Here is a 288358-nt window from a genome sequence, read left to right as displayed (position 1 = left end):
AAACAGAGCCCTGGTCTCCTAGGGAAGACATTCTAGTGGGTGGAATTGAACAATAGAAAAGTAAAGCATATAGTGGTGGTCAGGGAAGGCTTCACTAAGGAGGTAACAAGTCAGCACGGTCCTGAAGGAGGTGGGGGAACAAGCCATTCAGACATGGGGGAATAGGGAGCTGGAGGAGTGGGGGAGGGGTGATACAGGGATGGGGGTTGGAAAAGAATGTAGGCCATTATAAGGACTTGGCATCTATCCAGAATGAGATGGAAGTCATTTGGTGGTTTTAAAAGGGGTAATATGATCTGGCTTCAAGTATTAAAGAATCATTCTGCTGTGTTGACGAGACTGCTGGGCAAGGGCAGAGGTAGGGAGAATTATCCTCATCAGGCTACAGATAGTGGTGGCTTGGACCAGGGTGGTGGCAGCGATGGTGGAGGGAAGTGCTGGATACTGGATATTTTTTGGAGGCAGAACAGAACTGTGTAAGTGTTAATGTCAGTGCATCAAATGCACAATTCATAAAAGAAAAAACTGATAAATTAGACTTTGTCAAAATTAAACACTGCACTTTAAAAGACACTATTAAAGAGAAAAGACATGCCACAAAATGAGAAAAATATTTACAAAGCCTCTATCTGATAAAAGACTTGTATCCAGAATATACAAAGGACCTCTTACAACTCAATATTAAGACAAACAACCCCCCCAAAAAAAGACAAACAACCCAATTTAAAAATTGACAAAAGATTTGAATAGACACTTCATCAAAGAAGATATATGAATGGCTAATAAGCATATAAAAAGATGCTCAGCATCATTAGTCATTTGGGAAATGCAAATTAAAACCCCAATGAGCTGCCACTTTTCACCCACTAGAATGGCTATAATCAGAAAGACAGACAATAACAAATGTTGGCAAAGATGTGGAGAAATGGGAACCCTCACAGATTGTTGCTGGGAATGTAAAATGGTACAGGCACTTTGAAAAACAGTTTGGCAGTTTCTTAAAAAGATATACAAATTTACTGTGCAACACAAATTCCACTCCTAATTATCTAACCAAGAGGAGTGAAAACATACATTTACACTAAGACTTGCACATAAATGTTGATAGACGCTCTATTCATAATAGCCGAAAAGTAGCAACAACCCAAATATCCATCAATACCACGATGGGATACTATTCAACATTAAAAAAAAAAATACTGATACAGCATGAATGAATTTCAAAAAATTACACTGAGTGAAAGAAGCCAGACACAAAAGAGCACATATTATATGGTTCTATTTATATGAAATGTCCAGAAAAGACGCATCTAGGTAGACAGAAAGTTGATGAATGGTTGCCTGGGGCTGGGAGCGGGGACAGAAACTGATTGTAACTGGGCACGAGGGATCTCACCGAGGCAGATTTTATTGAGGTGAGGGAAATGTTCCAAACCTGGATTGGGGGATGGTTGCACGACTTGGTAAGTTTATTAAACATCATTACATTATACCCTTAAAATGAGCAGATCTTATAGTATGAAAATTATACCTTAATAAAGTTGTTTTTATAAAAAATGTTAATGACAATGTAAACAACTTGGTGTATATGAAGTATTTAGTATAGTGTTTGGGACATAAGGGCCAAGTGAATGTAGTGAACTTTGAAAGCTAATAATATTGCCATGACTGTCACTGATGTAATGCTTACTGTGTGCTTGGCATTGTGTTGGGTGCTGGGTGAAGAGAAGCTTCAGGAACACATCCTTGAGCTAGGAGCATGGCACAAGCTTTATGCCATAACGGCAAGAGTTTTATCTCCAAATCCTACCACCATTGTTCACGAGTCATTCTAAAAGCTGTTTTCCCCCCTCCCTTTTTTTTTTCCTTAATAGCAAGCACAACTTTTGGGATTTTCTTTCTTAAATTGAGCACTTGTTTAATGTCTGTCTCCCTCACTAGATTGTAAATGCCATGAAAGCAAGGAAGGGACTGTTTCATTCATTCAGTAATGGTGGGCATTCAGTAATGGTGGGCATTCAGTAACGGGGAGAGATTTTGGGAGACTTCTTGCTGTGTCTGGTAGAAAGAATAGGTGCTCCTGATATGGTCCCTTTCATACTCATCCCCATGAATGTAGACAAGATATCTGGAGCTCTAGCAATCATCCTATAACCATGAGGTAGGTGCATACATGAGGGCCAAACCCAGGTTGTACAATATGATGGAGAAAGATGGAAAGAGCCTGTATCTTTGGTGCCTTTGTTGAATACCGAGCCAATGCCAATAAATGCCCCCCTTCAGACTTCTTACTACATGAGAAAAATAACTTTATATTTGTTTAACCCACTGTTGCTAAGGGTCTATTTCTGGCAATGAAACACATTTCTAAATGATACTACCAAGAAGACTGACATGATACTCTTGATTTTTGTCCAGTGGAGAAAGATGGACATGTAAACAAACCCATGTACTCTTTAAACTCTTACTTTGTGGAACTCTGTACAGGATGAATGAAGTAAGTAGACTTATGAAGGACTCCCTAGTTGCATACTGGTTTCTGGCTTAAGTGATTGGGTGATGCCTGCCCCACTAACTGAGATAGGAGACGTAGGAGGTGGAGTTCACTCGTGAGGTAGAGGGTAGTTCTATATTGGACATGTGAGTTTTAGGTTCTTATAGGACACCAGGGTGGAGTGGGGAGGAGGAATCTAGACATAGACGGATCTACGGATTTGACACTCAGGGAAGAAGATTGTGCTGGAATATAGAATGGGTGTCATCAGTGTGCACATACAAGTGAATGTGTATTGAGCTCTTATTTCAGATTTTTTTTTTTGTATTTTTCTGAAGTTGGAAATGGGGAGGCAGTCAGACAGACTCCCGCATGTGCCCAATCAGGATCCAACCAGCATGTCCACCAGGGGACAATGCTCTGCCCATCCAGGGCGTTGCTCTGTTGCAACCAGAGCCATTCTAGCGCCTGAGGCAGAGGCCATGGAGCCATCCTTAGTACCCGGGCCAACTTTGCTCCAATGGAGCCTTGGCTGCGGGAGGGGAAGAGAGAGACAGAGAGGAAGGAGAGGGGGAGGGGTGGAGAAGCAGATGGGTGCCTCTCCTGTGTGCCCTGGCCGTGAATCGAACCCAGGACTCCTGCACGCCAGGCCGACGCTCTACCACTGAGCCAACAGGCCAGGGCTCTTGTTTCAGATTTTATGCTAAGTACTTTGTATCATTACCATCGTCATCATCCTCCATCAGTGCAACTAACATTTACTAAGCACTTACTACATGCCAACTCAACATCAAAGTGCTTTATCTGCATTATTTCATTCGATTCTCACAACCAAAAAAGAGAAGTACTGTTCCTGTTTTTTGTTATTTAATAACTGAGGATTGGAGAAATTAAGTAACTTGCCCTTAGGTCATACTGCCTATGAGTTGTGAAACCAGAAACACCTAAAGAGAGTTTGTAGAATGAGAGAAGATAGCAAAGGACACAGCCATGAGAACATCAACATGATTTTCTTTTTTTTTTCTTTTTTGAAGATTTTATTTATTCATTTTAGAGAGGAGAGAGAGAGAAGAGAGGGAGGAACAGGAAGCATCAACTCCCATGTACCTTGACCAGGCAAGCCTGGGGTTTCAAACCTGTGACCCCAGCATTCCAGGCTGATGCTGTATCCACTGTGCCACCACAGGTCAGGCCTGATTTTCTTTCTTTGAAAACAAATAAAAATAAAAATTATTAGCCTGACCAGTGGTGGTTCAGTGGATTGAGCATTGGCCCGTGATGCTGAGGGCCCCAGTTTGAAACCCGAAGGTCACCAGCTAGCATGGGTTTGCCAGTTTGAGCGTGGGATCATCAACATGATCTCAAGGTCACTGGCTTGAGGCCCAAGGTCACTGGCTTGAGCAAAGGGTACCTGGCTCAGCTTGAGCTACTCAGTCAAGGAAGTATGAGAAGCAATCAATAAACAACTAAAGTGAAGCAATTATGAGTTGATGCTTCTCATCTCTCTCCTTCCCCTTTCTCTCCTTTCTTCTCTTTCTCACACTCTAGTTAAGATATATCAAGTGTGTGTGTGTGTGTGTGTATGTGTGTGTGTGTGTGTGTGTGTGTGTGTATATATATATATATATATATGCCTGACTGGTAGTGATGCAGTGGATGGAGCGTTGACCTGCGTTGGCTGAGGTCCCAGGTTTGAAACCCCGAGGTTGCCGCTTGAGTGTGGGTTCATCAGCTTGAGTGTGGGTCACTGGCTCGGGTGGAGGCCCCCCCCAGGGGGGTTAAGGCACATCTGTGAAGCAATCAATGAACAACTAAGGTGATGCAACTATGAACTGATGCTTCTCATCTTTCTCCCTTCTCTTTCTCTCTTTCTCTCTGTCTTGTGCACGCACGCACACACGCGCATGTGCACATACACACAAAAGAACAACTTATATGCTTAAAATTATTTTTACAATGTGAATACACCAGTGTAATAACCACCATCCAGATTATGAAATAGGACATTACCAACACCCTAGAAGCATTATTTATGCCTCCCTGGCTCCTCATCTCTCCATCACCTACCCAAAGGTAACCACAACTTTGACTTTTTGCTTTGAATATCAACATTTAAGGAGTGGAAAAGGAAAGATGATCTTAAAAAGATAACTGAGATAAACTGGTCAGAGAAATGGGAGGATGTCAGGAGAACTTGATCTAGGCTCAACCTATCACATGCACACATGAATTGAAGGCTAGTGATACAAATTCAGCAGCAATATTAGAAAATCCTCTTTGGAAACAGCAGGACAATGTAACCAGATTAAATTCATGGAACAGTTGGGAGTGACAGCTCTGCTAGTAAAGATATCCAGGTCCAGGACAGTGGAGTCTGTCTGAAGGGAGCTCAATCTTCTTTTTTTTCTTTTTCTTTCATATATAATTTTTTGGGGGTTTGTCTTTTTTTGAGAGCTGGATCATGTGCTTTGGTGGCAGCAGCAAGGACAATGGTGGATGAATTCTGCATGATTTGTTGTGATTTTTCTCATATATCCCCCAAACTGGGTTCTTCAGACTGGTAGCAATTTTGTGAGCTACCCAGCATAATCTTACTAGGTCAAGAGAGAAAAACTTTATAATTGTGGAAGACTATTGGTTGACTACCCAACGGTCATTCCCTTATCTTTTTGGAAACAGAACTCTGCTTTGGGGGGAATAAGGAGGGAGAAGCATGATTATAAATCGCGATTGGTCCAAGCCCGTATCACTGTATATAATACCATCCCTTTTGCCTACTTAACAATCCTTCAAGGCTAGCATTATCTTTTCCACTTCACTGACGGGAAATTCCAGGCTCAGAGGAGCACTGGTTTGGAACACAAACCTGATTCTATAGCTCTTTTCAGTGTACTACAATATTACTTATTTATGGGTAATTTCGTAATTTTTTTTTATGAGTGGTTGTAGGTATTTTACTTTTCTATTTGACTCATCAGAGTGTCCTGCACGCCTCTTTTCCCATCACCCTTGACAATCTGGGAGCTCCTTAATTGAAGCGATTCACTACCCACTCCTAATGACTTCTAGGAACCCTCTCACCCCAACCTCAATGCGTCTAAGGACTCCCAGGATCTCTTCCCCAAGAGCTGCTCCTAATGGCCCCCAAATCCCCGCTCACTGGAGAACTACTTTTTAATGACTCTTAAGGACATCGCCCTTAGGACCTGTCCTAATAACCCGCAGAGCTCCTTTCCATACAGGCATGGCTCCCTTCAAGAAATGTCCCGCTGTGCCGGCGAGTGAGGGGGTTCCCAGGGCATGGGACTTTCGGTTTTAAAAACCAAGGCAGTCAGTCCCGGGCAAACCAGGAAAAGTTGTCAACTTATTAGGTACTCCTTGACCTCGGAAGCTGCGTTTAAAGGCTCCTAGCACAGTGCTACCTTAGGCAAGGGTACTACTCACCCCTAAAAGGTTCTGCCCCACAGAAGAATCCCACAGTAACCTCTCGCCCTTATCCTTCCCATCTCAGTTCTAGGCACTCGCCCCTTTCTACCCTGATCAGCTAAGGGGAGGCCAGAAGCGTTCCTATGATAGGCAGGCTCCGCCATACAGTGGAGATGCTTAGTGGCCGTGGTCCCAAGTGGTACAGCGTTTCCTCCTGGCAACAGCCCGAGAGGACGCTCATAGGCTGAGCGGATTGATATGCCCGGACGTGGGGCGCCTGCAGCGCGTGCTCATTGGTTGTTTGAGATATATCGTGACTCTCGAATTGGTTGACTCTGTGGGGAACTGTGCGGCTGCGCCGAGGACGACTTTAGAGGAGGCGGAGCTCCGTTCTTTGGTAGAAGAAAAAGCAGTGAGATCGGCCAGTGGTGAAAGCAGAATCCCCTTAGCCCTGCCGGGGCGGTGGGATTTAGGTAAGAACCATCGAGTTTTGGAATCTTAAAGATTTGTTGGAGCTGTGGCCTTGACCGTGAGATCCGGTGGGGGAGGGGTGAGGAGTCTGTGATGGGCACGGTTCTCAGCCAATGGAAGCAGGAGCTTCTAGAATGTATGCTGAGATTGGTCCTTTCCAATTTCTTTTGGCCAATGGTTGCCGGGAAGGGGGGCGGGTCTGTTGGGCCGTATTTTCTTCCTGCGGCCGGGCCCCTCTCGCCTAGACGGCGGGGCCGAGAGGGGCTGGGCCTCTACATCGTGAGTTTCGGGGACCTTGGGAGCTGGGGGCTGTCTTGGGAGCGATACCCGCGGGAGCGTTTGAGAAGAGACGGGGCGGGAGTTTGAAGTGGTTTTTATCAATAGCTACCTATATAGAGTGGTTAAATACCGGGCCTAGTGCTTAGCATTTTGCTTGCATCATCTGAGTTAATCACAGCAACCCTGCTAGCAGGGAGGCTGGGATCCCCATCTTACAGGTGGAGAAACTGAGGCGCTGGCAACTCACACAGCCAAGGTCACACAGCTAATAAATGGCAGAGACCGGAGTTGCTTTGACTCTGGAGCCGGTGCTGTTAAACCACTAGGCTTTGTTGCTGGATAGGAGAGGGAAGGTGTCAGGGAACAGGAGCTTTCCCCAGGGAATAGGTTGGGGGAAGGGAATCCTAGGTTGAACAAAGGGAATGAGCAACAGAGGTGAGGGCAGGGAAATCAGTTATTCAGCAGTTACTGAGTGGTTACTTTGTGCCTTGTATTGTTCTGGGTCTGGGCATACAAAGATGAATAAGGCAAGAGGCGATCGGCCCTAACAGTTTTCACATGATTGTATCTTTTGGTAAAATTTGCAAAACTAAGATATTTTGTACTTTTTTTTTGAGATTTCAAAATTGAATAAACTTTAAGTTTCTCCACACTTGGATCTGCCCTTTTAAAGGGCTTAGGCTAGGTGGAGATTATTATTATGTAGGCAGCATAGAGTAGTGGAAGGAGCACCAGAGTGCATTACAGGACTGTGAGCACATTTCCTGGTATGTAAAACAGGGATAACATTATACTGCCATGCAAAGGTTTGGCAAAGTGCATGAAGAGCACCTGGCCAGGGCACACTTTATTTTTGGTGAAATGGAAGCCTGGGAGATGTGGGTAGAGGCCTGTCTGGTCTTTTACCTTAGTTCTCCATATTGTCTTCCCAGGCTGTCACAATGTTGCAGGTAGGTTGGAGGTATTGTAGTTTCCTCCCCTCCTAGCTCTCTAGCTCTCTAGGGCGCTTTTGGAGCTGAACTGCCATGGCTTTGAGGCCCAGATTGGGGGAGTTCTGGAGTTTCCTAGAGGAAAGGACGTAAGTTTTTGCTTTTTAACTGGTACCTTTTAGCTGATATGCTTGGTTCTTACTCAGTTGTAATCGTCTTTTTGTTATATCTGGTAATGGAAATGTGCCCACTTAGCTGGAGACCTCATCTAAAAACAAAGTATTTCCTTTTTCCCAGTCAATTATGAAGTTTGTCCTGTATTGCCAGCCCATTTATTGCCTGTTTAAGTTTTGTCCTTAGAGTTGTTCTGGGTACAGTGCAATTGAACCAGTCTAGCTTGACTTTGTTAAGTACTGCTGAAACTGCATTTTGGTTTAGATATGATTTTTTTTGTTTTTTTTGTTTTAGTTTAGTTTTTGGTTTAGTTACGATTTTAAGAATCATAGCTCATGCTACTAATATCAAAGTACCTTTTTAAAAAGTACTTTTATAAAGTACTTTTTAACCATTAAACTTTGTAATCTTTTTTTTTTTTTTTTTTTCTGAAGCTAGAAACGGGGAGAGACAGTCAGACAGACTCCCGCATGTGCCCGACCGGGATCCACCCGGCACGCCCACCATGGGGCGACGCTCTGCCCACCAAGGGGCGATGCTCTGCCCATCCTGGGTGTTGCCATGTTGCGACCAGAGCCACTCTAGCGCCTGAGGCAGAGGCCACAGAGCCATCCCCAGCGCCCGGGCCATCTTTGCTCCAATGGAGCCTTGGCTGCAGGAGGGGAAGAGAGAGACAGAGAGGAAGGCGCGGCGGAGGGGTGGAGAAGCAAATGGATGCTTCTCCTGTGTGCCCTGGCCGGGAATCGAACCCGGGTCCTCCGCACGCTAGGCCGACGCTCTACCGCTGAGCCAACCGGCCAGGGCCAAACTTTGTAATCTTATAGCTAACTTTTCTTAGGAATCTAGAATTCTATTTCAAAGCTGTTGCTGAGAAGGGAGCCCATAGGTTGCTTTTTATTTTTTTAAATTAATTTTTAGAGCGAGGGGGGCAACATCGGTTTATAGTTCCACTTATTTATGTGTTCATTGGTTGATTCTTTTTTTTTTTTTTTTTTTTTTTTTCATTGGTTGATTCTTGTATGTGCCCTGACCGGTATCCAACTTGCAATTTTGGCAGGTCCGGATGACACTCTGAGCCACAAGCACCTGGCTGGGGCCATAGGTTGCTTTTTAAATGTGGTTGTAATATATTATGTTTAATATTCTGAGAAGCAATTAGGGAGCAGCTTGAAAGGATAAGGGTAAAATATGGGCTGGGTAGCTGTATTGTTAGATAGGACCAACAATTAAATAATTAAAATTTCTCTTTTTCAGCTGGAAGTGTTTCTATTTAAATGAGATTTGAATACATGCAATGTTTATACATCATGTTCTTTTACAGAGCCTTTCCTATCTATATTTCTAGTTCATTTAAATAACTTATTCAGAGGCACATTCCACGTGTGAGGCCTTAATACTTCTTCAGAATTTTCACATTATCTTTGACTGTTTTCAGCACTGACATTCCCAGCATTTAATTTTAATTTCATTTTATATAATTTTATGCTTTTATGTATTTCTTCAGATTCCTACCTGACTAAAGTGACCTCAGAAAGGAGGGAAAATGGCTTCTGAATCTGAAACCCTGAATCCCAGCGCTCGGATAATGACCTTTTACCCCACGATGGAGGAGTTCCGAAACTTCAGTCGATACATCGCCTACATTGAATCCCAAGGAGCTCATCGGGCGGGGCTGGCCAAGGTGAGGGGTGGGCTTTTTCAGCAGTGGCTTTGTGACGAGGCAGCTCTAAGACTTCCTTAATGAACGCTGGGAAGAACTGAGTTTTACTGAAAACCGGACAGGGTGAGGAGCTGGGTGTAAGCTGTCCTATTTGCAAGCTAATTCCTTTCATTAACATCTGAAGCATCTCTCTCTTAGGTGGTGGGGGAGCTGCTTAGAATAAAAGGAAGGTGAAGAGCCGGTGTGGCAGGGCTGCTGCCGTGCTTCCACCCTCTTGGTGGAGATGGTGCTTCTGTTTTTATCTGTCATCCAGTGCTTGTACCATTCACCTTCTCGTTCTCATATCACTCAGCCAGCGCTCTGCTAGTAATTTGACTTCCCACATGGGCTTTCTGTGAGATTGAGAGAGAATCAGCGGGTCGACCTCCTCCCTTGGTGCCCAGATTAGAAACTGAGGCTGAGAAACAAGTATTAATTACCTTAGGGCATGGCAGCTAGGCAGCTAGTTAGTGGCAGAACTGGATCAGGGTTAACATGACAGTGGGACTTGCTGTGTTTGGATAAGTGTGGTTAAATCAAAGTAACTTTGTAGAAAAGTGGACTGTTAGATGGATAGCAGCCTACACATTTCCTGGATGCCAGCCATCTCACCAAGTTTCCTGATCTTTGTTCTTGTGTACCCTACAGGTCGTTCCTCCGAAGGAGTGGAAACCTCGAGTGTCCTACGACGACATTGATGATCTGGTCATTCCTGCTCCCATCCAGCAGCTGGTGACTGGGCAGTCTGGCCTCTTTACTCAGTACAACATACAGAAGAAAGCCATGACAGTTCGAGAGTTCCGCAAGATAGCCAATAGTGACAAGTGAGTGGAAACACATTACTTCCTTTACCTGTCAGAGCATCTAGGACCTAACTTTCTCCACAGCTGTCCTTAGGACTGCAACTGTCCTGAAGACCGATTTCCTCAGCTCTAGTTGTTGTCTCCCTTTCTGACCTTTTTATAAAAGAGGCATTTTCTTCTCTCAGTATGTGTCACAGTCTAACCTTATTCATACTCTTATGTAAAGTAATCTCATTGTTTTTGCATCACAAGTAGCATCATTTTCTGACTCTGGTAAGTTGTAGATTTCCAAAGGAGAAAGTTGGAGTTGGTTCAAAAGCTTTTGCCAGATATATTGATACGGCCCGCTTATCTAAAAGTGGCCATAGTGGTTTAATCTCTTCTTTTGAATACTTCTGTCTTGAATCATGCACAGAATCCTCACTGCCATAAGGCTGCTTTAACGTGAACACAGTGTCAGCGTTAACAAAATGTTAATGAATTGCCAAGCTGGTTGCTGTTTTCTCTGACTTCATTCTTCATCATCTGTACCTTCTCTCTGTTAGAAACACCTCTCTTTGTTTAGGCCTGTTTTCAGTTGTTCTCTGCTGTTTGTTACACTCAGCTCTCATTTGACCTCAGGTGTACAGTGAGTGAACACTGTCTCTCCCTCATCAGCTCTCAGTGCTCCTTCTTGACCCTTTTCCTTGGATCTCTTCCCTTCTCATACTGCCCCTTAAGTTTGGGTTTCTGCAAAGGATTCCTCCCTTTTCCCTTGCTTTTTCTCCTGAGCATTTTAGATCTACACATCTTGAGTTCAGCCAGTCAGACGTGTGCCTTTACTGTGAACGAGGCGAGAGCTAGATTTGTCGCTTGCCAGTGTTCACACTTCTGGGGCATGGCTTCATGTGCCTTATCATCTCTCTCTCACATCGCGTCTCGCTCTTTCTATTTCTGCGCTTCGCCTTCTTTTCCTTTGGCTTATCACAGTTCTAAGTGTGGTCTTCCAATTTCACTGACAGCTTAACGCTTAAAACATCTATATTGCTGGCCAACCTGCTGTCTGATGAGATAATCTATGTACAAGTGTGTTGAGGAAGTGTGACATGCTCTGTGGCTGAAAGGCTGTGTCATCCTCTGTCTGCTTTCTAGCTGCAGAGCAGGGGGAGGGGAGGTGTGGTACCAAGCACACCTGCTTTCCCTTTCACATGGGCCTGCACCAGAGGCCTCAGCTTCCTGTGCCTGCCTTCTCTTCTTGTCAACATATGGTAGGCTTTTTCCTCTTTCACAGTCTCTTTTCTTTTTAAATTAAACAGTCCTTTGTCTTTTCATTTGAAATACAATAGACTCTTCCCCTTGATTTCTATCTGCATGGTTAGCAAAACTCAGGAGGTAAAAATTGAAACTTGTAAAGCAGATCAGTTGGAGATGGGTCATTTATAATTCAAAAGGAACATTAGGGTTCTAAACTTTGTTATTTGTTAGGTTGACATCAAAGTGTAAGCCAGTATTTAAAGTAAGATTTTTTTTTTCTCATTCACTTCATTGTCTCCACACAATTTCATTTTGGTCTTTGCTTCCACTGTTTTTTAAAAATTTGTTTTTAAATTTATTGGGTTGACATACTTTGCCAAACCATATAGTTTTCAAGTGTATAACTCACTGTAATACCATCTACACACCACATCATGCCCTCCACTTTCTTCCACTTTTTATCCTCTTGTTATATTTTTGCTGTTTGAGTTACAGAATGCATTTACAAATACCTATTAGGTTTATGTATTACTATTTTTTAAATTTTCTATGTAATAATTTTTAAGTAGTTTTTAAACTGTTTTGTTTTTAAGCGATTATTTATTGAATGTTAGCCACTGCATTGGGTGCTGGAAATGAGGCAGCGACATTGCAGATGAGCCCTGTGGAGCCACTTCTTTCACACAAGTGCCAGGCTGTGCCAGGGCCTCAGCTCCTCGCCGCCTGTTGGGTTGTGGTGTCTATGGATGTACTGTTGGCCCTTGAACAATATAGGGGTGGGGCATTGACTATCCCGCCCCCATCTCATTAAGTCAAAAATCCACTTGTAATATTTGACTCCCCCAAAACGTTTAAAAAAATTTTTTTTTTAAATTTTGCTTTTAGGGAAAGAGAGAAACACCAGTTCGTTGTTCCACTTATTTATGCATTCATTGGTTGACTCTTATATGTGCCCTGACTGGGGATCAAACCTGCAACCTTGGCGTATCAGGACAGTGCTCTAACCAACTGAGCCACCTGGCCAGGGTTGAAACTTACCTACTAATAAATAGCCTGCTGTTGACTGGAAGGCTTACTGATAACATGAACAGTCTGTTAACACATTTTGTATATGAATCATACACTGTGTTAAAGTAAGCTAGAGAAAAGAATGTTATTAAGAAAATCATATGGAAGAGAAAAAAATACCTTTAAAGAAAAATAATCCACATGTATGTGGACCTGCGCGATTCAAACCTGTGTTGTTCAAGGGTCATAGAGATTTGCGGTTCTTGGATCTCACAAGTTTGTAAGCTTATTTTCTCTCTGGGTGGACAGGCCACTTTTAACTAGTGAGGTGTAGCTTTAATAGATTCTCTTCAAAGAGTTGAACATACCATGCTTCTTTTTTTTTCTTTCTTCTTTTTCTAGGTGAGAGGAGGAAAGATAGACTCCCACATGTGCCCGGCCGGGATCTACCCTGCAACCCGGTCTGGGACCTGCTTTGCCCATCTGGGGCCATCTCATGCTCACAAATGAGCTTTTTTTAGTGCCTAAGGCAAGGCTGTGGGAGAGGAAATAAAGAGAGAGAGAAGGGGGAGGGGGAGAGGTGGAGAAGCAAATGCTTTTCCTGTGTGCCCAACCTAGGACCTCCACATGCTGGGCTGATGCTCTACCACTGAACCATTCGGCCAGGACTGATACCATGATTCTTAAAGAAGATGGGCCTACATCTTCATGTACATGACCTTTGGAGCCAGAGCTCATGGAAGGGATAAGGAGAGAGTTACTGTGTCTTGAAGGCCAAGGTTATGTTGTAGTCGCTTGAAATGCCTTGCTGTTTCTGGAATGGAATTGTGCTTTGTGCTGTTTGTAATGCTTAATGAATTTCGTCTCTTGTAAGTGGTTAACACTTCTTTTACTTTTGAAAGGTACTGTACCCCACGATATAGTGAGTTTGAAGAGCTTGAACGGAAATACTGGAAAAATCTTACTTTCAACCCCCCAATCTATGGTGCAGATGTGAATGGCACTCTCTATGAAAAGGTGAGACTCACTGGCAACTCTCTGCAGTGTTTTTGTAATTTTGTAATGTAAGGCCATTTTTATCTGCCCAGCGCTTAGTGGGCCCCTAAAAGTTGCTTGCTGAATGGGTGGATGAACAAAGGAATGATCCTACCAGCTGATGTGCTATGTTCCCTTAATTGGGAGTATTTTTGCATGTGACTGAATGTTACTTCTCCCACTCTACATTTGAATAGGATGATGTGGTGTTCTTTGCTGGGGCTGTTAAGAATAGTCTGTGGGTGGTAGCTGAGGAGTTCTTGGGGTGGGGGATCACAATAAATGAATTGTTGGGGGAGAGGCAGTGTGGTTTCTGCAGTGAAAAAGATCACTGACTAATCTAATGAAAGGAGTATATATTTAAGAAGAGAAATGTATTTAGATGTTCAGAACCCACAAACAAGATTCTGTAGCAGAAGCTGTTTTAACAGATTGCACTGGCATGGCATGTAGAAGGAAGGAATGTTTGGAACAGGTTTTTGGATGAATAAAAAGATCTGTAGGGCATTTCTGGGATTATCACTCAGATTAATTCCAATGTTTTTGTAAAGTATTGGAAAGGAGTTTGAAAGTGGATTCTGAGGTTTGATGATGACTATTTTGGATGGTGGGAAGTAAAGCCTAGAGACATAAATGGCAGGAAGATAGTATAAGAACCTGGAGTGGGGAGTTCTCAGAGGGCGTAATAGTCCATAATGCCCTGTAGGAGGTGGGCTCCTAGCCAACCAGCACAACTTAGAAAAAGGATTTGGGAGACATTGTAGATTTTTTACTGAAAACACTGCTTAGTGGAAATTGGGGCTGGAAAAGTCACGAATTGGTGTAGTTCATTCCTGTGTTTTGTATTTTTTTGTGGTTTAAGTTTTTTCTTATTTAGACATAAGTTGCTTTAGCTTCAGATCAGACTTTTCCTCCTGGGGTTTAGAACAGGTGGCTGTCACCTCTTCATTCATCTTTTATTAGTGTTCACTGAGAGGGATTTGCCCTTCAGAGGTTTGATGTCGTCATTTCCAGTGGTGGCCATGAACAGTGGCTAAGGGATGCTGTGGTCTTCATGGCCATGCTGTTTTGACATTATTCCCCATCTTTGTTAGGGATGACAGCTCACCTGTGACCTGCTCCATGATTTGTAGGTTCAGAGCCTCAGATTATATTCATTATAACTTGCCCTGGACTGTCATTTCCTTTGCAGCATGTTGATGAGTGGAATATTGGCCGGCTGAAAACAATCCTGGACTTGGTAGAAAAGGAGAGTGGGATCACCATTGAGGGTGTAAACACCCCATACCTATACTTCGGCATGTGGAAGACATCCTTTGCCTGGCACACTGAGGACATGGACCTATACAGCATCAATTACCTGCACTTTGGAGAACCAAAGTCCTGGTAAAGTCAGCCTGCAGTTGCCTCTGGACCTTCTTAGGATGGAGTGGGGCCTCTCAGCTTTCACATGCCTGGGAACCGCCTTCAGATCTTATTAAAATGCAGACTCTTGTTCTGTAGGCTTGAGGTGGGATTGGCATTTTACATATTAAACAGGCTTTCAAGTGATGAGATGCTGTTGGAGCTCTGGTGCTCAGATTGCCTTTGAGTAGCCACAGGCTCTAGAGGGCAGGGCACTTCATACCACTGTAGGAGAGCCACAGAGAGTATTCCAGGCTGTCCCACTGCTTTCTAATTTCTTTATTTGAGCAGGCCTGAGGCATTTCTTAGAGGCAGACTTCCAAGGCTGGAGTCACTCCTTCAGATGATAGGAAGCTTTCTTTCCTCACGGAAAAAGCCTTTGGTGAGCAACAGTGTTCTTACCATGAGAGGGGATGCAAGGCTACTCAGCATGTGTGTCCTGTTCTCCAGGCCGTTCTCAGTCTAGCTGGGGAAAGAAGGATTTCTTCTCTCTTCTCTCCCTGTGCTGATCCATTGCTCAGTCTCAGCATTTAGTGATGGTGCTGCATTCAACAGTGGAGAATAAGACAGGTGAGGTGTCTGCCCTCACACAGATAGGAAGTACACAGTGTGAGAAAATAACATGGCGTGAGAACAGTCCGTAGGTCCATGTGGAAAGGGTACATGAGGGGTGGGGATTAGAGAGGGTGTTCCTGGAAGAGGGGACAGTTAAGCTGAGACCTAACAAATGAGGAAGACGTAGCAGGGTGGGATGATGGTGGGTCCAGGAGAGGGGATGCTGAGAAAGTGTTTGTGAGTGGTTGGAAAATCACCTGCAAAGATCCAAAGTTGAGAGAGAGCGTAATGTCGTTAGGGAAGTTCATAGTGGTTTGGGCGCCATGTACAGGGATAGAAGTGAGTGAGGATCCAGAGGGAACAGTGTGGGCCAGGTCGTGGGGAAACATAGAAACTGTATCCATCTTCATTTGCTTTTCCAGCATCTTCAGCCACATCTCTTCCCTCGAGGGGTTTTCCTTTCTTCTTTCAAATACTTTCCGGTTTCTAATCTTGGCAAAAATTTTTTTAGCCTATGATATTTTGACCCCACAATTGCTGTTCCAATACCTTCCTTGGTTGGCTAGATTTGTAGCCTCTGTAAATAAAGCTATTGTGTCTTCACCACATTTACTCCAAAGTTTTTGCTCTTGTGTTGAGGACAGGTTTTCTGGTTATTACATACAGTCTTTAGGTCATCTGAAGTGGGACCCCAAAGATTTCTGTGCAAGGTTGCCCAGAGTCCTTTAGCTGACAGACATTTCCTTAGCTCCTTGTCTGTTTTGTTTCATAATGAAGCTATTTGGGATGGGAAGTTTTTGTTGTGGAATAATCTTTAGACTCAGTTATAAAGGGTAAAGTAGACTTACTCTGAGTTTCAGAATATAAAATTTAGCAATTTTGCAAAAGTTTTGAAAAGTCTTTACATGGTTTTTTTTTTTTTTAATTTTTTTTAAATTTATTCATTTTAGAAAGGAGAGGGAGAGAGAGAGAGAGAGGAGAGACAGAGAGAGAGAGAGAAGGGGGGGAGGAGCTGGAAGCATCAACTCCCATATGTGCCTTGACCAGGCAAGCCCAGGGTTTCGAACCGGCGACCTCAGCATTTCCAGGTCGACGCTTTATCCACTGCGCCACCACAGGTCAGGCTTTACATGTTTTTTTTGGGTATTTTTTTTTTTTTTTTAATATTTTATTTATTGATTTTTAGAGAGAGGGGAGAGAGAAAGAGAGAGAGAGAGGGAGAGAAAGGGGAGGAGCAGGAAGCATCAACTCCCATATGTGCCTTGACCAGGCAAGCCCAGGGTTTCGAACCGGCAACCTCAGTGTTCCAGGTCGACGCCTTATCCCACTGCGCCACCACAGGTCAGGCCTTTTTTGGGTATTTTTGTTGTTTTTTTTTTACAGAGAGAGTCAGAGAGAGGAATAGACAGAGACAGACAGGAACAGAGAGATGAGAAGCATCAATCATTAGTTTTTCGTTGCACTTTGCGACACCTTAGTTGTTCATTGATTGCTTTCTCATATGTGCCTTGACTGCGAGCCTTCAGCAGACCAAGTAACCCCTTGCTCGAGTCAGCGACCTTGAGTCCAAGCTGGTGGGCTTTTTGCTCAAACCAGATGAGCCCATGCTCAAGCTGGTGACCTTGGGGTCCCGAACCTGGGTCCTCGGCATCCCAGTCTGATTCTCTATCCACTGCGCTTCCACCTGGTCAGGCTTTTTTTTTTTTTTTTTTATGAAGAGCAATTTCTCTGGTGTCTATAGAGAACCTTCCAGTGGAGGAGTAATTACTGGGGTGATCAGTAGAACTGGAGGTGAAGGGTTCGGCTGCAGATACACGGCCAGGTCTTTAAGTGTCTAATTCATTTTGACCTTGTTTTCCATTTTTTATCCTCTCTTCTCCTCTCCCAGTTAGGCCTTTCACACTCTCCCAGGAGCACTCTGCCCTTCTTCCATTTCATTTCATTAATAACATAAAGGAGAGCAACACTGAGTGTGTACCTAAATCCTGGTTCATGGTAAATATTCAGCACATATTAATGGGTGAATATGAAAGAAAGAAATTCGCACTTCTGTGCGGGATCCCCACTCCTCTGCCCAAACAGTCTAATATTTAATTTCTCCAGATTCCTTTCTCGTTTTTGTAGTTGAGAAGTTGAAAAAGCTGATATTTTGAGCTTTGAGCTGTTTTGAAAGTGGGAACGAGCCCGCTAGCTCCTGTACTGTCCTCTGCTGAGCGTCCAATGTTTTTATGTGGTTGCAGGTACTCTGTCCCCCCTGAGCACGGCAAGCGGTTGGAGCGCCTCGCCAAAGGTACTGTGTCTCCATGGCTGGGTCAGACCCTCCTCTGAGCTGTGGGCATTGCTCTAAAGTGTCCTTTCTCTGTGGCCAGATTCTCACATGTCCATTCTCAGGCCTGCAGGTGAGGGGTAAGCCAGACTGCTAGACTGGTAACTAGATTGATTATTCTAAATTGTATTTTTTTTATTTTATTTATTCATTTTTAGAGAGGAGAGAGAGAGAGACAGAGAAGGAGAGAGAGGAGAGACAGAGAGAGAGAGAGAGAGAGAGAGAAGGGAGGAGCTGGAAGCATCAACTCTCATATGTGCCTTGACCAGGCAAGCCCAGGGTTTTGAACCGGCGACCTCAGCATTTCCAGGTCGACGCTTTATCCACTGCGCCACCACAGGTCAGGCTAGATTGATTATTCTAATGGAGCAACTGAAGTCAGAGTCTTTCCCCACTTTGTCCTGGGAAGGGACTTAGTAATTCCTTTTTACACCGTCTCTGCCTCAGTTTCATCAGGCATAGATTTATTTGACCAGAGATTGTGTACTCATCATATTGGGTCTGATTCTTCTGCCAGAAACCCAAATGTTAAAAAGTCAAAGTTGAATTTTTATGCTTTCTTTTTCAGTGGACATTGATTTATTCCTCTAGAGGGCGCATTTCAAGAGAGCTTTAGTAGTCTGCGCTGTAGTAGATGTGTTACTAACAAAAGACTGAGGATACAGGTGACTGGAGAAAGGTCTTCAATAGTTTCAAGGCTCTTTATAAGACAAGAGGCTGCTTGGGTCATCTCAGTTCTCCACACAATTGGATTACCCATGAAGCAGCCTACACAGGAAAGCCAGAGGCTCCCTGTGGGGTCTTGGAATTGGTCTGAAGCTAGAAGGATCCACAGAGATCACACTGTTGGTGTCTCCTCCTTATTGTCCCGATGAGACGCATAGGTGGGAAGCAGTGCAGGGTCACAGAGCTGGTGTGGAACAGTTGTGCCTATTTTCAATTAAACAGGCTTTTTCCCAGGAAGTGCTCAAAGCTGTGAGGCTTTTCTCCGCCATAAGATGACGTTGATTTCCCCTTTAATGCTGAAGAAATATGGAATTCCCTTTGATAAGGTGAGCTAGTTTTACATGTAGAAGAAGTCTTTGGGCTCACACGGGAACCACCCTTTCTGGTCTGTTTCACAGAGGAACTTTATTCTTTGTGAAACATTACTTTGTGCCAGGCATGGGCCAGAGCTAGCCTGTGCAACACTTTGATCTCAGGGTACTAAAGGTGGGGCTACTCTACCTTCCTGGTACCAAAGAAGAATCAGATCCCCTGAACAGTGTTCCTTTGCAAGAATGGTTATTATAGTCATGGCATCTGGTAAGTTAGGCCTTTGCCTATTAGAGAAGACACCAAGACCCCAGTGGTTTTATGACTTACCCTTGGTTATTTGGCGAAGTGGAGGCAGAGCTGGAGCTCAGAGTTCCAGTTCTGCCAACTTCTGCGGTTTGATGCAGCTACTTCATGTGTGTGCTCTTGTTCAGGTGACTCAGGAAGCTGGAGAGTTTATGATCACTTTCCCTTACGGCTACCATGCCGGCTTTAATCACGGTTTCAACTGTGCGGAGTCTACGAATTTTGCTACCCGGCGGTGGATTGAGTATGGCAAACAAGCAGTGCTGGTGAGTCTGCTGGGCTACTCTGGGTCACGCCATGCCTCAGAATGTCTGCTTCTTAGGTACACTGGCTGGTGATTAGAACTTCTCTTTGAACTTCTGGAATTCAGAAACCAAGTGGCTGGGAATGTGCAAAAGTGCCAAACATCTTGTGTTCATTAAAAATTTGTGAGGTTTCCATGTGTTAAGTCCATTGGGCATTAATCCCCCCACCCCCCTTCCACGTTGATATTTCTTGCTTTAGCCACTCTGGGATCTCTCTATTGAGAAATTCTTATGGGTTTACTTTTACTTGAGGGGAAGCAGCAGGTCTGGACCTTTGGTCAGGAATAGTCTTGCTGTATGGTCCTGGCTTGGATAGATATCAACGGGAAGGTGGATGTTGACCGCCAGGTTCCAAGTACAAAGCTTCATCTCCGATGGTCCCCCGTTTACCCTTAGGGGGCCTGGGCGGACTCTCCAGCGCCATGCCTTTCCACCCCTTTTCCCCTGCTGCCTTCTATGTGTGAAGGTTCTGCAAGAACAATATGCCTTCAGCCTTGAACCCAAATAGTTTGCCTTTAAACTGTCTTGGGCCTTTTCCACCTGAATGGAGGAGAATGGGATGTGAGGATCAGGTGGAAGCAGTTAAATGTGTTTATCTAGAGTCCCTCTGGTCGGCAGACTGCAGCTTGCGAGCCACATGCGGCTCTTTGGCCCCTTGAGTGTGGCTCCTCCACAAAATACCACATGTGGGCGCTACCTCGATAAGGAATGTACCTACCTATATAGTTTAAGTTTAAAAAATTTGGCTCTCAAAAGAAATTTCAATCATTGTACTGTTGATATTTGGCTCTGTTGACTAATGAGTTTGCGAACCACTGACTCTGGTTGCTTGTGACAGTGCTCCTGTAGAAAGGACATGGTGAAGATCTCCATGGATGTGTTTGTGAGGAAGTTCCAGCCGGAAAGGTACAAACTTTGGAAAGCTGGGAAGGACAGCACAGTTATCGACCACACCCTGCCCACGCCCGAAGCTGCCGAGTTTCTTAAGGAGAGTGAACTGCCCCCAAGAGCCGCGAATGAAGAGGAGTGCCCAGAGGAGGACATGGAAGGGGTTAGCGGTGGAGAGGAGGATGACCTGCAGAGAAGGTAACCCAGCAGCCTCTAGGCCCAGCTGTTTGAGGAAGGGATGTCTGGGCAGCTCCCCATAACTTTAAGCTGAGAGGCTCTTTTTAAGTGGGGTGTTTGAGTCACAGCTGAGGGAGTTTGCTTCTTGGTAAAGACTCCAGGACCCTCAGAATGAGGGCATTTAGACCCCCTTGTGTCTGTTACCCAGGAGTGATGGCACCTGTTGGTCGGCCCGTGGTCTGCTGGAGTGAGGGTCACGCATGTGCCAGGCATGGCTCCCTCTGAGCCAGAAAAGTCACATTTTCTCATGAGTTTTTTTATTTAAAAAAAATTTTTTTTTTTAAAGTTTTATTTATTGATTTTAGAGGGGAGAGAGAGAAAGAAAAGGGGGAGGAATGAGAATCCTCAATTCATGGTTGCTGCTTGTATGTGCCTTGACTGGGCAAACCCGGGGTTTCAAACTGGTGACCTCAGCATGCCAGATTGATGCTTTATCCACTTGCGCCACCACACTTTAGGCTCATACGAAAGCTTTTTACAAAAGGACAGCGCAATACTCACTTTGGCAGCACATACTAAGGTTGGAATGATACCAAGAAGATTAGCATGGCCCCCATGCAAGGACGACATTCGTGAAGCGTTCCATGTATTAAAATAGTGTGGTAGCCTGACCAGGCGGTGGCGCAGTGGATAGTGTCAGACTGGGATGCAGAGGACTCAGGTTCGAGACCTCGAGGTTGCCAGCTTGAGCGTGGGTTCACCTGGTTTGAGCAAAAGCTCACCAGCTTGGACCCAAGGTCGCTGGCTCGAGCAAGGGGTTACTCAGTCTGCTGAAGGCCCACGGTCAAGGCACATATGAGAAAGCAATCAATGGACAACTAAGGTGTCGCAGTGAAAAACTGATGATTGATGCTTCTCATCTCTCTCCATTCCTGTCTGTCCCTATCTATCCCTCTCTCTGACACTCTCTCTGTCCCTTTAAAAAAAAAAAAATAGTGTGGTAGTGGGACTGAGGCTCACAAGAGCAAGGGAGGGGTGTGTTGACGTTGGGCGGCCTCATTCGTGCCTGAGCCAGAGGATCCATTTTCTAGGATCATGTATCCTGGGCCACATGGGGAAGAAAGGAGGGACCCCTGTGGGGTACTTGCTTTATGCCAGGCGCTTTCTTGGTGATTCTGCATCCTTTCTTTAAGCCTCACATTACGTCTGTGAGGTAGGTGGTCAGATCCCAGTTTTCCATTTGCTTGGAACAGGCTCAGAGGTGAAGTCCCTTGTCTCAACCCCACAAATAAGAGATAGCACCAAAGTGTGAAGCTAACCTGGCAGGCTCTGGCCCCTCCTGTTTGGGTTGTGTGTGGCCGTGTTTGTGGAAGTGAATGTACACGTGGGTTCTTAAAAAGCTTGCCCTCCTCCTTGCAGCCTGGCCAAGCACCGGATAGGGACAAAGAGGCACCGAGTTTGTCTTGAAATACCACAGGAGGTCAGTCAGAGCGAGCTCTTCCCCAAGGAGGAGCTGGGCTCCGGGCAGTACGACATGACGGAGTGCCAGGCTGCCCTCGCCCCCGTGAGGCCCACCCACAGTTCCGTGCGGCAGGTCGAAGATCCTCTTCCCTTCCCAGGTCAGTTGGTTATGATATTTTTTCCTACAACCCCAAATGTGTTCTGTTCTGTGTCAAATGCCACATTTAGTGCAGGGTCACAAGTAAGAGAACAGGGAGAACAGGTCTGAGTGTGAGGAGCACTTTGGTTAGGAACACGCACGGTAGATGAGGAACAGGAGAAAGGCCCCTTTCTTTGCTTGCTGAGGGGTCAGGGAAGCGCTGAAGGCTTTGGTGAAGTGATGATGAACCAGCTTTTACAGGTTAGTAGGAATTTTCCAGGCAGAGTGGGGGATGTAGGAAGGGTATCCCGAGGGAAGTAGCAGGGGCACAGTCATGGAGATGTGAAATGACACGCTCTATTTGGGGAACTGATAGTGATTGCCTGTGATTTGAATATGGAGGCAGAAGGGTAGAAGACAGGTGTGTCACCAGGAGATGAGGCTAGAGAAGTGTGGAAGTGAGATGCTGTAGGGACTGCCTGCCTCCTGAGGTTTGCTCACTCAGAATCTTGAGGAGCCATCTGTGTTTTAGGAAGGGAGTAGTGTGGGCACAGTGTTCTAGAGCAGTCCCTCAGAAGGTGTGGAGGGTAGATTTGTTGGGGAGGAGCTTGTATCAGTCCCGAGTCAGGCTTGAAGAACCTCTGCACTGACAGTACCTTGTCACTGGGGCTGCCTTCTATTCAGATTTTCTACCCTGGGGGAGCTAGGTCTTTCCTGAGCTTCATTTTCTGCAGGAGACTCCTGAGGAAATGGTAGCTGTCACTTCCCAAGTGTCTCCCGTGTGCCAGGCTATGCTCCATGTTGTACACAGAAGCCTGGTAATGTCGTCTTATTACAGGAGACAAAATTGGAGGCCCAGAGAGGATGAGCAGTTAGCCCCTCATCACACAGGGCCCTGTAGGCGATGAGCTGAATTCAAGGCCAGGCCTCACTCACCACCCATGTTCTTGGTGCTTTGTCACCGCCTTCAGCGAAGCACAGGCATGCAGGAGAAGGTTGCCTACGTACAATGTGTATGTGTGTTTCAGATTATTCTGACTCCACTGAAGTAAAATTTGAAGAGCTTAAAAACGTCAAACTAGAAGAGGAGGAAGAGGAAGAGGAAGAGGAGGAGGAACAAGAAGTGGCTGCCTTGGATCTCTCTGTGAATCCTGCCTCTATAGGGGGACGCCTTGTCTTCTCAGGCTCCAAAAAGAAGTCGTCTTCTAGCCTGGGCTCCAGTTCATCACAGGATTCTATTTCTTCTGATTCAGAAACCAGTGAGCCTCTGTCCTGCGAAGTCCAAGGGCAAACGGGAGTGCTCACTGTGCACAGCTATGCCAGAGGGGACGGCAGGGTCACCGGGGGAGAGCTGTGCACCAGGAAGAAAGGAAGCGCCACCAGAAGTATCAGCGAGCGGGAGCTGGCAGAGGTACGGGCTGCAGGCACTGGCTGAGGACGGGCTGCCTGGGAGGGAGCCTGTGGAGGGGGTGCTGTGGTGCTCAGGATGGCAGGAGAGACCCTCGGGGTGGGCTCAGGATGGCAGGAGAGACCCTCGGGGTGGGCTCAGGATGGCAGGAGAGACCCTCGGGTGGGCTCAGGATGGCAGGAGAGACCCTCGGGGTGGGCTCAGGATGGCAGGAGAGACCCTCGGGGTGGGCTCAGGATGGCAGGAGAGACCCTCGGGGTGGGTTCAGGATGGCAGGAGAGACCCTCGGGGTGGGTTCAGGATGGCAGGAGAGACCCTCGGGGTGGGCTCAGGATGGCAGGAGAGACCCTCGGGGTGGGCTCAGGATGGCAGGAGAGACCCTCGGGGTGGGCTCAGGATGGCAGGAGAGACCCTCGGGGTGGGTTCAGGATGGCAGGAGAGACCCTCGGGGTGGGTTCAGGATGGCAGGAGAGACCCTCGGGGTGGGTTCAGGATGGCAGGAGAGACCCTCGGGGTGGGTTCAGGATGGCAGGAGAGACCCTCGGGGTGGGTTCAGGATGGCAGGAGAGACCCTCGGGGTGGGTTCAGGATGGCAGGAGAGACCCTCGGGGTGGGTTCAGGATGGCAGGAGAGACCCTCGGGGTAGGTTCAGGATGGCAGGAGAGACCCTCGGGGTGGGCTCAGGATGGCAGGAGAGACCCTCGGGGTGGGCTTCCAGTCTGCCGCTGGTTCAAGCAGAAAGCCGATGACATTGGCTCACTTCCAGAAAAGAGGCCCTTTCTCATCTCGGGTGTGACTATCCCAAAGAACTGCATTGCAGCCTCATTGCAGTGGCGGGTCAGTGGGGTATCCTCAGACCCTCTTTGCCCAGAGGCATGGGTTAGAGTGGCAGTGGTTGCAGCCCAGATATTTTGAGGGTTGGGGATGAGATGATGAGATGGCCTTTCTTATTCTAAAATTCAAGGATTTTTTTTTAAATACAAATTCTGTCTGCCTTGTAGATTCCCATGAACATTCTCCCTCCACTTGTCTTCACCCCTACCCCTCATCATTCTTCATCTTCCAGAATTACGTTGTTGATAGAGGATCCTTTTGGAGAGTAGGATGAATTCCTTAAGTCGTGAAAGTGAACGTTTGTTCAGGCTTCCTGCTAGAACACTCTGTCACCAAGAACCATGCTTTCTGTCAGTTTTGTATAAAGGGCTCTCGGTGGGTCTGAGTGGGATACAGTGGAGCTGTGTTGGATGTAGCTGGACTCACACCTACCCAGGTGACCTTTCTTCATAGCTTATGTAGGTCAAGTTGCAGCCTTGGGTTGGGGTGGCTGGACATTAGAAGTCAGTGCAGAAGGTCTCGTTTATTCCTCATTCCCTTTTGAAAAATTTATCTTATAAAAGGTGTTTCTAGGAAACATTTCTAAAGTATATTCAACTCAAATACTATCACAAACCCCTTATGTATACTCATTGTCTGTGTATTAACATGTGGCGTATTGGCTTTATCTCTTTGAAGTACTAATAGTCCCTGTTAAAATTCCTTTACTTTTCCCACTAGTGCCTTTGTGAGTGATTTGTCCCCTGTCTTTAATGTCTGTAACTTTCTTTTTGCCTTCTCTGAGCTCAGGGTTCAGTGTTGGGAAACTTCCTTTGTCCAGCTGTCCCTCCTTACGGTGGGAGCAGGCTCAGGAGCTGATGCCCACCATGTCCCTTCCTCATGGCATCCGATTGCTGCTGTCGCTGTCTCTGTCTCTGGGTGGCAGCTCCCAGAAAAGGAGGGGGCTTTTCATCCTGGAATCCGGAATCCCTGTTGTCACTTCTGAGCCATTCTTCCTACACAAAGCTTTGTGCCCTCTTGTTCATCCTGCTGTCACACTGCAGGTCATGCTGTCCCTGTCATGCAGTGTCGTCTTGACTTTATCTCCAGTTGCAGTCACAACCACAAAGGTAGTTAATGACAGTGAGGACTTATACTATACTATTTCATATTTATTGTTTAGATTTTAAAGTACTGCTTAATTAATCTAACCACAGAGTTAAGATTTTGGTGATTTTTTGTGTGTGTGTGTCTTTTTGCGGGGGAAGCCAGTAAATAACACCCATCTATTTTTCTCCCAAATTAGGAAATGGATAGAGGCCTGAACATATGGAGCTCAGAGTGTCACTTTGTTACCAGTTAAAATGATGGAGGAAAGTGGATTTAACCTGTGGCCAAATGGCCCTGCTGCTCATTTACCTCATTGAGACAGATTATCTCCCTGGTCCCAGGCAGTCCTGGAGGACGCCGGTGCCTCTCATCATGGCAGTGTTTCCACTCGTCTTCCATGTGCTTTGGGCTGCTGCCAAAGGCAGGTCCTGGCGAAGTGAGGCTCACTGGGGAGAACGGCTCAGGGCTGGGGAGAAAAGCCAGGAATCGCTCCATGGGGAAATATGCCGGGCAGGAGGCTGCTCTCAGACATGCCGATTAACTTCTGCTCAAAGCCTGTTGAGTTCCTTCCTAGCTCCTTTTTATTTCTGTATGGACTTCTTGGCTATCACATGGTAGTGATTTTCTACTCCGTACTAACCATCTCCCCCCTACTTCCCAATGGGCTGGCATCTTTGAACTAGTTTAGAATCTCTAAAAATATCTTGGCAGCCTGCCTCTTTGCTTTACTCTGTCGTCATTTATGGCATGCCTACTCTGGGCTAGGGCTGTGCCTTCAAGAAGCTCACAGTCTAGACAAGTAGACAGATTGAGCAAGTAATTCAAGGATCTGGTGATCCATGTTGTGGCACAAGTAGAATAGTGTGCCGCTCAGCCTGGGGCTGGGGTGAGGTGTTCAGGGAGACTGCAGAGGAACGAGCATTTTAGCTAGGCCTGAGGTTGGCAGATATATGCCAGGCGGGCAGAATGAAATTGGAGAGTGAATCTGGAAGAGGAGTGTGCTGCATGGTGGTGGTGGTAGCTCATGCCAGAGTCAGAGCAGAGGAGTTTAGGGGGGATCTACAGTGGTTCTGTTGGCCTCAGGCATATGGGACTGGAGCAGCCCCGGGAGGTGTCGGTGGAGTGAGTCAGGACCCAGATCCGTGGAGGCTCTGCTTTGAGGCAATTTGACTTTAGATTTGAGGCATGGGAAGCAGTGGGAGATTCCCCACCATGTGTTTTGGAGGTTGAAGTTGTCCAGAATACATCTTTTAAATGCACAAAGATGCGTACAGAATAATATAGTGAACCCACAAATTCTTTTCACCATGCCTGCTTGACAGTAGTCAGTACCTTGTCACATTTGCTTCATCTATCCTTTTTTCATTTGCTGAAGTATTTCAAAGCAAATCTGAGATAACATGTCATTTTTCCCCCTACTTCAGTGTGTATCTCTAAAAAATATGAATTTTTATTTTTTTTGAGAGAGTGAGAGGGAAAGGAAGGGAGGGTGAGAAGCATCAACTCGTTGTTGCTTTCACTTTAGTTCATTGATTGTTTCTCATGTGCCTTGACTGGGGCTGAGCCAGTGTCCCCTTGCTCAAGCCCATGACGTTTGGGCTCAAGCTGGCAGGTGAGTTTTGCGATTGTGTGGACAATTCCCTGACTCAAGCCAGTGACCCTGCGCTCAGAACTAGTGACCTTCAAACCAGCAACCAGCATCTAGGTCGATGCTAATCCATTGTGCCACCATCGATCAGGCTATTTACTGATTTTAGAAAGAAAGGGGGGGGGGGAGAAAAGGAGATATCAATTTGTTGTTCAACTTATATATACATTCATTGGTAAATTGTTGTATGTGCCCTTCCTGGGGGTTTGAAACCACAACCTTGGCACATTGGGACGATGCTATGACCAACTGAGGTACCCGGCCAGGGCAAAATTACAAAAATTCTTTAGCATCATTTAATACACACTCCGTAATCAAAGTTTCCCGGTTGTCTAAAACTTATTTTATGGTGGTTAGTTTGAGTCGAGTTTGATTAGTCTCACACTTGACATTTTTTTTTTATCCTGTGTCTTCAGCCCGCCTTTATCCAGGGCAGTTCCCCTCTTTTTCCCCTCCATTGGCTTACCTAGCAAACCATGTCAGTTCTATAGATTGTCCAGTGAAGGGTTTTTTAAGGTCTTTACTGATGTTTTATAAGATGATTTTGGAAGAACTATGAAGGTTTTTTGAGGGGAAGAAGGAGGCAAAATTAGAAACAGCAGAGGTCCTCTTGATGGTAGAATTATGGGTGATTTTTACATCCTATACTTATAAATTGTTTGAATATTTTTTTGTGATTGACATTTTTTTTATATAAGACGGAGGCAAGGAGAGAGAGACAGGAACATTGAGCTGTTTCTGTATGTGCCTTGACCAGGGATCGAACCGTAACGTCATTTTTACAGTCAAATATTTCTACTTCAGGAAAGGAAGAAAAAGGCTTTGCAATAGGAAAACCAATTTGGACCCTGTTCCTGAAAACGGGGTAGTGAGGACCTGAGCTGTGGGGTGGAGGCGGGTGGAGGCGGGTGGAGGCGGCCTGGAGCTGTTCTGAAGGCAAGAGCACAGGCTCAGAGGGTGGCCGTGGACTCAGAGGGCAGCACCGGAGCGGACTTGGGATTCTGGCTTGAGCTGTTGGGTGGGTGAGGGTGCATCAGTGGAAGACAAAAATTATAAGAAAAATGATATGGTAATGGGCGTGGCTCAGGCGGTGAGATCAGTGTGGGGCATACTGAGTGTGCCCAGTTTGTGAGGTAGACTGGAGATGTGTATACAGATCTGAAGCTTAGGAGAGGGAGTCCTTTGGTTTGGGAGTCACCAATTGGGTGTCAGTGTGCATGGAAGAGTTCACAAGTGAAGAGTGAGGAACAGTTTTTACGTGTGGGTGGAGGGGAGGGCCCAGGAAGGAGAAGGAAAAGAGCGGCCAGAGGTTTTGAAGAGCTAGAAGAGATAACAAGGAATGTCCAGAGTCAGGGGCAGGGCTGGATCCTGGAGGGCTGAGGGGCGGGGGAGTGGGTCTCCAGCACACGTGGAGACTGGAGGGGTGACTGAGGTTGGGTTTATTTGTTTTTTAACTGGTAAAATACTATGTGTGTGACATAAAAGCTGTCATTTTAACTTGACAGTCCAGTGTACAGTTTAGTGGCCTTAACTGCAGTCATGTTGTACAGCCGTCACCAGGCTGCACATGGTAGATGGAGATGGAGTTGTCTGCGTGTGTTTCCAGGGACAGTCAGATACATACCTCTGCTTACTGAGAGGCCAGTCCTTTGCAAAAGCCACTACTCTTAGAAACCTTTCCCCTGGCCTAGGTAACCCAGCTGGTTAGAGTGTTGTCCCCATACACCAAGGTTGTGGGTTTGATCCCAGTCAGGGCACATAAAAGAATCAACCAATGAATGCATAAATTAGTAGAACAACAAATCAGTGTTTCTTTCTCTCTACCTTCCTCTCTAAAATCAATAAATAAAATTTTCAAAAATTTCAAAAAACAATTTTTAAAAATTTTTTGACAGAGAGAGTCAGAGAAAGGTATAGATAGGGATAGATAGGGATAGACAGGAAAGGAAGAGAGACGAGAAACATCAGTTCTTCGTTGCAACACCTTAGTTGTTCATTGATTGCTTTTTCATATGTGCCTTGACTGGGGAGCACATATGAGAAATGCAGAGCGAATGATCCCTTGCTCAAACTAATGACCTTGGGCTTCAGGCCAGCAACTGTGGGCTTCAAGCTAGCGACCTTTGGGCTCAAGCCAGCAACCACGGGGTCATGTCTGATGCCACGCGCAAGTCGGATGAGCCCACACTCAAGCCGGTGACCTCGGCTTTTCAAACCAGGGTCCTCCGCCTGATCAGGCTCAAAAACACTTCTTTAAAAAAAAAAAAAAAAAAGAAACCTTTCATTGCTGTCCATCTACTTCCCTTTTTTCTCCTTTGAATCTCTGTTATACTTAGCTTTTTATGACACTATCTTGGTCTCGGTACAGTTATCATAGGTTGGTGAGGAAGAGGAGCTACTATGGTCTAGGCCCTGTGCCACATTTAGCCTTGCTTCTTGAGGCACCAGTACGGTCCCCACGGCTTGGTGCACGAGCCTTCTGTAAGGGAAAGAATGGAAGTTTAGTGTCAGTGAGAAGCTGACATCAGGATAATTAATAGAGTAGAGTGGGGGACTGGCAGTCAAGCTGTAGGGAAGAAGCTGAACCACTTCGCCTGTCCCTGGTCAAGTCTGGTAACAACACTGCCTCTATATTTGGAAATGGAAACAACTGGATTTCTAAGAGCACCCTTGTGTGCCCCCCTACCCCTACTTTAACCATCCCCCAAGAGGCCCAAGGTGTAATTTGGGCCTCTTGCTATTGAGTTTATGTTCCACTCTTCTGTCAAGAGCCCTGCTGAAAGCACCTTGGTTAACTGATTACTGAAGTACCAAAGCCTTAGAGATTTCATTTAAGTACACACTGAGCCACAGCAGTGTTCGTGTGTTAGTTTAAGCTGCTCTGGAAAAGTGAGTTTCCAAAACAAGGAGAGAACAACTGGTTCTCTGTACAGAGCAAACCCCCTCAGGAACCTTGACTTTGGCCCTGAGTGCCCGATTTTAGAAGGAGGCACAGAGAGCTGGGGACTTGAGCTTCAGCTCTCATGTGGGCAGGGTCCTGGGAGACCTACATGTTCTCCCACTACTTCCTCACAGAGACCTGTGGGGCAGCACTCCTTACTCCCATTTTACTGGTGGGTTGCTACTTACATACTTCCCACAGCTGGTTGGTTGAACCGGGGTTTCTGCTATATACTGAGGGAATTGAGAAATTGGAGCACGTTGCAGGGAGAGGCAGGCAACACTGTGAGAAGGTGTGGATGCCCTGTAGCAGGAGGAACATTTAGCCAGATGATGAGAAAATGTGGGAAGATCTTCAAATATTTGAATAGACCTGACTACTTTAGTCAGAAGTAGCATGATGGCAGTGGAAAAGGTATAGACTTTAGACTCACACATCAAGTCTACCATCTGTTCGGGTCATAAGCTTTTCAGGGTTAAAGATGACGTCTCACCTGTCTCTGCATTGCCATGCCACCAGGCTTAGATACTGAGTAGGGTTGCTGGGTGAATAGGAGGCACTTGGAATAAACAAATGTGAATAAAGACATCTTCCCCTTTCTTGACCTCTCTATTTCCACCAGTACTTGGACCTATATAAAGTGACCTGTCTCTACCTCCTATCCCATATTTATTTTCTGTTACTGCTTTAACAAATTAACCACAAACTTCAAGTCTTAAAACAACACAAATTTATTATTTTCTAGTTGTTCAGTTCAAGTCTGAAATGGGCCTCACTGTGCTAAAGTCGGTGTCCGCAGAACTGTGGCCTTCCTGGACGCTCTACGTTGAGGACTGAATCCTTGTCTTTTCCAGCTTCTACAGGGCACCCACATCCCCTGGCCTGTGGCCGCCTTCCATTGTTAAAGGCAGCAACATCTGGCCAGCTCTTTCTGGCATCATGTCATTCTGACACTGACTCTTCCATTATTATTATTATTATAGTTTAAAATTTTTATTAATTTTAGAAAGAGAGAAACGGGGGGGGGGGGGCAGGAACATTGGTCTGTTACTTCTGTGCCCTGACTAGAGATCAAAGCAGCAGCCTCTGCTTCAGAGCCATGCTCTAACAAAACAAGCCATCTGGCCAGGGCCCTGCCTCTTCCATTATTAAAGCATAGTTTGATAATGTGGGCTCACCCAGATAATTCAGGATTGCTCTACTGTTTTAGGTCATCTAATTAGCAACCTTAATAATTCTTTGTCATGTTAACATATTCACAGGGATTAGGACTGCTTATCATTGGGGGATCATTTTGTTTATCACACATCCTAGTACGAATGTCCTTTCACAAGCTTTCCTCTCTGTCTGTAAAACCATACACCGCCCCTATCCTAAAATGTAATTGGAGGAAATTTCCTTCTCAAACTGTAGTAATTCCTTCCCTTGATCTTCTCAAAAATAGCCTCTGTGAAGTATTTACTCCTTGGTTCCTTACTCTCTGTCTGATGGAATTTCTCTCTCAGAAAAAGCCCTGACACCTCCCACATGCCAAGTGCGTGGGGCACTTCCTGCCCAGCAGTTCTGTATTCTTTGTCCCCCTGTGGATTTTCCCTCCTGGAAACCCTCCCCTTTTCTTTCTTGTGTTCCTCCTACCAGTCTGCTTCTAAATCTCTTTTTTTCTCTTCTTCCTCCTCTCCTGGAAAGCTCGGTCTCCAGTCAGCTTTTCTTCCATTGATGATCTTATATACTTCCATGATTTTAATTCTGAACCTGATGTTGAGGATTCCCAGGTCTGTGGCTCTTACTCGGACCTCTTCTATGAACCTCCTGTCTGAATTTCTTATTAAGCCTCTTGGCAAATGAAGGACCCACAGATACCGGGCTGTGTGAACCACATGCAGTGTGTTTAACTCGGCTTTTACTACTCGCCTTCATCCACATGAGTTCTCTTAAGTCTTCCTTGGTGACTCAGGCTAGAAATCCCCACCACCTCTGCTTCTTTCATCCTTATTCCTTAACTTCCTTGTTTCTGCCACTTCCCAGGTTTAGGCCAGTCATGTAGCTGGTCTTCAAAGGGGGGTACAAGATTACTGAGGTGCAGGAATAAATAATGGAACTTTAAAAATCGTTATACAGTTTATTTTTGTTTGAAAACTTGCAGAAGTACCTTAGTATGTATAATGGATTAATAAGTATACATATGGGGGGGTGCATGTCCCTAAATTTTGTTTTCTTTTATAGCACTGTCAAATTTGATGAGTGAGTTTTTCAGTTTGTTTTAGCTAAAGAACCATTTGTTTAAGTGAAATCTTAATCCTTTAAAAAAGTCAAAAGCAGGGCAGTTCTGGTTGGCCCTGCCTGTTCACTAATGGAGGCTCTCGAGGGCCTTTTTGATGTACATTTGGAAACCACTAGCACTAATCAATGTGGTTTAGAGCTGATTAAAAGTCTCTGATCATCTGGGTCTTCTTCATGGACATCAGTAGTAAGAGGTTCCTAACGTCCTCACTCTTCTAGCACATTCCTTCCCCCTGAGTCACCATCACCCCTGTAAGTGGGATCATGTCCTGTTAGACCATTTCTTCACACCTTCCTTTCCTGGGCAAACGTTTGCACTCCATCTTCTCAGTAAATCTTTCTTGAATGAATGGGCACATGGATACTGACACTTGGTTAATTTTATGTTTGGAAGAGTAGACTCTGTTCTTAACATTCTCAGGTGCTGTGAGGTCGCACACGGTGTCTGTAGGCCCAGGCCAAGGTGGCACTGAGTGCTGTCTCGTCTCTGCAGCACTTGAAGGCATTGGTGTCTGTCATAGTTGCAAAGGGACCTTCTTTCAGGCCTCATTTCCTTGGTTAATAGATTGTACTTAACCCATGTCTCCTAATGTCGATATAACAAAGATTTTTAAATAGGTGGATTAGAAAGAAACGCTTCTGTGGTATTACTGACTCAGTCCTGTACATCTTAAACCTCATTACATTTGCTCTGACATTATGTAAATGAAGCATGAAGTCAACCTTTCCTTTTGCAGGGAGGCCAGAGGTGCAGATGGCTCTGTCCTGGCTGATATTCTCCCCTGGAGATGAGGGATGAGTGGCGTTAGCCTGAGCTGAGGCCTCCACAGTGCCTTAGGAGAAGTTGGCCTGTTTTATCCTTAATGGGTCAGCCATTCCTCACTCCTTGAATGTTCTCTAACCTTTCAAACCGAGATGACCCAGCTGCCTGGCACTTTATAACAGGTGCTGCTGGCCTTCTGGTCCAAGAAGAGGGGCATCAGAGTTTCTGTTGGGCTCTCAGATGCAGTCTCATGACAGTGACTTAGAGTTGGGGTCATGACTGTCTTTTAGAGCTAGAGTAGGTTTATTTATTTATTTATTTTCAATTTTTTTCTTTTTCTGAAGCTGGAAACGGGGAGGCAGCCAGACTCCCACATGCGCCCGACCGGGATCCACCCGGCACGCCAACCAGGGTGCGATGCTCTGCCCATCTGGGGCGTTGCACTGTTGCAACCAGAGCCACTCTAGCACCTGAGGCAGAGGCCACAGAGCCATCCCCAGCGCCTGGGCCATCTTTGCTCCAATGGAGCCTCAGCTGCGGGAGGGGAAGAGAGAGACAGAGAGGAAGGAGAGGGGGAGGGGTGGAGAAGCAGATGGGTGCTTCTCCTGTGTGCCCTGGCCGGGAATCGAACCCGGGACTTCCGCATGCCCGGCCGACCCTCTACCACTGAGCCAACTGGCCAGGGCTGGTTTATTTTTGATACATTTGTTTCAGGCTGCTTATGAGAAGGCCAGGACCCACACTAACTAGGCACAAATTTTGCTGTAAAATGTTTACATAATCCTAGTTTAGACTGGTTTGCATCAAGGCATTGTCATTTTGTTTTTCTAAGACGGGTGTTTCTATGTTTGGTTTCTATTTTTTGTGTCTTTCTCTGCCTGCTCCTTCCCTCGATTTTCATTGTAAGACTAACTTTTGCTGTGTCCCCAAGTGGAGACAAGACCAATTTGACTCCTAATTATGGTTTGCCCAGGTTGCGGATGAATACATGTTTTCCCTGGGGGAGAATAAGAAGTCTAAGGGCCGACGTCAGCCCTTAAGCAAGCTTCCCCGCCACCACCCGCTTGTGCTGCAGGATTGTGTCAGTGATGATGGTAAGTGTTGTCTTCTCTCTTCACCTGGGAGAGTGGCTCACCACCTTGGGGCTTGGTCTGGTGGATCACAGGAGGCCAAGCTAAGAGCTGAGGTGGGCCTTTGGCCTAGCTTTTTCTCCAAATACTCCATAAACAGGGCAGGATTTCTTTTGACACCTAATTTATTATCACACTTCATTATATGTTGAGTGTCTTGGAATGTTCCTAATGCAGGATAAATGCTTGTAGGTTCTTCCCTTTCTTCTCCTAGGAGGTACAAAACTGATTTTTTTTTTAAGATGACAGATTCTGTCACCTAGGCCAAGCCCTGTGCTGAATGGGCTACAAAGATAACAGATGTGTCTGTGCCCTGGGTGGGGGTGGGGCTCACCGGGTAGTAGGGCAAATTGACAGGAAAACAGATCTAAAGGAAGGAAATGGTAATCCTGGCAGGGGTACAGCTTGAGTAACCATTGAAGAAGAAAAATAGGAAGATTCATAGTATTCAGAAGAACCAATTTAGTGTGGCTGGTATAAGAATTGAAGGAATGTTGAGTGATGGGTGTGGTTATTGTGAGGCTAATGAGCGAGGACTTTTTCTCTTTGGCATTCAGAAGCCTTTGAAACAGAAGAGGAACTAACCATTTAGTCTTTTTTACATGAAAAAGATTGAGCCTCCTGTTTGCATCTTGCAGGTAGCTTTGAGATGATCAAATGGTTTTTTGTCAGGGTCTTTTTGAGATTTGAGGGTCTGAATAGGATGGTGGAAATAGGGATGAGGGAAGGGGTTATAGTGAAGATGTTGAGAAGGTAAAGTCAGCTGGATTTGGCAATTGGATGTGGAGTTGTGAGGGTGGTAGGGAAGGGAGAGGCATGAGTTAAGTGCCTCCTTAGTTTCTAGCTGTGGTTGGCTTTGGAAAAACCTCTGTTCAGTGTCCGGAGGGTGTAGACTTGGGGTGTACGGAGGTGGTCTGTGATACCTTCATGAGTAAATATGGCCACTCAGGGAGTGGTGTAGTGGGTAGTGAGTGGAGGCTGGGGTTAGGAGAACAGAGGAGGAAGAGGATCCTGGGAAGGAGACAGATGGGGTGTAGGCAGGGATGTAGAGAACCTGGAAGTGACTGTTATCTGCACAGCGTGATCTCCTGTGCTGCCTGGAGCCCAGAGATCCAGTAAGATTAGTGCCAATGAACCTCTGTTACTCTCGGCTGATGGCAGGCCCTTTCCGACTCTTTCCTGTCCTTCCTGGTGCTGTGGGCTGGGTGGGAACGTCCAGAGCCTCATCAGTCTTCTGCTTCACAGGCCCCACGTTCATTTTTTCTGATGTCACTGCCCATCTCTACTGTTTTCCTTGGTAGAAGGTTTATAAGCTGGGTGGGGAAAGTGTCTTAAGATCATATGGTTAGAATAGGCCAGATCTTGAGGCAATCTTAAGTCCTCTGATCTTCCTCCAGCCCAGAAAGGGGCGTTAAGTTTTCTGAATAGCAACAGCTTAGCTTCATGATTTCTCCATCATGTTTTAAAGTAATAATAGGTTCCAGAAAATCAGAACAGCAGAAAAGTTTAAGAGGACAACAAAATTACCCTGTAAAGGTGATCACTGTGAACATTATAATGAGTTAATCTTACTGATTCTCGGTCAGATAATAAATTATGTCCATGTGTGTCTTTTTATAATACTGTAACTGAGTTTGACCATTGGTAGTGCAGTGGATAGAGCATAGACCTGGGATGCTGAAGTTCCAGGTTTGAAACCCCAAGGTTGCTGGCTTGAACACAGGTTCACCAATTTGAGCATGGGGTCGCCAGCTTGAGCGTGGGATCATCACCATGATCCAAGGTTGCTGGCTTGAGCATGTGGTCACTGGCTCGCTTGAGCCTCTCCGCCCCAAGGCATGTATGAAAAGCAATCAATGAACAACTAAAGTGATACAACCATGAGTTGATGCTTTTCATCTCTCTCCTCCCTCTCTCTCCTTTCCTCTCTCTTTTTTTCTCAAATAAATGAATAATGTAATTGAGATCGTAATATACAGCCCCCCAACTTTTTATGATAAAAACTTTCAAATGTGGAAAAGTTGGAAAAATAAGAACACTGTGTGCCTGTGCCCTGCATTCCACAGTTATAAGCATTTTGCCATAATTGCTTTCTGTCCCCACTTACATTGTTTATATGCATACTACATACATAGTTGCCTTATCATTTGAAAGTAAGGAAAGTAAGTGGTAGTCATCCAGTCATTTCACTTGAAGTACATGATAGTCATCTCCTAAGAAGTATTACCTCCTATATAAACACGATATTATCACACCTAGGAAAATAAGTGGTAATTTCATATCCTCTAGTCTTCAGTCCAGATTCATTTTTTTCCTGCTAAGCTGCAAAATGTGTTTTATAGCTTTTTTCCTTTCAATCAGTACAAACCAAACTAGGGTAACACATTTGGAACTTTTGTTTCTTTAGTCTCTTTTAGCCTGGTGTGTCCTTCCCCCACTTAAAAGTTTTTTTTGATCCAGACATACCATATTCAGTGAAATGCACACATCTTAACTGAATAGCTCAATCAAGGTTTATATATGTAAACTGTAAATGTTTGACTCCTGCAGTTTACACAGAACATAGTGAATATTTCTCATCATCATTTAGTATTCACAAATGGAATGATTTGTGGCCACTTACTGGTTTTGTAAACAGAACAGGTGTCGTCAGTGTGTTAATTTTTCTCTTGTGATTGTCAGGCTGTCTGTTTCTGATTCTTCAGTCCTGTTTTGGTCACTCTTCCTTTGGCCAGGATGCAGAGAGTATCTGTGCTTTGGTTTGGCACCATGGTTCCTGGCCGGGCCTGACGATGGGGCTTGTAGGGATTGATTTTAATTGTCTACATCTGTTTCACTATTCTATGGTACCCTCACTGAGGTCACACTCATGGCAGCTGCCAGATCCCTTTAAATTAAACATGACTTTAAAGGTGGACTAGATAACTATTTATCTGCACTGAGCCCTGAGCTGGAACTGTCAGAAGTGAAAAAATAGATGGGCACCTAGTGCAAGCTTATACCAGCGCATTCCTGGGCTGCTCTGCATGGATCTGCAGGGCCTCTAGGAAAGCACTTCTGTCTGGGAAGAACCAAGAAGATCCTTGGAGGGGTTGTAGCTGGGGATTGCTGATGGCCACATAGGGCTGGCCCCATGAGCTGCTCCATGTGGGCCTGGCACAGAGCTAGGCTCCTGTCACATGTTTCATACTTGGACCTTTCTTTGAATGTGCTTGCCAGACTTGGGGAGCATTTAGAGAAACACTTTGGGCATCAGTTTCTTTTGATATTTGCTGCTGCTTCTGCCCATCATTGCCCTCATTCACTCTTAACATTAGAGTTATGGGGTCTCCCTTACCTTCTTGACCTTGTTTCTACTGAGAGGTGGTGGGCTATGCCAATCTCTCACTGATTTGGGGGAGCTGGGAAGTGGGCATCTTTAACACTTCTGTCTTGTTTTGTGAGCGGGTTTTTGTTTTCCATTCAGCAATGTGTCCCTTTCTTTTGGGAAGATGTCCTTGCCCAGGCAGTACTGAGGCTCAGTGATGTATATGCTCTGCTGTCTAGATTAGTGAAGAGATACAAATTTGTTCTCTAGACCAGGAGTCTATAACGGACCAGATAGTAAATATTTCAGGCTTTGTAGGCCTATGCCTCTGCTACATATTCTTTTTTCCTCGAACCCTTTGAAAATGCAAAAAGCGTTCTTGGTTCCCCAAGTGGGCTAGACTTGCTCCATGTGCCAGTCTCTGGTCTAGACTCAAGGTGTTAAATCCTGTGGCTGGCATAAGGCTTCATCTTAGACACACTCTGCCCTCCTCTAAGGTAGAGCCAGAAGGGTTGGTGAGGCCAAAGGACTGGACTTGCTGACATATTGGATGCAGCCAGTAATACTGTTGTAGGTGGTGTTTCACTCTGCTGCCCTTGGCAGAGAGGGGTCAATGCTGGCAGCTGGAAGCGGTGAGGAGAGCTGCTGAACTTCTGCGGCAACAGGGAAAGTACAAACCATAAATCATTCTGGCCAGAGAACGGGCTGCAGGCAGGACTCCCTGCATGTTTTTCAAGTATTGACAGGTTTCTTAAAAATCACTTCTGCCCTTTGCCTTCATCACCTGTAGGATCTTGGGGTTAGTCCAAATCTGGGATCAAGAGTCCTGGTTGAGCTCATCTGCTCTCTAGGCAGAGCCAGGGATGTGCTAACTCATGTCTGCTTCCTTATCTAGAGACATCTGAACAGCTGACCCCCGAGGAAGAGGCTGAGGAGACCGAGGCCTGGGCCAAGCCCTTGAGCCAACTATGGCAGAACCGACCTCCGAATTTTGAGGCTGAGAAGGAATTCAATGAGACCATGGCCCAGCAGGCCCCTCACTGCTCCATCTGTATGATCTTTCAGACTTACCATCAGGTGAGCCCCTCTGTTTGCCCAGGACCAGCAGTTAGAGGGAAGCTAGGTTTAATTGTGGTACATAGCTTGTCACTGGTTGTCCAGAGAAAGGCATGTTTTCTAGTGTCTCTGCCCCTTCTGTGTACTGATGGGGTTTCTCAGGCAGGTAACAGGGCAGTGCTAGTTTTCACTGGAGAATGCTTTGGAGAAGATCTGATGATGTGGCCTAGTTGCGCGCGTGCGTGTGTGTAGGGGGGATTCCCTTTGCCTCTGGGCACTCACACTGTTTGCAGAGGACTCTGCTCTTTTGTTGTTCTAGTCAGTGATTATTCCTTCCAGGTGATTTGTAGTCCTGGCCCCTCAGTCTGGAGGGGGCAGTGTTTCTCTCTACTACAATCTGAATTTCAGATGAAAAGCCAAATCCTCTAATGTTCTTCACTTTCCCACCGCCACAGTAGATATAGGCAGTAGTCAAAAGGAACTTGGGGTTTAGGAGCAGAGGGCTTGTGGGAGGGTGGGGTTGGGAAGGTGCTGAGGGTGAGCTCAGCTGTGCCCCTCCTGTTCCCTGGGCATTTGATGGCTTCACTATTTTGGGTCTCTGGGTCTAACTTAGAGTCTAGCCAAGACGGCATCTACAGTGGCATGTCCAAGGTGACCAGCTCAGTCTCAGCTGTGCCCAGGGTGATGTGTAGGTAACCAGTCTTTTGATGGTGGTTAAAAGTGGCATGGCTGCCACTGAGCCTGACAGGGTGCCAAATTCATGCTTGCCAAAGAATGGAGCCTCAGACCAACGCACTTTGGATTGAACTCACTATTTCTTTCCATTGACAAAAAGCAAAACTGAAGACTTGTACATGCCCTTTGCCCGTGAGAAGAAGTGAAAGGCTTGACTGTACTACCAGCAGATCTACTGAGTGGGGTTCAGAGTTTTGTGAGTGGCTTAAGCTTAGGGTTGACATATTTCTGGGTGCCATCCTTGGAATGGGGTGATAGTGCCATCCAGCGGCAAAGCCAGCAGATATTCATAGACAGATGTTTGTCGAGAAGTACGTGGACGTAATGTTCTTCCTGAAGGGTCCCCGAGCGGGAATCGCAGGTTGGGCTGCAGCTCAGGTGACCTGTGGACATGGACCACAAGAGGAAATCAGTGCTGGCCCATGGGGAGCACCTGCTGTGGGTGATCTCCCTGGGAGGGGCCTCCATGTGGTGCAGCACACAGGGGAGCCCACAGTAGCAGCCTTGCTAACATCGCAGTGCATTTTATTACCACTTTGTTTGGGAAGATTGAAATCCCAGTTGCCTCTTACCTCGCTCCCTTTTCGCAGTTGTCCCCTTGGGGCCTTTATTTGATGCTGCTGTGAGAAATTGAATTTGAGTCGTTAGAGGTAACTTCAATTAGCAACTTGGGGATAATGGCTGTGCACCGGGGAGCTGTAGCCATAGTCGTATCAGTAAGAGAGCCAGCTTCCTGCTGATGGAGCAGGTGGAGAGCCGAGAGCACAGGCATGTTCACTGAGGTGTGCACTTGTGCTCTCTCCTTAGGTTGAGTTTGGAGGCCTTAGTCAGAACTGTGGAACTGCTCCAGATTTAACTCCCCAGAAACAGAGGACCAAGCCATTGATTCCAGAAATGTGCTTTACCTCGACTGGCTGCAGCACAGACATCAACCTATCCACGCCTTACCTGGAGGAGGATGGCACCAGCATTCTCGTTTCCTGCAAGAAGTGCAGTGTCCGGGTCCATGCCAGTGAGTGCCTCACCCTTTCTCTGCCTCCTGTTGAAGGGGCCGTGGGTCTTCTCACTGGAAACCCTTACCCTCATTGGCCTCCCCACTCCCCCAGCGCAAAGATTGCTTATGTGTTCCTGGGGAGATTGTTGTGATGGCGTCTGAGTTTCCTCTGACTCCAGGGTCCATGCTTTCCCTGTCAGCTCTGTGCTCTCCTTGGTTCAGATACCAGAAAGAGACTAGTTCTCACTACTCATTAGGTGTTTGAACCAGTGAATCTACAGTTTCCGGCTCTGTGAGGTTGAACCCTGGGGGCCCTGACTCTAGAATTCAGGGGTTTCTGTAAGATTTGGTTGTAACTTTGGGACATACTATATGAAAAAGCTATAAATCTTCCTTCTGACTCTGGCCTCTAATTTTCTCTCCTTGGTATCCCTGTTAGGTTGCTATGGGGTCCCCCCTGCAAAGGCCTCAGAAGACTGGATGTGTTCTCGTTGTTCAGCCAATGCCCTGGAGGAGGTGAGTGCGTTCACACCGTTACTCTGTTCCCTGTGAGACTTGGAGTTTGCTCAGAGTCAGACTATTTCCTGTGGGCTTCATATCCGGAGCAGTCTGCATAGGGCCTGGTAGTCGTGATCAGAGAGTGAAGACTGTCAGAATAAGTCACCATGACAGTGAGAGTGGTTACTGCCCACCTGTGGCAGGGCATGAGTAGAATCTGGAAGCTGTGCTTGCTCCGTGGTATCAGGACCAAGCAGAGGTCCTCCTGTAGATGAACCATAACCCCCTTTTAAGAACTTAGCCACTGAGTTGGAGCACCACAGTGGGGCTCAGATGGTTCATTTTATAGTTTTCATCACCCCCCCCCCCCCCGAATCCTGGCAGTACTCCACGTAGGTGGCAGTCAGAGTGGCACTGCTGCAGTGCCTCTGGTCCGAGCAGAGTGTCATTTGTGACAGCTTATAGTTGTTATTAACAATAACAATGAAGAGTATTATGTCAAGTGAATACTTGGTGCACTTCAGCCCCAGGTGGCCTCTCCGTCTTCCTCCAGAGGAGTTCTGGTTATAGGGGCTGCATAGGCAAAGTCCACATGACATTTGGCTGCTTTCTTATGTGGAGACTACAGTTGCCCAGAGGAAGTCAAGGGGAAAGCAGATGGAGTGTTAATGAGTTGGTGGTAACCACTTTCCTCCCCTCCCTTCTTGGCAGGACTGCTGTTTATGCTCATTACGAGGAGGAGCCCTGCAGAGAGCAAATGATGACAGGTGAGTTTTCCGAGCAGTGCCTCAGAACGTGCAGTTCTGAAGCGGCGTGCAGAGGCACTCGGAGGGCAGTGGCTGTACATCAGAATGACTGATGAGGTTTTAGAAAGCACATTCTTTGGAGCTGGAGTAGTATTCCAAGACTAACATAAAAGTGGGATGCCAAGGAGAGCCAGGAAGTCCCAGTCCTTTCCAAGGTCATCTTCCCCTCTGAGGCAGATGTAAGTAATGTCCTCCTTTTGCAGGAGCTAACACGGGCTCTCAAGTGTGTGAGGATCCTGTCAAGATGGTGCGGGGCTTTGTGGGCTGGAAGTGAGGACAGTAACCTCGTTGGCTGGGGCTAGGGAGTACTCTTCTGCAGGCAGGCTGTCCCTGGCTCAGACCTGCTGTTTGGAATGAGGGCAGTTGTTCTTGAGGAGAGAGTGGGACATTGAGCAGAGCTCACCAAGCCTACTCACTATTGAGTCAAACCTACAGAAGTTTCTGGGCACCTTAGCTTAGAGGTGGGATTCTCAGCTGTCAGGCAGCTCATTTTTACTGAGCTGAGTCTTTGTGCTTGGTCTTGGCTTGCTTGGTCTGAGGTAGAAACATAAAGTGAACAAAGTTTTTGCTCCGGAAGAGCTGGCAGTGTGGGGTATGGTACACACAGGTTGACGAGCAACCAATGGTCAATATCCTGCTTCCAGCTAAAATCCTTTGGGAACGTGGAGCAATGTTCTGTCCGGCCACCCACCTCACAGGAACTCTTCCTGCTGTTCCAGATAGAGGGCCACTCTGCCTTCTGCTCCTACTCCTTCAAAAGCACTTGCTTATATTACTTGAGGTCATCGTGTTCCTCACGGCTATAGGATAGCTCTATTAAACCGCTTCTGTATTTGCAGTGGAAAGGGCTCTGCTTGAGCATCCCACCTTAGTTTATAATCGTTGTTCTGCCCAGATGGCCATGCAAAACAAATCTGTTCTTACTCTTGTAGTAGCCGTGTAAATATTACAGACAGCTCCCGGTAGCCCCAACACAATCTAGTGTAGGTTGTCACCTGGCCTGACTTTCAGTGCTTTCACCATCTTAGTTCTCCTCTTGGGGCATGACAATTTCCTGTAATGTACAGAACTTACTTTAATCCTCTAAAGCAGTGGTCCCCAACCTTTTTTGGGCCACGGACCGGTTTAATGTCAGAAAATATTTTTACGGACCGGCCTTTAGGGTGGGACAGATAAATGTATCACGTGACCGAGATAAGCGTCAAGAGTGAGTCTTAGACTGATGTAACAGAGGGAATCTGGTTTTTTGTGGTTTTTTTTTTGTATTTTTCTGAAGCTGGAAACGGGGAGGCAGTCAGACAGACTCCTGCATGTGCCCGACCGGGATCTACCCAGCGCGCCCACCAGGGGGCGATGCTCTGCCCATCCGGGGTGTCGCTCTGTTGCGACCAGAGCCACTCTAGCGCCTGGGGCAGAGACCGTGGAGCCATCCCCAGTGCCCGGGCCATCTTTTGCTCCAGTGAAGCCTTGGCTGCGGGAGGGGAAGAGAGAGACAGAGAGGAAGGAGAGGGGGAGGGGTGGAGAGAAGCAGATGGGCACCTCTCCTGTGTGCCCTGGCCGGAAATCGAACCCGGGACTTCCGCATGCCAGGCTGATGCTCTACTACTGAGCCAACCGGCCAGGGCCGGAATCTGGTCATTTTTAAAAAAATAAAACATCGTTCAGACTTAAATATAAATAAAACAGGAATAATGTAAGTTATTCATTCTTTTTCTGCAGACTGGTACCCAATGGCCACGGACCGGTACCAGTCCGTGGCCCGGGGGTTGGGGACCACTGCTCTAAAGATGTCCACTGAACAGACCTGTCAGAATAAGTGGGTGCTTGGGCCAGATCTTAACAAATAAGCCTGCTGTGGATGAGGGGAGCAGAAGGGAGAGGTCATTGCAGCCCCGGGGAAAGGTTTGAGCAAAGGCCTACAGGGGAAAGCTGTGATTACTGGCAGATGGGGGCACAGTTGGAGACACTTTGAGGAAGCACCTAGCACTTAAAGTAAAAGAGGTCTAGATAGAGCTCTCTAATTTATTCTCACTCCCCGAAACATGCCACACTTAATTAGCTCTGCTCATTTTGCAACAGATTGTGAGCAAGTTAGTGTTGTAAGCAGTTCAGCCCTGTGCTAACCCAGGGCAGTGTGGTGGGGACCTGTTTCAGCACCATCTGTGGGCCCTGTGAGATGAGAAGGTCACAGGGTATTGAAGCCAGAGGTGACTGAGGCAGCCTTTACTTTTTGACAGGTGGGTCCACGTCTCATGTGCTGTGGCAATTCTGGAAGCAAGGTTTGTCAACATTGCAGAAAGAAGTCCAGTGGATGTGAGCAAAATTCCCCTGCCCCGCTTCAAGCTGGTAAGGACGACAAGATGGGCTCACAGACTCTCTTCCGTTATCCTGTTTACAACTCTCACGGCACTTTGGAGGGCAACCTATGCTTGGCCCAGCAGCCAGCCCTTACCTTTGGGTTTTGTGATACTTACTCTCTGGTTAAAAGTACTTAATGAGGACACCAGTAACCAGACACGAGTTTCGCCGTAGGTGTGTGTGCCTTCCTGTCTGGGAAGGAAGTTGACTCCTGCTTTGGTTTGGCATTTGGGTGGGGAGTGATAGAGGAGACTGCACTGGTAGGTCCTGGACTCACTGGCTTGCTTCCCCTGTGTTGTAGAAATGTGTCTTCTGTAAGAAGCGGAGAAAAAGAACTGCTGGCTGCTGTGTGCAGTGTTCTCATGGCCGTTGCCCAACTGCCTTCCACGTGAGCTGTGCCCAGGCGGCAGGAGTGATGATGCAGCCAGATGACTGGCCTTTTGTCGTCTTCATTACCTGCTTTCGGCATAGGATTCCTAATCTGGAGGTGAGGGAAGCTGCCATTCTAGAATCCTCCTGACAGTTTGCAGGATCATTTTCTCTGCCAGCTGTTCGTTGATTGTGTCAGCAAATATTTCCTCAGGCATTATGCTTTATGGAGAGTGCTAATGAGTAAAGGATTGAGAAATGGCCCCTGTCCATCTCTACCCCCTGCCTGGTACTGCTTAATCCAGTGGTTCCAAACTGCTTGAGGTTGATTCCTTCTGACTATCTGTTTACTTGTTTGCCTCTCCTCCAAGATAAACTCCTCGGAGGGTCTATATTTTATTAATCTGAGTATCTTTATACTTAACACAGTGACAGGGACATAGCAGAAGCTCTGTGAATGTGAACTGATGGGGAAAGCTCCCAACAGTTAACCGTCAACCACCATACAGTGGAGATTTTGTTCTCTAAATGTTCGAAGCTCAGAGAAGGATACATGTAATTTTAGCTGGGGGAGTTATGGAAGGGTTTGGATAGAAGGTAGCATTTGAAGTGGGTCTTAAATAGTAAGTAGGAATTGTGAGGCTTCAGAACAGAACAGACAAGTCTCAGAAAAATGAATATGCAAGACTGGTTCTGTGATCATGGTAGGGATGGTACTTGAAGGGCAGGCAGCTCCAGAGGGGGAGGACCCGGGACTGCTATTCTGTCATTAGATAAGAACTGTCCTCATATTATGATTCTGAGCTACATTTTTTTATTTGCCACACTGGTGGATTCAAGAATTGAAGGAATAATAATTTGAGGCAGGGAGACCCATTAGTGTAGGAGAGATGTGAGGTCTGAAGTGGGAACACATAGGTGGAGCTTTGAGTCACAACTAACCCTTTTTCTTCTACCATTTGGGATCATAGAAAAGTCCTTGTTGGCTGAATGGATTTTCCTCTTTCACAGAGGTATTTTTCTGAGCATGACAGGGGATTGGGGTGGGGTAGGGACTTAGGAAAAGGGAAAATAATCAATGTAAGAATGAGATTCTGGACTGACCAGGTGGTGGCGCAGTGGATAGAGCGTCAGGCTGGGACACAGAGAACCCAGGTTCGAACCCCCGAGGTTGCTGGCTTAAGCCCAAAGGTCACTGGCTTGAAGCCCAAGGTCACTGGCTTGAGCCCAAGGTGGCTGGCTTGAGCAAGGGGTCACTTGCTCTGCTGTAGCCCCCCAGTTAAGGTACATATGAGAGAGCAATCAGTGAACAACTAAGGAGCTGCAGTGAAAAATTGATGTTTCTCATTTCTCTCCCTTCCTGTCTGTCCCTGCCTGCCCCCCTTTCTGTCTCTTTGTCTCTGTCACACACACATGCACACGCGCGAATGGGAGACCCAGCGCTCGGGCAGCCCCACCCCGGCAGCATGGCCCACCGTCTGCCCGCACGTCCCTCCGTCCACCTGCAGCAGGCAGGCAGTCCCTTTGGCTGTCCGACCGAAGGTGCCGGCCGAGCCGGACGCCTGGGCTCTTGCTCCCGGCGGAGGGATTCGCGACTGCCTAAGAGACGGTGCTGAGCTAAGGAGGAAGAGGCCCCTACCGCTGTGGCGGCGGCGGCGGCGGCTGCTGCTGCTCCTGCTCCTCCTCCTCCTCCTCCTCCTCCGGAGGCAGCGCATAAAGAGGCCGCTGCGACAAGCTCAGGAGCCGAGTGGGGCTCGGCCCTCCGTCGGTCCCGCGCTTCTAAGCTATCTTCGGTCAACCCGCTATCACCGAGGCGGCCTTGTGCCCCCTCGCCTTTTCCCCGTCCCTCCCCTGTCCCTGTCCCCGCCCGGGGGGGCCGCCGCCACCCGCCTCAGGATGGCTTTGAAGAGAATCCACAAGGAATTGAATGACCTAGCACGGGACCCCCCCCCCCCCCCCCCCAGCACGGTGTTCAGCAGGTCCTGTTGGAGATGATATGTTCCATTGGCAAGCTATAATAATGGGGCCAAACGACAGTCCCTATCAGGGTGGAGTATTTGTTTTGACAATTCATTTCCCAACAGATTACCCCTTCAAACCACCTAAGGTTGCATTTACAACAAGAATTTATCATCCAAATATTAACAGTAATGGCAGCATTTATCTTAATATTCTACGATCACAGTGGTATCCAGCACTATTTCAAAAGTACTCTTGTCCATCTGTTCTCTGTTGTGTGATCCTAATCCAGATGATCCCTTAGTGCCTGAGATTGTTCTGATCTACAAAACAGAGAAAAGTACAACAGAATAGCTCGGGAATGGACTCAGAAAGTATGCGATGTAATTAAAGAAATTATTGGATAACTTCTACAAATAAAGATCGGGGAACTCTGAAAGAGGGAAAGAAAAAAAAGAATGAGACTCTGGAGAGAAAAGCTTGAGATAGCGTGAGTCCTGGCTCTGGTAGGGAAATAGCAGTTTTGTTATGAAACAGGATAGTGATTTTTGGATTACCAGTTGTACTTCACATTCTTAAATGGATAGCCATAGACTGCTACTGCTGTCAGGAAATGGGGGGAGTACTATTAAGTATTTATTTTATTTACTGACTTTAGAGAGAGGAAGGAAGAGAGAAACATTGATTTATTCTTTCACTTATTTATTCATTCATTGGTTCATTTCTGTGTACCCTGACCAGGAATTGAACCGGCAACCTTGGTGTATTGGAACGACACTAACCAACTGAGCTACCTGTCCAGGGCTGAATATTCCTTTCACTAATTCATTTTCACGTATTTATGGGCATCTATTACCTGTCATGAAAGAAATTTATAATATATCAGATGGGGAGAAGTGTAATGGATAAAAATAAGGCAGAATAGAGGAGTAGAAGAAGAGGTCGTAAGGAACAGTGTTAGTAAGTTGACATTTGGATGGGAGGGAGTCAGCATACAAATAATTGGGGAATAGCATTTCAGGTAGCGGAAACAGTAGTGCAAAAACCCCAAGGTGGAAACACACTGGCACACATGCTCAAAGAATAGCAGGGAGGCCAGCATGGCTAGAGTGCAGTGCTAGGGCAGTTTGGAGGGAGTGGACTTGAGGCCACAGATTCTCTGTGATCTCATTTGCATCAAAGGTGAGTTCAGAATAAGAAGGGTGATTGAGGGTCCCAGAGATGGCAGGGCCCTTATAGTGGAGAGCCAGTTGTCTTATGCAGCTGAGGACATCCAGGGAATCTCAATCTTTGTGCCATGAGGTAGAACTAGTGCTAAGATCTGTATGGAGCATTGTCTGGGGACCTTGGACCTCAGATCACCTGTTGAATGTCTACTTGGATGGGTATCTTAAATTGTGTGCGTTAGTAGGAGCTATATTTGGACAGTTCCTGACAGCACATAGGGAAGTCACAAAAGTCTGTTCAGGGAGTTCAAGTAAAACTAAGTATGGTATGAAGACAACTATCAACTAGGAAAAGGGAAGAGCTACATTTATGCAAGAAAATGTAATACTAGTTTCTTTACAGTGTCCTGGCTGGGGTTATAGATATCTGGAAAGACCTGTTTCAACTCCCATCTCGTACTCCTCTTTACTATTCCATTCCTTTGCTATCTTTTCCCTGGTAAAGATGATTTAGTTGATTTTGGGCCCCGTTTGCTAGACCTGTCAAGCCAATGTGGGAGTAACCTAAGCCTCTGTTTTTTCCAGCGTGCCAAGGGGGCCTTGCAGAGCATCACTGCAGGCCAGAAGGTCATTAGCAAGCACAAGAATGGTCGCTTCTACCAATGTGAGGTGGTCAGGCTCACCACTGAGACCTTTTATGAAGTCAACTTTGATGATGGCTCCTTCAGCGACAATCTGTATCCTGAGGACATAGTGGTAACTTCTGAAAGGAGCTGCTTGGGCAGTTTGGGACTGGGATATTTCTAGGTCTGGTTGGCAGACTGGTTGTGGGCCTGCCTTTCTAGTCAAGCCCACGGTTTCATCAGTTGGTTCCCAGAACAAAAAGAAATCTTTACATTGGTCTTTCTGTGCAAATGAAATTATGTGCTGCTAGGGTACTATGCTTCCTCTAGAAACTCATATGAATCAACATATTCTGCATTTCTTTGAAACATGCTTATATTTCAGTTTAAATTACCCTTGAAGGCATTCTACTGGAGTGAGAGAACTCAGGCTTTGGGATCAGGCCCATGTGCCAGTACCAGTTGCAGTGTTTAGTAGCTGTGTGAATTTGGGAAAATTATCCAACTGTCTTTTCTACCGTGCCCTCTTAGTAGACATATGGTGTTGGCTTTTGGTTCTTTCTAGAGGAAGGCTTTCGGGCTGAGCTGAAACTACTTGGACATACCCTGGCCTGCTTATCTCATCAACACCTGAGACACACGGCCCTGCCTGGATTCAATCCCAGGTTTCCTGGCTCGGTACAGGACTTAGTTCAGGTTTCTCCGCTCTCTACCCTGCATTTTCTTCTTCTTTTTTTTAAATGAATTAATTTATATTTAGATAATTAATTTTAACAGGGTGACATTGGTCAACTAGAGTACATAAATTTAGATGAATTAGACTCCAAAGGCAAGGGAAGTAAAAGCAAAGATAAATAATTGGACTACTACAAACTAAGAAGCTTCTGAACAGCAAAAGAAACTGACAACAAAACAAACAAACAGCCAACTAAATAGGAGGTGATTATTTTCAAATAGCAGCTCAGACAAGGGGCTAATATCCAAAATAAACAAAAGAACTCAAAAAACTCAGCAATAAACAGTCCAATAAAAAAATGGGAAGAGGACATGAACAGACACTTATCCCAAGAAGAAATACAAATGACCAATAGATATATGAAAATATGCTCATTTTCACTAGCTATTAAAGAAATGCAAATCAAAACTACAATGAGATACCACCTCACACCTGTTAGATTGGCTATTTTCAACAAGACAGGTAATAACAAGTGTTGGAGAGGCTGCAGAGAAAAAGGAACTCATTCACTGTTGGTGGGAATGTAAAGTAGTACAACCATTATGGAAGAAAGTATGATTGTTCCTCAAAAAATTAAGAATAGAACTACGTATAATATGACCCAGCAATCCCTCTACTGGGTATCTACCCCCAAAACTTGAAAACATTGGTACATAAAGATACATGCCTTTTCATGTGTGAGACTAAGTATCAGGGTAGTGGGGTTGAGCCACTTTTTTTTTTTAAACAAATTAGGTTATGCCACATTAGCAACATAGTTGCTTAAAGTACATTCATTAGTTATAAGGTAGTGAAGATGATAGTAACAGTATTGATGGCAATAAAATAGCTGTGATTTATTAAGCTCTGCAGTATGCCAAGTACTTTATATTGAGTATTTCTGTCTCATACCAGCTCTGAAAAGTAGGTGGTATATTATCTCTTAATCTATGGAATAATGATCTCCGGAAGTTACTGAGGACCCCAGAGAGCCGATGTATTATGGGTTATTTCTATTAGTATTTACTCTATTAGAAATTAAAAATTAATTGATATAAATAAGCCATTTTTAATGAAAAATAACTTCATTTTAAAACAAAAAATATTAGCAGGAATGCCATTTTTAATTTTGCAAATATCTTAAATGTTACATCTCTATTCTGTTGCAATTTATTGTTTTGGTTAAAATATATGAAAATTGTCTGACCAGGTGGTGGCGCAGTGAGTGGATAGTGCTTAGGACTGGGATACAAAGGACCCAGGTTCGAGACCCTGAGGTCGCCAGCTTGAGCATGGGCTCATCTGGTTTGAGCAGAGCTCACCAGCTTGGACTCAAGGTCTCTGGCTTGAGCAAGGGGTTACTCAGTCTGCTGTAGCCCCCCGGTCAAGGCACATATGAGAAAGCAATTAATGAACATCTAAAGTGCCACAATGAAAAACTGATGATTGATGCTTTTCATCTCCCTCCTTTCCTGTATGTCTGTCCCTATCTATCCCTCTCTCTGACTCTCAATCTGTCTCTGAGAAAAAAATAAAAAAGCTTTTAAGAAATATATATATGAAAATTCAGTCTCAGACATATAATCGGAAAGGGGAGAATACTTTTCAGATATTTGTGGTTCTTTTTCAATATTATACCAAAACTCAATAAGGGGTGGTAGTTTTTTAAAAGTTAGCTACAGTGTGGAATCTAAACAGGTCAGTGGACTTCACATACTCTTACATTCAAATCCATTGGCCTTTCTGCACTGACAATGCACCTATGCGTGATTTTATAACATTATACATATTGGGGCAATGGGCTGTGCAGACTTCATGAATGTTATTTTTTTATTTTTTTAGTGAGCAAGAGAGACACACGGACAGGGACAGACAGGAGAGAGATGAGAAGCATCAACTCATAGTTGTGCAACTTTGGTGGTTCATTGCTTGCTTTCTCATGTGTCTTGACTGAGGCTGTGGCCGAGAAAGGCTCCAGCTGAGTCAGTGGCCCCTGGCTCAAGCCAACAACCTTGGGCATCAAGCCAGTGACCATGGAGGTCATGTCTCTGGTCCACGCTCAAGCCGACAACCCTGTGCTTAAGCTGATGACCTTGGGGTTTTGAACCTGAGTCCTCAGTATCCCACGTCAACGCTCTACCCACTGTATCACCACCTAGTCAGGCTAAATTTTCTTATATAGTATCAAAATCATATATTCATTTGTATGACTAATCTTAGAAAAACCTTGAAATTTTGGGACGCTTCAAACTCATATTGGTGATACAATGTTCTTCAAATTCTAATTTTTGCTTGAAGCTTAAGATTTTTATCATTGGCAGCTCAGGTTTGTTTGTTTGTTTGTTTGTTTGTTTGTTTTAGTGACAGGCTCACTTTGTTCATTTTCAAGATGTCTGCCAATAGCCAAGTCTGAATAACCATAGTTTGTCATTCAATCATTTTTTTCAAATAAAGCTTATGTACTATGAAAAGAGCAGATGCTTCAACCCATAACTCAGTTACACAGTATTTTTCCTCACAACTCAGTTACAGAGTATTTTTCCTTAAGATTACTGTCCTGCCTTGGCATGTAGCAAAAGTATCTTTTGGGTATTTTCATAGGAGCAGGAATTTGCCCTGGTCCATTCTTCCCTGACGTAGATGGTTATCACCATGCTCAGGTGGACCTTCCTTTCCCTCTTCTCCCTTATTCCCTCAGAGTCAGGACTGTCTCCAGTTGGGTCCTCCTGCTGAAGGGGAAGTTGTTCAGGTGCGATGGACAGACGGCCAAGTCTATGGAGCCAAGTTTGTGGCCTCCCATCCCATCCAGATGTACCAGGTATCCAAAGATTTATGCTGGGGGTTGGGGAGGTACTTGATTAATTCAGTGCTTCTTCTTGGGCCAGAGGTGTGTCCTTGCTCTTGGGAGAGCTCAGGGATCAGTAATAACTCTTTCAGAGCTAGGGGCTTCCCTCTGTCCAGTCTGCCAGATGTGGCTTCAAACATGGCACTCCTTCAATGTTCTGAATTCTTCCTGTGAATATAGGAAATTGCCACTGTGCATGGTGGTCCAGGGAGAGAGTCAGGGATATCTTAGCCAAAGGCCCCTGTTTCCTTGGTAGGTGGAGTTTGAGGATGGCTCACAGCTTGTTGTTAAGAGAGATGACGTGTACACGCTGGATGAAGAGCTTCCCAAGAGAGTCAAGTCTAGACTGGTGAGTTTGGTTTCTGTGTACCCTCAGTTCCTGTCTGGGAGGGAGGGAACAAGGCAGGGATGTGTCCCTTTTTTTCTTCCAGTGGTTGGACACAAAGTACTCATTTGACTTGCCTATTCTTCTGTAGTCGGTAGCCTCAGACATGCGCTTCAATGAGATTTTCACGGAGAAGGAGGTTAAACAAGAAAAGAAACGGCAACGAGTTATCAACTCAAGATACCGGGAAGATTACATTGAGCCTGCACTATACCGGGCCATCATGGAGTAGGTGCTTCCAGGAGCCAAGAGATTCCGGCCATCAAGGCGAGAGCACTCGAGGTTCCACAGTACAGCAGACATTTGGAACTCTGAAGTCTCTAAAATGAAGTTTTAAAATGCAAAGCAATGAAATAACCAACCCCATCATCTTCTCACCCACCCTCATTGCATTCTCCTCTAGTGAAGGGACAAGCCGTTCTTGGACACATGGCCACAGCCGCTGAGCTCCCAGCTTAAGGGCTGAGCAGTGGAATGCTATGGCTGCATTGTCTCTATTGGGGTCGACTATTGCTGGTTAGACTGGTTGCCCTATTCCTTTCCTAGGACTTAGCTTCCTAAGGATCACCTGCACCAACCAGGAAGAGGTGCTGATGCTTGCCCCTCTCCCCTCCCCCCTTTTGTATTTATGTGTGTGTGGGTGTGTGTGGGTGTGCGCGCGCGCGAGTGGTCTGGACCAGCTTTTGCCAGCTCCTGGCCTTTACTTTCTTCCTTGCCTATCCAGGGCAAACAAAATGTGAAATTCTGCCGTCAGCTGAGCTGAATAAGGCCCCCTGGGGTTGGTTGGAGATGGATGTGTCATCTGTCCCTTGAACTGCCTCAAGGGCATGCTGGCAAAGCTGCAGTATTGAGATAATGCCACCTCTCTGCCCTCTCTTGAAGAAGATATGGGTAACATGGGTTACCCACATTTCTCTAGGCACAGTGCCCCTGTGGCACCGTATTCAAGGGTGTGGTGGGGCATACCATGAAGTGGGATCTTAATGATGGAAGCAGGCAGAGCCTGGTGGGTGATTCTGTTAACATGAAATTGCAATCATGCTGGGGCTGGGAGGGTTAAGATGAATTGGGGCCACTGGTGGCCAGGGGCAGGTTTGCCTCTGGTCTGGGAATGGGAGGGAATGGATTTGAGGGGCGGGGTGGGACTAGAGGGCAATGCTGAAGGGGTTAAACAGGTTTTTGCTCCTCATGAATTTGTTTGCCTGGGCCCAGGATTGAAGGGCTTCACACCTGTACCCTGTGTATACAAGAATCAGATTTATAATACTTTCCTGTTTTTTTGTTACGTATGAACGCTATAAACCAAATTATTTTGAAAACTGGTGCATCACCTTGTCCTTAGCACTGAAGTGTGTTGAGCAGAGGATCCGGCGGTGTCTATTCCAAGGAGCCCAAGTGGCCCAGGGTCAGGCTGGGAGTATATCTAGAGTCCCAGGCTCTGAAGCAGGGCCATGTATTTTAAGAAGACTCAGTCTGGAAAGATTTAGGAAGCTGTCCTAAAGAGATGGGTTCCTTGTCAAATTCTGGTGGTGGTGTAGCTCTGTATTAAGCCAAGCATAAGGACAAGGGGAACCAAGGCACCTTTTTTTGCTTTCCCTGCCTTAGAGGTTGGAAGGAGGAGGTAATAAAGGACAGGCCAAACAACTCAGCCTGTAGAACAGAATTTGGTCTTTCACTTCTGACCTACCTCATTGAGTTGGTCAGATTTATCCCAAAGTCTGTTCCAAACAAATTGTAGAACAAGCATGAAGGGAAGAGAGTAGATTTTAGGTTCTCGAAGAGCAAGGGACTTGACCCCCAGGACCCCAGAGATATCCCAGTGGGGTCCTGTAGCTTCTCTAAGCTGTCCTGCAGTTAGTGAGAAGCTTCTCTGAAGTAAGACCTAGTTCCTATGCCTGATGGTTTCTTGAGGTCCAAGTGGACAGGAGTAGAGCAGCAGCAGGCTAGGAAGGGGCCAGTGAATAGGTGCAGGACTTGGGCACAGCAGATCTGCGCTAATTAGTCCCTGGTTGGCTAGGCATTCTAGTTCATGGCCTTGTCCAGGTACAGGAGAGGCTTGGGTCAGCTCAACACTTCTCAATGCTTGTGTCCTGGGGTTTGGGAAGTGGCTACTTCCTGGTATCATTCTTGGTTGGGTGGAGGGGGTGGAGCAACAGGTTTCAAAGATACTATATTATGCCAGCTCCCTCTTGGGTTAACAAAGGGAAGCTGGGGTTTTTTGTGCGGCACCCAAGGATTCACACGGGATCACTGGGTAAGACTGAGCAGAGGCAAGCCTTAATAATGGATTGGTGAGCCCTGGGAGTACGTATCTGGAAGAAAGGAACACTTCGTCAGACTTGGCAGGGTCCCACTACCTCCACTGATTCCCATCTTCCCTGGAGCACCCGCAGAGCTGGGAGTGTTGGTCTGATCCCAGCGGATTTCTTACCTGTTTATTTAGAAACTGCATGTTTTATTTTGGTCAGCCTAATAACCCTGGCGAAACCAAAGTTTAAAGAGGTAATGAGACTATTTAAATCACAACAGGCAGTTTTCTCCCCCACTGCCTACCTTTAGTCAGAACAGGCCTTAGAGGACCTACGCCAGCTAAGAGCGTGCCAACCTTAGGCAGGCTCCTCGGAGAGGTCATTTCGATAGGTCACACTGCCCTCCTTTAAGGTAGGATCTTTAGGTTGGCAACCAAGGACAGCAACCTGACGGTTCCTCTTCTCATACGAGAAATTACGTTTTAAATTGTCTCCCAGGCGAGTGCCTGGGCTCAGTTAATGGGATGAGGGAGTAGAGTGGGGGAGGGCTGGGAGCTCCAGGGCTGCAAAGAGTAAACGGGATAGGACGGGGGCGGAGGAGTAGTCCTGTCCTTGGGCAAAAATTTTGCGAGACGGAAACTGGTAATACCGAAGCGCAGCCTGGGAACTCGGTCCACTCTTACCCCGCAGGATTGGGCAGTGTCGCCCTAGCCCCTGGAGGTCCAAAGCATTGGGACTCGGGGAGCTAAGTGGCAGCGTTCCTTGGCGTGGAACGACCGTGGCCACCGGCATATTGTGCCCGGGAGGCCCCTATGTCCCCCACACGAGTGAAGAAACGGGCTCTGGAGAGGCTGGGTCATCCCGGCGGGCAGCAAGCCCTGTTGGCATCCCGAACGCGTGCCACCTGGAAAGTGAAGCCAGGCCAGGAGGAATCCTTAGGACGTTGTATATACCTCAGTGAACCGAGGGCGTCTGCACTGACAAGCTGACCAGAACCGCACGACCGATCGGCAGCTCCACAATTCCTGCAGGAAATTCGGGGTCCCTTGCCATTGGGCCACTCGGCCTGTGCCCGCCCACTGCCTGTAGCACAGTTCTGCATTGGTCAGCCTAGCGACCCGCTCGGCTTCCGTGTGCCGATTGGCCGCGGATGCCCGACCCCCGGAGAGGGCTCTGAGTCGAAGAGCAGGATTGGTGGTCCCGCGGTCCCGGGGTCGCGGCCGTGCGCTGCGTCCCCACTATGGCGGCGCCCATGCCGCCCACCGCGTCCTGGGCGCCCGCGGGGATTCCCCGCGGCTGCCGCCGCGGCCGCCTACGCCGTCGCCTCCGTCTTCCCGCCCGCACCGGGCCGGGCGCTGCCTCTCCCCTGCTTTCCTCTCAGCTGCGGTAAGGGCCTGTCCTGCGTGTGTCGGGGCGCGGCAGACAGCGCGGCTAACGGTCACCGGCCGCCCCTCTTCTCCCCCGCCTCCTGTAGTCTCCTGGTTTGGGCCCGGCGCAGAGCCCGCGCGCGCTAGTGCTGGGGAAGGAAGGTCGGGGCATTGCCCGACCTTCTCGGAATAATGAAGTCTGGCTGGGACTGGGAGCTCGGCTGGGAGCCCGGCCCCTGGACGACCTCGCCTGGGTAGGGGCTGCCAGGCCTGAGGGGAGAAGACAGCTGGATCCTGGCGGAACGGCCTGAGGTCGTCTGCAGGCGAGACCCCGCTGCGCTGCGCACCTTGGCGCAGAGGAAGGACACAGTCAGGCGGCCTCAGCTATGGGGAGAGGAAGGAAGAGTCTAGGCACAGCGTGAACGGGAACCAGCAGCGGACGAGAAGCGGTTGTCAGTGCCTACTGCTCTACTCGCAGCTAGATGTTTGGGCGACTAGGGCCAACTTGAATGGCAAAACACGCCTCTCTTGCTTCCTTTCGTTCTGGCACTTCTTCCTATTGTTTACGCGGTGATCTTGCTTACAAGAGGAAATATATTAGTGATGAGAGCGGGTTTGGTTAGGATAGTGTCCCACCAATACTTTGTATTCCTTTTTACAACAATGCTATTTTTATAATTCCTTAAAAAACCTCTTTAAAAATTTTTTTACTTGATTTTGCAGAGAGAGAGGAAGTGAGAGAAACATCGATTTGGTGTTCCACTTATTTATGTATTCACTGGTTGATTTTTTTTTAATTTATTGATTTTACAGAGAGGGGAGAGGAAGGAGAAGTTATCAACGCATAGTTGCTTCACTTTATTTCATTGTTGCTTGTCCTAATGTGCCTTGACTCTGCAAGTCCAGGGTTTGCAACTCCTGACCTCAGTGTTCTAGGTTGAAGCTCTCTCCACTGCGCCACCACAGGCCAGGCTTCACTGGTGGATTCTTGGCATGTGCCCTGTTGGTGGATTGAACCACAACTTTTGGGTATTGGGGCTACTGCTCTAACAAACCAGTTACCTGGCCTATCCCTCACTTCATTTCTATTTGTGTTTCCCTGACATGAGGAAGGAGTGAAAGTGAAGAGTCATTGTACAATAGTTAATTGAGAGGAGGACCAATAAGGGCAGCTGTTACTTTGTAAAAAACAACAACAACAAAAACTTTTCTGTGGTTATACTTTGAATTGTCTATACCAACTACTTTCGTCTGTATGCCACAAGAATTTTTAAAACATGTAATACCTTATTATTTAGTCAGGGGCACTGACCTCTTTTCCCTTAGGTTGTCAAATGAAAAAATGAAGACAGACCCTGGCCTGGTTTCTTAGTTGGTTAGACCAGTCTTCCCGACATGTGGAGGTTTCAGGTTCGATTCCTGGTCAGAGCACATACAAGAATTAACCAATGATAGCATGAATAAGAAAAACAACAAATTGATGTTTTTCTCTCCCTTCCTCTCTCTCTAAAAATCAATTTTAACAAATGACAACAGCCAACATAACAATAGCCATCCCATGTGAATTGTACCTATTTTTTTTAGATTGGCAAAAATATAACAGTTTTTTGGTGTGCTGCAGAATTTTAGTAATTAGTTTATGTGTGCCATGAGATGAAAAAGATTGAAAACCCTAGAGTTATGATCACAGAACTGGTACACCTTCAATGAAACAGATTAAAAGGAAGCTGGCACAAAAATTTATGACCAAATGGTATTTTCAAATAATCTCTTAAGGCAGTAGCAGCTCCTAAGATTAAAGATTCTTTTTTTTTTTTTTTTTTCAGAGACAGAGTCAGAGAGGGGATAGATAGGGACAGACAGACAGGAATGGAGAGAGATGAGAAGCATCAATCATTAGTTTTTCATTGCGACACCTTAGTTGTTCATTGATTGCTTTCTCATATGTGCCTTGACCGTGGGCCTTCAGTAGACCGAGTAACCCCTTGCTGGAGCCAGCGATCTTGGGTCCAAGCTGGTGAGCTTTGCTCAAACCAGATGAGCCTACGCTCAAGCTGGCGACCTTGGGGTCTTGGACCTGGGTCCTCCGCATTCCAGTCCAACGCTCTATCCACTGTGCCACCACCTGGTCAGGCAAGATTAAAGATTCTTAACTCAAGAACATTTTGAAGTATTAAATGATGACTTTTCATTTCACATGTCACATGAGGAAGTAAGATGTGCAGAGTCTTAGAAACTAATTGACTTTGGATCATTCAAAATGTCTATTATATATATTGTGTGCAAGGCAAGTACATCTGTGGGAAACTCAAGCCCTGTGAAGTATAAGACTTTTTCTAATGGGCCTATAAGTTAGTGGTGGAAATAAAGGGCACACTGGGAATTGGTAACTAATGATATGGTCTTTAGAATTCTGAGACAGTAGGTATTGTGAGACTGTAGGAAAAGGGGTTAAGTTGAACCCTGGCCTTGGTGGATGATGAGGAAGAAGTAAGGCAATGAGTAAGTGAGGATGGTACAAGTGGTAAGGGGGAACCCGAAATGTTCGTAGTGGTTCCAGAGAATTTCCTGTTGGAAAAAGAGGGGGATAAAGTTGTATAAAAAAGGTGGCATCAAATCAAGAAGTAACTTTGTCCCTTGTGGAGTAAAGGATAAGCAAGTAGTAGTATTTACTTCAGATGAAGCTGGAGGCAGCCATTGGGAAAGATGTTCAGCAACACTTTATTTGCTTTATTACTTTTCTGATTAACCTCAGCAATGTGGAATTCAGCCACCCAGGATTCATACTTCAAGATTCATTCTTGCCTTTCTTTTTTCTACCCTGGGTTCAGTTGGTTGCTAGGTGTTTTGATACTTCCTCTGTGATATTTCTGATATCCTCTTCTTTCCATTTCTACTGTCATCACACTGATTTAGACCCTTTGATATACCATTCCCTTGAATTATTTCAAAATATCTCTAACATTTCTTCTTTCCTTCTATCTATCTTGTATACTGCCATCACTTTCAGGTATCTCAGTTCTCCAGCCAAGACTTAATGATTCCTTACTTTCTGTTGGATGAAGCACAGACCAGCCTGGCATGGGCACTAGGGGTAAACTTTTTCCCCATATCCTTAGATTTTATTATATATATTTTCTAGATCAGTGGAACTGTTCTCTCTTTATGCTCTATATCTTTGCTCATGGTGCTTTTTCTATCTTAAATGACCCCTTTCAATCCAATCTCTAATTGTTGATTCTCACCCATGTTTCAGGGTCATTTGATATGGAATTTCCTTTGTGAAACTTTTCTGTACTTTTTCCCCATCTAAATGGGACTTGTCTCCAGCTTAAACCATTATAACACCAGAGTCTGTCTTTTTACCATAGTGTCCAGCTTAAGACTGACACTCTTTCAAGACATGGATTGTCTTCTTCATCATCTAGCACAGTGCTTTTTACATAGTAAGTGCTTGGCAAATGTATTTTATATTGAATATAGCTTTGAACCAGGGTGAATTCTTTGTGCAAACAAAATATTGATCATAAAAATCTGTAAAAAGGTTACTTATGTGAGAGAATTATTTACTGAGAGATCTAGTGTATTGGTTTGGATAGCCTGGGTTAGGCTGCATTAACAAAAACCCTTGAGACTTCAGAGGCTTAACAACAGAAGTTGACTTCTCATTCATTCTACATGTCCAGCAGGAATACACAGGGAACTCTGCTCTTCCCGGTCACTCTGGGCCCCAGACTGGTGGAAACTCCTGTCTTAACATGCTGTCTCCATGATCATTTTGATTCAGTGAAAGATGATAGTGATGGAACACTGGCTTTTAAAGTTTCTGGCTCAAGTGTCGCTTTCATTCACATTTCATTGGCTAAGGTTAGTGACATAGCCATTCCTAACTTTTAAAAAGCTCAGGGAGTGGCAGTCTGAGCCTAGAAAGCAAAGAGCCAGAAATAATTTGTGAGCAGCACAAATGACTTATTACATCTCTACCAGTATCACAACCCATAGAAGATTAGAGGTAGCAAAATCAGATAGGCTGCTAGAGACAAACATTTACAGTAGCAAGAAGTAGCTCTAACTAGGCATGGGAATGGGAGTGAATTGGGAAGTCAGAACTCTGTTATAAGCACTGAAAATACTCACTGGCCAAGGCTGTTGATACAAGGGAAATGTATTATACCCCAGCACATTTGTTCCTAACGGCACTCTTTTTACCGCACCCTCAGTAATGAAAACAGGAATGGTCCTGAGGCATCAAGAAAAGTTAAGTTACATTTAAGATATTCCATTTAAGAAGCTAGGGAGTGTGTAATAACTTGAGGTGGATTTTCACTTGAATGGTTAACATAAAAAGGAATTTTAGTTCAACCTTGCTGGTTTAATAGGATTAATTGAGGCTATTAAACTTTGGTAGTTGGGGAGAAGATTTTACTTTTGATAAAGAATAGGAGCATAGAGTGCTTTTTGGAGCTTTAGTTCAGAAGATAAGATCTGGGTTGAAATCTTGGCTCTGACACTAATTGTCTGATATTGAGCAAGTGTTTTATTCTCCAGCCTGAGTTTTCTTATCAGTGAAATGCATAGGGTGGTTATGAGGATTAAATAAGTTTGTTTATGTAAAGTGCTTCCTTCACACAGTACCTGATCCAGAGTTCATGATCATACTAGTCGTAATCATTATCATCAGCAGCAGCAGTAGCAGCAGCAGCATTTGAAGAAAGTGAGAAATCAAGTAAGGAAACCCGAGGGATGTAGGCAGAACAGTTTCCCCAGGGTTTCTTACCTTGTTTCCCTTTCTTGGATAGCGTTCTTGCCACACTTTTATTATTTTGACATCTATCATACTTTACTTAGTTGTACACATGTTTGTGTGTTCCATTAGACTGGTGCTCTTGTCATCCCACAAATATTTATTGAACATGAGCTCTGTGCCAGGCTATGTGCTAGGTCTTGGCATTACACATGATAAATACGAAAGGTATGTCCCTGGCCTCAAAGAGCCAGAAGCCAGTAAACCAGCATTAGACTACAATGTAACAAGGGCTGTGTTTGTGGGTCCTGTAGGATCTCCTATATTCACACTGGGAATATAAATAATGGTTTTCCAGAGAAGTTCATACCTAACCTAAGTCTTGAAGAATCACTACTTACTTATTAGCTGGGTGGATGTGGGTTTAAAAGGCTTTTCACTCAGGAAACAATGTGTGCAATGACCTAGAAACACAAAAGAGTGTCTACATCCTGAAGATGCTTGAATGGCAAGAGAACGGTATGTTTGGGGAGTGTGTGGAGGCTGCAAAAGTCAGATTGTGAAGGCTTTGCGAATTCAGGAGTTACAGCTTTGTCTTGCTGATGATTAGGAGCCACTTGAAGGATTCAAAGGTAGGAAATAACTTCATCAGCTTTAACTTTTAGGATGATCATTGCGTGTGGAGGAAGCAGAGTACTGAATATCCTATTTCCCTGACATGGGAAGTTCTGAAGTTTGCAACCATAGTTCAGTGCCTACTATATAAGAGTTATAAAATATTTATACATGAGGAGAGATTAGGATGAGGTGAGGCTGGCGGGAAGCATACCAGTAGGCTGTTGCAGTAACATGAGAACTGTCTTTGCCCTTTCTAAGGGTAAAAGAGAATACCATGTATGAGTCAGGAGACAGGATTTCAGTCATGGCTTCAACAGTTTCTATGGTATGACCTTGTGCAGGCTTCAGAACCTATTGTGTCTTCTTGGTTTTCAATTCAAAATTTTATTTATTTGCTTCCTTATTTATTTATTTACTTTTAGAGAGAAAGAAAGAAAGAAACACTGATTTGTTGTTCCAACTATTTATGCATTCATTTGTCGATTCCTGTATGTGTCTTGACTGGGGATCGAACCTGCAACCTTGGTGTATCAAGATGGTGCTCTAACCAACTGAACTTACCTGGCCAGGGCTCAAATTCTTTAAATGGGAATTAAAATTATTATCTTTCAAAGTTGTTTAAGGATTAAGCTATTAGATACATAAGGGACCTCTTATAATAAAAGTATTAGTTTTAAGATTTCTAATGTCTAGTATATTGTCTGTTTCATGGTAGGTGATCATTATCCTTAAATCCTACCACCTAGAGATAATCTCTACCAACATGGTTGTTTTATTTATACATTTTAAATGATTGATGATGCTGGTTTGGAATTGTTAGGCATGGGGGAATTATTGTGAGATTGAGAAGGAGGAAGAATTGATATGAATATCATACCAACTAAACATTCTTTAATTGCCAATAGAGTATATATGGCTAGTCAGCTGTTCCCAGCCCTCAGAAGTCATCACTCTTGACACTGATATTATAATGTGCTCACTGCATGGGTTACTAAAGTCTATGCACTTTTCCTTCAGTTTATCATTGTCGTTGTCATTGTTGTTTGCCTCCCCCTGAAATTTTGCTCCTCCTCAGTCTTCTGAATATGTTTTTAAAGATGATAATGAGGTTTTAATTTAGATTTGTTCTCCTCCCTGGTTATCCTGGCTGACAGGAGTTCTTCTTCTCTGAACTCCTGTACAAGTTAATTTATGTTTTTCCAATTGAATGCTGCCTTATTATTTGTCTACATGTTAGTAAATTTCCCTTTTCTTTGATGTCTGTTTTCCTTACAAAATAATGGAAATATGGCATATTAATGCATTTTCAACATAACTTGAAAACCCACTGGAACCTTGTATTTGGAATTGGTTAGAAAATTCAATTACTAAGTTTTTAAAGTAAGTATTAGTGATTCTCAGACTTCTTGGTCTCAGGACCCCTTTATGAACTTAAACTATTGAAGTATATATAAGTAAAAATTATTGAAGACCTTTCATTTTCATGGGTCTGTCTATTGATAGTTTATGTACTAAAAATTATGGAGAAAATTTTAAATTGCGAGAATATACAACCACACATCCCATTAGCCTCTGGAAAACTCTGCTGGACTCTTGGGATAGTAAACAAGGCAAATAATATCTGAGAATGATTATGAAAATGGTTTTAAATCTGTGAATTCACTGAAAGCAACTTGGGGACCCTCAAAGGTCCTTGGATCCCAGTTTGAAAACTCTTGGCGGTCCTGGCCGGTTGGCTCAGCGGTAGAGCGTCGGCCTGGCCTGCGGGGGACCTGGGTTCGATTCCTGGCCAGGGCACACAGGAGAAGCGCCCATTTGCTTCTCCACCCCCCTCCCCCTCCTTCCTCTCTGTCTCTCTCTTCCCCTCCCGCAGCCAAGGCTCCATTGGAGCAAAGATGGCCCGGGCGCTGGGGATGGCTCTGTGGCCTCTGCCCCAGGCGCTAGAGTGGCTCTGGTTGCGGCAGAGCGAGGCCCAGGAGGGGCAGAGCATCGCCCCCTGGTGGGCAGAGCCTCGCCCCCTGGTGGGCGTGCCGGGTGGATCCCGGTCGGGCGCATGCGGGAGTCTGTCTGACTGTCTCTCCCTGTTTCCAGCTTCAGAAAAAAAAAAAAAAGAAAACTCCTGGCTTACAGATGTGAGAGTTTTTGTAAATAACACTTTTACATCTTTCTGGCAACAAAAACATAAGGATAGAAAAACTGCCATACATGTTTTCAAAATGCACTTAGCATAATTTTTTAAAAAACAAACTATTTTCTAGCTTTTGTTAAGCCATCTTTTTTATCTTGCTTGGCCTGTGGTGGCACAGTGTATAGAGCGTTGACCTGGAATGCTGAGGTCACCAGTTCAAAATGTGGGCTGGCCTGGTCAAGGCACATACAGCAAGCAACCAATGAAAACTAAAATGAAGTTAACTATGAGTTGATACTTCTCACTCTGCTCACCCTCTCCTCTCTCTGTAAAATCAGTAAATAAAATCTTAAAAAAAAAAGACATCTCCTATATCTTGAAAGGACAGATGGGTGTATTTTTGGAATATCTGTTAGGTACGTCCTTCTACTAGACATTTGCCATCCCAGATAATGTCAGCAAACTTGGATCATCAGCAATTTTTTTTTAAGATTTTATTTATTGATTTTAGAGAGAGGAGAGAAAGGCAAGGGGAGAGGAGTAGGAAGCATCAACTCATTGTTGCTTCTCATAGGTGCCTTGATCGGGCAAGCCCAAGTCCCGGAACTGGCAACCTCAGCATTCCAGGTCAACGCTTCATCTACTGCACTACCACAGGTCAGGCAGATCATCAGTATTTTTTTTTATAAGTTTTTTTTTAAATATTTTTTAAATTTATTTTATTTTATTTATTCACTTATAGAAAGGAGAGAGAGGGAGAGGAGAGAGAGACAGAGAGAGAGAGAAGGGGGGAGGAGCAGGAAGCATCAACTCCCATATGTGCCTTGACCAGGCAAGCCCAGGGTTTCGAACCGGCGACCTCAGCATTTCCAGGTCGACGCTTTATCCACTGCGCCACCACAGGTCAGGCTCATCAGTATTTTTGTAAGAGATAAATATACAACTGCTCTTTAAGTCCCAGAAATCTTTTTAATTTTTTGTGTGTGGCAGAGACAGAGAGGGACAGATAGGGACAGACAGGAAGGGAGAGAGATAAGAATGAGATCAATTCTTTGCGGCTCCTTAGTTGTTCAATTGCTTTCTCATATGTGCCTTGACCAGGGGGTTACAGCAGAGCGAGCAACCCCTTGTTCAAGCCAGCAACCTTGGGCTTCAAGCCCGTGAACTTTGGGCTCGAGCCAGCGACCCCACACTCAAGCTGATGAGCCCCTGCTCAAGCCGGATGAGCCTTCGCTCAAGCCAGCGACGTTGGGGCTTCAAACCTGGGTCCTCTGTGTCCCAATCCATAGATGTATCCACTGTGCCACTACCTAGTCAGGCAAGTTCCAGAAATCTTATATGCACTTGGCCAGATAATAACCAGAGAACTTCTTTGAGGTACAAGAGTTTCATGATTATTCACCATCTCATTGTCATTTAGTTATGATCATATTTAAAAATCCATTTTTTTCTGAAATTGACCACATCGATGTCATTTTGTAGCACATATCCTGTAGTGTATCACAAAATGAATAAATGATGACGCCAGTGCCCCCCAAGCTGTGGACCTTTCCCACTTCCTGAACCTCATGTGTTGCAAGACGTGATATAAAGATTCTGTGAGGAGGCCAGTGTTAGTGAAGTTTATAAACAAGAGTTCAGGCATTTTTTTTTGATACCTTGGTGGCTCATTTTGAGTACCCTTTGAGATATCAGTTGGCTTTCCCTGACTGTGGGTTCCACATCTCTGGATTCAATCAACTGTGGGTCAGAAATATTTGGGGTGTGAGAAGTGTGATGTTGTTGTTGACATGTACTATGTAGTAATTCCTAGATGGTTAAGTTTGTACTGAACATGTACATTTTTTCTTTTTAATTTTTATTTATTGATTTTAGTGAGAGAAGCAAGGAGAGAGAGAGAGAGAGGAACATCGATTTATTCCTGTATGTGCTCTGACTGGGGATCAAACTGTCAACCGTGCTTCAGGATGATGCTCTAATCAACCGAGCTATCTGGCCAGCGCTACATTTTTTAATTGTCATTATTCCCTAAACAATACAGTATAACAACTATTTATCTATATAATGTTTATAGTGTATTAGGAATTATAAGTAATTTGGGATGATTTAAAGTATATGGGGAGAATGTGCATAGGTTATATGCAAATACTACAAATACTAAGCCATTTTATATAAAGCAAATATTGTGCTGTTTTATATATATAAGGGACTTGAGCATCTATGGATTTTAGTATCTGTGGGGTCCTAAAACCAATCTTCCTTAGATACTGATGGAGAACTGGACATTCTCTCAGAACATGAGTGGCCTGAGTTAGTACAGTAGCATCTTCTTGCTTGATGTTCATGTACCGAGCTCTGTTTAGCACCTGAGGCTGATATGCTAGGAACAATGAACTATCCTCAGCGCTGGGGCCAGCGCTAGAACCAATTGAACCACTGGCTGTGGAAGGGGAAGAGGGAGAGAAGGAGGAGAGAGTAGGGGAGAAAAACAGATGGTCGCTTCTCCTGTGTGCCCTGACTGGGAATTGAACCTGGGACATCCATATGCCAGGTGACAATCTATCCACTGAGCTACTGGCCAGGGCTCCATTGTAATTATTCTACAATATTTTCTTTCCTTGATTTTCTTTTTAATTTTATTTATTAATTTTAGAAAGGAGAAAGAGAGAGAGAGAGAGAGAGAGGAGAGAGAGAGACAGAGAGAGAGAAGGGGGGGAGGAGCAGGAAGCATCAACTCCATACGTGCCTTGACCAGGCAAGCCCAGGGTTTCGAACTGGCAACCTCGGCATTTCCAGGTCGACGCTTTATCCACTGCGCCACCACAGGTCAAGCTCCTTGATTTTCTTAAGATATGGGCAGATAAACAATATGGAACTAGAACATAAGCCTAAGACCTCTAAAGCCTCAGAGAATAATACCAATAAAAGGTAACATTTACCTCAAATTTTCTTATATTTTACACATACACGAACAGAACAATAGCTCTGGCCAGAGGCTCACTAGCATCAGCCCCAGACAAAGGTTGCAGGGTGGCTTTGGGTCTGGGCGCATGCAGAAGTCTGTCTCTCTATCTCCCCCTCCTCTCACTTAGAAAAGAGAAAAAAAAACAAAAAGAGCAGAACAATATAGTGATACCAATCATTTTTTTTTTTATAATTTTATTTTTTTAATGGGGTGACATCAATAAATCAGGATACATATATTCAAAGATAACAAGTCCAGGTTATCTTGTCGTTCAATTATGTTGCATACCCACCACCCAAAGTCAGATTGTCCTCTGTCACCTTCTATCTTGTTTTCTTTGTGCCCCTCCCCACCCCCTATTCCTCTCCCATTCCCCCCTCCCACCGATCATTAAATCTTAATATGCTTGCTGTTTCAGGTTTTTTTTTAAAAATAGAATATTACGTTTCCAGTAAATACCTCCTATGTATTTTCCTCAGTTCCTCCCTCTTTCACCAGAGAATATTGAATTTAAGTTTTTAAATTCCCATACATAACTTACGTGTTTGCTACACGTTGTGGGTCCATGTACAGCACATAGCTGAGGTTGGACAGCAGGCCTGCAGATTCATGAACACCTGCGTGCCCATGTGTGTCAGTACTGTTATTGGCTGCTCTCAGGCTACAATTTTCTGCTTTCAGTTTCTGGATAGATTGCTGTTTCCCAGCCACCTTCAACACAAGCCACCACTCTTTTATCTCCATTGGCTTGGGCAAAGGAAGGTTACATTGCAGTTTAATTTTCTCAAGAACAAGTACATTCAGCATTTTAATCTTTCACATAGAAGTCACCTTTTTCCAATTAAATAAATAGTATGTCTAGAACCCTTATCCTCTGAACACCATTAAAAATATAAGCAAAAAACCAATAAAACCAAACCTTAACAGCTCCTATTTAGAAAGATTTCTTGTTTTTGATAAAATAATAATAATAATAATAATAATAATAATAAATGTTCCCTTGGATTTTTACCCCCCTCCCCTAGGCTTTTTCTTAGTTACTTCTAAAGGGAGTATCTGACCAGGGACAAAATAGTTTTCAGCTTTTCTCTTTTGTCTTCTATTTTTTTTTTTTTTTTCATTTTTCTGAAGCTAGAAACAGGGAGAGACAGTCAGACAGACTCCCGCATGCGCCCGACCGGGATCCACCCGGCACGCCCACCATGGGGCAACGCTCTGCCCACCAGGGGGCGATGCTCTGCCCATCCTGGGCATCGCCATGTTGCGACCAGAGCCACTCTAGCGCCTGAGGCAGAGGCCACAGAGCCATCCCCAGCCCCTGGGCCATCTTTTCTCCAATGGAGCCTTGGCTGCGGGAGGGGAAGAGAGAGACAGAGAGGAAAACCCGGCGGAGGGGTGGAGAAGCAAATGGGCGCTTCTCCTGTGTGCCCTGGCCGGGAATCGAACCCGGGTCCTCTGCACGCTAGGCCAACGCTCTACCGCTGAGCCAACCGGCCACGGCTTTTGTCTTCTATTTTTAAAATCTTGGCAGATAGCTGATTTCAGGAAAAGATACCTAATTTTTACAAAATCACTAACTCTCCATGTTACAGGAGTCTAGGTCCAATCAGGAGAAAGAAACCACATGCTACTCTGAGCAGGTAAAATTTAAGAATTATTAACTAGAACAGAATTGGAGTAACATGAGGTAAAGTAAGAAGTAAAGAATTAAGCACATGGAAAGATGCCCAACGTCATTAGCCATCAGGGGGATGTAGAGCAAAACCACAAAACCATAGTTATCCATTTTTGCATATCCTTTTGTTCCGGTTGCTTGGTTCTCTTTTTTCAGATACCAGTTTTTCTTATGCTGGATCTCCTATGACTACCATTGCTACATGTTCTCGTTTTGTTTTTTGGGTTTGTTTTGGTAATACTTTTAAACTATTTTATTTTTCATTTTATCTTGCTCACTTTTTATCTATCATGGCCTTCATGACTCTTACTGTACTTTCAGTATTGTCTACCCTGTTCTCTTCCATGAAAGCTTTTTTTGTGATGGTTTCATTTTTCTTTGTTCACTTATACTGAATGCTAATTTAATTATGTATATACGTGTACAGTGTGTCCGTAAAGTCATGGTGCACTTTTGACTAGTCACAGGAAAGCAACAAAAGACGATAGAAATGTGAAATCTGCACCAAATAAAAGGAAAATTCTCCCAGTTTCTGTAGGATGATGTGGCAGCATGTGCGCATGCGTAAATGATGACGTAACACCGTGTATACAGCAGAGCAGCCCATGGCCATGCCAGTCGAGATGTGGATAGTACAGAATAGGGGTCCCCAAACTATGGCCCACGGGCTGCATGTGGCCCCCTGAGGTCATTTATCTGGCCCCCGCCACACTTCCGGAAGGGGCATCTCTTTCATTGGTGGTCAGTGAGAGGGGCATAGTTCCCATTGAAATACTGGTCAGTTTGTTGATTTAAACTTATTTGTTCTTTATTTTAAATATTGTATTTGTTCCCATTTTGTTTTTTTACTTTAAAATAAGATATGTGCAGTGTGCATAGGGATTTGTTCATAGTTTTTTTTTTATAGTCTAGCCCTCCAACGGTCTGAGGGACAGTGAACTGGCCCCCTGTGTAAAAAGTTTGGGGACCCCTGGTACAGAGGAAAGTTCAGTGTGTTCTGTGGCTCGGTAAATTCAAATCCGTGACCAAAGTGCAACGTGAATATCGGCGCGTTTATAACAAAGCGCCACCACATAGGAATAACATTACTCGGTGGGATAAGCAGTTGAAGGAAACCGGCAGTTTGGTGGAGAAACCCCGTTCTGGTAGGTCATCAGTCAGTGACGAGTCTGTAGAGGCTATACGGGATAGCTACCTAAGGAGCCCTAAAAAATCTGTGCGTGAGCCCACATTGAACTGCACTGAATAGGTATAAAACTAGGAGAGTTTTTCTTTTATTTGGTGGAGATTTCACATTTTTACCGTCTTTTGTTGCTTTCCTGTGACCGGTCAAAAGTGCACCATGACTTTACGGACATACTGTATATTTTAATTTAATTAAATACATATATATACATATATATATGTATATATATATATATTTGTTGTTGTTTTTGACAGAGACAGAAAGAGTCAGAGAGAGGGACAGATAGGGACAGCCAGACAGGAAGGGAGAGAGATGAGAAGCATCAATTCTTCGTTGAAGCTCCTCAGTTCAGTGATTGCTTTCTCATACGTGCCTTGACCTGGGGGCTACAGTAGAACCAGTGACTCCTTGCTCAAGCCACTGACCTTGGGTTTCAAGCCAGCAACCTTTGGGTTCAATCCAGTGACCAGGGGTCATATCTATGATCCCACACTCAAGCCAGCAACCCCGCACCCAAGCTGGTGAGCCCATGCTCAAACCGGAGGAGCCAGTGCTCAAGCCAGCGACCTTAGGGTTTCGAACCTGGGTCCTCTGCATCCCAGTCCAATGCTCTATCCACTGCACCACCACTTGGTCAGGCAATTTAATTATATTTTTGAAGTGTTGTTTTACTGTGTTTTCCCTAAGCTCTCTCTTTACTCTCTGCTCTTAGTTTGCTCTCGTTTTATAGAGCCATTTGGGAATGGGCAGGCTGAGAGAATCTTTGTTAATGATCTTTATCTGTTCTGTGACAAAAATTTTTGTTGAATGGTCTTCATCTACCATGTTTCTTCTTCACTTTCCCCATTCCTTTCCCCCACTTTTAGATCCTGTACTGATTCCTTTTGATCATTGTTCTGATATACTCTTGTTTCTTCAAATGAAAAATGTTATATAACTGAAGCCAAATTGTTTGGGTTTGAATCCTGGCTTTGCCACATATTAGCATGATGACCTTAGACAAAACAATTTGACCTTTCTGCGCCTCAGTTTTTCTCTATATAATGGGAATGATGACCTCATAGGATTGTTGAGAAGATTCATTTAGTTAAGCCATACAAAATATTAGAACTGCGGTTGATTCACAGTAAGTGCTATATGAATATTAGCAATATTAATTCTGTTGTTCCTCACATTGACTTGCAATTAGAAAATGCACAATTCTTCTTCATAGAATAATTTAATATATTGCATATTAATGAACTACTTAAATATGCTTAGTCATGCAGAAAGTCTGAATAGGAGGTGTGCATTCAGCCAAAATGTTGCAAAAAATTGATGAGCTTTTCAGTAACATGTTTGGGAAGCTGGATAATAAATAGTATGTAAAAACCTCTAATTAGCTTGCCTCAAAAATATTCACAGGAGACATGCTTGGAAATACTTTGTGGTTTTTGCTCTGTGTAATTTTGTTATAATTGAGTTCATATCTATTATGGCTGATGTTTGAAGGTTGGCAAAATTCTGACACTTCAGACAAAAAATCATTGCCTAGTATGATTCTGGAAAAAAGAACATATTGTGGGATGTTTTAGGACTGACAAGAGAGTTTGGTGCAGTTTGTTTCAGTAAGTTCAAATTCTATTCAATAAACTTTTTAAAAATTTTATTTATTTGTTTGTTTATTTATGACAGAGAGAGAGAGAGACAGACAGAGAGAGACCAACAGACCAGAAGGGAGAGAGATGAGAAGCATCAATTCTTCATTGCGGCACCTTAGTTGTTCACTGATTGCTTTCTCATATGTGCCTTGACCCGGGGGGCTCCAGCAGACCGAATGACCTCTTTGCTCAAACCAGATTGAGCCCGCGCTCAAGCTGGCAACCTTAAGGTTTTGAACCTGGGTTGTTCACGTCCCAGTCCAGTGCTCTATCCACTGTGTCACTGCCTGGTCAGTCAAGACTATTCATTTTAGAGAAGAGAGACAGAGAGAGACATAGAAGGGGGGAGGAGCAGAAAGCATCAACTCCCATGTGTGCCTTGACCAGGCAAGCCCAGGGTTTCAAACCAGCAATCTCAGTGTTCCAGGTTGATGCTTTATCCACTACGCCACCGCAGGTCATATTGATTGATTTGAGAGAGAGAGAGGAAGGGAGAGAAAAACATCAGTTTTTTGTTCCCCCTACTTATACATTCATTGGTTGCTGTTTGTATTACCCTGACTGGGGATGGAACCTGCAACCTTGGCATATTGAGATGGTGCTGAGCTGTCTGGCTAGAGCCTAATTTCTTTTTATGGATAATTAAAATAACCTAGCTTTATGTACCTTATGTGCCCTTGAACCTTTTTTTTTAATTTAAAGAATTAAAAATATTAATTTGAGAGAGAGAAACATCGAGCTATTATTCCACTTAGTTGTACATTCATTAGTTGCTTCTTGTATGGGCCCCAACTGGGCAACCCAGGTGCATCTGGGTGATGCACCAGCCAACTTAGCTACCTGGCCAGGGCTGTACCATTTTTGGTGTATACTATTACTGACTGAATATTGGGTCACTAAACAGATAATTTTGAGTACCTACCAGGGATACAGTCATGAACAAAATATACGTGTTTTCTGCCTGGATTAGCCAGAATATAAATGTTTAACAAACACTCATAAGATTATAAGGCATTATGTAATGGGGTGGGGATATACAGGTGCTATGAGACTTTATAATAGGGAAATCTAACCTATAGTGTGGGGACAAGTAAGGCTTCTCTGGGAAATTGACCTTTAAGCTGAGACTTAAAGAATGAGTGGGCGTTGGTTAGATGAAGTGCTGGCTGGGGTCAAGAAAGCTTTATTTAACCTGATGGTGGGAGAGAGCATGGTGAGTTCAAAACTCTGGAAGACATTTAATGTTGCAGACTCATAGAAGTGAAGTAGTAAGAAATAGTAAGAGATGTGGAAGGAGAGATGGGCAGGGACCAGACCATGCAGAGCAGGGGTCCCCAAACTTTTTACACAGGGGGCCAGTTCACTGTCCCTCAGACCGTTGGAGGGCCAGACTATAAAAAAAACTATGAACAAATCCCTATGCACACTGCACATATCTTAAAGTAAAAAACCAAAACGGGAACAAATACGATATTTAAAATAAAGAACAAGTAAATTTAAATCAACAAAATGACCAGTATTTCAATGGGAACTATGCTCCTGTCACTGACCACCAATGAAAGAGGTGCCCCTTCCGGAAGTGCGGCACGGGCTGGATAAATGGCCTCAGGGGGCCGCAGTTTGGGGACCCCTGATGCAGAGTCTTATAGGTATTTGGGATTTTACTATAAGGATAATGAGAAATTTACAAAGTGAAATAAATTCACGTTGGCTGGTATGTGGAGAATGAATTGGAGAGAATCAAGAATGGATAGGATAGGCTTATTAGGAGGCTATAGTAGTAGTCAAAGCAAAAGGTTATATATATAGGGACTGGAAATAGGATTGTGGCAGGATGGATTCAAGAAGTATTCAAGAGGTAGAAGTCATAAGACTTGATGATTGATTGTATTTGGAGGGTGAAAGGAGAGTGAGGAGGTTAGTGTCAAGGATAATTTCTATGACTGACAGAAATGTCTGTGAACGTGTTGCCTTTTATTGAGATAGTGAACACTGGAGTAAGAGGAGATATTTTATAAGGAAGTCTGAGGGGTAGCAACCCACAGGTTGAAACCGCTGATCTAGATGGTCATTTAGAGTAGGAAATTAAATGGGCATGGAACTTAGGAGAGATATCTATATGGAATATATAAAGTTTGGGATAATGATCGTAAATGAAGTCACAGAATTGGAATGAGTTTGCCTTGAGGTTATCTGTAGAATGAGAATTATAAAAAGCCTCAGACAGTATTCCAACCTTCTCTCTGCATTTAAAATTGCTATATGTGTATACACATACACAAGTGATACCTTTAGTATCTATTATTTTTTAGAATGTGTACAAACTAAATTATGTCTACAGGTGGGGCATATAAATAAAAATATATTAATTTATTTAATTTTAAACAAACACTTTTTGACTGTTGCTATGTATTAGATGTTATGCTATTACTATGCTTTTATATTTATTTTATTTTATTTATTTATTTTTATTTTTATTTTTACAGAGGCAGAGATAGACAGGGACAGACAGGAACGGAGAGAGATGAGAAGCATCAATCATCAGTTTCTCGTTGCGCGTTCTTAGTTGTTCATTGATTGCTTTCTCACATGTGTCTTGACCGTGGGCCCTCAGCAGACCGAGTAACCCCCTGCTGGAGCCAGCGACCTTGGGTCCAAGCTGGTGAGCTCTTTGCTCAAGCCAGATGAGCCTGTGCTCAAGCTGGCGACCTCGGGGTCTCGAACCTGGGTCCTTCCGCATCCCAGTCCGACGCTCTATCCACTGCGCCACCACCTGGTCAGGCTTATTTTTTAATTACAGTTGATATACAATATTATTAGTTTCAGGTGTACAATCCAGTGATTAGATATTATATAACTTACTAAGTGATCATCAGTGATCATCCTGGTAAGTCTCCCACCCATCTGGCACTTATACATATTTATTAGAATATTATTGACTATATTCCATATACTGTACTTTACATCCCCATAATTATTCTATAACAATCAATTTGTACTTCTTAATCCCTTCACCTTTTTCACCCATCCTCAAACCCCCTCCCATCTAGCAACTGTCAAATTGTTCTCTGTATCTATGAGTCAGTTTCTGTTCTGCTTGTTCACTTATTTTGTTTTTCACAAGTTTTTTTGTTTTTTTTTTGTATTTTTCTGAAGCTGGAAACGGGGAGGCAGTCAGACAGACTCCCACATGCACCCGACCGGGATCCACCTGGCAGGCCCACCAGGGGGGCGATGCTCTGCCCATCTGGGGCATCACTCTGTTGCAACCAGAGCCACTCTAGCGCCTGGGTCAGAGGCCATGGAGCCATCCCCAGCGCCCGGGCCATCTTTGCTCCAATGGAGCCTTGGCTGCGGGAGGGGAAGAGAGAGACAGAGAGGAAGGAGGGGGGAGGGGTGGAGAAGTAGATGGGCGCCTCTCCTGTGTGCCCTGGCCGGGAATTGAATCCGGGACTTCCGCACGCCAGGCCAACGCTCTACCGCTGAGCCAACCGGCCAGGGCTTTCACAAGTTTTTTTGTTGTTGTTGTTTTAAATTTTTATTTATTGATTTTAGCAAGAAAGGAGGGTAAGAGCCTGACCTGCAGTGGCGCAGTGGATAAAGCGTGGACCTGGAATGCTGAGGTTGCTGGTTCGAGGCCCTGGGCTTGCCTGGTCAAGGCACAAACAGGAGTTGGTGCTTTCTGCTCTTCCCCCTCTTCTCTCTCTCTCTCTCTAAAAAAAATGAATAAATAAAATAAAATTAAAAAAATTTTAAAAAAAGAAAAAAAAGAAAGGAAGGTAAGAGAGAGAGAGAGGAAAATCGATCTGTTCCTGTTTGTGCCCTGACCAGGGATTGAACCAGCAACCTCTGTGCTTCAGGACAAGGCTCTAACCAACCGAGCTATCGGGCCAGCCTTATTTTGTTTTTTAGAGACAATTGTTGATAGATACGTATGGTTCATATTTTTAATTTTTTTTCTTCTATGTCAAGAAGACCCTTCAACATTTCATGTAATTCTGGTTTGATGGTAATGAACTCCTTTAGCTTTTTCTTGTCTGGAAAGCTCTTTATATGACCTTCGATTCTAAATAATGGCTTTGCTGGGTAGAGTAATCTTGGTTGGAGCTCCTTGCTTTTCATCACTTTGAATACTTCTTGCCAATCCCTCTGGCCTGCAAAGTTTCTGTTGAGGAATCAGTTGACAGTCTTATGGGAGCTACCTTGTGGGTAACTCACTGCTTTTCTCTTGCTGCTTTTAAGATTCTCTTTGTCTTTAACTTTTTGCATTTTAATTATGATGTGTCTTAGTGTGGGCCTCTTTGGGTTTATCTTGTTTGGGACTCTCTGCTTCCTGGACTTGTAGGTCTATTTTCCTTACCAGGTTAGAGCAGTTTTCTGTCATTATCTTTACACATAGGCGTTCAATTTCTTGCTCTCTGTCTTCCCTCCCATCACCCCCATGATGAGAATGTTGGTATTCTTGAAGTTGTCCCAGAGGCTCCTTACACTATCTGCATTTCTTTGGAAATTTTTTCTTTTTGTTATTCAGATTGGGTGGGGTTTTTTTGTTTGTTTTGTTTTTAGAGAGAGATAGGCGGACAAACAGAAAGAGAGTGGTGCACCACAGTTGCACCACTTTAGCTGTTCACTGATTGCTTTCTCATACGTGCCTTGACCAGGGGTTTCTAGTTGAGCCAGTGACCTTGGGCTCAAGCCAGTGACCATGGGGTCATGTGTATGATCCCACGCTCAAGTTGGTGAGCCCACGCTCAAGCCAGATGAGCCTAATGCTCAAGCTGGCAACCTCGGTGTTTTGAACCTGGGTCCTAGGTTGACACTCTATCCACTACACCACCACCTGGTCAGGCCTGATTGAGTGTTTTTTGTTTCCCTATATTCCAAATTGCTGATGTGATTCTTGGCTTTATCTATTCTGCTGTTGATTCCTGTTAATTTTTTTTTGAGAGAGAGAGAGAGGAAGGGAGAGAAAATGGGAGGAGAGAGATGAGAAACATCAGCTCCTAGTTGCTTCACTTTAGTTGTTGATTCCTTTTCATATATACCTTGACTGAGTGGCTCAAGATGAGCCAGTAACACCTTTCTCAAGTCATCAACCTTGGGCTCAAGCTAGTGACCTTTGGGTTCTAGCCAGCGACCTTGGGATCATGTCAGTGATGCCATGCTCAAGCTGGCAGCCCCACACTCTAGCTGGTGACCTTGGGGTTTCGAACTGCAGCACTCAGTGTCCCTGGTCGACATTCAGTCCATTGTGCCACCACTCGTCAGGCTGCTACAAATTATTCTCCATTTCAGTTAGTGTATATTCATTTGTTGTTGTTTTGTCTTTTTTTTAATGGTGTCTATGCCTTCATTAAGTTCCTTGAGCATCCTTATAACCATTGTTTTGACTTCTGTATTTGTTAGTTTGCCTGCATTTCATTTAGTTCTTTTTCTGGAGATTTCTTCTGTTTTTTCATTTAGGACATGTTTCTTTGTCTCCACCTTTTGGCTACTTCCCTATGTTTGTTTCTATGTATAAGGTAGAGCTGCCACATCTCCCAGACTTGGTAGAGTGGCCTTGTATAGTAGGCCTCCCCAGTGACCTGAGCTGGGTGCTTCAGGTGCGCCCCTGTGTGGGCTGTGTGCACCGTACTGTTGTTGAGTCTTTATTGCTGTTGGTGTCACTAAGAGGTATTGACTCCCAGGCTGACTGGCTACAAGGACCAGCTGTGACTACAGCGGAGAAGCTGCTGTGCAGGAGTTGGCCCTGTGAAGCAGGACTTGCTCCAGTGGGGCTTTGGTGCTCACCGATCCACCTCTTGAGTGTGTTCCTTGTGGAAGTAGTAGGGTTGTAAGCTGGTGTTGTCTGAAGCTAACTACAGGGTGTACTGGCTCTGGGGTTTCCTGGGAGGTACAAGGTTAACCACTGCCTGGGACTACCCAGCATGAGCTAGAGAGTGATGTGTGGATGGCTGCTACTTATACTGGGCTTAGAGGTACTCAAGAGAAGCTAAACTGTGAACCAAGGCTGGTGGCTGCTAGTACTAGGCTTGGAGCCACTTAGCAAGAGGTACAGGGTATTCAGAGGCCAGATGCAGCTTGGGTGGGGCCCTCAAGTTGGGTGGGGTGGGATGTCAGGGAATCACCTGGGTGGGATGAACAGTGTGAACTAGGCTGATGGAAATTCATATATGGTGCCTGCCTGCCAGCTCTGTGGGGATGGGATCTCAGAAAAAGAACAGTGTCCTCTGCCAGCACTTATCTGGCAGAAAGCTGTCCCCTCCCACCCCACTGAGCCTTGTTGCTGGACAGTCCAGTTTCTTCCCATATGTCTCTGGTTCCTTTCAAGCTGCTGCCCCAGTGTTGGAGCTCGGAGGGCATGAGTCTGAATAAGGCCATGTCTGAATCCAAGTAAGTCTATGCAGGGGCCCTTTAAAAGGAGCTGCCTGGGACTCCCCACAGCTCTCTGTCTCATTCAGCCACAATCCCTGCTGCTTTTTACAGCCAGAAGTATGGGGACTTGTTTTCCTGACACTGGAACTATGGGCTGGATGCCTGGTGTGGGGCTGAGACCCCTCATTCTTCAGGGGAGACCTCTGCAGATACCCCTCCTGATTTTAAACTGCCACACGTGGGTGTGGAACCAGACCAGTTCCATGTCTCCACCCCTCCTACCAGTCTCGATGTGGCTTCTTTAAATTCCTAGTTGTCGGACTTCCACTCAACTAGATTGCTGGTAGTTCTGAAAGGTGGTTGTTCTGTAGTTTAGATGTAATTTTGACATTAAATGCCATCCTATTAAATGCAGATGATTCACAGACGTACGTTATGGATTCTGCTTTCAAATTATATGTTAATTCTTTGCAGAGACAGAAAAATAAGCAAGTTGTTTTATAAATGCTATGATAGAGGTAAGCATAGGGTGTTGTGGGAGCATAGCCATAGAGTAGGGCTATGATTAAGGAAAGCTTTTAAAGCAGGTAAGATTTGAACAGTCCTAAGAAATGAGTTGGCATTGCTAGGCAAAAAAGGCACAGAAAGGGCTCTTACCACCGTGCTGTTTCTCCTCACAGTTTCAGATGTCAGTGGAAGCCAGATCAGATCATGATGGGTGAAGAATTAACAGGAAGTGAGAAGTCAGACAACTTTAGGGCAATGTCTGAGTTTGATTTGTCTTAGTGTCCTCTGTGTCTTGCATAATCCCTGGCAGTTCGTGTTTGTTGCATTAGCTTTGGACAGAAAAGAAACCCCTCCTTCTCTGAGATAAGGGGCTGAGTCCAGATTGCTGTTTCCCCTACATGCTGAAGAGAGCTTACTGTGAGCAGCTGAAGCTCTTTACCTCTATGCCTTTTTTATGGCTGTTCAAGGAGGCCAGGTGCATCCTCACAGCCAGAAAATTGCAGATGATAACTTCATTTATAATACTTAATTTCTTTCTCCTGTGTTATCTGGTGGCTAAGACACCTGAATGGAGGTGGGGCGAGGTTATCCTGGCTGTCTTCTTGGCCAATGTATCAAAGAATGTGCAACAGGTGAAATAGGGTGGAGAGTGCGTTCCAGACAAGCCTTGGGGAGAGAAACAGTAAGGCAGTGCTCAGTGAATAGAAATAATGGCCGCTAGAGCATAGGACACAAACAGGGTTGGGAGAAGAAGGAGATGGGTTGGAGAGTGAATAGAAAGGCCCAGTCAGAAGTTGCCGGACTTTTTTCTGTTTGTTGTTTTTTTTCTGAAGCTGGAAATGGGGAGGCAGTCAGACAAACTCCCGCATGCGCCCGACCAGGATCCACCCGGCACGCCCACCAGGGGTCTATGCTCTGCCCATCCAGGACGTCGCTCTGTTGCAACCAGAGCCACTCTAGCGCCTGAGGCAGAGGCCATGGAGCCATCCTCAGTGCCCGGGTCAACTTTGCTCCAGTGAAGCCTTGGCTGCAGGAGGGGAAGAGAGAAACAGAGAGGAAGGAGAGGGGGAGGGGTGGAGAAGCAGATGGGCACCTCTCCTGTGTGCCCTGGCTGGGAATCGAACCCGGGACTTCCGCACGCCAGGCCGACGCTCTACCACTAAGCCAACTGGCCAGGGCTGGACTTTTTTTTTTTTTTTTTAATTTAAGTTTATTTTATTAAGTGAGAGGTGGGAAGGCAGAGAGACAGACTCCCACATGCACCTCAACTGGCATCCAGCCGGCAAGCACCCTATTGGGCTATGCTCTGCCCATCTCGGGCTGTTGCCCCATTGGTTGGCAACCGAGCTGTTTTAGTGCCTGAGGCAAGTCCATGGAGCCATCCTCAGCACTGCAGCTAACTTACTCAAACCAATGGAGCCATGCTGTGGGAGGAGAAAAGAAAGAGAGAGGAGAGGGAGAGAAAAGGGAGGGTGGAGGAGAAGCAGATGATCACTTTTCTTGTGGGCCCTGATAGGGAATCAAACCTGGGACTTCCACATGCTGGGCTGATGCTCTACCACTGATCTAGGGCAGAAGCTGTTAGACGAGGGGTCGGGAACCTATGGCTCGCAAGCCAGATGTGGCTCTTTTGATTGCTGCATCTGGCTCGTAGATAAATCTTTAATAAAAATAATAATAATGTTGAAAATATAAAACATTCTTATGTATTACAATCCACTCATTTCCTACCGCTCATGTTCATGGTTGCGAGTGGCTGGAGCCAATCACAGCTGTCCTCCAGGACAACACCAAATTTTTATTGGGTAATGTGTAATGTACACGGGTCATTGTATGGCTCTCATGGAATTACATTTTAAAATATATGGCGTTCATGGCTCTCTCAGCCAAAAAGGTTCCCGACCCCTGTGTTAGACTTGTAAGAGCAATTACTTTATTTTAAAGGAATTGAGAATTTAGTTAAAGATTTGTTAAGTAGAATGATCCCCCCAAAGATGTTCATAGCTAATTCCTGGAATTTGTAAATATTATGTTACTTTACATGGAAAAGGGACTTTGCAGATGAAATTATGACTATAGAATTTAAAATCGGGAGAGATTATCCTGGATTAGTCAGGTAGGCCCAATATAATCACAGGAGTCTGAAAAGCAAAGAAGTTTCTCTGGTTGGAAGCCGAAGCAGGGTGTGGTAGGGGGAAGTTGGAGAGATTCACAGTGAGAGGGATTTAATGCACCATGGCTAAAGGGGATCACTTGGTAAGCATGAGAAGGAATACAGGAGCAAAGACAGCTGTCAAGGAAACGGGAACCTCGCTGCAAGGAATTGAATTTGACCAACAGCCTGATGAACCTGGAAGGAGAGTCATCTCCAATGTCTCCAGAAAGCCCTACTGACCACTTGGTTTTGCTGTGAGACTATGCAGAGTACCCTGCTGATCCATACTGTATCTAGACTTTTGGCTTAAAAAACTCTGAAAAGATAAATTTGTATTATTTTAAGCTGCTGTATTTGTGGTACTTTTTTTTTTTTTTTTGAGACAGAAAGAGAGATTGACAAAGAGGGACAGACGAGAAGGGAGAGAGATAAGAAGCATCAAGTCTTCGATGTGGCACCTTAGTTCATTGATTGCTTTCTCATATGTGCCTTGACGGGGGGGGGGGGGGGGGAGGGTGGCTACAGAAGAGTGAGTGACTCCTTGTTCAAGCTAGTAACCTTGGGCTTCAAGCCAGCGACCCCACACTCAAGCTGGTGAGCCTGTGTTCAAGCTGGTGACCTTGGGGCTTCAAACCTGGGTCCTCTGCATCCCAGTTTGATGCTTTATCCACTGCCCCACCGCCTGGTCAGGCTGTGGTACTTTTTTATCGCAGCAGTAGAATACCAGTACTGAGGGGTTTAGGCAGAGAAGTAATGTGAGAATTTGTGTTTTTAACAGACTGTTCCTGTGCTAGATGGAAAATGGGTTTGGGAGAATGCAAACTGGGAGGCAGGGAAAACTTGTCTTTGGGAATACTGTGATGGTGTAGATGGAGGGTAGTGATGGTGGGGAGAGAACATGATTTGATACTTATTTGGGAGGTTGGAATTACGAGAATTTGGTCATTGATTGGGATATCAGGAATGAAGGGCAGGACACAGGATTACTACTGAGCTCTGGCTTGGTTGCTGAGTGGCTGGTGAAGCTGTTTCTTGACACAGGGATGAGCAGATTGAAAGATGCCATGTTGTGAATTTAAAGATAATTCTAGGTTCTTCATTTGGAAATTCTCCTATAAATACTTATTTTAAGGTAGAGTATATTAATAAGACTATTGCTTTATCTTTCAAGACCTAAATTGGTTTTATTTTGTGGCTTTGTTTTTTTTTTTTAGGTCATGTGGGAAATCGTAAATCATGTGAAGATGGGACTCTTAGTATTTGTGCGCAATCTGCTGCTAGCCCTCTGCCTTTTTCTGGTACTGGGATTTTTGTATTATTCTGCATGGAAGCTACATTTACTCCAGTGGGAGGACTCCAGTAAGTATGGTCACTCTTGCTTACCCCTGGGGAAAGCCTGCTGCAGATCAGTGATTGGTTTTTCGTGTGACTGTAATGCTCTCATATTCTTCAGAGGTGGGCAGTAAGAGTAAACTGACCATTTCTGGGATTTCTGCTTAGAAATTGACTACTTTTGTTGCTGTTGGTTAAGAACTTAACAAAACAAAACAAACAAAAAACAAAACTGCATGCTATGGCAAATCCTTTTATGAACCCAGTGAAAATGTGCTATTATTCTTCAATAAAAACTCAGACTGTATCAATACTTTTAGTCCTTGAATGTTGTTCTTTTTAATTACTATAGTGTATTGCCGTTCTCATTTGCCATTTATTGCCTTAGGGCTTGGTAGTGAAGTTGTTTTTCTTTTGCCTTAAAAACATCATCTTTACATTTTTCTTGAATTTTCAACTTAATATTGTCTTTATTTTCCCTAAAGAAATTTTGTCTACTTAATCTTTTTCGCTTTTGCTGGTACTGAATTTGTACCTGAATAGATTAATGACCCCCTAATCAATAACTCCTATTCCCTTTCTTCCATTTGTGCCTCAGATCTCATGTGTTACCCGCATGTTCTACATAGCTGCCTGGACCCTTGGACTTGGTTTCCGTTAGTTTTGCCTGTGTTGTGGTTTTAGTCTTGAAGTTGAAGGGCTTGTACTGAGCAACACCAGCTTTGCACATTCTTCTTTTGGCAGTAGCCTGAAGTATCATGTAATAACTACAAGTGGTTTTCCTTTTGGTTCTTCAGTCTGAAGGCTGTCTGAGCTTGTTGAAGGAAGTACCAGGTAGTCTGTTTTGATTCCTAGTGATTGTATGTTCTCTAAAGTAGTTTTATTTTCACAAACATCTATCTGATACCAGTGTGGAATTCTCTTGAGAGTAGAGTTAGTCTTGATATAGGGTTAAAATGAGTTAGAATGAGTTGGAAGAGGCAACTGGCAATCAGTCTCGTATTGAGACCTTATCATGGGAACTATTCCTATGAAGTAGCTCATTTATTTCTCATGTGGCCCAAACTACTGAAGCATTTTCAAGCTAACTTGAAATATGTAGTATTATATCTTTAATTTATTGTTGTATATGGAATATCTCTTAACTGCTTAGCTTAGAATTATCACTAATTACTTTGTGTTTCCAGTTTATTTAAATTTCAGTGTTCCAACTTATTTTTAAAATCAAGGAGACTACCCAAAATAAGGAGTGTTTATATCAGTGCAATGCAGAATTCTGTAGTTAGTGGCATTCTGTGTATCCATAATTGATAAATTAATGTTTCCGTAAAATAAATAGAAATATGTGCAAGGGATGGGGTTCCCCTTTTCGCTAAAAGCTACTCACCTATAGAGACATAATCAAGGATTAAACAATATTTTCTTAGAGAAGTCAAGAAATAGGTTAACTTTGTGGAAGACTCATTGTGTGTGAGGTTTTAGGCTAGACAATTTACACATTTAATTTAATTTACTTCTTACCATAACCATACGAAGATGCTATTACTTACCATGTCAGAGAAGGGCCCTCTACTCAATAAAGTCCAGCTGAAGCGGCTTCCCAAAGCAGATGACTGCTGTGTAATGAAATGTAGTCTTTGCTTTAATAACATTGACGATGATAACCAATAATAATGAAATTAAAATAACATTTTACTGAGTGTCTGCTATGTCTGTACTATGATAGGCATTTTATACTCATAATCTCATTTGATCTTCATAATTTCTATTGATTGTTATTATCCTCTTTTACAGATGTAGAGACAGGCTTCAAAGAGGCATAGTAATCAAGTTTGTATGTCTTTTGTCAGAGGAGCTTAGAGGGCACTTCCAAGTCTGAAAAGGAAATGTTTGTAGCATTATTTTTCCTTAGTTTTTATACTGTGTGTACAAGATAACCTGTTGGAATTCCTTCATGGTGGGTGGCAGAGAGGAATCTAGAGGGTTTTTTTATTAAATTATTCATTCAGTAAGCAGTACATTTGTTCCTATTATGGTTCATGTCCTGCTCTGTGTAAGCTGGATATAAGATGAACATTCACCTTTACACTGTCAGCCTGTAACATGAGAAATAAAACAACTATCATTTATTATTTCGTTAATCCCAAGGCATGTTGTCAAAGGATACACACTGCTTTGTTTTCAGCAGCTGAGAGCTACATGTGGTCAAGGCTTAGTTAAATTGCCAGGATCTGGGTCAAATGCTTCACCTGAAAGGCTTCAAGAAGAAGACTAGTTTAGTTAACCAACATGTTTTTGAAAGTTCTGTGTAACTTATGATTTTTCAATTCTATATGTTAAGGAGCTTGGAAGTTGCTACTCTGTCCTAACAACAAGTAAAAAGCTGAACAGACTGAAAATATCAGTAATCTTGGATCCATAAGAAAGGGGAAGACACAGGACAAAATGCTGTCCCCAAAGTTGGAGAAACAGGTGAATACAGAGTCTCATGTGGAAACTGTCACAGGAATGAGTGTCAGAGTAGGAAAACCTGAAATATATACATAAAATGAATGACAGCAGTGATACAGGGATAAGAAATAGCAATTAGCCTGACCTGTGGTGGCACAGTGGATAAAGCATCAACCTGGAACGCTGAGTTTGCTGGTTCAAAACCCTGGGCTTGCCCGGTCAAGGCACATATGGGAGTTGAAGCTTCCTGCTCCTCTCCCCTCCTCTCTCTCTCTCTCTCTCTCTCTCTCTCTCTCCCCTCTAAAATGAATAAATAAAATAATTTTAAAAAGAAGTAGCAATTAGGATTATTTTGTTATTACAAGGTACTCACCCTACCTGTGTAGTGGTATAGTGTTTGAAAGAGGACTTGAATTAGTTGTAAATATGTATTGCAAATTCTAGGGCAACTACTAAAAAAAGTATAAACAAATATAACCAATATGCTAAGAAAAGGGAGAAAGTGGAATCATAATATGCTCAATTAAAAACACAAAAGGTGCCTGACCTGTGGTGGTGCAGTGGGATAAAGCGTTGACCTGGAACACTGAGGTTGCCAGTTCAAATCCTTGGGCTTGCCTGGTCAAGGCACATATGAGAGTTGATGCTTCCTGCTCTCCCCCCCCCCTCTAAAAATAAATAAATAAAATATAAAAACACCCCCACAAAAGGTGTAAAATGTGGAAGACAAAAATAGGAACAATGAACAAGGGCAGGCCTGACCAGGCAGTGGTGCAGTGGATAGAGCATTGGACTGGGATGCGGAGGACCCAGGTTCGAGACCCTGAGGTCGCCAGCTTGAGCGTGGGCTCATCTGGCTTGAGCAAAAAAAGCTCACCATTTGGACCCAAGGTCGCTGGCTTGAGCAAGGGGTTGCTCGTTCTGCTGAAGGCCCACGGTCAAGGCACATATGAGAAAGCAATCAATGAACAACTAAGGTGTCACATTGAAAAAGTGATGATTGATGCTTCTCATCTCTCTCCATTCCTGTCTGTCTGTCCCTATCTATCCCTCTCTCTGACTCTCTCTCTGTCCCTGTAAAAAAATTAAAAAAAAAAAAAGAACAAGGGCAACAAATGGAAAACAGTAATGAATAGCATATTACTCCAGCTGTATCAGTGATCACTTTGAACATCAGCAGTCTAAAAGCACCCATTAAAAGGCACAGATTGTCAGAGTGGATAAAAAAAATAAGACCCAGCTATCTGTAGTCTATTAGAAAGCCACTTTAAATATAAAGACATATATGTAGATTAAAAGTAAAGAAAGAAAAATATACTTTGCTAATACTAATTAAAAGAAGGCAGAAGGTAGCTTCCAGTTAAGTGGTGGTGTAGGTAAATGCAGCACTTTCATTGTCCCACAACCACATCAGAATTACAACTAAACTACACCACAACCATCATTCAGAATTTCCTGAAAACTAGCTGAACAGAAGTCTTACAACTAAGAATATAAAGAAGCCACATCAAGACTAGTAAGAGGGAGGAGATGAAAGGAAACTGAGCTCTTCAGGAAAATTCGCATCCAGATGAGAGCCCGGGACATGCTCCAGATGGCCTCCTCCCCCATCACCCTGTCCAGTCACAGGGCTGACCCACGGCTTCACACTGCCACCCGAACCCAGGAGGAAAGCTTGTGTTTCTGCAGACTGACTTTGGATTCCAACCTCAGGTGAACCCCACCGTCCCGGATTACGAGGGCCTTTACAAGGCCTTCCAGAGAAGAGCTGCCAAGAGAAGGGACACCCGAGAGGTAACTCGCAACAAGCCCTTCTTACTGAGAACCGCCAGCTTGTGTCGCACTCAGCGACCCTGTGATGCTATCGCCACCACCGAAGGGAGGAAGGACTCCACAGCTACCCACCACACCCCGGTCAAGGAGCCGTTCTCTGAGTGGACTTGCTTCCCTCTCTGCCAACACCCTCCCTGTGCACATCACAGATGCCACCAGGAAGAGGGAGTCTGCAGTCAGAAATTCACTTGAAAAAAAGGACAAAGCAGATGAAAGTGCTCAGTGGTTGGAGATGCATAAAAGGAAGTGTCAAGCAATGTCTAAATCTGTGACCTTGCGAGCAAAAGCCATGGATCCCCATAAAAGTCTGGAGGAGGTATTCAAAGCAAAGCTGAAAGAAAACAGGAACAATGACCATAAAAAAGCAAAAGAGTGTAAGAAGGATTTGGAGGAAATGAAAAAGAGAATACAAACAAAGCCCTACCTCTTCGAACAAGTTACCAAGGACCTTGCCAGGAAAGAGGCAGCACAACGGTATCAAGACAGCCTGAAGCAGGCTGGACTGGATGAAGACTTTGTGAGGAACAAGGGTCAGGGCACCAGGGCTATGCAGCGGAAAGAGCAGTCAGAAGTCCATGATTACCCCAGCACCCATGAAACAGCAAAACTCGGCATCAGAGAGCCATAGCAGGATGTAGAAGGATCTCCAGGTCAGCCTACAAGCCCCAAGAAAGAACAAGAGGAGCTGTTTTTTGGATTGCTAGATAATCTCCAATCACTTGCTTAATCAGTACACTTAAAATGACTGCTTTTCAATAAATATTAAGCAGCTAACATGGGGTTAAATCAAGGCAGGCAGAAACATGGTTTTAAATCATGGCTGTTCTTAGAGAATGGAGAAAAGTCACAGATAACAGGGAATGGTTCAAGTAAAACAGGGGTCCCCAAACTACAGCCCACGGGCCACATGCGGCCCCCTGAGGCCATTTATCCGGCCCCTGCCGCACTTCCGGAAGGGGCACCTCTTTCATTGGTGGTCAGTGAGAGGAGCATAGTTCCCATTGAAATACTGGTCAGTTGGTTGATTTAAATTTACTTGTTCTTTATTTTAAATATTGTATTTGTTCCCGTTTTTTTTTTTTTTTTTTACTTTAAAATAAGATCTGTGCAGTGTGCATAGGGATTTGTTCATAGTCTTTTATATAGTCTGGCCCTCCAATGGTCTGAGGGACAGTGAACTGGCCCCCTGTGTAAAAAGTTTGGGGACCCTTGAAGTAAAACAAGTGGAGAAGCTCCGAGTCAGGAACCTGAGCCAAGTGAGGGGCTCTTCGTGCCTCACACTTAAACATTAGGTACAGAAAAAGGGCACAAACCCAACCGCCTGCCAGGACTAGTCAGAAAACAAATGGGTCAAATGGGCGGGCTATAAGACAGCAGGAGAGACTGGAGTCTCTGTTAGAAGACAGCTCAAAATTGCCAGATCAACTGCATTTTCACCAGAGGCCAGAAACCTGCGTGGTGGCAACTATTTAAAAAGTGCTTGCAAATATTGTATGGAAAAAAATAAAACACCGGGGGTGGGAGGTCAAGTTTGCAGCTTCTAGTACAAGGTTTCAACCTCAGCCCTATGGACATTTTGGGCCAGATGAGTCTTTGCTGGGTGTGGGGAGAGGGAGCTGTCCTTACACTGTAGGATGTGTAGCAGCATTCCTGGCCTCTACTCACCAGATGCCATGACCAACTCCCCAGTTGTTACAACCAAACATGTTTCTAGACATTGCCAAATGTCCCCAGAGGAGTGGGGTACAAAATGTCCCCAATGGAGAAGCACTGCTCTGGTATAAAAGTCAGCCTACAGGAAAATAAAAACTGACATTTCAAAAAAAAAAAAAAAAAGACTAGTAAGAGGGTCAGAAATACAGAATGGGCTGGTCCCACATCCATGTGTGGCAGATAAAAATTGAGAGAGGATATCTTGCCTGCAGAGGTGCCCTGTTAGGAGTGAGGGGTTCCAGACCCACACCAGGACCCTCAAGCCCAGGGTTCTAGTGCTGGGAGTCATCATAACTTCTGGCTATAAAAACCAGCCAGAACTGTGGCCAAGTGAGATGGAGGGCTGCTAGAGCCCCAGGAAGTTCCTCTTAAGGGGCCTGCATACAGACTTACTCATACTCCCTCTGAGATCCAGTGCTGGGACAGTAGCTTCAAAGGCACCAGAGACATGGGGAGGAACTGAATTGTCTGGCATCAGGATGTAAGTTAGAGAGACAGCTTCTCCCAGACAGAAGTGCTGGCAGCAGCCATTGTTCCTTTTCTGAGCTCCCCACACAGAGCCAGCAGGTGGGCACTGTATCTGAGTCCATCAATCTGGCCATCACTGTTTTCCCTTCTCTAGTGATTCCCTGAGTACCCCACCCCACCCACCTAACTGTTCCCAGTGACCCTGCCATACAGATTGTCTTGGCTCATGCTTCTGAGCCAAGACAATTATAATCTTTCAAACAAGCAGCATCTGTTCTGTTTGTCCTATATTCTCACTAAGTGGCCCCATTATCTACACTAGTGGCAGCTGGCCTTGGTTTACAGCTTGGTGTGTCCTGGGCACCTCCAAGACCAGCACAAGTAGCAGCCATTTGCAGATTGGTTTGTAGCTCACACCAGGAGAGGATGGGAGAGAGTGAGTGAGAGACAGAAACATTGATCTCTTTCTGTATGTTCCCTGACTGGGGATTGAACTGGCAATTTCTGTGCTTCAGGATGATGCTCTAACCAACCAAGTGGCCAGGGCAAAGAGAGAATCTTAAAAGCAGCAAGAGGCCCTGGCCGGTTGGCTCAGTGATAGAGCATTGGCCTGGCGTTCAGAAGTCCCAGGTTCGATTCCCGGCCAGGGCACACAGGAGAGGCGCCCATCTGCTTCTCCACCCCTCCCCCTCTCCTTCCTCTCTGTCTCTCTCTTCCCCTCCCGCAGCCGAGGCTCCATTGGAGCAAAAGATGCCCCGGGAGCTGGGGATGGCTCCTTGGCCTCTGCCCCAAGCGCTAGAGTGGCTCTGGTCGTGACAGAGCGATGCCCCGGATGGGCAGAGCATCGCCCCCTGGTGGGCGTGCTGGGTGGATCCCAGTCGGGCACATGCGGGAGTCTGTCTGACTGCCTCCCTGTTTCCAGCTTCAGAAAAATACACACACAAAAAAAAAGCAGCAAGAGAAAAGCAGTGAGTTACCTACAAGGGAGCTCCCATAAGACTGTCAGCTGGTTTCTCAACAGAAACTTTGCAGGCCAGAAGGAGGCGGCAAGAAGTATTCAAAGTAATGAAAAGTGAGGACGTACAACCAAGATTACTCTACCCAGCAGAGCCATTGTTTAGAATTAAAGGACATATAAAGAGTTTCCCACCCTGGTCAGTTGGTGGCACAGTGAATAGAGCGTTGGACTGGGACGTGGAGGACCCAGGTTCAAAACCCTGAGGTCACTGGCTTGAGCATGGGCTCATCTGGTTTGAGCAAGGCTTACCAGCTTGAGCCCAAGATTGCTGGCTTGAGCAAAGGGTCACTAGGTTTGTAGCCCTCCTCCCCCATCAAGGCACATATGAGAAAGCAATTAGTGAACAACTAAAGTGCTGCAATGAAAAATTGATGCTTCTCTCTCTCTCTCCCTTCCTGTCCCATTCTGTCTCTCTCTCTGTCACAGAAAAATAAAATAAAATAAAAATAAAGAGCTTCCTAGACAAAAAGAGGTAAAGGTGCCACGGACCAGCGCAGCTAGTAATTGTCCAGGTCCTGAGTGAGAATGGTGCAGAATGAAGAAATAAACTTGGAGAGAAAAAGGATGTGATCAGGAGGTCTCTTCACAGCTGATAGCTTGCAAGAGCAAGTTTCCACCCCCAAATCGCTTTATTTATAGGGCAGAGCAAAGTCATTAGCAAATCAAAGAGATCTCTGATACAAAGTCACATTTCCAAGGCAACCCAAGAATTCTCCCAAGTGCAGAAAACCCTCCACTCTGCATAATATCTTAACTTCACAAAACAAAGGTTAAACATAGCTAAGAGTGTGGAGAAAGGCATGTAAATTGCCTCTAGCAACTTAAGCAAGCAAGTGAGGTGGGGGGATGGGACAAGTACAAATACTCAGCTTCATAGCCAATATGAAGTTGTGGGACAGAGCATAGCCTTTAGCTTAAGCCTTAAACTGCGAGGGCTTTGCCAGCTTGCAGTCTCCCACTTAAAGGAGTTAATCACCACCAAACAGTGTTACACAAAATGTTAAAGGATCATCTTTAAAAGAAGAAAAAATAAATAAAAATATGAACAATAAAATGACAATAAATACATATCTATCAATAATTGAATCTAAAAACCAAATGAACAAGCAGAACAGAAACAGACTCATAGAGACAGAACATTTTGACAGTTTCCAGATGGGTTTGGAGGATGGGTGAAGAAGGTGATGGGATTAAGAAGTACAGATTGATGTTATAGAATAGTCATGGGGATGTAAAGTACAGCATAGGGAATATAGTCAGTGATATTCTAATAACTATGGTGTCAGATGGTATAAGATTTATAAGGATGATCACGTGGTAAGGTGTATATTGTCTAATCACTGGGTTGTTCGCTTGAAACTAATATAATACTGTATATCAACTGTCATTGAAAAATGAAAAATAATTAAACAAGAAAGTAATCAGTAATAAAGATGTTATTACATAATGATAAGATTCTTCAAAAAGGCAGAAAAATTCTTAATGTGTATACACCTAACAACAGATCCTCAGTCTATATGAAACAAAAACTAATAGAATTGCAAAAAGAAGATTAAGCCACTATCATAGTTGGAGATCTCAGTACCACTCTGTCCATCTCAGTACCATCAGAAATGGACAGATCCAAGCAGGCAGAAAATCATTAAGGATATAGTTTAATTCAACAATACCATTAATCAACTGTATATAATTGACATTTACAGACTACTTCATCTAACAATAGCAGAATACACATTATTGTCAAACTCACATGGACATTCAACTGCATTCTGGGTCATAAAACACCCCTAACAAATTTAAAAGGATAGAAATCATACAATGTCTACTCTCGGACAACAGGAGACTTAAATTAGAAATCAGTAACAGAAAGATGACTGGAAAAATTCACAAATATATGTATTTAAACAGTACACTTCTGAATGACACTTTGATCAAAGAAGATATATCAAAAGAATTTTTTTTTCTTTTTTAGCAAGAGAGAGAGAGAGGGACAGACAGGGACAGAAATGCAGGAAGAGAGAGAGATGAGACGCATCATTTATTTCCTCATTGCAGCACCTTAGTTGTTTGGTTTCTCATATGTGCCTTAATCGGGGGGCTCCAGCAGAGTGAGTGACCCTTGCTCAAGCCAGCGACCTTGGGCTTCAAGCCAGTGACCATGGGGTCATGTCTATGATCCCACGCTCAAGCCAGCAACCCTACCCTCAAGCTGGTGAGCCCGCGCTCAAGCTGGTGACCTCGGAGTTTCAAACCTGGGTTCTCTGTGTCCCAGGCCCACACTCTATCCATCGTGCCACTGCCTGGTCAGGCTCAAAATATTTTTGAAATATTTTTATCTCAATGAAAATGAAAACAACTTACCAAGCTTTGTGAGATACAGCAAAAGCAGAAAGAAATTTATAGCATTGGATACATATATTAAAAAGAAGAAAGATTTAAAATCAATCATCTAAGTTTCTACTTTAGGAAACTAGAAAAAGAGCAAATTAAACCCAAAGAATGCAGAAGAAAATAAATAATAAAAATCAGAGCTGAAATCAATTAAAATGAAACCAGGAATGCAAAAGAGAAAAATCAGTTAATTTAAAATTAGTTTTTGGGTTTTTTTAAACATTGATAAAATCAATAAGCCACCAGCCAGGCTAACTAAATAAAAAAGGGAGAAGACACAAATTACAAATACCAGAAGTGAAAGAGGGATCATCACTACTGATCCCATGGATATTACAATGATTATAAAGAAATACTATGAACAACTCTTTGTCCTAGATAATAACCTAAGTGAGATGGACCAATTTCTTAAAGGGTACAATTTGCCAAAACTCACACAAAAAGAAATTGACAATCTGAATAGGTCTGTATCTATTAAAGAAATTGAATCAATAATCAGTATCTTCCAGAACAGAAAGCATTGGGCACAGCTGGTTTCACTGATGAATTCTACTAAACTTGAAAGAAATTAAGCCAACTTGCTCCCATTTCTTTCAGAGGATAGAAGCAGAGAGAATACTTTCTAACTCATTCTGATAGGCCAGCATTAATCTAATATCAAAACTAAACAAAGACATTACAAGAAAAGAAAAATACAGACTACTATCTGTCATAAACATAGATGGAAACATTCTCATATATATATATCATAAAATTTGATAATTAGCAAATAAAATCTAACAATTTATATAAATATTTCATGCATGCTGTAGTCATGGAAATTAACACAAGTATGCAAAGCTGGTTCAACATTCATAAATTAATTAAAGTAATCCACCACATCAGCAGGCTGAAGGAGAAAGGTAACATTTTTTATTTTTTTATTTTTCTGAAGTGAGAAGTGGGGAGGCAGAGAGATAGACTCCCGCATGCGCACAGCCGGGATCCACTGGGCATGCCCACCGGGGGGTGATGCTCTGCCCATTTGGGCTGTTGCTCTGTTGCAGCTAGAGCCATTCTAGTGCCTGAGGCCATGGAGCCATCCTCAGTGCCAGGGCCAACTTTACTCCAAATGGAGCCTTGGCTGCAGGAGGGGAAGAGAGAGACAAAGAGAGAGGAGAGGAGGAAGGGTGGAGAAGCATATGGGCGCTTCTCCTGTGTGTCCTGACCAGGAATCAAACCCAGGACTTCCACACGCTGGGCCAACACTCTACTGCTGAGCCAACTGGCCAGGGCTGAAAAATTACATTTTTATATCAGTGGATACAGAAAGGTATTTGACAAAAGTCCAACACCTAGTCATGATAAAAAAAAGACCCAAAATGAGTAAATTAGGAGTAGAAGAAAATTATTTTCTCAAGTTGATAAAGTATATCTATAAAAACCCTTCAGCTAATGTCATACTTGATGAGAAACTAGCAGCTTTCCCACTAAGATCAGGAAGAAGGTAAAGATGTCCCCTTTTGGCCCTGGCCTGTTGGCTCAGCTGTAGTGTCGGCCCAGCGTTTGGAAGTCCTGGGTTTGATTCCTGGTCAGGACACACAAGAGAAATGACCATCTGCTCCCCTTCCATCTCTTTCTCTCTTTTTCTCTCTCTGTCTTTCTCTGCCCCTCCCACAGTCATAGCTCAAATGGTTCGAGCAGAGTTGGCCCTGGCACTGAGGATGGCTCCATGGCCTCAGCCTCAGGTGCTAAAATAACGGTTACTGATTAATGGAGCTTCAGCCCAGCCCAGCAGTGTATCCCCCAGAAAGGGATTGCCAGGTGGATCCCAGTCGGGGCACATGTGGGAGTCTATCTCTGCCTCCTTGCCTCTCACTTAATAAAAAAAAAGAAAGAAAGATGTTCCCTCTCACCTTTTCAACATTGTACTGGAAGTCCTAGTTAATGCAATAAAACAACAACAAAAAAGAAAAGAAAAGGTATGCAGATTGTGGAGAAATAAAACTGTTTTTGTTTACAGTTGACATGATTGTCTACGAAAAGAACCCAAAAGAGTTGGCAAAAAATTGGAACTATTAAGTAATTATAACAAGGTTACAGAATACAAGTGACAAAAGTCAATCACTTTTCTACAAATCAGCAATAAACATGTACAGTTTGAACTTAGAAATACAATACCACTTACAGTGAGTGGTACCCTTAAAAATTAAAGCCTTAGGTATAAATGTAACAAAATATGTACAAGATCTATATAAGAAAACCTACCAAACTGATGAACAAAATCAAAAGAACTAAAGAGATACAGAGATATTCCATGTTCATGGAGGGGGGACTCAATATTGTAAAGAGGTCAGTTCTTCCCAACTGGGTCTATAAATTCAAGGCAATCTCAATCAAAATTCCAGCAAGTTATTTTGTGGATACCAACAAACTTCTTTTAAAGGTTTATGGGGACAGGCAAAAGACCCACAATATCCAACACGGTGTTGTAGAAGAACAAAGAAGTCTGGCAGTACCTGACTTCAAGACTTACTATAGTCTGATCAGTGGTGGTGCAGTGAATAGAGCATGACCGGGAACACTGAGGTTGCCGGTTCAAAACCCAAGGTCACTGGCTTGAGTGTGGGGTCACCAGCTTAAGCATGAGGTCACTGGTTTGAGCACAGGGTCATGGACATGATCACAAGGTTGCCAACTTGAGCCAGAGGTCATTGGCATAAGCCAAGGGATTGCTGGCTTAACTTGAGCCCAAGGTTGCAGGTTCCATCCCCAGTCACAACAGGTACAAGAAACAATCAATGCCCAACTAAGGAGCAATAAATTGATACTTCTCTCTCTAAAAAAAAAAAAAAAAAAGACTTACTATAAAGCTACAGTAATCAAGATAGTGTGGTATTGGTGAAAGAATAGACAACTAGATTAGTAAACAAAATAGAGAATCCAGAAAAAGACCCACAAATATACAGTCAACTGATATTTGTCAAAGTATCAAAGGCAATGCAATAGAGGAAATGGTAGTCTTTTTAGCAAGTGATGCTGGGGAAACAGAACACCCCCACCCAAATGATTGTAGACACAGACTTTACACTTTTCAAAAAAATTAAAATGGATCATAGACCTAAGTGGAAAACACAAAACTAATATTTTTCAGAGACAGAGGAGAAAATTTAGATGACCTTGTGTTTGGTGATGACTTTTTAGATGCAACACTAAATGCACAATTATGGAAGAAAGAACTGGTAAACTGCACTTTATTAAAATTAATAACTTTGCTCTGTAAAGAGAATGAAAAGACGCATTGGGAGAAAACATTTGTAAAAGACATATCTGATAGAAGTTTATTATTCAAAATATGTAAAGAACTTTTAAAACTCAACAATATGAACAAAGACAACACAATTAAAAAATGGGCCAAAGACCTCACCGAAATAGGTGTACATATGGAAAATAAACATGAAAAGATGCTCGACATCATATGTCATCAGAGAAATGTAAATTAAAACAACAGCGAGATACCATTACATACCTGTTAGAATGGCCAAAACATGGAACCCTGATAACACCAAGTGCTGATGAAGATATGGAGCATCAGGAACTCTCATTCATTGCTGGTGGGAATGCAAAATGGTAAGGCTACTTTGGAAGGCAGTTTCTTATAAAGCTAAATATACTCTTAGTCTACAGAATTGTATTTCTTGGTATTTACCCAGTGGAGTTGAAAACTTATGTCCACACAAAAACCTACACATGGATATTTGTAGTAAGTAGCTTTATCCATAATTGCCAAGTATTGGAAGCAACCAAGATGTCCTTCAGTAGTTGAATAAGTGAACAAACTGGTACATCTAGACAATGGAATATTATTCTGTGCTAAAAAGAAATGAGCTATCAAGTCATGAAAAGACATGGAAGAAACATATGCATATTGCTAAGTAAAAGAAGTAAATTTGAAAATGCTATGTGCTGTATGATTCCATATGACATTCTGGAAAAGGTAGAACTATGGAGACAGTAAAAAGATTAGTGGTTGCCAAGGGTAGTTGGGGGTGGAGGTAGGGGAGTATAGGCAGGGCACGGAGAATTTAGGGCAAGCATATAAATACTGGATATACAAATTTAAGGTGATCAGGCAGTAAGTAAACTGCCTGCTAAAACACAAATGAACACTCTTCAGAGGAAGTTAACAGTATGGATAGTTTCTATATGTAATATCCATAGTGTCCAGTGTTTAATAAGTTACTAGACATAGAAAGAAACAGGAAAATGTGATTCATATTTAAGGGAAAACAAGACATGGTTTCTTCAGATGAGATGGCCCAGATATTGGACTTAATAAAGTAGCTGTTATGAAGAGTATAAAGAATTAGAGGAAGATATAGTGAACAATAAGTAGTCTTAGCAGAGAAATAGAAATTATAAAAAGGAACCAAAAGCAAATTCTAGAACTGAAAAGTATAAGAATAGAAATAAAGATTTCACCTAACAATATATTAGATATCAACAAGTCAGTGAACTTGAAGAGAGAGCATTAGAAATTATCCATTGTGAACCACAGAAAGAAAATATATTTTAAAATAAGCAGCCTTATGGACAATATAAAATTGTCTAATTATATGAGAATTAGGCAGAAAAAAAATTGAAGTGATGGCTGAAAACTTCCTAAATTTGCTGGAAAACAGTGACTTACAGATCTAAGAAGCTAGGCAAACTCAAAAAAGGATAATATTGAGGGAGAAATGTAGGACTCATGTTAAAACTTCTGAAATCTGAAAAAAAGGGGAGGGTAAAATCTTGAAACCAAACAGAAAGGAGTAAGAAATTTTACTAACCTTTCACCATAAGCAATAGAAGTCAGAACACAATGAAAGATCTTTTAAAGTGTTGAAAGGAGAATACCATCCCAGAATTCTTTAATGAAAATATCCTTCAAAACAGCAATGAAACAAAGACATTTTCCAATAAGCAAAAGTTGAGATTTTGTTACTAACAGAACTGCATTACATAAAGATGCTAAAGGATTTCCTTCAGGCCAGTGGGAAGTAACACCAGATGGAAACTTGAATCTATAGGAAAAAATGGAAATCACTGGAAGTGGTAAATAATGGGCAAATATCAAAGTGTATTCACTTCCCCTCCCTTACTCATAATTTGTTTAAAAGACAATTGCTTACAGAAAAAACAGTAACCTTGTAAAGTATGGTTTAGAATATCTATAATAAGGATAAAACAAGATGACTAAGGGCTTCAAAGTTGGTTCACCATTTAAATTCAATCAGTGTAATATTAACAGGATAAAGAAGAAAAACCATATATATATGATATTTAAAGTGAATGATTAGTTTTTGGATCAACTGAGATGTCTTAACTCATATCACACAATATTGACAGTTTCACTGATTTAGAGCTGTCGTGTTAATTTTATCAACCTATTCAACTGGCATTTCAAGAGTAACTAAATTCTATGAAAAACCATATCTTAATAGTTTCAGGAGGAAAAAAAGCCATTTGACCAGGTATCAATCTCTATTGTAAAACTACAGTAGTTAAAGCTGTCACCAGTACAGGGAGACATTCGTGGATGAGTGAGTAAGACAATGCACACCTTAGTACAAATCAGTAGTGGCACCAAACTGTACTAGCAGAGTCATCTTTACTTTTCCTGATGAGACAAATTTAATTAAATCTTGACTTTTGAGTATGTATCATTTTACTAAAAGCAAATTTGAAAACGAAATGAGAAGTATGAATAAAGCACTACTACTGCAAACTGAAATTTGATTGTCTCAAGGAAAATTGCCGTGTAATCACTGTATAATGGATCTGCAAGCTTAACTAGCTGCTCCTTTGGTGGAATACCATTTTTACTTGAAAAAATGACAGGCAAACTGTGGTTATTCAAATTTGGGTATTTGTCAGACCTTTTTCTCAAAAATGAGTTAGGTAAGCCTGTCACTTCAAGGGAAACAACTATTTTTTTGCAATGATAAAACATGAGCTTTCAATTGAAAATTAGAATTTTGAAAAACTTATCTGTACCTTCTAAATATTTAAACACTATTTTGATGAGATTGATATTTATATTATCAAGTGTGATTTTTTAATATTTTATAATGAATGTGAAAACTAGAAGGTCTGCATTACCTAGTGAACCAGTAATGTTCAAATGACCCTTGTTCTGATGTTACACCAAATCATGCATGGTTAAAAGATTCATTCAAAACATGATATAAAACAGTGGATTTTAATGTAATTATAAAAATGTTTGTTGATATGGTTTCAGATTCAAATAGCCACTAACCTTTAAGAAACTACCGCTTTTTGAGTTTTGGTGTAGTATCAAAGGAGAATATCCATGATTATCTGAAAGGCTATAATACTCCTCCCTCTTCAAACTATGTATCTGTGAGAGGCCAATTTTTGAAATCCTTTTCATTCATAACATTAAAAATACAGTTCAATTACAGCTGACATACTATTAATTTCAGAAGTACAACATAGTGATTAAAACATTTATATACCTTACGAAGTGTTGTTAACCCAAAGTCTAATACCCATCTCAGACCATACAGTGATTACAATATTATTGACTATATATTTCCTGTGTTGTACTTTACATCCCTGTGACCATTTTTGTAGCTAGCATTTTGTACTTCTTAATCTCTTTCATCTTTTTCACCCAGTCTTCCATTCCTCTTCTTATCTGGTGATCATCAGTTTGTTTTCTGTATCTATGAGTCTGTCTCTGTTTTGTTAGTTTACTTTTTTTAGATTCCACATGTAAGTGAAATTATATGGTATTTGTCTTTCTCTGTCTGATTTATTTCACTGAGCATCAGACCCTCTAGGTCTATCCATATTGTCACAGATGGCAAGATTTCATACTTTTTTATGGTTAAATAATAGTTCATTGTATTTTTGTACCACTTCTTTATCCATTTATTTATTGAGGGACACCTAGGTTGCTTCCCCACCTTGACTATTGTAAATAATGCTGCAATGAACATAGGGGTACATATATCTTTTTGAATTAGTGCTTTTGAGTTTTTCAGATAAGTATCTAAACCTGGAATTGCTGGGTCATATGGTAGTTCTATTTTAAACTTTTTGAAGAACTTCCGTACTGATTACCATAGTGGCTGCACCAATTTACTATCCCACCAACAATGCACGAGGGTTTCCCTGCTGATTAGTGATGTTGAGCATCTTTTCATATGCCTATAGGCCATCTGTTTGTCCTCTTTGGAGAAATGTCTATTCAGTTCCTCTGCCCATTTTAAAATAAGATTGTTTTGGGGGGTTAAGTTGTATGAGTTCCTTATATATTTTGGATTTTAAACCCTTATTGGATGTATTATTGGTAAATATCTTCTCTCATTGAGTAGGTTGTCTTTTATTTTATTTTATTTTTTTAATTTTATTTATTCATTTTTAGAGAGGAGAGACAGAGAGGGAGAGAGAGAGACAGAGAGAGAGAAGGGGGGAGGAGCAGGAAGCATCAACTCCCATATGTGCCTTGACCAGGCAAGCCCAGGGTTTCGAACCAGCAACCTCTGCATTTCCAGGTTGACGCTTTATCCACTGCGCCACCACAGGTCAGGCCATGTCTTTTATTTTTGTTGATGGTTTCCTTTGCTGTGCAAAACCTTTTTAGTTTGATGTACTTCCATTTATTTTTATTTTGTTTCCTTTGCCTAAGTAGACATATATACATATATACATACATTGCTAAGAACAATGTCAAAGAATTTACTCCTTGTGTTTTCCTCTAGGAGTTTTATGGTTTCAGGCATTACATTTAAGTCAGATTCATTTTGAGTTTATTCTTGTTATATGGTATAAGTAAGTGGTCTAATTTCATTTTTTTTCATGTATCTTTCCAGTTGAATAGACTGTCTCTACCCCATTGTATATTCTTGTCTCCGTTGTCATAGATTAATTGAGCATATAGGTGTGGGTTTATTTCTTTGCTCTCTTTTCTGTCCCATTGACCTATGTATCTTGTTTTTATGTCAGTAAAACATTCTGTTTTGATTATGATAGCTGTCTAGGATAGTTTGATATCAGGTAGCATGACTCATTCAGCTTTATTTTTCTTGGTACTGCTTTTGGCTATTTGGGGATCTTTTGTGGTTTTATATACATTTTAAGATTATTCTAGTTCTGTGAAAATTGCCATTGGTATTTTGATAAGGATTGTATTGAAATGAATCTCTAGATTGCTTTGGGTAGTATGAACATTAAATGATGTTAATATTTTCTCTCCATGAACACGGTGTTTTTTTCGATTTATTTGTATCTTCTTCAGTGTCTTGTAGCTTTCCAAGTACAGATTTTTTACCTCCTGGGTTAAATTTATTCCTAGGTATTTTATTATTTTATTTGATGCAGTTGTAAATGGGATTGTTTTCTTAATTCATTATTCTGATAGTTTGTTATTGATGTATACCAATGCAAGTGATTTCTGAATATTAATTTTGTATCCTACTACTTGACTGAATTCATTTATCAGTTCTAATAATTTTTTGATAGAATCTTTAGAGTCCTCTATATAGATTATTATGACATCTGTATAACATCTCCATGATAGTTTTTCTTCTTTCTTTCCAATTTGGATACCTTTTTATTTTTTTTCCTTGTACGATTGCTCTGGCTAGTACTTCCAATACTATATTGAATGCAAATGGTGAAAATGGACATCCTTGTCTTGTTTCTGATCTTAAAGAAAAAACCTTCAGCTTTTCACCATTAAGTATGATGTTGCCTGTGGTTTTCTCCAATATGGCTTTTATTATGTTGAGGTATGTATTCTCTATCCCCACTTTGCTGAGAGCTTTTATCATAAATGGATGTTGGAATTTGTCAAGTGCTTTTTCTGCATCTATTGATATGACCATATATTTTCATTCTTCAGTTTGTTTATATTGTGTATCACATTCATTGATTTGTGGATATTGAACCAATCTTGCATCCCAGGAATAAATCTCATTGATTGTGGGATGTACTCTTTTTTTAATGTATTGCTGAACTCAGTTTCCTTATATTTTGTTGAGAATTTTTCCATCTTATGTTTATCAGGAATATAATTTTCTTGTAGTGTGTCTTTGTCTGGTTTTATTATCAAGGTAATGCTGGCCTCATAAAATGACTTTGGTAGCATTTCCTCTTTAATTTTTTGAAATAGTTTGAGAAAGATAGGTATTAATTCTTTGAACATTTGGTAAAATTTAGTTGTGAGGTTATCTAGTCCAGGACTTTTGTTTGTTGGGACTTTTGATTATAAATCAATATCAGATTTTGTAGTAGTTATTGGCCTGTTCAGATTTTCTATTTCTTCCAGATTCAGACCTGGAAGATTATATGGTCTAGGAATTTATCCATTTCTTCCACATTGTCCGATTTGTTAGCATATAATACTTCATTGTATTTTTTTTTATAATCCTTTGTGTTTCTGTGCTGTTGATGGTCATTTCTCTTCTATTTCCAATTTTACTTATTTGGGCCCTCTCTGGTGAAAGGTTTATATTCTCAGAAAACCAGTTCTTGGTTTCATTGATCTCTTCTATTGTTTTTTAAGTCTCTATATTTTTACTTCCACTATGATTTTATTATTTCCTTATTTCTACTTGCTTTGGGTTTTGTTTGTTCTTTTCCTACTTTCTGGGTAAGTTAGATTTTTAAAAAAGATTTTTCTTGTTTCTTGAGGTGATAGGCCTGTACTACTATGAATTTCTCTCTTAGGACTGCTTTGATAGTGTTTCATAGATTTTTGGGGTCATGTTTTCAGTTTCATTTGTCTCAAGCTATGTTTTGATTTCCTCCTTGATCTTATGGTTAACCCATTCATGTTTAGTAGCTTGTTATTTAGCCTCCATGTGTTTGTGTGTTTTTCACCTTTTTTCTTATAATTGACTTCTAGTTTCATATCATTGTGATCAGATAAGATACTTGATTTTATTTCAGTCTTCTTAAATTTATTGAGACTTTTTTTGTGGTCTAACATAAAGTCTGTTCTGGAAAATGTTTCTTGTGCACTTGAAAAAGAAGGTATATTCTACTGCTTTTGGGTAAAATGTTCTAAAAGTATATATTAAGCCCATTTGTTCAAATATGTCAGTCTCCGCAGAGCTCGCAAAGCCCCTCAGCTCTGGTTCCCCATCTACATACCTTCTCCTCTGCACAAACTGACTTCTTCTTCAGCACTCTGCATTCTCTCCTCTCTCACTCTGCAAACATGGCTTCTTCCTGCCTCTTCTCCTTCTGCTTTCTCTTTTCAAAACTTTCTGGCGTGAAAACCTCTCCTCCAGCAAACACTAGCAAAGCAGTGGCCCTTCCCAAGCAGAAAGGTAATTTGCAATTTCACAGAATACATATACCTGGCACCGCCCAGCCCCCAATGCAAACTATAAGCGAGCAAACATGAAAATCATATTTTACAAACTTATATGACCAACAGTGGTCATGTAAGGAAATGTCTTTGTGTTTGATAATTACGGACAGAGAAACTATTTAGGCATGAAGCAGCATGATGTCAGGATCTTGTTTTAAAATTATGCGGCCAAAAAAGAGGAGAAAGAAAGAGGGGCAGGGGAAGGAAGGAGAGAGAGTCAAGGAACAAAACCAGGAAGCCAGTAGCAAAATGTTTAATTATTTAATCTGTGGGATGGGATTCATCATACCTTCTCTTTACTTTTGTGTAGTTAGAAAACTTTTATTTTAGAAAAATCAAACAAATTATCCTAGGTGACTGACCACAGTTGCAAGAGATCTTAGACTCTGATCTCTTATTTATTGATCTCTGTATCTTTCCCTCAGGCTCTTGAATTAATTTGTGGCTACTTTTTTTTTTTCTCTCTCTTTTTTCTGAAGCTGGAAACAGGGAGAGACAGTCAGACAGACTCCCGCATGCGCCCGACCGGAATCCACCCCGCACGCCCACCATGGGGCGACGCTCTGTCCCCCAGTAGGCGATGCTCTGCCCATCCTGGGTGTCGCCATGTTGCGACCAGAGCCATTCTAGTGCCTGAGGCAGAGGCCACAGAGCCATCCCCAGCGCCCGGGCCATCTTTGCTCCAATGGAGCCTTGGCTGCGGGAGGGGAAGAGAGAGACAGAGAGGAAGGCGCGGCGGAGGGGTGGAGAAGCAAATGGGCGCTTCTCCTGTGTGCCCTGGCCGGAAATCGAACCCGGGTCCTCCGCACGCTAGGCCGACGCTCTACCGCTGAGCCAACCGGCCAGGGCGCTACTTTTTTTTTTTTAATTTGAGAGAGAGAGAGGGAGGAGATTGAGAAGCATCAACTCATAGTTGCTTTACTTTTGTTGTTCATTGATTGCTTCTTGTGTGTGCCGGGTGCTGGGGGTGGCCTCAAGCCAAGCCAGTGACCCCTTGCCAGCAACCTTAGGGTTTCTTACCGAGGACCTCAGCATTCCGGGTTGACATTCTATCCACTGTGCTACCACCGGTAAGGCAATTTGTGACTACTTTTTGAAACAGTAGGCCAGGTTAAGAGACAGTATTTTTAATGAGCTTCTATGGGTTCACTCCGATTGTCAGGCATGTAACTATCAGTTGAAAATGTTTTGGGCCACAATTCTATCTCCTGTGAAGGTTGCTGCTTGGAGGTATCCCCTTAAAAATGCTTCAATTTGGAGTGGAATCAAATCCTCGGGGAACTGCCAACTAAGGGGTGGTCACTTCTTACAAAGTTACCCTGAATAAACAGTGCTTCTTAAACTTTTAAGAATGCATAGGAAGAAGCCTGAGCAGCCAGAGAGATAAGACAGAATGGAAAGGCTTGTGAGTGCCCTTTGACCCAGTATTTCCACTTCTAAGAATTCATCCACAGGTACTTTTGCACACTTACAAAATGATCTGTGTACAAGATTACCCACTGCAGTATTTATTTATTTATTTGCATCATTTTTTAAAATTGATGAGACAGGAAGGGGGGGGGGGAGAGAAACATCAATTTGTTGTCCCACTTACGTAGTTATGTATTCATTGGTTGATTCTTGTTTTTGCTCTGACCAGGGATCAAATGAGCTATCCGGTGAGGGTTTGCATGGTTGTTTTTAATAACAAAAGCTTGGAAGCAATTAAGCGTTCACCAGTAGGGACCAAGTACAGCTATCATTGGGGTGCTCTGCACTTGAAGAATGAGGGCAGGCTCTGTAGAATCAGGAGTTTTGTTTGGGGCTTAGAATATTTTATTTTATTATTTTATTTATTTTTATTTTTTTACAGAGACAGAGTCAGAGAGAGGGATAGATAGGGACAGACAGACAGGAACAGAGAGAGATGAGAAGCATCAATCATCAGTTTTTCGTTGTGGCACTTTAGTTGTTCATTGATTGCTTTCTCATATTTGCCTTGACCGTGGGCCTTCAGCAGACCGAGTAACCCCTTGCTTGAGCCAGTGACCTTGGGTCCAAGTTGGTGAGCTTTTGCTCAAACCAGATGAGCCCTCGCTCAAGCTGGCGACCTCGGGGTCTCGAACTGCGTCTTCTGCATCCCAGTCCGACGCTCTATCCACTGCACCACCACCTGGTCAAGCACAGAATATTTAAAACTTTTATCATTGTTGTGGATGCATATAGCTGGTTATCATACTCCTTATTGCAAAATACTGATTTTTTTTTTTCTCTGAGCTCTAGTAATCTGTTATTCTTATTAGGAACTTTCTTTTCTTTCTTTTAATTTATTTAATTTATTTTATTTTTCTGAAGCTGGAAACGGGGAGAGACAGACAGACAGACTCCCGCATGCGCCCGACCGGGATCCACCCGGCACGCCCACCAGGGGCGTCGCTCTGCCTCAACCAGAGCCACTCTAGCGCCTGGGGCAGAGGTCAAAGAGCCATCCCCAGCGCCTGGGCCATCTTTGCTCCAATGGAGCCTTGGCTGCGGGAGGGGAAGAGAGAGACAGAGAGGAAGGAGGGGGGGTGGGGGTGGAGAAGCAAATGGGCACTTCTCCTATGTGCCCTGGCCGGGAATCGAACCCGGGTCCCTCACACACCAGGCCGACGCTCTACCGCTGAGCCAACCGGCCAGGGCAGGAACTTTCTTATTACAAGAAATACTCAGGATGGAAGAGTGGGAAATTCAAATTTTTAGGTTATTGAATCTGCTCTATTTTGAACCAATCACAGTTACCTCTTGTTTGTTTTGTGTCTGACTGCCAAGTGCCTTTATATGGTAATTTAGTTCTTTAATAGAGCTTTGATATGTAGCAGTCTTCTTGAGCCACAAGGGGGCAGAAAAACCTTTTGATTGTCACAGGACAGGCCTGTGCTGGGTATCTTCTGGCAAAATCATATATGGGATTGTTCTTTATTCATTCATTAGACTGTGTGCACTTAGAAGGTGGAAGCAATACAGAGGTGACTGGAGAGAACATAGATTTTAGAATCACATATACTGCCTTTTACTCTCCCCCCTTGCAAATTACTTAGTGATCTAGTGATAGTACTTAAACTTTCTCAGAGCTTGAATATGCAAAACATATATGCAATTTGCAAGAATATACAAGATGTACTAGGGAGTCGAAGCTTTAGAATAAACCCTACCTGGCTTTGAGTTCTAGCTCTGTGACTTTGGGTAATTTATTTACTCTCCTGAGTTTTATCACCTGCAGAACAGCTTAAGGATTTAATGAGGTAATACATGTAAAGCTGTTAGCACTGTGTTGTGGTGAGCACTGAATAAGTAACTGCTCTAATTATAATAAAATCTGTACCTGATACCAGTACAGATGGATGATAAAGACTTAATAATTTTTGTTACACGGCTCTTTGTTATGTACTTAATAATTTCTTTATTTGATTACAGCAAGGTGGTAATATTTTCTTTGGGACAATCTCAAAGCTCCTTTTCTTAGAGGGGCTTTCAAAATGTTGTGGTCTTATTTATTTTCTTGCAAAGAATTAGTCTTTTTTCTTCTTCTTGAGAAGCAGGGAGGCAGAGAGACAGACCCCTGCATGCGCTCTGACGGAGATCCAGCTGGCATGCCCTCTATGGGGCGATGTATGCTCTACCCATCTGGGGCCATTGCTTTGTTGCTCAGCAAGTGAACTATTTTAGCGTCTGAGGTGAGGCCATGGAGCCATCCTCAGCACATGGGGCCAACTTGCTCCAACCGAGCCATGGCTGTGGGAGGAGAAGAGAGAGAGAAGGATAGAGGATGGGGAGGAGTGGAGAAGAAAATGGTCACTTCTCCTGTGTGCCCTGACCGGGAATTGAACCCTTCATGTCTACATGCCAGTCTGACACTACCACTGAGCCAACTGGCCAGGGCCCAAATGACCATTTTAAGTGTAAAATAAACTGTATACTGAAAGGTAGTTTATTATTTCATGTATTTAATACTTAAATGAGAATAAAAGAGGTATACAAAACTAGATAAGAAAGTTTTAAAATATTAATGAAAAAATATTAAATAATACCTGACAAAAAACAATAAAACTGTTATTTAAGATATTTCCACATTGTTTCTTTTTTTCCCCTGAAGTTAGAAGCGAGGTGGCAGTCAGACCAACTCCTGCATGTACCCAACTGTGATCCACTCAGCATGCCCACCAGGGGGCGATGCTCTGCTCATCTGGGTGTTGCTCTGTTGCAACCAGAGCCATTCTAGCACCTGAGGCGGAGGCCATGGAGCCATCCTCAGCACCCGGGCCAACTTTGCTCCAGTGGAGCCTTGGCTGCAGGAGGGGAAGAGATAGATAGAGAATAAGGAGAGGGAGAAGGGTGGAGAAGCAGATAGGCTCTTCTCCTGTGTGCCCTGGCCGGGAATCGAACCTGGGACTTCCACACACCTGGCCGACACTCTACCACTGAGCCAACTGGCCAGGGTCTCCACATTGCTTCTTGATTGGTGTCTTCACTTGCAATTTTTTTCACCTATGGACAGAATGAACATTACTATGGGCGCTTAGAATATGATGTTGTGCAGATGAATGTTAAAAAAGAATAAGGAATGTAAATTTGTGATTTCCACATTGAGTGGCTGCCCAGGTGCCTACCTTAGAAAGAACCCTGATTACGAGTGCCATTTTAACAGCCGGTTTGCTGAACTCAACAAAAAATTAGGTAGCGGTTCTGCCAAACCCATTCGGCTGAATCCCACCACTACATAAAACTCTCACTGCTGCAGCATTATATTGCTCATACCCTGTGGTGGCTGGATTTCATCATTATTGGTGAATTTAAAGACACTTCAAAACTGTCTGCCTTCCAGAATTACATATTTATTTATTTGTTTGTTTGTTTTTAATTTTTATTTACTAATGTAAGAGGAAGGAAGAGAGAGAGAGAGAGAGACAGGAACGTTGATCTGTTCCCATGTGCCCTGACTGGGGATCAAACTGGCAACCTCTGTGCTTCAGGACGACTGTCTGACCAACCGAGCTTTCTTGCCAGGGCTCCCAGAGTTACATATTTAAATTGCCACTGTGATAATATTATGGTTTTCTTCACCTGGGGGTATTTCATTTTATTTTGAGAGTGACAGAGTGAGAGAGAGACAGGAAGGGAGAGGGTGAGAGACGTCAACTCATACTTGCTTTCACTTTAGTTGTACATTGACTGCTTCTCGTATGTGCCTTGACCTGGGCTGAGCCGGTGTCCCCTTGCTCAAGCCAGCAAACTTGGGTTTTTTACACCAGCAACTTTTGGGCTCAAGCTGACGAACTTTGGGATTGTGTGGATGATTCCCAAATCAAACCAGCAAGCCCACGCTGACTAGCCTGTGCTCAGAGCCAGAGACCGCAGGGCTTCAAACTCCAGTGTTCCGTGTCCACACTTCATCCACTGCACCACCACTGGTCAGGCTTCCTGGGGTTATTTTAAAAGGCTGAGGAAAGCAAAATTTTACCAGAGAGAGAGTGCAAGACAGAGTAATAAAGAACTGAAAATTTAAGGATTCTTTGCTTAGGAAAGGCAGAAAGAGGCAAAATAACTTCAGGTATGTTGGGGGGGGGTGTTGTATTTATTTTTAGTGATACAGAAAAACATTGCAAAACCTCTGATCCTGCCCTATAGCTATGAAAACTAGTTCTCTCTCAGCTACAGCAGGAATGTCTTCCTCATGGTAACCTAGAGGTAGTTGTAAGATACAGGGTTACAGAAAAATATTTGTGTAAATAACACTGATAGCTTCTTGCGGGGATTCATGTGAATACCACCCAAGCAGCCCTTGAGTTGGAGGGAATGAAGTCGAGATAGAGATATCAATGACTTTTTCTATCTGTCAACAAGTATTACTGCTGAGTGACAGTTGGCTACATATTCAGCCTTGTTCTAAGCAGTGTGGGGCACGTAGGAAGGGAGGTCGGGACCTGAGAAGTTTGTGTGCTGAACGCTGAGACTCACAGAAAGGAACCAAGATAAGACAGGGCTGGGTGAAGACAGATCAGAATGAAGTGAAATCCAGGAAGGCTTTGAGAAAGAGATGGGTTCTGAAGCAGGGACCCTGGCAGGTGCGGCAGGACATTTGAGGACCTGGGGAAAGTATTCTAGAGAAGCAGAACATTAGCAGTATTTCTGAAGCAAGTGTGATTGCAGAGAGTGACATGTGAAGAATGGGGCGTGTTGTGAGGGGTAGTGTGACAGAAGATTAGAGAGGCAGGGTAAAGTTAGGTACCAAAGGCCTTAATGTCAGGTATGCAGGTTTAGATCTGATGCAGAGGGCCATAACCCTTTGAGTAGTGAGTTTTTTTCATGTACCCTAACCCTTGGGAGTGAGTTTCTTTTCAAAAAATGAAATTAGTTACAGTTACAGTTTTATTAACTTAAAATCATGTTTGTTTGATACCCAATTTATGGAAACAAGAAGAACATACATTTGCCTTTCTTTGATGATGCCTTACATATTTTTAAAATAAAATTTTTTGTTATCTGCATGTCAAGAGGCACGAGGACGGATGTACATGAACGTTTGTACTACTCAAAGGATTAAAGTTCCTTACACCTAATAGAAATGCCTGGTGGAAGCCTGGTGTTTTGGACTTCTGTGGGAAGGAGGATTAACAGAACACAGAAGTTTCTTCTGGAATTTCTGGTTGAGAAATTTCTACCTAGAATTTAAAATTGCCTTCTGTCTCCTCAGTGAAGTTCATTTCACAGCCATTCAGTTGTACTTATTAAGATAGTTACTGGTCTCGGTCCTGGCCGGTTGGCTCAGCGGTAGAGCGTCGGCCTGGCGTGCGGGGGACCCGGGTTCCATTCCCGGCCAGGGCACATAGGAGAAGCGCCCATTTGCTTCTCCACCCCCCCCTTCCTCTCTGTCTCTCTCTTCCCCTCCCACAGCCAAGGCTCCATTGGAGCAAAGATGGCCCGGGCGCTGGGGATGGCTCCTTGGCCTCTGCCCCAGGCGCTAGAGTGGCTCTGGTTGCGGCAGAGTGACGCCCGGAGGGGCAGAGCACCGCCTCCTGGTGGGCATGCCGGGTGGATCCCGGTCGGGCGCATGCGGGAGTCTGTCTGACTGTCTCTCCCCGTTTCCAGCTTCAGGGGGGGAAAAAAAAAAAAAAAGATAGTTACTGGTCTCTAAAGACCAAAATTAGCCCTGGCTGTTTGGCTCAGTGGTAGATTGTCGGCCCTGCATGTGGATGTCCTGGGTTCAATTCCCGGTCAGAGCACACAGGAGAAGTGCCCATCTGCTTCTCCACCCCTCCCTCTCTCACTTCTCTCTCTCTCTCACTTCTCTCTCCCTCCCTCTCTCTCTCTCTCTCTCTCTTCCTCTCCTGCTGCCATGAATCAAATGAAGCAAGTCAGCCCCAGGCGCTGAGGATGACTCCATGGCTTCTGCCTCAGGTGCTAAGAAGAGCTTGGTTGTTGAGCAACAAAGCAGTGCCCTAGATGGGCACAGCATCACCCCCTAATGGGTTTGCCAGGTGGATCCCTATTGGGTTGCAAGCAGGAGTCTGTCTCTGCCTCCCCTCCTCTCACTGAATAATAATAATAAAAAAGATCAAATTAGCCTTGGTCCCTAGTTTTGAGGAAATTATAGTCTGATTAGGTAGCATGTGTTTAAAAAACAAGTGTACTTGCTCTGGCTGGATGGCTCGGTTGGTTGGAGCATCATCCTGATACGCAAAGGCTACTGGTTCGATCCCTAATCAGGGCACATACAGAAATAGATTAATGTTTCTTTCTCTCTTCCCCCCCTTTCCTCTGTCTCTAAAATCAATAAATAAAAATATTTTTAAAAATAAGTGTACGAAGTATTACATATACTAAGATAAAGGAATGTATAGCTGTGCATGCAGTACTTTCCAACCTTTTAAAAAGCCCACATTCCCCTGTGAAAACATTGAAACCTTACAGTCTTCCTTAATTGATATTTAAAAGTAAGTAAATACCACAATTAAAAATTGAGGAAGCCCTGGCCTGGTAGCTCTGTGGGTTAGAGCATCAACCCAATACAACAAGGGTTGCAGGTTTGATTCCCAGTCAAGGCACATTCAAGAATCAACCAATGAGTGCATGAATAAGTAGAACAACAAATCAATGTCTGTCTTGTCTATCTGTCTGTCTGTTTCTCTTTCTCTTTTTCTTTTGCTCTCTCCAAAGTCAATAAATAAATTTTTTAAATTAAGGGAATTCCCCCCCCCCACTCCCCTTGATTGCCATTTTACAAGGAGGGGAAGGGAAGGAGAGAGGAAGGAGACCTTCTCCACCCTACTGTCCGGCCTGCAGTCCTCAGCTGTACATAAAGGTTAACAACAGATTTTAAAAGTATTGACACAAGGGGGGAGGTGCAACTTCATGACTCACTGAGGTAGAACTTGTGATAAAACCATAATGGAAGGGAATGTCCTGTTTAAAGACCACATATATTAGGGAAAAGAAGCTGCCTTGGAAATGACAACAGGGGTGAAAGTTACTTGGGAAATTACTTCTGGCTGTTTAATACTAAAAACAAAGCAGCCACAAAATCTTTTCTTGTTTCTCATGGCTTAGAAGAAAGAAGAAATTATTAAATTTAGCAAACATACCTAAATGCTAGATACTTTGCCCAGTGCTTGGGATATAAAGCAAATGAAGTTCAATCTCAGAGCTGAAAGGATGCTCTGAGTTCTTGCTAGCAGGAAGTGTCCAAAACTTCTTTCATGGTATACAAACCCTTCATGTTCTGACCTCCGACTGTCTTTGCAGCCCCATCTGTTGCAGTGACAATGCTATCATAGCATTTCAGTGCTGTATTGCATCCTCGTCGGCCTTAATCAGATCGTCACTCTCCCAGGTATTTCCAGTTGTCAAGTCCAGTGGGATTCTTTTGCCCCTCATCAGTGGTCTCCCTCAGTTATCCCCCTCTCTCTGACATTTCTGTCCTCCACTTCTTCCTCTGGGCAGTAAACATATGCACTTACTTATATATACATAAAAATTGTGGATATATTTTATATACAAAATGAGTGCTTGAATATGTCTGCAATAGATAGACTGGTTTAAAACACATAAATTAGAGACCTCTTTTCCATGTATTATAAAATAAATTCTTGGAGATCATTTATATTTAAATAAGTGAAACTGTTGGGTAGTGTCTTTTTGGAAACCACTTTGGACTCAATGACCTAAAAATTAGACCAGAACTCAGAAATTATGGTTTTTAATAAAACTTTGTGTGTCTGAACCATTATAAAACAAGGCTCATTTTCGAATAAACACCTACAATTCAGAGGCAATCTGAGGTAATTTTCATTTTATTTACTCCTGAATTTCTTCCTATGTGTAGTGTTTTTCCTTGTATATGATTAATCACATTGGTATATAGGTATCATATTTTTAAAAGTTTTTAGTTGTGTAACTTAATGTTACAGTATTAGTAGTCTGAAATTTTAAGACACAAAGCCTTATGTAATTAAATTAGATGTGTTAAACATGAATCATGCTGATTTAAATAACTTCAACAAACAAGTACACAGAATAAAAAATAAAAGTTATACATCTCATTCTTAACAAGTTTGGTATGTCTTTTTCTAGGCCATTTTTTATGGCTGTGTATATTGTGTATATGTGTGTAGTATTCACCAGCCAGACTGTGGTGGGTATAATTATGATGATTATGCTTTTAATTTCAGGAAAATAAGTTTCTTAGACAAATAGACACTTTCTTTTTTTATTAATCTTAACGGGGTGACATTGATAAATCAGGGTACATATGTTCAGAGAAAACATCTCCAGGTTATTTTGACATTTGATTATGTTGCATACCCATCACTTCTTGTTTTATAGATGATTGTCTTTTCAAAGATGTGCTCCTGGATTTGGGACATAATTTTTCTCTCCCCCAGGAACATGCAAGCTAAAAGAAAACACAAGAAAAGAGGGAGAATTAGAAGTCTGCTTCCTTGAAACAACGTATCCAGGAGAGGCAGCCCCGTTTTTAAATCCTCTGTGTATATGCTTTTTCTAATGATATACAGATTTCCTGAAATCCAGAGCGCTTGTGACAGACCAGCCTTCCTTTCTGAACTGATTGCTTAAAGTCTTATTCTTCTCTCTACATTCTCTGCACCCTTTTCTATTCTACATGTTTGTGTGTGTGTGTGTATGTGTGTGTGTGACAGAGATGGAGAGAGAGTCAAAGAGAGGGACAGATAGAGACGGACAGGAAGGGAGAGAGATGAGAAGCATCAGTTCTTCATTGCAGCACCTTAGTTCATTGATTGCTCTCTCATATGTGCCTTGACCAGGAGGGCTGCAGCAGAGCGAGTGACCCCTTGCTCAAGCCAGTGACCTTGGGCTTCAAGCCAGCAACCTTTTGGGCTCAAGCCAGCAACCCCGCACTCAAGCTGATGAGCTCATGCTCAAGCCAGATGAGCCCGCGCTTGAGCTGGAGACCTTGGGGTTTTGAATCTGGGTCCTTTGCGTCCCAATTCTATGCTCTATCCACTGCGCCACTGCCTGGTCAAGCTCTACATGTTTTGTTTGCTTTAATTTTTATTTTCATTTAGTATGGTTAGTCAAATTGAAAAAATGGAGAAATACCTTTTCTCTTTTGGCTAATATTGCCATTGTTTTTGAAACTTTTTTGAAAAATCAACATATTAATGTATTTCTTGTTTTTTTTTTTACTTTGTTTTGTTTTCTGTTTTTTGTTGTTGGTTTTTTTTTTTGTATTTTTCTGAAGCTGGAAACGGGGATAGACAGACTCCCGCATGCATCCAACCAGGATCCACCCGGCACGCCCACCAGGGGGCGATGCTCTGCCCATCCGGGGTGTTGCTCTGTTGCAACCAGAGCCACTCTAGCGCCTGGGGCAGAGGCCAAGGAACCATCCCCAGCGCCTGGGCCATCTTTTGCTCCAATGGAGCCTCGGCTGCGGGAGGGGAAGAGATAGACAGAGAGGAAGGAGAGGGGGAGGGGTGGAGAAGCAAATGGGCGCTTCTCCTGTGTGCCCTGGCTGGGAATCGAACCCAGGACTTCCGCATGCCAGGCCGACGCTCTACCACTGAGCTAACCAGCCAGGGCCTTGTTTTGTTTTTTATTAAGTCAGAGGTGGGGAGATAGAGATACAGACTCCTGCTAGTGCCGGGACCAGGATCCACTTGCCATGCCCTCTATGGGGCAGTGTTCTGCCCACCTGGGGCTTGCTCCGATGCTCAGCAACTGAGTTGTTTTAGCGCTTGAGGTGAGGACATGGAGCCATCCTCAGTGCCCAGGGCTGACTTGCTTGAGCCATTTGAGCCATGGCTGCAGGAGAGGAAGGGATGGGGGAGAAGTGGAGAAGCAGATGGTTGCTTCTCCTGTGTGCCCTGACTGGGAATTGAACCTGGGACTTCCACATGCCAGGCCAACACTCTACTGCTGAGCCAACCAGCCAGGGCCTTAATGTACAGTATTTGTGAATTAGGTTCTGAATGTTCTCGAAAGTAGGGAAATGGAAGTGAGAAAGGAAGAATGAAGGGGTTTGATCTAATTATAGGCCAATGCTTTCTCAGTTAGCTCAGTTTATAGATTCCCATCTAATCTAACTCTGGTGGCTATATTTTTGGCTGCTGGTTGACATCCTACTTATGGTTATTTTACATTCTTTTCCCCAAAGAGTGGAGAGATTTGGGCTCAGCCTTGGCATCTCAGGGTTGTCTTACTAAGGTTACTATACTTTGTGATCTCAGGGCTTCAGTTGTGACCCATTGTTAATCCTTTTTATGTATTTGTTTCACCTCAAATTTTTACTTTGGAAAAATTCCAAACCAGTGGAAAAGTTGAAAGAACAGTACAGTAAAGTGAATGTCAGGGTCATTTCAACTAGATTCTCCAGTTAACATTTTAAGGTTTTACCACATTTGTTCTTTTTTTCTATGTATCTATCTATCTATCTGTCATCTGGTCAGACAGGTAGACACACATTTTTTGTACTATATGAAAGTAAGTTGCAGAGTTTTTATTTTTGAAACTTTTTTAGAGCTTTTAGGTTAACAGCAAAATTGAAGGGAAAGTACAGAGATGTTCCATAAACCTTCTCCCCCACTATCAACATCCCGCCAGAGTGGTATGTTACATTTGATGAACCTACATCAGCCCATCATTTTCACCCAAAGTCTATAGTTTTATTAGAATTTACCCTTAGTGTTATACATTCTATGGCTTTGGATAAATGTATCTACCATTATAGAATCATACTACGGAATAATTTCACTGCCCTAAAAATCCTCTGTTCTCCATCTGTTCATCAATTCCTTCCCTCTAACCCCTGGAACCACTGATCTTTCTACTGTCTCTATAGTTTTGCCTTTTCCAGAATGTCAGATATTGGAATCATCTATTATGTAGCATTTCCAGATTGTCTTCTTTCACTTAGCAATATACACTTAAGGTTCCTCTGTATCTTTTCATGACTTGATAGCTCATTTATTTTTAACACTGAATAATATTCTTTTGTTTGGAGGTAGCACAATCTATTTATTCATTCATATACTAAAAGAATATCTTAGTTGCATTCAAGTCTTGGCAATTATGAATAAAGCTGCTATAAACATCTGTGTTTGGGGTTTTGTGTAGATATCAGTTTTCAACTCTCTGGGATAAATACCAAGGAATGTGATTGCTGGATCATATGGTAAGAATATATTTAGTTTTGTAAGAAACTGCAAAACTCTTCCAAAGTGGCATTCCTACCAACAGTGAATGAGAGTTCCTGTTGCTCCACATCCTCAGCATTTGGTGGTGTCAGTGCTTCAGATTTCGGCCATTTTAATAAGTGTATAGTACTATCTTGTTTTAATTTGCTCTTCCTGGTTCATAAAGTTAAGTCTGGTGAGTCGCTTAACGTCTTTGGCCCATTATAAAATTTGGCTGTCTTTTTTTTTTAGCAACAGAGAGAGGAAGGGAGAGAGATGAGAAGCATCAACTCATAGTTGCAGCATTTTAGTTGTTCATTGACTGATTGATTGCTTCTCATACGTGCATTGACTGGGGAGCTCAAGCCTAGCCAGTGGCCTTGGGCTCAAGCCAGTGACCTTTGGGCTCAAGCCAGTGACCTTGGGGTCATGTGGATGATCCTGCACTCAAGCCGGTGACTCCATGGCCTCGAACTTGGGACCTAAGTGTTCCAGGTCAATGCTCTATCCACTGTGCCACCGCTGGTCAGTTTTTTTCTTTCATTAAAAAAACCCAAAAAACAGTAAAGGTCCCTCTGCTTTCCATGGGGAAAAAAAAGATGTATCCATGGTCAGCCTGTATGATCATAGGGGGCCTTGTTTCTCTAGAGGTGTGAGGTGACCAGCCTTCTACTCTTTTTTTTAAGGTAACTATTTTTTTTCCTTTCTATTTTTCTTTGTTTATTCCATTATTGTTGAGATAAAATTGACATATAACATTAATTTCAGTTATACAATGTAATGACTTGCTATTTTTATATATTGCAAAATGATCACCACAATAAGTCTAGTTAACATTTGTCACCACACATAATTATATAATTTTTTCTTGTGATGAGAATTTTTAAGACTTACTCTCTTAGCAGCTTTCAAATATGCAGTACAGTATTATTAACTAGTTGCTGTGCTGCATAATACATCCCCATGACTTATTTTATAACTGGAAGTTTGTACCTTTTGACTCCCTTCACTCACTTTGCACCCCCCTTCAGTCCCCACCTCTGGCAGCACCACCAATCTGTTCTCTTTGTGTCTATGAGCTATTTTTTTAGTTCTAAAAACAGATTTCACATATAAATGAGATCATATGGTATTTGTCTTTCTCATTTTATATAGCATAATGTCTTCAAGATGCATCCACGTTGTTGCAGTGGCAGGATTTAATTATTTTTGTGGCCAAATAATATCTCATTATATATATGTAGGGGTAGGAAAAAGTAGGTTGTTGATTAAATTACCAGCCATTGGCCCTGGCTGGTTGGCTCAGCGGTAGAGCGTCGGCCTGGCCTGCGGGGGACCCGGGTTCGATTCCTGGCCAGGGCACATAGGAGAAGCGCCCATTTGCTTCTCCACCCCCCCCCTTCCTCTCTGTCTCTCTCTTCCCCTCCCACAGCCAAGGCTCCATTGGAGCAAAGATGGCCCGGGTGCTGGGGATGGCTCCTTGGCCTCTGCCCCAGGCGCTAGAGTGGCTCTGGTCGCGGCAGAGCGACCCCCCTCCCCCCGGAGGGGCAGAGCATTGCCCCTGGTCGGGCGCATGTGGGAGTCTGTCTGACTGTCTCTCCCCGTTTCCAGCTTCAGAAAAATACAAAAAAAAAAAAAAAATTACCAGCCATTATTACCTAAAAGGTAAATCATAAGTATATGAAATAATAATAAGAAATAATACAAATAACTAATACAATAACTAATAGATAAATAATAATAGAAGAATAAACTGTTTTGTATACTAACAGCTGTAACCCTATTTTTACCACCCCTTTGTGTACACCGCATTTGCTTAATCCGTTCACTCATCAGTGGGCCCTTAGTTTGTTTTCATATCTTGACTATTGGAAACAACAGCAGTGAACATGGGGCACATATGTTTTCAAGTTAGTGTTTTCATTTTCTTCAGAAAAATACCTAGTGGAATTGCTGGGTAATGTGGTGGTTCCATTTTTATAATTGAATTTTATTGGGTGACATTGGTTGATAACTAGTTTTGATTTTTTGAAGAACTTTCATACTGTTTTCTATAGTGGCTGCACCAATTTATATTCCCACTAACAGTGCATAAGGGTTTCCTTTTCTCCACATTCTCATCAACACTCATTATTTCTTGTCTTTTTGTTAATAGCCATCCTAATGGGTGTAAGTTGCTATCTTATTGTGGTTTTGATTTGCATTTCACTAATGATTAGTGATGTTCAGCACCTATACATGTACCTGTTGACCATCTATATGTCTTCGTTAGAAAAATATCTATTCAGATTCTCTGCCCATTTTCAAATTGATTGTTTGGCAGGGGGCAAGGAGTAGCTATTAAGGTTGTATGAGTTCTTTATATTTTTTGGATATTAACCCTGTATCAGCTATATGATTTGCAAGTATTTTCTCTCATTCAGTAGATTGCCTTTTCATTTATGCTGTGCAGTTTTTAGTTTCGATGTAGTCCCACATTATTACTTTAGTTGCCTTTGTTTTTGGTGTCAAATTTAAAAAGTCATCACCAGGACTGATGTCAAGGAGCATACTGTCTATATTTTCTTCTGGAAGTTGTATGGTTTCAGGTCTTACATTTACATCTTTAATTCATTTTGAGTTAATTTTTGTGTATGGTGTGAGATAGGGCCATTTTTAGTCTTTTTTAGTCATGCTTTATTTTCCACCACCCACCCCTATGTTGCAATTACTAATCTATTTTCTTTCACTATGGATTTGCCTACACTGGACATTTCATATAAATGGAATTATACAATATGTGGTCTTTTGTGACTAGTTTCTTTTATTTCACATAATGATTCAAGATTCATCCATGTTGAAATGTATCAATACTTTATTCCTTTTAATGGTGAAATAATATATATGTGTGGATATATCACATGTTATTTATCCCTCATCAATTGATGGACATTTAGGTTGCTTCCACTTTGTGAATATTATAAATAAACTGATACAAACATTTAAAGTTCAAGTTTTTGTTTGGACATCAAATTTTTATTTCTCTTGGGTATGTACACTTAGCAGTAGACTTGCTGAGTCATTTGGCAACTCTATACTGTATTTAACTGACGAGGAACTCCCAGACTATTTTCCAAAGCTGCTTCACTATTTTACATTTCCACCAGGGATGTGTTTCATTCTCTCCATGCCTTCCATTCCTAATAAAGATGAATGGCAGTGATGACAACCAATTATAACTTGGCCTTTCTCAGTATAGGTACTGAGAAAGTGTACATCCTTTAAAAATAGAAATATTACAAAGTAATAAGTATACAAAATTTCTTATGACAAAATATAAAAACTTTGTTGAGCAACTTTTTACTTTGTTCCACTAAGTTATCTTCTGAGAATGGAATGGTACTGTGTTCTTTTAATTATAGCCTATCAAGTACATCTTTTTCCCAGATGAGGGAAAGAATGTCATATGGCAAATGACTTAAGAGTCTCATCCTGCCCAAGGGTCTCTGGCACATGTGAATAATCCAGGCACTGCTCTCACAGAGATTCATATCTTTTTTTTATTGTTTGAATTTTTAAAATTAAATTATATTTTAAAGTAAATCCCAGACATGTCATTTTACTATAAATACTTCAGTATGCCTCTTTAACAGATAAGAACTTTTTAAAAATGTGACTATCATGTGATTATTTCACATTATAGTTCCTTAATGTATTCTTTTAGTACTTTTTTGACATTGTAATTTATTTTTTTAGATTAACTTAAGAAAATATAAATTTTATTCATCACAGCTATATTTATATGAGCACAAATTTGAAATTAAGTCTCAATTATGGGCAGTTAAATGATGGAGATATGTATAATTCTTTTAGAGGGTTAGTGTAGAGGCATTAACAATTATGATACAAAATTTTTGTTTTTTAGGTGAGAGGAGGAGAAATAGTGAGGCAGACTCCTGCATGCACCCCAATCGGGATTCACCTGGCAACCCCATCTGGGGCCCATGTTTGAGTACTAAGCTATTTTTAGTGCCTGAGGCTGATGCGCTCCAACAGAGCTATCCTCAGCACCTGAGGCCATGCTGGAACCAATGGAGGCACTGTCTGTGGGAGGGGAAGAGGGAGGAAAGGGGGAGAAGAGAGGGAGAAGCAGATGGTCACTTCTCCTGAGTGCCCTGACCAGAAATTGAACCTAGGACGTCCATATGCTGGGCTGATGCTCTACCCACTGAACCACCAGCCAGGGCTGATATGAAATATATATTTTTAATGACCAAAGGAAAAGCTAATTCTAAAATGTTAAATGAAAAACACACAGTACTCAAATATATATAAAGTATTAGTATAATAGATATTTCATGTACACACATGCATGTATTAAATAGATGTATACATACATACATACATTAATATAACTGAAATGAAGACATCTGTGCTAAAATTTTGATAGCACCTAATTCTGCTGATTATTATTTCTTTAAATTAACTAAAATTCATACTATTTTCAGATTTTAATAGTTTTTCCCTGATGTCCTTTTTCTGTTCCAGGATCCTATCCAGGATACTATGTTAATATTTCCCTGCCATGTCTTCTTGGGCTGTTCTTAGCTATGACAGTTTCTTAGACTTCCTTTGTTTTTGATGACCTTGACAGTTTTTTTTAAATTTGTCAATTACAGTTGACATTCAATATTATTTTATGTTAGTTTCAGGTGTACAGCATAGTAGTTAGACATTTATATAATTTATAAAGTGATCTGATAAGTCTAGTACCCATCTGGTCCATACATAGTTATTATAATTAACTATTTTCTATGTCAGTGTTTTTCAGCAGCTGGTCCACAAGAGAGTTAACCACCTTGATGTTATATAAAGATTATAGACCCAATGATCTTGGTTGAATTCGCTTATGCTCAGGGTGATTTCTGCCTTAGTGGTCCCCAAAATAATTCTTCTATTTTCACCAGTCCCTAAGTATAAAGAGTTTGAAAATCAGTGTGTTATACTTTCCTTCCTGGGACTGTTTTACAACTACCAACTTGTACTTTTTAATACCTTCATTTTTGTTTACCCAGCCTCCCAATCTCCTTCCCATCTGCCAACCATCAATTTGTTCTTTGTGTCTGTATGTTTGTTCATTTATTTTGTTCTTTTGAGTCCACATGTAAGTGAAATCATATCTTTCTCCTTTCTCTAACTTATTTCACTTAGCATAATACCCTCTAGGTCCACACATGTTGCAAATGGTAAGATTTTATTTTATTTTATTTTATTTATTTATTTATTTATTTTGTATTTTTCTGAAGCTGGAAACGGGGAGAGACAGTCAGACAGACTTCCGCATGCGCCCGACCGGGATCCACCCGGCACGCCCACCAGGGGCGATGCTCTGCCCACCAGGGGGCGACGCTCTGCCCCTCCAAGGCATCGCCCCTTTGCGACCAGAGCCACTCCAGCACCTGGGGCAGAGGCCAAGGAGCCATCCCCAGCGCCCGGGCCATCCCCGCTCTAATGGAGCCTTGCCGCGGGAGGGGAAGAGAGAGACAGAGAGGAAGGAGAAGGGGAGGGGTGGAGAAGCAGATGGGCGCCTCTACCGTGTGCCCTGGCCGGGAATCGAACCCAGGACCTCTGCACGCCAGGCTGACGCCCCACCACTGAGCCAACCGGACAGGGCCGGTAAGATTTTATTTTTTTAATAATTTTTTTTTTTTGCAAGAGAGAGCCATCAACTCATTGTTCTACTTGGCTGTGCCATCGATTGCTTCTCATATATGCCCTGACCAGGGCTTGAATTGGCAACACCCCCCCCCCATGGTTGAGCCGGTGCCCTCGGGATCCAGCCAGTGACCTCAGGCTTGAGCTGGTGACCTTGGGATCGAACCAGTGACTTTGGCTTTCTAGGACTATGCCCTATCCACTGTGCGAACAGCCGGGGCAAGATTTTGTGTTTTTATGGCCGAGTAATATTCCATTGTATATATGTGCCACATCATCTTTATCCAGTCATCTATTGATGGGCATTTAGATTACTTCCATATCTTGGCTATTGTAAATAATGCTGCAGTGAACATAGGGGTGCATATATCTTCAAATTAGTGTTTTGGATTCATCAAATAAATACCCAGAAGTGGAATTGCTGGGTCATAAGGTAGTTCTGTTTTTAACTTTTTGAGGCACCCTGGCCCGGTGGTTAGAACATTGTCTGGAAGAGCAGAGGTTGCCAGTTGGATCCCCAGTCAGGACACATATACGAACAGGTGGATGTTCTGTCTGTTTGTGTATGTGTCCTCTCTCTCTCTTCCTTACTCTCTCTCTCTCTTCCTTACTCTCTCTCTACAATCAATAAAATAAACATTAAAAAAATGTTTTAGAAAAAGACAGAAGCATAATATTTTGAGGCACCTCCATACTGTTTTCCATAGTGGCTGCAGCAATTTGCAACCCCTCCAACAGTGCACAAAGGTTTCCTTCTCTCGTATCCTTGCCAACACTTCTTTGTTGATTCATTGATGATAGATATTGTGATAGGTGTGATTTTAATTTGCATTACTTTGACAGTGACACTGAGTATCTTTCGTGTTTATTAGAGAAATGTCTATTCAGCTTCCTTGTCCATTTTTTAACTGGTTAGTTTTTAGTTTTTGGTGTTGATTAGTATGCGTTCTTTTTTTTTTTTTTCCTCATTGATTTGAGGGGGGAGAGAGAGAAGAATCAATTTATTGTTCCACTTAGTTGTCCCATTTAGTTGTTCACTCATTGGTTGCTTCTTGTGTGTGCCCTAAGTGGGGATTAAACCAGCAACCTCAGTGTATCAAAACAATGCTCTATCCACTAAGACACCTGGCCAGGGCCAGTACATGTTCTTTATAAATTTTGGATATTAATCTCTTATCGATATATCATTGGCAAATGTCTTCTTCCAGTGGGTAGGCTGTCTTTGTTGATGATTTCCTTTGTGGTGCAAAAACTTTTTAGTTTGATGTAGTCCCATTAGTTTATTTATTATTATTATTATTATTTTTTTTTGCTTTTCTTGTTTGAGGAGATATATCAGAAAAAAATATTAAGAGCAATGCCCGAGAGTTTACTGCCTAAGTTTTCTTCTAGGAGTTTATGGTTTCAGGTCTTACATTTAAGTTTTTAATCTATTTTGAGTCTATTCTTGTATATGGTATAAGAGGTGGTTAGTTTCATTTTTTTTGCATGTTATCTGTCCAGTTTTCCAAACATTATTTGTTGAATAAACTGTCTTTATTGTGTATTCTTGCCTCCTTTGTTGTATATTAATTGACTGGATAGGCATGGATTTATTTCTTGGCTCTCCATTCTGTTCTGTTGATCTAAGTGTGTTTTTAATGCCAGTACCGTGCTGTTTTGGTTATTATAGCCTTGTATAGTTTGTTATCAGGTAGTGTGAAATCTCCAACTTGTTCTTCTTTCTCAACACTGCTGTGGCTATGCAGAGTCTTTTGTAGTTCCATATAAACTTTAGAATTATTCTATTTCTGTGTAAATGCCATTGGTATTTTGATAGGGATTGCATTAAATCTATAGATTACTTTGGGTAGTGTGGATATTTTAATTATGTTAATTCTTCCTTTCTGTGAATGCTGTATGTGCTTCCATTTATTTGTATCTTCTTCAGTTTCTTTCTTAAACATCTTAAAATTCTTCAAGTATGGGTCTGTTACCTCCTTGGTTAAGTTTACTACTCTGTATTTTTTTATACAGTTGTAATGGGGTTGTTTTCTTAATTTATCTGATAGTTATCAATATATAAGAATGCAACTGGTTTCTGAATATTAATTTTGTATCCTGCTACTTTACTGAGTTTATCAGTTCTAATAGTTTTTTTGGTGGAATCTTTAGGGTTCTCTAGATATAGTATCATGTCATCTGCAAATAATGACATTTTTACTTCTTCTCAAGTCAGATGCCTTTAATTTCTTTTTCTTGTCTGATTATTGTGGCTAGACTTCCCCTTAATATCTTCTAATATCTATTCCATATTCAGATGCCCCTAATTATCTTAAATAAGCCTTTTCACAGACCCAAACAAGTTGTATACATTTGGTTGTTTTGTATTTTAATTATCTTTTATTTTAGACTAATTATTTTTATAAATCTAGATCAACTAGATTTGAAGCCTCACCATACTACCACTGAAAGCTGTATAATCTTGTGTAAGTTAATTTAGTGTTTGTTCTTCTTAAAGTTATACATGTGCATAGTTTAAAGACCCAATTCTAAAAGGCTTTGTTAACCAACAGAGAAAATGCACTCCCCCATTACCACTATTACTTGATTTTCTACTTCCAATAGTTGCCGTTTTCACCTCTTTTAACTTAATTTTTTTGGTATTTACCTCCAAGTCTTCGACATACATATGTTGCCAGTTCTTGATACTTTTGAGTATTATCTATTAAATTTATATAGTGGAAGATGAAGTTTAGTACTCTTAACAAACTCACTACTTTTCTACCATAGATGTGAAGTCTTTTTTTGTTTTTTATTTTTTTATTTTTCTAAAGTTAGAAGCGAGGAGGCAGTCAGACAGACTCCTGCATGTGCCCGACTGGGATCCACCCGGCATGCCTCCCAGGGGGCAATGCTTGGCCCATCTAGGGCATTGCTCTGTTGCAACTGGAGCATTCTAGCCCCTGAGGTGGAGGCCATGGAGCCATCCTCAATGCTCGGCCAACTTTGCTTCAATGGAGCCTTGGCTGCGGGAGGGGAAGAGAGAGATAGAGAGGAAGGAAAGGAGAAAGAGGTGGAGAAGCAAATGAGCACTTCTCCTGTGTGCCCTGACTGGAAATCAAACCCAGGAATTTCACACACTGGGCCGATGCTCTACCACTGAGCCAACCAGCCAGGGCCCAGATGTGAAGTCTTTTAATTAGTACAGCATTCAGTCTGTTTACTATGGCTATGAAAATGCTATTTATAGATACTATGACTGCAGATTTTTCACTGTACGTTTTGTTTTTTCTGAAGTCAATAATGATTTTGTTTAGTTTTCTATGTATTTATCACTATGCTGCCCTAAACACTTCCCCAGTTATATAAATCTTTTCTCTATATGTTTAAACACATTAGATAGTTTGTCAGATTCATTTTCTTGAAGAAGTCACTCTAGGAACCTTCTGACATGCAGTATGCTTGACTGTTTGCTATCCCTCCTACTCAGCTATAGACTTTAAGTCTCCCTTTACCATCATCCTCATTTCCTGGTTCTCATTGTGTTTTCATTTTCTTCATTTTGTGGAACACATTCTCTACTAATTTTCTGAAAAGGATGAATGAGAAGTAAAATTTTGAGGCCTTGCCTGTATGAAAATATCTTTATTCTAATTGCATACTTAATTGACAGTCTGGCTGGGTATAAAATTTCTGGTTGGAAATTACTTTCCCTCAGTATTTTGAAGATATTGGCCCATGTATTCTAGCCTTTCAGTGTTCCTGTTGAGAGGTCTTATGCCATTCTGATATTTCATTATTTGTATAAAACCTGTTTGTTATTGTTCTCTCTGGAAATTCAAATGTTTTGAAATTTCATGATGATGTACCTTGGTGGCAGGCTATTTTTATATTGAGTCATACAGTCAAAGGGTCTTTTCAGTTTAAAAATCTCAAGTCCTTTAATTATGGAAAATTTTTATTGAATATTTTTTTCTTTTTTCTTTTTTTATACTTACCTGGGAAGATGTTTAGCATTTATTCCTTTTTTAAAAAAATTTGTGATTTTAATTTGTGTTTACATAGATTCAAGTGTCCCACCAAATATATCTCCCCCCACCCTCTTATTCACCTCAGCCCCCCCATACCCCTCCCCCCTGAATTATTTCGTTGAATATTTTCCCCATTCAATTTTTAACTTTCTCTTCCTGGAAGTCCCATATATAGATGTCATTTCTCCTAGACTGGTCCTCTAAGTTTTACAAAAAAGTTTCTCTTTTTACCTGACCTTAGTGGCACAGTAGATTGAGCTTTGACCCGGAATGCCGAGGTCGCTGGTTTGAAACCTGGGGTTTGCCCAGTCAAGGCACATAGGAGGAGTAACTAAAGTGAACAACTAAAGTGAAGCAACTATGAGTTGATGCTTATCTCTCCCTGCCTCCCTCCTTCCCTCTCTCTCTAAAATCAATAAATAAAATCTTAAATTTTTTTCCTCTTTGCTCTACATTCTGAGAGATATCCCCTACTTATTTTTTAATCCTTTTCATTTCTGCTATGTTTTTAATTTCCAAGTTATTTTTTCTTTTTCATCATTAAATATACTGTTTTTAGAAAATGACATCTTTTACCTATTTCATGAATAAAATATCTTCTCTGATGATGTAAATAATTTTTTTCTAAGTTTTCACCTGTCTTTACATTAACTATTTTTCTCTAATGCCTCCTGATCTTGGCTGTCAGCCCATACTTAAGAGTGTGGTGTCTCGGTTTTAGCATCTTCTTCTCTCCCACCTCCTGGGGCACCTGGTGCAGCCAGTGATTGAGTCCTTTACAAAGTTCTGTAGTGTATTTTAAGTTGCTCTTCCCGCTACTAGTATAGGATTCAGCTTCCTTGGGTTTTGAATCAGTTCTACTTGTTTGCTTTCTAGCTTCCAGACTATTGTTGCTGTTGTCTCTTCTCCTGTCTTTGTTGTTGTGTACCTCGGCTCCACACAAACAATCTTATCTGTTTGAGAGGTTTGGAAGGGATCAGAGGTACGTGGGTAATCAAAATCAGGGTTCAGCAAACTGTGGTTCCTGTGCAAAATTCATCTCTTTTCTATCTCTAGGACACTGGTACTAAAACTTTTCCATGCCCCTGAAGTTCCTAGCCTCGTCCTATCATCTCACTCTCAGTTGCAGCACATGCCTACTTCCATTTTTATTCCAGCTGTTTCTATTGCACACACAAGTGTTTGTAAGCAGAGCCACCTTCCTGTGTTCCCCCACCTTCTAGAAGTAGTAGCTAGTAGAATTCCAGCTACTCTCAGACTTCCTGGTCTCCATGTGGGTGCTGATAACCCAAATGGTGGCCTGCCCCTGATCCTCAGCCAAGTGCCTTTTGTCTTGTGGATGACATAGCAGTTTCTTTCTCAATTTCATGGTGACTCACTTTTTAAAAATAGCCTTTGATCTGTCAAAGCCTTTTTTGAAAGTCTAAACAGATTGTATTGACTAGTTCCCTTTTAGTCACATGCATTTTTACCTTCTGAAAGAGGTGATGTATTAATTACGCATGATTTTGCCTTCCTGAAACCATTTTCATGCTTCAGTGGTTCTCCTTAGCTGTTCCCACCCTACCAGCACAGCCTGTCCTGTAAGGTCATCTCATACCAGCTCATATACTATCCCTTGTATTCCCAGGTTTGCCCAGTGAAAATTCTCCCTCTTGCATCTGAAATCCTATAACAACTTCTCTAGAGGGTTATAATGTAGTTACTTGTATCTCTGTATTATCCTCCTACTAGTTCATCAACTCTTTCATGTCAGGGACCATGCCTAATCTTGAGCTCAGTAAGAACTGTATATATATGTTTGGTAAGTTAAAATAATGAGATAAAGCTAAGGAAAAATTTCTTGAAGTAAGTCTACTATATCAACAGCCTCACAGCTGAGCCCACACAGTCTGATCATTGTACAGAAGTTGTTGCCACTAAAGTTACAAATGTCCTTCTAATGAATGACTCTGCAGTGTCTTTTCATCCATCGGCTTCTTTCACCTGTTTACCACACTTGAATATTCTTTTATAACCAGTTCTCACCTCTGGCTTCCTCTGTCCTGCTACTCCTATGTCTGATTATTTCACTGATTTTCTTCTTTATACCACATTCCCATAACTAATACTTTTATTTTATTTTCTGTCTTTTTCTTTCTCTGAGTATCTTCAGGAATATCATTACTCAGGTTTTGTTTGTTTGGCATTAGGGTTAGAGAAGAAATTGAGAAACTAAAACAAGGGGTTATCTTCCCCCAGGATCTAAGCAGTGGAGATAGTAGAACAAGACCACAGGTACCCATATGACTACAAATAAACCCCTGAAATTGAGAGTTCTTTCATAAAGCTAGTTTGGAGAACACAGCCTAGACTCATGGTCCAACTAGGGCCTCCTAGTTCTCCCAAAATTCAGGCCCTGTGGGGTTAGTTGTGCTTGGAGCAGGTCCAGCTTGTTGTCATGTCTGCCTCTTCCACCCGGTTGTTAGGAAGGCAGAGAGCACTCCAGGGTATTAAAAAATGAGGACTGAAAAGTAGAGGAGGCGAGTGCACTCAGACAGTATAGACAGTTTCAAGATAACAGGAGACATGAGAAGGAGAATGTCAATTACAGGTCAAGCTAGCTGCACAGACACTGGCACTGGAAGAACACTCTGGGTTTAATGTAGCTCTGTACAGTGTCTTGTCCTCAACTCCAGGGCTGCTGCTCTTCGCTCTGATGCTCTGCCGTTGAGGTGGGTCCCACGACCCAGCATGAAGTTCAGCCTGTAGCCTCCGGGTCTCTACTCTTTGTCTGCTGTCTCCTGTCATTGGCCCCAACTCTCAGTACTTCCTAATTCGAGTCTCTAAAAGGTGGAATTTATCTGCCTCATAGATGGGTCATCAGTCTATGGATTGCCTCCCTTTGGGTCAGGTACCCACCTGTGATCTAACTGTCAGTGGCCAGAAGCAGGGTCATGTAGTTTAGATGAAAGTCACTCTCAATTAAGCAACATCAACACCAATGTATTTGCCCAAACCCCAGATGTAGAGATAATCCTCCTTGATTATCTCTCACTCGTGTTTCTCAGGCACTAGTCCTGTAGATTTTCCCTTTTAAACATTTTTAGCATTCACCTGTTTTTCTCTATTCCTGTTACAACCGCCTTGGTTCAGGCTACCATCACTTCCCATCTGGTATATTGCGTTCCCTTCCTTGTCAATCTCCCTGCCTTTGGTCTCTCTCCCCTAATCTATCTGTTACTCTGTTGCCAGAATAGTCCATTCAGTTCCCACACAGCAATTTAAATTTATATTTAAAAATATAAATCAGATAATTTTACTCTCCTGGGTTTAAGCAGAAGCTTTATACTGCTGTTGCAATACAATGCAGACATCTTTCTCTGGTCTCCTGGGTCTGGTTTCTGCTGTCGTCTCTGACCTGATTTCCATGCTCTGTGTTCTCACAACACTGGTCTTCTCTCTGTTCCAAACCGTGCTTTTCCTTCTGCATGGGATTCCTTTACCCTTGTTCTTTTCTTGTCTGGCTGCAGGTCTCAGCCAATATGTTACCTCTTTGGAGAATCCTTCCTGAAGCACCCTATCCAGTATTGCCTGTACTTCCATCCTTGGCCACTGTCACATTGTTGAATATTCTTCATACCTCTTGTTACTATCAGAAATTAAATTATTTTGTTCGTTTGTTACTTTTTTATCTCCCTGACCAAAATATAAATTCATTGAGAGTAGGAACAATCTTGTCTTTGCTTACAAGTGTATCCCTAAGTCTAGTGTGAAGTCATTCCTTAGTAAATATATTAAATTAATGAACAGTGAAATACCTTTTCATTGCTGTCATCCCTATATATTATACTTAGCTCCCACCCAGCTTTATTGTGATATAATTGACAAATAACGTTGTGTAGGTTTAAGGTGTACAACATAATAATTTGCTATATTGTGAAATGATTCCCACAATGAGGTTAGCACATCCATCACCTTACATAGTACCTTTTTGTGTGGTAAGAACATTTGAGAGCTACTCTCTTAGCAAATTTTAAGTATGCAATACCGTATTGTTAACTACAGAATGCTTAGCTTTATGTGTGTTTTTATTTTACCTGCTAGCTAGGTCACTTGACGGAACTTTTTAAACATTCTTGCATCTCTACAACTTACACATGATGGCGAGAGAATATATATGTTGAATGTATACCATGCCAGGTAGGATCTGAAAATGTAGCTTGTTCACTGCTTAATATGAGCTTTGGAAGTCTCTCCAATGGCTGGAAAGACTGAGCCCCATTCTTTATACTTTCTTTATATTCCTTTTATCCGCTTCAGAAACCAGACACAGGAAACATCTGACTATAATAAAAGATTTCCGGAGAATTCTAGGTTTCCTTGTTGAACAAAGTCATGTGCAGCAATGCTCTGTTGTACTTTGGTCTGGAATTCTGTTCAGTCACTTGTATAGCACACCACATGGCTGCCTCTGGCCTGGGAGCCAGGAACTGCTGGAGCCTGGGCTGCTTGAAATAAAGATGACATATCTGTTAGCCTGAGAGGGAGAAGTCTGGCTATTTTTACTCTGTTCCTTACAAAACAAACTTTCAATTTGGTGAATACTGAATTTCCCCTTTTGCTGTCAAAGTAGTTTATAACTAAAATGATCTTACATTTTTTAGAATAATCACAAATAATGGTTGGCCAAACTGATTCTCAAGTCTATGGCTTTAATGCTTAAAGAGACATCCATCAAAACTTTCACAAAACATGAATTTGTCATTAACTTCCTCCAGAAATTTCTACTCTCCGATTTTCATCTTCTGTAGTATAAGGACACATGCTCTTGGGAGCATCCCACTACCATTGGAAATAATATTTATAAAAACTCTGACTTTTCTTTTCTGGGAAGCTGTCATCTATTTGGTGCTTACCCCAGGCATACACTTATCACACTTTAAGTGATTATTAATTTGTCTGTCTTCCTCGGCTGGAAGGCAAAGTCCATTTCTTATTTGGCTTGTACATATCTTGTACATATCTCTAGTACAGGTCTTCCCTTGGAGATATTGCAGGTTTGATTCCAGACCACTGTAATAAAGTAAGTTGTTATCTTTTTGCTGGTGGAGGGTCTTGCCTTCAGTTTGTAAAAAAAATAAAACGCATCATCTGTGAAGCACAATAAAACAAGGTGTGCCTGTATCTGGCACGTAATAGGTACTTGACAGTATTTGTGGGAAGGAGGGAAGCATTTCTGAAAAGCGCAGTCTGTTTAGGAATTGATGTCGCTAAGGGATATTTAAGTGGTAATGCAACAAGGATGTCTCAGTAATTCAGGAGAAGAGCTGTAACAGTGAAGTCGGTTAAGAACCTTCCATTGAGTTAGAGGTTAAAATCCTAGAGCTGGATTGGAGAGTTCTTTTTTTTTTTTAACTCTTTTTTCCTAATGATATAAGTAATACATGTTTACTGTTGAAATTTCTAAAAGATACAGAGAATAAACCCCACCTGTAAATCTTTCTCACAGAGACAACCACTGTTCAAACTTAGTCTTTTTTCTTTTAGTTTTAGTTAAGTTCTAGTCTTTTAGTTAACTTTTAGCCTTTTTTATTTTTATTTTGATTGCCAAGTTTAAGAAATTATGTTAGGACTGCTTGTGAGTACAAAGAAGATAAATTGCAATTAGAAAAATACTTGTCAACTGCAATAAAAATTTGAAATACTCTATTGTTGTTAACCTGGGCAGTGAGCTCCTCAGAAAGCCTTTCCCAGTCTTCTTCAGGGGAATGTGATCTGTCACCTAGAAAGCTCCTTGGGCACTTTCCTTAGTCCCCCTGCACTGATAGGTGGGAATGCTTTTATCTTCCTAGGATGAGGCCAGGTTTGAACCTCTGAAGCTTCACAGTACAAGGGCAGTTCAAAGTTGAATTGAATGAGACTCTATGTGCATAATGGAATTACCCCCAACATGTGAAATATCAGTTAACATCATCTTTGAATGAAAGCAAGGGCATTTACTAGTTTATTCCTTTGTTTAGTAAGTATATTGACTACTTTCTGTGTATTAGTTACTGAGCTAGGCATCAAAGCCTCAAAATGGATAGACAAGCTCTGTCCTCAGGGAACTTGCAGTTTAATAAGAGAAAAAAGAGAAGTAAACAGGGATTATAAAGCAGTATAATAGTGCCGTAATAACAGCACATTGATAGCCAAAAGAGGAGAATGGGCAGAATTGATCAGAGACGGCTTCAAGAAGAGGGATGGTTGAGTTAGATCTTAATGGAAAAGGGATTTTTTTTCATGCAAACAGGCAGAGAAAACAGTTATGTCTGATGTCTGAAAATATGAGGCACATATCTCTTTCAGGAAATGAAAGGAGTTTGGCATATCTGGAACATCAGCTATATTAGAGGCAAATGAGGCAAGATGGTGAAGACCTTGAATGTCAGGGCTTGGACTTTATTTTATAGGCTATGGGAAGCTAGTGAAGCCTTTCAATCAAGAGCAACGACACAGTCAGGTATACTTTTAAAAAAATAATGCAGCAGTATAAAGGGTGATGGAAGCGGGCTAAATTGAAGATACATATGTAGTTAGGGAGCTGTCAGAACAGTCTCAGCCAAAAAGAATAGGCAAATGTCCAGAAATGGCAAATCTACAGGGCAGAAAGGAAAATAGTGGTTGCCTGCAGTTAAAAATAAGTGACTTTTATACTATGTAAATTATACTCAATAAAACTGAGAGAATGGTGATGGAAGGAGACTTGATTTGGGGTGGTAAACACACAATACAATATACAGATAATGTATTATAGAATTGTACACCTAAAACATATAATTTTATTAACCAATGTCACCCCACTAAATTTGATTTAAGAAAACAGAAAGAGATAGAGAGGAACAGGGGTTTCTTTTTTGAAAGGGCAGTAGCATTAAGAGGTGACAGATGTGAGGAATGGTGATAAAAGTAGAGTTATTGTATCTCACACGATGTACAGCTAACTGTTCAGCTGTGTCCTAATTGTGCTTGTATATTTTTTAAAAGATTTTATTTATTGATTTTATGGGGGTTGGGGCAAGAAGTAGTTGCTTCACTTTAGTTGTTTTTTTATTATTATTTTTTATTTTTCTGAAGTTGGAAACAGGGAGGCAATCAGACAGACTCCCACATGCGCCTGGCCAGGATCCACTTGGCATGCCCACCAGGGGGCAATGCTCTGCGCATCTGGGGTGTTGTTCTGTTGCAACCAGAGCCATTCTAGCGCCTGAGGCAGAGGCCGCAGAGCCATCCTCAGCACCCGGGCCAACTTTGCTCCAATGGAGCCTTGGCTGCAGGAGGGGAAGAGAGAGACAGAGAGGAAGGAGAGGGGGAGGGGTGGAGAAGCAGATGGGCGCTTCTCCTTGTGCCCTGGCTGGGAATCGAACCCAGGATTCCTGCATGCCAGGCTGATGCTCTACCACTGAGCCAACCGGCCAGGGCCACTTTAGTTGTTTATTGGTTGCTTGTCGTTGATGCCTTGTCTGGGCAAGCCCAGGGTTTTGAACTGGCAACCTCAGCATTCTGGGTCGGCACTCTATCCACTGTACCACCACAGGCCAGGCTATGTTTGTACATTTTTGTAAAAAGGTTTCAACCCTACCTTTTACTTGGTAGATTTCAAAACATATGGATATACCCTTAACTAGCTATACAGAATATCTGCCTTTGGATTCTTGTATAAAACAACAACAACACTGTGTCCTCTAGTTTTCTGCCACCTAGTTCTTTGTAAACACTTGTTTATGAGAAAAAAATAGGTGTGAACGATTGCCTGAAGGATCTGTGGTCCATTCATTTCCCTAGGATTGTTATTCAGCAAGTAGTTATTGAATGTCAGATCTTACACTGGTAATGTGGCAGTGAATAGAGGACAGAAACAGTATCTGCCTTTATGAGGCCTATAGTCAAGCAGTGGGGACAGATGTTACTTACACTTATGGTAACTATTGTGTCTGATTTCTACTTGCACTAAGAGAAAATGACCTACAAATTGAGATCTAAAGAATAACTCTGGGGTGTGGCTGTAAACACTGATTTTTTTTTACATTCTTTTGTAGTGAGTAAGACTTTTGAATATGATCCCTTTTGAGTCTGGGATCTCTGTGGTTATCCTGGGCCTTAAATTATCTTGGTGTCCTTTATAACTGCTTTTATTGAACTGTACTCTGGCTTTATGCCATCATTTGTATTGGTTCATGTGTAAGGAGCAGCCATACAAGATTTGCAATTACTTGTTAATATAGAAATGTTGTAGAAGATAGTCTTGAACATCGTGCTTCATCTCCATTTATTAAAACCGAGAAGAGAAATTTCTTTACTCACTGTAGAGTATTTGCTTTTATTTTGGGCGTTTTAGTTGCTCTGAAGCACCCCCATCACATCTTGCTCCAGTTCTCCACAGAAATGTTCTCTTGGCCCAGAGTGCCCCATTCCACTCCTATTAGGTTTAACCCTTACTTCTTCAGCTATTAGTGTGTTACTTCTAGGTAGAGAGAAGCCTTTCCTAACCAACACCCACTCCCCTTCTAAACTAGGTCTGGTTCTTAATAGAAACTTTCACAGTACTCATTTATTTTTTACTTACTTGTTTTTAGTTGAATAATTTGGTTTTTTGGTAACTTTTTTTCTCTCCTAAACTGATGGCAGGCAGATCCATGAGGGTAGAGACCATGCTTTTCTGTTTGCTGCTGTATCTCAAAGTATGGTATATTACACATAGTATATGCCCAATAAATAGTTACTGAACAGTTGAATGAATGAATGAATGAATGAATGAATGAGTGAATGCATGAATGAATGAATGAAGGCACTGAATCTTATAATTCTTTAGCTGTTTGGGGGCTCAGGCTCCTTGATTCTAGCTATAGCATTTGTATAAGTCCTCATGGCATGTTTTTTGTGTACTAGCATTTCCCGACCACATACATCTTCTATTTTTTATTCCAATGTGTACTATAAATTCCTATAGGCCATTTCAGCCTTTTAGAGGGAAGATAATAAACAATTGATTATATGGGTAAGAAAAAAAAGGGAAATGTTAGTGTCTTTAACTAAATGCTGAAGGGAAGTTTTCTTTTGCCTTTTAAAAAAAAATTATTGATTTTAAAGAGAGAGGAAAGGGAAGAGAGAAAGACAGACACTTCAATCTGTTTCTGTATGTGCCCTGATTGGGGGTTGAACCAGCAACCTCTGCATATCTGAATAATGCTCTAACTAACTGACCTATCCTGCCAGGGCTCTTTTGCTTTTTAAAATTTTTGTTTTCACTATGACAAGGAAAAAGAAGTAAGTTTGTCCCCTAATCTAGTAGGAAATGCCTCTGAGGAACTCGGGTCCTGTGTCTGCCCCGAGTTGTTCCTCCCTGTGGCAGGCGGCTCAGAGCTGGGCTCGGCAGGGCATCCTGGCCCAGTGGATGGGTGGGCATGGACCTGTGGAGGCTATCTGTGCAGCTGAATTCCATTTAGTTGACTTTCCTTTGGGGAGGGTTTGGGCAGAGCAAGTGGGAGCTTGTTTTTTGTTTGTTTGTTTTTTTACTATAAGAAGGAGAAAGAAATGAACTTGTCCTCTTGTGTTGCAGATTCAGTGGTTCTATCCTTTGACTCCGCTGGACAAACTCTAGGCTCAGGTACCAGTCCCTCCCCCTCTATCATTCTTTCGGCACTCAACACTGGCCACATTTGAAGTGGAGCCTAATGAGGTGGGGGGTGTCTGGGGATGGGCAATGGAATATCTCAGGATTGTGGGAAAGTCTCAAGATGCCTTTCTAGGGACTTATGGTCTAGAAAGCAGCAAGCATCAAGAGTGAGTCTTAGAGGAATGTAACAGAGGGAATCTGGTCATTTTTTAAAAATAAAACATCGTTCAGACTTAAATATAAATAAAACGGAAATAATCTAAGTTATTTATTCTTTCTCTGCAGACCGGTACCAAATGGCCCACAGACCAGTACCGGTCCATGGCCCGGGGGTTGGGGACCACTGCTCTACACAACCTCTCAAGATAGACAATGTATCTTATAGTTAAAGAAACTAAGTAACACTCAAAAAGGTGAAGTAAGCTGTCCAGGGCCACTGATCTCTGTCCAGCCCTGAAGCCTGTTCTCTCTCCTTTGTCATCTTCATGTCTCATACCTGCTCTGCTTGAGGTGCCCCCACCAAAATGCTGAGACAGGAGAGGTCGCTTTAGGACAGAGTGGACAGATGGAAAGAATTTTTAGGAAAAGGTTGATTAATTTTATTACGCTAAAGTTAAGAACTTCTATTAATTGAAAGACATCATTAAGAGGGAAAAGGCAATCTAGAATGAAAAGGGATATTTACAACACCAATAGCCAACAGAGAGCTTGTTTCCAGAACAAAGAACTGCAAAAACCAATAGGAATAAAGAAACAACCCAATATAGAAACAAGCAAAAGTCCAAATAGGCACTTCACAAAAGAGGAAACCCAAATGGCCAATAAACCTATGAAAAGGTGTTTTATTGCATCAGTATGTAGCAGAATGCCAATTAGAATTGCAGTGAAATATCACAGCACATCTACCAAAATAGCAGAATTTAATGATGTTCCAGTGTTGGTGAGGATGCAGTAGTGGAAACTCTGAGTTTCTACTGGTTAGAGGATTAATTATTACAACCACGTTGGGAAAGACTAGCAAAATTTGACTATACTGCTTGACCTGGCATTTCCTCCCCTCAGTATGTTCCCTGCATAAATGGATGCTTATCTACATTCTAGGGTGTATGGACAGGGTACATCTTTAAGAATCCATCTCTGCATCGCCCCCTGGTGGGCGTGCCGGGTGGATCCCGGTCGGGCGCATGCGGGAGTCTGTCTGACTGTCTCTCCCTGTTTCCAGCTTCAGAAAAAATGCAAAAAAAAAAAAAAAGAATCCATCTCTGTCACTGACTGCAGCTGTTTGAGGACTCTGAAATATAAATAGTAGCAGATAGACTGGGGGGAAAGACTGGAATTAAAAGCACTACCACACTGGCAGTGAATTTTTCATTTTTCTTCTGGTATCCTATGTCATGGACTTGAGACAGCCCAAAACCTGGCAGTGGACACCAGGGCAGAAAAAGAATTCCAGGAGACCTCTAGTTATGGCTCTGGGGCAGGAAGGGGGCTCTTAGGCTCAAACAGAGGGGGAAGTCCCAAGGATTGTTCATCTCTCTGTCCTCTCCTACCCCAGTTCCTAGGCAGTCCTACGGTAGTGGGGGTGGTCGTTCAGGAAATGCGTGGCAGAATGTGGTAACTAAAACCCCAGCTTTCTGGCCAGAGGACCAAGAAGGGGAAGCCCAATGAACTGGAAAGTACAAGAGAACACAGAGAGGGAAGAGCTCAGGAAAGTGACTCCCTGAAATTGCTTATGAACTTCTAGGTGAACCCCTGAGGTGTGCATAGTATCTGATTCTAACCGACATAACAAAGGCTCTGAGAACTGAACTAAGGAATAGTCCATGGCCTGAGTCCTAGATTGGACATTGGGTGGCACACACAGAAGACACCCCAGTTTAGGTTTTGAAAATGGAACTGGCATTGAAACTACAACCTACAGATGCCTGGTCAGAATTTGCCACCTAACTTCAACCTCGCTGATTATCTGGTAAAACAAAAATATCAACGTTCTCCACTGGATTTAAAGAAGACCTAAGGTTTCATAATATAATGTTCAAAATATCCCAAATTAATCATTATGTAAAGAACCAGGAAAATCTCAACTTGCATGGGAAAGAAGTCAGTGCTGAAATGACACATTATGGAATAACCTGGCAAAGACTTTAAAGTAGCTAGCATAAAAATGCTCCCAAAAGTAAGGGCAGACGCTGCTGAGATGAATGAAAAGATAGAAAGTGTTAGCTAAAAGAAAAAAAGATATAAAGAAGAACCAAATGGAGATATAAAAGAAAATACAATAACAGAAAATTTAAAAACTCAATTGAATGGGCTCAATAACAAAAAGGAAATTACACAGGAAAGCATCAGCGAACTTGAAAATAAAACAATAGAAACTAACCAATCTGAACAACAACAAAATAGATTTAAAAAGTGACTTGTGGGATAATACCAGGGTTACCATCTCTACCATTGGACTCCCAGAAGAAAAAGAGTGCAGTATAGAAGAAATATTTGATGAAATAATGGCTAATAACTTCCCAAATTTGCTGCCCAAGTGGGTTTTATGCAGGGAATGGAAAGTTCAACATTTAAAAAGCCAAATGTAATCTACTGTATTAACTGTCCAAAGAAAAACTAATTGTCACATCAATTTATGAAGAAAAAGCATCTGACAAAATTCAACATTTGATATTTCATGATAAAAATAAAAAGTTCAGCAAACTTAGGAGGGAGCTTCTTCAATCTGATATAGGATATCTACAAAAAACCTACAGCAAACATCATATCAATACTTTATAGTAAAAGACTGCCCCCCACTATAAGATCAGGAGCCATTGCTGAAAGTCCTAAACCAGTGCAATAAGACAAGAAAAAGAAATAAAAAAATACAGATGGAGGCCCTGGCCGGTTGGCTCAGCGGTAGAGCGTCGGCCTAGCGTGCGGAGGACCCGGGTTCGATTCCCGGCCAGGGCACACAGGAGAAGCGCCCATTTGCTTCTCCACCCCTCCGCCGCGCTTTCCTCTCTGTCTCTCTCTTCCCCTCCCGCAGCCAAGGCTCCATTGGAGCAGAGATGGCCCGGGCGCTGGGCATGGCTCTGTGGCCTCTGCCTCAGGCGCTAGAGTGGCTCTGGTCGCAACATGGCGACGCCCAGGATGGGCAGAGCATCGCCCCCTGGTGGGCAGAGCGTGCCCCTGGTGGGCGTGCCGGGTGGATCCCGGTCGGGCGCATGCGGGAGTCTGACTGTCTCTCCCTGTTTCCAGCTTCAGAAAAATGGAAAAAAAAAAAAATACAGATGGAAAGGAAGAAATAAAACTAACTCTCTTCATAGATGACACAATTGCCAACATAGAAAATCCCAAGGAATCCACTAAAAACTCCTAGAACTAAGAAATGCATTTACCAAGATGACAGGATATAAGACTAAAACACACAAAAATTGTTTTTCCATATATTAGCAATGAACTGAAAAAAAAATTACAGTATCCTTACAAACCAAAATACTTATATATGAATCTCATTAAATGTATAGGATCTGTATGTTGATACTTGTTCCTTTCCTATTTTTTTCTTCCCTATTACCCACTGTTCAAGCCACAATGTAGGAATCCCCTTGATTGTTCCTCTTTCTCACCATTTCCCACTTTTTAAAAATCTTCACAGTGTGTCCTTGTCCAGCCACTTCTTTCTAGTACCACTGTCTAAGTTACCATCATCTCTTCCTTAGACAAGTAAACTTCTAGCTGGTCTCTTTGTGCTCATTTGTTGCCTCCCAGCAGTCCCTTCTCCACAGGGTAGTCAGAATGACCTTTTGAAAATATGAATCATATCAAATCTTGATCGCACTGAAGTTTCTCCTAACTCTGTGACATACAGGCCCTACCTGCTCCAATTTCTCTCTACTTAACACTTTAGTCCACTGCCCCTCACTGACCTCAACCCACATTGGCATTCCTGTTATTCCATGAATATACTGGGTCTCTTCCTGCCTCAGGGCTTTTGTACTCACTGTTTCTTTACCTACAGTGCTCATACCTCCTGCTTTTTCTGTCTCAGGTTTTTGTTCAAATGTCACCTTTGCAGGAAGGCCTTCCCAGACCACTTTATCTAAAATCATCTACTCTCTTGACATCCTGTCCTTCTCAGAAGTTATGTCTTTATTCCTTCTTAGCATCGTTCTTCCTTCAAATTATCTGCTTACTTAACTTGCATACTGTCAGTCTCCCCCCTGGGAATGTAGACTTCATGTGGCCAGGGACCTTGCCTATCTTGTTTATATACTAGCAATGAAACAATTGAAGAACACAGTACTGTGACCCTCGTACTTAGAACATTACTTGGCATGTAGTAGGTACTTAGTAAATATTTGTTGAATGGAGAGTAGAAAAACAGAAAAAATAAAGTCCATTTAGGGATACTTAAGGATTACATAAATAATAACATATCCATCCAGTAGAACACTGTGAGGCCATTAAAAATGATGATGTAATTTTTTTAATGACACAGAGGATGTTAAGGATATTGTTTGCATGAACAAAACAAATAGCATGTATATTGAGGCCACATGTAAGTAACATTATATATGCATATTCACACATGTATTTATGGAAAGAAATTTCTGGGAAGATACTCACCAAAATGTTGACAGCAATTAACTTTCAAATGCTTCTTACTTCATTCTGTATAAGTTTCTTACATTTCAATTTTTATAGTAGGCATGTCTAATTTCTATAACTGGGAAAAATAAAGTTAATTTTGTTTGGGGAGGGGGGGAGAGAGAGAGAGAGAGAGACACTGTCTTATGTAATAATTACTTGGTGGTTATTTATACTTATCTACTTACTAGTGGTAACCTCCATGAGTTTACAAACTACAGAGCCATTTTTTTCTATTTCCTGTCATAACTGCTCTTTTGACATGCTCTTCCTCATAATCCTCCTGCAGGATGCCCTGGCAAGGTGTGGACACACTTGATTTCACGAATAGAATTGAATTCACTGCATGCTCAGCTCTAGACATCTGCTGTTTTCCCAGGAAAGAGGGGAATTTGGTGTATGACTGCTTTGCCTTCACTGGGATGGGGCTTCTACTTACCACTGGAGGTTCCACTCTCCACCAGCCCCCAGCAGTGTCACAGGGCGGAAGAGCTGTGCTGTGCTGTGCTGTGCTTGGGCAGAGACCTGTCTTGTCAGGAACTTCTCGCTAGGCCCACCACTCCCCCATGCCAACATACATCCATTTGAGGCTGGATTTCAGTTTGTGAACCTCCAAGTTATTTTACTGGGTCAGTTAATTTAGTCTAGGTCAGTGAATTTTTCTGTGTTTATTTTATAAGACTGCTTTTCCTATTTTAGTTTGTCTTTGATTAATTGATCTCATGTTATGATTTATTTTCCTGTCTTGAGACGATGTGAGAGCTGTTTGCACTCTGGCCAGCCCCTCCCAGCCTCTGTGGACTCCCACAGTTCATGAGTGGGCATGGCCAGGGTCTCTGACAGCCCCCGGGGTGGGAGATGGGAGAGATGTAGTAGGCAGTTGCTCTCCTGGCAGCTGCTCTCTTAATGTGAGGCCTCTTTTTTTTCTCCCTCTGAGAGTCAGTGTGGCATTACATAAAGAAGCTTCAAGAGTCAAACCTGGGTTGGATCAACAGCATTCCATTTTCTCCAGTTACTGGTTGGGAATATCGAACATGTTATTTTCCTCTCTCTAAGCCTCTGTTTCTTCATCTGTAAAATGGAGATAACACCTACCTCCTAGGGGTGTAAGGATTAAACCGAGAGTGTAGGTGAAAGTACTGAGAACAGCATGAATACACAGTAGATGCTCAGTAAATAGTGGTTACGTTCAGTTTTCCCTTCGTCTGGTATCTGACAGTTCATTTGTAACTGTCACCAAACTTCTTCCACTACCCAAACCATGACCCATATCACTTATGTTTAATATAGCCTGTGCCTTTTATTGGAGACTGTGCAGTGCCATTTCTTCAGAAATGTGGGACCTATTTTGGTTAAGATAGGTCCTCATTTAATTCACCCTTATGCCCTTTGCAGTTAGTAATTCATCATGGCTTAGAGATTGGAGCCAGAAACCCCTTTCAAGAAGGTCTGCCAGCAGAACTTCTGTTATGTGGTTGGAGTTTTCTTGCCTAAGGGCCCATCCTGCCTTTCGGGCTTTGTGTATTCTAATGTGAAGCACTGCAGTTTTTTGATAGAATGAAGTCCATATTTTTATCCCATAAACTAAACTCTATATACCTCAGTAATGTTTCTCAAACTGGACTTTATAGAAAATATTCATTGTTGTCAACAGCAGTAGTCATCTGCTTTGTGCAAAAGCACTGTGACTGCTGATGGAAATATGTGGTGATTCTTTAGATCAGTGGTTCTCAACCTTTCTAATGCTGTGACCCCGCAATACAGTTCCTCATGTTGCGGTGACCCCAAACCAAAAAATAATTTTGGTGGCTACTTCATAACTATAATTTTGCTACAGTTATGATTCGGAATGTAAATACCTGATATGCATTATGTATTTTCCGATGGCTTTAGGCGACCCCGCCGGGGTCACGACCCACAGGTTAAGAACCGCAGCTTTAGATGAAAGAAGGAAGTGGATCTCTGGAGACCAAAAATGCCAGGAGCACAGTTGGCTCACGAGGTACACTGGTAGTCCCTGAAATTCCATTCTGGGGCTCAGTGGCATGAAGGTGAGCCTAGAGTAGGACAGTGGGCTCAAAGAACTTAGAAAGGTCTCCTTTCGTCCTAGAATAGGATTTCTTTGTAGTATGGGTGCTCCCAGCTGTTTAGACAGAGGTAGAAAGTGATAACATTTGTATACCATGCTAAAATAAGCAGGAAGGATCTCAGGGTTATCTAAATAGGGCATTATGGAAACATAATTTTCTTTACATTGTAAAATTATGATGAGCAAAATGAAATACAAAGTTTTATGGAATATATTAAATGTTGAATAAAAATGAACTTATTTGCCCTGGCCGGTTGGCTCAGCAGTAGAGCGTCGGCCTGGCCTGCGGGGGACCCGGGTTCGATTCCCGGCCAGGGCACATAGGAGAAGCGCCCATTTGCTTCTCCACCCCCTCTCCTTCCTCTCTGTCTCTCTCTTCCCCTCCCGCAGCCAAGGCTCCATTGGAGCAAAGATGGCCCGGGCGCTGGGGATGGCTCCTTGGCCTCTGCCCCAGGCGCTAGAGTGGCTCTGGTCGCTGCAGAGTGAGGCCCTGGAGGGGCAGAGCATCGCCCCTTGGTGGGCAGAGCGTTGCCCCTGGTGGGCGTGCCGGGTGGATCCCGGTCGGGCACATGTGGGAGTCTGTCTGACTGTCTCTCCCCGTTTCCAGCTTCAGAGAAATACAAAAAAAAAAAAAAAAAAAAAATCAATAAACTAAAAATGAACTTATTTCACAAAAAAGGACAAAAAATTATAGACATGGACAACAGGGTGGTGATTGCTGGGAGTGGAGGTGGTGGAGGAGGGTTTAGGGGATAAATGGTGATGGACAAGGACTTGGCTTGGGGGGTGAACACAGAATATGGTGCACAGAGATGTGCTGTAGAATTGGGCACCTGAAACCTGTATAATTATGTTAACCAGTGTCACCCTAATTTACAAAAGAGCTTATTTCAATGTTTATAAATTTTTATATCACGTTTTATGCCTCAAAGGTGGTTGGTTTTTATAAATGTTTCATATATGCTTAAAAGAATGTACATTCTTTACTTGTTGGATATAAGGTACTCTGTATATTAGTTCAAGTTTATTAATTTTTTTGTTCAAACCTTCTGAATTCTTACTGATTTTGTGAACCTTATTTTTCAGTAGTGTATGTGTTTCCATTGTGATGACTGGAGACCCATTGTACATTTCTTCTTGTAATTCTGTTCATTTTGCCTTATATACAGGGAAGTTTTATAAGGTGTATACACACTTTGGTGCATAGCCTGCTTTTGTTTATGTCCAGTTTCTGAACCTTCTAAGAGTTTATGAGTTAGAACACCAATTTATCCCTTTGAAAGGGCAAAGGAAGAGTTAATGATTAATTTTAAAACTTCAGGTGTATGAAGAAGTGCTTTATGCATTCACAGGTCTGATTGGTGCAGGTGCAGCAGGAGAAGAGCAGAGATTTTCATCATTGATGCCACTTCCTACCTGGAGCCAGGCAAAGGGCACACATGGGCTTCTTGGTCAGGGGTTTTTAATGCTGGGCTTTCCAGCCTGACTGAGGCAGGAAGCCTAAACCACCAGACTAACGTCTCTCCGTCTCTGTGCAGCTGCAGGCTTGCTGCTTTGACACCTGGAGAGTACCCTGAGGAGAGTACCCTCAGGTGCTGGGAGAGCAGTATGTGCATGTCCGTGTGCATTGTGCCTGGCTGACTTGGGAGTCCCAGAGTCTTCTCTTATTACATGTTTGGGATCAGTGGACTGCCACGGAGACCTGGGTTTGACTGCCAGCTTTGCCAGAGGTGAAGCGTACCTGAAAGTTGGTATAGTCAAAATAGCATTTCCACTGTATAAGCTGAATTCACATACACCTTCAAGAAAACACTGTGTACGGCGAGAGGCTGTGGGAGCTGCAGCCTTGCCCAAACCCAGCAGTAAGAAGCACTACACATGGACTCGCAGAGCGTTCTATCCATGCCATCCTGACCACTTCCTATTCTAGTTTGCATTTCCTGAAGATTACACTTAAACTTTCTTGCTAGTTGGGGACTCTGAGAGGAACTGCACAGATTAAACAATCAGTAATGGCTTATGCCCATGTGGCATTTTCAGTAACAGCTCATGGGTACGAGAGTAGGGTACTTACGAGGTAAAGTCCCAGGCTAGGGTGAAGATGGGGCAGTCTCTGGTTACTCAGGAAGTCTTAGTGGAGAAAGTTAAATTTTACGCTTTTATAAATGACAGGAGGAAATTACATTGGAAAATTTGGAGTCATCAGAAGTGAGCCCCAAAGTAAAAGCCAGAAACTGAAATGGGGGAAGAGTGCCTAAGAAGAGCCAGGTCAGGCTCTCCGTAGGCAGGTGACTGTGATGTAATCAGCTGGACAGGCTGGAAGGCAAGAACAGGCAGAGCAAGGGAAGCACAGGTGTACAAGGTGGCCGGCCAGTGACTGGGCTGGGGAGACCGCTACTGCTGCCGCCGTTGGTGTCACTGCTAACATTACCCCCGCCCCCACAGAAGGGATGGCAGATGACTAAATCCAGGACTTAAGGCTACTTATTATGCTCCCTTGGTCATTTGGTGACTCTGTTTATTCTTTTATTTATTCAGCACATTTATGGAACACCAACTCTATGCCAGACCCTAATTAGGTGCTAGAGAAACATAGCATACATAGTTAGGATTGTTTAATTGTAAGCAACAGAAACTGACCCTGGCTAACTCAAAAGAAAAAGGCATTTACTGGAAGGACATGGGTACCCACAGAATCACATTAAAAGCCTATCAGCTGACCCTCAGAAAGGACCTGAAGGATAGTGCCAGGAATCTAGATGGCAGCAAAGGGTCCATCTCTTCAGCACACTGTTTTTCTCCCTGGTGTCACTCAGCTTAAGAAAAAAAGAGTCCATGTTTTGGACAACAGGCAAAACCCTGGACAATCTCACCACTTACCAGCAATTATAGAAGGGTAGTTCTCTGAAAGAAATTTAAGGGGCTTATTTCTATAAAGAGGACAAAAGCAATAGATGTACACTACAGACTCATGAGCCACTAATGGCAGAAATGCATTAAGTTCTGTAGGTTTGGTGATGAGCACAGATGAGGGGCACTTAGGCTAATAGTTCAGGTCAGAGAAGGTGTTCATTCACCATTCTTTAACATGGCAAGCAGGGTGTTTCTGATGATGCCTTGGTAGAACTTCTCATCCTGTGGAGGAGAGACATTAGTCAAATGGTCTGATAAATGTATAATTCCAAACTGGAATTTAAAGGCTATGAGTGCAAGTAAATACACTGTGTTAAAAGAATATGTAAGAGAGGGCACAATCTAGACAGGAGGGTCAAAGAATGCTCTTCAAATGCATTATGTTTTTAGGGTCTAAAGGGTGAGCAGGAGTCAACTAAATAAAGAGATGAGGACACATTTCAGGCAGAAAAAACATTTATTTCTAAGAAAAAGTCCTATGTTGAGAGAGCTCATGGCTTATTCAAGGAACTGAAAGAAAGCCAGAATGGCCCATACAGAGAGCACAGGAGAGGCAGTAATGTCAAATAGAGATAGAAAGGTAGGCAAAGTCCAAATCATGAAGGTCCTTGTGGCACTACAAAACTACCTATTAGATTGAGCTTTGGTGACAGCTATATCTTGAGGATGAGTGGGTGTTTACCAAGTCAGCAAGGTGAGGGCTTTAAAGATGGCAGAACTGCTGTCTGCAATAGCTGTCGGGCATAATGACCGCCTAGAGATAAGTGGCAGAAGGTGAGGCTGGTACAGGTAGAGTAAGAGGTTGCATTATCTGAGTGACAATGAAGACTCCAGCAGAAGCAGTGACTATGCTATAGGTAGGAGGATCTGTATTTAGAAATGAGAGAGATAGGGTACATCAGAAACTTCTTTCTTGGGGAGCTGAATGGTAACACTATTACCAAGCAAACAAAATAAAACAAAAAACAAGACTGGGGGCAGCGTAAGGATAAGTCTTATTTGCAGCATTTTGAGTGTTAAAGTAACTGTAGGTCAATTAGGAGCAATGTATAGGAATTAACCAATGTGAAAAGGGGTTGGGAATAATGTTTTAAGTGAAGGGAAAATCGTGTACAAAGGCCTGGAGGTGGTGAAGATACTTTGGAGGAGAAGAAAATAGTTCAGTCCGCGTGGAGCATAGAGTATGGCAGGGGCAGGGTGCAACTCAGGAGCTCAAAAAGTGAACTTGGAATGGTTGCCGTAGGCCATATCATGAAGGACCTTGTAAACCAAAAGACTGGGATTTATTCTGAGAATAACAGGCAATTCAAAGGCTTTAAGCAGAGTTATGACATAACCATCTTTATCCTGTAGAAAAATAGCTCTGATTACATCATGAAGAATCTCTTACAGAGATAAGACAGGAGGCAGGAAGATATGGTAGAAGGCTATTCCAGTGATCCAGGTGGGAGGTGAAGGCTAGGAGAAATGGAAAAAGGTAATAAGTGGATTTGAGATCCATTGAGAAGATGAAATTAAAAGGACTTGTAATTAATAAAGAAGCAGGAATCTAGGAATTTTCTCAGGTTTCAAGCTTGGGCAGCTGCGTGCATAGCGGTACCATTTATAAGGTAGGGAATACTGGAGGAGAACCAGGTTCCCCATGTATGAAGGTGGTAAAAATGAATTCTGTGTGGGACAGCCTGAGTTTTAGATGTCTATAACATGGCAGTGTCCAGGAGACAGCTGGATATACAAGTCTGGAGCTCAGGAGACAGTTGGGCAGGAATGAGACGTGTATTTGGGTGCAGTGGAAAGATAATTGCATCAAGCTAAACTGAATATTTGAGTAAGGTAAAGTCTAGACTAGATAAGGAAAAAAGTGAAGAAAGAAGGAGAAACAACTAAAAACAGACAAAATATAAGAAAAAAAGTTTTTTTCAGACATTGAACAACAGGTGGCACAGGACACTGATCTCTGAAAGAAAGGAAACAAATTAGGTCAGCCCTGTAATTACCCAAACTAACGTCCTGGATGGTTTCTAGACTACGTCACAGGGAAGGAGAGCCGAGACAGAACCCAAGAGTCTTAAAAGGAGACAAAAGTTGAGAATTTAAGGAGATAAAAGCAGCTGGAATTCACAGCAGAGTGCCAGAGAGGAGAGAGCTGCACACTGAGAGAGCTCTGGAGATAGGTTGAAGGTCCCTTTGTACTCAACTGATCGGTGTATCTGTGTGAGGAAACTACTAGAAGCCAAAGAAAGAGCAGAATAATCCTCACAAGAGTTCACACAGGGCTGGGAGTAGTGGGAAAACGTCATAATGCATGGGACATCACATAGCATACTCAGAAGGGTATTGCCTTAGTAGTGGGCAAAATTAGTAATGGTGCAAAATTAGCACTAGACTGCAGTCCACTTTTGCCTCTAACCCCAACTGCACAAAACTTAAAGTAAGCCTTGAACGGATAAAACTGTTTCCAAGTAATTTAATTGCGCCTCATAAATACTTAAGGAATGCATAAATATCCTGCGTGCAACAAGGTGAAATTCAGTGGCTAGCATCTAATCAAGGAAAACCAGGCAGCCTGACTAGTGTCGGTGCAGTGGATAGAGTGTCTACCTGGAATGCTGAGGTTGCCAGTTCAAAACCCGAGATTGCTGGCTTGAGCCCTGGGGTTGCTAGCTAAATCCAAGGTTGCCAGCTTGACCCCAAGTTCACCAGCCTGAGCCTGAGGTTGCTGGCTTGATCCCAAGGTTGCTGGTTTGAGCCTGGAGTTGCTAGCTCAATCATAAGGTCACCAGCTTGAGCCCAAGGTTGCTGGTTTGACCCTGAGGTTACCAGTTTGATACCTGGTCAAGGCAAGTATGAGAAGCAATTTTTTTTTTTGTATTTTTTTATTTTTTTCCATTTTTCTGAAGCTGGAAACAGGGAGAGACAGTCAGACAGACTCCCGCATGCGCCCGACCGGGATCCACCCGGCCCGCCCACCAGGGGCGATGCTCTGCCCCCCAGGGGGCGATGCTCTGCCCATCCTGGGCGTCGCCATATTGCGACTAGAGCCACTCTAGCGCCTGAGGCAGAGGCCACAGAGCCATGCCCAGCGCCCGGGCCATCTCTGCTCCAATGGAGCCTTGGCTGCGGGAGGGGAAGAGAGAGACAGAGAGGAAAGCGCGGCGGAGGGGTGGAGAAGCAAATGGGCGCTTCTCCTGTGTGCCCTGGCCGGGAATCGAACCCGGGTCCTCCGCACGCTAGGCCGACGCTCTACCGCTGAGCCAACCGGCCAGGGCCGAGAAGCAATTAATGTACAGCTAAGGTTGCCAGTTTGATACCTGGTCAAGGCAAGTATGAGAAGCAATTAATGCACAGCTAAGTGGAGCAAGAAGTTGATGCTTCTCTTTCTCCCTCTCTCCCTTCTCTTTCTCTCTCTAAATAAATAAATAAATAAATAGCCAGGCAATTCAGAAAATCCTGAAAATACAACTCATAATGAGAAAAGCCATTCAGTAGAAACAAGTCTAGAGATAGATGATAAGATTAGTAGACAAAGACATTAAATCATATTTCATATCTTTAAGAAGATAGAAGAAAGTATGAGACTGTTAAGGAAAGATGTTAGATATAAAAAAGAATCCTAGAGATGAAAATATATGTGAGATAAAAAAAATATCCTGAATGGATAAACAGCAAATTACAGTAGACACTGCAGAAGAAAAGAGTGGTGAACTGGATGATATATCAATAGAAAGTATCCAAAATGAAATTAGGTTGGACAGGTACCTGAAGAAAATGATCAGAGCATTGGTGAGTGTAATACACATGTAATAGGAGCCCCCAAAAGAAAGGGCAAGGCAGAAAGATTTTTGAAGAAATAATGGCCCCCCAAATTCAAATTTAGTTAAAACTGTAAACCCACAGATCCAAGAAACTCAGTGAACCCCAAACACAAGAAAAATAATGAAAACAGCACCACTGTACATCATAAGCACTCCCTGCTCACTACCCACAGGTACTTGGCAGTTGAAAGAAAAAGCAGCCTTCCCTGGAGAGCTGCAGGAAAAGCGAGAGCTTGCAGGGCAGAGCCAGGCTTTTGGTCTGCCAGGAGATGGAGGTAAGCCAGGCGGTTGAACAGGGGATCAGAAGGCATTATGAGAAAGATTTGAAACGGAGATTGGTCAGGGAAGAAACCTCCACAGTGGAATGAGGATGAGAGAAAAAACGAGGTCTGTAGACCAATTTAACAGTGGTTATTTATATCTATTATTCCTGGGCGGTTTAGCAAGCTCAAAGTTTTCAAGACTTCCTACTGTTCCTGAGAGGCCTTTCGTTCAGGGCAGCACAGTCCATCTTCTGGTAAATGCTCCAAATCATGTGTGTCATGTAGGAGTCATAATTTTTTTATAAACTCAATTTCCTTGATCACTGTGATGCTCAGGTGTGAGGAGCTAATGTAAGATAGATCACTCCTACCCCTTCCAGGGGAGTTTTGCCATTAGGAACTGGGAGATCGAAGTCTCATTTCCTTCTCGGGCAAAGTTGAAGACGTACACCTGAAATTTGCTGGCTCCGTGTTTCCTGACTTAGGAAGAAAGCTAGTTGGGGGAGAATAAAGCTGATGGGGAGAGGCCTGATGGCATCCAGTCTCTTGCAGTCATCCTGACGCCCTTTGACCCCGGCCCTTCCTATACTTTGATTATGTGAACCATTAAATTGCCTTATTTGCCTAAGTTAGTGCAACCACTATATTGAACATGGAAACATTGGGAAATAGGCACAGACATTTTGACTCCCTCTGTCCCCTTAAAATGTTTTATTGTGGAAAGTCCAAAGAATTTTTGATGCCTTTGAGCATCAAAAAAATTTTTAAAATCCCATGGTCACATTGAGTCACCAATTCCAAAATTAGAGTATATCCAGCCTTATGTAATAGTCATACTTTTCAATTCATTCAAAGGTACAGTGACTTCACCTCCTCTAAGCAGTAGGCTTGGTACCGGTGAGTGCCTGATCCAGGGAAGGGGATATACCCTGCTTGTCTTCCTCCTTCCACTCCTGCCCCAGTTACTGGCTGCTGTTTCTGACCTCTTTGGAATTGGGGGGGAAGGAAGAGAGACTGAGCAGAAAAGACATAAGATAGAGTTGGCACTCTCTGAACTGGCACTCTTGTGGGGTGCTCTTGTAGGCATTTTGGAGACTCCCTCCAACTCGGACCTGTCTGTGGTTCCCCTGATGTAGGTAATGCACTCACCAAAGCCTTGTCACTCACTCCTGCAGCTCCTGAGACACCCAGAGTCTACCCCTGCTACTATCATAAAAACCTGTCAACCTTTTGCAAAGGACCTAAAACAACCCCAAACTAGCTCATTCATGCATCTTTTTCTGCAACAAATTCTGGGAGTGCTGGGCAGTTTAAATATAGCTCACTCCTTTGCAGCCAGCTTGTTTCATATCCTTTACACTTGTCAGGTAGAATTCAGGCACCTGGCAGTCCACTGTGTCTCCATTCTTTACTGGTTATGTTTCCCTCACCAGGCTTGAATAAGAGATGAGTACGTACTACACATTGCCCCCCTTAAGGGAGATGGAATTCATAATACTGCTCTCTCCAAAGAAATTCTTCAAATCCTCTCTCTCAATCTTTCACGTCCAGCCACTTTAATATTGTAGCGAGTGCCTTTAGAATTATATAACAAGTGTCCAGCTATTTCCTTTGAAAATCTGCATCTTGGTATATCAACTCACTTTAGTGTGTGGAACTTATCCAACAGGCTTGGTTGAAACTTTCTTTTTAGCATTTGGATAGACTGATTTGATTTGGTTTTCTGAACATTGTAACCAGATCATCCTGATAACAACCAACAAGTATTTATTGACCATCTACTGTGCAGTCACAAAAGAGAAATGCTTCCAGCCCTCATGAGCTGCTGGCCTAGGACAGAGTCTACTAATTGTTAGCCCACCAGCTGCCCACAGATATATTATGTTTGAGCCTCATGCTCTTTAAATTTTCCTTGCATCAATTGCCAATATTTACAAACTGAGAGATTTTTACCTTAAAAGATCCTGATTCTTGGCTTTGAAAAAAATCAGATGTGGCCATGCTGGCCCGCATTGCTTCTTGGCAGCACTCGCTGTTAGCTGGAGCTGGTGGAGGCTGCCCCTTCCACAGGGCGTGCAGTCTCCAGATGGATATGTTCCCTCTTGGCTCCATGCCCTGGAGCCAGTGTCAGTCGACATTTATCATCACTGAGCCAGACAGTTACCTTATCTTAAAACAAAGAATAAAGTGAAATATTTCTGGTACTCACATCTCTTAAGATAACACAGTTCAAGAGAGCCATGGAAGGGACATAATTTCTTTAGAAATGCAAAGTGTCCTTACATATTTAATATGCAAGTAATGTGTGTGTATAGAACAGAAGATGCCTTTGGAAAATAAACCACCAATATAATTATAATTACAGGAAATGTGTAGTTAAAAAAAGATATTTCAATAATTTGTTTTTAATGCAACCAAAATAAATCATGTGAGCTGCTGTGGTAGGGTATTACATTCTCCCTCTTCCCTGATTTATCTTATGTTCTTCTTTGACCCCGGACATTTGAGTTTACAACTGGGCAAAAACATTCTCCGGCATTTCTAGAAGGAATCAGCCAAAGTGGGAATTCATCCTAACTCCAAGGGCTTGTAGCTCCGGTCTGAGGAGCAATAGCAGGATAGTTGCCCCACAGTTATTACTGCCTGGGGGAAAGGTGACAGCTGTTTGGCAAGTTAATGAAATTTTCTTTTTCATGAAATGATACAATAGGATTGTTGAAAGAGTGTTAAACTTGGAAACCTAACTTCTTGCTTAGCTTTCTGAAATACAGTTCTGTTCTATATCACTTTAATAGCCTCTTAGAAGTGCTTAGAAAACCTGGAGTCCAAAGATTCATTCTGCCACATTGATATTTTAGTAAATTAGGAACACTGACCTAGCTACAGTGCCTCTTAACAGGTTGCATATGGTAACATTCCCGATTTGATTAAAGATGCTACCATGTGCATTGACTCCACATAATATTAGCTGGTTTGGGTGCGTGCATGTTTTTTACCCTGGAATAAGGTTTATGAACTCTCCTCATAGCTTTGCATTGCATCCAAAGGGGTGCTTTTGGGTTGGCTCACACCTGCAATACAGAGGGAAAACCATTTGGTTAAGCAGATGCTTCAGAAAGGATGGGAGAAATACGGCAGAGACCTCCTAGGGCCCTCCCATGCTGAATGTAATTCTTACATTTATCCCACAGCAATCTTGGGCTTTTCCATACATTGGCTTTGTTTGACCCTCTTATTGAAGGTTTGTAAATTCAACCATATTCTGTCAGTTGTTCCAGTTCCGGTGGAATCTTGTATTCCTGGTTTATTATAACAAGAAATCATTCTCTCAAAAAAAAAATTAAAACCTTTTTTTGTTTGTTTTTCTTATTGGTTTTAATAAGTTCCTGATGTTATTAAGCAAAACCTCTCATTCATTTATCTGAGTTAGGGCAAAATCAGAATTATTTTGAGGAAAGGTTGTCACTTGCCCAAGCGTGTTCTCTTGAGAGGCAAGCCTTCTGTTGAATTTTTGGGTCCTAGTTTGTATCTCCGATTTTAAGAAGAGGAATTATTTTCTCACTGCAGCTTAGCTGCTTAGGAAAGCACACAAGTCTGGCCTTAACTGGGCTTGCAGAATGACTCCTGTGAGGTACTTGTCAGTATGTGTAACTTCCCTCTCTTGGTCATTCATTGCTTACTGAAGGCTGGGTTCCTCAAAAGCCTTGCTGCCTAGCTTTTCCATTTAGTTGTTTGGTCTTAGTGTTCTGTTTTATCCTCAGATTAAGCCAGGCCAGTTTAGAACTATATTCGTAGACTACCTTATCGTGGTGAAGGCATTCTACACACACACACAACACACACACACACACGGCAATTTTTGAATAAAGTTATAAGAAACAATCCTGTGACACTTCCTGTCACTTTCCTTCTACAAGTATTTTTGAGGACAGAGGAAACTTTCCTCAAGTCGTAGTATCAGAAATAGCTGTGATTCTCCTGGTTTATTTATGGACATTGTAAACCATTTATATCAGTGCTTTGCGTTAGTTTTAGCTGTGAGAAATCTTGGAAATAGATCTTTAATCCTCTGCCAGCAAACACAGAGGTCCTGAGGACATCCACTTGAGAAATTCTTATCCTGTCTGCATTTTATTATTTTTCCTACACTTATTTACTTTTGGCCCAGATTTCTTCTTTTTAAAATCTTGTACTTGTTTTTTAACTGCTTCAACTTCATTTTAGAACAACACAAGATATAAAGAACTTAAAATATTAATGATTTGCATTTGTTGCAAATACATTATCAATTCATTTTTAGATTTCATTTTAAATTTCCCCTTCCTTATGTAATCAGATCTATCTGCTCTTTGTGACTGTCATGACCAGGATGCTTGCCATGGGTCTGAGCCCCGTGGCTGCCACAGCTTCACCCTATAGTTAGCGTGACTGATGGAGCAAAAACTGTGCTTCGAGCTTCCAGGAATCAGAGCTTACTTTTGACCCTTTTAGTTTTCCAAGGGTCCAGTTTTGGGTTTATTAAATTTTAATTTCAAGCACCATATTTAAACAGGAAGGCAATCGTAAACCAGCACAGGACTGAGTGGCCTAGACGACCTGGGAAATAGCTGCCTGAACCTGGTCCTCCACAAAGCAGGTGTTCAGTAAGAGTTGTGTGACTTAAATTTAGTTGTAGCTTATTTACAGGAGTACCTTGAGATACGAACAGACCAACGTACAAATTTTTAAGATACGAGCTGCAACTCGGTCTGTATTTTTGTTCGAGATCCGAGCGAAATTCCGAGATACGAGTCGTGATTCGGGAAGCTGCCGCTAGTTGGCGTGTTGGCGCACGGGTCCAGTATCGGCAGTTTGATATAAGAGTTGACTGACTTAGGAGCTTGGTTACAGAACGAATTAAGTTCGTATCTCAAGGTACCACTGTATTTGGATCTGCTTTTTGAAGCAATTGCCTTTCCCCATGGTCTAGGTCTAGGGAATGCAATCTGGTAGTGTCAGCAGGAACTTGCCTTCAGTGACCTTTTCTGCTTTCTGTTCTTTTTCAGAGTATGATCAGTTGGGCTTCGTCCTGAAGCTGGACTCTAAACTGTGAGTAGAATGAGAAATGCCTTGACTCTGTCTGTGGTGGGAAGGTCTGTGAGAGCTGGCTTCTAACTCTGAAGGGTCACCTCTTATCAGCCCTGTGCTTGCCGGGGGACTCCCTGGGGCCTCTGTCTTCAGTCCGTCAACAGAATCTTGGAGTGTGTTACCATCCACAGGGGCCTGGAGAGGATGGGGTTGCAGGTGCACGCGTAGGGCCTTAGATTTGGCTGGCAGCACAGGCAGCTCATTAGAGAGGGAGCCTGCTAGGAATTTGTGGTACAAGGATGCCCCTAGAAAGGCTTCTGCTCCAGAGTGGAGGATGGTTGAGTTCCAGCAGGAGGCAGCGGCCTCTCAGAGATGCTCTGCAGCCTGGCATGCAAGCCTTCTGTGATCAGGCCTGTCTTCCTCCTGTCATTCTTTTGCCCACAGGTAAACCCTCCTTTTTCAATACCTTTGCATATGTTTGTTATGGGTGCCTGAAATTTTCTTTCCTTGCCTGTCTGCCAGGAAAACTCAAAGACCATGTCCTTTTCACATAAAATTATTTCTCCTTTGATGCTTCCTGTGAATTTTCTACCTCTGTCACCAGTTATCTCAATATACTGCATGGAGAGGCAAAGTAAGTTTACAGTTGTTCCTATGCAAAATAAATACAATAATAATAATACAAGAGTAAATTGTTTCACACACTCACAACTGTAAACCTACTTTTGCCACATCCTGTATAATTAACTGTGTCATGATTATTAATTTATTATGAGCACAGGCTCAGAGCCAGGCAAAGCTTCATCCAAATCCCAGATTGCCATTTATATACTTGTGATTTTTGGACAAGCTACTAACTACTTTGAGTTTGTTTCCTATGTAAGAAGAGGATAATAATATACCTACCTCACAGTGTTGTTGTAAGGATTTAATTGAAATGATTAATTCATAGTAGCTTTCAAGTAAATGGTATCTAATCCTTCCAGAATCCTTGCCTGTTCTTGCCTTGTAGGTCTCCCTAGCACCTAGACTGTACTGGCATATGTTTGCTACGTGCTCCGTAAACACTGAACACTTTGCGGCAAGGATGGATGGATGGGTGATATAGCTGGGTGACTGGATCAGGAAGCCTTGCGGTCAGGCTCTCTCCACTCTGCACAGGACCTCTCACATGGTTGATATGTGGTAAATGGTTGCAGAACTGGCTGTGGCTTTTTTCTGTTGTTAGTCAGCTGTGTATGCCTATGCCCCTGTGCTATACGAGAGATATGAAAGACCAGATTGTGTCTCCTTTTCCTCTCTTGCATGAAGCCTTGACCACAGCTGCTTCTGATAGTGATGGCTGCATTATATATATACATGACATCAAATCTGGGACTCTGGCTTTCCCACTGAGCTGTCTGGCATCTAGATCCTGTTCCTGGCATCAGCTTCTTGGCTCTGGTGCCTTGTACTGTGACTTTAGGAGTTGTGATTTTCCAAGCTTTTGTATATCGTGGAGATAGCCATGAGGGAAGAATGGTCTGCTCTTCATATCAAGCTAGTAGATATGAGCTACATGTTAACATCCTTGGGTGGGGGGGCTTGATTATGCTAGAAGACTACAGGCTTTACTTTTAGCAAATTCTTAATTTAGTGCTCTGGGCAAAAAACAAATCAAGGATAAGCTATAAGGAAGTTAAATGCCACCAGAATGGAAGATTACCAAGCCAAATCACGTTGATGAACAGAAGACATGTTATGTAGGATATGTTAACTACAGTATTTAAACTGTCTTCAAGAGTATAAGGAGGGGAATTAGGAGGACATTCCTGTCCTGTTCTCTTGACAGTTGGATGGTGCAAAGTAGGCTGTTATGTACCTTTCTGTTATGTGTCAGGCTGGTCTTTGAGTTACCTTGGTCTTTAGCCCAGGAACTGGCTTGGCCTCGTTTGCTTTAACGCATAATTTAATGTACAAGATAGAACTTTACTTTCTTATTACAAAGGCTTTTCTAATCTAGTGCTGTCTGTAGAAGAAAGCACAGATATGTGGGAAAGGTTTTTATGTGCGTCCAGGGAGAAGTTTTCAGTTAAGGATTCTGTTTTTGAGGGGTAGTTCCTTAGCAACGTTCAGAGCTCCCCTTATAAAGTCTTTCTCTGCTGTGTTGTGCTCTATTTCTAAGTATAGGAAAGGAGCTGGACTTGGATAAGAAGAACTGGATTTGAATTCTTCCCCTGATATGTAAAGTGAAAGGACCTTAAGTAATTCATTTTAGATTTCTGAATCCCATTTTTTCCTTATGAAAAATATTGATAACAATACCTACTTCTATGGTTTTATGAAGAATAAAAGAAAGTGTTCTATAAAGTATGAGTAAGTATATAAATGTAAGAATTTCTTTTCATTTATTTTTTAATGGTTTTTTAACAATGTTTATTTTTATTGATTTTAGAGAGAGAAAGGGAGAGAACAGGAGAGAGACAGGAACATTTGTTCCTGTATGTGCGTTGACCAGGGATCGAACCAGCAACCTCTGCACTTAGGGACGAAGCTCTAACCAACTGAGCTATCTGGCAAGGGCTGTTTTCATTTATTTTTTATTTATTTATTTATTTATTTATTTATTTATTTATTTTTGTATTTTTTCGAAGCTGGAAACGGGGATAGACAGTCAGACAGTCTCCCGCATGCGCCCGACCGGGATCCACCCGGCACGCCCACCAGGGGCCACGCTCTGCCCACCAGGGGGCGATGCTCTGCCCCCCCGGGGCGTCGCTCCGCCGCGAGCGACCAGAGCCACTCCAGCGCCTGGGGCAGAGGCCAAGGAGCCATCCCCAGCGCCCGGGCCATCCTCGCTCCAATGGAGCCCTGGCTGCGGGAGGGGAAGAGAGAGACAGAGAGGAAGGAGGGGGTGGGGGTGGAGAAGCAAATGGGCGCTTCTCCCATGTGCCCTGGCCGGGAATCGAACCCGGGTCCCCCGCACGCCAGGCCGACGCTCCACCACTGAGCCAACCGGCCAGGGCCTGTTTTCATTTATTTTTATTGAATTCATTTAGCTTCTTAAGTATAAGAATTCATATGTTCTGAAAATTTTTCAGCCTTTTCTCTTTAAATATTGCCCCTACCCCACTCTCTGTACTCTTCTTTAGAAACTCTGATGAAATGTTAGAACTTCTCATTCTAGCCTCAAGGTCTATTATATTTCAGATTTCCATCCTTTCAACATTAAATTGGAAGTTTAAGGGACTCAACATAAAAATAAACTAGAACTAAGCCTGCACACCCAAACCAATACTGCAGGAAAGATTGCCAGAGCTCTGAGTGGATCCAGGCAATAAGTTAATAGAACAGAAACACTTTTGACATTCACAGCCAGGGTTTTCATCACTCAGGGGATCAATCAACTCCACTTAAATTATTCCAGACTGGCAGTGCCTCCAGATCCTGGCAAAAGCAAATGTAAACCCTTTCTGGAGCAAGACACAAATTCCTCACAAATAACTTTTCAAGAAAATGAGCAGCTCACAGTAAAAAAAACCAAAAAACTAGGCACACAAGGAAACAAGGCTCCATTAGTGAGAACCATGAAAGACAGCAAACCACAGAGGTGGACTCACACAGACTTTGGAAATTGGAATTACCAGACACAGTTTATAAAGCAATTATATATACTGTAGTTAAGGAAATAAAAGACAAGATCAAACTATATACATGGAATAGGGAACTATAAAAAGTAAAATTTGGATTTGAAAAACAAAACCTTCTAAGTTCAAAAAACTTCTAAAATTAAAAAGAAACATATACAGTGACCAGAATCAGACACTCAGTAGAATTTAGTAGCAGATTGGATACAACTGAAGACAGAATTACTGAACTGGAAGATAAGTCAGAAGAAATTATCTGTATCAGGGGTTGGTCATTTTTTACTGTAAAAGGCCAAATGGTTAATATTTTAGGGTTTTAGGAGCCTTATTATCTCTGTTCCAACTTCTTAGCTCTGCTGCTGTAACATGAAAGCATCCATAGACAACATATAGACAAATGAGTATAGCTGTATTCAAATAAAACTTTATGGACACTGAAATTTTAATTTCATATAATCTTAATATGTCATGAAATATTACTCTTCTGATTTTTCCCCCCAACCATTTAAGTGTGAGACTGTGACACATAGGACCCAGGTTCAAAACCCCGAGGTTGCTGGCTTGAGCACGGGCTCATCTGGCTTACCAGTTTGAATGCAGGGTCACTGGCTTGAGCCCAAAGGTTTCTGGCTTGAAGCCCAAGGTTCCTGGCTTGAGCCCAAGGTCTCTGGCTTGAGCCCAAGATCTCTGGCTTGAGCAAGGAGTCACTTGCTCTGCTGTAGCCCCCGGGTCAAGGCACATATGAGAAAGCAGTCAATGAACAACTAAGGTGCTGCAGTGAAGAATTGATGCTTCTCATCTCTCTCCCTTTCTGTATATCTGTCCCTATTTGTCCCTCTCTCTGTCTCTCTGTCACACACACAAAAACCCCATATATTTGAATGTGCCTGTCCTGTAATTTTTTTCTTGTCTTTATTATCTCTAAGACTCTAAACACTATTTTTAAAAATCCATTTTATATTTTGTGGCCACCATCCCTTTCTTTACTTTTTTCTTTATGGTCTTTCAAAATCTGAATCAATTGAAGAATTTCCATTCTATTGGCTTATTTAAGTATCTCTCCTTATCTACAATTAAAATACATATTTGTGTAGAGACTTAATACCTGTCTTTCCTATGCTGTCAAAGTTCCTAGGTTTGAAGGTGAAACAGTCAAGTCTGGAGGAATGGGCAGACCGAATCTTGCAGGGCTGCAGAGCAAATAGTAAGAAATGTAGGCTTCATCTTGAGGGCAGAAGATATGCCACTGAAGTGTTCTAAGCAGGTAAAAAACAACCAGTTTGGAGCTACATGAAAATGATATTAGCTGTAAATGGTAGGTAGAGTGGAGAACAGCAGAAGTAGAAAGGGAAGTAGTACTTGGGAGACCATCATAGAGGGAAAGAGCAGAAATCAGTAGAGAAAATCAACAAAATTAAAAGCTGATACTTTGAAAATAATAATAAAATTGAAAAATGTCTAGCTGGGCTAACCTAGAAAAAAAGGAGAAGATACAAATTACTAATATCAGAAATGAAAAAGGGACCATCTCTACTGGTCCCCTGGATGTTAAAAGGATAGTGAAGGAATATTATGAATAATTTTATGCCTACAAATTTTATAATTTAGATGCATGGCCTGACCAGGCAGTGGTGCAGTGGATAGAGCATCAGACTGAGATGCAGAGGACCCAGGTTCAAAACCCCAAGGTTGCTAGCTTGAGCAAGGGGTCACTTGGTCTGCTGTAGCCCCCTAGTCAAGGCACATATGAGAAAGCAATCAATGAACAACTAACATGCCACAACAAAGAATTGATGCTTCTCATCTGTCTCCCTTCCTGTCTGTCTGTCCCTATCTGTCTCTCTTTGTCTCTGTCACAAAAATAAAAAATAATAGATGTATGGACCAATCCCTTGGAAAACACAAATTACTAAAACTCACACAGGAAGAAATAGATAATCTGAATAGGCATATGTAATGCCAGTGGCCAAGGCCAGGCAAGTCCACATTGGATTCAGGCAGACTGTAGAGAAACTGCAAAGCCGGAAAGCATTAGGCCATCACTGTTTAATGGATTCTCGCAATGGCAGATTAGCAAACAGTCAGGGGAAAACGTCTTCTCAGGCAAAGAAACAGCATAAAAAGGCCCCTCACAGTGGCAGGCAGGCAATCCACAATTTGCCATCCATAATCCCCCTGAGTGCAAACACCCATAGCCTTAAATAGGTTATGGACACATAACTCTGCCGCGTGCTCTTGCACTAATCAAGCAAAGTGCTTGCAGCCAGTACACCAGCAAGCAAGCCTAACACAGCCATTTTCCCAACATTCCGCCCCTTTAGCATTGCTCCCTTCACAATCTACATGACAGGAAACAAACAGAGACAACAGCAACAGCAAAAGTTAAACAGTAATTACAATAATTACAAAGGTGCCCTTTACAATATCTCCCTGAGCACTTTGCCCAGGGTGTCAACTGTAGGCCCACCTCTAACTACCTACCCCATGGTAGATTGGAGGGCCTGTATTATCCAGGGCTAAGTCCATTGAAGAAAACGCTCTTGGTGCATCTCTGCAACTGGATGGGAGCAGCTTCCCAGTGCAGGAGGGCCTCCACAAGTGCCACACCTCTCCCAATCAAGGTCTCTCATAGTACTGTCCACAAGCAGCATGTCCAAGAGTCCATTACAGTGTGCAATGATCAGTCCACAATAGACAGCCCAGCTGTCTGTGCACATCACCAAGGTAAAGGTCCATTACAGGCAACTAGCCATATAGTCCGGCTCTTTATTAATGGATCTCGGCACCTTTCCATAAGTGCACTGTCCATTGCTACAAGCCCCATCCAAACACAAAACCCAAACACATTCAAGACCAGTGCCGCCTTGACAGTTCTCTTAGCTGTTGCTGCTGCTGCTGGAAAAAAGCACCTTTTACCTTCAAATGCCAACACCTGCTGTACATTAGAAGTGGACCAGAGGATTGTGAATTTCACATGGACTCTCCAGCCCTCACCCGTCCTTGTTGGATGGGTTCCTCGGCCTTCCCACTATTCAAACTGGGATAATGGGTCTTGGGGATCCTCCTCTTCTACAGCTGCCTCCAACAATTAATCTTGCAACCGTGCAACCTGAATACCAGCTATTTTCCTGGCAGATGCTGGAGTCACCCACTTCCCCACTTTATCAGTGGCTAGAACCTCTGTTCTGACTCAAGCTGCCTCCAAAGCTCCAACAAGACTTTATTATTTATTAGGCTTTCTCCCTACCTGCCCTGGCCACAATCAAATCCTACCCACATCTCTGTTTGGGTAACCTTTACAGGCCCATTTCTCTTGTTAGTCAGGGGGGCAGAACGGGCAGCAGTCCTCACAGCCTTACGGTCCGTCTCTGTTCCAGAGAGCATGATGCCATCCACCCTCTATGCCCCACAACTGCAGCAACCAGGCTACCAGGGGCTCAGTGGGTTTCTGCCTGAATTGCACCCCCAACTCCATTAGCTCTGCCTGGGTGTAGGACCAGATCACAGAGTGCTCCACTACCTGCAACAGGGGCTGTGCCTGCTCCTGGAGCTCTTGGCTGCTGGGTTTTTACCTTCTGGGCAACCACCAGTCTGCAGATGACAGTTTCAGCCTGAGCTTCCCCCTCAGAAGAGGAGGATTTGGAAACACCTGCTCCCACCAACTCAGAGCTACTCTGCTGGCACAGATGCTGCTTCAGTGACCGTTTCAGCTCCTGTAGCTGCCAGCTCTTGGCCTGAAGCTGAAGCTCGAGCTCTTGAACCTGCAGTTGTTTCTCCAACAGCTGCTGGTGCCAGCGTTTCACTTCCAGGGCAAATGAGCTCATAAACTCCTTCTCCAGAGATTGTTCCAGTTCCAGGCTCTGTTGGTGCTCAGCCTGTATCTCACACTGCAGCTCTTGAACCCAGTTGGCCTCCTTCTCCAGTGCTCGCTGTAGTTCACGCCATCATTGCTGCTCAGTCTCCAGCCCACCCTCTTTTCTTGACATCACCTCATCAAGATGCCTGTCTAATCTCCCAGGCCACTTTAACTGCCTCATCTCTGTACTCTCATGACCTGTGCTTAACTCTGGTTGTGCCTATACTATTTTTGTGCAGCCTCACGCACAGAGCTCTTAGTTTCTTCTCACAGGATTGTAAAAAACACTCAGCCCATGGTCCCCAATAGGAGTGCCACCAGAAACAACCACTCCTCTATTCCACCCTTCAAGGGTGTCAGCAGCTCCATTCCTACCTGCTGTGAATCCTGCCCTCTACACCAGATGTAATGCCAGTAGCCGAGGCCAGGCTGGTTCAGTTCACATTGGATTTGGGCAGATGGTAGAGAAACTGAGGAGCTGGAAAGCGTTGGGCCATTACTGTTTAATATTCTCGCAACAGTGGACAAGCAAACAAGCAGGGGAAGACCTCAGGCAAAGAAACAGCAAAACATGGGCCCTCACAGTGGCGGGAAGGCAATCCATAATCCGCCATCCACAGTCCCCCTGAGTGCAAGCACCCATAGTCTTACATGGGCTATGCACATGTGCCTCTGCCATGTGCTCATAACACTCATCAAGCAAAGTGCTTGCAGCCGGTATACCAGCAAGCAAGCCTAACACAGCCGTTTTCCCAACAACATATATCTATTAAAGAAATTGAATCTGCCTGACTGGTGGTGGCACAGTGGATAGAACATTAACCTGGGACACTGAGGTCCCAGGTTTGAAACCACGAAGTCGCCAGCTTGAGCATGGGCTTACCAACCAGCTTGAGCACTGGGTCCCCAGTTTGAGTGTGGGGTCATCGACATGATCTCAAGATCTCTAATTTGAACGTCTTTCTGTCTTTCTGTCTCTGTCTCTCCATCCATCTCTCTCTCTCTCTCTCTCTCTCTCTCTCTTGCTAAAAAAAAAAAAAGAACACCTACAAAAGATCTGCAGCTAATGTCACGCTTACTGATTAGAAACTAGATTCTTTTCCCCTAAGACTGGGAAAGTCAAGAATGTTCCCTTTCACCACTTTTATTCAACATTATATTTAAAGCTCTAACTAATTCAATAAGAAAAGGAAAGAAAAGGCAGAGATTGGGAAGGAAGAAATAAAACTGTCTTTGTTCACCGATGATATACTTGTCTATGTAGGAAATCTCATAGAATTGGCAAAAACTCCTGGAACTAATTAGCAATTATAGCAAGGTTGCAGGATACAAGGTTAATATACAAATATCAGTTGCTTTCCTAACACCAGCAAATGAACAATTAAAATTTGAAATAAAAACAATACTATAGAATTTATACTTAAAACCTATATAATTTTGTTAATCAGTCACCCCAATAAATTCAATAAAAAAAGAAAAACCCACAATATTATTTACATTAACACACAAAAAAATACTTAGGTGTAAATCTAACAAAATACACACATATATATGGAAAACTGCAAAACTGATGAAAGAAATCAAAGAAAGCTAGATAATGTATAAAAATAAAAAAGAAAACGCTCTGGTATTGCTAAATAGTGATGTTTACATTCTTCCACTTACTATTACAGTATTTTGCTTCCCAAAGCTCTTAAAGTTTCCTTCCTCTCCATATCCACTGTCACCCCCTCAATCCAAGCCTCTCATTTTTCTCTAGGACTAGTGCATATCATTTGCTCTGCATAAAAACCCTTCAGTGACTCCTCATTGCCTATAACCGAAAGTCCAGACTTCTTGTCCTGGTAGCAAGACCATGATCTGGTGGTGTCACACACTTTGTTCTGTCGGTGCTAAAGTATTTGCAGTTCCCCAATAGGCCTGGCCCTCGTTGGGCCTTTGCATGTCTCTTATCCTCTACTGAGAATGTCCTTCCACCCTCTTTTCTTGACATCACCTCATCAAGATGCCTGTCTAATCTCCCAGGCCACTTGAACTGCCTCATCTCTGTACTCTAATGCCCTGTGCTTAACTCTGGTTGTGCCTATACCATTTTTAAAATTAATTTTTGAGAAAGAGAAGAAGATGGGGAGGTGCGAGAGAGATTTATGTGTTCACTGGTGGTTCTTTATTTTTATTTTTATTTATTAATTTTAGAGCAAGGAAAGGAGAGAGAGAAACATGGATTTGTTGTTTCACTTATTTAGCATTCATTGGTTGATTCTTGTATGTGCCTTGACCAGGGACCAAACCCACAACCTTGATGTATCAGGATGATGCTCTAACTAACTGAATTACCAGGCAGGGCTACTTACACTTTTATTTTCTTACCTATCTTGTTCACTAGAATACAAGCTCCTTGAGGGGAAGATCCCCTTCTGAAACTTACCGCTAGAGAAGGAGTATACACTGCACACCAACCCACTACAGCATATACCTTTGTGTGTGTGTGTGTGTGTGTGTGTGTGTGTGTGTGTGTGTGTGACAGAGACAGAGAGAAGGACAGATAGGGACAGACAGACAAGAAGAGAGAGAGATGAGAAGCATCAGTTCTTCATTGTGGCTCTTTAGTCTCCTTAGTTGTTAATTGATTGCTTGGGATTTTGAACCTGGGTCCTCTGTGTCCCAGTCCAACGCTCTATCCACTGCGCTACCGCCTGATCAGGCAGCATATACCTTTAAATTTTTTTTAATTTTAGAAAGTGTTTTACATTCTGTTCCATAATACATGTGTATTATTTTAATATTTATACATTCTTCCCCATCTCTTCAAGTAAATTTGATACTCCAGGAAGATGCTGTGTGTGCTGTGGCTTTGAGTACTCCTGCCTTTTTTATAACCCTGGACTGTGAGTCTATTTGAGAAGCTTGGACTTAGTGGAATTATGGAGAATGTTATCTGGAAATCATGGAAATGACGTGACTTTGCTCTCAGGGCCATTAGATTTATTCACTGGGCTTAGATAGGTACTGGCATGCCAGTTGAAGATACATCCCTGTTTATGTGATGTTGGCCTCATTTCACAGGCCCCTCTTTCTGTTCCTAGCTATCAGGCAGAAGTTTGGAGGCAGCCAAGTGAATTGGGAGAATAATCCAAGTAAGAAAAATAAAAAGGCGTTTTTTTCCTCATTAAATTTGTGAAACGATGATAATTCAGATGATCTAGAGGCTATAAAAGCTGAAGTCAAATATTAAAAAACAGTAGGAACAGTAACTGACATTTGTACAACCTTTCAAAGAATGCTCTGACCTGTATTGTTGCAGGAAATCGTTTGATCTTCCATTAGTCCTATAAAATGTGTATTATAATAGCAATTTGAAGAGTTAAAGAGGGCCCTGGCCAGCTGGCTCAGTGGTAGAGTGTCAGCCTGACATGTGGAAGTCCCGGATTTGATTCTTGGTCAGGGCACACAGGAGAAGCAACCATCTGCTTCTCCACTCCTGCCCCCATAGTCATGGCTCGAATGGTTCGAGCAAAGTTGTCCCCAGGCACTGAGGATGGCTCCCTGGCCTCACCTCAGGTGCAAAAATAGCTTGGTTGCCGAGCAATGGAGCAGCAGCCCTAGATGGGCAGAGCATCGCCCTAGTAGAGGTCTTGCCAGGTGGATCCCCGTCAGGGCACATGTGGGAGTCTGTCTCTCTGCCTCCCCACCTCTCACTTAATTTAAAAAAATAAAGAATTAAGGAAACCAATTATCTTTTACTTGAGATTACACAATTAGTAAGAGGAAGAGTTAGTTACTTAAACTCTAGTCTTTTTACCTTTAAGCCCATTGCTCTTTATACCAAAAAAGCAAGGGCTTGTTTTAGAATCAATTTCTCTTGTCAAAAATGAGAATAAGCCTGTCCAGGTGGTGGCATAGTGGATAGAGCATTGACCTGGGATGCTGAGGACCCAGGTTCGAAACTTCCAGGTTTGAGTGCAGGCTCATCCAACTTGAGTGTGGGCTCACCAGCTTGAGTGTGGTGTCCCCCACTGAACATAGGATTACAGATGTGACCCCATGGTGGCTGGCTTGAAACCCAAGGTCACTGGCTTAAGCAAAGGGTCACTGGCTCAACTAGAACCCCCAGTCAAGGCTCGTATGAGAAAGCAATCAATGAACAACTAAAGTGCCACAACGTACTGGCTAAATACTTTTTGTAAGGCATCTGCTGTATAAAGAAGTTGATGGATCCATGTAAGATGTAATGATTTATTGATTAGGATTTATAACAATGAAGAAAGAAGAGATACTTATTTATTAGTTTATTATCCAATCAGTGTACATGAAGGTTCTTCATAGTAATCTAGACACCATCTCTTTTTGTTCACATTCAGGAACCATCTCTTTGTGGTTTTTATTTTCAAGTGCATCATTCCTGGCTAATTTCAGATCTTCTACCACAAAAAGACTGTTATTACTAACAGTCCCATGGTTCTCTGGGACCTGTTTTATAGAAACAATATAGATTATATTGTCTCTTCAGTTCTTTAGTACCATTTATTTCATGCTGGTTATGTCATTACTCACGACACCACGTTAGCCTTATCTTTCATGCTGCCCCTAAATACTGGCTCCCAGTGACATGCAGAGGTTGTGACTGTGTTTTATTTATGATGGCCACAAATGCAAGTCTTACCCAGAGTATGCAGAAAACATATAAATTTAATTAGTAATCAAAGACCTCCCAAAAAATAAAAGTCCAGGACCAGATGACTTCACTGGTGAATTCTACCAAACATTTAAAGAAGAATTAATACTATACTTCTCAAACTTTTCCACAAAATAGAAGAAGAGGAACACTTTCATTTTACAAGGCCAGCATTACCCTGACACCAAAACCAAAGACACTGCAAGAAAAGAAAATTACGGGCCAATATCCTTGATGAACACATGCAAGATTTTAGCAAACTGAATTCAACATTTTTAAAAGGATCATACACCGTAATCAAGTGGGATTTACTCCAGGGATACAAGAGTTATTCAGTATTTGCAAATCAATCAGGGTGATACAGCACATTAACAAAATGAAGGATAAAAATTATTTGATTATTTCAACAAATGGAGAAAAGTATTTGACAAAATTTAATTTCTAGTCATCGTAAAAATTCTTAACAAAGTCAGTATAGAGGGACCATACTTCGACATAAAAAAGCCCATATATGACAAGCCCATGGCTGACATCATACTCAGTGGTAAAAGCTGGAAGTTTTTCTTCTAAGATTAAGAATAAGACAAGGATGCCCACTCTAGGCACTTTTATCCATTGTAGTACTAGATGTCCTAGCCAAAACAATTGGGCAAGAAAAAGAAATAAAGGGCACTCCAATCCAAAAGAAAGGAAGTAAAACTATCTATATTTGCAGATGACAGGATATAAAAAACCCTAAAGACTCCACCATAAAACTGTTAGAACTATGAAATTTAGTAAGGTTGCAGGATACAATATCAGTGCACAAAAATTAGTTGCATTTCTATACACTATCAGAATGAACTATCAGAAAGAGAAATTAAGAAAATAATTCCATTTACAGTTGCATCAAAGAGAATAAAATAACCTAGGAATAAATTTAACTAAGGAGGCAAAAGAGCCATACACTGTAAGACCTTGCCCTGGCCAGAGAGCTGGATTGGTTAGCGTTGTCCTGATACACAAAGGTTGTGGGTTGATCCCCAGTCAGGGCACATGCAGGAACAGATCGATATTCCTGTCGCTCTCCCTCTCCCTTACTCCCGCTCTAAAATTAATAAATAAAAAAATTTTAAAACTATAAGACAGTGAAGAAGACACAAATGCAAAGTTATTTCATGCTCATGGATTAGAAGAATCAATACTGTTAAAATGTTCATACTAAAAAAGTTTTTTTCATACTAGTCAAAGCAGTCTACAGATTCAATGCAGTCCCTATCAGAATTTATCACTTGACATTTTATAGTTTAAACATAGAACAGCACATCTTTCAACTATGTCTTCTGGGTCTCTTTCAGCCCTGTATGCCTGGGTCTAAGGGCTATACTGTCATAAGGGATTATTGTAAAGCTAAATTAGGTTTTTAGGTCAACCCCTAGCACATGGTTTATACTCAGTAAATCTTAGTTTCCTTGTTCTTTTCACTACCACCTAGAAAGAGGTTTTTTGTTGTAGTTTTAAGAAACAAAATTGAATTGGAGCAGTCACAACAGATCCCTGGTGGAGTCTGTGAGAACTGCCTCTACAGCTCAGGCTCAAGTGTTTGCAAGAGCTTACTGAGAGCATCCTCCCAGTCAAAATAAAGTTAATCACAAGACTCTGGAGACAGTTAAACTGCAGTAATGTCAGCTCTGGAATCACTGATCAAACAGTAGAGTAGCTTTGTGTGTTGAAAACACATTGCTGTGCCCAGCACCAAGAGCTGAAAGGCAAGGCTTTCGGAGCCGAGAAATACCACAAATTCCAGATTGTTCACATCAAGCAGTTCCTTTTCTCTTAAAGTGATGAAAGGACATGAGAGAGTGCTGCCAAGTTTATCATAAATCACTGTAAGTGGGGCAAAAACTGTATAGAAGCCCAAGTCTGCTTTGGAGTTCACAAACAGCAAAGGGTCAGTGATACTCAGGGTAGGATGGATCAACAACACCCCAAATGGGAGTGAAGAGACTCAATATTACAGGAAGTACCTGCAGATCTGTAATAATGGAGTAATGGGGTTGGAGGAGAGAGGCAGAGAAGATAAAATTGTCCTCAAGAAGAAAAGTTTCCAGGCCCTGGTTGGTTTGTTCAGTGGTAGAGCATCGGCCCGGCCTGTGGAAGTCCTGGGTTTGATTCTTGGTCAGGGCACACAGGAGAAGCACCCATCTGCTTCTCCACCCCTCCCCCTCTCCTTCCTCTCTGTCTCTCTGTCTCTCTTTTCCCCTCCCGCAGCCAAGGCTCCACTGGAGCAAAGTTGGCCCCTAGCGCTGAGGATGGCTCCATGACCTCCACCTCAGGCGCTAGAATGGCTCCAATTACAGCAGAGCAACGCCCCAGATGGTCAGAGCATCGCCCCCTAGTGGGCATGCCTGGTGGATCCCAGTCAGGCGCATGCAGGAGTCTGACCTTCTGCCTCCCCCCTGCTTCTCACTTCAGAAAAATAAAAAAAAAAGGGGAAGTTTCCATCTTGGAGCTTAAAAGAATCTGTGGCAATATTAAGTAATTTTTCTTACATAAAGGCTATTTCAGGTAAAAACTTAAAATAAAAATGCTTCATGACAGAATAGGATTATTGAACGTAACCTAAGCTGCAGCTTTCATTTCCCAAGGCATGTCATTGTTCCAGAAACAAACGTCTAGCAATTGGAGAAAAGCATCTTCGTTAGGAGGATGAGAGAGGATAGAACTGAAGAAGCAGTGGGGGGCGAGGGGGAGCTCTGTGCTCAGGCTTCTTATCTGTGTTCACGCAGGTCCTCACAGCACAGTAATATTGGCCACCTTTAAGTTGCTATATTTGCTTAAAAAGGAACTAATGTTTATTAACTATTATTTGCCCGGTATTGTGCTAGATATCTTACTTGGTCTTATTTCATTTTCACAATCAGTTCCTTGACCTCTACATAGTAAACTAGCCCATGGAATGAGGGAGGGGGCATAGTAGGGGGCTGACCTGGGTCAGTCCAGTCCTCTTTGAGAGAGTCCTAGAAATTAGACAGTTGGTCACAAGATGCCCATCACTGATCTATAGAGTCCTCAGGAATAACTGTTAAAGTTCCCTGTCCCCACCCCCGTCCTCCAAAAAAGTCCCTTCTCTATTTTCCCCAGCCATCACCACCTCTTCCTCATACTTCCTGTTAATTAACTTTCCAAGTCAAGGTAACCAATTGGATTCAGTCCGACAGACATTTTTTATACTTTGCTATGCATGGGTGCTTCATGCTATGCACTATGCTCAATTTTTATGGTTTAGAAAAAAAAGATATTTAAATGAACAGTTACTCTTCAGCGTAACAAATGGTAGGCCACAACTATGTCCTTAGTCATCACTGTATCCCTAATCCCAGGCCAACGTCTGGCACATAACAATGAGACTGTCACAGTAAACATGTTTTGGAAAAGAAACTACATATGAGGCATTGTACTAAGCACTTTATTATCAGCATAATCTTCACAACAACTTTATAAAGTAAGTACTAGTATAATCCCAGTTTTAATGATGTGGAAATTAAGGCCCAGAGCAATTAAATAAAATGCCCAAAGTCACACAGCTGGTAAGGGATAGAGTCAGGATACAGATCCAAGCAGAGTACTCTGTTGTCTCTAAATATTTGTTGAGTGAATGGATGAATGAATGAATGAATGAGAGGAAGGAGAGGAAGGAGATGGAACAGAGACAGTGCAGGAACACATGAGCAAGCTACAGGTGAAAGTCAGCTCTAGGTGAAATGGGGTCCACAGGCAAATAGGTTGGTTCTACTCGGGAAGGGAAATAATCATGAAAAGCTTCATAAAGCAAGTGGTGCTTAAACTGAACGTTGCAAGATGAAGAGGTAGTCATGACAGGGTAGGGTAAGCAGAGCCAAAGCCAACCCTCTTTGGTATTAGATCCTTTCCCCTCATCTACTCAGACATTTCTTCTACAGCTCTCCCAGCTCCACTGCATCGTGAGTTTTTCTCTTATTCTAAGCAGCTTATAAACATGCTAAAATATTTTCTATTCTCAAACAACATATTTTCCTTGATTCTTTCTTCTAGCTATTGCCCCATTTCTCTGTCTCCCTTTATAGCAAAACTCCTAAAAATAATTTATATTCCATGACTCCAATTCTTTTTGTTTCCTCTTAACCCCAATGAAATCAGCATTTTGCACCACCTCCGAGTGAAACAGCTCTTCGCAAGGTTAGGAGTAACCTTCATGTTGCCAAATCCAGCTGTCAATCCTGTGGCCACACCGGATCGGCTGCAATGTTTTACACAATTGGTCTCTCTGTCCTTTTTGTGTGTGTGTGTGTGTGTGAGAGAGAGAGAGGGGGACAGACAGGAAAAGAGAGAGATGAGAAGCATCAACTCATAGTTGCGGCACTTTAGTTGTTCATTGATGGCTTTCTCATATGTGCCTTGTCTGGGAGGCTCCAGCTGAGCTGTGACCTTATGCTCAAGCCAGCGACCTTTGGGCTCAAGCCAATGACCGTGGGGTCGTGTCTATGATCTCACACTCAAGCCAGCGATCTGCACTCAAGCTGGTGAGTCTGCACTCAAACCAGCAACCTTGGGGTTTCGAACCTGGGTCTTCAGCATCCACATTGACACTATCCACCATGCACCCACCTGGTCAGGCCCTCTGTCCTTCTTGAGAGATTTCCTTCCCTTGGCAACTGAGGCATCACACTCTCTCTTGATTATTTTTTCTGCCACGTGGACTATCCCTTTCAGCCTCTTGCAGTACTACTCCTCACCTCCCAAATGTTGATTCTTAAAATGCATACGTTGATCAGTGCACTCTGCCAGTGTGCACAATCATTCAGTGACTCTTTTCTGTGGCAGAATCCAAACATAAACCAAGTGTTCAAAGCTTCCATGGCTGCCTGCCTCTGCCACTCACTTTTCACGTTACATTTGTGGTGCTCTTGAGCAGTGGTTTTCAACTGCCTGTCTGTGGACCAGTGTCAGTCTGCCAAAAATTTTGTGCCGGTCCACAAAAGAGTTAACCACCCTGGTGTGGTATGAAGATTATAGACTCAATGATTTTATTCAAATTAGTTTATGCTCAGGGTGATTTCTGCCTTAGTGGTCCCCGAAACAATTCTATTTTCACCTGTCTCCAGATGTAAAAAGGTTGAAAACTACTGCTCTAGAAGACAACCAGCCCCTGCAAATGGGCTTTCTCATCACATCCCCCCAGGACCCCTGGGAATTGAGTGGTCCCCATTTGTAGATGAGGAAGCTGAGGATCAGACTTTCCATTACTTGTCCACGGTCACACAGCTTTCCAGTGTCCTCTGAGAATGTTTCTTATTCCAGATCCTACACTCTTCCCATCTATAACCCATTGCTTGGCCTGATCCTTTAAACTCGGTGCTTCTAGTGAGGTAGAGGAGTAAAGTCTGGATCCTTCTTTTGGATTCCAGTGCGTCCATCTGGATTTCCTCTTGAGAGTGCAGTGGTTTACACTCTTCACCCCAGGGGCTTGGTAGTCATGTTTATAGGACAATGGATGCTCTTACTGGTTGAAATGCTAACTCTCCCAAAATGAAAGGCCAGCTGCAAAGTTTGAGAAGAACAAGGGCTAAATGATTTGATCAGACATCTGTGGGGGCCTTCTGGCATTTGGAGTGTGAGCGCCTTAGAGAAACTAACTATTCTGGCCGGAGGGTGTTGGCGACTGTTAGTCTTGGTGGTTTTTGACCGCTAACTGCCCCAGAGGTCCCAGCCTGCCGTATGACTCAGAGTCCCCAACACTCCCCCTATTCTTCTCCCACTGCGATAATCAGGAGGCCGTGTATAAGGCATTTTAATTTGGTAATAACTTGACTGGACCACTGTACCCAGGACTGTGTGTTTTTGAAGTTACTGTTGCTTTCTGAATTGGGGGGGGGGTGATTTAGAGCGGCTTATCCTTGATATGTGACTACCTTGCCATGCCATGGAAGAACCGTTCCTGCTGGGTGCTGGCTCCCCGTGCTCCAGCGTGCCAGTGCTCCTTCTCCAGTGTAGATTACCTGAGTCGTCGGACCCTGGACTATCTCATAGCCCTTATTCTTGAAGCACCTTGCCAAACGTTGATGGTGTAAACTAGACAGGAAAGAGTGGGGCCAAAGGTTTGTCTCTTATTGTACGTGTATTTCTGCAATGCCCTGTGTTAAAGAAGCAACTGCCTTCACCTTTCATCTTCTTTGTGAAACCTCCTGGATTCAGAGAGACTGTAGGAACCTACTGTATAAGGCAGGCAAGCAGGTGGGGGCGGGGGGATTGGGAAACAGGATATGAGGGACTCATAGAGCTTCACACTGCTCATATATATACACTTCTTAACCAGTGGTGGATTCAGCCAGTTCACATGGGTTCAGCAGAACTGATACCTAGTTTTTTGTTGAGTTTGGCGAACCAGTTGTTAAAATGGCACTTGTAATCAGGGTTCTCTCTAAGGTGGGCACCTGGACAGCGCCCAATGTGGAAACCACAAATTTACATTCCTTACTCCTTTTTTTTTTCTTTTCTTTTTTTTAAATTTTTATTAATGTTAATGGGATGACATTAATAATTCAGGGTACATATATTCAAAGAAAACATGTCTAGGTTATCTTGTCATTAAATTATGTTGCATACCCCTCACCCAGAGTCAAATTGTCCTCCGTCACCCTCTGTCTAGTTTTCTCTGTGCCCCTCCCCCTCCCCCTAACTCTCTCCCTCCCTCCCTCCTGCGTCCTCCCTCCCCCCACCCCTGGTAACCACCACTCTCTTGTCCATGTCTCTTAGTCTCGTTTTTATGTTCCACCAATGTATGGAATCATGTAGTTCTTGTTTTTTCTGATTTACTTATTTCACTCCGTATAATGTTATCAAGATCCCACCATTTTGCTGTAAATGATCTGATGTCATCATTTCTTATGGCTGAGTAGTATTCCATAGTGTATATGTGCCACATCTTCTTTATCCAGTCTTCTATTGAAGGGCTTTTTGGTTGTTTCCATGTCTTGGCCACTGTGAACAGTGCTGCAATGAACATGGGGCTACATGTGTCTTTACGTATCAATGATTCTGAGGTTTTGGGGTATATACCCAGTAGAGGGATTGCTGGGTCATAAGGTAGTTCTATTTGCAGTTTTTTGAGGAACCACCATACTTTCCTCCATAATGGTTGTACTACTTTACATTCCCACCAACAGTGTATGCCTTACTCCTTTTTAACGTTCATCTGCGCAACAGCATATTCTAAGCACTTGTAGTAATGTTCATTCCGTCCATAGGTGAAAAAAATTACAAGTGAGGATGCTAATCAAGAAGCAATGTGGAAATATCTTAAATGACAGTTTTATTGCTTTTTGTCAGGTATTACTTAATATTTTTTCATTAATATTTTAAAACTCTTATAGCAATCTAGTTTTGTATACCTCTTTTATTATTCTTATTTAAGTATCAAATGCATGAAATAATAAGCTACCTTTAAGTGTCTCTTTTTTTTATATTTAAAAGGGTCATTAGTGCAGAAAACCAGGTTTTAAATTATGTGAATCCCACGCCTGTTCTTGACCCTCTTCTCTGTCCCACCTCCGGCTGCACTGAGCCCTGCTGGGCTCCCTGGCTCTGCTTCCCTCGCAGATAGCAGTTACTGTGATCCGCGGTGCTGGCAGTGCTGTGCTAAGAGCTTCTGCATTGGTGTTAGAAACAGGTTCAAATCCAGTATCTACCACTTATAAGCTTTATGATCTTGGATAAGTCTCTTCACCTTTCTGAGCTTGTGTGGAAATTAATAATTAGTAGCTCCTACTCACTTGGCTATTGAGAGGAGTAACTGAAAAAAATCTGTTTTAATCACTGTGCCTAGTCCAAAAGCTTCTAGTAAGTTTGGTAATTGAACTAAAGTCGGTATTTTGTTTCTGAAATAGTTGTTTACATAAGAAAATATTGTTGTGTAAATGTTCTTGTTAAGCCTTTGACTTTCTTTTGCCTACCAAATAAAGTCCCAGTTCTGGCTTGTCACTCGGCATTTGCTTTTGCATTTCAGGCTTTACATTTAATTGGTAGGGAAGGCTGAAAAAAATGTAGATTTCTAGAAGAAATTGCACATGGTTACAGATAGTTTGTCTAAATTCACAGAGCAGTTAGTTTCTCTGTGTGAAGCCCTGGGCTGGGCCCTCAGAGGTACATGAGTGAATCACACGTGATACATGGTGGACAGTGGCATCATGGTTTCCAGCCATCGGGTACAGGTGCCGGCCCCACCCACCCCCACACCACCTTATATGACCCTACCCAGTCCCTGGAGAAGGCAGCGCTGAGGGAAAACTTGCCAAAGGGCCCCAGCACAGTAGAGCAGCTGGACATTAGAGTGATCAGAGTTTCAGCAGCAGGACCAAGAGAAGAGGCAGGGGAGGTCAGAACCTGGAACTGGCAACCAGCCAGGACTTCCTCAGGTGCTCCTGCATGCAGGACCTCCAGCCCCAGCAGTCACTGAATGTGTCCTAGTCTTTTTTTTTTTTTTTACAGAGATAGAGAGAGAGTCAGAAAGAGGGATAGATAGGGACAGACAGACAGGAATGGAGAGAGATGAGAAGCATCAATCATTAGTTTTTCGTTGTGATACCTTAGTTGTTCAGTGATTGCTCTCTCATATGTGCCTTGACCGTGAGGCTACAGCAGGCCGAGTAACCCCTTGCTCAAGCTGGCGACCTCAGGGTCCAAGCTGGTAAGCATTGCTCAAACCAGATGAGCTCATGCTCAAGCTGGCAACCTCGGTGTCTTGAACCTGGGTCCTCCGCATCCCAGTCCAACGCTCCATCCACTGCGCCACTGCCTGGTCAGGCAAATGTGTCCTATTCTTTAGTTATGGATTCTCTAGATTCTCCAGCCACAAATTGAACACATAAGGTCACTGAAGCCCAAAGATGTGAGGTGACTTGACTACAGTCACACAGCAGTAGAGCCAGGGCCGGAACACACAAGTCTTCTGGAAGATATTCAGCCATCTCTGACCTGTGGGTTCCCAAGATTGTCTTGGTTCCAGTCCAAGTACAGTGAGATTGTCAGGGTCACTTTGCTCCTTCATAAAAATTATAGGGTCTTCTGTTTTGCCCATCTCTGTGTGCAGTACTGGGGGTACAGGGTTAAATCAGACTCTGAGCTCAGGAAATTACAGTATAAAGAGGGAGACATACTGCCAACAATTGCAGCACAGTATAGCAAGTGTGGATGGGGGCAGGCATGTAATGTGGGTGGCAGTGGGGCAGACTATAGGAGCATAGAGAAGGCACTTAGCCCAGTCTGGAGGTCAGGGAATTGACATCTGAGCTTAGTTTTTAAAAACCAGTAGGCATAGCCAAGTGAAGAAGGACAAGGAAGAACATTCTAGGCAGAAATAATAGAAGAGCATGAGAGCATTCTCAGCTAAACATCTAATAGTTATAGTAATAGCCCCAACATATCTATATGTAGGATCTATATTCAGGACACTGTGAGTGGTTCCCACTGGCTGGAGAGAATCCAGGCAGATGTGGCTGGATGTGTAGGAATATAGAAGGGCTGTTGAGAGGACGGTGCTGCTGACTTTATCAAAGCCTGAGCTGCTCTCTCTTCAGATCTCCAGGCTCCACTCTCCCCGTGTGAGCCTGGATGGAGTTCCTGGTTTCGTTGGTATCAGCGGCACTGCAAAGAATTTAAAGCCAGTGAGTTCCTTTTACCAAATTCCACAGACAGTCCTTGCTTATTTTTCTACCTGTTCCTTTAGGGTTTTTTAATTTGGAGGGGTTTTGCCCCCCTGATGCTTTGGTGTGGAAGAAGAACTTAAGTGTTAATTGTAGGGAATGAAGCTTCATTCGGGGTTTAAACACCTACAGCCCTTCATAAACTAATAGCCCACTGACCGCCGAGTGCCTGGCAAGCTGTGACTTTCCTTCTCTTCCCATAGGCCTGCGGAGTTAGCCACAAAGTACGCAAACTTTTCAGAGGGAGCTTGCAAGCCTGGCTATGCTTCAGCCTTGATGACGGCCATCTTCCCCCGGTAAGTGCTTCTCTGTCTTCCCACCCCTAGATGCCTGCCGGATCCGGGCGCCCAAGTCAGAAACACATGATGTGCTCCAGAGAAAACAAGATTCTGTTATAACTTCCCCTCTGTGTCCTCGACCCTGTGGGCACCCGGAAAGGGCTTTGCTTTTAGTTAGTTCCCACCTCAGTCCTTGCTAAACCTTACCCCTTGCTCACCTACCAGCATAGCTTGTTTCTGTGGAGGAGGAGCAGGCCGGTAGAACCCATGGGGAAGCCAGGTGTCCAGAGGCAGCCCGACAAGGCTGTCCAGCACAGGAGCCCCAGACAGTATCGGTCGCCAAGCTTTCTGGAAGCTGGGAGAGGCGTATCCACATAAAGCAGGACCAAAGAGGAGTTGCTGAGGCTGGCCGTGCTGTGCCTTCTCTCTGTTGTTTTGCATTCTGGACTCCTGGTTTTCCTTGCTGATAAAAGCTGGGCCAGACCCTGGTAGTTCCTTTACCAAATTCTGCTGAGCTGCTTCGGTTACTATCTGCCTTCTACTTTTGTTTTTTTTTTCCCTGAAGCTTTACTGTGGAGAAAGGCCTGACATGCTGAGATCGGCTTGTCTGCAGCCTGGATTGCAGTGAGACTGTCAGGGTCATTTTGTTCCTTCAAAAGTTGTGGGAGTATCTGACCTGGAGGAACTCAAGAAAAGGCTGTGAGGATCCTCTGGGAGTCAGGATATAGCACTGGGATCACCGGAGGAGCCCTCAGGGTGGGCTCTGCTCACTGGGGAAAGGGCTTGCTCCCCGTCCCTGAGAAGGCTGAGGTGAGGGCACAGGATGTACTCACACAGGAATGCTGAGATACCACTTGCCCGGACATAAATCCAGAATATTTGGGTTTTATGCTCTTTTCCTTTTTCTAACGGAGTGAGGCAAGCTCAGCTCCTTGTGTGAAACAGGGGCTCTGCTGGCTGCATATCTGGTGTTCAGATAGAGTTCTCTTTGTCCAGGGTTTGCCTCTGAATTGATTCCAAGTATTTTGATTCCCCCATCCATTTACTGAGCACCTTTTAAGTGTCTGGCACTATGTTCCATATTCTTACATGTGTTTTCTCAGGCCTCCGTGACTCAGTCCCCTGGGCCAAACACCTGTGAGTTTCCCTGACCTGTATGTAATCTCTTACTTTTTCTAACTGAAAGTAATATAAGCATGTGATTTAAAAAAATAAATAACTCAAACAGCACAGAGGCTGTGTATCTAGACCCCTTCCCCAGAGATAGTCTATATTATCATAAATGGGAACATACTGTATTTATTGTTCTGTATCTTGCTTTTTACTCCTAACAGTATATGTTAGGGATTATCTATTAGTGATACATATGGGTCCATCTTATTTTTTAAATTATTTCATAATATATAATTATATGGATGTATCATACTTCTATTAAAAGTAAGATTTGCTGAACTTTCATTTACATGCAGTAAAATTTACTTTTTAGAGTAGTTGTATGAATTTTGATTAATACATAACTTTATATAACCACAACAATCAATAGAACATTTCTGTCATCACCCACAAAAGTTTCCTTTGCTCCTTTGCACTTAACCCTTCCCCCAAACCCCTCAGGGACAATCACTGATTAGTTTTCTGTCTCTAATATTTCCAGAATGTCATATAAATGGAGTCATATAGTATGTAGTCTTTTGAGTTTGCCTCTTTCATTTTTAAAATGCAGTTGAGCCTGACGAGTGGTGACACAGTGGATAGAACATTGACCTGGGACGTTGAGGTCCCAGGTTCAAAGCACCAAGGTTGCCAGTTTGAGCATGGGCTCATCCAGCTTGAGCACAGGCTCACCAGCTTAAGCGTGGGATCATCAAACGATCCCATGGTCATGGTCATTGGCTTGGAGCCCAAGGTCTTAGGCTTGGAGCCCAAGGTCTCTGGCTTGAACCCAAAGGTCACTGGCTTGAAGCCCAAGGTCGCTGGCTTGAGCCCAAGGCTGCTGGCTTGAGCAAAGGGTAATTGGCTCAACTTGAGCCCCTCCATCAAGGCACGTATGAGAAGCAATTGAACAACTAAAGTGACGTAACTATGAGTTGGTGCCCTTCTTGTCTATTGGTCTGTCCCTCTCTCGCAAAAAAAAAAAAAAAAAAAAAAAAGGTATATTTGAGGTTCATTTACATGTTCTATTAGTTGTTTCTTCCTTTTTATTGCTGAATAGTATTCCCTGGTATTGAACATAAGTCTGTTTCTCTATTCAGCAGTCAAATATATTTGGATTAATTCCAGTTTTTAGCTGTTAAAAATAGAGCCCCTATAAACATTTGTATACAGGATGACTGTTTCACTTTATAAGAAATTGCCAAACTTCCAAAGTAACTATGTAATTTTGCTTTCCCACCAGCAATGTATGAGAGTTTCAGTAGTTCTACCTCTGTGTCATCAGTCTTTTTAGTTTTAGCTGTTCTAGTAGATTTAGAGGGATAGTTCACTGTGATTTTAATTTGCATTTTACTAATGACTAATGATGTGAAGTGTCATTTTCATGTATGTTTTTGCCATTCTTTTATCTTTGGGGAACCATCCAAACTGTTGCCTTTTTTAATTGACTCTTTGTCATATTGAATTGTAAGAAAACTTCTTTATGTATTCTAGATAGAAGCCCCTTGTCAGGTGATTAGCAAATACACACACACACACACACACACACACCATACAGGGGGTCCTCAGGTTTCAACAGTCTCGACATGATGTTTCAAGTTTATGACACTCCCATAAAAACTTTAAAAAATTGAGACGTGAGTGTTTTGGCTTAAGCCATTAGCATTGTACTTACAAACTATGTGGGTGAACTAGTTTGGTTGCATGGCATGGAAGAATACACAGAAAGACGGCATATGAATGAGGGAGGTGGCATCCCCCAGTACGCTTACCTACACCATTTGGGACTGTTAAAAGTGCAAGTGTTTCGTTTATGTTAGGCTAGGATGTGTTTTGACTTATACCAAAATTGGGTTATGTCACTGTTTTAGGAACTGAATTTTGTCGTAGCCCGAGAACCCTCTACGTGTGTGTGTGTGTATTTTTTTTAAGTGAGAAAAGGGGAGATAGAGGGATAGGCTCCTGCATGTGCCCTGACTGGGATCCACCTGGCAAGCCCCATCTGGGGCTGATGCTCAAATCAACCGAGCTATCCTTAGCACCCAGGGCCAACACTGCAAAAGGAGAAGAGAGTGAGAAGGGGAAGAGGGAAGAGAAGAGAAGCAGATGTTCACTTCTCATTTGTGCCCTGACCAGGGATCAAAATTGGGATGTCTGTCTGCTGGGCTGATGCTCTAGCCACTGAGCCACTGGCCAGGGCCGCAAATATTATTTCAGTTCATAGCTTGTCTTTTCATTTTCTTTTTGTTTGTTTGTTTGTTTGTATTTTTCCGAAGCCGGAAATGGGGATAGACAGTCAGACAGACTCCCGCATGCGCCCGACCGGGATCCACCCGGCACGCCCAGCAGGGGCAGACGCTCTGCCCACCAGGGGGCGATGCTCTGCTCCTTCGGGGCGTCGCTCTGTCACGACCAGAGCCACTCCAGCGCCTGGGGCAGAGGCCAAGGAGCCATCCCCAGCGCCCGGGCCATCCTTGCTCCAATGGAGCCTCGCTGCGGGAGGGGAAGAGAGAGACAGAGAGGAAGGAGAGGGGGAGGGGTGGAGAAGCGGATGGGCGCTTCTCCTGTGTGCCCTGGCCGGGAATCGAACCCGGGACTTATGCACGCCAGGCCGACGCTCTACCACTGAGCCAACCGGCCAGGGCTCTTTTCATTTTCTTAACAATGTCTTTCATAGAACAGAAGTTTTTCATCTTGATGAAACCCAATTTATCAATTTTCTTTTTTTTTCTTTTTTTTTAGCAAGAGAGAGAAGGACCGATGGGAGAAACAGGAAGGGAGAGAGATGAGAAGCATCAACTCGTAGTTGTGGCATTTTAGTTGCTCATTGATTGCTTTCTTAAATATGCCTTGACTGGAGCACTTCAGCCAAGCCAGTGACCCCTTGCTCAAGCCAGTGACCTTGGACTCAACCCAGAGACTTTTGGGTTCAAGCCAGCTACCTTAGGGCTCAAGCCAGTGACCAGGGGATCATGTCTGTGATCCCATGCTCAAGCTGGCGATCCTACAATCAAGCTGGTGAGCCCACGCTCAAATCGGCAACCTCGGGGTTTTGAACCTGGGTCCTCAGTATCCCAGGTCGATGCTCTCTCCACTGTGCCATTGCCTGGTCAGGCTATCAATTCTTTCTTTTATGGATTTTGCATTTGGTGTTTTATCTAAGAAGTCTTTCCGTAATCCAGGGTCAATAGGTTTTTTCTGTTTTCTCTTAGACTTTTTTTTTTTTTTGCTACAGAGCCAGAGAGAGACAGAGGGACAGATAGGGACAGACAGCCAGAAAGGGAGAGAGATGAGAAGCATCAATTCTTCGTTGCGGCCCCTTTAGTTGCTCATTGATTGCTTTCTCATATGTGCCTTGACCGGGGCACTACAGCAGACCAAGTGACCCCTTGCTCAAGCCAGCGACCTTGGGGTTTCAACCTGGGTCCTCTTGAGTTCCAGTCCAATGCTCTAGCCACTGCACCACCACCTGGTCGGGCCTTTTAGAATTTTTATAGGTTTAGCTCTTTCATTTAGGTCTGATCCATTTCCAGTTAATTTTTATATATAGTAAAAGGTAAGGATTGAGGTTCATTTTTTGCATGTAGATATTCAGTTTTTACAGAATCATTTGTTGAAGACTGACTATCCTTTCTTCATTGTATTACCTTGGCATGTTTATTGAAAATCAGTTAAACATATATGTATGGGTCTATTTCTGGATACTTCATTCTAGTCTGTTGATCTATATGTTATCCTTGCACTGGTATCATATATATATAATCATGTCTTCTTTTAATAAAGACAGTTTTATTTCTTCCTTTCCAGTCTGGATGCCTCTTCTTTTTCTTGCCTCACTGTGCTGGCTAGACTCATCAGTGTGGTGTTGAATAGATGAGGGGAGAAGAAACACAGGTACTTGCTTTGTTCCTAGTCTTAGCAGGAAAGCATTTAGTCTTTCACCATTATGGCATTAACTGTAGGTTTTGCATAGATACCCTTTCTTCAGGTAGAGGAAGTTCTCTTCTATTTCCAGCTTATTGAGAATTTTTATCATGACTAGATGTTGAACTTTATCAAAAGCTTTTTCTACATCTTTTGAGATGACCATATGGCTTTTCTTTTTTAGTCTATTAAAATGATGAATCTCATTGATTACTTTTTTTTCATTGATTGATTTTTGAATGTTAAACTAACCTTTCATTTCTAAGATATATTTTATTTAGTATAATGTATTATTTTTTATATATACTGCTGAATTCAATTTACTGTTTTATTAAGGATTTTTTGTTTCCCTCATCATGAAAGATATTTATAATTTCTTTTCTTGTAATATCTTTATTTTTAGTATCAGGGTAAAGTTGACCTCACAGAAATAAGGAAGAAATTATTCCTTTATCTACAGTTTTCTGAAAGTTTTATATAGAATTGATAACATTTTCTCTTAAATTAAATGTTTTATGAAATTTATCACCAGAGTCATCTAGTTTTCTATGTGGAAAGGTATTATTTTTTCTTTTTAATTAAGAATTGAATTTCTTTAATAGATCTAGGGCTTTTCTATCTTGATTCAAGTTTCCCTGTTTCTTCTTTGGTAGTTTGTGTCTTTCAAGGAGTTAGTACGTTTCATCTGAGTTGTTGAATTTATTGGCATAATATTGTTCATAATATTCTTTTATTGTTCCTTTAATGCCTGAGATCTCTAGAGAGATCCTCTCTTTCATGTCTGATATTGGTAATTTGTATGTTTTTCTTTTTCTTCCTAAACTGCTTGGTTAGAGGTTTATCATTTTTATTGATCTCAATGAACTAGCTTTTGGTTCAATTGATTTTTCTCTTTTGTAAATTTTTTCACTGTGTTGTTGATTTCAATTCTTTAGTATTTCCTATCTTCCACTTATTTGGGTTTTAATTAGTTCTTTTTTGTCTTATTGTTTCTTAAGGTAGAAGGTTAGACCATTGATTTGATTCCTTTCAAATATAAGCACTTAATACTAGAAAATTTCCTCTAGGTTCTTATGAACTTTTTTGCTTAATTTCCAAATATTTGAGGATGTTCCAGATATCTTTATCTTATAGATTTCTGGTATATTTTTGTTGTGATTAAAGAACATGCTTTGTATTATTTTAATAGTTTTAAGTTAATACATATGAATTATGGGATAAAATATGGTCTTTCTTTTTTTTTTTTTTTTTTAGAGACAGAATCAGAGGGATAGGGACAGACAGGAAGGGAGAGAGATGAGAAGCATTAATTCTTTGTTGCGGCACCTTAGTTGTTCACTGATTGCTTTCTTTTTTTTTTTTTAATAAATTTTTATTAATGGTAATGGGATGACATTAATAAATCAGGGTACATATATTCAAAGAAAACATGTCTAGGTTATTTTGTCATCAAATTATGTTGCAAACCCCTCGCCCAAAGTCAGATTGTCCTCCGTCACCCTCTATCTAGTTCTCTGTGCCCCTCCCCCTCCCCCTAACTCTCTCCCTCCCTCCCTCCCATGTCCTCCCTCCCCCCCCCCACCCTTGGTAACCACCACACTCTTGTCCATGTCTCTTAGTCTCATTTTTATGTTTCACCAATGTATGGAATCATGTAGTTCTTGTTTTTTTCTGATTTACTTATATCACTCCTTATAATGTTATCAAGATCCCACCATTTTGCTGTAAATGATCTGATGTCATCATTTCTTATGGCTGAGTAGTATTCCATAGTGTATATGTGCCACATCTTCTTTATCCAGTCTTCTATTGAAGGGCTTTTTGGTTGTTTCCATGTCTTGGCCACTGTGAACAGTGCTGCAATGAACATGGGGCTACATGTGTCTTCACGTATCAATGTTTCTGAGTTTTTGGGGTATATACCCAGTAGAGGGATTGCTGGGTCATAAGGTAGTTCTATTTGCAGTTTTTTGAGGAACCACCATACTTTCCTCCATAATGGTTGTACTACTTTACAGTCCCACCAACAGTGAATGAGGGTTCCTTTTTCTCCACAGCCTCTCCAACATTTGCTATTACCCGTCTTGTTGATAATAGCTAATCTAACAGGAGTGAGGTGGTATCTCATTGTAGTTTTGATTTGCATTTCTCTAATAACTAATGAAGCTGAGCATCTTTTCATATATCTGTTGGCCATTTGTATCTCTTCCTGGGAGAAGTGTCTGTTCATGTCCTCTTCCCATTTTTTTATTGGATTGTTTGTTTGTTGTTGAGTTTTATGAGTTCTTTGTAAATTTTGGATATTAGGCCCTTATCTGAGCTGCCGTTTGAAAATATCAGTTCCCATATAGTTGGCTGTCTGTTTATTTTGATATCAGTTTCTCTTGCTGAGCAAAAACTTTTAATTCTGATGTAGTCCCATTCATTTATCTTTGCCTTCACTTCTCTTGCCATTGGAGTCAAGTTCATAAAATGTTCTTTAAAACCCAGGTCCATGATTTTAGTACCTATGTCTTCTTCTATGTACTTTATTGTTTCAGGTCTTATATTTAGGTCTTTGATCCATTTTGAATTAATTTTAGTACACGGGGACAGGCTGTAGTCAAGTTTCATTCTTTTGCATGTGGCTTTCCAGTTTTCCCAACACCATTTGTTGAAGAGGCTTTCTTTTCTCCATTGTGTGTTGTTGGCCCCTTTATCAAAGATTATTTGACCATATATATGTGGTTTTATTTCTGGGCTTTCTATTCTGTTCCATTGGTCTGAGTGTCTATTTTTTTGCCAATACCATGCTGTTTTGATTATCGTGGCCCTATAATATAGTTTAAAGTCAGATATTGTAATGCCCCCAGCTTCATTCTTTTTCCTTAGGATTGTTTTGGCTATTCGGGGTTTTTTATAGTTCCATATAAATCTGATGATTTTTTGTTCCATTTCTTTAAAAAATCTCATAGGGATTTTGATGGGAATTGCATTAAATTTGTATATTGCTTTGGGTAATATGGCCATTTTGATTATATTTATTCTTCCTATCCAAGAACAAGGAATATTTTTCCATCTCATTGTATCTTTTTCGATTTCCCTTAACAATGCTTTGTAATTTTCATTATATAGGTCCTTTACGTTCTTTGTTATGTTTATTCCTAGGTATTTTATTTTTTTTGTTGCAATCGTGAAGGGGATTATTTTTTTGAGTTCGTTTTCTAATATTTCATTGTTGGCATATAGAAAGGCTATGGACTTTTGTATGTTAATTTTGTATCCTGCGACCTTACTGTATTGGTTTATTGTTTCTAATAATCTTTTTGTGGAGTCCTTCGGGTTTTCGATGTATAGGATCATATCATCAGCAAAAAGTGATAGCTTTACTTCTTCTTTTCCGATCTGGATGCCTTTTATTTCTTTGTCTTGTCTGATTGCTCTGGCCAGAACTTCTAGCACCACGTTGAATAAGAGTGGAGAGAGTGGACAACCCTGTCTTGTTCCTGATTTAAGGTAGAAAGTCCTCAGTTTTATGCCGTTTAATAGGATGTTGGCTGATGGTTTATCATATATGGCCTTTATCATGTTGAGATATTTTCCTTCTATACCCATTTTGTTGAGAGTCTTAAACATAAAATTGTGTTGTATTTTATCAAAAGCCTTTTCTGCATCTATTGATAAGATCATGTGGTTTTTGTTCTTTGTTTTGTTGATATGGTGTATTACGTTAACCGTTTTGCGTATGTTGAACCATCCTTGAGATTCTGGGATGAATCCCACTTGATCATGATGTATTATTTTTTTAATATGTTGTTGTATTCGGTTTGCCAGTATTTTGTTTAGTATTTTAGCATCTGTATTCATTAGAGATATTGGTCTGTAGTTTTCTTTCTTTGTGCCATCCTTGCCAGGTTTTGGTATGAGGGCTATGTTGGCCTCATAAAATGTGTTTGGAAGTATTGCTTCTTCTTCAATTTTTTGGAAGACTTTGAGTAGAATAGGAACCAAGTCTTCTTTGAATGTTTGATAGAATTCACTAGTATAACCGTCTGGGCCTGGACTTTTATTTTTGGGGAGATTTTTAATAGTTTTTTCTATTTCCTCCCTGCTGATTGGTCTGTTTAGGCTTTCTGCTTCTTCATGACTCAGTCTAGGAAGGTTGTATTGTTCTAGGAATTTATCCATTTCTTCTAGATTGTTGTATTTGGTGGCATATAATTTTTCATAGTATTCTACAATAATTCTTTGTATTTCTATGATGTCTGTGGTGATCTCTCCTCTTTCATTTTGGATTTTATTTATTTGAGTCCTGTGTCTTTTTTCCTTGGTGAGTCTTGCCAAGGGTTTGTCAATTTTGTTGATCTTTTCAAAGAACCAGCTCCTTGTTTTATTGATTTTTTCTATAGTTTTTCTGTTCTCTATTTCATTTATTTCTGCTCTGATTTTTATTATCTCCTTTCTTCGGCTGGTTTTGGGTTGTCTTTGTTCTTCTTTTTCTAGTTTCTTAAGGTGTAAAGTTAAGTGGTTTACTTCGGCTTTCTCTTGTTTGTTCATATAGGCCTGAAGTGATATGAACTTTCCTCTTATTACTGCTTTTGCTGCATCCCAGAGATTCTGATATGTCGTATTTTCATTTTCATTTGTCTGTATATATCTTTTGATTTCTGCACTTATTTCTTCTTTGACCCATTCATTTTTTAGAAGTATGTTGTTTAGTTTCCACATTTTTGTGGGTTTTTCCCCCTCTTTTTTGCAGTTGAATTCTAGTTTCAAGGCTTTATGATCAGAAAATATGCTTGGTACAATTTCAATTTTTCTAAATTTGCTGATATTGTCTTTGTGGCCCAACATATGGTCAATTCTTGAGAATGTTCCATGTACACTAGAGAAAAATGTATACTCTGTCGCTTTGGGATGAAGTGTCCTGTAGATGTCTATCATATCCAGGTGTTCTAGTATTTCGTTTAAGGCCACTATATCTTTATTGATTCTCTGTTTGGATGACCGATCTAGAGCCGTCAGCGGTGTATTGAGGTCTCCAAGTATGATTGTGTTTTTGTCAGTTTTTGTTTTAAGGTCAATAAGTAGCTGTCTTATATATTTTGGTGCTCCTTGGTTTGGTGCATATATATTAAGGATTGTTATGTCTTCTTGATTCAACTTCCCCTTAATCATTATGAAATGACCATTTTTGTCTCTGAGTACTTTTTCTGTCTTGTAGTCAGCATTATTAGATATGAGTATTGCTACACCTGCTTTTTTTTGGGTGTTGTTTGCTTGGAGTATTGTTTTCCAGCCTTTCACTTTGACTTTGTTTTTATCCTTGTTGCTTAGATGTGTTTCTTGTAGGCAGCATATAGTTGGATTTTCTTTTTTAATCCATTCTGCTACTCTGTGTCTTTTTATTGGTAAGTTTAATCCATTTACATTTAGTGTAATTATTGACACTTGTGGGTTCCCTACTGCCATTTTATAAATTGCTTTCTGTTAGTTTTGTATCTAGTTTGATTCTTCTCTTTTGTTTTTCTATCATTTGTTTTTGTTTGTTTGTGTTCCATACTTCTTTCCTCTGTTGCTACCTTTTTTAAGTCAAGTGTTTTTGTGGTGGTTTTTTTAAGGGTGGTTACCATTAAGTAATGAAAAGGGTACCTACCATATTCATTGTAGTACCCTATCTTATAAGTATTTCTGCACTTCATCATCCTTTGCTACTGTTAATCTCCATCCTCTCCCCCCTTTTTTTCCTTTGTTGTCACAGTTTAAGTTTGGTTTTATTGTGTTCTTGGTGGAGCTGTTACTTGTGGTGTTGTTTTCTTTTGTTCTTTGAATCTGGTTGGAAAACCCCCCTTAGTATTTCCTGGAGTGGGGGCTTTCTGTTGATAAATTCTCTCATCTTTTCTGTATTTGTGAATGTTTTTATATCTCCTTCATACTTGAAGGATAGCTTTGATGGGTATAGTATTCTTGGCTGAAAGTTCCTCTCTTTCAGGGCTTTAAATATTGGGGTCCACTCTCTTCTAGCTTGTAGAGTTTCTGCTGAGAAATCTGATGATAATCTAATAGGCCTTCCTTTATATGTTGTACTCTTCTTTTCCCTGGCTGCCTTGAGAATTTTTTCTTTGTCATTGGTTTGTGTCATCTTTATTATGATGTGCCTTGGAGTGGGTTTGTTGGGGTTAATAAAACTTGGTGTTCTGTTTGCTTCTTGAATTTGAGGCTTTAGTTCCTTCCACAGGCTTGGGAAGTTCTCGTCTATTATTTGTTTGAGTATATTCTCCATTCCATTTTCTTTCTCTTCTCCCTCTGATATACCTATTATTCTTATGTTATTCTTTCTGATGGAGTCAGACAATTCCTGTAGGGCTTTCTCGTTTTTTATTATTTTTGAGTCTCTTTCTTCTTCTCTCTGTTGTGCCTCAAGTTGTTTGTCTTCTATTTCACTAATCCTATCTTCAATCTGGGCTGTTCTGTTAGCTAAGCTTGTTACCTCGTTTTTCAGCTCGTGAATTGAGTTTTTCATTTCTGTTTGATTTGTTTTTATAGTTTCAATTTCCTTGGTAATATATTCTTTGTGTTCATTGAGTTGTTTTCTGATCTCCCTATATTACCTTTCTGTGTTTTCTTGTATATCTCTGAGTATTTTTAAGATTTCTAATTTAAATTCTCTGTCATTTAGCTCCAAGGCTTCCAATATGTTAAGTCTTTTCTCCATAGATTTTTCCACATCTATTTGTGTTACCTCTCTTTCTTTTGTATCCATAATATTCGATTTCCTCTTTCTTATCGGCATCTGAGGGTGGTCTTATTGATAGCACTAATTAGAGTTAATAAAGAGTAAAAAGAAAAAAAAAAAAAAAAAAGGGTAAAACACCCCACACAAAAAAAACAGTAATAATTTATTATTTCCCCCTTTTTTTCTCTCTTCTCTTTCCCTCCTCTCCCCTCCTCAGGGAAATATCGTGCCTATAATGGAGGGCCTGATTTGGGGTGAAGAGTTCAAGGGGCAAAAAAAAGGGAGTAGGGACCTACTAAATGCAAAAAAAAAAAAAAAAAAAAAAAAAAAAAGAAAATCTTAGACAAGTATAAGATGATTTGCTTGTATGTGATGGTCAACTAAGAGATATAATGAGAGGGATAAGAGGGAATCAGAAAAAAGGACCAAAAAAGAATAATAAAGAAGAAAAAATAAAAATAATAAGTAAAAATCTGTTGTATTAAGTGGAGCGAAGACTAAATACAATGGAGACCTTGGGTTGGGAGGACCCAAAATGCCACAAAAATAAACAAGAGAAAAAAAAATAAAAACAAAAGCAAAAAAGAGAAATAAAGCCAAAAAAAAGCCTTGAGTCCCAAATTAACTAATTTGTTCGTGATTGAGGATTATATGGGAGGAAAGTAAAATGAGAAAAGAAAAAACGAATAGAAAGGAAAAAATAAGAAAAAGAGAAAAACGAAGGAAGAAATAAAATAGGAGGAGAAAAAAACAAAATAAAGCAAGACAAAAAAAAACCAAAAGAGGAGAGAGTGAGAGTTAAGTGTTTTGGAGTATAACCTTAAAGGAGGGTGAGGATGAAGAAGAAAAATAAAATGCAACACTCATGGGTAGTGTAGTTCAAGAAAGGGGAAGCATAAGATGGGCAGAGAATAGAAGGACCGAGGTGGAGGAAATAAAGGCAAAAAGATAGAAGAAACAAACAACAACAACAACAACAACAACAAAAAATTAATGGATCAAATTGTAAAGTCTGTGGGTTTTTCTTGATTTTGAGAGGTTAACTTCTTCCTTTTTCTTTTCTCTCCCTCTTCCTAGTCGGTGACTCTGTACCCCAGGCTCTGCCCCTGTGTCACTCTTAGGTAGGGATTTGCAGTTGATGGGATTCTATGGCAATGTCATATAATTGGCTTTAGTCTTGCTGGAAGTAAAGGCTTGTTGGCGTTTGCAGGGTCCAACGATGAGAGAGTTTGCTTTCCTGGATTCTCTCTCCTAGTCCCCCCTTTCTGAATTAGCAGCCTGGTGATCCAGCTATAAGGCTGCAACTGCTTCTGCCTGGGGAGTAAGAGGCTCAAAGAGCTGGGAAATCCCCACTCTCTCCCCACTCAGTGCAAGGCTTTGGGAAAGGCTCTGAGAGTCAGGGCCTCCAGTGTAATCAGGCGGGGGTGGGAGTCAATTGTTGTCAAGGTGACTGTTCAGCGCCTATCATTTAGTTGGACCTCTCAACCCAGGCTTTCCACACTTTGTAGCCTGTTTTTGCAGGGAAGAAGAGGCACTAGTCTCTGCTTACGACTAGTGTAGTATAGACCTTATTATCTGCCAAGTCCTTCTTGTTAGCGTTTATCCCTGAATATGGAGGCTCTATCAATCAGAAGTTGCCCCCGCCCCTTTAGCGAGAGGCACTTAAAAAATATCACGCCTCTTGTCTTGGATTGCTGAACTGAGAGAGATCTTATCAATTAGAACCAAGGGTGCGCAGATTTTATGGGTTAAGCTAATTTCAGTGATTGGGTCGCAGCTGTGCTTCCGAAGGTATTTTAGGCTGCCTGCGCGCGCCCCTCCCCCAACGCTTGATTGTTAGCTTGAATGGCTGGGTGAGGTGCCCCGCCCACGGAGAGAATCTCCCAAGCCTCTCCCGCTCGCCCCGCCGCTGGCGGCTGGACCGCACCAGGCGCAGGATAATGGAGCCCCCTGGGTGTGCGGGCCAGCAGGGCGCCCTGGGCGCGTGGAATGCCCAAGGCACGCGCGCGAATGGGGCGCTCCAGGCACCGGTGGCCGGCGACCCCCACTCGCAGTGTGCGGGCTGCTGGGAACGTCAGCGGTGCTCAACTGGACCGGGCGCGCGCTCGGCTGCTCGCGGCGGCCGCTCGCGGTGGCGGTGGCGGTTCGCGGCGCGGTGGCTCGCGGTGGCTCGCGTCGGCCGCTCGCTGCGACTCGCAGTTCCCAAGTATATGGGCTGACTCACCGCAGGCGCACTCCCTCGCGGCTTGAATGAGCGTCGCTTGGTGTAGCTTCCTCCACACCCTCGTCTCTCAGATTCAAGTGATAACAGTCCTTTTGCTTTCAGTTTGTGTGGAACTCCGGAATGCTCCGAGGATAAATTTTTCTGTTTCTAGTTGATAAATTTGTTGTGATTTAGGGGAGAGCTGTTGGACGCGCTTCTCACGGCGCCATTTCCGTGACGTCACTTGATTGCTTTCTCATATGTGCCTTGATGGGAGGGCTACAGCAGACCGAGTGACCCCTTGCTCAAGCTAGTGACCTTGGGCTCAAGCTGGTGAGCTTTGCTCAAACCAGATGAACCTGCGCTCAAGCTGGTGATCTCGGGGTCTCGATCCTGGGTCCTCCGCATCCCAGTCCTACGCTCTAATCACTACGCCACTGCCTGGCTAAAATATGGTCTTTCTTGGTGAATAATTGTGTGTACTTGAAAAAAAAATTTTTCTGCTCTCCTATATTCTTACTGATTTTCTGTCGGTTACAGACCAAGGGATGTTGAAGTGTCCATTTATCAGTCTTTGCTTCATGTATTTTGAAATTCTGCCATTTAGTACATATATATTTAGGATTGTTGTATCTCTTTGCAGAATAGATTTGTTCACTATTCTGAAATGTCTCTTTTTCCTGGTAGTAATCTTTGTTCTGAAATCTTACTTGTTCAATATTAATATAACCATTTCAGCCTTTTTAAAGCTTCTTTTCTATTTTGTGACAGAGATAGAGAGAGACAGAGAGAGGGACAGTTAGGGACAGACAGACAGGAAGGGAGAGAGATGAGAAGCATCAATTTTTCATTGTGGCACCTTAGTTGTTCATTGATTGATTTCTCATATGTGCCTTGACCAGGGGGCTATAGCAGACCAAGTGACTCCTTGCTCGAGCCAGGGACCTTGGGCTCAAGCTGGTGAGCCTTGCTCAAACCAGTTGAACCCATGCTCAAGCTGGTGACCTCGGGGTCTGGAACTTGGGTCCTCCGCGTCCCAGTCCTACTCTCTATCCATTGCGCCACCACCTGGTCAGGCTGAAAGCTTCTTCATGGTATTATATTTTTTATTATTTTACATTTTTTTAGTGAGAAAGGAGTATGTTTATGTTGACTCTTGAGCTCAGACAAATTGAGTCTCAGGGGTGCTTAGGAACAGTTCGTCATATCTGTGCCTTTATAATTAAAGCCAGTTTCTTGTAGATAGCACATAGCTGAGTCCTACTTCTTTATCCAGTCTGATAATGTCTGCCTTTTATTGGAACATTTATACCATTTACATGTAATGTAATCATTAGTATAATTGAATTTAAATCTATCTTGCAAGTAGTTTTCGGCTTTTTTCTTTCTTTTCTTGCCTCCTTTTTGATTAATTGAATGTGTTTTATGGTTTTATTTTATCTCCACTATTGATTTAATAGCTATATCGTTTTTATTTTGTTTTTCATGATTGTTCTAGAGTTTACAATATACATCTTTAATTTATAATCTTTTTTCAAATAATATTCTGGGACTTCACTGAGAGCTTAAGAATATTACAAAATATGTTTCATTCCTCCCCTATTATTTGTGCCATTTTTCCTATATTTAACATCTATATATATATTATAAACCCCCACAACATTGTCTTTACTTATTTTAGTTTTAAACAGTTAATTATTTTACAATTTTTTTTTCTTAAGTCAGAATGGGGAGGCAGAGAGACAGATTTCCGCATGTGCCTTGACTGGGATCCACCCGGCAAGTCCCCTACTGGGCGATGCTCTGCCCATCTGGGGCCGTTGCTCCGTTGCTTAGCAACTGAGATACTTTAGCACCTGAGGCAAGGCCATGGAGTTATCCTCAGCACCCAGGGCCAACTTGCTCCAACCGAGCCATGGCTGTGGAAGGGGAAGAGAGAGATAGAGAAAGAGTAGGGTGGAGAAGCAGATGGGTGCTTCTCCTGTGTTCCCTGACCAGGAATCAAACCTGGAACATCCACACACCAGGCCAATGCTCTACCCCTGAGCCAACTGGCTAGGGCCACAATTATTTTAAAATGAGGGGAAAAGGCAACCTGCAGAATGGGAGAAGATATTTGCAAATCATATAAAATCTTATGTCTGATGTGGGGTTAATGTCCAGAATATTTAAAAACTACAACTCAACAATAACAAAAATAGGCAAAGAGTTTGAGTAGACATTTCATCAGGGGAGATGTACAAATGGCCAACAAGCATATGAAAAGATGTTCAACATCATTAGTCATTAGAGAAATGCAAATCAAAACCACACTGAGGTACCAACTATCTCATACCCATTAGGATGGCTGCTATTTTTTTTTTTTTCATTTTTCTGAAGCTGGAAACAGGGAGAGACAGTCAGACAGACTCCCGCACGCACCCGACCGGGATCCACCCGGCACGCCCACCATGGGGCAATGCTCTGCCCACCAGGGGGCGATGCTCTGCCCATCCTGGGCGTCGCCATGTTGCAACCAGAGCCACTCTAGCGCCTGAGGCAAAGGCCAGAGAGCCATCCCCAGCGCCCAGGCCATCTTTGCTCCAATGGAGCCTTGGCTGCGGGAGGGGAAGAGAGAGACAGAGAGGAAAGCACGGCGGAGGGGTGGAGAAGCAAATGGGCGCTTCTCCTGTGTGCCCTGGCCGGGAATCAAACCCGGGTCCTCCGCACGCTAGGCCGACGCTCTACCGCTGAGCCAACTGACCAGGGCAGGATGGCTGCTATTTTTAAAAAGCAGAAAATAATCAGTGTTGACTAGGATGTGAAAAAATTAGAACCCTTGTGCACTATTGGTGAGAATGTTAAACAGTACAGCCTCTATGGAAAACAGTATGGCAGTTCCTCAAAAACATGAAAATAGAATTAGTATATGATCTAGCAATTCCATTTCTGGGTATATACCCAAAAGTAATGAAAGCAGAGTCTTAAAGAGGTATTTCCACACCCATGTTCATTGCAGCATTATTCACAATAGTTAAAACAACCCAAATGTCCCTCAACAGATGAAAGAATAAACAAAATGTGGTGTATATATACAACAGAATATTATTTACTTTCTTAAAAAGGAAGGAAATTCTGACATATGCTACAACATGATGAAAGTTGAGGATAGTATGCTAAGTACAATAAACCAGTCATAAAAAGGCAAATATAGTTTGATTCCACTTAATGTGAGATACCTAGAGTAGTCAAATTCATAGTGATAGAAAATAGAATGGTAGATGCTGGGGGCTGATGGCAGGGAGAAATGGGGAGTTGCTGTTTAATGGGTACAAAATTTCAGTTTTGTAAGATGAGAACAGTTCAGGAGATTGGCTGCTTAACAATGCAAATGTAGCCTGACCAGGTGGTGGTACAGTGGATAGAGCATCGAACTGGGATGCAGAGGTCAAAGATTCAAAATCCTGAGGTCACCAGCTTAAGTGCGAGGTTGCTGGCTTGAGCCCAAAGGTCGCTGGCTTGAGCAAGGGTCACTCACTCTGCTGGAGCCCCCTGGTTAAGGAACGTATGAGAAAGCAATCAATGAACAATGAAGGTGTTGCAACGAAGAATTGATGCTTCTCATCTCCCTTCCTGTCTGTTTGTCCCTGTCTGTCCCTCTCTCTGTCCCTCTCTCGGTCTCTGTCTCTCTCACTAAAAGAAAAAAAAAATCCGAATGTACTTAACACTACTGAATTATACACCTAAACACATTTAAGATGGTAAATTTTTATGTTGTGTATTTTACCACAATTGGACATTTAAAAAAATTTTATTAAAGGGATAAAAGTCTTTTATAGTTACCCACAAACTTATTTTTACTGTTGGTCTTTCTTCCTTTGTGTAGATACAGATTTCTTTACAGTATCCTTTTTCTTTTGCCTGAAGAACTTAACATTTCTTACGAGGCATATATGGCAATGAAATCTTTCTGTTTTTGGTTTGTCTGATAAAGTTTATTTTACCTTCAGTTTTTAAAGTTGTTTTTTGTTGGGGTTTTTTTTTGGCTAGGTATGATTCCAGGTTGACAATTTCACACATACAGAGTACTTTAAAGATATACAGTCATGCATCACTTAACAATGGGGATCTGTTCTAAGAAATATATCGTTAGGAGGCGATGTCATTATGTGAACATCATAGAGTGTACTTACACAAACCTAGATGGTAGAGTATACTACATACCTAGGCTGTAGCATATAGTCTACTGCTCCTAGGCTATAAGCCTGTACAGCAGGGGGCCCCAAAATTTTTACACAGGGGGCCAGTTCACTGTCCCTCAGACCATTGGAAGGCCGGACTATAAAAAAAACTATGAACAAATCCCTATGCACACTGCACATATCTTATTTTAAAGTAAAAAAACAAAATGGGAACAAATATAATATTTAAAATAAAGAACAAGTAAATTTAAATCAACAAACTGACCAGTATTTCAATGGGAACTATGGGCCTGCTTTTGGCTAATGAGATGGTCAATGTCCGGTTCCATATGTGTCACTGCTAGCCGTAACAAGTGATATGACATGCTTCTGGAGCCGTGACGTGTGTATCCCGCGTCACTGGAAGTAGTACTGTGAGTGGGCGACGCCACACTTTGTGGCGCTGCCACATACAGTACTCCAGGAGCACAGGATGCATCCTGTGCTCCTCTCACCACCAATGAAAGAGGTGCCACTTCCGGAAGTGTGGCAGGGCCGGATAAATGGCCTCAGGGGGCCACATGTGGCCTGTGGGCCGCAGTTTGGGGACCCCTGCTGTACAGCATGTTACTGTACAAAACAACACAATTAAACTACGCACAAGAGAAAATGATGCAATCAGGAGATGCAGCAAACTCTGTATGAGGCTCCTGCCGGCATAACATGCCATGCTGTTTTATAGCAAACTTTTATCTATATGTAAGTACAAAGACTACACTCTGAAATGACAATAAAAAGTATGGTAAATACATAAACCAGTAACATAGTCACTTGTTATTATTATCATTGTACATTAATTATATGTGCTGTACTTCTATATGACTGGCAGCACATTAGGTTTGTTTACACTGGCATTGCCACAAATAGGTGAGTAATGTGTTGTACTACTGCATACCATGGGTACAATGTCACTAGACAATAACTTTTCAGCTCCATTCTAGTGTTGTAGGACCACTGTTGTTTATGTTGTCCTTCATTGACCAAAATGTCACTATACAGCACATGCCGATAGCTTTTTTTTTTTAGCTTGCTTAGTTTCTAAGAAAAGTTTTTTGTCATTATATTTTTTACTTTGAATGTAATGTTTCTCTTTTATATTGGCTGCTTTTTGAGATTTTCTTATCACTTTTTCAACCATTTGATTATGATGATCTTGTAGTTTTCTTTGTATTTATTGGGCTTGGGTTTATTTATAATCTTGGATCCATGGGTTCATAGTTTATTTTTTTAATCAAATTTAGATGGTTTTTGCCGACTAGTTGTGGCACAGAGAATAGAGCATTGACCTGGGACACTGAAGTCCCAGGTTTGAAACCCCGAGGTTGCTGGCTTGAGCGAGGGGTCACTGGTTTGGCTTGAGCACTCTGGTAAAGGCACGCATGAGAAGCAATGAACAACTGAAGTGATGCACCGAGTTGATGCTTCTCATTTCTCTCTTTCAAAAACAAACAAATGAGCAAAAACAAACAAAAAACCCTGAGACAAATTTAGATGGCTTTTGTTCTTAGTTTTTCAAATATTTTTTTCTGCCCCACCTCCTTTCCCAGGATTCCAATTACATGTCCAGTGGTCAGCAAACTCATTAGTCAACAGAGCCAAATATCAACAGTACAATCATTGAAGTTTCTTTTGAGAGCCAAATTTTTTAAACTTAAACTATATAGGTAGGTACATTCCTTATCGAGAGGTAGCGCCCGCACGTGGTATTTTGTGGAAGAGCCACACTCAAGGGCCAAAGAGCTGCATGTGGCTCGCGAGCCGCAGTTTGCTGACCAGGATTTTATACCACCATTAGTCCCACAGGTTACTGTTTTTGTTGTTGTTGTTGTTTGTTTGTTTTTGCCAATCTTATTTCTCTCTGTGCTTCATTTTGAATAGTTGATATTGCTGTGTTTTCATGGCCACTGGTTTTTCTTTTGTAGTGTCTAACCAGCTGTTTATGGTGTATTTTTATTTCAGATATTGGGTTTTTTATTTTTGTAGTTTCATTTAGGTATTTTTATATCTTCCACTTCATTCCTTATTATGTTCCTGTGTTCTACCTTCTTGAACAAAAGGAACATATTTTTAATAGCTGCGAATTTCATCATCTCTCTTATTTCTGGGATGGTGTCTACTGATTGATTTTACTATTGGCTTTGGCCTGTATTTTTCTGATTTTTTCATGGATGCCAGGTAATTTTTTATTGGATTCCAGACAATGCAAATTTTACATTTCTCTGTGCTAGGTTTTGTTGTATCCCTTTAAAATGTGTGAATTTTCCTTGGGGACTTAGTTAAATTACTTGGAATCAGTTGTATCCTTTTGAACCTACTTTTAATGTTAGCACATTTCTTAAGCAACCCGTCGTATATGGCAAATTTATCTCCATTACTAATGTGGTCATCTTCTGAGGACTCCCCAATGCCTCGTGCATTATGAGGTATTTCCATTCTGGCTTATTTATTTCCACTCTGGTTTGTGTGAGTCTGGCCAATTCCCAGCCCTTGTGAACACCAGGAATCATTTAATCTACTGTTTCCCGGTGGCCTTTCCTCAGACACAGTTTCCTCTCATGGATGCACAGGTTAGTACTTGGCCAGTGATCCGAGGGGACCCTTTTGAGGATCTCCACAGCTTTCTGTGCAGCTCTGTCTTCTGTGGGAGGCTTCTTCACAAATTCCAGCCTCCTTGGCTCGCTACACTTGGGTCTGCTTTCTCAACGCAGTCAGAGCACTGGGCTCTATTTGGGTTCCCCATCCTTTCATTGGTCTGAAAACAATTGTTTCATATATTTTGACTTGTTTGCTAGTTGTTTAAGGTAGAAGGGTATATTATCCCTGTTATTCCATCATGGAAACAGAAGTCCCTTGTTCTTTTTTACATAGCATGCCGTTGTAAAGATGCACTCACTATACTTTAGTTTATCAGGCCCCTCCCTGTCCATGGACATTTAGGCAATTGCCAATTTTTGTAACTAAAATACTAATTTTTAAAAACATTTTATTTATTGATTTTAGAGAGGAAAGGAGAGACAGACAGAAACATCGGTGTGTTCCTGTATGGGCCCTGACTGGGGATTGAATCTATAACTGACCAAGCTATCTGTCCAGGGCCTAAAATATTAATTTAGTGAACAATCTGTTTTGTTTCCCACATATGTGAAATTATCTAGAATAAAACAATACTTCTGGATCAAAAGTAATTTTGAAAGTTATTGGCAAATTACCTGCTGTAGCAGTTTTTAAATTTATATCCACTTACAGTTGTTTGTAAAGGTGCCTTTCTGGTTTTTTTCCAGTATGTTTTTAGCTTTATTATTTATATTTGATTTAATAATCCATCTGGGATTTTTATTGTTTGTTTCGTTTTTGGTGTTAGGAGTGATCCCTGGTGTTTGGATTTAGGTTTATTTGTTTTTCCTGGTGGGTAGCTATTATTTCTTGAAATTTTGACCAAAAGTTCCAAGTAAATTCAGAATGTTGATTTTATAGTAACAGTATTTTGACACAAATGGTCTTCATGTAATTGACACAAACCAACAGCAAAGAAAAAATTCTCAAGGCAGCCAGGGAAAAGAATAATACAACATATAAAGGAAGGCCCATTAGATTATCATCAGATTTCTCAGCAGAAACTCTACAAGCTAGAAAGAGTGGACCCCAATATTTAAAGTCCTGAAAGAGAGGAACTTTCAGCCACGAATACTATACCCATCAAAGCTATCCTTCAAATATGAAGGAGAAATAAAAACATTCACAGATACAGAAAAGATGAGGGAATTTATCATCAGAAAACCCCCACTCCAGGAATTACTAAAGGGGGTTCTCCAATCAGATACAAAGAACAAAAAAAAACAGAGTCACAAGTAAAAGCTCCAAGAAGAACACAATAAAACCAAATTTAAACTGTGACAACAACAAAAAGAAAGAGGGGGAGAAGATGGAGATTAACAGTAGCAATGGACGATGGAGTGCAAAAGTACTCACAAAATAGTTCGCTACAATGAACAGGGTAGGGACCCTTTTCATTACTCAAAGGTAACCACCATTGAAAAAACCACCACAGAAGCACATGAGATAAAAAAGATAGCAACAGAGGAAAGATGTATGGAATACAACCAAATAAAAACAAAACATAGAAAAAACGAAAGAGAAGGATCAAACAAGACACAAAACTAACAGAAAGCAAGATATAAAATGGCAATAGGGAACTCACAAGTATCAATAATTACACTAAATGTAAACGGATTAAACTCACCAATAAAAAGGCACAGAGTAGCAGAATGGATTAAAAAAGAAAATCCAACTGTATGCTGTCTACAGGAAACTCATCTAAGTAACAAGGATAAAAACAAATTCAAAGTGAAAGGCTGGAAAACAATACTCCAAGCAAATAACATAAAAAAAAAGCAGGTGTAGCAATACTCATATCGGATAATGCTGACTACAAAACAGGAAAAGTACTCAGAGACAAAAATGGCCATTTCATAATGGCTAAGGGGACACTGAATCAAGAAGACATAACAATTCTTAATATATATGCACCAAACCAAGGAGCACCAAAATATATAAGACAGCTACTTATTGATCTTAAAACAAAAACTGACAAAAACACAATCATACTTGGAGACCTCAATACACCGCTGACGGCTCTAGATCGGTCATCCAAACAGAGAATCAACAAAGATATACTGGCCTTAAACAAAACACTAGAGCACCTGGATATGATAGACATCTACAGGACATTTCATCCCAAAGTGACTGAGTATACATTTTTCTCCAGTGTACATGGATCATTCTCCAGAATTGACTATATGTTGGGCCACTAAAACAACATCAGCAAATTCAGAAAAATTGAAGTTGTACCAAGCATATTTTCTGATCATAAAGCCTTGAAACTAGAATTCAACTGCAAAAAAGAGGAAAAAAATCCCACAAAAATGTGGAAACTAAACATACTTTTAAAAAATGAATGGGTCAAAGAAGAAATAAGTGCAGAGATCAAAAGATATATACAGACTAATGAAAATGACAATACGACATATCAGAATCTATGGGATGCAGCAAAAGCAGTGATAAGAGGGAAGTTCATATCACTTCAGGCATATATGAAAAAACAAGAGAGAGCCCAAGTGAACCACTTAACTTCCCACCTTAAGGAACTAGAAAAAGAAGAACAAAGACAACCCAAAACCAGCCGAAGAAAGGAGATAATAAAAATCAGAGCAGAAATAAATGAATTAGAGAACAGAAAAACTGTAGAAAAAATTAATAGAACAAGGAGCTGGTTCTTTGAAAAGATCAACAAAATTGACAAACCCTTGGCAAGACTTACCAAGGAAAAAAGAGAAAGAACTCATATAAACAAAATCCAAAATGAAAGAGGAGAAATCACCACGGACACCGTAGATATACAAAGAATTATTGTAGAATACTATGAAAAACTTTATGCCACTAAATTCAACAACCTAGAAGAAATGGATAAATTCCTAGAACAATACAACCTTCCTAGACTGAGTCAAGAAGAAGCAGAAAGCCTAAACAGACCTATCAGTAGAGAAGAAATAGAAAAAACCATTAAAAACCTCCCCAAAAATAAAAGTCCAGGCCCTGATGGCTATACCAGCGAATTTTTTTTTTAATTTTATTTATTCATTTTTAGAGAGACAGAGAGGGAGAGAGAGGAGAGAGAGACAGAGAGAGAGAGAAGGGGGGAGGAGCTGGAAGCATCAACTCTCATATGTGCCTTGACCAGGAAAGCCCAGGGTTTTGAACCGGCGACCTCAGCATTTCCAGGTTGATGCTTTATCCACTGCGCCACCACAGGTCAGGCTATACCAGCGAATTTTTATCAAACATTCAAAGAAGACTTGGTTCCTATTCTACTCAAAGTCTTCCAAAAAATTGAAGAAGAAGCAATACTTCCAAACACATTTTATGAGGCCAACATAACCCTCATACCAAAACCAGGCAAGGATGGCACAAAAAAAAGAAAACTACAGACCAATATCTCTAATGAATACAGATGCTAAAATACTAAACAAAATACTAGCAAATCAAATACAACAACATATTAAAAAAATAATACATCATGATCAAGTGGGATTCATCCCAGAATCTCAAGGATGGTTCAACATACGTAAAACGGTTAACGTAATACACCATATCAACAAAACAAAGAACAAAAACCACATGATCTTATCAATAGACGCAGAAAAGGCTTTCGATAAAATACAACACAATTTTGCCTGACCAGGTGGTGGCACAGTGGATAGAGCGTCGGACTGGGATGCGGAAGGACCCAGGTTCGAGACCCCGAGGTCGCCAGCTTGAGCGCCGGCTCATCTGGCTTGAGCAAAGAGCTCACCAGCTTGGACCCAAGGTCGCTGGCTCCAGCAGGGGGTTACTCGGTCTGCTGAAGGCCCATGGTCAAGGCACATGTGAGAAAGCAATCAATGAACAACTAGGAAGTCGCAACGCGCAACGAGAAACTGATGATTGATGCTTCTCATCTCTCTCCGTTCCTGTCTGTCTGTCCCTGTCTATCCCTCTCTCTGACTTACTCTCTGTCTCTGTAAAATAAATAAATAAATAAAAAATACAACACAATTTTATGTTTAAGACTCTCAACAAAATGGGTATAGAAGGAAAATATCTCAACATGATAAAGGCCATATATGATAAACCATCAGCTAACATCATATTAAATGGCACTAAACTGAAGGCTTTCCCCCTTAAATCAGGAACAAGACAGGGTTTTCCACTCTCTCCACTCTTATTTAATGTGGTACTAGAGGTTCTAGCCATAGCAATCAGACAAGACAAAGAAATAAAAGGCATCCATATCGGAAAAGAAGAAGTAAAGGTATCACTTTTTGCAGATGATATGATCCTATACATCGAAAACCCCAAAGAATCCACAAAAAGACTACTAGAAACAATAAGCCAATACAGTAAGGTCGCAGGATACAAAATTAACATACAGAAGTCAATAGCCTTTCTATATGCCAACAATGAAACAACTGAGAAGGAACTCAAAAGAATAATCCCCTTCACGATTGCAACAAAAAAAAAATAAAATACTTAGGAATAAACATAACAAAGAATGTAAAGGACTTATATAATGAAAACTATAAACCATTGTTAAGGGAAATCGAAAAAGATATAATGAGATGGAAGAATATACCTTGTTCTTGGCTAGGAAGAATAAATATAATCAAGATGGCTATATTACCCAAAGCAATATACAAATTTAATGCAATTCCCATCAAACTTCCAATGACGTTTTTTAAAGAAATAGAGCAAAAAATCATCAGATTTATATGGAACTATAAAAAACCCCGAATAGCCAAAGCAATCCTAAAGAAAAAGAATGAAGCTGGGGGCATTACAATACCTGACTTCAAACTATATTATAGGGCCACGACAATCAAAACAGCATGGTATTGGCAGAAAAATAGACACTCAGACCAATGGAACAGAATAGAAAGTCCAGAAATAAAACCACATGTATATAGTCAAATAATTTTTGATAAAGGGGCCAACAACACACAATGGAGAAAAGAAAGCCTCTTCAATAAATGGTGCTGGGAAAACTGGAAAGCCACATGCAAAAAAATGAAACTGGACTACAGTCTCTCCCCCTGTACAAAAATTAACTCAAAATGGATCAAAGATCTAAACATAAGACCTGAAACAATTAAGTACATAGAAGAAGACATAGGTACTCAACTCATGGACCTGGGTTTTAAAGAGCATTTTATGAATTTGACTCCACAGGCAAGAGAAGTGAAGGCAAAAATTAATGAATGGGACTACATCAGACTAAGAAGTTTTGCTCAAATAAAACAAAAAAGAAGAAGAAGAAGATGAGAAAACAAAGAAGTGCAATCCAAATGAAACCACAAGAGACACTTTCGAGAGATGAACTGAGTGATATGGAAATAATCAAACTTCCAGATGCGGAGTTCAAAATAATGATTGTAAGGATGCTTAGGGATCTTAGAACAACAATGGAGGGGGAGTTTGAAAACCTAAATAAAGAAATAGCAAGTATAAAAAAGAATCAGTTGGAGACGACAAATACAATATCAGAAATAAAGACCACAATGGAAGGAATTAAAAACAGGATAGATAGAGCATAGGATCGAATCGAGTTAGAAGACAACTGGAATGAAGGCATGAAAGCAGAGAAGAAAAGAGAAAAAAGACTCAAAAAGTCAGAGGAAACTCTTAGAGAGCTCTGTGACAACATGAAGAGAAATAACATCCGCATCATAGGGGTTCCTGAAGAAGAAGAAAAAGAACAAGGGATAGAGACTTTGTTCAATCATATCATAGCTGAAAACTTCCCTAAATTAATGCAAGAGAAACTCTCACAAATCCAAGAAGCACAGAGGACTCCATTAAAGAGAAACCCAAAGAAACCTACACCAAGACACATCATAATTAAAATACCAAAGCTAAGCGATAAAGAGAAAATATTAAAAGCTGCAAGAGAAAAAAAAGTTATCACCTACAAAGGAGCCCCCATAAGGATGACATCTGACTTCTCAACAGAAACACTTGAGGCCAGAAGGGAATGGCAAGAAATATTCAAAGTAATGCAGAACAAGAACCTACAACCAAGACTACTTTATCCAGCAAGGCTATCGTTTAAAATTGAAGGAGAAATAAAAAGCTTCCCAGACAAAAAACAACTCAAGGAATTCATTACAACCAAACCAATGCTGCATGAAATATTAAGGGGCCTGGTGTAAACAGATAAAGTGGGAAAAGAATACAGAAAAAAAAAAAAGAAAGAAAAAGGAATACACCTTTAAAGAAGAAAATGGCAATAAACAACTACATATCAATAATAACCTTAAATGTAAATGGATTAAATGATCCAATCAAAAGACATAGGGTAGCTGCGTGGATAAGAAAACAGGACCCATACATATGTTGTCTACAAGAGACACACCTTAGAACAAAAGACACACACAGATTGAAGGTAAAAGGATGGAAAAAAATGTTTCATGCAAACGGAAATGAAAAAAAAGCTGGGGTAGCAATACTTATATCAGACAAATTGGACTTTAAAACAAAGGATATAGTAAGAGATAAAGAAGGCCACTACATAATGATAAAGGGAGTAATCCAACAGGAAGATATAACTATTATAAATATCTATGCACCTAATATAGGAGCACCCAAATATATAAAACAGATTTTGATGGATTTAAAGGGCGAGATCAACAGCAATATTATAATAGTAGGGGATTTCAATACCCCACTAACATCACTAGATAGATCCTCAAGAAAGAAAATTAACAAAGAAACAGCAGACTTATTGGAAACACTAGATCAACTCGATTTAATAGATATCTTCAGAACCTTTCACCCTAAAGCAGCAGAATATACATTCTTTTCAAGTGCTCATGGTACATTCTCTAGGATAGACCACATGTTAGGGCACAAAAGTGCTCTCAACAAATTTAAGAAGACTGAAATCATATCAAGCACTTTCTCCGATCACAACGGCATGAAACTAGAAATGAATCACAGCAGAAAAGCTCAAAAATTCTCAAACACATGGAAACTAAATAGCAGGGTGTTAAATAATGAATGGATTAAGAATGAGATCAAAGAAGAAATAAAGAAATTCCTAGAAACGAATGACAATGAGCATACAACAACTCAAAATTTATGGGACACAGCGAAAGCAGTGCTGAGAGGGAAGTTCATAGCACTACAGGCACACTTTCAGAAGCTAGAAAAAGCTCAAATAAACAACTTAACCCTGCATCTAAAAGAATTAGAAAAAGAACAGCAAGTAAAGCCCAAATGTAGTAGAAGGAAGGAAATAATAAAGATCAGAGCAGAAATAAATGACATAGAGGCTAAAGAAACAATACAGAGGATCAATGAAACTAGGAGCTGGTTCTTTGAAAAGGTAAACAAGATTGATGAACCTTTAAGTAGACTCACCAAGAAAAAGAGAGAGAGGACTCAAATAAATAAAATTAGAAATGAGAGAGGAGAAATAACAACTGACACAACAGAAATACAAAATATTGTAAGAAAATACTATGAAGAACTGTATGCCAAAAAACTAGACAACCTAGATGAAATGGACAAATTCCTTGAAATGTACAATCTTCCAAAAATCAATCTGGAAGAATCAGAAAACTTAAACAGACCAATTACACCAAAGGAGATCGAAACAGTTATCAAAAAACTCCCAACAAAGAAAAGCCCGGGGCCCGATGGCTTCACAATGGAATTCTACCAAATATTCAAAGAAGAACTAACTCCTATCCTTCTCAAGCTATTTCAAAAAATTCAAGAGGAAGGAAGACTTCCAAACTCCTTTTATGAGGCAAGCATAATTCTGATTCCAAAACCAGGCAAAGACAACACAAAGAAAGAAAATTATAGGCCAATATCTCTGATGAATATAGATGCTAAAATCCTCAACAAAATATTAGCAAACCGGATCCAACAATATATGGAAAAAATCATACACCATGATCAAGTGGGATTTATTCTGGGGAGGCAAGGCTGGTACAATATTCGTAAATCAATCAATGTGATTCATCACATAAACAAAAAGAAGGAGAAAAACCATATGATAATTTCAATAGATGCAGAAAAAGCATTTGATAAAATCCAGCACCCATTCATGATCAAAACTCTCAGCAAAGTGGGAATACAGGGAACATACCTCAACATGATAAAAGCCATCTATGAGAAACCCACAGCCAACATCATACTCAATGGGCAAAAATTAAAAGCAATACCCTTAAGATCAGGAACAAGGCAGGGGTGCCCCCTTTCACCACTCTTATTTAACATAGTCCTGGAAATCCTAGCCACAGCAATCAGACAAGAAGAAGAAATAAAAGGCATTCAAGTTGGAAAAGAAGAAGTAAAACTATCATTATTTGCAGATGATATGATATTGTATATAGAAAACCCTAAAGTCTCAGTCAAAAAACTACTGGACCTGATAAATAAATTCAGCAAAGTGGCAGGATATAAAATCAATACTCAGAAATCAGAAGCATTTTTATACACCAACAATGAACAGTCAGAAAGAGAAATTAAGGAAACAATCCCCTTCACAATTACAACCAAAAAAATAAAGTACCTAGGAGTAAACTTAACCAAGGAGACTAAAGACTTGTACTCGGAAAATTACAAAACATTGATAAAAGAAATCAAGGAAGATACTAACAAGTGGAAGCATATACCGTGCTCATGGTTAGGAAGAATAAACATCATTAAAATGTCTATATTACCCAAAGCAATTTATAAATTCAATGCAATACCAATTAAAATACCAATGACATACTTCAAAGATATAGAACACATATTCCAAAAATTTATATGGAACCAAAAAAGGACACGAATAGCCTCAGCAATCTTAAAAAAGAAGAATAAAGTGGGAGGTATCACACTTCCTGATATCAAGTTATACTACAAGGCCATTGTACTCAAAACAGCCTGGTACTGGCATAAGAACAGGCATATAGATCAATGGAATAGAACAGAGAACCCAGAAATAAACCCACAGTTCTATGGACAACTGATATTTGACAAAGGAGGTAAGGAAATACAATGGAGTAAAGGCAGCCTCTTTAACAAATGGTGTTGGGAAAATTGGACAGCTACCTGCAAAAAAATGAAACTAGATCACCAGCTTACACCACTCACAAAAATAAACTCAAAATGGATAAAAGACTTGAATGTAGGCCGTGAAACCATAAGCATCTTAGAAGAAAACATAGGCAGTAAGCTCTCCGACATCTCTCGGAGCAATATATTTGCTGATTTATCTCCACGGGGAAGTGAAATAAAAGACAGGATAAACAAATGGGACTATATCAAACTAAAAAGCTTTTGCACAGCTAAAGACAACAAGAACAGAATAAAAAGACAAACTACACAATGGGAGAACATATTTGACAATACGTCTGATAAGGGGTTAATAACCAAAATTTATAAAGAACTTGTAAAACTCAACACCAGGAAGACAAACAACCCAATCCAAAAATGGGCAAAAGAGATGAATAGACACTTCTCCAAAGAGGACATACAGATGGCCAATAGGCATATGAAAAAATGCTCAACATCACTAATCATTAGAGAAATGCAAATTAAAACCACAATGAGATATCACCTTACACCAGTCAGAATGGCGCTTATCAACAAAACAACACAGAATAAGTGCTGGCGAGGATGTGGAGAAAAGGGGACCCTCCTGCACTGCTGGTGGGAATGCAGACTGGTGCAGCCACTGTGGAAAACAGTATGGAGATTCCTCAAAAAACTGAAAATCGAACCGCCTTTTGACCCAGCTATCCCACTTTTAGGAATATACCTCAAGGACACCATAGAACGGCTCGAAAAGGAGAAATGCACCCGCATGTTTGTGGCAGCATTGTTCACAATAGCGAAGATCTGGAAACAGCCCAAGTGTCCGTCAGAGGACGAGTGGATTAAAAAACTTTGGTACATATATACTATGGAATACTACTCAGCCATAAGAAATGATGACATCGGATCATTTACAATAACATGGATGGACCTTGATAACATTATACGGAGTGAAATAAGTAAATCAGAAAAAAAACTGAGATGAATCCATACATAGAAGGGACATAAAAATGAGACTCAGAGACATGAACAAGAATGTGATGGCAACAGGAGCGGGGGGGGGGGGGGGTTGGGGGGGGGGGAGGGGGTGAAGAAGGAGAGAGGGGTTAGGGGAGGGGAGGGGCACAAAGAAAACCAGATAGAAGGTGACAGAAGACAATTTAACTTTGCGGGAGGGGTATACAGCACAATCAAATGTCAAAATAATCTAGAGATATTTTCTCTCAACATATGTACCCTGATTTATCAATGTCACTGCATTAAATTTAATAAAAAAATATTAATATTAAAAAAAAAAAAAAAAAAAGAAGTTTTGCTCAGCAAGAGAAACTGATAACAAAATAAACAGAAAGCCAGCCCTGGCCGGTTGGCTCAGCGGTAGAGCGTTGGCCTAGCGTGCGGAGGACCCGGGTTCGATTCCCGGCCAGGGCACACAGGAGAAGCGCCCATTTGCTTCTCCACCCCTCCACCGCACTTTCCTCTCTGTCTCTCTCTTCCCCTCCCGCAGCCAAGGCTCCATTGGAGCAAAGATGGCCCGGGCGCTGGGGATGGCTCTGTGGCCTCTGCCTCAGGCGCTAGAGTGGCTCTGGTCGCAACATGGCGACACCCAGGATGGGCAGAGCGTCGCCCCTGGTGGGCGTGCCGGGTGGATCCCGGTCGGGCGCATGCGGGAGTCTGTCTGACTGTCTCTCCCTGTTTCCAGCTTCAGAAAAGTGAAAAAAATAAATAAATAAATAAACAGAAAGCCAACTAAATGGGAAATGATATTTTCAAACAACAGCTCAGATAAGGGCCTTATATCCAAAATATACAAAGAACTCATAAAACTCAACAACAAACAAACAAACAATCCAATAAAAAAATGGGAAGAGGATATGAATAGACACTTCTCCCAGAAAGAAATACAAATGGCCAACAGATATATGAAAAGATGCTCATCTTCTTTAGCTAGTAGAGAAATGCAAATCAAAACGGCAATGAGATACCACCTCACACCTGTTCGATTAGCTGTCATTAGCAAGACAGGTAATAGCAAATGTTGGAGAGGCTGTGGAGAAAAAGGAACCCTTATACACTGTTGGTGGGAATGTAAAGTAGTACAACCATTATGGAAGAAAGTATGGTGGTTCCTCAAAAAACTGCAAATAGAACTACCTTATGACCCAGCAATCCCTCTACTGGGTATATATCCCAAAAACTCAGAAACATTGATACGGAAAGACACATGCAGCCCCATGTTTATTGCAGCATTGTTCACAGTGGCCAGGACATGGAAACAACCAAAAAGCCCGTCGATAGATGACTGGATAAAGAAGATGTGGCACATATACACTATGGAATACTACTCAGCCATAAGAAATGATGACATCGGAACATTTACAGCAAAATGGTGGGATCTTGATAACATGATACGAAGTGAAATAAGTAAATCAGAAAAAACCAGGAACTGTATTATTCCATACGTAGGTGGGACATAATAGTGAAACTAAGAGACATTGATAAGAGTGTGGTGGTTATGGGGGGGAGGGGGGAATGGGAGAGGGAAAGGGGGTGGGGAGGGGCACAAAGAAAACAAGATAGAAGGTGACAGAGGACAGTCTGACTTTGGGTGGTGGGTATGCAACATAATTGAACGACAAGATAACCTGGACTTGTTATCTTTGAATATATGTATCCTGATTTATTGATGTCGCCCCATTAAAAAAATAAAATTATTAAACAAACAAAAAAAATGGTCTTCATGTAAGTCTTAAGGTATTAGTTTTGATGTGATCTAATAAAAAAACCATTAAGTCTTTCTTTTTTTTAATTATCTAGTGCTGTGTGAAGCATATTCTCACTCTGTTCCTAAGCCTGGCTCCTTGTGCTCACGCAGTCCCTGACTCCCGCGCCTGCGCACAGGCAGTGGGTCGGGCACAGGCTGTGAAAGGGCTGCTGATGTGCTCTCCTGTCCCGCTGCAGCACCCCACTTCTCCAAGAAGCCAGCTTTTTTTCTCTCACACATTTGTGCTGTCTGCTGGGAAATCCTCCTTTACCTCCTTTTCTTGCTTTCCTTTTTTTTTTTAAGAGAAGAGGAAGGGAAGGAGATGAGAAGCATCAACTCATAGTTGCAGCACCTTAGTTGTTCACTGATTAATTTCTCATATCTGCCTTGACCAGGGGGCTCCAGCAGAGCCAGTGCCCCCTTGCTCAAGCCAGTGTCCGTGGACTCAAGCCAGTGACCTTTGGGCTCAAGCCAGCAACCCCTCACTCAAGCTTGTGAGACCATGCTCAAGCCGATGAGCCCGCACTCAAGCCAGCAACCTTGGGGTTTCAAATCTGGGTCCTCAGCATCCCAGGTCAACACTCTATCCACTGTACCATCTCCTGGACGGGCTCCTTCATTTTCTTGAAACTGGCCTGCCTGGATACATCGTCTTCTAATGAGAGAGATGAGACGTAAGTTCCAAAGGGACTCAAATTTATTGAGCATCTGCTCTGCTCTAAACATTGGATTAGGGCCTTTCATCTGCTGGTCTCGTGGAATGGAACCATCTTCCCTGACCTGCACCCCTCTGCACACGCCGTGACTCTTTCCTCAGTCTGTACTACCACAGTGCCACACACATAGCTCTGTTACTGTGTTTGTAATTTGTTGATATTTCTTTTAGCATAGTGAGCTCTGCACTTGGCATAGAGATATGGTCTTGTTCATGGCTACCAACACTTAGCAGAGCCTTGAGCACATAGTAGGCACTTACTGTTGGCTTTATGAATAGATATTAATATCTGCCCTCAGGAGATTGAAAGGCTGAGGGTGTGAAGAATGTTGGTAAAACACTTTCAGTAGAGACAGTTTCTGAAGGAAAAGAATTATTTTGACACATACCAATACATGATAGATTGGAAAGACATGAGATTTGGAAACAGAAAGTTCTCATAGCTTTCTTACTTAATAGGCTGTGTGATCTTGGAAAAGTCTGAGCATTACTTAACTCATTAGTCAAGAGGATGAAATGAGATGCTATATCTTGGGGCTATAAATGTTAGATCATTCCAGCAAAATTGTTAGACACTTACTAAGTGAATTCTTATTTTCTCAATGACTTTTATTATAATCAGGTAAGTTTTTCAGAAATAAATAAAGATCCCAGAATAGATCATGGTAAACATACATCCCATTTTCCTGGCAATGATTTGTTACATGTATTTGAGTGGCTTTTTGTGCTTTGGTGAAAGAGTGAGTATCATGTCTTTTAGATGGTGGCCAGTGGAGCCAGTAAGCACTGGGAACAAGTGTGGCATCCACAGGTTAGTAAGCCTATGGCAAACATCTCCCGCAGAAAGCAGGACCCAAACCCAGGCCATGGCCATGCTGCAGAGCAGTAATAGCAGCAGTGGCCGTGATAGCTGACACTGACTGGTGTCAGTGTTAACGAAGCAGGTCCTGTGCTAAAACCTTTACCTAGAGTTTTCTGTTTTAATCCTCCCAACAATCATATGAGATAGGTATTATTATTAATCTGCTTTTAAATATTAGGAAGTAGAGGTGTATAGAAGTCAAGCAGTTCGCCTGACATCAAACAGATGAGAAGTGATGAAGCCAAGTTTGAACCCAAGCACTCTTAACCACAGATCTCACTTCTTAACTGCTGCATTCTACTTCTTCTCACAGCTGCTTTTTCATGAATGAGCTGGCTAGTGGCCAACGTAGAGGTCTGTGAGATGCCTGGTGGTGGCTAATGAGGTATTGGTGTAGAAATTGCCTCCTTCCCCAGCTCTACAAAGGAAAACCTCACTTCTCCTGAGACACACTTTGCTCTAGGAAGGCCAGGATACATGCTGCTTATCTGTGATTGTGTGCTCTTGTGACGTTCATAGCACTAACGAATCATTACCATGGTCCAAGCCTGATGAATTCCCCAGGATCCCACAAGGATGGTTTTTGAAACCTTGCTGAGCTCTGAGGCAGCAAGTCTGCAGTACTGACAGAGCCCCAGCTGCCTGTTTCAGGACCCTTGCGTGAGAAAGTACAGGAGGCCCATTGCACTGCCCTGGGGGTTTTGAGAGCTTGTGGGCTCCTGGCCAGGGTAGCTGGGTATCTGGTATCCCCACATTCCAAAGCCCCTCCCTCTCTGCCCTTCCAGAGAAGGATCCTGGGACTTTTATCACTTACTACCAGGGAGGGGTGGTAAGATTGAGAGGAATCCTTGCTAAGTTTTGTCCCATATCATAAATTACATCAGAGAATAGAGCACCGTGCCCTTCTACAAAATCACTGTCCTTCCATACTGGGAGCAAAATTGAGTCCCCCACCCCACCCCATTAATGTGCAGAGGGCTTGTTATAATTACTTTCTCCACTGCCTCACATCCTTCCAGTTCTTAATCTCTGTGATCTAGCTTCTTCTCCCACCCTTTCTCTCCCTTAACACTTTAGTCCAAGTCACCAGATTGCCTAAAAAGACTAACTGACAAATCCAAGGGGTAGACTTTCTCCTTTTTTGACATCCCTGAAGCATTTGGCAGTAATGATCTCTTCCTCCATTTTGAACATTTGAAACTCTCCTCATAAATTCTTTGTCCAGGGTCGCTTTCAGTTCTCCTACTTCTCTGATTGTTCCCTCTCAGTCTCTTTTGCAAGCAATCTCCTTTTCCTGTGCCCACGCTTAACAGTTTATGTCTGCCAGGGTTTCCTTATGGCCCTCTTCCCACTCCACTGCTTCAGCTAACGCATATGCTGATGACTACTTCCAACTCTGTTTGGAGCTCAAATCTCTCCAGGTCTCTAGACCCAAATACCCAACTTCCTGCTGGACAGCTCCACTTGGATGACTCAAGCATCTCAAAATTAGTGGATCCAACTTACTGAATTTGCAGTAAATCTAATCAGTCCATGTTGCGTTTTTCAGTGAATGACACCATATCCACTCTGTTACCCGAGCCAAATCTGGAAGTCATTCTTTCTCCTTCCTTTCTTAAGCAGATAATCAATTAGTCACGGAGTCCTGTCATTTCTGCCCCCTATGATATCTCTTCTCTGAGGTCAATCCCTACCCTGTATCCTGATTCCCTAACCTCTCCTGAATCTTGGACCTGAAGATTCAGGAACCTAGATCGTCATTCTCTTTACTAACTCCGTCATCTCACTATTTAATCATACTCAAGTTTCTCCTACCCCTTAAGTTGCCACATTGACTGTATTCTCCTATAAACCTAATGATAACAGCTATCCTATAAACCTAATGATAACAGCTACCATGTCATTCATTCAACATACCTTTATTGAGCACCTATTATATATGTTCCAGACAGTTTTTTAGGGCTAGATGCTCAAGCATGGTATAAGATACATAAAATCTCTCCCCTCAAAGAGCCTACATTTTATTGGGAGACACAGTGTATATAAAAATGTAAGCACGTACTTACTATGTGCCAGCCACTGTGCTAAACACTGTATATTCATTATCTCGTTTAGTCTTTACATAACAACCCTGTGGAATAAGTGCTGTTGTGCCCATTTTACAGATGAAAAAGATGGAATTTACCCAAGGTCACAGTAGCACAGAGCCCGGAATGAAGCCCATCAATCCTACCTTATGTCCTGAGTCATGGCTCTGAACCATAAGCCTGTAGGGGGATGAAGATTCCTTTTGCTTGGAGAATATTTTAAATATCTTCAGTAGATACCACCTTCAGTGAGATCTCTGGGTGCTGGGCCTTTCTGGGAAGAGCAGAGAGCTCCTCTCAACACAATGTTCAAGGGTTGACAACCCTGTATCAGCTTGACTGACTAAATGCCTGTCCTTGACCTGGACTTCAGCCTGAAACTGAAGGAATTGCCATCTGTGTCCTCTTGATTTCTCTGCCATCGATTTTGTTTCATGTGTTCCTCAGGGTTAGTTGTTCTGACCTCCTCTGGGAACTGCTTTTAAATTAATTTCATTTCTTGTCTCCCCCGACATTCAAGGAACTCAGCCCCACAGTAACTGATGTTTCATACCCCATCTTCTTCCTTTTTTCACTGTGTTCCAACCCTTAAAGATGGGTCTGCAGGAGATGGCCAGCAGTTGTGTTTTCTTTAGGAAAATGTCCTCTCCTAGATGACCAGGGATCCACGCTCTTTTGCACAGGTGGGTATTGCCAACCCACCTGTTGGGTTTGCCGTGGTTTTAAATTCATTTGCTGCAGGTGAAGTGCTAGGCCTCAGTCTGCTAACTTACTCCTGATGGTATCGGAGTGTGTCTTTTCTCTTGCTCCAGTTCAGGACCTGGGGGGCTATGTCTCATCCTCTAATTTCTCCTGAAGGTGAGAACCAGGCACAGTCCTTGGTAAAATGCCCCTGCAGGGCATCTGCCAGTTGGGAGCCTATCGTGTGCAATGGAATCAAAGTGGTGTGAGCTGGTCTGCAACAAGATTTTTGAGAAAAAAGTTTTAGAAATGTCTATAGCAGTTAGAGTTAATGTCAGTTGGCCCTAATAATTAAAAAATTGAGCTTTATGTGTTTTAATTTTTCTATGACTCATTTTTATTATACTTTATGAAAGTATCACTGTGACAGAATTGCAATTTAAAAAGCAAAACGTCATAGATGGTTTGATAAGCATTGGACTCTAGCGATAAGAGCACAGGCTGTGGGGTGGCTTAACCTCTCCAAACCTCCCTTTCCTCATCTGCTCCTACTGAACTGGGGGTTAAGGGAGGCAGTGCATGGACACAAACACATCTCTGCTCTGGAAGAGGTGAGGACAGAGGAAAGGCCTTAAGCAGGAAGGGATGATAACAGAGTCATCGGGGGACTTCCAGTGCAGGTGATGCCTGAGCTGTGCGGGGAAGGACGCACTCCAGTAGCAGGGTCAGTCGTTCTGGTGGGGAGCAGCTTCTGCCCTTGCAGACTGAGCTCTGGGCTCTGTGGGGAGTAGGAACCCTAGGTGTGCTTAGAGCTCAGCCTCTGGTGAGAGCAGGCAGGCAGGCTGCATTCCTGCGTAGTTGAAGATTGATCCTGTCAGATTAGCAGCTTTGCTTTTCTTGGTTCAGGTACAAGATCCCCACGTGGAGGGCTCTGCTGCCGGGGAACCACTAGAACTGAGGAAAGCAGGGAACGCGATCCTGGTCCTTCTTCCAATCTGTGCGAGGCTTCAGGCCAGGAACCTCCCTGCACGGGCCCCTCAGCGGGGAGGACCCGCATCTGAGCTCTACTCACACACTCGCAGGGTGAGGCAGAGCTCTGCAGAGAGGAAGATGCTAGGACGTGGTCTGCTCTCCCTACTCTGTATGACCCCAGGGAGTGGGATGGGGACCACAACTGCACGCAGAGTGCCTCTCCACGCGAATAGTCAGAGCTAGGGGGGAGGCAGGGCTGCAGCCAGACCTCTCTCTGGTGCAGGCAGGACCCCAGTCCACGTCCACCTTCGTCCTCTGAGCTTTCTACTCTCTGCTCCCAGTCAATCATGGATTGCTCCTAGGCAAATGAAGGAGCCAGAGGGAAACCATGACTCCGCCCAGGGAACCTGAGTTCAGTAAATCTCTCAGGAGAGAGGTCTGGGCTAAAGGGGGGGAAAAATGGAAAGAATTCATATGGAAACCTCAGAAAATAGAAGAGCTTGTTCAAGGTGATGTGGAAAGTAATGGGCAATATGGCCCCTGCTCTTGGGAGACCCTGATGGGGAAAATGCAAGTCTGACTGCCGGCAGATCACAAAGGCAGGCCTGTTGACAGCTGGCTGGTGACATCTCTATGCCTCTTGTGTTGGGATCAACCCATTTTTTCCTTTCTGTGTTCCACACACTTAGTATGGGGAGGTTTCTTGTACCAGGACTACTTGAGAACACACAGTTTGAAAATATGGTTGGAAAAAACAAAGGACACCTTGCATTCTGTTGCTCAGCCCCTGAAGAAAGAGTGTCGAGGCCATAGACCAACTACAGAATTTGCCCCCAAAAGCATGCCCTCCTATGAAGCAAGACCCCCAAATAAGCCAAGGCACGTGCATGGGCCCTGGGCTTAGAAATAGCAATGTGGGTCACAATTACAGATGTTTCTGTGACTGCTGTACCCATAGCTTTGCTCCCACACGTCCATGGGTAGCTGTGATCAGCGAGATTCTAGTCGATAAAGGGCTGTCCCCACCTCATTCCCCATTGCCTCCATCCACTCTCCTGCACACCCTCAGGACAAGCAAGAGGGATTAAGGGCAGGACTTTGTTCAGCTCTATGTTTACCCTTTGGACCTTTTATACCCTCCCTGAGCCACTGCCTACACACCTGTGCCTTTCTTTCTGCTCAGAGGCTGTTGTATGCACAGGTGCCCCTGATATCCAGGTCCCTTCCCTCATAATGGGCTTGTCTCCACTTCTCCCCTGCACCTGAGGGAGAATGCAGTGAGAATGACCGCTGCTTTGAGTCCATGTGGTTCTCCTGAAGAAAGCATCCTTCCTCAGAGGCAGTGGCCTTTTTCAAATACAGTCAGCAGCTACCTCCTGCATAGCTGGTTCTGCTCCAGCCTAGTATTCCTGAGGTAGGATAAGAGCAGTACAAGAGGCAGCAGGGCAGTGCACAAGCCATGCCCTGGTGCCGGCGGCCACGGGGAAAGACTGCTGATCCAGGAGACTTGGGCCCTTGACCTACCCGTGTCTGCAGCGGGCTCCTACAAAGTCACTGACCCTCCGGGGATGCTTTCCTTTGCCGCCACTCAGATTATTAGGAGGAAACAAAGGGTCCAGAGGCTACAGTCTTGCCAAGGAGAGCTGTCAGCACAGACACAGCTGCATATAGGGTGCAGATTCAGGAGTGAGCCTGGCTCCCTCTGTCTCTGTTCCAGTGCTCACTCAGGGACTCCACGGAGAAGTATTTGATGAAGGCAGAAAGAAAAGAGCAGCTATTCTTGTCCCTGCATCTGGACCTCCAGGGCTGGCCTCTGTGAGAAGCAGGTCTCATCATTATTGAGCCCTGAACCCCTTTCAGGCAGGACTTGGGGGATGGATGCAGAGGGGGTTGGGCCTGGACCCAAGTTACAAGGCTATAGCCACTGTGTTCCCTCCAGCGGGAGGCTATTCATTTCTTTCCAGGCCATGAGTGGGCCTGCTTACTAGCTACGTGTCAGCCCGTTTCTGAGGGCTGACCTGGATTGCAGGAAGCAGAGAGCTTTGTAGCTGGAGCAGAAGTGGTCCAACCACACTCAGACCATCATCGCTTGGTGCTGGTGTGAAGTGAAGAGGAAGCGGGCTGGGGCGTCTCTGCCACCTGGCTTCACCACTGGTTCAGTGATCCTCGAGGTCGGGGCCTTGCCAGCGCCTCTGCCGGGTTCCCAGGGTCTCATTCATGCTGTCTTAGCAATGACTGAGTGGGGCTGGGGACTCCCCTTCCTCAGTCTGGGCAGAGGGAAAGAGCTTGGACTTTGGAGTTGAGCAAACCTGGGTTTGAATCCCAGCTCTGCCACTTAGCTAGCCGAGTGACCTTGGACAGGTAGGTTCCTGAGTCGTGGCCAGCTTCAGCCTCCTCATCTGCAAAGGGGGAGTGCCAGTCCCTACTGGGTGGGGAGGTGTGAGGATTCCACAGGCTGACGTCCAGAGGCCTGGGGCTGACCTGCATGAGTGCTGTCAGTGGCGGTTTTGTTGTTGCTGTTCAGTCTCCTCACGCCCTGACGGCCTCAGCTCTTATCGAGAACTTCTGGTATGCGTCTTGGTGGGAGCCGTCAGGACTTGTATAGACTGTGCGTACAAACCCGGTGACTGGCATTTGTTGACAGGAATACCTCCGCAGATCGGGAAGTGTGGCTTTTGAAAAATCCAGCCACACAGGATGCAACTGATAACTTGCAGTTTAGTTTAAAAAGGCTTCTGGCCTGACCTGTGGTGGCGCAGAGGATAAGGCGTCAACCTGAAATGCTGAGGTCCTGGTTCAAGACCATGGGCTAACCCAGTCAAGGCACATTCGAGAAGCAGCTGCTAGTTTATGCTTCCTGCTTCTCTCTCCCCTGCCTCTCTCTCTCTCTCTCTCTCTCTCTCTTTCCTCTCCTCTCTAAAATCAATAAGTAAAATCTTAAAAAAAAAAATGTTGCCCTGGCCAGATAGTTCAGCTGGTTATAGCATCATCTCGAAGCATAGAGAGTGCCAGTTTGATACCCAGTCAGGTAGACACAGGAACAAATTGATGTTCCTCTCTCTCTCTCTCTCTCTCTCTCCTTGCCTCTCTCGCTAAAATAAATTTTTAAGAAGTTAAAAACAAAAAAAAGCTTTGGACCACCTGACAGAGTTGTCAGAGTGCCAGGGAACCGATGTGTCCTGGTGCCCTAACCCTCGGGGGCCTTGCCCTACAGACATAGTCGTACACCTCTGTGCTGAGCATGTGCTGTTCCCGCGCCTGGAACGCTCTTCTCCCAGCTCTCTGCCTTTAGAACCACTTTACTCTGCCAAGCCGCTCAGTGTCACCTGGCGCAAGCATGGCTCTCTGATTGAGAGCTGCTGCCCGGTTCTTCCTCAGAAGGGGCCTGGATGAGACGTGCACTCGGCTCTGGGGGCGCCACATGCACGTGCTACCCGGAGTGTTCTCACAGTCTTCACTCTTTACCCTCACACTCAGAGGTCGCCTCCTCAGTGAGGCTTCTCCCTGGTCCCAGGCAGAGTCAGACTTTGGGCTCCCGCTGCTCCCACTGCATCTCTGTCTGTAACACTTCACACGTGACCTTGTGGTTCCCTCCTGGGGCCTCCAGTAATCCTTGTCTAATTTTCACCTTTAATTTACCCTTTATCACTTACTGAGAATGAATTGGGGACAGCTCCCATTTCTCTCCTTTGTCCTCCTGCCAGCACAGGTGTCACAGGCGACTTTGGCTCGGAGAGGGATGAAAGTGGGGCATCCTGCTGACCATGTCTGTGCCGCCTCAGGCCCCCGAGCTGCCCGGCCCGGCAGCCGTGGCGCTAGCACCCACAGTGGGAAGAGTCTGCAGTGATTCTAAGGAGATAGTAAATTCTAGATCATTCTCCTCTCAGCACATTTAGTTTGATAGGCTCCTTCAATTAGCGAAAATAATTGGGAATTGCCTGTTTGCTCACTTGCTTAATTCATTTTTATTGACTGCCTGTGTTGGACACTGGGGAAGTGATTTTGGAAAATGTCGGCATGGTGCCAGGTCACCATCTGGGGGACATAAGTTGAAGTTGTACCTTAGGGTCCCAGTGACATTCAGGCCAGGTTGAAAAGTGAGAGGCTGGATGAGAGTGCTTGCACTTGACCGAGGCGCAGCAGAAGCACTTTCCATGGCTGAGTGAGTGTCCTGTAAGTAGCTCTGTGGGCTGTGGCAGGGCTGGAGGATGACAGCTTCAGGGCCTCAGAAAAACTGTCTTGTGAGTAGCTTTCATAGAGCAGGGTTATAGAGAGACAAATGACATCTGAAAAGACTCTGAGCAAGACTTCTTGGCATGTTCCCCCAAAGTCCAGGCCAAACAAAAGGCTGTTGATGGCATTTCTTCCGCACAAGTCACGAAAAGCTTCAGACGAAGGGTGAACAATTTCTGCTTCTGCAATTCAGAGGTCATAAAGAATGAAGAATGGCTTGGGGAAATCATGGCTTCATCAGTCAGCCGGCATCTGCCTCCTAGAATTGAGCACTCTGCGCAGCATGTGATGTTAATCCCTGTGCCCCCTGCAGAGGCTCCAGTGTGGCAGAGTGCCCTCCAGGCATGGGAGAAAGCCTCCCGCCCCTCCACCTCTGTGGAGCCAGAACCAGGCCTCAGATCCCCATTTAGTCCTTGCCATGGGGACTGCTTGCTCCACACCTGACCTCAAGGGACCCAAGTTAGATTCTGCCCCTCCTCTGCTCCCTAAACACCGCACTCTGCCAAGCCTGTGCAGAGCTTTGAGGGGACCACCAGAAGTAACAGTTGCTGGCCCCCAGGGGGGCTGAGTGGATGAGAAAGACACGTAAGGGAACAGTGTGGTGACTATAGTAACAGCGAGCCAAGGAATGGTAAACACCCAGGTTAGGGGCCCTAACCAAACTGAGCAACAGGAAAAGGTTCCTAGAGGAGGTGCCACCTGTGCCAACTGCTGGAGGACAGTTAGAAACTAGCCAAGCAGAGACTCTAGGAGAGGCAGTCACACTGAGGGAAGGGAACACACAGGCAAGTAATGTGGACTGTCCAGAGTGCAGGCCCTGGGGTGGGGAGGGGCCTGGAGGCCACACGGAGGAGTTTGCTATTGTCTTTTATTTTGTTTTCAATTGCAGTTGGCACTCAGTATTATTTTATATTAGCTCCAGGTGTATAACACAGTGGTTAGACACTTATATAATTTAGGAAGTGATCCTCCCGTTACATTTTAGTACTCACCGGGCACGGTACATAGTTATTACAATATTGTTACTATATTGCCTATGCTGTACTTGACATTCATGACTATTTATTGTCATAAAAACTCTTTATTATGAGGTCAGAGTTTTCGAGGCAGTGAGAGAAAGACAGCATGGGGTTTGTGCTTTAGTTTCTTTTTTTGTTTTGTTTTTTTACAGAGAGAGAGGCAGAGAGAGGGATAGATAGGGACAGACAGACAGCAACGGAAAGAGATGAGAAGCATCAATCATCAGTTTTTTGTTGCGACACCTTAGTTGTTCATTGATTGCTTTCTCATATGTGCCTTGACCACGGGCCTTCAGCAGACCGAGTAACCCCTTGCTTGAGCCAGCAACCTTGGGTTCAAGCTGGTGAGCTTTGCTCAAACCAGATGAGCCTGCACTCAAGCTGGCAACCTCAGGGTCTCGAACCTGCATCCTCCGTATCTCAGTTCGACGCCCTATCCACTGCGCCACCGCCTGGTCAGGCTGTGCTTTAGAAATTTTAAAGGTCATTACCTGAAGTGGAGAGGAAAGGATTAGAGGTGACACTGGGGAGGAAGATGCTGGGAGGTAGTGGTAAGACAAGGAGGGGTTGGCGAGCTGTTCAGGAAGTAGAAATAACATTCGCTGGCTGGTGCAGGGATGAAGGAGAGGGAGGAGTAAAAACAGATCCCAGATTCTATCTCGGGCAGCCCGGGAGATGACAACAGGAAATCCTAACCTAGAGAACTCAGAGGTAGGGCGAGTTTGGGGGCGGCTGTTGAGTTCGTTTGGGAAACGCTGACCTTGATGTTCCCTGTGGAGAATCTAGTAGATAGTGAACACCACTGTCCTTTTAGGTTTTTTTTTCCTTTTTGTCCAATTTCTTTCTGTTATAAACAACATTGCTATGAATAATGGTCATATAAATAAGTCATTATGCAGTTTCTTGACAATTTCCTCATGTCTCTGACACAGTGAAAGAATTTTTTTTTCTTAATGTTGCCTGGTTTGTTGCATTTATCCATCTTTATCACCAGACTCCTCAACTTGAGATCTGTTTACTTAAACTTCCTTCCCACTCCTTCCCCCATTATTTATCTTAGAAATAAATAAGTATACTGGGTACCATGCTAATCACTATGGATACAGAGTGATACATAATTTTTACCCTAGAACTCAAGTCTAGAGCTTTATGTCAGACATAAAACCAAAATTATGACACAGAGTGTTGATGTTACGGAGGTTGAAAGAATAGGATGCCGTGGGTACACAGAAAGGAGACACCAAATTAAACCGAGGGGATCGGAGCAGGCATTTGTTTTCCTAAGGAGGATTTTTGGGCTCCCTCCTCTGCTACCATTATTATTGACAGTACCTCTTGGTCGTCACTGTAATTGTTTGCTTCTAGCATTTAAAAGCCAGAAATTATTCTCTCATTGGTTCATTAATAAGTGGTATCTCACCATCATTCAGTTGAAAACTTTTCTTTCTGTTTTTGTTTTGTATTTAGAAGGCGTAGGTGCTACAAGTGTCAATAGTTGGGATAGATCATGTCAGTAGCACCTCAAAATATGTGGTCTGTGGACCTGAAATGTTCATGAGTTCCTTAAGGCCATGCCCAACCAGAGCCAAAGAGCTGTCCCTCTTCCTGGTCTCCTGGCGTCCTCTGGAATCACTTACTGTCTGCGCCATGCCTCCATATTCTCTCAACACTGCCTGTTCTCAAAGACATCCAGATATGGGTATTATCATGGTCCCCTTCAGCAGCACTGGGAGTGTGTGTAACAGAGAACACCTGGAGAAGCCATCTTTTTTGGGTGAAGTAGTTAGAGAAGGATTTTTGAAGGAAGTGATATTTTATCCAAGTCTTAAATATTGTATAGGAATTAGGCAGTTGAAAACAATAGGTAGGGCCTGATCTGTGGTGGCACAGAGGATAAAGCGTCAACCTGGAAATACTGAGGTCGCCGGTTCGAAACCCTGGGCTTGCCTGGTCAAGGCACATATGGGAGTTGATGCTTCCAGCTCCTCCCCCTCCTCTCTCTCTCCCTCTCTGTCTCTCTCTCTCCCTCTCTCCTCTCTAAAAATGAATAAATAAAATAAAATATTAAAAAAAAAAAGAAAACAATAGGTGTTTCAGCTCTGGCCGGTTGGCTCAGTGGATAGAGTATTGTCCTGACATGTGAACGTCCCTGGTTTGATCCCCAGTCAGGGCACACATGTCTGCTCCTCTTCCCCTTCCTTTCCCCCTTCTCACTCTCTTCCTCTCTCCTCAGCCAGTGGCTTAGTTGATTTGAGCATCAGCCTCAGATGGGGGTTGCTGGGTAGATGTCAGTCAAGGTTCATGCAGGAGTCTGTCTATCTCTGCTCCTCTCACTTCAAAAAGAAAGAGGGTGGGGGGAGAGAGAGAAAGAGAAAGAGAGAGAGAAAAGAAAAGAAAAGGGCAAAGGAGGAAAGAAAAGAAAAGGAAAATGATAGGTGTTCCAGACAGAATGTATAAACTAAGAGCATGAGAACCACAGGATGTTCAGAGAACTGCAAATGGTTTTGGTGTTTGGGGAATAGTGTTACGTCCTAGAATGCTGAAAGACAAGGCTGGAGAAGTCATCCAGGGCCTGGGAGACCTTACAAATAATTCTAAAAGGATTTTTATTGTAACCTAAAGGAAATGAGGAAGTTTTGACATGTTTTAGACAAGAGACAAAAGAGTGATGTGATGAGATTTGCTATTTAGAGAGATTATTCTAACCCAGGGGTCCCCAAACTACGGCCCGCGGGCCACATGTGGCCCCCTGAGGCCATTTATTCGGCCCCTGCCGCACTTCCAGAAGGGCACCTCTTTCATTGGTGGTCAGTGAGAGGAGCATAGTTCCCATTGAAATACTGGTCAGTTTGTTGATTTATATTTACTTGTTTTTTATTTTTTATTTTTTTGTATTTTTTTGAAGTTGGAAACAGGGAGGCAGTCAGACAGACGCTCGCATGCGCCCGACCGGGATCCACCCAGCATGCCCACCAGGGGGCGATGCTCTGCCCATCTGGGGCATTGCTCTGCTGCAACCAGAGCCATTCTAGCGCCTGAGGCAGAGGCCATAGAGCCATCCTCAGAGCTCGGGCCAACTTTGCTCCAGTGGAGCCTTGGCTGCGGGAGGGGAAGAAAGAGACAGAGAGAAAGGAGAGGGGAAGGGGTGGAGAAGCAGATGGGCGCCTCTCCTGTGTGCCCTGGCCGGGAATCGAACCCAGGACTCCTGCACACCAGGCCGACGCTCTACCACTGAGCCAACCGGCCAGGGCCTTGTTCTTTATTTTAAATATTGTATTTGTTCCCGTTTTTTGGGGTTTTTTTACTTTAAAATAAGATATGTGCAGTGTGCATAGGGATTTGTTCATAGTTGTTTTTATAGTCTGGCCCTCCAACGGTCTGAGGGACAGTGAACTGGCCCCCTGTGTAAAAAGTTTGGGGACCCCTGCTCTAACCCATATGGAGGATGAGTTGGAGGGAACTTGGAAACATGAAGATCAGTTAGGAGACTGTTGCAATAACTGTTGAAAGCAATCCCATAGGGATAGAAAATAGAGACTTAGTGGCCTGACCTGTGGTGGCACAGTGGATAAAGCGTCGACCTGGAAATGCTGAGGTTGCCGGTTCGAAACCCTGGGCTTGCCTGGTCAAGGCACATATGGGAGTTGATGCTTCCAGCTCCTCCCTCCTTCTCTCTCTCTCTCTCTCTCTCTCTCTCTCTCCCTCTCCTCTCTAAAATGAATAAAAAAAAAAAATTAAAAAAAAAAAAAGAAAATAGAGACTTAGTAACACTTAGGAATTATAATCAAAGTGCCCCTTCTCTCCTCTCTGTCTTGTTTGGCATTTCTCCCACCACGGCCACCATACCTGTTCATGGCATTGTTATGTCTCCCTTTCCAGAACAGGAGCATATCACTCCTCTTTGTGGCCAGCCTTAGCACCTGTTATGCCTCCTGAATTGATGTGATGATTACCTGGGTATGGAAGGCTGGGGAGAGGGACGAATCTGGATGACTCATAGGTTTCCAGCTTCAAAGATAGAAAAAATATCTAGGGCTGCCTTTCACTGAGATAGGGAATCCAAAAAAGAAGGGCAGTTGTTTCTGGCTTTGGTCAGGAGGAGAGGAAAGGGCAGCGATCATGAATTTAGTGGTGAATATAATGAGTTTGAGGTACTGTAAACACTGAGGCACACGCATGTGTGATGCTGGGGTCCAGGAGGAGAGGTCAGAGCTGGGGATGAGGCAGTGGGAGCTATCAGCATATACATGAAGTTTTGGCAGCAGATAAGGTAGTATAGGGAACGTGTGCAGACTGGGTCCCAAACTGTCAGTTTATAAGCTAAGTCTACTTGTAAAAATGCTTTGTGTGGCCTGACCAGGTGGTGACGCAGTGGATAGAGCATTGGACTGGGAGGCAGAGGCCCCAGGTTCGAGACCTTGAGGTCGCCAGCTTGAGAGCGGGCTCATCTGGTTTGAGCAAAAGCTCACCAGCTTGGACCCAAGGTCGCTGGCTCGAGTAAGGGGTTACTCGGTCTGCTGAAGGTCCGCAGTTAAGGCACATATGAGAAAGCAATCAATGAGCAACTAAGGTGTCGCAACAAAAAACTGATGATTGATGCTTCTTATCTCTTTCCGTTGCTGTCTGTCCCTGTCTATCCCTCTCTCTGACTCTCCTCTGTCTCTGTAAAAAAAAAAAAATGCTTTGTGTGGCTGGCACAATGTTTTCAAATAACGTGAATGCTTTTAGGTGTTGTGTCCACTCTAGCCTGCAATAACCCTGGCACTTCTTGTTGTCTTATGTCTGGCCCAATTAACATATTTATAATATCTTATTGGCTCCTGTAGGCATTTGAGGTTATAATTTTTGAAGGGAGAAGAAAACCAAAAGATGTAACTCTGAGAAACACCAACTCATAGAGAATTCATAGGAGGAAAAAACAATGGGGATTGGGTAAGACTGTCCAGGGGGATTGGAGGAAATCATGAGAACAGTATTTTGTTCTCTTTCAAATTATGTGAGGCAATGTCAGCAATAAGTAATAAAGTATTAAAAAAGTGGATTCTATTTGATTCAACAATCCCTCTTCTAAATATTTTACATAAGGAAATAATTGTATCTGTGCATGCAACTTATTGTAATATGGTGCTTGTTGCAGCATGTTTATAATAGCAAAAAATTGGAAACAACATAAATGTCTCTTAGAATGATTAAGTAAATATTGCATGTTCATATAATGAAAATATGTAGTCATAAAAAATGATGATGTCACCCTGACCTGTGGTGGCGCAGTGGATAAAGTGTTGGCCTGGAATGTTAAGGTTGCCTGTTCGAAACCCCAGGCTTGCCCGGTCAAGGCACATACGAGAATCGGCTACAGAGGGGTTGATGCTTCCTGCTCCTTCCCCCCACCTTTTTCTTTATCTCTCTTCTCTCTCTGAAATCAACAGATGGAATCTTAAAAAAAAAATGATGATGTCAGACTATATTTACTGACATGTCCCCACAATTCATTGTTAAATTTTCAAGAGCAAATTATAGAATAGTACATATAAGATCAGTCCATTTATGTTAAATGTCTAGTTATAGAAGAAATTGTCTCGAAGCCTTCACACACAAATCACAAGACCCTCCCTATAGCTACATCTAGTAGAACTTTCTCTGGCATCTGTGTTTTTGACCTTTCTGTTGGCTTTGACATTGTTAACCTTTTTTGGCTTCTGCTCCTTGTCTTTCCCTAACCTTTGTCCTATAGGCTGGCAATCAGGACTGAAAAATAGCAGACTCAATCCTGGGAGAAACTGGTGGCTTATTTGTATCCTAGGCACACCCAAAATAGGGCACTTACTAGGCAGTTCTCTAGAAAGGAGTGGTTATGGACAAACAGTTCCCTGGTCCTGAGTCCCTTTGAGTCTACATAACTATTCTGGAATAAAACCCTTCCCAAGGCCTCTGGGTACAGGTTTCCTCTCCTTACCCACCTCTCCCACCCTCTAGCAAAATGGCCTAGCGATCCCCTCTCCCACGCCTTCTGTTCAATCAAGGGGTTATTTTTAACAGTGTTGTATATACCATGCTTAGATCCTGGCAAAACACCAGAGCTTTGGAATAGACACCCACGATAGAAATAGTCTCCCACAGCCTCCTCCCTTTCTGAAGTTTTTCCTTTTAAAGAGAGAAAACAAGTTATCTAAACTGTAGACAGCCCTACCAAGAAAGTCCCTAGACAATAACACTAAGAGACTGAACTAGCCGCCTCCGCCACAGACACTGGGGTGGAAGCTGGCCCGCTACCGCTTCAGGACGTAACTTCAGCCCAGCAGGGTCCAGGGCAAATGCTTTCTGCCACATTTCTGGGCTGGTGGGTCCAGAATCCCTGTGTTGGAATCACAGAGAAGACCTAGTCCATCCCGCACTCCAAGAGCCAGAGGCTCTTACCCTCCAGAAGCAGCCCATCCATGTCAAGATAACTCAGTAACTGGAGAGTTTTAAATTAAGAAAAGCCAAAATCTGCCTTTCTGTAACTTCCACCTGTGGGCCTACTTCCGCCTGCCTGAGCCACACAGAACAAGTATAATCCCTCTTCTCTGCCAGATGTTCAGAGATTTGAAGCTGGGGACCCTGTGCCCTCAAGTCCACTCTAGCCAGACATCTTTGTCTGAAGGCCCCTCCCTGTCATGGCAGTTCTCTTCTCTGGGTCAGTTCCTGTAGCAGTCACCAGAGTGGAGCTCATGCTTGCCCAGAGGTGGCCTGCCAGGCAGGAGGGACAGCAGTGTATGCTATCCTCCCCATTTGTGATGCTCCTCATGGTGACTGACACCCAAGAGACACTGCTTTAGTGGTCATGTCACATTGACCTGAGCCTGTTCTTGACGTGCTGCTGCCAAGTCCACATCCCCTTCCTGCTCAGGACGGTTTCAGTCTGTGGGCCCAAACCGGGCCGGGCTGTGTAGCTGCCTCCTTGGAGCTTTGGCGATCCTCCTTGGGTTTCTAACAAGCTGTTGTTTTTTTCCTTTCTGTTTGTCTTCCACAGTTGTAATGACTAAGCCATTCCACTCTTATCCAAATAGTATATGTAAAAACAGTGACCGTGATCAGCCTAAAGCAGAATCTTGCCACTGACCTGGTAGGTGCGAGCAAAACTGTTCACCGGCCCCCAAACTGTCACACTGTCCTGCCATTAGCCCACATTGCTACCCATCCCGCACACCTCGCTGTGTCCAGGTGTTTTCTACCCACTCTTCTACAACCTACATGTAGTATCTGGGACCTCCACGCGTGACTCATCCTTTAAATGAGCACTACAGAGTCCTAGAAGGAGCGCCGACTGTGAAATCAGAAATCTCCGGTTTCCTTGGCACCTTCTCACTCTTTGAACCTCAGCTACTTCATCTGTAAATTAGGGGAAATGCCCATCCTGATGACTTCACATGGCTTTGTGAAGATGAAAGGATTATAGTAAAATGAAAAACAGTAAGAGTAAGGTGATGGTAATTACTTCATAAACATTTATTGGAAACCTCCTAATATGTAAACACTGAGTGCTTACAAATAGGAGTCACACATGCCCTATTGAATTTGAATTTTTCCATCGGGAGGTTTGATGTGCCGAGCCCATAGCAATCACAGCCCACGGCAGGAGCCAGGGGAGCCAGAGCCAGGGGTGGGGAAGTCCGCGCTCAGGGACCTGGGACAGAGCAGACTAAGAGCTTTCAGGAGGGTCTGAAAGCCAGGTGAGAACGGTAGGCCCTTGCTAGTTGGTCTGGTGTCAAGACACTTGTTGAGAAGAAGAGGCTTGAAACCTGTAGGAGGCGAGGCAGGAATGGGACCTCAGGGGCTGGAGCTAGAGATGGAGAGTTGTGGGTCAAATAAGTTTGCATATATGATGTATATGTTTGCTCACTTATAGTTTGCATTGGGTGTGGGGGACAGGCTGTAAGCAGGCAAAGTCATTATAGCCTAAGGCTTAGTTTTAAGACTAAGCTTTTCCCCACACCCTTGATTGTTGCATGATAGGGGGTGGTGTACTCTCATGAGGAATCCCATTATGCCTCAGATAAGTGACTTTGTATCAGAGACTTCCTTGTTTGTATATATATTGAATTAAAGGTTTTGATTTCTACACTATAAAATGGGGCAGAGGAACCCATGCTGTAGGAGAGCAGAGAAAGGCCACGTGGAGGAGAGGAGAAGCAGCCAAGATGGCAGAGTGCTAAAGGAAAAGCCAGTTTGTGCAGAGTTTGTGCAGAGAGAAGGAGATGGGGAACAGAGGTGAATAAGGCTGGTGAGCTAGAAACCTTTGATTCTAGGAAACTCGGATAAGTCAGTGGCTTTGGGCGCCCTGAATGGAAAGGGAAATGTTTTCCCACTGTGTGTATTTCTTGTTCACCGGGTGCAAGCTAGGATTAAAGCTAATGGCCCACCAGTTCTTGGCTCTGTTATTTCATTAACGTCTGTCTGAATCAAATGCGAACCTGCGCGGGCCAGGCAGCTGTGATGGTGGCCATGGCTACTGGCTTTACAAGAGTCCTTGGTGAGAGCTGTGTCTTTGTAGTGGTGGGGGTGGGAGCCCGCTGACATCAAGCTGAATCATGAGGGGAGGAGCTGTGGTCAGTGCGTGTGGACTGTTCCCAGAGGAGCGTGCCTGTGAAAGGAGAAGAAAGACTGGCTTGAAGCTGGGGCCAGTGTGGCTGTGAGGGTGAAGCAGGGGTCTGGACCACCAATGGGAAGGGTCCTGGACACAGGCAGGAAAAGTGGAGTACACAGAAAAATGATGGTGTAAATGATATAACAGGTCCTTAAGGACAATGAGGGGAGGGTCTAGCTTTTAATCTCAAGAAGGCCAGTTCTTCATTTGACAGCAGGGTGCTAAAAGAGAAGTTTGAAAAGAGTGGGCATGTTTGTAAGACCACTACGGAGAATGGAAGAGACTGCTTACTCGGGCAACCCGAGGACTGCCAGGCAGCAGGGCAGGCCAAGCTGGGGGCCGTGATTCCACAGTGGCTCCTGTCTGTGTGCTTGTGTGAGTGTTCTCCAGCAGGCTTAGTTGTCCAGGTATAGGATTCAGGAAGAAGTAACTCCACACTAGAAATTATGTCCCATATTGACTGTGCTTTCTAGGGGACTCATCTGTAGGAAACAGCTTCTATTCCTCAAGTTAAGAGAAAGGTGTCAGGAGTTAGGGTAGAGACAGGACTCAGGCCACTGCCGAGGGAGGTTAGGACTCCCCAGCATGTGGAGACAGCAGTAGTCTGTGGTGGGTAGAGCACTCTGGCTTTCATGGGATGAGGTGGCCACAGTCCTTGGCAGGTTGTACACTGAACACGGAGGGGCCCAGAATCCTGGTAGAGGACTCGGGAGAAGGGGGCTAGGGAAGCAGTCAGGCAGTATTGCAGCATAAAGCTGTCAGGCTAAGATGATATATTGTCCATGAGTGAGGGCTGTTGGAACTGTGTTGATGGAGTGTGTGCAAGAGGCTGGGGTATGAGGTGCAACGGTCCCTGCACCCTTGATACAAAGATCTGTTCCAAGGACAGGACTTCCAAATGCCTCAGTCACGCTGGAGCCTTCACCTTCCCAAGTTAAAGCAGGGTGGCTCCATCTAACAGAGAAACCCATGTCCTGGAGCAGGACTGAGCCTCGCCCAGGGCTGAGGGCGTTCTGGTGGGGCTGTTGGTAGTTATTGATAAGACAGCTACTACCATCAACCCTACCTCTGACCTGGTACTCCCTGCTGGAGAAAGAGGCCATGCCGATACCAAAACTGGGAGGGGAGGGGAGGAGGAACTGACAGTGATTGAGCAACACAGTGTGCCACGAACTTTGCATGCTTTATCTTATTTCATCTGTGAGGTAGAGGTATTATTAGCCCTGTTTTTTATTCATTCATTCATTTGACAAATATTTATTGAGTGCTTGCTAAATGTCAGGTGCTGCTCCATGTGCCCGAGATATAGTTGTGAGCAAACCAGACAAACATCCCTGCCTCTGTGGAGCTCACCTTCTACAGGGGAAGCAACAAACCCAGATGCAGAAGTAAATGTATAGTATGTTAGATTGTAGGGAGTGCTAGAGGGGGAAAAAAGCAGGAATGGGGAATAGAAAGTTAGGGAGAGTGGCAGGGAAAGGTGATATTTAAGTAAAAGCCTGAAGGAGATTCGGGTGGGGGCATGCTAATATCTGGGGGAAGAGCCTTCCAGGCAGAAGAAATAGCCAGTGCAAAAGCTCCGAGGCAGGACCTAAAAATAGAAAGGACACCTGTGTTACTGAGAAATGATAAGAGATGAGTTCAGAAAGTTAAAAGAAGTCTAAAGCATAGGGACATTGTAGGCTGTTATCAGGATGGAGGATTTTGAGCAGAGAAGTTAACAGGTTTTAAAGGTTCATTCTGGCTGCCTTGATGAGAATAGACTGTTGTGAGGCAGGGAATCCAACAGGAGGCTGTAGTAATAACCTATGACAGAGATGACAATGGCTCAGACCACAGCGGAAGTAGTGGAGGTGGTGAGAAGTTTTCATGTCCAGGATATATTCTGTAGGTAGAGCTGACAGATTTGCTGACAGCTCAGAAATGGGTCGGACAGAAAGAGAAGAATGTAGACTGAGTTCAGCTGGTTAGCCTGAGCGACTGGAAGAATGAAGGTGCCATTTACCAAGAGGGAGAAGTGACTGCAAGAAGAGCAGAGTTTAGAAGGAGTATTAGGAACTCAAGTTTAACGTGCAGAGTTGTCTGACCATGCAGTGGCACAATGGATAGAGCAGGGGTCCCCAAACTTTTTACACAGGGGGCCAGTTCACTGTCCCTCAGACGTTGGAGGGCTGGACTATTAAAAAAAAACTATGAACAAATCCCTATGCACACTGCACATATCTTATTTTAAAGTAAAAAAACAGAATGGGAACAAATACAATATTTAAAATAAAGAACAAGTAAATTTAAATCAACAAACTGACCAGTATTTCAATGGGAACTATGCTCCTCTTGCTGACAACCAATGAAAGAGGTGCCCCTTCCGGAAGTGTGGCGGGGGCCGGATAAATGGCCTCAGGGGGCTGCAGTTTGGGGACCCCTGGGATAGAGCATTGGACTGGGATGCAGAGGACGCAAGTTTGAAACCCCAAGGTGGCCAACGTGAGCGTGGGCTCATCCAGCTTGAGTGCGGGGTCACCAGCTTGAGCATGGAATAATAGACATGACCCCAAGGTCATTGGCTTGAGCAATGGGTCACTGGCTCAGCTGCAAGCCCCCTGGTCAAGGCACATATGAGAAAGCAATCAATGGGCAATTAAGATGCCACAACTATGAGTTGATGCTTCTCATCTCTCTCCCTTACTGTCTGACCCTCTATTTCACTCTCTTAAAGAAAAAGGAGAAAAAAAGGAAAAATAAATAAATAAACGTGCAGTTTGAGATGCCTCTTGGACATCCAAATGGAGATATTGAAAAGGCAGGAGAATATAGGAGTCTGGTATTCAGGAGAGAGATTCAGGCTATGAAAATGAGTGAATGTAGACAGAGAAGAATAGCAAGGACTGAGCCCCAGGGCATGCCAGCAGTTAGTAGTACAGGAGGTGAGGAGGACACTGCAAAAGAGAATGAAAAGGAAGAATGCCCAGTGTGATAGTAGGAAAACCAGGAAAATGTAGTATTCTGGAAACCAAATTGAGAAAGTATTTCTTTTCTTTTTTTCAGTGAGAGAGAGAAGGACACACAGCAGGCAGACAGGAAGGGAGATGAGAAGCATCAGTTTGTAGTTACGGCACTTTAGTTGTTCATTGATTGCTTCTCATATGTTGACCAGGGGCTCCAGCCAGTGACCCCTTGCTCAAGCCAGTGACCTTTGGGCTCAAGCCAGCAACCATGGGGTCATGTCTATGATCCCATGCTGAAGCTGATGACCCTGCGCTGAAGCTGGTGAGCCCACACTCAAGCTGGATGAGACTGCGCTCAGGCTGGCGACTTTGGGGTTTTGAATCTGGGTCCTCAGCATCCACTTGATTCACTGTGCCACCTCCTGGTCAGGGAAGAAAGTATTTTAAGAGGAGTAATTAACTGTGTAATATGCTGCTGGTAGGTAGAGTGATCATAAAAGTTATTGTCCAACCTTGGATACTTTTGAGAGTGAAAGTGGACATTATTAATAATTACTTCAAGATAAGACACATAAATCAAGATTGTCCCAGGCAAATCAGAATGTTGTATGGTCACTCTACTAATAGGTTAATAAGACTTGGCCATTGGAGAATGTTACTCAGCCATAAAAAAGAATGAAATCTTACCATTTGCAATGGCATGGATGGACCTAGAAGTATTATACTAAATGAAGTACTCAGTCAGAGAAAGATAAATACCACATGATTTCATTTATATGTGAAATCTGAAGAAGAATAATAATGAACAAACAAAATAGAAGCAGACTCATAGATACAGAGAACAGACTGATGGTTGTCAGAAGGGAGGGGGGCTGGGGTCTGAGTGAAAAAGAATTCATTGAGAAGTACAGGTTGTTAGTTACAAAACAGTCACAGGAATGTAAAGTACAGCATAGAGAATATAGTCAATAATATTGTAATAACTATGGTGTCAGGTGCATATTGGAAATATCAGGGAAACACTTTGTGAAGTATGTATATGACTGTGTAACCACTATGCTGTACACCTGAACCTAATACAAAATTATATTGTATGTAAACTGTAATTTTTAAAAATTCTTTTTTTTGTTTTTCAGATAATCCAATTACAGACAAAGTGAAGGGTCTATGCTAGTGGTAGTGAACCTGGTCCCTAAGGCCCACTAGTGGGCGTTCCAGCTTTCATAGTGGGCAGTAGCGGAGCAACCAAAGTATAAATAAAAAGATAGATTTAACGCCTGACCTGTGGTGGCGCAGTGGATAAAGCGTCAACCTGGAAATGCTGAGGTCTCCGGTTCGAAACCCTGGGCTTGCCTGGTCAAGGCACATATGGGAGTTGATGCTTCCAGCTCCTCCCCCCTTCTCTCTCTCTGTCTCTCTCTCCTCTCTCTCCCTCTCTGTCTCTCTCCTCTCTAAAAAAATGAATAAAAAAAAAAAAAAAGATAGATTTAACTATAGTAAGTTGTTTTATAAAGATTTATTCTGCCAAACTTAGCGAAAATCTGACATAAAGTACTTGGCAAGTAATTATTATTATATGCTTTAACTTGCTGTAACTCTGCTTTATAAATTTTATAAAGTTAAGTTACTTCCCTACTTTATAAATCACCATGACTGTGGAACCGGTGGGCTGTTAGAATTTTACTACTAACAGAGATACAACAGTGGGCGGTAGGTATAAAAAGGTTGACTACCCCTGGTCTATGCTATAGTCTTCCCAAACCAGCAACATGTTATAGGTGGGAAAATATTTTTGTGAGTAACACCATAGTAAATTTTTCTAACAGCTAATACACAATGCAGTGGGGAAAGCGAGACAGTGAATATGAAAGGAGCTAAAGATAGCCCACAGGTACCGTCACTTTTCGGAGATGCCCAAGTGTCTGACGAAGCATGCCATGATGAATTGGCGCTTCTTTCCCAAGCACATAACTGCACCATTGGATGCTTTTGATTTCTGTTGCTGTTGTGCTTTCCTTCATTTCTACGTTCCCTTCTGTTGATTACAATAAGTTATTGTAGTAGACATGAGTTTGGTTTCAAAGCTTTCTCTGGCATGTTCATAGAAGGTATGTGTAGGGTATCGTGAGAAACTGATAACTGTGTCTGATCAGGACTCTTTCTCCCATGACATTTGCCGTTATATACAGGGCATTTATTAATTTGATAATGTTTAAAATATATTTTAAGGAAATAAGTTTTATTTCAGAATGAGGATGGAGGCCCTGGCCGGTTGGCTCAGCGGTAGAGCGTCGGCCTAGCGTGCGGAGGACCCGGGTTCGATTCCCGGACAGGGCACACAGGAGAAGCGCCCATTTGCTTCTCCACCCCTCCGCCGTGCTTTCCTCTCTGTCTCTCTCTTCCCCTCCCGCAGCCAAGGCTCCATTGGAGCAAAGATGGCCCGGGCGCTGGGGATGGCTCTGTGGCTGCTGCCTCAGGTGCTAGAGTGGCTCTGGTTGCAACATGGCGACGCCCAGGATGGGCAGAGCATCGCCCCCTGGTGGGCAGAGCATCGCCCCATGGTGGGCGTGCTGGGTGGATCCCGGTTGGGCGCATGCGGGAGTCTGTCTGATTATCTCTCCCTGTTTCCAGCTTCAGAAAAATGGAAAAAAAAAAAAAAAATTAAAAAAAAAAAAAAAAAGAATGAGGATGGATGGGTCCAACTGGACCATTCTTAGTCTAGGGTTTGAATAACAGAGAATATTTCATTAAAAAAAAAAGAATTGACCATTGAATTTAGCAACATGAATGTCATTGATGATCTTGAATGATTGCTTTAGGATTCATTAGAATGGATTCAAGAGAAATGGGAGGAGAAGGATCAGAAACGGCAAGTGTAGATAACTCTTTCAAGGTGTATTTCAGTAAAGAGAAAAATAAATGTGTAGTAACTCAATCAAAGTGGTCATTGTACCATTCTTTCAACTTTTCTGTGTGTTTGATTTTTTTTCATAATATAGAGTAGGAAAAGTGAAAATTTTAAAGCTTAAAAAAAGGAAGAGAGCCTGACCAGGTGGTGGCACAGTGGATAGAGCGTCTGACTGGGATGCGGAAGACCCAGGTTCAAGACCCCAAGGTCGCCAACTTGAGCATGGGCTCATCTGGCTTGAGCAAGGAGTTACTCGGTCTGCTGAAGGCCCACGGTCAAGGCACATATGAGAAAGCAATCAATGAACAACTAAGGTGTCACAATGCGCAATGAAAAACTAATGATTGATGCTTCTCATCTCTCTGTTCCTGTCTGTCCCTATCTATCCCTCTCTCTGACTCTCTGTCTCTGTAAAAAAAAAAAGAAAGAAAGAAAGAGAGTGCTTGATGTGAGAAAAAATAACATATTTGCATGCTAAAAGGAAGAGATAAGGTCTGGGGAACAAAAGTTGGCCTTTATTACAAGCATGGGCAGTTTAAGTTGGAAGTAGAGAGTGTGGGCACAGTTGCAGGCAAGTAGTGGCTCTTGGGAGTTCTGTTGGATCTGTTTCAGTCATGTCAGCGTGCTGGAAAGCAAGGTCATCTGTTAAGATAAGAAAGGCCTGACCAGACAGTGGTGCAGTGGATAGAGCGTTGACCTGGGATGCTGAGGTCCTAGGTTTGAAATCCTGAGGTAGCCGGCTTATACTGGCTCATCAACTTTAGCCCAGGGTCACACGCTTGAACATGGGATCACAGACATGACCCCATGGTCACTGGCTTGAGGCCAAGGGTTGCTGGCTTGAAGTCCAAGGTCACTGGCTCAGCTGGAGCGCCCTGGTCAAGGCACATATGAAAAAGCAATCACTGAACAACTAAGGTGCTGCAACTTTAAGTTGATGCTTCTCATCTCCTTCCTTCTTGTCTGTTTGTCCCTGTCTGTTCCCTGCCCTCTAGCACCCCCCCCCAAAAAAAAAGAATGAGGGAGGAGGTGTTGGAAATATGAAGAAAAAGGAGAAAGTATGAATAGTTATCTAGGTCCTGGGAGCGTAACTGGGCTAGTAGCATAGGGTACATTTGCCAGGCAACATAAGGGCCTCACTCACTTGAATTTTTTAAAGAAATTTTTTTCCAGCTATATTGCAGTTTTTAAAATTAAGGTATAATTGACATATAAAATTATATTAATTTTATGTGTACAGCATAATGATTCAATATTTATATACATTGTGAAATGATCACAGTGAGTCCAGTTAACATCCATTGCCATAAAGTTACAGGATTTTTTCTTATGACAAGAACTAGAAGTTTGTACCTTTTGACTTCTTTCACCCATTTTGCCCATGCTCACTCCCACCTCTGGCAAGCGCCAGGTCTGTTCTGTATATCTGTGAGCTTGGGGTTTTGTTTGCTTGGTTTTAAGATTTCTTATGTAAGTGAGATCATATGGTATTTGTCTTTCTGTTTGACTTATTTCATTTGGCATATTGCCCTCCTGGTCCTTCCATCTTGTCACAAATTACAAGATTTAGTTCTTTTTCTTTTTTAAAAAAAATTATTTTTATTTATTCATTTTAGAGAAGAGAGAAAGAGAGAGATAGAGAAGAGGGGGAGGAGCAGGAAGCATCAACTCCCATATGTGCTTTGACCAGGCAAGCCCAGAGTTTTGAACCGGCAACCTCAGCATTCCAGGTCAATACTTAATCCACTGCACCACCACAGGTCAGGCTAATTTTTTTTCATGGCTGAATAATATTCCAGTGAGTGTTAATTTTCTTTATCCATTCATCCATCAATGGACACTTAGGTTGATTTCATATCTTTCACATGAATCAAAGGTGAGATGAACCAGCATGTGTTTTTCTTTAGCCAGTTACATTCATTTGTGATATATGCCCAGAGTAGGTGGGAAGTTGCATTTAACCAGAGGTGTGTTTTAACTGAGTGAGAGAAGTTGAGGATGAATGCAAGGACATGATTATAATGATTGATTTGGAACTTAAGGTGGGTAATTACGTTTTGCAGTAAGAACATAAGGAGGTGGCCTTGGCCAGATGGCTTAGTGGTAGAGTGTTGGCCTAGCATGTGAAAGTGCTGGGTTCGATTCTCAGGACACACAGGAGAAGTGACCATCTGCTTCTCCACTCCTCCCTTTTCTCTCTCTCTCTCTTTCTCTATCTATCTCTCTATCTCTATCTCTGTCTCTCTCTCTCTCTCCTTTATCTCCTCTCTCTCTTTCTTCTCCTCCCTCAGCCATAGCTCAAATGGTTTGAGCAAGTTGGCCCCAGGCACTAAGGATGGCTCCATGGCCTGGCCTCAGGCACTGAAATGGCTCAGTTGTTGAGCAAGGGAGCAGCAGCCCCAGATGGGCAGAGCATCACCAGGTAGGGGGCTTGCTGGGTATATCCTGGTCAGGGTACATGCAGGAGTCTGTCTCTGCCTCCCCTCTCTCACTTTATTAAAAAAAAAGAAGAACATAAAGAGGTGAAAGACAATGAATAGAGCATAGAATCAATGTCTTAAAGATCTCAGTGTGTTGAAGGGCTGTTAAAGTTTAGCTGTAAAATCTGGTGAGAGCTGTTGCTGTCTAGACAGGTGAAGGCAAATCTGAGTGGGAGATTGAGATTAGAGAAATTTGGGGTTATTAGTAATGACCCAGTCTAGAATATAATTTCGAAGAAATAACTGAGGTATAGGGTAGAAAATAAGATCACTGGAGAGAGCAGTGTCAGGGTTGATCTGCCTTGAAGTTTAGCAGTTTCTAGGTATAGAAGGAAGCTCATATCTCCTATTTCCTTCTTTTTGAGGAAGGAATACACTAAAAATAATGAGATTGATAATTGCTTTCAAGATTCTCTTGTTCACTTTATTTTTTGCTAAGCCTGCAGTTTGGGGAAGAGACCTACTAAGGAAGGTGGTGCTAGACTTCATCAAACACTGAGCTCTATATCCATCGTGAAGGCCGGCAAAGTACAGAAAGGCAGCTAAGCTCGTAGAGCAGAGCCTGGGGACGAGAGTCAGTCAAGCATCAGAACTGAGCATCTTGGTTCTCAGGTGTAAGTAAGTCATAGAAGCCCTCATAAGGTGCTGAGGGTGGGAAAGGCTATGCATTTGAGCCTAAGTCAATAATATTAAGAATATGGAGCTTCTGAAGAGCTCCCAAGGAAGACACAAGATGGGCTGGGGCTCGCCTGTCTCCAGGAGCCTTCACTATAGGCGTCGGCAGTGCCATGTCTTGGTAAGGTGCCTAGAATGACCTATAGAAGTCTTGGTCCTCTTCCTGATGGTTAACTGGATGGCCGTGGGATGTTGAGTATGGCGGGAGCAGGGGAGCTCAGAGTGGATGGGTGTGAAAGAGGAAATTGAATGCCACAGTTTAGTGGTTTAAGGGTATGGCAGGCCCCTGCTCCATGTACAGGGCCCATTGTTGTGGTGGTTTATTCATTTGTTCATTGATTATCTACAATATACTAAGTGCAATTCTAAGTATTACAGGTGTGATAGTAAAGATAGGACACGGTGATAAGACAGCCTGTCACTCAGAGTGCCTCTTAGCTTGTCATGAGTTCAGATATATGACCCTTTGGGTTTGCAGGGGCCAGGAAATCTGTGTAGAAGTGAGGAACAGTAATAATGGTGAGAGTAGCAGAAATTCTTATTGTAGGACAATTCTCCCTCTGTATCTCAACAATAACATTATGACAAGTAGGGTTCCCGTGTATCACTAGTTTGACTCATTCTATTTGGCAATTGACCTGGTGTTTGGGGAGACAGAATTCTGCCCCTGCAGCCTTACCCAAAATTTCCAAAATCAAGAGAAATCTCTCCTGACCAGGTGGTGGCGCAGTGGATAGAGCGTCGGACTGGGATGCGGAGGATCCGGGTTCGAGATCCCGAGATCGCCAGCTTGAGCGTGGGCTCATCTGGTTTGAGAAAAAGCCCACCAGCTTGAACCCAAGGTCGCTGGCTCCAGCAAGGGGTTGCTCGGTCTGCTGAAGGCCCGCGGTCAAGGCACATGTGGGAAAGCAATCAATGAACAACTAAGGTGTTGCAACGCGCAATGGAAAACTGATGATTGATGCTTCTCATCTCTCTTCGTTCCTGTCTGTCTGTCCCTGTCTATCCCTCTCTCTGACTCACTCTCTGTCTCTGTAAAAAATAAATAGTAAATAAAAAAATAAAAAAAATAAAAAAAAAAGAGAAATCTGGAGACCCTGGACTAAAGAATGTAGCTGGAGTATTTCCTACAGGAACAGGTGCCCAGCTAGGGCCAAGACAGACCTGCTGGGAAGTTCCAAGAGCAGTCTCACTAATGCCGTGCTCACCCAGGGCCAGTGAAAAGATGTGTGATGCAATCCACCTACCTGGTCCAGGGGCTTCAGACTTCCCTGGTCAGCCAATAGGCACAGCCTTCACACCTCTCCACAGAGAGAAGCAGTTAGGCCACACTCAGACCCCAGAAACAGTGAACAGCCAGAGAGTTTGTCCCCTAGTCCTCTGGTCAGCAAACTGCGGCTCATGAGCCACATGCGGCTCTTTGGCTCCTTGAGTGTGGCTCGTCCACAAAATACCACATGCAGGTGCTACCTCGATAAGGAATGTACCTACCTATATAGTTTAAGTTTAAAAATCTGGCTCTCAAAAGAAATTTCAATTGTTGTACTGTTGATATTTGGCTATGTTGACTAATGAGTTTGCCGACCACTGACCTAGTCTATGACTTGGGTACTCTTTGCAAGAGTAGGGGGTAAAAGAGGAAAAATAGATTGAGGGAAAGAGAATGGACTCCTTCTTAAAAATATGTTGAGCCTAGGTGCCAGTAGGACGCTAGGGGCAAGATAGTCCAGATGCAATTGTATGTAAAATTCCTTTTTTTTGACAGAGTTAGATAGGGACAGACAGGAAGGGGGAGAGATGAGAAGCATCAATTCTTTGTTGTGGCACCTTAGTTGTTCAATGATTGCTTTCTCATATGTGCCTTGACTGGGGGGCTACAGCAGAGCGAGTGACCCCTTGCTCAAGCCAGCAACCTTGGGCTTCAAGCTAATGACCTTTGGGCTCAAGCCAGTGACCATGGAGCCATGTCTATGAGCCCACACTCAAGCCAGCCACCTCAGGGTTTTGAACCTGGGTCCTCTGCATTCCAGTCCGACAATCTATCCACTGCTCCACCGCCTTGTCAGGCTGTATGTATAATTCTTAAACTCAGAACATAGGCCTGCATTTGATAAGATTTAGCAGCCACTAGTTGGTCATAGGCATCTGAATGTTTAGAACCTGAACCCTCCTTAAACAGTCATATTTTTCAGTCTTTTTGTTTGTTTGTTTTTTTGTTTCAGTCCTTCCTGGGGCTATAAACAGTGGTGGGATACAGAGCAAATGGTCATCAGCCACAACTGCCCTTGTGCTCGTAACCTGGGCTGCCTTCCTCAACACCCTCCTCTGAAGGCAGGCGGCCTATGACAGGTCAGCTTCTGCTCATTCACTGTCATGTTGTCTCATTCTTTTTTTTTTTTTTTTTTTACAGAGACAGAGAGTCAGAAAGAGGGATAGATAGGGACAGACAAACAGGAACGGAGAGAGATGAGAAGCATCAATCATCAGTTTTTCGTTGCGACACCTTCGACACCTTCGTTCAGGGGTCCCCAAACCACAGCCCGCAGGCCTCATGCGGCCCCCTGAGGCTATTTACCCGGCTCCCACTGCACTTCCGGAAGGGGCACCTCTTTCATTGGTGGTCACTGGAGTACTGTATGTGGCGGCGCCCTGCCAAGTGCAGCTTAGCTCAAGTACAGTACTACTTCCGGTGACGCGGGACGCACACATCAGGGCTCCGGAAGTGCGTCATATCACTTGTTACGGCTAGCAGTGAGAAATATGGAACTGGACATTGACTGTCTCATTAGCCAAAAGCAGGCCCATAGTTCCCATTGAAATACTGGTCAGTTTGTTGATTTAAATTTACTTGTTCTTTATTTTAAATATTGTATTTGTTCCCATTTTGTTTTTTTTACTTTAAAATAAGATATGCGCAGTGTGCATAGGGATTTGTTCATAGTTTTTTTTATAGTCCGGCCCTCCAACGGTCTGAGGGACAGTGAACTGGCCCCCTGTGTAAAAAGTTGGGGACCCCTGCCTTAGTTGTTCATTGACTGCTTTCTCATATGTGCCTTGACCATGGGCCTTCAGCAGACCGAGTAACCCCTTGCTCGAGCCAGCGACCTTGAGTCCAAGCTGGTGAGCTTTTGCTCAAATCAGATGAGCCCACGCTCAAGCTGGCAACCTTGGGGTCTCGAACCTGGTTCCTCCGCATCCCAGTCCGATACTCTATCCACTGTGCCACCGCCTGGTCAGGCTCATTCTTAAGCAGCAGAGAGAAGAAATGGCTGACCCCTTCTTCTGGGAATTCTGTTTATCTGTGGGGCTCGAAAAACAATATGCCTGTATTTGTTTCCTGTAGCTGCTATAATGAATTATTCCTTCACAGTTCTAGAAGCCAGAAGTCCAAAATCAGCATCCCCAGGCTAAATCAAAGGTCAGCAGGGCCACGCCCGCTCTGGATGGTTCCTTGTCTCTTCCAGCTTCTGGTGGCTGCTGGCATTTCTTAGCTTGTGGCTGCATCACTTTAGTCTCTGTTCCTGTGGTTACATTTCCTTTTCTTCTGCATGTGGTCAAATCTCCCTCTCAAGGGACACTTGTGAACGCATTTAGTCTTCACTTGGATTATCCAGGGTAACCTTCTCATCTCAAGATCCTACCTTTATGAAGCTTATATTCTAACAGGGAAACACAGACAATAAACAACTAGTAAGTAAATTTTAGTAAATTAGAGCAAGGTAATATTTGGGAAAAAGAAAAGAGGATGGTAAGGTGATTGGAGCAGGTTTCAGTGTTATACAGTCTGGCTAGAGTTTACCTCATGGGAAAGGTGAAATTTGAATAAAGACTAGAAAGAGGTGAGTGAATAAGCAAATGAATATTTGGAGAAAGAATGTTCTAGACCAGGGGTCTCAAACTCAACTCAGCATGTGGGCCGCAGAGCAAGATCACAGCCGTTCCGCGGGCCGCACTAGGTCTACAAAAGGCAACTGTTACGCAACACTTTTCTCACTGCAGTTGAAAACAAAAAAAATCAGTACAACAAGCACAATCGTATATGCAGTTTACTCAGTGTCACAAAACGGCCAGAAACTGTAGTTCGCATCACAACTGCTGTTAACTAAGCTAATATCTAGCTAGGATGCTAGAGAAATGAAAAATACAAGTAGGCCCCTAGGCTTACTTAATTTTATCCAAAATATTTTGAACTTCGTGGATTAGTCTGCGGGCCACACAAAATTGTTCAGCGGGCCACATGCGGCCCGCGGGCCGCAAGTTTGAGACCCCTGTTCTAGACAGAAGAAACAGCTTCAGTAAAGACCCTAAGGCAGGAAGGAGTATGACTATGATACACTGAGCAGAGGGAAAGCAGAAGGAGATAAAATTAAAGATGAAATGGTACAGGGGGTGTTAGGTTCATGGATGGCTTTGTAGGCCGTTGTAAGGACTTCATGCTTTACTCTGATTGAGACAGAAAGACATTGCAGATGTGGGAAGATTCATCTTTGATAGAAGAATGAACACTTTCTCAGTTTTATTAAGAGGGAAAAAGGAGGAAGTGGAGTAGATGCAGGTAGTTTAAAGACTTGGTGGGAGGCAGATCTCTGATTTCACTTAGAAAATATTTATTCAGCGCAATTCTAGGTTCTGAAGGATGTGGCAGTGAACATATTAGGCAGGTGCCTATTCACAGAGCCTACATTCTATGTATTATATATAATAAACCAGTACATGTGAGAGAAAATAAGTGAATGACGAGATTATTTTCTTTTACTGAAGTTAGGAGGACAGACAGGAACAGAAAGGGAGAGAGATGAGAAGCATCAACTCATAGTTGCAGCACTTTAGTTGTTCATTGATTGCTTTCTCATATGTGCCTTAACTGGGGTCTCTAGCTGAGCCAGTGACCCCTTGCTCAAGCCAGCAACCTTGGGCTTCAAGCCAGCAACTTTTGGGCTCAAGCCAGTGACCATGGGGTCATGTCTATGATCCCATGCTCAAGCCAGTGACCCCATGCTCAAGCTAGTAAGCCCGTGCTCAAGCTGGCAACCTTGGGGTTTTGAACCTGAGTCCTCAGTATCCCAGGGCTGACACTCTATCCACTGCACCACTGCCTCGTCAGGCTGAACAAAATCATTTTATTTTATTTTATTTTTTAAATTTATTGATTTTAGAGAGAGTAGAAAGAGAGAGAAGTGGGTGTGGAGCAAGAAGCATCAACTCATAGTTGTTGCTTCTCGTTTGTGCCATGACTGGGCTAGCTCAGGGTTTCAAACTGGCAACCTTAGCGTACCAGGTCGATGCTTTATCCACTGCACCACCATAGGTCAGGCGTTTTTAAATAGTGCTAAGTGTTTATAAGAAAATAAGATGAGTGATGGTGACAGGAGGCAGAACCCACTTTAGACACAGGAGTCAGAGAAGACCTCTCTGAGGAGGTAACATTTGAATAGAGGTCTGAATGAAAACACAAAGCCAGCCTTGGAAAGATCTGGAGGTGTCCAGAAAGGTCCAGATGCAGAAAAAAGTGTGTTGTATTCAAGGACTGGCCAGAAGTCCAATATACTGTAGCACGGTGAGTAAGGGGAGGACCTGAAATGAGGTGGGAGGTGAGGAGTAGGCTGTGCAACCTGTTGTTTGCTTTTAGTTAGATGGCAGTGGGAAGGCTGTAAGCAGAGGAATGTCACGATGTGGTTGACGATTTAGGAGTGTCATCCTGGCCTGTCTACAGAATGGACTGAGGGGCGGGAGCGGAAGCTAACCATCGCAGTCTTCAGTGGGTCATGATCTGGACCTGGGTGGTGGCAGTGGAAATAGACAAGTGGATGGATTGAGAATATATTTAGAGGTTAACAGGATTTGCTGATGAATTGTATGAGAGGCAGCCAAGAAAAAGAGATGAGTCAAGAATGACTCCAGTTGGTGTATTTATGAACTAGGTGTTCCTCTTTGAAGAATGTGATGATCCCAGGCAAACAGGACTAAAGAAAAGAATAACTCCTAGGTTTTGCTCGGTCACTATATTAGCCTGGCCTTGCCTTTCTTGCCATCAAAGCCAGAACCCCCACCCCCACACCGTGGTCCTGTGCATCATTAGTATTCTTAACAATTTCTTAGAGTTTCCATCATACTCTTGTCCTTCCACCAAATCTCATACAGCAGTGCCCAAATGGTGAAATCTATCCAGCCACCTTTTCTGCTTCTGGGCTGCTGAACTGTTAACAGGGACATACGGACAGGCATTGGCCCCACTGTGGCTTCCTGGTCTCCGCTTCGGCCGAGTGCGCAGCACTGCTCAGCAGTCCTTGTCCCTGGTTGACTTAATGTGGTGGCTGTTCTAAATGTTTCCCATTCGAAAGTCCACATTTTCGCACCCACAATCTCTAAACCTAGAGATTTCCCAGGGAAAAGAGTCAATCTGGTGAGCATTCTCTCAGGTTCCTCCTATCTAAACACTCCTATCAGAGGAGCTGTCTTACATCCTTTATTTCCAGGGAAAAGGTATCCTACTTCCTGTGTCCCTCGCCTTATCCGTTGGCTCATGTCACCTACCACTCCTTGGGGCCTCACTCTGCTGTTACGTCTGTCTCTTGCACCCGCTGCCTCCTCTGCTTGTTTCTGTCCCACCAGAGTATAAACATGCTCACTTCTTCCCGTCCCGCTCCCTTCTCCGCTACCATTCCATTCATCCCTTCCTTCACTACCAACTTTCTTTAGAAATTGTCTGCTCTCTCTCGCCTGACCAGGTAGTGGCGCAGTGGATAGAGCGTTGAACTGGGATGCGGAGGACCCAGGTTCGAGACCCTGAGGTCGCCAGCTTGAGCACGGGCTCATCTGGTTTGAGCAAAGCTCAACAACTTGGACCCAAGGTCACTAGCTCGAGCAAGGGGTTACTCGGTCTGCTGAAGGACCACGGTCAAGGCACATATGAGAAAGCAATCAATGAACTAAGGTATCGCAATGAAAAACTAATGATTGATGCTTCCCATCTCTCTCCATTCCTGTCTGTCTGTCCCTATCTCTCTCTCTGTAAAAAAAGAAAGAAAGAAAGAAAGAAATTGTCTGCTCTCTCTTGAACACTTTTCTCAATATTCTTTCTCCTCAACCCCCTGCAATCTGGACTGTCCTCTCCCCAACCCTGACAATACACTTCCCTAAAGGTCCAGTGACTCACGTATTCCCAAAAACAATACGATAAATATAAATATGGATGTAAATTGTGTCAACCCCTGAGAATATTGTGAGGATGAAATAAGATAAGGTGCATAACGCTCTTACAACAGTTTCTAGAACATAGTAAAAACTTAATAACTATAAATTACTGTTATTACTATTGTTATTATTATGGTGTACATCGTACATTTCATGACTGCCTGTGTCTGTATTTGGCTGTCTTGCCCATCATCTGTAAAGGCAAGAACTCTGAGCTGTTTATTGTCATATTTCCAAGACGAGCACAGTGCCTGGGATAAGCTGGGGCTTACCACATATTGGAGAGATGGACAGTGGGTACTGGGGACAGACGGAACAGTGTCCCTGGGCTTTGGGCTATGTGGCCTTTGTAGACAGTCCAGCTGTCATCCAGGCACTCATTGGGTTGGGGCACTTGCCTCTCTTAGCAGCTTCTCAGCTCACAGTCCTCTCCTCCACCTCCCCACGCCTCCCTCCCCCTACTAGGATTTTTGGGCCCCTCTCCTCCTACTTTGTTCACACTAGGAGCAGGCTGTCAGCTGTCAGTGGAAGCGCTGTCAGCAGGAGCCCGGGCACTGCCCCTGAGGGCCTCTGCCTCAGCCTCTCCACTCCTCCTTCAGCACAGGCTTCCCTGCCTGTCATACATGTCAGGCATGAGGCTCCAGCCAGTCTCAACACAGATGTGGCCACAGTCCCTAAGCAGACAGCAGGGCAGTAGCTGACCATATTTCTGACCTGGAAGGGGTTTGCTATAAGACAGTAGAGACATCACTGGAAGCCTGGCCCTTTGGAACAGGGAAATCAAAGTGTTATGAAGAGCCACACTAAGGCAGCCCCCAGACCTCCACAGGTGATCAGAAATTTGGCCACACTGTGTAGCCTGTCACCCTGAGCTGCTCCTTCCTCTTCCAGCCAACTGGCATTTACTGAGCACCTGCTGTGTGCTTGGCCATGTGCTGGCGGTGGAAAGAGACGGTTACATCAGTATGTGGTAAGTACTGTAAGGACAGAGTGCGTGAAAAAGAATGAAGACCTGAGGAGGTCTCAGTCAGCTCTGCTGACTCGAGAGACTCCTACCTGTGGAGGCAGAGACGTTGGAGTCCTTTGAAGAGTGGGCAGAAACTCAGCATGTGAATGAGAAGGGGAAGAGAATTCCAGGCAAAGGGAATAGTGAGTGTAAGGGCATGGAGGTGTTAAGGAGCCTGGCAGAATCTAGAGCTATGGTGGTCGGATATGGCTGAGCTTAGAGAAAGGGAGAAGAGAGAGGGTATCTGAGCAGAGAGATGCCAGGTCACGGGGCCTTTGTGAACCAGACCAAGAGCTGAAACGTTATCCTCTAGTAGCAGTTGCAGTTGATAGAACCCCCATTGAACTAATTCAAGCAAAAAGAAAATGTATTGGTTTATAAAACTGTTAAGTTTGGGGTTAAACTCTCTTCAGGCCCACCTGAATCTAGGGCTCAAACAGCGTCTTTCTCCCCATATCCTGGTTCTACTTTTCTCCAGGTTTCACTGTCCTATAGACAGTTTCTCTGTGCACCCTCAGAAGGCTCCCGCAGCTCTAGTCCCAGGCTTGGCAAATATTTTTCTTAAAGGTCCAGATGTAGATCTTTTCGGCTTTGCAGCCGTATATTCTGTCACAGCTACTCACCTCTGCTGTGATAGCATTAAAGCAGCCGTAGACATTAGGTAAATGAGTGAGTGCGGCTGGGCTTTAAGAAAACTTTCTTTATGAAAACAAGCAACTGACCTAAAGACTGTAGTTTGCACAAGCCCTGTTCTAGGCTTGGATGGTCTTTACGGCTCACTACCTCAGAAAAAAAGAGAGTCCCACACCCATTATTGCCCAAATATTTAATCTCAGAGAAGAATTTGATTTGTCCCACTTGGGTCAGGTGCCCATTGTTGAGCCAATTACCATTGTTCCGAGAGCTGAAGTATCTTGGCCAGCATGGGACATACACGCATCCCAGTAGTAGTGGTGGGGTCAGTGCCACTGGGAACAGGTGGAATGAAAAGTAGGATGTGCTTACAAGAGAAGGGCAAGAAATGCAGATATCCACTGCAGTGTATCCGCAAGAAAGAGCATGCTGGGTGCCCCAAGTTACAGTGATGATCCAGCCTGAAATTGGTCCTGACACAGCCTCAGGGCACCAGGCCAAACCCGGCATGCATGCCCTGCCCTGGCCTTTTCCCTCTGTGCAGAGTTTGCATCTTAGCTGCTTGATTTACACCCAGTCAGAGTGAACTTGCCATTCCCATTCCTCCTCACACATTGCTCCACCTGCCTGGACTGGAGAGGGGACTCGCTGGGAGGGGTTCCAGGCTGACGCTGCTCAGTCCTAGGCGGGTGCTGCCTCACTCTGTCCAGCCTCAGCAGCCTCTCCGCTTGTCTTGATGGGAAGGTTCTCTTCTCTCCTGGCCCTCACCTACACTGCCCTGGTCCTTGAGTACTCTTCCCAGCGTATCTAACAGGCTCACATTTACTTTCTTTCAAGGCTTAGCTCTGTCTTATCAACTTCAAGTTTTCCTATACCCCTCAAGTTTGTCTAAGACCTTTGTATTCTGCCTATTCCAAAACACAGGAAGTGCAGACATATTGTTTTATGATTATTTGTTTACCTGTGTCTACCATTAACTCTTTAAGGAAAGGATTAAGGCCAGTTTACCTCCAGGTCCCAGCCGGCACTCAGCACAGGACCTGGTGGCACTGGGTAGGCAAGCCGTTGCAGGACAGGACAGGAGCTCTGTGCTGGGGCTTGGAACAGTACTTTTGGGTGGCACCTGCTGTTTGTCTTCCTTACCTCTGGGCTCCTCCCCTGGACATATGCCCCCTACCCTTCAGATTTACTGTCCTCCCTCCCCAGACTCTGCTCTCCCATGCAGTTCATTTAGGTGGTTGGCAGGGGGGTGGCAGCAAGGCGTAAGCTTGACAGAGCATTTAGAAAGTGCTCACTTTGCTTGCTTGCTTGCTTGCTTGGACACGTACCAGTCTTCCTGTTCAGGGCCACTTATGGTGGGGCTGCCGCAGCAAGATCCCAGACAAGACCAGAAAGGCTAGAAACCTGTGTCCCTCTACTTCGTCCACCCCACCCCTTCCAGGAGCATGATCTGTGGGGTTTGACTTTCACTCCATTAGATGACAGTCTCACTTTTAGAGGGCCAAAGCTCATGACTGAATCTAACAGGCTACTGTGCTGTGACCCCTAGACTCAGGACCCACTTCTGGGCTCTGCCTTCCATTTGTCTCTCGGGCTGCTCAGGCTGCTCACGTTATTGGGAACAGTGACTGGAGGGCTGGCCACCCAACCCACACGGACGGAGAGCCGAAGCGTATGTTGCCCTAATACAACAAACCCTCATCTCCACATCCATGGGCACTTTTTTTAGTTGGGTTGGTGGGGACTAGGATGAAGACCTCACTCAGCCTGCTGCTACCCACACACAGCGCTTCCCCACCCTCTAAAGACCCAGTTAGTTTTCCTGCTGCTCTCTGGGTACAGGCTGATGCCCTGGGTCTTAGGAAATGGTTTAGGTGGATGAACCAGAGTTGGAGCATCACCTTCTACACAGCACCTCAGCCATACCAGTGGGCATTAAATGAGCAGAAAGATTTTTTCGGAGGGTCCCGGCTTACCCTTCCTGACTGGTCAGGGTCTGTAGTTCTATAGGTAGGTCAGTCTCCCGGGTCCTGGGGTTAGACCCACCCTCAGCATGTGCCTTCCTAGAGCTCCAAGTCCCCAAACTGCTCTGCTCTAGGATCTAAGGGGAGAAACGGGGCAGGCCCCAGTGAAGCTTCCGTCTCCTTCCCGCATTCCTTCTCACGCACTCACACACACCCTGCTGAAACCTGATCCTGAGGCTGCCTCGCTGCTGGGGCTCTCCGCAGGGCTGGCGGGCTGGGGCCTGTCTGTTGGAGCCTGCCCCACCCTGCCCTGCTACCCCCTAGGCCAGGGCAAGCAGGTCAGGCGTCCCACACCCCCACTAGTCTGACCAGTCATTCTGTGCTTCAGGGGCCACCTCCACCCTGGCCAGGCCCCCAAACTGGTACCCTAGTCTGGACAGAAGCTCCTGGATTCTATTCCAGGTGCAGCATGAAGCTCTGCCTAGGCCACCTGCAGAATTAACACAAACACACATGCATACACCACCTCTACCATCACCCCACCCTATTTCCTGTTGTTTATGGCCCCCGGCTCAGCTTCCAATGCTCTGCAGGCACTGAGCCACCTCTTGGGGCTGAACAGAATATAGTGGAAACACTAGTGGAGAGTACGGGCCTGCTGGGGAATTAGGCAAGACTGTCCAGAGGAAGTAGCCTTTGGACTTAAAGAAGGGATATTCCAGGTAAATAGAGAGGGAAGGGGGTTGAGTATCCTTGTGCATTTGATTTGGAGGGGGGGGGGTGATTTGTGTCAGATTACCAGCAGTTTATTGTTATTTGACCTACTATGAATTAGGAGAAAGCTGTGTCCATTTGCATAGCAATGTTTTTATGATATTAGTGAAAAAATATTCTACAAAGCTATCTAAAAATAATATGGGAAAAAGAAATCAGCACAGATATATACCAAAAGGTTAATTGTCTCTGTGTTGTAGGATTATGGGTATTTTTTATTGATTTTGTGTGTGCACACACCAATCTGTATAGTTCTCCAAAATTAACATACAAGTGGCATAAAAAATAGGGTTTTTACCACAACACCTGTCAGAATAGCTACCATCAGTAAATCAACAAACAACAAGTATAGGCGAGGGTGTGGAGAAAAGGGAACCCTTGTGCACTGTTGGTGGGAATGCAGGCTTGTGCAGCCACTGTGGAAAGCAGTCTGGGGTTATCTCAAGAAATTTAAAATGGAACTGCCTTTCGACCCAGCAATTCCACTTCTGTGAATTTATCCTACAAATCCCAAAACACTAATTCGAAAGAATATATACACCCCTCTGTTCATTGCACCATTATTTACAATAGCCAAGATCTGGAAACAGCCCAAGTTCCCATCAATAGATGAGTGGATTAAAAGCTGTGGTACAGCCTGGCCTATGGTGGCGCAATGAATAAAATGACCTGTAACGCTGAGGTCGCCGGTTCAAAACCCTGGGCTTGTCTGGTCAAGGCACATATGGGAGTTGATGCTTCCTGCTCCTCCCCCTTTCTCTCTCTCTCTCTCCTCTCTACAATGAATAAAGAAAATCTTTAAGAAAAAAAAAAAGCTGTGGTACATTTACACAATGGAATACTATGCGGCTATAGAAAAAGAAGGAAATCTTACCTTTTGCAACAATATGGATGTACCTGAAGATTATTATACTAAGTGAAATAAGCCAGTCAGAGAAAGACAAGTATGGTAGATTTCACTCATGTGTGGAATCTATAAACAAAATGAACAAGCAAAACAGAAACAGACTCATACATAGAGAGCAGGCAGACAGCTGTCAGGCAGGGGTGTTGAGGGAGGGAGGTGGAGGGATAGAGCAAAAAAGGACCAAAAAACCTCATGGACACCGACAACTGTGAGGGAGAGGGAGGAGGGGTGGGAGGGGAAAGGTGAAGGAGGGTAGGGGGGACAGATGGTGATGGACGAAGACTTGACTTGAGGGGGTCAACACACAACACAGTGTACAGAAATGTGTTGTAGAATTGGGCGTCTGAAACCTGTAAAATTATGTTAACAAGTGTCACCCCAATAAAATTCAATTTTAAAAAATGGCTTCCTTTTTAAAGTAAAAATTAATACAGTGAACTTGCTAATCAGCTGAAGAAAAGGGGGAAGGGAGAGAAAAAGGAAAAAATAGTTAAGACTGTTTGGCTAGATCTTAGGAGATTTCATTAGCACATGACATTCAGTACATATTAGAAGCAGATAAAATCCTGTCCAAGCCTGACTGAGAAACTCTGTAAAACTTTTATAAGCACAGCCCCAACACAGGAGAGGTTCTTGCTGCAGGCTTTTCCAGGGACCACTTTTCCTTTGCTATTACGCATGGACTATGGCCAGAATCCTCGGTGCCTCTAGTGTAGCATAAAATGTATTCACTCACTGAGCTTTTATATAGTAGGTATGAGAAACATGCATGGCCCTTATACACAGGAGGGAAGTGTGTTACCTCGGAAGTCCAAAGGAAAGCTGCTATGCAGGGGTGGACTCTCCTTGCTATCCAGCGTGACCTCTCCCTGGCAGTGAGCAATGGCGAGGAAGCAGGAGGGAAAGTTTTCTGCCTCTTTCAAGTTCACTTAAAAAATCTTATAATAATATTAGACCTCCAAGTGATTACTGATGTGATTTTTCCTGGGTATGGAGATTATCATGGTGTTAGTGATGATGGGAATGAGAAATGCAGACTCGAGTACATGGAGGGGTGAGTTTTAGCTGCTGGGCTTAGAACACTTTTCCTCCAGCCTTCAGTTTTTCAAAGGCTGATTCAGTTAAATTAGAAATAAAACGACAGAGCCACCAAGGCTGAGGCCGTGACACAGTCATTCTTGGACAGGGAGGTCCTCAGCAGGCCCCACGGCAAGACTGAGCACGTAGACTGGTGCTGGCCACCTTCCAGGCTGCCAGGTGCCCTGACAAGGGTCCCGCAGTCCTGTGCGCTGCGTTCCACAGGCAGCCACGCTGTGCAGGCATCTCTGAAGAGCTCGGTCCCTCCTGTTCCTTCTCACTTTCCCCTCACGCCCCTCCGCGTCCTTGGTGACTGTCCTGTCCTCCGGGGCCTGCACCCTGCCCTGCCCACTCTTCAGCTTTCCCAAGAAAAGTGAAACTCACCTTTTCCCTTTTCCTCAATTCAACCCCACTTTATTCTTCCTCCTCTTTTCACTCCCTCTTTCCTGCAGGCCGAAACTACCCTTCTCCCTCAGCTCCAGCCCCTGGCCTCCCGAGGAGCACTGCGCTTCCTCTGTCCTTCTCTCCGCCAGCACATGTGCTCAGGCTCCTGCTTGTCTGAAGCCTCCCCTCAGCCCTGCCTCCCGGCCTCCAGATTCTGCAGCTTTTCTCTTCCCTTCCAAACCTCTGTCTTCTGTGGCTTTCACCTGCTTGGCCCTCTCATCATGAATTCTCCTTGCTCCTCACCCTGGGTGGGCCACCTCTCAGGATTCTCTCCAAAGTCCTGGCTCCCTGCACTGGCTGTTTTGGGTTCTTTTTCTGCTCCTCTGGACAGTGTCTCCTGTCTGTGTTCCCACATTGCGGGAACAGTGTGGGCAGCAGTGACTATTTGATGGATGCAAGCCTGGATAACCAGCCAGAGAGATCCCATCCAGCTCAGAAGTAGTCATCCCCGACGAGCGGGTCTTTTCTCTCCCCTCCTATAGCTGTCCACGTGCGGACTGGCCGGACCTATGCCTGTAAACTCGGGCTCTGCTAGCAAAATCTATCAGACCCCACACAGCAGCTGCCCAGTGGACGGGCTGGGGTATGAAGGGTGTGCTGGAATGTGGACGGTGGCTTCCAGCAGGGCCATAGTCAAGACAGGTATACAGAAGAGCCAACCAGGACTCCAGCTGATTGCATTTGGGGGTCCTCAACAGGCCTGTTGTATTGCAGGTTCTCCAAGCCAGCACCCATGTTCCTGGATGACTCTTTCCGCAAGTGGGCTAGGATCCGCGAATATTTTCCGCCTTTTGGGATCAAAGGTCAAGGTATGTTGGGAACCCTGACCCACACTCTACATTAATATCTCATCTCCCAGGCTATCTCCCTACACTTCAGGACAGGGCTGTATCCTCAGAAGTGCCCAGGTGGGGATCCAACCGTCCCCCGCTCTCAACAATGCCTTATATTGTCTTCCTCTTTCCCTTCCTGTCTTTCTTACCTCTTTGATGGAATGTTTTCTCCGAGCCCACCACTTTGTCAGGGCTAGGTAGACAACAGTGGAGAGGACAGATACGGTCCCTGTCCTCAGAAAGCTGAGTCTAGTGGAGGGTGGGATGGTGAGGCAGGGACCTGGTAAGCGTGGTGCTGTGAAGTCACAGAGAAGTGCTGCCAGAGGTACTGGCCAGGAGGCCTGAGTGTGAGGTGGGAAGGCCCAGAGGAAATAGAGGCCCCCACGCATGCCCCCAGGCTCCTCCAGCATTCTCTCCTGGTGGTTTTCACCTTAACCTAGCACCCCTCCTCCTTTCCTGTCCTGTCCAAAGCCTGCCTTTCCCCCTATATTCTCAGAACTGTGTGCTCCCATTGCCTTAGGGACCTCACTTGTGTGGTCTCTTCTAAACTGAAAACTCTCACCTTCCTCACAGTGAACCACTCCTTGTCGGGTTCCTGCACTGGGTCATGGCATGGCCGCATTTGAGCTTCCGGACATAGAAGGCTCAGCCCCCAGGACTCCCTTTCCACCAGCTGTGACCTTGGACAGGGTACTTAGCCTGTCTGTGCTTTAGTTTCTTCATCTGTTAAGTGGGGAGAATAATAACATTGTATTAGGTTGTGGTCAGAATTAAACAAGATAACCATTAAAGGGGTGCTATCATGTGGCCAGGGGACCCAAGAATACCTGAACCCTCTGCTCAGCTAGCCCACCCTTCCTTCAAAGGAAGACAGTGGCCAGCAAAAGGACAAAAGTTTTTACTTTAAACCTCCAAGGACAGATCTAATAGGTTGGGTTGAACCATGTGAAGAACTTTTTCCTGGGTGCAGATAGCCAAGCAGTCTGCTCTTTCTTTCTAAATCCTCACTTGACACTCAGATTCTAAGGTATAATGGCCAGGAAAGGCCAGTACACAGCCCATGAGCCGGCAAGAGGAAAACACCCAAAAGTTTGTGCCCTTTCTGCTAAGGTTCCCACCTAGAAAACAACCCAAGCCATATCCTTGCCTTAGCCGATTAGTGGCAATGTGCTTTTCCTCAGAGGTGCAATTGGAAGTGGAAAGAAGGAGGGGATCTACTGCCTTCCCTGAAGCTCACCATAAAGGATAGCTGAAGGCACTTAGTATAGAACATTCTTAAAGATTTGTTTCCTACCTAACCAGGCAGTAGCACAGTGGATAGAGTGTCGGACTGGAACATGGAGGACCCAGGTTCGAAACCCTGAGGTCGCCAGCTAGAGTGTGGGCTCACCAGCTTGAGTGTGAGGTCGCTGGCTTGAGTGTGGGATCATAGACATGACCCCATGGTTGCTGGCTTGCACTCAAAGGTCGCTGGCTTGAGCCCAAGGGTCGTTGGCTTGAGCCCAAGGTCATTGGCTTGAGCAAGGGGTCACTATAGCCACCCCCTCTAGTCAAGGTTTATGAGAAAGCAACTGATGAGCAACTAAGGTGCCACAATGAAGAATTGATGCTTCTCATCTCTCTCCCTTCCCGTCTGTCTGTCCCTCTCTCTGTCTTTCTCTGTCTCACACACACAAAAAAAGATTTGTTTTCTTACCCCATTCTCATCCAACTTATGGAAAGATTAGCTGTGTCTACTGTCTCCTTTTTCTCACCATTTACTACTGACAAATGTCTTCCCCCCACCAACACCATTCCAGTGAAATGGCAGTGCCCCCTGTGAGATACAAAGAATATTTTTCAGTCCTTAACTTGACGTTTCAGCTGCATCTGACAGTGTTGTCCATCCCATCTTTTAAGAAATTATGAGGTTATGCCTGACCTGTGGTGGCACAGTGGATAAAATGTCGACCTGGAACGCTGAGGTTGCTGGTACAAAATCCTAGGCTTACCTGGTCAAGGCACATACAGGAAATAACTATGAGTTGATGTTTCCCAATCTTTCTCTCTCCCTTTCTCCTCTCTCTAAAATAAATAAAATCTTTTTTAAAATTATGAGGTTCTCTATTTTTAATTATGGAGACATCCTTTCTGTACATGAAATATTTTAGGCATATAAAAAAGAATGAAGTCTGACCAGTGGTGGCGAATGGATAGAGTGTTGATGCAGAACGCTGAGGTCCCCAGTATGAAACCCCAAGGTCACTGACTTGAGCACAGGCTCACCAGCTTGAGCACAGGGTCATTGGCTTGAGTGCAGGATCACTGACATGATCTCAAGGTTGCTGGCTTGAGCACAAAGGTCATTTGTGCTAAGCCCATGGTCACTAGCTTGAGCCTAAGGTCACTGGCTTGGCTTGAGGCCCCTGATCAAGGCATGTATGAGAGAAGCAATAGATGAACAACTGAAGTGAAGCAGCTACTAGTTGATGCTTCTCATTTCTCTCTTCCCTCTCTCTCTCCCTTCTTTCTCTCTCCTTCTTCTCTCTCTCTCAATATAAAAAAAAATAAAACAAAAACTAATATAATGAGCATCTATGTACTTTCTTCTCAGCTTAAGAAATAAAACATGGCCCTGGCCAGTTGGCTCAGCGGTAGAGCGTCGGCCTAGCCTGCGGAGGACCCGGGTTCGATTCCCGGCCAGGGCACACAGGAGAAGCGCCCATTTGCTTCTCCACCCCTCCACCACACTTTCCTCTCTGTCTCTCTCTTCCCCTCCCACAGCCAAGGCTCCATTGGAGCAAAGATGGCCCAGGCGCTGGGCATGGCTCTGTGGCCTCTGCCTCAGGCGCTGGAGTGGCTCTGGTCGCAATATGGCGACGCCCAGGATGGGCAGAGCATCGCCCCCTGGGGGCAGAGCACCGCCCCTGGTGGGCGTGCCAGGTGGATCCCGGTCAGATGCATGCGGGAGTCTGTCTGACTGTCTCTCCCTGTTTCCAGCTTCAGAAAAATGAAAAAAAAAAAAAGAAATAAAACATGAAATACAATTAAAGCTCTGTATGGCCCTTCCCTCTCCATGCCCCTCCTTCCCCAGGAGACCATTATTCTGGCTTGGTGTTATCATTCCAATGCCTGTTTATGTATTTCTATTTCTTCTTCTTCTTTTTCCTATTGAAAGGAGGGGAGATAGAAAAACAGACTCCTGCATGTGCCCTGACTGCAATCCACCTAGCAACCCTTGTCTGGGGCTGATGCTCTGGCCACACGGGACCATGCTCACAACCAAGCTATTTTTAGTGCCTGAGGCCAGAAGCTTTATGGAGCCATCATCAGTGCCCCAGAGGGTCGATGCACTTGAACCAGTTGAGTCATGGCTGCAGGAGGGAAGAGAGAGAAAGGGGGGCGAGGTGGAGAAGCAGATGGTTGCTTCTCCTGTGTGTTCCAGAATCAAACCCAAGATATCCACATGCCGGGCTGATGCTCTACCACTGAGCAAATCTGCCAGGGCCTATATATTTCTAATATATAATATATATATGCCCATTAAATATATGGCATTTTTTGCTTATTTTTAAACTTTTCCAGTGGGGTGTGTGTGTGTGTGTGTGTGTGTGTGTGTGTGTGTGTGTCAAATGGCTTATTTTATTTATGCTTTTCAAATTTATCTGTACTGGTACACATAGCTAGGTCATTTTTTTTTTTATTACTGTGTAGTAGTCTATATACCACATTTAATCTGTTTTCTTTCAGTGGACATTTGCATTGCCTCCAATGTTTTGCTCTTACAAGCAGTTCTGCAGTGCACATTCTTGTTCAGGTCTCCTTACACAGATAAGTGAGTGTTTTGATGCTGCATTTAGGGATAGGGTTGCAGGGTCTCGGTCAATGCACATCTGTATCTTTACAGATATTATTGAGATGCTCTCCACTGTGGTTGTACTGATTTACTTACTTTAACTGTGCATCTTTATACACAGTATCTTTTTATCTCTCTAACAACTCTGCAGAGTAAGAATTACCATCTTCATTTGAAAGATGAGGAAACTTGCCTGACCAGGTGGTAACGCAGTTGGATAGAGCGTAGGACTGGGACACGGAGGACCCAGATTCAAAACCCCGAGGTCACCGGCTTGAGTGTGGGCTCATCTGGTTTGAGCAAGGCCCAAGGTTACTGGCTTGAGCAAGGGGTCATTCGGTCTGCTGTAGCCCCCTGATCAAGGCACATATGAGAAAGCAATCAATGAACAACTAAAGTGCTGCAACAAAGAACTGATGCTTCTCATCTGTCTCCCTTCCTGTCTGTCCCTATCTGTCCTTCTCTCTGTCTCTCTCTGTCTCTGTCACACACAAAAAAAAAGATGAGGAAACTTAAAGCATAAAATAAGTGATTGATCTAAGGCTTTAAGTAATAGAGCCAAGATTTAACCCCAAACCGATACTATTATACATTATATTGTGATTCTATCATTATAGCAGAATTTGAAAGGGGAGCAGTTATAATTGCAGAAGCCAGAGAGAGGCCAAGAAGAATGAGGTCTGACTAGTGAGCACAGGATCTGAGAGCACAGAGGGCATGGGGCCCTTGCCGGGGGCAGCCCGAGTGAAGTGCAGGTGGGCAGAGGCCAGGCTGCAGGGCTTGAAGAGGGAAGGAGGTAGACACAGCCTGACAAAAACAGGATTAGAGATCAGCAGCGTTCAAGGGAGGGAGGAAGGGGAAGACAGAATCAGAAGTGAGGCAGAGTGGTCTGGCTGGGGCAGCTGGTTGGGACCACTCAGTTCTTCATCACTGGTTGTCTCCTCATTGGCTCTCTGGTGTCTGCTTGGTGGGGGCACAGAGATGAGCCTATGTGGTCTCTGTCTCTGAGCAGGTTACTCAAGGCAAGTCCCAAGCCTGATTTCAGAGTCCCCCAAAGCCAAATGAGACCGCCGAGGAAGGGCTGGGGAAGAAACCGCATGCCGGTGCTGGGGGCTGGCCCCGCAGAGCTGAGGGTGCCTGCCTGTTCTGCCCTAGCTCCTTTCTCAGGGAGAAAGTTAAGCCATCAGCCTGGCCAACCTTGTGCCAGAGCTCCCTCTCCCCACCTCCACCTCTACCCAAGCTCCACTGCAGGAGTGTATGCCTTCAGACGGGCTCATTGGAAACTATTTCATGAGAACTTAACTGACCTCTAACAGTAACCTCCCTCCTCTATCCACAGACAATCTGATCAAAGCCATCTTGTCAGCCACCAAAGAGTACCGCCTGACCCCTGCCTTGGACAGGTGAGCTATTCACTGCCCAGCCTCCTGCCCCACAGCTGCCTGGCATGTGCAGAGGTGTGGAGGCCCAGCTGGCTGTTCCTGGACATGAGCCGGCTCTCCAACATATCCACATGTGCACACACAGTGCACACACTGGGGTGGGTGAGCCAAGGAGTGGGCCCGTCTGGCTGGGCTTGCACCTCATGGGATATAAGCACTTGGCAAGACACCACAGCCCTCAGACAGCAAAGATCTGAGGGTAAGAACTGAAGACACTGGGCTGAGACATGCCCGTGAGGAGCGAGGTGGTCGGGGCAGCTGAAGGGACTATGGCTTACATCCAGGAGGCAGTGATACTTCTGAAGCCAACAGACCCTGGATAGAAGAAACCCCAGGATCAAGGCCAGGAGAGAAAAATGAGCAGACTTACCTGGTGGCTATGGGGGGCATGGGCTTTTGAGTTGAATGTAAGCCCTGCTCTGAGTCCTGGAGCTTCCAGTCCCATTTCTCTGTCCTTGCTTTTCCAGCATAGCCCCCCAAACTCAGCCCACTTTTCCCTCTCTCCTGTAAGCAGCCTAACCCCACTAACTCTTGGGGAATCTTGAACGCAGAGTGCCATCTTACCAGAGTCCCCTTCCTCACTTCCATGGGCTAGTGTGCGAGCCCTTTCCACACCCGTGTTTTCCTAGAGAAGTGTTAGGGGCTAGGGATATCTGAGAGTTCAAGTGGCCCAGCTACCCACATATGGTTGTGGCCTCTTCTCAGAATGGTGCCAGAAGCCCATTGGCCTTCTTCCTCTCTCCCAGCCTGTGCCTGGTCAAGGGTATAGGGCCAAGGGCCGAAGGGGTAGAGGAGAAGGAGACCTGCCGGATGGCCCTCCAGAGGTCTCCGCCTCTCTCCCTCAGCCTCAGCTGCCGCCGCTGCATCATCGTGGGCAACGGAGGTGTCCTTGCCAACAAGTCTCTGGGGTCACGAATTGATGACTATGACATTGTGGTCAGGTGAGCTCCCCAAAGCAGTGCCTCAGGCATCTGCATGTCTGGGCCCAAACCCTGGTCCCTGAGCCCATTGAGAACTGTCTGGCCATCTCTCTGGTCAGATGGGCTGGAGGTCAGCAGAAGCTTCAAGAAGAACGCTGGGTTGGTGGGTTTTGGAATGGAAAGCTAAATGGCTCCTGGTGACCGGGGCTCCCCATTCTCTGTACCTGGGGTGTTCTGGGTCAGAGTGTTTCTCCAAACATAGACCCGCAGATGACATTCAGTGAGCCCAAGGCAGGCTCTGACTGGGCCTGCTCTCTGTAGACTGAACTCGGCACCAGTGAAAGGCTTCGAGAAGGACGTGGGCAGCAAAACTACACTGCGCATCACCTACCCTGAGGGCGCCATGCAGCGGCCTGAGCAATACGAACGTGATTCTCTCTTTGTCCTCGCTGGCTTCAAGTGGCAGGACTTCAAGTGGTTGAAGTACATCGTCTACAAGGAGAGAATGGTGAGCTTCCTGTGCACCAGCTCCTTCCATCTTGCTCTGGCCTTGCCCAGCCCCGGGCAGCCCCTTCCTCTGAACCCAGCAAAGAACAAAGGGGAACCTTTCAAAAGAAGCATTAGTGACCCAAAGTTGAAAGACCCAAACTCAACCGAGGGACAGAGAGACCGGACCTTGCCAAGGGTGACTGGCCCAGCGGGTTCTTTCCAACCTTCTCTAGCCACACCCCAGCCCAGGCCCAAGTGTCTTTCCACCGGCTGCTGTGGGCCCTCCGATAGCCCTAGATCCACCGCACCCCCTCCTGTAAGGAAAGCTCTTATATGTGGCTAGCCCTAGCATTACCCCTAATTCTCGTATGCTTCTGCCCTGCCATTCAGTTGCCTCCCCAAGTCCCTCGTACCCTCTGTGAGGTCTCTCTGACTCTGGCCATATGGGTCTACCCTCATTCCCAGCCAAAGGAGGAAGGCCTTATTTGGACCCTGGGGCCATTCTGCAGGGACAGCAGACCCCTCAATTTGAGGGTGCCAGTTCCCAAACTCGTGTAAGTCCTGGTCGGGTCTCTATGTTGTACTTTTACCACTGACCTGCATTTGGGTCACCAACTTGCCATTGAGTCTGGTTCCACTCTGGGAATGAGCAGATTCTGTGCTCATTGTTCTAGGCAGGCAAGGGTCAGGGCCTGTTTCTTCAGGGAGCTTATGTGACTGAGTAGGCTCAAACTGCTCCTTAGTGGACCACACACTGAGTCTCCTTCTGAGTCCACTATATCTCAGCTTTGGGCCTGTAGGGACATCTGCCAACTTGTCTGAGTCCATTCCCCCTTCCCCCTCAACCATCTGTCACCAGCCTCCCCAGGGGAGGGGCACTGCAGGTTTTAGGCCATTCATCTTCCAGTACCCAAGCCTCCTACCAAAGGAGAATGGTGACAGACGGCCCTCCGCCTACAGTGAGAAGCTAGTTCTTTCTTGACATTTAGAAGAGAATTGAGGGGCGGGAACAGCTTAACCTGCCTATGGAGGTCTCAGTGCAATTTGGTTTAACTCCACAGCCCTTTCCCAAGGAAGGCCAAGTGCAGGCAGTGGCAAGTAGGTAGCAAACAAGAGAGAAGACAAAAGTCAGGTCCAGAAATTCAGGTAGGTGGGACAGTGGGGACGGGAAGCCCACCTCAGAGCCAGGCTGAATGAGGCAGCCAGGTTCATCTGGGTCCAGCCTGACTCACCAAAAGGGAGGAGAGGGTTTGGCTTCAGCCAACCACCAGCCACACAAACCAGACAGAGTGGGGGTCCAGGGAGCACTTCTCTGTTTTTAGAACACAAGAGCCTGAGACACTATTGTCCCCAGAGCCCTTCGCTTTGCCTGAAAGGCAATAGAATTGGGATCATAGGCAGGCCCTTTTAAGGGAGACATGGGGACAACTCAGGTCTGCTCTGGCGAGCCCCAGGAGCCTGGAGGCTACTCTCTCACCCTGGGCTTCTGCCCGTCTGCCCACCCGCCCTGGCACATCCTCTCTGTGCCCAGGGACATCTGTCAGGGAAGCTCGCAGAGGGCACTGGCCTGGTTCCACTGGCCTCCCATTGATTTGAGAGAGGGAGGATAAGGGGGTGAGAGAGAGGCATCAACTCATTTTTCCACTTAGTTCCATTTAGTTGTGTACTCATTGATTGCTTCTCCTATATGCCCTGACCAGGGATTGAACCCATGACCTTGGCACGCCGGAACCCTCTATCCACTGAGCCACCCAGCCAGGGCCCCACTGGCCTTTTCACCCCTCAGTGCCCAGGTATTCTAAATGATCTGTAATTGACTCAAACCCCAGGTCCTGCTTCTTGCTGGGATAAGACTGGCAGCCCAAATGAGGAGGCCAGTGGGTGGGCCAGGGCCAGCCAGGTGGATGTTGTCACATATTCCTTCCAAGAACATCAAGGTCAGTTAATTCAAGGCTCTTACAGTTCATTTAAGGGAGTAAGGAAAAAAAGAAAGAAGAAAAGGAAGGAAGCCAACTAGCATCAGAAAACTCATTGTACTCGACCACTCAGACAAGACTCTGAGGAGCTTGCCGCCAGCCTGGCCTTGGTGGCAGACTGATCGAAGGTACTGGAGCAGTTGTGATGAGGAAGTGCTGATGTCTGTGTCCCCTTCTGTCCGGGCCATGACCAGGGATCTAGGCATGAGTTGGTGAGAACTCCTTTACAGGGTTGGTGGGGGGTGTGGGAAGAAGAAAGAGATGATAGGAAGGAGTCCTCTGAAGTCCCATGAGCCTTCCCTGGCTCTAAAGTCAAAGATAACTTGGGTCTTGAGAATGAGATACCAGGCCTGATCCGTGGTGGCTCAGTGGATAAAAGCGTCAATCTGGAACGCTGAGGTTGCCAGTTTGAAACCCTGGGCTTGCCTGGTCAAGGCACTATGGGAGTTGATGCTTCCTGCTCCAAACCACCTTCTCCCTCTTACTCTTTCTCTCCCCCTTCTCATAAAAAAATGAATAATAATGCCCATGGCTTCACCAATCCCAGAACCAGGGCAGGCTTGCCCAGGCCCTCCTGGCTACCCAGGAAGCTTCTTCTTAGTACACTTCTCCACCCAAAGCCTAGGGCTAATGCCTTCAAAGAACCTCTCTGCTCTGCCTCACTTCTCTGGGCTCTCTGGGCTCTGAGACCCAGGTAAATATGGAGGAGGCTGCTTCTCCGAGCCCCTCCCGTCTGGTGCCCAGCCACAGGCTGTCCTGCTCCTGCAGTGATGTTTCTAACCATGCAGCTACTGGAGAGCTCTCTGCACCTGTCTGGAGCCTCACCTGTGGAATTCTGGCAGGAGACTGCTTTACGTTCAGGAGCCAGGGCCTGACTGGGCAGGATTGGAACAGGTGTTAGGCCTCAGTCATGGCTGCTGGCTTGCTATGCAAGCAGTTGCTCATTGTGTGTAACTTTCTGGTACCCAGGAGTCCTGATGGGATATGCAAAGATGTGAGAAAGGAAGACTAAACCCAGAAAACAGCCGGTTAGAACTGGCATAGTTTCTTCATCCATAAGGGATCTTTTCTCATCACCATTTGTGGCTATTTGGTTCCCCAATTCATTGGACAGTAGCACTGATAACTCCAAATAAGTTACCAAAAGTCATTGTATCTCCCAGCTCCCAGGCGCCCTGACCAAGCCAGCAAGCAGGTGGAGGAGTTCCCAGCAGGTCACGTGTGCCCGGGCAGGTCAGCAGAGCACCAGGGGACTGGAGAGTGGCGAAGCTGAGGGGCAGGGGAGGGTGAAGCCTGGGACATGAAGGTGTGGGTGTATGAAAGCCCATGGGAGAGGGGCAGCCTCCAGCTCTTGTGCAGGCCTCAGAGGCACCTGGCTCCATCCTTCCATGCACTCGCTCATACGCCAGGCACCACTGAGCTGTTTTCTTCGGCACTGTGCTGCTCCCTAGGAATACAAAGATGAATTAAACACTGTCTTTGACCCATAGTCGCCCACAGTCTAATGGGAGAGAAAGTCCTGAAGCTAGAGTTGTATCACAGTGCTGTAGATGCCGTGGCCTGAGCGTCCTCCTCCTGGTGTTTGGTGAAGGCTAGAGGTTCCCCACCCATTGTCCTGAGACCCGGAGAGGCCGGGACCTGTGAGAGGCAGAGTTTGCCGTGCTCTCACTCAGGCCCCGTTCCTCCTACCTCTGCCAGCCTCCCCTGTCTCCTCCCCCAGGATGCCTGGTAACCCAGAGCTTCAGAGACCCCAGGAGCTGCCTTCCCAGTCCCCTTGGCTACCTCCTTCTCCTCCTACCCCCCCCCCCCCCATCCTCACTCCTGAAACCACAAAGCTGGTCTCAGAGCTGAGGGGCCTCTGACTGGTGAACAGTTCAGGGAAGCTTGCAGGCCTGGGCTGGGTTGATATGGGAGTGGCTCCAGCCCAGCAGGGGAGGGGAGGGGATAAGGGTTGAGGGTTGGCCTCTTAACAGTCTTGACACTGGCCTGACCTTTCCAGCTGTGGTTCAGTCCTTGGAGAAGGAGGGAGGGATGTACGAAGCTGGCAGGGCCCCACATTCATGCATGTGGGACCAAGCCCCTGAATTTGGGAGAGATAACGTGGTTAAAAGGGAAAGGCAGTTACAGAGTTATGTAGACTTAGGTTGAAATTTGGATGCTGTCTGTTAGCTGGGTTATCCTAGGCAAATTACCTAGGTCCCTTAGATTTAATCTCATCTGTGAAATAGAAGTGGTACTACCCATCTTTCAGAGTTTTAAATATTAAGTCAGATGAAATATAGAAGTATCTAACATAATGCTTGACACCCTAGTGCTATATCAAATATTAATGTTATTTATTATTATTGGTGGTATTGCTCATAGAAAAGTCCAGTTGCAGTAGGAAGTGAAACATTTGTCTGTCTAGGCTGCAGGGCCTGACCTAGCAGGTGACTTAAACGCAGAGGTCAGAGGCCAGGCCTAAGAGGAGGGAGAAACTCGGAACCCCCCGGGAAAGGCAGGAGGGGTGGGCTAGGAGACTGGGAAACCCACAGGATAAGCTGGACCTCCAGGTGCCCGTGTAGGAGGCCTTACTGAATCAGGCCCAAGATGGGGATCGAATGTCCATCTTTACCTCAGTGTATCTTCTGTCTGGAGCCTGAGAGGAACGCAGAGCCTGGGGATAGGGTCTGCCTGGAGGAGCTCGGTGCTCTCATGACCTCACCTTAGGGGAGACTCAGTGCGGGGCACCTAAGAACGTGGGGAGGCTGGGACATACCGTGGCCTCTGCTGCTTGATGAGGTTTCTGCTGAGCCAGCACCCGTGGTCCCCACCCCACCACCGTCACCTTTCCAAGCCTCTGAGATGAGCTCTCCTGGCATACCATTTCCTTTGCAGCGGATACCTACCGCTCTTGCATGCGTACCTCTCTCCCCATGCTCATTCCCATCACCACGTCCTGACCACTGTTCCTCCACCCTCAGATAAAAGTGCTCAGGAATCGGGGCTCATGTCATCACCACCCTCTGCTCCTCTTCCTCACTCTCATCTGCGACCTCTTGGTTACTCTGTCATAATCATTATCAGTCGTCTCCTTTTCCTCCCTTCTCCTTTTCCTCTTCCTGCCTCTCTCCTTCCTCCTCCTTCACCCTCCTTGTTCTCTTCTTCTTCCCCCGTCCATTGTCCTCATCTCATCACTGTCATTCATTAAGCTCTTTCAGTTTACTAGCCTTTGAATTCCTTCATCCAGTTCTCATTGTGACCCTACTAGATGGGTACTCTAATTAACCCCGTTTGGGGAGATTAGGAAACTGAGGCACAGAGTGGATGTTACATGCTCAAGAACACAAAACAAGTTCAGTGATAGAACGCAGTTCAAACTCAGCTCTGACGGTCCCAAAGATCTTTCTAAGAAATAAATCTGACCTCATCACCCTTGTGTTTAGAATCCTCCGTTGATTGGCTCCTACCTGCCATGGCCTATGAGAATAGGAAGAGCTGCCATTTCCTGAGCCCTTCCACATGCCAGGCCTGGGGCTCCCTGACATGCACTAGCAGCTAGCCATCCCAGCGACCCTCCCTGTGAGGCCAGTACTGTGAGTAAGTAGTAGAGCAGCATTTTGGACCAAAGGTGTCCCACTTGGACCATCACACTATAACTCCTCTCCTTTATTCATTGATTCATTCACTTCGCAAATCCAAGTCAATCACCAAAATCACATAGAGCCCCATGCTTCAAACACTGTTTCTCACTCAACAACTTCCTCCTCCCATGACTTCTTCAAGACCAGCCATTGCAGTACCAGGGAGCCATCCGTGGGAAGAGAAGCTCCAGCTGAGATGGCAGCATGTGGCAGTGTTACCTCACTAGCATCTTACTGCCACTTGCCACTCCTGTGCCCTGTCCTATTCTCAGAACCTGCTCTCACTGTCTTCAATTCTGCTATACCTCCATCCCTATTTAAGCAGACATCTCATATCCAGCTCTGCAGAGGAAATAAAAGGCATTACCAGTCGAGAACTCTCAACTTCCCAGCCTTCAATCTACAAACTTACCCCCTCTACCCCTCCACCCTTTCACCCCCCTCCCCTCCCCCACCATCCTTTCTCTGCCTCTCCTGGTGGAGATCCGGTTTTTCCTGTGCTCTGGATGCCACCCCTGCCCACCTTCTCAGGAACTGTCTTATTTTGTTTATCTCTTTTGTTATCTCTAACTGCATCCTCCTATCACCTCTGTAAATTTGTTCAGGTCTCTCTCACCTTAAAAATAAAAGCACTCTCTTTTAGCTTATGTTCACCCTTTCTCCTTCCCTTCTCATTCATTCGTTCATTTAAAATTTTTTTTTTTTTTTGAGAGAGAGAGGGAGGGAGACAAGAAGGGAGAGAGATGAGAAGCATTAACTCATAGTTGTGGCACGTTCATTGTTTATTGATTACTTCTTTTTTTTTTTTTACAGAGACAGAGAGTCAGAGAGAGGGCTAGATAGGGACAGACAGATAGGAACAGAGAGAGATGAGAAGCATCAATCATCAGTTTTTTGTTGTGACACCTTAGTTGTTCATTGATTGCTTCCTCATATGTGCCTTGACTGTGGGCCGTCAGCAGACCGAGTAACCCCTTGCTCGAGCCAGCGACCTTGGGTCCAAGCTGGTGAACTTTGCTCAAACAGACGAGCCTGCGCTCAAGCTGGCGACCTCAGAGTCTCAAACTTGGCTCCTTCACTTCCCAGTCTGATGCTCTATCCACTGCACCACCGCCTGGTCAGGCCATTGATTACTTCTTATATGTGCCTTGACTAGGGGCCTCCAGCCAAGCCAGTGACCCCTTGCTCAAGCCAGTGACCATAGGATCATGTTGATAACTCCACATTCAAGCCAGCAACCCCGCGCTCAAAGCACATGCTCAAGCCAGATGAGCCCACACTCAAGCCAGTGACCTCAGGTTTTCAAACCTGGGACCTCAGCATCCCAGGTTAATGCTCTATCCACTGCACCACCACCAGCCAGGCCCCTTCTCTTTCAAGTTTCTAGAAAGAGGCATCACCTGTCCATGATGCATTTCCATGTTTTTTCCTTCCATTTTTTAACTCTATCCAGCCTAGCTTCCAACCCTCTCTACTAGCAGTGACCTTCTGATTCTAAACCCAGTGACTCAACCTCTGCCTTCCTTTAAAGGAACAACTTGCAAACAGGTATTCAGTGAACATTTACTGTGTGCCTTGCATAGTGCTACATTCTAGGGACAGTACTTGATTCTTACAAGCTCATGGCCAAAGTCCTGGGAAGTGTGCTCAGTTCTTCTGATTCCTCCCTAACAGGTATTAGTTTGTCATACCTGAGGATTCACTTATCTGTTAACTTTTATAAGCCGCTGCAGGCCAGGCACTGTCCTGTTTATCTGTGTAAGTCCATCACTTCCAGCAGTATTTCAGACTTAGTTGGCATATATAAATTAATCAATGTGGAAACCGAGTCCCAGAGTAAGGCATTAACTTCTGGCAAAGTGAGAATTGCAACCCAAACCTTCTGCCTCTCAGTGAGGTCTCTTTTCTCTTCAGTTGCTCTGGGTCTGGGAGATCGCTCTTTTAGATTCAGACCCTGTGTCCTTTGGTCTCCGCTGGCCTCTCTCAGGCATCCCTATCCTCTTAGCCATGTTTGATCTTCTTTCTGCAGTCCCAAGATCACTGCCCTTGATGAGGAAATGAGCACTGACCGCCCCTGGCGCTCTGCCTCTTTCACTTGTCTGTCAGCATCACAAAACCGGCCCCATGCTGACTCCTTGTATTCATCGTGTTTCCCAAATACAGCTTTCAAGGTTTTTGACCCTCTCCTCGTAGCATCCATCAAAATCAATTTCAAGTGGACTAAAAAGTAAAACATAAAAATACAGCCAAAGGAAATTTTGAAGAAAGGAGAATAGAAATGGAATCCCTGGAGGAAAAATAACTTGTAAAGGGCAGAAGTGCTAGGAGAAAAACGATGTGATAATATATGAAAATTTAAACTAAATTAACAACAGCAAAAAGACTGACTACCAGAAGACACTTAAACATATATTTAGGAACTGTGACAGACAAATGGTTATTATCGGGAAAGTTGACAAGGAACCCATTAGGACTCCAGCAGATAACAGGCAGGAGACTGAACATTTCTCACAGAAGGAAATAAAACTACAATAGTAAAAGCAGAAATATCTTCAACTTTCCTAGCAGCCAGAGAAATCCATGCGAAGGCAACAGGACGCCGTCTGTCACCCACCATATCTTTAAAGAATGTATTTAAATTGTAATACATGATTTTGGCACAAGTGCAGTGACAGGTGCTCTCAAAGGCTACTGCTCAGTGTAAATGGGGACAAGCTTTTTGGAAAGGAAATGATACTTGGCACCAAGAACCATCAGCCAAAGGAAGGAAAAATCTGCACACAAGTATTTTTAGTATAGGGTTACTTATAATAACCTAAGGAGTTTATTACATAAATTATGGTTTAATTAGGCTATAAAGTGGCACTCCGGCAACCCTGCAGAGGGGTGGGCACTCGGACCAGCCCTCACAGCCATCGCCCTTGCTCCTTTGCGGCGGGCGATGTAGGTGAAGCAGCACTGGACTCAGTACTGGGAACAAACCAGTCTCTTCCTCTGCCTCAGCCGCATCTCCGAAGCTTCCTTTTCTCCTTCTGTACAAGGGGGAGAGTGAAAGCCTCCCTGCGTGGCTCCTCATTATACCACTGTAAGGAGTGAGTGAGACAGTGCATTTGACAGTGCTCGTCTGCAGATGGCAATCACTTTCTAAGAAGTAAGTTTCGGCAAGGCAAGCGTTGCCTGCCTACCGGGCAGAATGCCCAACCACAGTTCCCAGGAATGAGCGTGTAAATGAGATCAACAAGGCCTGGCACACGGCAACACCTGCCACCCTGCTCAAAAGGTGCAGCCACTTATATAAGCCCTGAACCCTAGCAAGCTGCTTGCCTGACCTTTCTATAGTTGTTGGCCAGATGATGATGAAGTTTCAGGCACTTTTAACAGCATTGGCTATACATGTGGTCTATTTAATGAATTAAAATTAATTGAGTATACTGGTGTGTGGCATGTCTGCAGTATTTGCCTGGGCAAGAGGGGTGCCTGGCTCCTTTGCAGCCACACCTTTGCCATGGAGTGAAGAGGAATATTCAGGGTCAAAAGGGAAAAGTTGGAGGAATCATGTTACTTGATATCAAACAAAATGCAAAGCCATAGTAATCAAAACAGCATGGCACTGGCATAAAAACAGATATAAAGATTAATGGTACTGGGATAAAAACAGACATACAGATCAATGGAACAGAATAGACAGCCCAGAAATAAACCCACACCTCTGGAGTCAATTAATATTTGACAAAGGAGGCAAAAAGCATACAATGGGGTAAAGATAGTTTATTCAATAAATGGTGTTGGGACAATTGGACAGATACATGCAAAAATAAAAACTAGACAACCTTCTTATACCTTACACAAGAATAAACTCAAAATGAATTAAAGACTTAAATGTTAAAAATACTAGAAGAAAATATAGGCAATAAAATCTTGACTATTTCTTGGAGCAATATTTTTTCTGATATATTGTCTCAGGCAAGGGAAACATAAGAAAAAATAAAGGAGACAACATCAAACTAAAAGTTATTTCAGAGCAAAGGAAACCAACAAAGTGAAAAGATAACCCACTGAATGGGAGAACATATTCTCTGATACATCTGATAAGGAGTTAATATCCAAAATTTATTAAAAACTTATACAAGTATCAACCCAACAAAAACAATCAAATTTAAAAATGGGCAAAGGACCTGAATAGGCACTTCACCAAAGAGGATATACAGATGGCCAATAGACATGAAAATATGCTCAATGTCACTAATAGTCAGAGAAATTTAAATGAAAAACAATGAGATATCATATCACACCTGTCAGGATGTCATCAATAAATTAACAAACAAGTGCTGGCAAGGGTGTGGAGAAAAGGGAACCCTCATGCACTGTTGGTGGGAATGTAGATTGGTGCAGCCACTGTGGAAAGCAGTATGGAGTTAACTCAAAAAATTAAAAATGGAACTGCATTATGACTTAGCAATTCCACTTCTAGGAATTTATCCTATGAATCCCGAAACACTAATTCAAAAGAATATATGCACCCCTATGTTTATTGCACCATTATTTGCAACAGTCAAGATCTAGAAACATCCCAAGTGTCCCTTCAGTGGGTGAGTGGATAAAAAAGCTGTGGTACATTTACACAATGGAATACTACTCAGCTGTAAAAAAAAAAAAAAAAAAAAAAGAAGGAAAACTTACCTTTGCAACAGCATGGTTAGACCTGGATAGCATTATGCTAAGTAAAAGACAAGTACCATCTGATTTCACTCATATGTGGAATCTAATGTACAAAACTAACAAGCAAAATAGAGACAAATTCATAGATAGAGAGCAGGTTGACAGCTGTCAGGAGGGGTGGTGGCAGGACTGAGCAAAAAAGAAAAAAGTCAAGGACACAGACAATAGTGTGGTGATTGCGGGGGAGGTGGAGGAGAAATTAGAGAGGATTTAAAAAAGTAAATAAATATAATAAAAATAATTGAGTATAACTGGTGGGTGTCATGGCTGTAGTACTGCCCTTAGACCTTGGCAAGAGGGGCACCTGGCTGTCCTCCAGCCACACCCTTTGCCATGGAGTGAAGAGGAATATGCAGGGTCAGGGAAATGCCCACCCCAGGCCTATCCTCCCTTGCTGGACCCCCCCCCCTCCCAGGTACTAGAGGCCACAGAATTTCTTGCCCTCGAGTCAGTGCCAAATTCACTTCCAGCCTCCTGAGGGCAGGGTACACCTTTCTGTGCATATCCCTAAACCTGAGGAAGGCTGTTTGCATAGGCAGTGAGCAGAACTTGGCTGTGCGGGCTGGGAATCCACACACACATGCCCAGTAGTCATCATGGTATGGGATGGACCAAGAGTGGGAAGAGAAGGGAGGCAGCTGGGCCTCACTCTCCCTACACCACCATGGTCTAGCATGGGCCTCTAGGAGTCAGAATTCTAATTCAATCCTGGCCTTCTGGGTAATTTTTCAAGGGAAGATAGAATATATTTTATTTAACAGGTTGATACCTTGATTTATAACTTTTAAATATTTAGAACCTAAATTTTAAATCTTTTTTTTTATTTTCCAAGTGAGAGGAAGGGAGGTAGAAAGACAGACTCCTGCATGCACCCAGACCGGGATCCGCCCAGACCGGGTTCCACCCAGCAACCCCTTTCTGGGGCCAATGCTCTGCCCACCTGGGGCCATGCTTGCAACTGAGCTATTTTTAGCACCTGAGGTGGAGGCTCCATGGAACCATCCTCAGCATCTAGGGCCAATGTTCTTGAACCAATCAAGCCATGACTACAGGAGAGGAAGAGGGGGCGAGGTTGGAGAAGCAGATGGTCGCCTCTCCTGTGTTCCCTTACTGGGAATCAAACCTGGGACATCCACGTGCTGGGCCGACACTCTACCACTGAGCCAACTGGCCAGGGTCTAGAATCTAAAATTTAAACCTGTGGTACATGTGCTTTCATTTGTAATTTTGTCGGTGGCTGCACAAATGTTAGGGATGAGCCTACATCAGTGGTCCCCAACCCCTGGGCCATGGACCTGTAATGGTCCGTGGGCCATTTGGTACCGGTCCACAGAGAAAGAATAAATAACTTACATTATTTTCGTTTTACTTATATTTAAGTCTGACGTTTTATTTTTAAAAAATGACCAGATTCCCTCTGTTACATCTGTCTAAGACTCACTCTTTTTTTTTTTTTTTTTTTTTTTTTGTATTTTTCTGAAGCTGGAAACGGGGAGAGACAGACAGACTCCCGCATGCGCCTGACCGGGATCCACCCGGCATGCTCACCAGGGGCAACGCGCTCTGCCCACTAGGGGGCAATGCTCTGCCCCTGTGGGGCGTCGCTCTGCCGAGAGCGGAGCCACTCTAGCGCCTGGGGCAGAGGCCAAGGACCCATCCCCAGTGCCCGGGCCATCTTTGCTTCAATGGAGCCTTGGCTGCGGGAGGGGAAGAGAGAGACAGAGAGGAAGGAGGGGGCAGGGGTGGAGAAGCAAATGGGCGCTTCTCCTATGTGCCCTGGCCGGGAATCGAACCTGGGTCACCCGCACGCCAGGCCGACGCTCTACCGCTGAGCCAACCGGCCAGGGCCTAAGACTCACTCTTGACGCTTGTCTCAGCCACGTGATACATTTATTTGTCCCACCCTAAAGGCCGGTCCATGAAAATATTTTCTGACATTAAACCGGTCCGTGGCCCAAAAAAGGTTGGCGACCACTTGCCTACATGATGTGGGGGCAGGGGCTGGACATGAAGCTGGGTAGGCAGGGGACAGATGGGGAAGGGTCTTATAGGCCAAAGTCACATCAAGGAGCTTGGACTTTATCCTGAGAACTAATAATATCATAGCAGAAGCTAACAAGCTGACTTTATGCCAAACGTATTATATGCATGACTTTTAACTGTCATAGCACACACACACTGTGAGGTACAAATTAGTCTTATTTCTCGGATTTTATAGGTGAAGATAAGGAGACTTAGAAAGGGTAAAGAACTTGCCTACGGACATGGAGTTGGTAGTTAGGGCCTCACGGGTCAAAAACAGAATTAGTGGACAGTCCACTCTGCACGCAGGGGCGGTGGGAAGAGTACAGTGGTGGGCTGGGTCTATGCAGAAGCGAAGATGAGGTACTTGCGTGGTTCCTGGGGACGAGGGAGAGGAAAAGGTCAAAGGAGAATGAAGATTCCAGTATGAGTTGTTAGGAAAAATTGTGGCTAGATCCCTCCTGGGAAATAGATAACAAACCTATTGGGCCTTGATTTCTTTAGGAGAAACTAGACAAAATATTCTCTTAAAGGTCTCTTTTTGTATGATTGTAGTCTATTGTCCAAAGTATAGAATGTATTTGTACAAAAAGTAAATGGCTTATCTAGAGCAGTCATGCATGTGTTTTTTGATTGGTTGGTCCAGGTTGATCCTTAACTCTGAAACATTTACATCTGTAAGTATCTGCCTTCTTTTTGAGCTCTTCTTCATTTTGTTCTCCCAGTTTATATGCTATGCATGTGAACATTTTTGATATCTTATATGTATATATTTTAAATAAGTAGAGCAGATATTTTAAGCCCCTCTTTGTTTCTCTCTTCATAATAATCATACCATGTACTATTTGTACACAGTGCTGTCTTTTCCACTGGATTTCAATATCCTTTGGGGTAAGGAAAACAAAAACCAGACCTATGCTCTAAATCATCCTGACAAGCTGTCTCAGTGGGCAGTGGAAAGCCAGCGAAGATTTTAGCCCTGAGAATGTCAAGATCAGATTTGTGTAGAGAAGTGAAGGAATTGAAGGGAGGCAAGATGGAGGCAGGGAGACCTGGTGGTTGCTAGAGTGACCCCAGTGAGAGTTAGTGACCTGTCCTAAGTCAGGAGCAGCGGGGAAGAAGGAGCAAACACATCTGCCCTCCGCCTGGCTGCAGGAAGCCAGCCCATGGTTAGTCTCTCTACTCCGGGACCTCTCGTCTTGGCCTGCAGACTGCTTCTCTCCCAACAGCGCAGGGGGAAGAGGTTGCAGAGGGACCCCGCAGGGCCTGGGGAAACTGCTGAGCCTGGCGGGGCAGGCACTTTCCTCCCAGATGCTTTCTTCCCGATGCCCCTGGCTGTCCTGACAAGAGCGGAACAAGTTGCATCAGCAGGAGACTGGCGGCTACACACAAATGAGCTGGGTCCAGACTTGACTGAGGCAAGGACATTCCTGGAGGAGGAGGGATTCAACAAAGAATGCAGCCCACGGCTGCCCTTGAGGACAGGTTTGACCGTTCCAGGGCCAGCGTCACTGGTGGCTTTCTAGGCCTCTGAGTTGTATCCTGTAGGTCAGGACAATGAGATATGAGAGGGCTTGGGCCAAACTTGATTAGGCCTTCTGGGACAGGGCTGTGTTCTGGTGGCAGGCTTGGCAGTGTCAGCAGCAGGAAGGCCTCAGGTGCCCACTGCCCTGCAAGAACCCAGAGGGAAAAACCTGACTCCCCATTGGAATGTGTGTTTGGGTACTGGCCTCCCACTGGTATCTGCATCGCCGACCACACCCTCTGCTTCCTCTCTTGGCTTCTGTGACACTCACTCATAATCATAACAGGTAAGATTTATTTGAGCTCTTATTATGTGCCAAACGTGGTGTATAATCTCCACAACTGTCTGGGAAGTAGGTCTTGTCATTCCTGTTATGCATGAGGAACTTGAGGCCTAAAGTGATTATAGGACATGCCCAGGTCACATGTATATGGGATCCAGACGTGACCCAGGCTTTTCAGTCTCCAGGGCCCACGATCTACCACACACTCCCTGGTGCCTCTAACCTCCCCTCACTGTTTGTTCTCTGTCCCCTCTATGGCCCCGCTGTTTCCACCTACCCCTTAAATGGTGGTGTTTACAGGATGCTATTCAAGGTTCCCATCTCTTCTTCCCCCATACCAGAGATTCTTACCTGAAGTCAGCACATCTCCTTGACTTCCGGGATCCTGTGACTTTCTGCAGTGGTATTCAAAATGTGATGTGCATGTGCCTATTTGTGTTCCTAAGAAGAGAGGTCATGGCGTTTCTTTTAGGAGACAGGCTGGGGTTATGTTGGCACTTGATATTTTTTTATGTCTGAGAAAATAAGGGAATGCCCAGTCATATCCTGGTCTTCTTGTTTCTTCTTTCCCTGAAATTCCTGAAGGGGCTCTGCATCAGGACAATGACAGATAGGGCCCTGGAATGTCATTGTGCCTGTTCCCAGAGCTCTAATGCAGAGCTATCTGGGGCTTGAGACCCAAGCACAGGCCTTCTGTGCCCTGAGTGCCAGCGTTACTCACACCACGCTGGGGGCCAGCCCGAAGGCTGCCCCGCTGAGCTCCCAGCACGCAGGAGTGAGGCGGAGACCAGGGTGCTGCACCAAGAGACAGGCTCTGCCTCCATGCACTCCCTGCTGTATGAGAACAAGGAGTTAAAAGAGCTCTGTGTGTGTGTGTGTGTGTGTGTGTGTGTGTGTGTGTGTGTGTTAGAGAGAGAAACTTTTCACCTCATACCAGTGAATGTGACACTCAATACTCAGATCTAAGCAGTCAGATCATTCATTTCTCCTCCCAGGGAGAGTGAAGTGGGGAAAGAGGCAGAAGGTTTACCCTCGCCACCGAAGCTTTTGTTAGATTCTCAAAGAGTGTGACTTCCTGCAGTATCACATAGTGGTTGCCTATGGGACGTTTAGCACACAGGAGAAGCCGAGAGGCATGGTGTCTGAGAGGGCTTCTCATGTCACGAAAATACCCAAGTTCTGGAGTTGGATCCAGCTCAGATTCTCCCAGCCGTGTGCACATCTTGGGCAAGTTCCCTCGCCAATCGTAACCTTGGTCCCCTCTGTGAAACAGGATGGGACCCTTACTCACCCTAGAGCTCCTGGAGGGCAGAAAGGAGCTCTCACTCATTCAACCCCAGGTTTTCTGAGGTGGGAACAGCAGCGATGATAATAAAATGATGTGGCAGAAAGAACACCCATCTTGGAATCATGACACTTGTGCTTGAATCTTGGCGCAGTCACTTGCATGACCTTGAACATGTTGCTTCATCTTGGATTCATACCTGTGAAGTCGGTGAAGGTTGATGAGATGTAAATAATGTCTATGAAAGCCAGCCTGGAGCCGGGCACCCCCCCCCGGCTGTGCCCATTCCCGGCTCTCCCTACCCCTCCCAAGCAGCCCCTGTGCTTTTTCCTCTTTAGGTGTGTGTGGGGCACGCATAGGCAGGAACCCCAGGTGGGGAACTGTTGGGGCCTGCCAGGCTCTGGAGAAGGGACAGGGGCTGTGCCTCACCTGGCACAGGCTGGCACCTGTCATTCCCTTCGGTCTACATCTGGCCCTTCCAGGAGGGGCTTCTCCCCAGTTCTATATAAGATCTTGGCTGTTTCTCTGCCCCTCTCTTTCTACTGGGCCCTGTTATCCCTACCTATACCTTTCTGCACTCACACCTCTCCTGGATACAGAGGGAGACACAGGAGCAAGGTAAACTGGGGTCTGCTCTCCTCTCACTGGTGCGGAGACAGAGAAGTTGGCCTCAAGGGCCTATCTTTTCAGCTGACCCTTGGAGGACAGATAAAATTTACCAGAGAAAGATTTTGCCACAAAGGTGGGAAGACACAGGAAGACGTGGCTGGAGCAGACAGCCCACTGGGGCCGTGGAGGACAGGCCTGAAGAGGCGCTGATCAGTGAGGTGCTTTGTCGCTGCTGAGGGCGGCAGAGGGGCCTTGGATGGACCTCGTGTCTCCTCTGACACTCACCGCCAGGTGCTGTGCTGGTTCAGAAGTGAGTCAGATGCGAGCCTCGGCCCTGCATGGCTCGGGGTTGCAGCACACCACTCATGATGACGGTGACACAGCCGACCAGGTGACTGGGAGCTGGCACTCAGCCTGAATTACCTAATTCTCACAATGGCCCGTAAGAGAGATACTGTTTGTATCCAGGTTTACCCATAAGGAAATGGTGACCTTGCCCAGCTTCCCCACACAGTGAGTGACCAGAGCGGGAGTGAATCCCACCCAGTCAGGCTGCTATAACAAAACACCACAGATTGGATGGCTTATAAAACAACAGAGGCCCTGGCCGGTTGGCTCAGCAGTAGAGCATCGGCCTGGCGTGCAGAGGACCTGGGTTCGATTCCCGGCCAGGGCACATAGGAGTAAGCGCCCATTTGCTTCTCCACCACCCCCCTCCTTCCTCTCTGTCTCTCTCTTCCCCTCCCACAGCGAGGCTCCATTGGAGCAAAGATGGCCCGGGCGCTGGGGATGGCTCCTTGGCCTCTGCCCCAGGTGCTAGAGTGGCTCTGGTCGCGGCAGAGCGACACCCCGGAGGGGCAGAGCATTGCCCCCTGGTGGGCAGAGCGTCGCCCCTGGTGGGCGTGCCGGGTGGATCCCGGTCGGGCGCATGCGGGAGTCTGTCTGACTGTCTCTCCCCGTTTCCAGCTTCAAAAAAAAAAAAAAAACACACAACAGAAATATATATCTTGCCATTCTAGAGGCTGGGAAATCCAGAATCTTGGCGCTGGCAGAGTTGGTGTTTGGTGAGGGTGTCCTGGTTTATAGACTGCCTTCTTTTTGGTATATCCTCACTTGGTGAAAGGGGCAAGTGAGGCTCTCTCTGGGGCCTCTTTTATAAAGGCAATCCCACTGATGAGGGTTCCACTCATGAACTAATCACTTCCCAAAGGCTCCACCTCCTAATACCAACATTGGGCATTAGGTGTTCAACATGACTTTGGGGTTCTGGGGCCAGGGATGGGGATACACTTAAACCATAGCAAATTTATGTTCTATCACCTCCCAAAGGTTAGAAGTCATTTATGCCTTGGAAGGAATGGGGTCAGGAAAGACATGAGGAAGAAAGATATGCTGAGTCTTAAGAAATGAGTAGATTGGACCAGATGGATGTGGATGTGGGGAGGCTATTAGAGATAGAAGGAGCAGCATCAGCAAAAGCATGGAGTCATGAGTCAGCATCAGCAAAAGCATGGAGCCATGAATCAGCAGGTGGGGACTTAAGATGGGCTGGAATGGAAACTGGAGTGGCAGGCAGGGCTTACAGGCTGAAAAGCTCAGATCTTTGGGCAGCAGTGATGTGATCTGCTTTGTATATAGAAAGATCATTCTGACAGAGAGTAGAAAGTGGTTTGGGCCCTGGTCTGGTAGCTTAGTTGATTAGAGCATCATCCTGATATGCCAAGGTTGCAGGTTTGATCCCTGGTCAGGGCACATAAGATAATCATTCACAGAATGCATAAATAAGTGAAATAACAAATTAGTGTTTCTTTCTCTCTGTCTCTCTCCCCCTGAAAATCCATAATAAAAAAATATATTTTTTAAGTGGTTTGGGAGGCAGAGATGGCCCGTTCTAGGCATTCATTACATGTTTGTTGACTAAATGATGGAATTTAACAAGTATTTATTGTGTATTCTGGGCTCTGAGCAGCCCAGACAGATGCTGTAAATGGCCCATCATTAGGATATCCAACTGATAGATGATGAGAATTGGCCTTCCATGATAGCAGTGGGTTTGGGAGGAAGGGGTGGGTGGGTCTGTGGGATTCTAAAGAGATAGAATCAGAAGAACTAGATGACAAGTAGGACTGGAGGGCCTTAGCAGATAGGGCACACAGGAGGAGCAGGGGAGGGTCTGCGGAAGCTAGGAACAATTGAGATGGCCAACAAGAGAGGGTTGGTTAAATATGTACCTCCTGGTGACAAAATTCTTTAAAAACAGAATTTTGATATCTATAACACTTATTTACAGAGACGTGTCGTTTAACCAAATCTTACATAAACTTGGATTTTTTTCCAGGTTTTCATTTTTATAAATAACACTGTAAGAAACAGCTTTTTTGCAAAGGTCTTCACCATTCTGATTACATTTAGGAGAGAAATTTGCAGTCATCGGGTATAAACAGCCTTGAGGCTTTGATTCATATTCAAATTGCTTTCTAGAAAGGCCGCACCAGTTTCACTCCCAGAGCAGTGTGGGAGAGCCACCTGAGTGCGCGCCACAGGCACGGAGGTGCACACACGCATGTGCGCGCGCACGTATTGTAGAGCACTTGGTTATTTTAATTTGCATTTTTGTCACTTGAATTTTTCATGCTTACTAACCTTATTTATGTTCTTTTCCCATTTTTATGGGGTCTCATTGATGTTTCATGAATTTTTTAAATATGTATTATTTGTGACAAAAATTTTCCCAGTTTTTTTGTTTCCTTCCTAATTTTGCTCATCAGAGTACTAACAAGTTTACAAAGTCAAAATTTGTTTACATTTTTCTTTATTTCTAGCATTGCATTAGCTCAATGATAAAGTATACATCTAAATTTTCTTTTAGTTTTACTTTTATAGCAGGAGAGGCAGTAAGTAGATCTCTTTTTTTTTCTTTCTAAGTAACAAATTTTCAAATATCACTTGCTGAGAAAATTGTCATGTTCCCACTGACGGTGAAGCTTCCTCCAGCCTAGAGCGCGAGCACGGTGCACTCAGAGATGGAGCTGCTTCTGGGCTACACTGTGCCATGGATCTTTGTGTTGATTCTCATATATCTATCAATGTTTTAATAACTGCAGACTTATAGTATGCTCTAATATCTCATTATTAAAATCGGGGGGCTATTTTTACCTGTTAAATATTTAAGACGGGTTTTTAGAATCCTTTTGGTAAATTCCAAAAAACAAATCCTGTTGTTGTTTTTCTTAGAATTATGTTAAACCTACATTAATCTGGGAGGAAGTGGCATTGTATCAATAGTCAGCCTTCTCATCCAGAATACAGCTTGTCTCCCATTTTTCCAAGTCATTTTCTAGATCTCTCAAAAAAGGATTATAGCTTTTTTTTAATATATATATATATTTTTTTTCTGAAGCTGGAAATGGGGAGAGATAGTCAGACAGACTCCCGCATGCGCCCGACCGGGATCCACCCGGCACATCCACCAGGGGGCGACACTCTGCCCATCAGGGGGCGATGCTCTGCCCAGACCAGAGCCACTCTAGCGCCTGGGGCAGAGGCCAAGGAGCTATCCCCAGCGCCGGGGCCATCTTTGCTCCAATGGAGCCTTGGCTGCGGGAGGGGAAGAGAGAGACAGAGAGGAAGGAGAGGGGGTGGAGAAGCAAATGGGCACTTCTCCTATGTGCCCTGGCCGGGAATCAAACCCGGGTCCCCCGCACGCCAGGCCGAGGCTCTACCGCTGAGCCAACCGGCCAGGGCAAGGATTATAGCTTTTTTAAAGCTTATCGATCCGTATTTGATTATTTTTTGTTAGGATTGCAAATGGGATCTCTTTTGTGTTATTTCTGGTGACTTTCCTATTGCGGAGTACAGAGCCTATTACTAAATTACTGGTATTTTATCCATTAAGCTTAGTTGATTCTTTTAGGTTTTCCAGTCGAATAACAAACTCCCCTGGAAATAACAGGCTGGAGCCCATGGCTTGACAATGCCTCCGGTCTGTGGGGCTGACTTGTGAGTTTCTGCAGCAATACTCAGGAGCCCAGTTGTAAGGGTGGCCAAGAGTGGATGAATGAGTTATGCCAAGGTCAGGGGTTCCCTGGGCTGGGGCCATAAAAGGGCCAGGGGCAGGGAGTTGAGGAAGCTCATGAGAGAGTAGCTGAAGTGATATCCTTCAGGGTCCTGAACAGAAAGGCGGGGCTGAGGACTGGAGGACGGGAGAGTGAGGAGAGGAAGCTGTGGCCCTGGAATGTGCCCTGGGATGTCATGTTTCAGAGCAAATGCCTTTCCAACATGGCGCTGAGGTCTCTGGGGGAAGAATGACCCCATTTTGCAGTTAAGGAAACTGAAGCTCGGGGAGCTTGTCACTTGACCAAAGTCACCCAGCTTAGTCAGTGGCAGAACTGGGATCTGAGTGTGGTTCTGGGTTTCCATTCTAGCTCACAATCTGCCTTTATTTCTCAGGTTCACTTTAAAACAGTTGACTGAGAGCCAGGAGAGACAACAGAGGGAAGGAGGCAAGCCCAGCAGAGCAGACAGGCGTGGGGGGTGGGGGGCGGGGGCCTGGCTTCTCCTGGGCCTTTAGTAACTGCGATGGGGTGGGGGATAGCTAGGCCATTGCTGGGTTGACCCAAGAACCCCCACAGGCCAGAGCACCACACCCTCTGCCCCCGCCATGCAGCTCACTCTGGACCCTGCATTACACATCGTGAACCCGCCACATGCTCACCGTTCCTGCCACATACACTTCTCTCTGTCATACATTCCGCGTCCCCAGCACCCACCAAGTCCTCCCTCTACCATCTGTGTGTATCCCACATGCCCCAGACTCTTCAGTATCATTTCACACCCCCACCTTGTTTCTCATTTGCCTGTAAACACTCCGGGCCCCTGCCACGCACACAGTCCCATCACAGACTGTGTGCCCAGCTCACGCCCGCCTCTGCTGTGTCCACAGAGTGCACTGGATGGCTTCTGGAAATCTGTGGCCACTCGAGTGCCCAAGGAGCCCCCTGAGATTCGTATCCTCAACCCGTATTTCATCCAGGAAGCTGCCTTCACCCTCATTGGACTGCCCTTCAACAACGGCCTCATGGGCCGTGGGGTGAGAGCTGGGCCCAGGAGAGGGAGGAGGGGAACTGGGTCGGAGGGCCTCAGGAAGGAAGGACAGGGTAGTAGGGTGGGGACAGAGGGCTCAGTCCTCGGGAATGGAACACAGCTCTGGGGAGCTTAGCTGAGGCTCTCGGCCTCACTCAGCCCAGCAGCTGATCCCCGTGCCTCCTCCCTCCCTCCTCCAGAACATCCCGACCCTTGGCAGTGTGGCAGTGACCATGGCACTACATGGCTGTGATGAGGTGGCCGTCGCAGGCTTTGGCTACGACATGAGCACGCCCAACGCACCGCTGCACTACTACGAGACCGTGCGCATGGCAGCCATCAAAGAGGTGGGGCTGGGGGGGCAGGCCGGGGGGGGGGCTTCCAGCCCAAAGCATGGGCTCTGTGTTCACAGTGAAGGGTGAAACGATGAGCCAGCAACGGCTCTGGCTGCCCAGAGCTCCCAGGAAGGTGCTATCCCCGTGGCTACGTTGGGACATGGAGCTCCATCCTGCCTGTGGGCATCTGGCCATGAAGCAGCCTCTGTGCCCCTCTCCCCAGCCTCCCCACGTACCCAGAACCCCCTGCCCCAGTTTTTTTCCTGAACTTGCCCTCTCTGGCCCTCTCCCTGCCCTGCTGCTGCCCCTGCCTCCTCCCTGCTGCTCCCCGGCCGGCATAGGCTAATCTTGTCACCAGCTCAGAGCCATCCTTTCTACCTCAAGTCCTGCCTTCCCCCCCCCTTAAACAACCCACAGACAGTGCCTCTCGGTCTCGGGACCCCCTGTCCCTCTGCCACCTTGCCCCAAGCATTGAAGCTACTTATCACTCAGAATTATGTCCCCGATGATCCATGTGTCCAGGCACCTTCAAGTCTAAGCAGCATTCCAGTTCTGCCAGCCTGCTGGTCAGCCACCTGCACCTCTCCCCTCACAGCGAGGGCCCATGTGGACTCCTGGGCCCCTTACAATTCCCTTCACTTCTACTAGCCTTCCCCGGATCCCAGCCTGCAGCCTGGACATCTTGGGCTGGCACATGGAGGAGTCCCTCTGCTCCTGCATCTGTGTGGGGGGTTGTTGGAGGAAACGGCTCATTGGTGCAGATGATAGTTTTATAAATGTAGGGGTTCTCCTCCCAGCTGGCACTCATTCCTGCTCACCAACCTTCACGTGCCCTGCCCCAGTCCCCACCACAGAGCCGCACACTCCCGAGAGCTCCCACCGCTGTCCCCGTCTCCAGTGAGACACTGAGGCTGCAGTGGGGACGGTCGGCCCTGCTGGGCTGTCTGCTTCACATTCCTCACTCCTGCTCGGACCTTCGCCTCTCGCAGCCTGGCTGCCCCTTCACCTGGCACGACTCCCACCAAGGTGACCAGTGACTTACCTCAAGGCTGCCAAGTCCTATGGACACATATAAGTCTCACCTTTCCAGACCTCTCAGAAACACTTCTTGTTGACCACTCCTCCCTCTCTGAAACTGTCTCGTGCTCCGACTTCTGAATCGGTCATTTCTAGTGTTCCTCTGAGTTCACACGCCGGCCTCTCATTCTCATTGCTAGTGTACCTGATTTCAGTCTGCAGTGGCCAGGGCTCCCCCTGGACAGTCTCTCCTTACACTCCATGTGCTCCAGGAGACTGACATCCCTGTCGTGGCTTCAGTTACCATCTTGAGGCTTTTTTGGTTCATTCGGGCTTCCTTGCGTAATGAGAAGCTGTTTCAAGGGTGTAAGAAAGACTTGGGAATTTCATGGGAGACCAGAAACAGCTTCCAGCTGGGCTCCGTCCCCAGGGGGTCAGGAGTGGAAGCCCTTCCGGTGCAGGACAGTTCCAGCACTGTCTTGTGCTCCAGCAGCAGCTCCTGCCCGCCTCCTCCACCGTGGCCCTTGTAGCTTTCCGTTCCTGTCTCTTTCGATGTATCTTCCTGCATCTCTGTCCCCTGTCAGCACCCACTCCAGGCCGCTCACAGCTTTTCCTGCCTCCTGGCTTCTGTTTACTCACGTATCTGCTCTCTTACATATCCTTTTACATAAACTTGGGAGACCACAGACATAGGCAGTCGCTAGACCAGGAAGGACTTTCCCTGCCATGGTGAGTTTGGACTTTGCTCTGCAGGCTGGAGGGAGCTGCAGGAGCAGGAGCATTTTTAGCTGAGGATCAGCGTGTAGTAGGGTGACTGGCTGCTGCATGAGTAGAGGGGTGCAGGGCAGGGATAGAGACTAGTTAGGAGTCTGCCCCAGCTGTCGAGGCAAGAGATGAAGACTCCTGAACCGGAACACAGCACAGAAGTCCAGGCTGGAAATGTAGGTTTGTGAGCTATCAACACAACTGCATGTTCAGATACAGGGCGGGCGTGGATGAGATTTCCCAGGGAGATGACGAAGAAAAAGTGCAGATATTCAGGGCAGCACCCTGGGAACACCAGTATTTAATGACTGGGTGAGGGAACAGGAGTCAGAGGTGAAGACAGAAAACCTGTAGAAGGAAGGTTCTGACGTCTGTATGCAGAATCAGTGGTTCTAGGGAGGCTGGGGGCCCGGGACTGGAACCCCCAGCCCATAGACTGGTGAGTGCCTGCACTGTCTGCATGGAAGGAGGAAGTGAGAAGAGGGAGCCTGGACAGGTGACATTGCCCGGCTGAGAGAGCTACACCCCAGGCCGCGTCTCTCCCTATGAACACTGTCATACACATTCACAAATACAGAGACCAATGTGAGGGACCCCCTGTAGCTGTCCCCTGTCTCCCCCAGTCATCTGTTTCTTCCTCTCAGACTTTTCCTCCCCACTGATTATTTGGAAACAGTCTCAGATACCATGTCATTTCAGCCATAAATAATTCAGTAAGTTCCTCAAAAAGATAAAGACTATTTTCTACTATCATAATACTGCTATCACACCTAGAAAAATTAACAGTAATTCCTTAACATCAAATACCCAGCCCTCTGCTGACCTCTCACCCCTTAGTGACTGCCAGTGGGCGCCCTTGAAGCTGACCCTTCAGGCCGGTTGCCTCTTTCTGGGGAGGGATGATGGGATGGAGTGAGTGAGGAGCTCTGAGCTGCTCCATTTGCGTGGATCCTGGCCCTGCCATTCCTCCAAGCCTCCGTGTTCTTACCTAGAAAGTCTAATTTCATTCAGCACATATTTATTGAGCACCCACTTTGTGCCAAATTGTCCCTGCCTTCAAAGAGAGTAAGACAGATGCTTGAATCTTCAAGGAATGAGGGTAAATCACCCGGGGGTCTGCAACAAGAAGGGGCAACTCGCAGACAGCAGCATATAATGACAGGTTGGAGAGAGCTGACTGCATCAGAGAAGGACCAGGCAGATCTGTAAGTTCTCAGCATGCTATATAGTGGCTCTTAGTGTCACTACGAGCAGTGCTGACAGATGCAACAGAGCGGTCAGTTGGATACAAACTGTATTTGACTATGTAATGAATACAAGGCTATTGGTATTTATTCATTCATTCATTCATTCATTCAATCTTTTTTTCATCTTCGAGAGTCTTAGTCATCAGCGCTTCCTGGTGAGCACTAGGGAGAGGAAAGAACCTGAGCCTGGGTGCAGCCTGTCTGAGGAAAAGGCAGCATCTTCCCTGTAATCTCCACACAAACGGCAAATCTCCTGTTGCCGTCTGGCCTCCTGGCTCCTCTCATCTGAGAGGCAGAATTTCATCAGCTGCCCCCAGGCCTGGAGAAATGGATTGCATCAGGCCAGAGAATGACTAAGCCACCCCGCACGTCTCTGCTTTCAGCAGGGCCCAAGCCTGGGCCAGACCTTAGTGACTCACATTGCCTGTCCTCACGGTGCCTAGGACCTAGGTGCCCTGGAGGTGCTGCTGGACAGGAGGGGTTGAAGTCTTTGGGAACAAGGTTGGAAAGCCTGTATCTCCTAAGATTACAAGAAATTAGGTGGCATAGTTCTGGGATGGAAAAGGGGGTTAGAAGATTATGTTCTCCAAGTGCTGGGAAGGGAGGAGGTTGAGCTGCAGGACAGAGCATTGAGGGCAGCGGTCAGCGGAGGGCACGGAGCCCTGACAGGTACATTGTAGCGGAGCTGTGTCCCAGCAGCCATCTGGGACACAGGTGCCAACTGACCCCTTCTCCTTCTCTTTCCTTCCAGTCCTGGACACATAATATTCAACGAGAGAAAGAGTTTCTGCGGAAGCTGGTGAAAGCACATGTCATCACAGACCTAACCAGTGGCATCTGAGATAGGCCCAGTACATGGCCACAGAGGTCCTGGCCCACCAAGAGCAAGCAGCAGCCATCGCTGACTGCCCACTTCATTGGCCGTGGTCTGGCTCTGCCTGAGAGGCACAAGAGTCTTCAGACGCAGAGAAGGACAGTGCCAAGTGGCACCAGGGGTGGGAAGGCCTTGGCAGGGCAGCCCGAGCTGTGTCTGCTCGGAGTCCAGCCTCAGAGACCAGCACTCGGCCTCACCCTCGGCCTGGATCCTTGAAGCCAGAGGGCCAGGAGGGCACTGGCCGTGCCCAGCAGGCCCAGCATGCAGGAGGTGGACATTAGGCAGCAAGGCAGTTGCCGGAATTATTTCTCCAATCAGTGTTTGGTGTATTATCATTTTGTGAATTTAGGTCAGGGCGGGTAGGGATAATTTATTTTTAAATAATGTCAAGTTTGGTCCACTTGCCATGCAGAAAGAGGCCCAGTAGAGGGCCCATCGGGCAGTGGTGCCAACGGGCTCCCTGTGGAGGGGCAGTGCCATGCCTAGCCTGTACTCTGCTCTGGAGCTGCAGGGGGGTAGGCAGTGTCTCATGCAGGCCCTTCCAGCTCATGACACTATTTGGCCTTTCTTAGGGAGGAGGTGAGGTATTCCCAAATACCAGCCCCCCAAGCTGTCCCACAGGGGAACCCTGAGCCATCCTTTAAGCCAACAAGACAGCCCCTGGGCCAGAGCAGAGAGGACTTCAGAGCTCAGGAGGCAAGGCCTGGCCAGATAGGAACGGCCCCTCCCCAGCTGCTTCTGCTCCATAGGGCAGTGCCCAGGCCTGGACTGACCAACGGAGCAGCTGTTCTGGGTTTCAGCAGTGAGACTGCTGGGGCCTTGGGTTCTGCCTTTAGCCTGGACCAGAGGGAAGTGAGGCTTAAGGACCTTACCCAAGCTGTGGCAGCCATCATGGAAGCAATAAAGCTCTTCCCTGAACCTGGCCTCCTCTTGCTTTCTCTTACTTTCCTGGAAGAATTAGGAACCTAGGGCCTCATCAACTACGCTAAACCCAAGGGCCATCTTCAGCTCCCAGATGCCTGGGTTCCTTTCACTTCCTGTGTCAACTGCAGGACCTGGGTAGCCACCTAGAGGCCTTCTGGAGCCTCTCTCATCTCACACAGCTCTGCACCCTCTTTGCCTTAAGAGAGTTAGACCAGGTACCAGGACCTGCCCCAGAGACTGCCCTGGTGCCTCCTAAAGGAGCCAGAGGGAAGGGATTGAAGCCCTCAGTCCTAGCATAGTGCTTCTGGGCCACCACAGTCCCAGCGCTGCAGGAAAGATACCCTGCTGAGCCCCAACACAGAGAGGCCCACAGACCCAACCCACTCCTGGCACCTATGGAGAGTACACGCTCCTGCGCCCACCCTGAGCACCCTCTCCCTTCTGCCCTCCTCACTCAGAACAGGAAGGCACAGCCAGCTCTAGGCACACGCTGGTGAATATTAGAAAAGACGTCTCTTCCCATCTTGCCCCCTGAGAGCCGTGGAATCCAGTCCCCCTTCTGCAGCACCCCCAGGCAGGCCTGAGGATGGGCCGGACATAGGCCAGCACCTGAGGCCATGGAGTGAGCTTCTAGCCAGAGCTGCCATCTTGGCAGTAAGTGGGGGGTGTCTGGCCCCTCACCTCTCACCTGCCATCCCCATTCAAGAGTCCTGGCCATCCCAAAGACCACTGGCTTCCTACGTGTCCCTGTACTGCTATGGTTTGTCCTCAGGGAGAAGCCTCCTCAGCTGAGGGGAAAGCAGGGCCTTCCCTGAGAGACAGGTAAACCCAGAAACTCCCTTCAGATTCTGCTGGGCCACTGTGATGCACAGCTCCGTGCACATCATAGTCTGCATGAATGGCGCCCCCTGGAGTTGTACCGGTCCTAGGATACATGCCTGCAAGCCATAGCCATGGCTGCCCACCCCAGCTGGGCAGCCAGTCATGGGAGGCAGCTGTTGGAGCTGCTCACCACCTGGCCTCCTGCCCCACATGGGTCCTTCAAGCCTATAGGCATTCCCCCCCACACCACCAGCAGTTCTCCACAGTCTGGCTTGTGGTCCCCGCCTGTGCACAGAAACTGCTCTCACAAAACCAGTGGTTCTCAGCCCTGCCGTCCACCAGAATCAGCTGTGCAGATTTGGAAAACAGCACGTGCCCACATGGAGATTCTGATTCAAGTCTGGGGCGGGGCTCGGATGTGGGTAGTTTTCAAAGGTCCACAGGTGGTTCTATTGCATAGCCAGGACACATAGCCAGTCCACACACGTTCCCCGAGCACTTTCATTTCCACCCACAGTTTCCAATTGTCAGTGGGTTGACAGTTCCCAAATTGCTATCTCCAACTCAGCTCTCTCCACTTCACTCCAGGCTTCACATTCAGCTGCATCCTGAATATTTCCAGTAGGATAATCTACAGGTCCTCTTTACTCAACATGTCCATCACTGAACTCATGAGCTCCTGCCCCTCCTCCAGGAAGCTCTCCCTGCCAGAATGCATCCCCTCCACCTGGTCACCCAGTCCAGAGACATGCCGTCACCTGCCCTGCCTCCTCACCCCACCCAGTCAGCACCTGCTGAGTTCTCAGAGAGTTGTGGTCCCCCCACAGTCCCCCTACTCTGCCCCCACTCTGCTCCCCCAGCAGCCTCCTGACATCTCTGACTCTCATCGCTGAACCATCCCCTCACCGTGGCCAGCCAGTCAGAGGAATGCACATCTGATACACCATTTCTCCTGCCTGAAACCCTTCGGTGGTCCCCAGTGTCACTAGGATAAAGTCTAGACTCCCTGGTATGACACAGCATCTGGCCCATCCTTACCTCTACCCATATTACTCACCCAACCTCCACCCCACCTGCCAAACTGCCATAATTAGGCTTCTGAAATACTACCTTCCAGCTCCTACTCATGCATGACCACAACATCCCTCTTCCGTGACCCCCCTTCTTCAGCCCTGGGCACCCACTCCTACAAGCAGTCCTCGCTGTGCGCTGTGTTGTGTGCACCATGCAGGTGAGCACCAGTGTTCACAGGTGTGTCTCTGCTCCAAGCCCCAGGCGGTGTGGGGGAGGGGCACTGCCACCGCTAGAGCAGGGTCAGACCTTGAAAGCCCCAGCGCAGCGCCTGGCCCACCCAATGAGTTCTGTGGGTCTGTTGAAAGAAGAAACTAGCCAACCAGCCGTATTAGACCAGAGAGCAGTCACTGCAAGGAGACCAGCCAGGATCGCAGAGACAGCACAAACCAGAGGGAGAGGGCTGGTGGCCCAAAGCAGGGACCGTCCTATTCCCTCCCTCTCCCGCCCTCAGCCCGGCCTCCCAACTCCCTACTTCGCGTGTCTACAAACTGAACGCCCACTCTCTTCGCCTCTCCACTGCCCAGGTTCACCACGCTGTGTCCTGGGTTCTCCAGTTCCCAGCGTCCTCCCCTTCACCTGGGGGGACTTAGCTGAGCCGGGGGGGACTGGATCCCAGCGGGTGGAGCGACCAGGTGAGCTCTGAAAGGTGGGGCGGGGCGGGGGCGCTTGGGGCCCCACCCCGGGATCCGGTGACGCCGGGACTGGAATTTGACACCGGACGGTGGCAGGCATGAGGCTGCTGAGGGATGGAGTTGGGCCCGGCCCCCAGACACGGCCCACGGGCTCCGCCAGCAGCAGGTCCCTGGGGCCCAAGCCCTTGCTACGTCCTGGACCCAGAGCCCTGCACCCGAGGTAAGCCAGTCTGATGGCCCACCCCTCATCTCAGCCCTGGGGCTAGGGAAAGCGGGCAGGAGAGTCCCCCACCACTTTCTCACATCCTCCCTCTCCTGGGCCCACTGCGCAGCTCTTCGCCCCTCCCAGCCCCTCAGTTCCTCTGGTTGCTGGTCAGACTGTGCTAGCCCTGCCGGCCCACTGTAATGTGAGGCTCCCACTGCTGCTATAGGGTGCAGACTGGCTGCCAAGGCCACGCTTTTGGCTAAAAGAGTCACTGCCAGGTGCACAGCCCCTGGGCATGAGCCTTTGAGCTGCGGAATAAAGTCCAGCACTGGTCCCAAGGAAAGTGCCTAGAAGAACACCGTGCAGGACCCCATGGTGAGTATGCAGCTGGTAGATGGGTAGATGGGGAGGCAAGGGCTGGAGGACCAAATGGCCCCAGACCACCAGGAGGGCGACAGGGCCTACCTGCCCTCAAGAGACCTGCTCACGGGGTCCCCCTAGCACAGAGGATCCTGAAGGCTGCCTTGCCTGGCTTTCCCTCCATCAGAGAGAACAGTCATTGGCCTGGCCCCGCAGTCCTCCTATTCAGTTAGTTGAGCACGCCTAGACCTGAGATGGAGGGAGGCCTGCAGAGATCTGGCTCACAAGTATGCAGACATTCTGTGTGCTGGGGGTTACGAGTGCAAGTGACGGGTAGGACCCAAAAGCATGCCAGCTAGTGAGGGCTCATGAGGGCTCATGAGGGCTCTGAAGCCCCAAGGGGTTTTTGGGAGTGCCAGCCAGTGTGGACTCATGGAGCCTGGTGGGGCTCAGGAAGAAGAGCTCATGGGGGAAGCTTCTAGGAGCGGGGCCAGGCTGTCGGATCCACAGGAAGGTAGAGGGACCAGACGTCGACCAGCTCTCAGGGCGACTCAGCTCTCGGACCAGGCTTGAGAGGGGGTTTGACTGGCTGGGAGTCGCTCAGGCCTCAGTCTGGCTGAGGGGAAGGAGAAGCCCACCCCCCTTTGAGTCTGCATGCTTGGCAGACGCTGCCCCCTGGTGGCCATAGGGAGCCATGGCCCAGGCCCCATTTTTTAGAGGGCCCATCAGGCCCCACCATCTGCTGGTTCTTGGGACACTGGGGTCAGAAGGTGTGTCTAGGTCCGAAGATCACAGAGAAGCAAGATTCAGCAGCACTGGGTGGGCGACACAGGCTGAGACCTGGACCTCACTATTATCTCATAGCTTGGGTCAACCAGCAAGCACCCTCTTCTTCAGGCCACAGCTTCCTCCTGTATGGCATGGAGAGAAAGTTGTCTGTGGTACCAAGGAGGCCCAGCTACTCCCCTCTTCAGCTCCAGCCCTGCATCACAGCGCAGAAAGGTTTTGGGGGTAGGGGGACAACTTCCAAACAACTCCTTCCCCTCAGCTGTGTGAGTAGCCTTGTGACCTTAGACAATCATTGAGCTTCTCTGAGCCTTGTTTGCTCATTTGGAAAATGGGAATTATACTGTTTACCTTGTGAAGTTGTTAAGGACAGACAGAGAACAGATGCAAAGCACCAACACGTAGTTAAGTTCCCAAAGCAGCTGCTTCTCCTGGGTTGCGTCCACCTATTCAAGTCCCTTGTTTCTCGAGAAGCTGAAGTGGAGGGAAGGACCTTCTCAAAGAATAACTCATCTCTCAATGTTCAAGCTGCCTCAAGAAGAGGGTGGGGGAACAGGTCAACTAGGCTGATGGGAGATCCTGGTATTGACAGAGATGGAGCCTGGACATGGAGGGCCTTCTGTGCTGCCCTGCTGGGCCCCGCCTAGGCGGCAGGTGAGTGCTTCTCCCAGTGACTCCCACCTGGTATTGAGGGAAGGTGGCTTGACTGGGGAGGGAGAGCAGGGTTTGCCCTGGGCAGGTGTCAGAAGTGAAAAGGTCAGGGAGTGACCAGAAATATAAAGGAAGGTTAATGCCTTCAGGTGATTTCTATTCTAGGTTCACTTAGGCAGCAGACCCATATCCAACAACTAAGCCCTTCCTGAGCTCCCCCCACCCCACCCAAATCTAGCCCATCCTCCATCCTCTCCGACCTCTGCTGCCCCAGCCTCTCCTTGGGCTCCCTCCACCTTGAAACCAGCAGGATGCCCTCTTCCTCCCTGAGGCTCCACTTTGTCTCTCTGTGCAGCCTGCTCTATGGCTAACCCTGGCCGCTCTGGTCCTGCTAAGCAGTGTCGCTGAGGCGTCCCTGGGCCTCCCGCGCGGCAGTCCCGCGACCCGTGAAAGCCCCGCGCCGGCCCCAGCGCCCCCCGCCGGTCACCTGCCAGGTAGGTGAGAGGGCAAAAGGGTGGGGTGGTGGCGGGGCTGGCCCAGGACCCCAAGCATGACTCTGTCTCATTCTAGGTGGCCGCACGTCCAGTTCCTGCAGCGCAAGAGCCCGGCGGCCGCTCCTCCGGCCCGCGTCCCCGCCGCCCGCGCTCTCGCCCTGGCCCGCTCCTTCCCGTGGGAGCCGCGCAGCGCGTGTGGGGGGGCGAGGTGGCCAATCGAGCCGGAGGAGCCCCGCTGGGGCCGCTCGGGGCTGCCACCTGCACTCGCAAGTAGTGCCGGTGCGTGCACTAGGCCTGGGCCTCGACTCTGATGAGCTGGTGAATTTCAGCTTCTGCAGCGGCTCCTGCCGCCGCGCTCGCTCCCAGCACGACCTCAGCCTGGCCAAGCTGCTGAGCGCTGGGGCCCTGGAGCTGACCCCGGGTGTCCGGCCGATCACCCAGCCCTGCTGCCGACCCACGGGCTACGAGAACATCGTCTTCATGGATGTCGACAACTCGTTGACGACCGTAAACCAGGTTTCAGCCACGGCCTGCGA

General features: G+C 44.2%; 3 protein-coding genes, 1 non-coding gene and 3 pseudogenes across 12 annotated transcripts in view; 6 read left to right on the top strand and 1 right to left on the bottom strand.

Moving 5' to 3' along the window:
• The first annotated feature begins 6264 nt into the window (after nucleotides 1-6264).
• On the top strand, nucleotides 6265-53388 carry KDM4A (lysine demethylase 4A). 3 transcript variants are annotated; one of them, XM_066269419.1, is made up of 23 exons: nucleotides 6641-6670; nucleotides 7603-7748; nucleotides 9278-9454; nucleotides 10121-10296; nucleotides 13419-13533; nucleotides 14744-14937; nucleotides 17751-17800; nucleotides 18785-18888; nucleotides 19306-19443; nucleotides 20321-20568; nucleotides 21967-22166; nucleotides 23176-23558; nucleotides 34084-34204; nucleotides 38443-38624; nucleotides 40146-40350; nucleotides 40772-40848; nucleotides 41542-41597; nucleotides 43874-43982; nucleotides 44296-44481; nucleotides 48074-48244; nucleotides 51525-51644; nucleotides 51928-52020; nucleotides 52148-53388. In XM_066269419.1, the coding sequence occupies exons 3-23, from the start codon at nucleotides 9317-9319 to the stop codon at nucleotides 52286-52288; spliced, it is 3207 nt and encodes a 1068-aa protein (XP_066125516.1). In that variant the 5' UTR covers nucleotides 6641-6670; nucleotides 7603-7748; nucleotides 9278-9316; the 3' UTR covers nucleotides 52289-53388. The 3 variants fall into 3 exon arrangements, with proteins under 3 accessions (XP_066125514.1, XP_066125515.1, XP_066125516.1); XM_066269417.1 differs by lacking the exons at nucleotides 6641-6670; nucleotides 7603-7748 and adding an exon at nucleotides 6265-6393; XM_066269418.1 differs by lacking the exon at nucleotides 7603-7748 and having other exon boundaries at nucleotides 6596-6670.
• Nucleotides 21103-21199, top strand: LOC136332759 (U6 spliceosomal RNA; annotated as a pseudogene).
• On the top strand, nucleotides 46252-46729 carry LOC136328746 (ubiquitin-conjugating enzyme E2 D2 pseudogene; annotated as a pseudogene).
• Nucleotides 53389-55454: 2066 nt separating the features above from the next.
• Nucleotides 55455-282796, top strand: ST3GAL3 (ST3 beta-galactoside alpha-2,3-sialyltransferase 3). 6 transcript variants are annotated; one of them, XM_066269411.1, is made up of 13 exons: nucleotides 55455-55691; nucleotides 80880-81024; nucleotides 133199-133246; nucleotides 146881-146982; nucleotides 152016-152058; nucleotides 174117-174209; nucleotides 249708-249802; nucleotides 255001-255064; nucleotides 255949-256044; nucleotides 256345-256531; nucleotides 277497-277643; nucleotides 277837-277983; nucleotides 281752-282796. In XM_066269411.1, the coding sequence occupies exons 2-13, from the start codon at nucleotides 80883-80885 to the stop codon at nucleotides 281839-281841; spliced, it is 1254 nt and encodes a 417-aa protein (XP_066125508.1). In that variant the 5' UTR covers nucleotides 55455-55691; nucleotides 80880-80882; the 3' UTR covers nucleotides 281842-282796. The 6 variants fall into 6 exon arrangements, with proteins under 6 accessions (XP_066125508.1, XP_066125507.1, XP_066125511.1 ...); XM_066269410.1 differs by having other exon boundaries at nucleotides 255850-256044; XM_066269414.1 differs by lacking the exon at nucleotides 146881-146982.
• Nucleotides 82534-86102, top strand: LOC136328745 (protein FAM161B-like; annotated as a pseudogene).
• Nucleotides 112244-112319, bottom strand: TRNAA-GGC (transfer RNA alanine (anticodon GGC)). Its single transcript has one exon. It is a non-coding gene; the product is annotated as a tRNA-Ala (tRNA).
• Nucleotides 282797-285419: 2623 nt separating the features above from the next.
• ARTN (artemin) overlaps nucleotides 285420-288358 on the top strand; it is a 3312-nt gene continuing 373 nt past the window's right edge. The window contains exons 1-5 of one of the 2 annotated variants that reach the window (XM_066265033.1): nucleotides 285420-285546; nucleotides 285758-285906; nucleotides 287206-287331; nucleotides 287684-287822; nucleotides 287899-288358. The exon at nucleotides 287899-288358 is cut by the window's right edge and continues 373 nt beyond it. In XM_066265033.1, the coding sequence (XP_066121130.1) occupies nucleotides 287272-287331; nucleotides 287684-287822; nucleotides 287899-288358 (659 nt within the window). In that variant the 5' untranslated portion in view covers nucleotides 285420-285546; nucleotides 285758-285906; nucleotides 287206-287271. Of the gene's footprint in view, nucleotides 285547-285757; nucleotides 285907-287151; nucleotides 287332-287683; nucleotides 287823-287898 lie in introns of those variants that run through there. The other variant, XM_066265034.1, reaches the window with a different exon arrangement.

The sequence above is a fragment of the Saccopteryx bilineata genome, chromosome 3, assembly GCF_036850765.1.
Source record: "Saccopteryx bilineata isolate mSacBil1 chromosome 3, mSacBil1_pri_phased_curated, whole genome shotgun sequence".
NCBI classification, from domain to species: domain Eukaryota; kingdom Metazoa; phylum Chordata; class Mammalia; order Chiroptera; family Emballonuridae; genus Saccopteryx; species Saccopteryx bilineata.
Note: the sequence above shows the minus strand (reverse complement) of the source record. Positions and strands in the feature narration are given on the sequence as shown.

Coding starts and splice junctions, on each gene's coding strand:
- KDM4A (XM_066269417.1), top strand. CDS start 9,317: ATGGCTTCTGAATCTGAAACCCTGAATCCCAGCGCTCGGATAATGACC. Junction 17,801..18,784: donor GTTGGAGCGCCTCGCCAAAG/GTACTGTGTCTC, acceptor TCAATTAAACAG/GCTTTTTCCCAGGAAGTGCT. Junction 52,021..52,147: donor AGAGAGTCAAGTCTAGACTG/GTGAGTTTGGTT, acceptor ATTCTTCTGTAG/TCGGTAGCCTCAGACATGCG.
- ST3GAL3 (XM_066269410.1), top strand. CDS start 80,883: ATGTGGGAAATCGTAAATCATGTGAAGATGGGACTCTTAGTATTTGTG. Junction 81,025..133,198: donor ACTCCAGTGGGAGGACTCCA/GTAAGTATGGTC, acceptor CTTGTGTTGCAG/ATTCAGTGGTTCTATCCTTT. Junction 277,644..277,836: donor ACGGCCTCATGGGCCGTGGG/GTGAGAGCTGGG, acceptor TCCCTCCTCCAG/AACATCCCGACCCTTGGCAG.